The sequence below is a fragment of the Diprion similis genome, chromosome 10 (assembly GCF_021155765.1).
Source record: "Diprion similis isolate iyDipSimi1 chromosome 10, iyDipSimi1.1, whole genome shotgun sequence".
Taxonomy (NCBI): domain Eukaryota; kingdom Metazoa; phylum Arthropoda; class Insecta; order Hymenoptera; family Diprionidae; genus Diprion; species Diprion similis.
In genome coordinates this window covers 19,018,534-19,262,326 of record NC_060114.1, presented here as the reverse complement: position 1 = coordinate 19,262,326, position 243,793 = coordinate 19,018,534, and the positions used below count along the sequence as shown (strand labels likewise).

Sequence of the window (243,793 nt, the reverse complement as noted above, 5' to 3'; positions counted from 1 at the left end):
CGATTGGTATCGCGTCGGTAACTGTTGGTCAATAAAATTCAAACTTTCCTCACGGATACACGGTACGTTAAGAAGAAAGAAAAAGAAAAAAAAAAAAAAAGAATATGAAATTAGCAAAACGACAAACGGGTAAAATGACTGAGGCAAAGACGGGAAGTAAAATCGAGGCAAGAATTACAAAATCGTCTTTTCATTATTCGTGCTTTTTTAAGGTGGATTATACACAAACACTTGATCATCACTAACCACAGATATCGCTTTACCTCATTACAACATAATCGGCGCAGACCGATGCGGATGTGATATGCGGGCGAATATGCATAGTTCAGAATTGGAAAAAAAAAAAAAAAAAAAACAACAATGATCAACAATTCATTCTGCACACATAAATAACTTATAAATTTTTATATAATAATAATAATAATTATTATTATCATTGTTATTATTATCATCATCGCGGACACACACACACACACACATGATGTGTGGTACGTTTTTCATTCGGATTCCTGTATATACACACACACATACTTACACATGTTATTACACATACTGGGCATTACATTATACATACATATAAATATATAGGTATATGTATATTAAGTATCCTTGTAGATTGAAATGAAAAGATATCTTGTATGACGAATAAGTACCGCAACGCAGCCCCGCTCGCATTCTCATTCCTCGTCATATTTTGAATATACATATAGGTATATACATTTATATATATATATATATATATATATATATATATATATATAAATATATGTATATATATTTATGTATTTATAGGATAATAATAATGATAATAATAATAATAATAATAATAATAATGATACACTGATTACTAATGGTATGATAGAATGAGAACGAAGGGAATAAAGATGAAAAAAGGAGAAAGAAGAAAAAAAAATTGAGAAAAACGTTTGTAATAACAATATCGTATGTTTCTTTTTTTTTTGTTTTGGTTTTTCTTTTCTTTTTTTTTTTTTTCATTCGCAAATGAAAACGGAATCAAGACGAGTCTGAGAATATTACCGGGTTGCACTGGTGAGAATGTGAAATTTCTTTTGAAAATCGAGAAATAGGAAGAAACACGAGAATAAAAAAAAAAAAAAAAAAAAAAAAAAACGAAAACGAAGTTATAACTGTAAAAGTTTTACGAAGAATAATCATCCCTACGTCTTATAAACGGATTCCGCAGATATGTAAGATTATTTATCTTATCATTACGAATTTTCAATTCCTTGCCATTCTTTGTATATCTACTTGTTTTATTTTTTATTTTTTATTTTCTTCTCGTAATCATTTCAGATCAATATATAACGTATACGGCATAATTATTATTATATACATATATATATATATATACATATGTATGTATGTATGTATGAATATGAATTTATAAATGAGAACGTTTGAAATTGAGTATTCGAGTTTCGAGGTTTGAAAAAAACAAAAATGGTGTGTATCTGGGTGATTTCAGTCGTTGTAATAACGCTATATAAAATATAAGTCTGTGTACTGTGTATAATGAATTAAGGACTTGATATGTATATGATATATATGGTATATATATATATATATATATATATATATATTATATATGATAAATAGACTCTTCTGTACATAGTTAGTTAGTAAGGCGTTAGGAATTTATTAAATATCTTAACTGATTATTATTATTATTATTATTATTATTATTATTACAATTGTTATTACTATTATTATAATTACAACTATTACTGCTATTATTATGATTATTATTAATAATATTATTTCTAATTTTAATTACTTTTTTTTATATATATAAGTTGCTCGCGTCCTATTCGCATTTATTGATTCAGGGCTGGTCCTAATGGATCTGATAGAGATTCAAGATTTTGTCTTCGTCCATGAATATCGCAAATTCTTGTTGCTAGTTATGATCGATATTGGAGAAAAAAAAAAAAAAAAAAATTGAAAACAGAAAAAACAAAACAAAAAAAACACGAAAAACAAATACAGTCCTCGTGTGGTTATTAAATTTTGATCATCCTAAATCGAAAATTATCCCATCAATTTTCATACTTCAGTGGATTGAAGTTGATCAGTTCATAAAGTGAATTCCATGTTTATAACTCGCGTTCAAGTTTTTCATCTCCTTAGTTTAATTTCGTTCCTTTGCGTGATATTACACACACATGCACACATTTGAAACGATGAAACAATCTAGCAACATGGAATTGTGGTCGTAAATTGGCCAACGCGTGTCCTATATAAATATATATACATATATATATATATACATACGCATTTTTTTCTTCTTTCTTTTTTACAAATTTGGTTTATTATTTATAAAGAAAATGGAAAGAAAAAGTAAGAAAAAAAAGAACATTAGGTGAAAAATATAAATAAATGAATAGAAACCAGTAAATCCTATACGCGACCATATCATTCAGAGAAGAGCACGAAGTTATAGAAAAAGAGAAAAGGAGATGAGTGAGTAAATAGTGCCAAAGTGATTCAACTTTTGTGTGTAGATAATTTTTATAGTTCCTTGAACCCAACACGATACTTTGATTTGATTCTGTATTTTTGTTTTCTTTTTTTTTTCGGTGTTTTTTTTTTTTTTTTTTTGCTTTCTTCTCTTGTCAATACTCCACTTGAAATACGTAGCTGGAAGTTTCTTTCTCGTTATTTATTTTCTAATCGTCTTTCCGTCTATTTTCTTAATTTTAACTTCGGTAGGTATAGAAATAATATACTTATATGAAAAAAAAAAAAAAAAAAAAATGTCGTAGATATTGCGAGAAAAGAATATTTGTATATCACTCAATGCTGTTGTTTTTTTTTTTTTGTCGTAAACGATAAAAAAGATTAAGAATACGATTTCTAGAAGAAATACGTAAACGGAAAAGTTCTCTTCGAAATTCTTTTGCACATCGCAATTCGTGCGGATTATCGCACTCGACGTATGACGATAATTTTGCGTTTGCTAATGAGTTGATCGGATTTTGAATTTTATTATTGCCTCGACCGGACGATTCCGCATTATTGCAGTATTATGTAGTATATCGTGATGATTTTTTAGAAATTGATAAACAAAAATGCGAGGTTTGAGCGGAATAAGGAAGAAAACTGACGAATCCGAATCTACGATGAAACACCATTTTTATTTTCCTCAGCTGGCTTGTCAATTGACAATGTGGAACTGTTATACACACAATTAACGATGTCAATGTAAAGCCTGATCTTTATTGCCTGAAATATGTTTATTAAGTATTATATGATAAGTTGCCTTGTAAAAATGTACCGATTTTACTAAGAAATTAAATGTGTTACTAAAATAATAAGAACTTTTAATCACGCTTCGTCACTTGCCAACTTCTTTGCAGTCTATTCGTTTCAGACAACTTTTATGATAAGATCGATTATTTCATTCATGTGTCGTTCCAGATAGCCTCGCTACGTTCGAGACGTAATTATTGATTAGTTAACGTCATCCGGAAACACCGCACGAAAAGTCAAGAACCGATCGGAAATTCCAATTGACCAGAAAACATTACTTCGAATTAATTTTACAGCGAAGGATTAGGCTCAGAAAATTGTGATGGCTGATCGTTTCTGATTTTTGTAGAAAATGACGTGATAATGAAAAAGGTCGTATGAGCTTGTTGGTTTATACGTATTTCTGTGAGGGAATACGATTTTGCATGGTCTTAGGCCACTGAGATTGATAAGTCAGATGATGCAGCTATAGAATATTGGGATATTATGCGTCCTCGATAAGGTTCTTCCTACACAATATGTTGAGTGAGTCGTTTCGGTTCCTTTCATCAAAGATATTTTCTTCGTGATTTCTTATCTGTTGGCCTCACGCTCTTGTGACAGACAACGCAATGTCTTTTTCGGATTCCTGAGGGTCCAATTAGTCGGGAAAGGGTCCTACAGAACGATTCCCAGACGAAAAGTTTTTGAGCTCTCAAAATCGCAAAAAAGCAAGGCTAACCCCTTTGGATTTTTTCAGTCGAAATTTGGCCGATTTTGAATAGTATCTAAAGTGACTTTGTGATGCACTATATCGACGTAATTTTGCGAGAGGAATCGACTGCGCACAGTCCGGAAACGCTGCGAGCAACGTATCAAGAGTTACGGCCGAAAAACAGAAAATTTTCTTTGTAATTTCTCTGCTGTTGGTCGCACGACTTTTTTGATGCCTTTTTCGCATTCCTGAGGGTCCAATTAGTCGGAAAAGGGTCCTACAGAACGATTCCCAGACGAAAAGTTTTTGAGCTTTCAAAATCGCAAAAAAGCAAGGCTAACCCCTTTGGATTTTTTCAGTCGAAATTTGGCCGATTTTGAATCGTATCTAGAGTGACTTTGTGATGCACTATATCGACGTAATTTTGCGAGAGGAATCGACTGCGCACAGTCCGGAAACGCTGCGAGCAACGTATCAAGAGTTACGGCCGAAAAACAGGAAATTTTCTTTGTAATTTCTCTGCTGTTGGTCGCACGACTTTTTTGATGCCTTTTTCGCATTCCTGAGGGTCCAATTAGTCGGAAAAGGGTCCTACAGAACGATTCCCAGACGAAAAGTTTTTGAGCTTTCAAAATCGCAAAAAAGCAAGGCTAACCCCTTTGGATTTTTTCAGTCGAAATTTGGCCGATTTTGAATCGTATCTAAAGTGACTTTGTGATGCACTATATCGACGTAATTTTGCGAGAGGAATCGACTGCGCACAGTCCGGAAACGCTGCGAGCAACGTATCAAGAGTTACGGCCGAAAAACAGAAAATTATCTTTGTAATTTCTCTGCTGTTGGTCGCACGACTTTTTTGATGCCTTTTTCGCATTCCTGAGGGTCCAATTAGTCGGAAAAGGGTCCTACAGAACGATTCCCAGACGAAAAGTTTTTGAGCTTTCAAAATCGCAAAAAAGCAAGGCTAACCCCTTTGGATTTTTTCAGTCGAAATTTGGCCGATTTTGAATAGTATCTAAAGTGACTTTGTGATGCACTATATCGACGTAATTTTGCGAGAGGAATCGACTGCGCACAGTCCGGAAACGCTGCGAGCAACGTATCAAGAGTTACGGCCGAAAAACAGAAAATTTTCGTTGTAATTTCTCTGCTGTTGGTCGCACGACTTTTTTGATGCCTTTTTCGCATTCCTGAGGGTCCAATTAGTCGGAAAAGGGTCCTACAGAACGATTCCCAGACGAAAAGTTTTTGAGCTTTCAAAATCGCAAAAAAGCAAGGCTAACCCCTTTGGATTTTTTCAGTCGAAATTTGGCCGATTTTGAATAGTATCTAAAGTGACTTTGTGATGCACTATATCGACGTAATTTTGCGAGAGGAATCGACTGCGCACAGTCCGGAAACGCTGCGAGCAACGTATCAAGAGTTACGGCCGAAAAACAGAAAATTTTCTTTGTAATTTCTCTGCTGTTGGTCCCACGACTTTTTTGATGCCTTTTTCGCATTCCTGAGGGTCCAATTAGTCGGAATAGGGTCCCACAGAACGATTCCCAGACGAAAAGTTTTTGAGCTCTCAAAATCGCAAAAAAGCAAGGCTAACCCCTTTGGATTTTTTCAGTCGAAATTTGGCCGATTTTAAATAGTATCTAAAGTGACTTTGTGATGCACTATATCGACGTAATTTTGCGAAAGGAATCGACTGCGCACAGTCCGGAAACGCTGCGAGCAACGTATCAAGAGTTACGGCCGAAAAACAGAAAATTTTCTTTGTAATTTCTCTGCTGTTGGTCGCACGACTTTTTTGATGCCTTTTTCGCATTCCTGAGGGTCCAATTAGTCGGAAAAGGGTCCTACAGAACGATTCCCAGACGAAAAGTTTTTGAGCTTTCAAAATCGCAAAAAAGCAAGGCTAACCCCTTTGGATTTTTTCAGTCGAAATTTGGCCGATTTTGAATAGTATCTAAAGTGACTTTGTGATGCACTATATCGACGTAATTTTGCGAGAGGAATCGACTGCGCACAGTCCGGAAACGCTGCGAGCAACGTATCAAGAGTTACGGCCGAAAAACAGAAAATTTTCTTTGTAATTTCTCTGCTGTTGGTCGCACGACTTTTTTGATGCCTTTTTCGCATTCCTGAGGGTCCAATTAGTCGGAAAAGGGTCCTACAGAACGATTCACAGACAAAAAGTTTTTGAGCTCTCAAAATCGCAAAAAAGCAAGGCTAACCCCTTTGGATTTTTTCAGTCGAAATTTGGCCGATTTTAAATCGTATCTAGAGTGACTTTGTGTTGCACTATATCGACGTAATTTTGCGAGAGGAATCGACTGCGCACAGTTTGAATACGCTGCGAGCAACGTATCAAGAGTTACGGCCGAAAAACAGAAAATTTTTTTTGTAATTTCTCTGCTGTTGGTCCCACGACTTTTTTGATGCCTTTTTCGCATTCCTGAGGGTCCAATTAGTCGGAATAGGGTCCCACAGAACGATTCCCAGACGAAAAGTTTTTGAGCTCTCAAAATCGCAAAAAAGCAAGGCTAACCCCTTTGGATTTTTTCAGTCGAAATTTGGCCGATTTTGAATAGTATCTAAAGTGACTTTGTGATGCACTATATCGACGTAATTTTGCGAGAGGAATCGACTGCGCACAGTCCGGAAACGCTGCGAGCAACGTATCAAGAGTTACGGCCGAAAAACAGAAAATTTTCTTTGTAATTTCTCTGCTGTTGGTCCCACGACTTTTTTGATGCCTTTTTCGCATTCCTGAGGGTCCAATTAGTCGGAATAGGGTCCCACAGAACGATTCCCAGACGAAAAGTTTTTGAGCTCTCAAAATCGCAAAAAAGCAAGGCTAACCCCTTTGGATTTTTTCAGTCGAAATTTGGCCGATTTTAAATAGTATCTAAAGTGACTTTGTGATGCACTATATCGACGTAATTTTGCGAAAGGAATCGACTGCGCACAGTCCGGAAACGCTGCGAGCAACGTATCAAGAGTTACGGCCGAAAAACAGAAAATTTTCTTTGTAATTTCTCTGCTGTTGGTCGCACGACTTTTTTGATGCCTTTTTCGCATTCCTGAGGGTCCAATTAGTCGGAAAAGGGTCCTACAGAACGATTCCCAGACGAAAAGTTTTTGAGCTTTCAAAATCGCAAAAAAGCAAGGCTAACCCCTTTGGATTTTTTCAGTCGAAATTTGGCCGATTTTGAATAGTATCTAAAGTGACTTTGTGATGCACTATATCGACGTAATTTTGCGAGAGGAATCGACTGCGCACAGTTTGAATACGCTGCGAGCAACGTATCAAGAGTTACGGCCGAAAAACAGAAAATTTTCTTTGTAATTTCTCTGCTGTTGGTCCCACGACTTTTTTGATGCCTTTTTCGCATTCCTGAGGGTCCAATTAGTCGGAAAAGGGTCCTACAGAACGATTTCCAGACGAAAAGTTTTTGAGCTTTCGTAATCGCAAAAAGCAAGGCTAACCCCTTTGGATTTTTTCAGTCGAAATTTGGCCGATTTTGAATAGTATCTAAAGTGACTTTGTGATGCACTATATCGACGTAATTTTGCGAGAGGAATCGACCGCGCACAGTTTGAATACGCTGCGAGCAACGTATCAAGAGTTACGGCCGAAAAACAGAAAATTTTCTTTGTAATTTCTCTGCTGTTGGTCCCACGACTTTTTTGATGCCTTTTTCGCATTCCTGAGGGTCCAATTAGTCGGAAAAGGGTCCTACAGAACGATTTCCAGACGAAAAGTTTTTGAGCTGTCAAAATCGCAAAAAGCAAGGCTAACCCCTTTGGATTTTTTCAGTCGAAATTTGGCCGATTTTGAACAGTATCTAGAGTGACTTTGTGATGCACTATATCGACGTAATTTTGCAAGAGGAATCGACTGCGCACAGTCCGGAAACGCTGCGAGCAACGTATCAAGAGTTACGGCCGAAAAACAGAAAATTTTCTTTGTAATTTCTCTGCTGTTGGTCCCACGACTTTTTTGATGCCTTTTTCGCATTCCTGAGGGTCCAATTAGTCGGAAAAGGGTCCTACAGAACGATTCACAGACCAAAAGTTTTTGAGCTCTCAAAATCGCAAAAAAGCAAGGCTAACCCCTTTGGATTTTTTCAGTCGAAATTTGGCCGATTTTAAATCGTATCTAGAGTGACTTTGTGTTGCACTATATCGACGTAATTTTGCGAGAGAAATCGACTGCGCACAGTCCGGAAACGCTGCGAGCAACGTATCAAGAGTTACGGCCAAAAAACAGAAAATTTTCTTTGTAATTTCTCTGCTGTTGGTCGCACGACTTTTTTGATGCCTTTTTCGCATTCCTGAGGGTCCAATTAGTCGGAAAAGGGTCCTACAGAACGATTCACAGACAAAAAGTTTTTGAGCTCTCAAAATCGCAAAAAAGCAAGGCTAACCCCTTTGGATTTTTTCAGTCGAAATTTGGCCGATTTTGAATAGTATCTAGAGTGACTTTGTGATGCACTATATCGACGTAATTTTGCAAGAGGAATCGACTGCGCACAGTCCGGAAACGCTGCGAGCAACGTATCAAGAGTTACGGCCGAAAAACAGAAAATTTCCTTTGTAATTTCTCTGCTGTTGGTTCCACGACTTTTTTGATGCCTTTTTCGCATTCCTGAGGGTCCAATTAGTCGGAAAAGGGTCCTACAGAACGATTCACAGACAAAAAGTTTTTGAGCTCTCAAAATCGCAAAAAAGCAAGGCTAACCCCTTTGGATTTTTTCAGTCGAAATTTGGCCGATTTTAAATCGTATCTAGAGTGACTTTGTGTTGCACTATATCGACGTAATTTTGCGAGAGAAATCGACTGCGCACAGTCCGGAAACGCTGCGAGCAACGTATCAAGAGTTACGGCCAAAAAACAGAAAATTTTCTTTGTAATTTCTCTGCTGTTGGTCGCACGACTTTTTTGATGCCTTTTTCGCATTCCTGAGGGTCCAATTAGTCGGAAAAGGGTCCTGCAGAACGATTCCCAGACGAAAAGTTTTTGAGCTTTCAAAATCGCAAAAAAGCAAGGCTAACCCCTTTGGATTTTTTCAGTCGAAATTTGGCCGATTTTGAATAGTATCTAAAGTGACTTTGTGATGCACTATATCGACGTAATTTTGCGAGAGGAATCGACTGCGCACAGTTTGAATACGCTGCGAGCAACGTATCAAGAGTTACGGCCGAAAAACAGAAAATTTTCTTTGTAATTTCTCTGCTGTTGGTCCCACGACTTTTTTTATGCCTTTTTCGCATTCCTGAGGGTCCAATTAGTCGGAAAAGGGTCCTACAGAACGATTCACAGACGAAAAGTTTTTGAGCTCTCAAAATCGCAAAAAAGCAAGGCTAACCCCTTTGGATTTTTTCAGTCAAAATTTGGCCGATTTTGAATAGTATCTAAAGTGACTTTGTGATGCACTACATCGACGTAATTTTGCGAGAGGAATCGACTGCGCACAGTCCGAATACGCTGCGAGCAACGTATCAAGAGTTACGGCCGAAAAACAGAAAGTTTTCTTTGTAATTTCTCTGCTGTTGGTCCCACGACTTTTTTGATGCCTTTTTCGCATTCCTGAGGGTCCAATTAGTCGGAAAAGGGTCCCACAGAACGATTCCCAGACGAAAAGTTTTTGAGCTTTCAAAATCGCAAAAAAGCAAGGCTAACCCCTTTGGATTTTTTCAGTCGAAATTTGGCTGATTTTGAATAGTATCTAAAGTGACTTTGTGATCCACTATATCGACGTAATTTTGCGAGAGGAATCGACTGCGCACAGTCCGGAAACGCTGCGAGCAACGTATCAAGAGTTACGGCCGAAAAACAGAAAATTTTCTTTGTAATTTCTCTGCTGTTGGTCCCACGACTTTTTTGATGCCTTTTTCGCATTCCTGAGGGTCCAATTAGTCGGAAAAGGGTCCTACAGAACGATTTCCAGACGAAAAGTTTTTGAGCTTTCAAAATCGCAAAAAGCAAGGCTAACCCCTTTGGATTTTTTCAGTCGAAATTTGGCCGATTTTGAATAGTATCTAAAGTGACTTTGTGATGCACTTTATCGACGTTCTATTGCGAGAGGAATCGACTGCGCACAGTCCTTATACGCTGCGAGCAACGAATCGAAAGTTACGGCTAAAAAATACCAAACTAGCAACGAGTTTTCAAAGAGGTGGAAGAAAAAATTCTCAAACTCATAGCTATAAAGTTTTAGTTTCAGTTTATTCAATATGCCTTAGTCTAGTACAAGTGTTCAGGTGGCAGTGTGTACTACTTCAGTAACTCCCTGAAGTATAACCATACGTCATATATTATACGAATACATTATCCTAATAATGATGTATTTCACTAATGATTATTATCATATTATATAATTGACATACTCACTATAATATTTTGAACATCATTGCAGTTCCGGAATAAAAAAAATGCAATACAATGAACGGACATTACATACGAAGTCTGAACTTCATGTAAGGAAAAGAAACTGCAATATACATTGCATTGAGCAGAATATGCACAATGCTGTATGATATGGTTTGAATTGCAGTTGGTAAGCACAGTTCAAGTTCGGGCTTGCGTACAGGTCCAATGGACATCTGGAGGATCCGAGATGTATAATATTGTCTTGATACTATTTTACTTTCAAGTTCGGGCTTGCGTGCAGGTCCAATGGACATCTGTAGGATGCGAGATGTATAATATTGTACTGTTACTATTTTACGTAACTCTGAATAAAATGATACCTCATACCTATATAAGTTTCTTTGTACTTTCTTCGTATCTCCTCAGATGTTGGTCCTTCGATGCTCCAAATCCTTGGGGTCCAATTAGTCTAGAAAGGGTGTTTTGAATCGATTTGGATACGAAAAGTTTTTCGTCTGAAAAAAGTAAGACTAACTCATTTGGATTTTTGGTGAAAGTTTTATCGATTTTGAATAATGCTGAAATTCATTCATAGTTGCTTCGAGTTTGGCTTCCTCAAGGTTCAATTTGTGGTAAATGGGTCTAGCGAATCGATTCTGAGATGAAACGGTCTTGATGCGAAAAATCGCAAAAAAGTTACGAAAACTATCACTCATTTCCAGTTTTTCAGTATCGTCAGTCGGTAAAGAAGCGGTGATGTATACCGTAGAGTTACAGCATCCCCTGCGTTACCGCCAACGTAGAGACTGTTCGGTGCCACCATCTATAGTACGAAAGCGTGAAACGTGGGAACACGAACAATGCGTCAAGTATTCCAACCTACAGTCCACTCGGGCTACGCCACAGTCAGTCAGGCCAAGAGGCAGGTGCACTCGAATCAAAATGGTGTCGCAACACGTGTGTATCCTGAAAATACCGACATAATCCTACCTGATAATCTACCGCTAGTTTTCAGGTGGTTTTCAGATCCAATGAAAGGAACTAGCACGGAATTTGGTTATTTTTCACTGTCAAATTGCCAATGCGTAGTGTTGTCCTATGGTACACTCCGTCGCCTGAATCAGCTCGAAAATTGTTACCGACCGATCACTTAATTTTAGCGTTCGTTCGACATCGTCACATTAAAATCCGAATCGATTTGAAAATTCCAGAATCCACTGAATCAGCATCGAGTCAATAAGCACCAGACAACGAACAAGCCTGAGACAATGAATACTTCAAGCTCAATCTCTTGCAAGACCTTTTTGCAAGCGAGTCAAAAAGGGAATATAACAAAGCTGATAGAGCTCGCCTCTATAAACGACGTCCAAGACTGGACGGTATATCGTCACGACGCATCAGGAGATACGGCGCTGCACTTGGCGGCACGCGAAGGTCACTTAGAGGTGGTGAAATATCTGTGTGAAACATGGCAGGAGCCACCCTTCAGAACGGAAGTGGCCAACAAAGATATGAAAAGACCGTTACACGACGCAGCCCAATCTGCGAAACTGGACGTCCTCGAGTATCTTCTTGGCCAAGGTTCGCTCGTTAGTGAAATGAACGTGAATACACAGTAACTCTTACAAAATCACACTGCCTTATCATAAAAGGAATTGAAACCTTTACACTTCACCATTATCATCCGTATATCTTATCTCTATTGCATCCAATTAAGGCGCCGCCGTGGATCCTTTGAAACGGGCAGACTGGACCCCCTTGATGCTAGCCTGCACCAAAGTCGGTGATGAAGCAGCGAGTTGCGTGAAAGCTCTGCTTCGACATGGCGCAGCTTCCGAATTGCAGAACAAAGACGGCTGGACGCCGCTGATGGTCGCTTGCAGGACTGGAAACGTCGACGCGGTTAAATCCCTGGTGACGCATGCGACTCGCAGTGTATATATGAGGAGTAAAAACGGCCGAAGCCCTTTACACATAGCTGGTAAAATACCGAGCAGATCAGTCATTTTAATTCGAACAAAAGAAATTGTTATCATTCTCATCTAACGTATCAGGAAATCCCATTTTTTGATTTTTTTCTGATTTCTTATACAATGTTTTGATCACCTTCGTTTCAAGGAGGAGTTACAGCTTTGACGGTTTAAGATCATATCTATTTTTAGGAGTTTTGTTTAAAGAAAATAAAATATCTTGGAGCAATTTAAGTCTGAGGGCTTCATTATTTGTAGTTTCAAGAACATTCTAGAATTTTTTTTATCGCAATTGATAAAAAAATTACAATATGGCGTATACAAGTAGCGACCGACCATGTTTTTAATCCGGTGGCGTAGATTCCTCGGTAAATTTTTATCATGGTTTTGAAATTTCTACACAATCTTTAAAAATTACTCATCGAATTGAACTCGTGGCTAGATTTTTGAATTGCAATACCAAAATTTTTTTGCACGAATTTTTTTGACAATTTTTGGTTCATAATCCGGCGCCATGTTGTCCATACATCGCGACCTAAAATGTGCTCATTTCGACCTTTTGTTTTACAGCGTTTCACGGCCACCCGAATATCATTGATTTGATTTTATCCGAGGATTCAGATTTGATCAACTGGCAAGATTCGTCCGGATCAACCCCGCTTTTGGAGTCTGTAAAGAGTGGAGATTTAGCCACGGTTCAGCGTTTGATAGATTTGAAAGCTGACGTAAACGCAGTAGACAATGCGGGACAAAATATTTTACACATTGCCGCACAGTGCGGTAACACAGAGATGATTGAGTACATATTAAATCGCAAATTGGTCGACATCGAGTCTCCAGCTCTCCATGGCATAACACCTCTGATGTTCGCTGAGAAGAACCAACAGCTTAAAGCGATCAAAATCCTATCATCTTTTCAACCTAACACGAAGGTTGCAGTTAATTATACTCGATAGGTATTCAGCTGTGTGTTATAAGATAACCTCAAAAGCATTTGATGTAATTCTTTATATAGCTGGTAAAATATATTATAAAATTTTATCATCAATAAATTGTATTCGGATATGTATATACATTTTTCGGTTGTTTAGTCACTGCAAAAAGATGAACCCTGCTTTGCATTAGTTAAGAATAAATTGCATTCTTTAAAAAACCTATACAGGAATTCAGTATAGGGAAAAATTGTTCTCAACAATACCATAGTCGAAATTATATTCAGATCGGTACACATATTTATTAATGTTTTTTTTTCTCATTTTTCATTTTCATTTTAATTATTTTTTTTTTATTTCTTTTTTCTTGTTTCGTGTGTTTTCTTTTCCTGTGTTTCTTTCCTTTATCATCGGACAGTATTCAGAGAAGCATACAAAATTAACAGTTTCACGATTTAAAAATATCGGTTTTACACATCATATATTTCATATTACATATTTCACGAATTTTTTTTTTTTTTTTTTTTTTTTTTTTTCTATCGTTCAAGGAATATAACAGCGCAACGATTGGTGAAAAATATCACATGATCGGAGTGAAGAAAAATTGCCGACGAGTAAACATCGAAGTTTGAAGGAGTAATTGACTGACGCTTGATTTTTTAAGTCCCTTGAAAATGCATAACTATATATATACATGTATGTTAGTTGGAATTCAATTTTCATTGTCAAGAAATAATAATCGAATGATGGAGAAACGAGAGAAGAAAATAAGATACACGAAAAAAAAAAAAAAAAAAAAGATCACTCGTCGAGCAACTTTGATGCGAAGCAAGAATTTTTTCAATACCCATAACGTGAATGAAAAACCAAAAAGAAGAAAAAAAAAACAAAATTGAATATGGAATTAAAGAATATATATAATATATGTATTTTGATATACTGGTAAGTACGGAGAACGTCAGGCGGTATACATATACATATTGTTTGAAATTTTGTTTGAATAAAACTATAGATTTTGGAGAAATATATAGGTATATACAATATATATGCATATAAATCTCACTTTTTCGTATAGTGTATGATTAACTAACTATAGTAGGTAAAACATGCATGATCGTTTTTATAAATTTTTTCTTTTTCTTTTTTTATTAGTCTGTTGTACGTACGTTGCACATTTAATTGAAGGATCATCGAATCGTATATTGCTTCTCGACGATTTGATAAAATTCATTCTCTGTTTTATCCCCCCCTACATACTGTTAGTGAAGAATTTATTACAAGTATAAATATCGAATAGTTACTTCAGTTTTATTATTATTTTCTTCTTCTTTTTTCTTTTTTTGTTTTTGTTTTAGTACCTTACGTGTTGTTCTTGTTGTTGTTGTTGTTTTTTTTTTTTTTTTTTTTTGTTCGTTTTTGTTCTCATTTTTAATGTATATTACCTTTTTTTTCTTACTTAAATATTTACATACATACCGCTATTAAAGACTTAAGATTTAATTTATTATTACATCGTACTCGGCATCGAATAAACGTAATTCACTTTCACCCTCTCTCTCTCTCTCTCTCTCTCTCTCTCTCTCTCTTTCTCTCTCTTTCTCTCGCTTTCGTTATTATTTTACCATATACATATAATGTATGTAATATATATTTATATATATATGTATAGTATAATAATGATACAATATAATATATCACCTCAGTGATTGATTTACTTTTCACATCATTTTATTCATTTATTGTTTCGAGTTTCCATCTCATTTCATTTACATATTACAAGTATTCAACATGTACAAAGCACTATTTACATTATATACACAACGTTGAAAAAAGAATTTCTCAGTCACTTATCATTGTCTCTTATATCATTTCTTTCTCACGAACATTTTTTTGTCTTTTCTTCTTTTTTTTTCCCCTTTTCTTTCCCTGTTACTAATTATAACATCAATGTAACATAATAGATTTAATATTAATCGTTAGAATAACATAATTAAAGAGTTGCAATGCGATGCTCAAAATTATAATCAATTCTTATCTGACAAACTATAGATATCGTTTGTCGGACAGACATTCGTCACGAGGTATACATAGTCATACGTTATTAACTAACATGTTTTACCAAAGTTTCAGGTCGGTATAAGGTAAATGAAAGAACAAAATCATTTTGACAGGAGAGAATTAAAAAATAGAAAGAAAAAGGAAAGAAAAGAAAAAAAAAAAAAAACAATTATACAAACGATATACGAAACGTATGAATTTTTTTTTTTTTTTTGTAAAACCACTTGTTTTCTCAATCAATAAAATGCATCTTCCAGTTTTTTTTTCTCTTCTTTCTTTCTTTCTTTCTTCGTAGCTTTAGGTAAAAGTATCAAGTGCAGCTAATTGTCAACAGTGTAAAAATGAAAATAAAAATGAATAAATAAAAATAATATCAAAGGCATAATTTAGATTTTAACGATTTTCCAAAAAGTCTGAATTTCATTTTACTTTTCATTCGTGTTCGTAATAAATCTTGTTTTCTTCTGTTTTTTTTTTTCAAATAAACGAACATAATCGGCGTACGTATCAGTGTAATAATAATAATATTAATAATAATAATAATAACAACAGCAATAATAATAATAATAATAATAATAATAATAATATCTTACTTAGTTGTGAATATTATTTTCAAGGAATCCGGGGGAATTACATTTATACATTTAATACAGTATATTATTAGAGGTTATTCATCATTCGTTTGTAGACGTAGTAATATAAATACCAGGATCATAGATCATTCATATAGTTTCCTGTAGTATGCTTTGCCAGGCATGACAACGAATGAATTTTTATTATCCCTAAGTCGTTTGAGAAAAATTTTACTTTCATGTTCGTTTGTTTAATCATCATCGTCTCCCGGGTATTTTACTTTTCTTTTTTTTTTAAATAAGTTTTTTTTTTTTTTTTTTTTTCACTTTTTTATTCTCTTACTCTTGCGAAATTATATAAAATCCGACTATGAATTACACACGACTGTTCAATTCGAAAGGAAACTGAGTGCATTTGAATTTGTTTTGCTGCCAGTTGATAACGTTCACCTTCGATTACCAGCTAACACGTTCGATCGTGAAAAATGAAAGATAAAAAAATGAAAAAAAAAAAATGAAAAAATGAAATAAATAGACGACAAGGATACCCCGTATGTTTAAATACAGATTACATACGATTTTACATATATATATATATACGAAAAAAGAAGAAGAAAAAAAAAAAGAAAATAGCAAAAAACAGTGACTTAGTTTTCATTCTTACATTTATATCGATTGGAAACTGTTTCTTATTTTCTTCTAATTTAAATTTACATTCTTTGTTATTCGTTATTTGACGTCAATTATTCACTTCCATCTATACATATAATAATGAATAACGAATAACGAAAGACGTACACGTGTATAATCGTATGTATACAAGGATATATATATATATATATATATATATATATATATATATACATATACAAGTGAAATCTTATAATCACCGTGTGTAATTAATCTTAAACGCGACTACTCGTGTGGATAACAATAACAATTAACCCTTAGCCCAGCTGTAATTGCCGATTTGTATAGTTACGTTTGTTATAATCTAAACGGTTTAGATCTGCAGAAGAGTTTTAACTGTGATATTACTTTAACACAATTTTGCAAGTAAAACTATTCTGTAAAGCTACTGCACGACCGACAAATATTGCCAGGCAATTGAAAACAAAAAAGACGAGAAAAAAAAAAGAACAAACAACAAAGAAACGAACCGATTGTGAGGATTGCAAAAAAAAAAAAAAAAAAAAAAAAAAAAAAGAAGATACGTCAATAAATTTCCACGGTTTGTAATAAACTTTGCGAGTATTTGATGGAAAAATAAAAAGATAGAAAAGGAAAGATAAGAAAACAAAACGTAACTGTCGAAACGATGTATCGTAAAGTGTAAATTATATGTCAAGTAGTAATAAAGGATTTCGAATGACTTTTGTTGGTAATTTGATTAAAATGGAAATTTATCTATACATCATCGGATTCTCCGTCAAGTTTCGACCACAGGTTATATTGATTATTTTATATACGGTATAAAAGTGTAATAATTTTTTTGAAAACAGATCGATTCAGGATAGAAAATCAAAACGTAAAACCATCCGTCAATAAAAGCTGCGCGATAGCGTTCGAACGCCGAATTTTATAATAGTCGCCGAAATGATAATGATAGTAACAATAATAGTAATAATAATAATAAATAAATTAAAAAAAAAAAGGGTAATAATTCAAATTCCGCATTTTTGTCGAACGACTCGAGTCGCTACTTGCATAAAAATTATATTATAATATCTTCGAATACGACGATGACGACGATGGTGAGATTCGACTATAAGTAAATACAGTAGCTTATAAAGTTTTTTTTTTTTTTTTTTTCATCAAACAATTATTATTATTATTGTTATTATTATTATTATTATTATTACTACTATTGTTTATCATTTTTTTTTTTTTTCACATTGTTGAGTAAGTAACCTTAATAATAGTAATTAAGTGATATTTTCAATAAAAATTTATGTATGATTTGTCCGCATCGCTGTAGGTATTACTATAATAATAATTTCTATCATTATTAGTAATATTATTAATGGTATTGTTATTTTTATTTTTATTATTATTACTATTACTATTATCAGTATTATTATTATTATTATCATTATTGTTGTTGTTGATGTTGTTGTTGTTATTATTATTATTACTCGTCCAGTCGATATACATACTGTATATGTATATGTATATATGTATATATATATACACACACATACATGCATATATATATATATACAAACATATATATTTGTTTACTTTAGATATTATCATATTGTTCAATCGATTGCGTTAACTATACTTAAAAGTTTATCAATAGTATATTATACAAGTTTCGGTGTATTAATCACAGACACACAACGCGATTTTTTTTTCAATGATTTAATCGATCAAATTCTTCGTTTCATTGTTCTTTTCTTCTCAAACGGGATTTTTTCTTCTTAACGTCGTCGCACAGATGGATGCATTCAGATAATGGAACTGCTCTACAGCTCGCTCGCTCGCAAAAAAATTATTCGCAACACACAACTATATTAAATGTTTATCTTCCATTCATTCATTCTTTCAATCTCCATCATCATCATCATCATCATCATCATCATCATCATCATCATCATCATTATCATAGTTTTCATAATAATTATTTATCAATTCTGATACGTAAAAATAATGTTTCTTACTTTATTAACTTTACTTTATTTCATTAATTTATTATACGTTATTCTTTCGTTAAAAGGTGAAAAAAAATAAAAAAATAAAACAAAAATAAATAGAAAAAAAAAAAAAAAAAAATAAGCCCCATATCTTCATCAGTTATATATACCGGAAAAATGAAAAAAAGAAATAAAAAATCATTATCTTCAGTCGACTGTTTGTTTGCTAGTTTATTATTTCTTTCGTCTGTTTGTTTTTACTTTATTTTATTTTGAGCTAGTCTTCAGTCTTGTAGCACTCGTACATCCACTGTACAAAATGTTAAATAAAATAAATGCAACAACGCGCGCACCAGGAGGAAAACTACTACACAAAGACCTCGTAATATAATATATATATATATATATATATATATATATATATATATATATATATATGTATATATAAATATATATATATACATATAACGCGTGCACAATAAATCACCGCAAGTTATTATTTCTTCAGCCCTTGATTCGAGCCGTTTCGAGATAAGAGAGGACTGACTGCCCGTGCATCTATAATCCATAACGCGTGATCCGGAGGCGCCTTTACTATTATATAATATATCTACAAACGTTTCGGCCACCTCCGTGCATCAGAATTACCGAGACCCAAGCACTTCGGTCACCGTCGTCATCATCAGGACCCCTTCAGGAAAACCTCGAATCCCTCAACACTCGCTGTAGGAAGGTGGCGGCATGTTGCGACCTGTATACATATCCGTCTGCGGCTGAAGATGACAAACTACAGTGTGTCCGTTCAGAACCGCCACCGTTCTACTGTGGTCCTGCTGCAGAGGCGGGAGTCCGTAATTCCCTGGCAGTCTCGACAGCTCTCCGAGCTCGTACCTGGCTTGGTACCGTCTCAGTTTCTCCCAGCAGTTGTTGGCCGCGTTGCGATCTTGCCCGGGACTGTACTCGGCAGGATTACCGACGCAGTGCTGGGGGGCGCCTCTGTTGTCTATCGTCTGGCCGTAGTGGATGAGGTTCCTGTCGTTGGCCGGCGAGTACGGGATCAGAGGACGATGGTCGCCGTAGCTCCGCGAGGACTGACGGCTCATGTCGCTCTGGCGTCTCCCGTCCTCGTCCGACATGTCGGATACCTGGATTTCACCACCTCCGCGTTCTATTTCCTCGTATACGGGGTCGTCGTCGCCGGTGACCAGCCCCCGGGGAAGGTGGAGGTGCTGTCCGTGGTGTCCGTGGACCTGGTGGTGCCCTCCACGTCCGTCTCTTATCTCCGTGTACGTGTGGTTGTACGGAGATGCCGCGCGTCGTCCTGACCGCGTCGTCGCCTCGCCCAGGTCGTCGACTAGTCTTCGATCACGGGTCCTTCCGTGACCCAATGTCATCGTGCTGTGGGTACGGGGCGAGTCTTCCTGCTCCGATCCTCCGTGTCCGGAATCCCGGGAACACGATTTAAAAGAAATGTTCTGCGGGGAGAGAGAAAACGAAATTATATTGTGGGCAACGTTGGGTTAACTTTGTCGCGGAAATATTCGACGCAGTCGTTGTTGCTTTTGGGATTCTTGAATGCTGGGGGGCGGACTCTGCCGATAAAAAAGATACCCGAACGAGCTTTGGCATATTTGATTACAAATGTGATTTTTTATCACGCATTTTTCTTCAAACTGAATTGACGTCTCGAGATAAAGATTCGATAGCTTGCAAGATTTATTCTGTGCCCTAATATTTGACTAAAAGCATTGCATAAAGTGATCAGATGATCGTCCACTCCGACGCCATATTGTCGTAAACACGACTGCATTAAGAATCCCAATGTGATGAAGAAATATTTAAAGATTCTACCTACTTAGGTACTATTCTCAGGAAATCTGACCTTGTGGTAATTACATGAAAATATTTCTACTAAATGCATAATTTTCTTCTTTTTTTTTTTGCCACATAGTCTGAAAACGCCGAGTATGATCTTTCAGAATATTTCAATGAGAGGTTATGTGAATACGGTGAAATGAACGGTGCGGTAATGCTGTGCAGTAGTGCAATTATATATCTATATCCATGCAAATATATCGTCACGAAGTGAATTTATGATGATAGAAAGAAATGTAAAAGGATCGCGTAAGAAAATTTTCCATTCATAGATTTCGCGCAGAAAATACTCTTAAAGAAACTAGAAAAAAAAGTCTCAGTTTTCTAAATGTGCGTTCCGAAACTAGCTGGCAGCGCTAAAAACTCCCTAGAACAGAGGCAGAGCTACTCACGAACTGGGTAGCGCAAGAGATAAAAGATGGTTGGCAGCACTGGAAGCTAATTTTGGAACGCATTTTAAATCGTTGTTTTCTGTACTGAAACTAGTTGTAATTAGTAATAAGTAAGGGGTATTAAAGCTGACCCATTATTATAAGCGTTGGTTGATTGGTTGATTGGTTGGTTGGTTGGTTGTTTGGTTAGTTAGTAATTACCTTCCACATGAGGTTTTTGTTAAGAGGTCCCCAAGTGGCGGTCGCAGATTTAGGGATATTAGGAGCTGAGGGAAAGTTGTTTCGGGCGTGAGGCAGCGTTGCTACGATATGAGCTTCCGACGAAGGAGGCTCGCGTTGAGAATTGGTTGTGCAGGCGGCTGGGGGCAGCACCGCCGATTGTTGTCTGTCAGTCGTAACCCAACCGCGCCCGGACACCAAGTACTGCAAACGACAGTACGACCATTCTCTCTTACATAATTTTTACTCCCTCTTTATTCTACTCATAATCATGCTTCGTGTCATTGTCACGTGGTGTTGGAAGTGTATCGTAACTATGTACCTCGGGTCGATCTGCCCGCAGCGAATCTCTTCGCACTCTTTCGAACGTGTTTGAATATGTTGTTTCATGACTACGGTTTAGTGAAAACTGATTTGCCTCGTTCGTTGTCATCCATTTTACAAGGGTGACGACCCTCCGAGTAAACGAAAATCGAATTGAGCTTTGATTCGTTTTTTCATGTTACTAGGACGGTTTTTTTTTGGTTTTTTTTTTTTTTTTTTTTTTGAAGGAACGAAGAATGTGCGGAATTAGATTGTACGCCAAACAGGCGGGGGTGAAGGTGTCGGTGTTATTTGATGATTGTTAGTGATTGATTAATAAATTAATGAAAATTATTTGATGAAATGGTGCCGAGTGTGAGTGTGTTTCGTGTCTTATAGTCTAGGATCTAGTAGGTAAGTACTCAGTAGCGTGAAACATTACGAATCTTTCAAACGTCTGATTGATTATTAATTTCAATATGGCACTGCCACAGCGGCGAAGATCAGCAGCTGGATTTGTGTGTTTTTGTGGACTTTACAGAGGTTGGATAAAAGTATAAAACATCGATTTGGGGTGTTGAAGTGATACGGAAAACGAAAAGTAACGGACTCCGAGCAGAGTGTCCACCGTGAGAGTGATGAGTGTGGGTGTCTCTGAAATAAACTTGTGTTAAAATCATCATGCAGATAGAATAAGTTGTATATCGTGTTTTTTTTCCGTTCGTCGTACAATAAATAATCAGATAGTATAATAGACAAAGTAGCCAGCAACCGCGTACACCAAACCCCGCAAGAAAAGCAAATTTTGAGTCACCACTATTGTTGTTAGTATTAATAGGAGAAGTGCAAGGCCCTTTTGATCCAAGATCGTGTTGATACATACGCGAAACACATATGTATTTATCTAATTTTAGATAATTAGATCGTGTTAGATTGTAAAAGAGAAAAATTACCATGCGAATTAAAATGTGTGCAGCGATCAACGTTTAGAAATTTTTTTTTTCTCTGTATTATTTCAAAGAATTCACTTCATCCTAAGCCAAATTATTTCATGATAAAATATAGAAAGTATTCCTGCAAATAAACTTTTTACGTTCATTTAAACAAGGAAAAGAAATTCATTCGATTTAACAAGTAATGAGACAAGTAATGTACAAGTTAGTAATTCTGCCCGGTATGCAAATGTTATTAAACATTTTAAACGCGTGATTTTATTGTTTTTTTTTTTTCTTGTTCTTTTTATGAAAAAAAGGGCCTGTTCCTTCTGTACAAACTAATTATATTTTTTACAAGAATTTCCGTAAAGTAATTCAATTGTTATCTTTCTTTCGATGATTTTTAATAATAGTTTTTTGAAACGGTGGTGTTCAGCGTGGGCTTCTTTTTATAGCTGTGACGTTTCCTCATTTGTTCTTTCAATCTACAAGTTCTTAAAGAAAAATCGACTCTGTATACAATAATACAAGGATTCTACCGTACAAATTGAAAATTATGAGTATAACAATGTTTCATGTTCAATATACAGCGAATTGCGCAAGCTAATTCAAATTTCTACGTAAAAGATAAGCCTTTTTGTATAATCTTTACTACCAATTATTACCAAATATGTATATCAACGAAATCAAACTATATAGCATAACAGAGCGTATCCCATATGGACAAAGTTCGGTTTTACGCAAACTCTTGTGTAATTTATTCCGAGTTTCTATATAGATCGCGCGTTCCTTCGCGTCGTTAGTACGATATATCTATGAATTATGAATTTCAATATTTCAATTATTGTCTTCTTTGTGTTTCATATTTTTCAAAAAATCTACAATTATATATCCCCGAATTATCGACAATATAATTATATAATGAAAATTCAACGATTGTATACGATTTAAATATTGCGTAAAACGTCACAGTCCACCAAAGACCCTTGTTTTTTCTGTGCAATAAAAAAATATGCTGTATGTATATTATACGAGAAGAAAGTTAACCACAAGAAAAAAAAAGAAAAAGAAAAAGAAAAAAGAAGTAATTAGTCTAATATAACAGGCAAGAATTGATAAACGAGAAAAGATTTTAGCGAGGGTATCGATTAATTATTTTCCTCGTACGTTATTATGTATATTTATATGAGATATATTATTTTTTTTATTCAATTTTTTCTGTATTTGATTTTTTTTTTCAGGTTTGGTGTATTTAAGCGGTATTTGGATACCTTGCTGAGTAGCGTGCCTATTGTGGTTGCTCGGGGCCATCAAGTGCATTGGATGTGTCCCGACCGGCGATCGCAGCGACAGATTGTTCAGGTTGACATTTATCGAAAGATTCGTATTGTTACACGTCGCTGTCAGATTGTTGTGGTTATTCGGTGAGGTACCCACGCTAGCTGCTGCGTGAGGAGACAATCCCGAGCTGTCCGTCGTCGGTGCCGACGGATTTGACGACGTGTTGTGGGAGGCGAATTCCTTCCCGCCATTCGTCCCGGCGACGCCTCCGCTGGTCCCCGAAGAGCCGGCCGAGCTGCCCGAGACGGTCTTTGAACATCGGAGACACTTTGGCAGCCAGGAATGGCGCCTGATAAACTTACGGTATTCTTTCCGCACCTGAAATATAACGGCGAAAAAACAGGGAAGAGAATGAAATCGTTCGATCGATGAATCGATGTTGAGGCTACTCCAAGAAGACTGTAGAGACCAGGAGATCGAATTCCTTTCCGACAACAAGACTAACTAAATGAAAAATCTAACTTTGACCTGACGATTCAAGTAATTTAAGTAACTCTACAGACTCCGATGATAAAACAGTTATCATCTACGCTTGTCACAGGAGTTGACTGTTTTATCATCGGGGTTCGTAGAGTTACGTGAATTATAATCGTGACGATAGAATTGGGTCTTTTATAATTAGCCTCTCTAAAGTCGAGTGAATTTTATAAGTGACCATCGATAATATGCGTAATAGTTTCTACATCAAGTGTGGGCCAATATGTGGCAGCCGCTTGGCGGCGCTGCTAAGCGTTGAATACTTGCGCAATCCGATACTGCGCATCTCCACGTTCGTTTGTTTCAAGGCAGGGGGAGAGACTTGAATGAGGGGCCATATTCGTAAAACTTGGCCTAGATGGCACCGATGTTTTAAAATCTTTTGCGAGCGTAACATCAAATCATCGATTTACGTCGGAAAAGTTGAATGATTTTTGCGACAGTAAATACAGCGGTTGGATAGTTTTTGAATCGAAAAATGAATACGACAGATTGCAATAAAATAAGGTTATGTTGGCCGGATATACATATGATATCGATCATGAATATATCTAAGGCAATATTTGTGCAATAATGAAGATATATTTACGTTCGTCTATTATGAAAAGAAATGAGTGATTTGATAAATAATTCATTAAATTAAACGTTATTTAACTATGAAAAATAAATTTAAGAATTAAGTTTTTATGCCCCTGTAAAACCAGTAACAGTGCTGCCCTCAACTAGACTATTATTTTTAATTATTTGCTTGCGCAGTACCGCATTGCGCAGGTATTCTACACTCAGCAGTGCCGCCAGATGCATGGTTGCCATATCGATGGTCCTTCAATAAAATTCACTCAACTTTAGAGAGGCTGGTTAAGAAAAACCTAACTTTGGCATGACGATTCAAGTAATTCAAGTAACTCTAGAGACCCCGATGATAAAACAGTTATATCTTCTATACTTATACACATAAGTTAACTGTTTTATCATCAGGGTCCGTAGAGTTGCGTGAATTATAATCGTGACGTCAGAGTTGGGTCTTCAATAATCAGCCTCTTCGAATTCTAGTGACTTTTTCAAGTAACCATCGATAAGATGCAGGCTCACCCTCACCATCTGAGCTCAGTTGCCTGATCTCTAGTATTTTTGAGCTACTCTTACCTTCTCGTTTTGCACACAGTGGAACACGAAGATGAACAAGCCTTGGAGACTGTTCAGTACCGTGAATATGTAAGCCATCACCACCGATTCTTGGTTCAAGTACAACAATCCGAAGGTCCACGTCAGTCCCAGGAGAAAGACTAGAACGATAGCTCCTCGCAGCCAGGCCCTGATGAAATTTCGAAATTTACACATTTATAATATCTTTCAGTATTTTCGTATATAGTTGTCACAGTTCTTTCGATTGCCGAGTCAACTGTTTTTGGATTCACGTGATTTCAATCACTTTGAACGGTTTAATTTCAAAAAAAAAAAAAAAAAAAAAACAATAGCAAAACGGGCATGCATTTGACTTGTATTATAGAGACTCGCTCGAAACAAACGTTCGTTTTTTAGTTTAACGATTTTGTACTGTCTCATTGAGTTTGTGAAACATTGCAAAACGAAATAAACGAACAAAAAGAGCTAGAATTTTTTTTTTTCAGTAATAATTTAAGAAATATCTATTCCTAATAAGCATTATTCTTTATGTATTTTTTGGTTATCGTTTGTTACGAGTCTACATAATACTCCTTAGTTTATTGTTAGTATAATGTTTACAGAGACGTAAGATAATCGTGTTAGTGTTTAAGTGTAATATACTACGTTACATTCTACAAAAATAAATAGTCAAAAGTGGCAGTTATTGAAAATATACTTTTCTTGGTAGAAGAATAACGAGAGAAGAGAAAAGTATACATATATGTATACTGTGAGAAATTAGTAAGGTTAGAAGAATTAATATCAACGATACAGACAGATAGTATAGTTATACTACAATACTGTTAGAAAAAAAATAGATAAATAAAGAGAGAAAAAAAAAAATAGATGAAAATAGAAATAAGAATAAGAAGTAATAATAATAAAAATCGTAAATATCTTACAAGTGCGCTTGCAATTTGTTGGGAAGAGCATTCTCTTCCTTTCCACTACCAACCAACCACGCCATGCAGAAGAATGTGGAGAAGTGTAGACAGAAGTGGGTGAAGGATTTAATAAAAAAAATGAAACAAGATTGCGTAGTTAAGTGACTGTATACCGACACCATTAATTATTGTCTAATTTTTTTTAAATTGAAAAAATTATCCGATTCGTATCACTGTCCGATTTTTATATATTTATTTTTATTTTTTTGTTTATCATTTTAAAATCACTACGATGCATTTATTGCAAACTCTAGAGATTTTTATTCAAATATAACATTGCGCGCACAGTAATTCGAATCGCGTTTAATTTCCAATTTCTACAACCGACACCGGTGCAATTCTTATATATGTATAATATTTGCAAACAAAACCAGAAAACTCAAGCTGCAACAGCTATTAATTTGATCAATTTTACGAATTCGATATTTAATGCATTCAAAATTCGTCTCTAATACCACAAAAAAAAAAAAAAAAAATATATATTTTGACATATATGGGAACATTTCAATTCAATATTAAGTAAACAAATGTTGGATAAGAACGGTGCATCGAAGATCTTAGATATCCAATAGAAATACGAATTCGAAAAAATACTGTGCGACAAAGACGCGAATTACAGAAGAATTCATTTTCGTAACGAAAGACAATAGAAACATTACAAAAAAAAAAAGAGAAAACAACACGAAAATCTCAAGCAAATCAAACAACTTGCAAATTAACGAAGATGATGTTCAAAGTTCAAAATCAGACGTCGTATAATATCTACAAAGTAACGAACTACTTATAGATGTCATCTTACTGTGTTATTTATTTATTTGTTTTTCTTTTTTCAATTTTACGTTCTTATTCAGTGGCATATTATACGTAAATTGTATAAATTTGAATTGCCTCATGTATATATTTCTCAAAAAGAAACTTAAGCATTTGATAAATTGTTGAAAGAAAATTAATGCCTTACCTTGCGCTAGCTAATCTCGAGTGCTCCTTGCTCTTCATAGATATGGCGGTGTTTGCGTGACGACACATCATGTAAATTGCCATCGATAAAAAGACGAGATTCGCCTGAAAGAAAAAGAGGATAATAGTCATTGACAGTACATTCAACGTTTGCATGTTGAGATAGTGAAATTGGATCCTATTTATGACAGAAGCGTCATTTTGAAATTGACACTTTGATTCAAAAGTAATTGGAGCAAAAACTTACGAGACCAAGCTTATACACCGTTTTTATTGAAAGGTTGTATTAGGACACTTACCAGAATAACGAGTATCACGGGCCCCACAAAACTGAATATGAAATAGTTGTCGGCTCGCAACCAGCAGTAACGATCAGTTCCATAGCTCAGAGGATCGATGATGCAGGAAATTGCTACTACGAGTAGCGGAGCGCCATAAGCGACCAAGTAGTACCATCGAAGTCTGGATTTCTCCGCCTCGAATACTTCGATCAGCATGACGTAAAGTTGAAATCCTGCAAAAGGGTCGTTAAGTCAGAGATAAAGGTCACATAGAAAAGGATCGATGTGGTGCAATTGATACGGACTTAATTTGCCTGATGAATTACTGAAAAAAAGTCTATTTCAGGATTTCATTACCCATAAAGTAGTAGGTACAGTGTTTCTCACCTTCGAGGAACATCCACGCGAACGCGCAAAGGAAAAAGAAGTGTAGAAGTCCTGCGACGACGCCACAGACGATTCTCTGATCAGTTTGACCGATACCACAAACGAAGAGGACCTCAGCTATCAGCAGGCAGACGCAGAGGTTCTTATGAATGGTCGTTCGATCGGACTGAAAAAGAAAGAAAATGGTATTTAGTGAAAATTGGTTTCCATTGCCATGACCAATCGTTGAATCGGAACAACAGTTACCTTGAGTCCGCGGAACAGTTGGAATGTGAGTATGGCAAGGACGAGGCAAATTACGGAAATGATGCACCCGATGTAGGTAATGATCTGAAGAGCGACTTGATGCGCCGTGTCCAATTTAACTGCGTGAACGTCCATCAGTACGGCAAAATTTGTCAGGTGATTGCACTCGCAGACGGTATGAGTGTTGTTGGTAAGATGTACGTGGCAACCTTCCTCGGACCATGCACTGCGGGAATAAGTAAAAGGTGTTTGAATTTTCTCTCGCAGTTAGACAGAACACTTAGTGAAACGTTGCAAGAGGACGTCATTCTCACTTTATCGTATAATCCCAAAAGACGCAACTAGGATTAGTCACGTTTTCAACGGTCAGATGCTTGAAGTATAATTTAACAGGTTCCGACAGCTGGATGTGCTTCCCTTTGCCCAGAGACGCTGATATCACCTTGGTGTTCAGTATTCTGGTTGTGTTCTTCGGCCTGAACTGAGAGTCGTCGTTTCCGACTATCGACGAGGTCTCAGCTTGAGGCTGAAGTATTTCCTCGAGCCTGTCGAAGGCCATGAAGACCAAACGGATGATACCGTTGTCACTGTTGTCCAAAAGCGCCCCTTTCGTAAGCTCGACGTGATCGTTGGATACAGGCCACTCCCTGAGCACCTTTTGGCTCGGAAATACTTCGAGATCTTTGGCTATGTTCCTAGCCTCGAGAATCCTGATCGACACGACTGTAAAAACAAAAACAAAAACTCCAATAAATTAGTACCAAAACCCTTCACATGACGACATAAAAATACAGTCCTGTCCAAACAAACTCTGCTTTGCTACTCACGTATGTTTTCTCCTTTTTGAACGATCGTGTTCTCCTGCTCGTAGGCATCCGCCAGAAGAAAAGCGTTCTCCTCAAGCCCGTTGAGCAGCGAGGTGGCCACTCTCATTTGCTCCTGATGGCTCAAATCCTTCCACGAAGGAAGCTGGGTCTTGTCCAACAAGTTGCTACCGGTTATGATAACGCCCTGAAGTAGTTCCCTCACCGCAACTTCTTGCTGTTTAAGATCAGTGTAGGTCTTCAGGTTGTCCTTCATCTTCACCGCCATGTTCCTGATGATCTTCGTTGTGATCATCATGTCCCCGCCGTATAGAACCCGGCTGTTATTGGTCACTTGAGACAGCTCGCTGCTGACGCTTAGAATAACGTCACCGTCCTCCACGCGGTTCTCCAACGCCGTCAACCATACGGATCGACACTCGCTGAGATCGGGAGTGCCCCGATACCAACCGGCCGTGTCACCCTGATCAACGCACTTCCATCTTGCAATTCCCGTCGCCCCACCAGGGCAGGTTTGTACGGCTACGTCACCCGCTCGCGTCGTGTTCCAGAACAGATTTCTCGCCTTTACTGGCTTGCACAGGCGTCGCGAGTAGTCTGACCACTGTCCATTTGAGCTTGACTCTGGCCAAAGGGTGCTCGGAACTGCAGGAATGACGGTGATGTATTAGTTACGGAAATTAAACGTGCTTTAGAAAATTTTTAGATCGCGAAGAAGTTCGTTTAGTCAGAATAGTAGAAACTCACCGGTTGTTCGACGACTCGTTCGCCATGGGGAAAAGGTCGTTGGCGATACTTGGGTCGTTTCAGACATCAATGGAGGAACTGGAGCACCCAGACCATTACCAGGCTGTGATGCGTCCTCGTCGATGTAACCGTTACCGACAATCGCCTTAGCCGGAGTCGTCGTGGGACTGTAAGAAGAATATCTGTTTCATCACTTCAACATCCTCAATGATACTCGAAGCGAGTCCTTTCTCCACGAAAACGTTGAGGATAAGGTATCTCGCGTGTTAGGACTAGTTGTACTTTCAGATGATACAACTCTACGAGTAGACGTCTCGATTGAATTTAGTCAAGTACGCAGTCGGGCTTATAACTCTGTTTTGACGTATCTTCAAGCATTCCTCTGCAAAACGATTATATGAACCATTCCAGAGTTTATATAAAACAAATATCCCAAGAGAGGAATTCTCCGTACATGATACTTCGTAACTCCAGTATCCAGATTCACTGGTTTTAATCGCATGGCGTCCAGTAAAAAATCCGTAACAAATTCAACGACATTTTCATATTACTCGAGGCCATTTCCAGGACCACTGGACTCCATGGATTGATTTTTCCCATACCGTATGGCAGTTTTCTGCAATGGTCGCTAGTACGTGATTGGCAAAAGTCGAGTATAGCAAAGCCATAAGAGAAACAATCGGACACCCTGTGCGGTGGCAAGTACCCGATCGTCCTTGGATACATACCTCGGCAAAGTGGTCGGAATGACGACTGGCGTTTGTGGTGTTGGAGGTGGTGGTGGCTGAACCGGTGCAGTATTTCTAGAAATCGGCCTGACGGTCGGTTTAGCGGTGCTCCAGACACTCGGCTGCGAAGTTATGAGCCACGGAGGACTGGGTCGTGAGGTGGTGGTGGTTGTTGCAGCTGGAAAACAAGTTTCGAAAATAAATCTAACCGGCAATTGGTTACCCGAAGATGGGTGTCCGTACTTATGTACCGGCATAAGTGACGTGGGTAATGCTTCGCCATGTTTGTTGAATTTTCATCCCATGCATGGTGGCCGGCTTTAGTTCCAACGAACAATACGAGACGGCGCGTTACGCATATTCGCCCAGAGAGTTGGTCGCTCGCGGGTATATCTCGACGGTGAAATCAACTTTATTGACGGTTAAGAGATTTAATCCGAGGATGGAACGTTCCGGACTTTTCGCGAGCTATCTTCAGGGGTCGGAGGAGAGAGAGCTCTCCGCTTTATTAGCCAGGGTTGAACGGATTCGCGATAAGGCAAATCCCCTGGACACCCGACACTTTATGGCCCTACATCGTCTTCTTGACGATCGCCAGCTCGTGCAGGTATAAGGAAAAAACAGAAACAAAGGCCCCAGCAGTTATCGATAGCCCCGGTAATGCCCGGCTCTTTCGGAACGAATCGGGATACCGATTATATATAATACCCTTTATTAATCCTCCTCTGGCACAGGAGAGGAGTCGAGCAAGTGTGTCCATCACTATTACCGCCACATCTGACTGCTCCGTAACTTGGACCATTTGGTCCAACCGCAAAGCGTCTCTCATTTTGTTGCCGCTCGTCAATGAGATTACAGTCGTGTCATGTATGTCGAAATCAAACCGTTCGTGTTTCATTATTTTTTCATCAAGGCCAATTTTCTACCTTCACTTTTACAACTCGGGAATTGAATGTCTTCCGAAATTGGTTAGGTAGGTGTAATATTATTTTGTATCGGTCATCGACAATCAGACTATAAGTAAAGTATTTTACTGGCTCGTCAACAAAATTTGGGAGAAACGGAAGTGTTAAAGACCATTTTGTAGACCCTAACGACCACGGCTGACTCGCGAATCGCGAGTTTAAGAAACTTGACTCACCTACGACAGGCCACACTTGTTCCACCATCTCGTGTCGCTGTTAATAATTAAATACAAATGTGTGTGGAAAAAGTCTTAGGATAGCTTGTACTTACCAGACATACACTGATAGTGTGCTTCCAAATACTTGAGCGTATTTGGACATGGATCGCCGAATTGCGAAGTCGAAGCAACGATACTGCAATTCCTTTTTTGATCACACCTGTTGTCAAGTTGCGGATGGGGCAGAAAGAGAAAAAAAAATGGTTTTTCCATAATTAGACAAGACCGATACACCTTACCGAGTGCACTGCCATGAATGTGTTACTTCTGCTATCTCTGGACGACAAAAACGACCGACAAAAATTCTCTTTCTTTCTATGTATCCTGCGATTCGTTGAAAAAAAAAATGACTTGAGAAGCAAGACACGTCGAGGTCGTCGCTTTTCTCGTAAACTTAGGGGTAGGTAGATAGGTATAAGGTATAAGGGTCGTATCAACCGGCATCCGTATAGCGAGAGGTGGCCGAGAAGGGGGGGAGCCGACAGGCCGTGTTTTGTCTGATTGTGTTGATTGAATTTCCCCGAATTAAGACGAAAAGCCTTCTTTACCGACGGAGCTTAGCCTTGAGCCACAGGTACAGGAATCTCCAGTAAGAACTTTATCCATAGCGTATCTCTCTTTTGCAGAAGGTGGGTGAAATTGAATGCACGAATTCCGATTCACCGACCATTTCTCTCTTTCTTTCTTTTTCTGCAGTTTCTTCCACCCACCGTAAAACGGAAATGAAACGAAAGGAAGAAGAAAAAGAAGAACGAAGATACACACAAAAAAAAAAAAACAGAAAAAAAAAGACAATTCGAAAACGACATTTAAAAAAAAATCATAAATAAAACAAAAACTAACCTATACAAGAGTATTGTGCTTCTATGTATTTCGTAGTGCCAGGACATGGGTCTTCGAACACATTGCTGTTCACATCCACCGTACAACTCCTTCTTCCGTCGCACCTGTAACCGTCAGTGAAAAAAATCCCTTTGGAAACATTTGACTTTTGCTTGTTCAGGTTAACCTCTCCTGTATCTTTATCACGAGCTCAAGGAAAAGGCTTCTTGCATCATCGGAGGCGAATTGTTTCTCGACATTTGCATTATTATTATTTTTTTTTTCTTGGCAAAATCCCGATCGTTATAGGTTTGGTAACGATGATGCGATTGTACTATTTGTTACTCAAGCTATAATGAGTTTAGTTGTTTTTTAACCGGAAGTATGTGCTTCCTACTCATCTCTCTCTATCACTCGGGTTGAAAAGTTGAAAATAGACAGATTGTTAGTATGTTACAGCTTCAAAGCATTCAAGTCATTTTCTTCTTTACATCATCCTTTATACTATCCATTCCCTGTGATATTCACATGACCAGCAAAGTTTAAATGTATAAGCTATTCGGTACCAAGTTCACTTTGAATAGACTCGAGGAATTAACCAATTGAACGATTGTACAGCAATACTTCAACAGATTTTAAAATTTCAAACCACTTCGAACGATCTGAAGTGGCTCTAAGTGACTCGAAGAAACAACATGATCTTAAAAAACAATAAGATTTTAAATGACTTCAGGAAAATTCTGCAAACTTTTTGTCGAGTCTCCAAACTTGACTTTGAATCCGGTTAATACCTTGAGTCGAATATAAGTTTGTTGCAAGTTACGTTTTAGCAACAATGTATAGGAGAGGATGGGGCAAAGTGGTCCACCAAAAATTTTTCAAATAACAAGTGACAGAATTAAACACCCGAACTTTTTATTGAAAATGAATTATTCGGAAATCATGATTACTCAAAACATTTTATTCCGATTTCAGGCATTATTTTCTTAAGGGACCCACTTTGCCTCATCCTCCCCTACAAGGGTAAAGCTTTCGGTACGTATTGTTAGTGACAGTTTTGGCAAACGGATTAATGGCACAACACAGCATGATTATAAACAGGAAACAAACATTAATTGCGTAACACACAAGTTTTAGACTAGGTGCGGTTAACGACCAGGATAGGGTATCATCATCGTGTCCAGATGTTCACGTTCTGCAACTGACTCGAGGTGATTATTCCTCCCCACCGAATCGATACGTCGAGTAGTTACGACGGTTTGACAAATTTAGAGGTTTAAAACTATTCCAAGTAAAATAGAAAGCGAAGAATATTGTAGGCAGTAGATAAATATGTTTTTTTTTTTTATTTTTTTTTTTAATCTTCTTCTCACGTTTCTCGTTTCTCATTCTATGAAATTCTCCACCAGACGTTTTAAGCGTAATGAAAATTGACGCAATTATTTCGCAAGGTAGAAAGAGACATACAACAACACATGTGGAAAGGTCATTGGGATTTTTTCATATTGTTTTGTTTGATTTTTTCCAAGGGATATTTTTCACACGGATTTGTTATACTTATATGTGGATGCAGCTGCGGGTGAGTTTTTTTTTTTTTTTTTTTTTTGTGTTCGATATCTCGATTATTTTCTTCAGATTCAACGAAATTTGTTTATCATTGTTTTTTTTTTGACTTTTCTCGAGGCAGTTATAGTTTAGCAGCGGAATAATTCATGGCAGTACAATTGGTAACTTTCAAGATTTTTAAGACTAAGCATTTACACAAATATGTATATATAAATAAAGTATTGTTACATAAATGATTCCGACAAGTAAAAAGAACTTATTTATGCAGTTACGATCATGATGAATATAAAAAATATATATTATGTATACATATGATATTTGAATAAAGAAAATGTGAGAAAAAAAATTCTGAAAATCGGAGCAACATGTAAAATATTTAACCGAAAATGTTATTACAACGAATTCGTTGACTGGCCAACGAAAACTATGTAATAACCATTGTTTTTAAATATAGTCAAAGAAATTAAATTATACATTTTGATCGCAACCATATAAAAACTATAGTTACATATGCTGCTGCCTTAGTTTTGGGGTGGGAAAAAAAAAAAAAAAAAAATGATTTTTCCACAGGGAAGTCATGCGATATTGAAAGGATTTTGTAAGTTGGGAAAAGGTGGAACAAATCTGGTAATCTCGCGTCACGGTGTGTAATAAAAAGAAAGAAACAAAAAAAAACGAAACTTTTCATTTGGCATAACGATTTAATCCTTAAACATAAATATTCAACCAGGCTCAAATCCTTTTCTGTTTGCTTATCTCAATTTATTTACGTATTTGCTACAAGTGATTTATAAACGAAACGCGTTTTATTGATTTATTTATTTAACCATTTGAATTTCTCTCTTCTTTTTTAGGTATGACAAAGGCTGGTGGGTAAACAAAAAAAAAAAAAAAGAAAAAAAAAAATTTGAAAAACAAAGAAAAAAAATGCGTTCCAGCCCACGAGTTCAAAGGCTTCATGGTTTTATGGAAAGCAAACCCTCAGGCTTACGTAGAAATTCACTGAGGTTTTACGCCTAACCGATCACGTGAATCGCCCCAAAGGTCGAGAAAGTTTTTGAGTATAAAGAATCAATTTTTTTTCTCCTCAGCGTTTATACGATATTTTCAGGAAGCAAAAAAAAAAAAACGGAGAGGAAAAATTTTCGATTGCAGACTAAATTTGATTTTTTATTACAGGATGTGTAAAATGGATATACGTGTGTTGAGAAATAAAAGTGAATGGTTGAGAAGAAGGAAAAAAAAAGAAGAAAAATAGAAAATAACGAACGACTCGAGTACCGCATACCCTTGACGAAAATAAATAAATTTATCGTTGTAAGTGATCGTGGAGAGGAGAAACAAAGAAGGTATATAAATGAATAAACAAAAAAATAAATAAATGAACAAACAAACAAGCAACAAACAAAACGACAAACATTGAAAACCAAATTAACAACAAGAGATAGATATCAAATCGTACCAAACAGAAAGCACATAAATATACCAATATAGACAAACAGTATGTGGCAACAAAGTGTGAATCAGGACATGAATTTGTTTAGGACATAATTACAGTGAAAACCAAAAAACTGATCAGACACGTCAAACCACATAGTACAAAAGTCAACGTCACGTATCATAACCCAAGTATTATACGAGTTTCGAAACAATCGCATCGTAAGGAAAAAAGTGTAAACCTTTTAAGCATAAATATTTATCACGTATTGCATATATGAAACAGTAATTAAAATATGAATAAAATGATGAAAACAGAGAAATCAAATCACCTCGCGTTGTAATTTTATGCGTTTGCTTTTTTTTTTTTTTTTTTTTTTTTTTGATCTCTTACTCATAAGCAGATTATTGCAATAGAATAAATAATTTTTCCTTTCCTGAAAATCCAGATTCGTCAGGAACTTTGAAACATTATTCAAGCCTCTCGGTGAGGGTGAAATTTTTTTTTTTTTTTTCAATTACAGGAAAAAAAAACAACGAAAAGAGGGGAGCATACATCGAAGGGAAAGTTATCAGGATGTGTCTCGTATTTTACAAAAAAGATCGATCACAGCTACATGCACGGGTGACTCGTGGTACATCGTATATGACATCGAGACGCGGGAAGAATTTTTTGAATAAATGAATGAAATTATAAGAGATAAAACGACGCTTTTGTCATGAAGACACTGATAAAATGACTAAACAAAAATTCAAATTTATTTCTATTTTGTGTCTTAAAGTTTTTCTGTATTTTTCTTCGTTTATTGTTTAAACACGTCACCCGGTGCATTGAAGGTGATATCAACCTACTGCAGCAGAGACAGTGAATCGATTTGGATTTTTCGAACGGATTAGATAAAGAGAACAAGTCTATATACTCTTAAATCCGCACCGTTCCAGAGGAAAACGTGCTTCGACGGTTAAACAATTGGCCAGTTTGTAGAACCGTACGAAGCTCGTACATCTCCAAGATCCATCTCTCCATTCTGTTTCACCTCTCACTTAAATCTCTCTCTTTTACTCTCTCTCTCTCTCTCTCTCAGCAATAGATGTAAATCCTTACTCTCCTTTCCGACACCATTTCACATCTGATCTGACTTCAAATGATTTGCTTACCTGTCGAAAAGCACTCTGAACGATTTGGTCGACATGCAGTTGACACTCCAGTCTGTGTTTCCATGCTCGTTGCATATCGTTATCGAATACCGTCCATAGTTAGCTCGTATAAGGTGAATAAGTTCACCCTCACCGCACTCGATCGTCAGGGTTTTTCCCTCGCATTCGTAGGCGGCATCGTACCTCTCTGAAACAAATTAATGAGAAAAAAAATCGTTAGCATCAATTCCATTCCAAGTTTAGCATAGCATAGGTAAAAGCAGTGTGGCAAGTAGTAGGTAAAAGGGGTGAAAATATCCGATAAAACACCGATCGAATCGATCCCCTTTTCCAAAAACGCGGATCACCTATCAAACGGCAAAGGTGCCTCCGCCGAATGACCCTGAGGCGGAAGGCGAGGAGCCTTCGACAGTCTTCAGGAGTGGGGAGGACAGCCAGCAGGAGCAACAGCGATGGGGGAACCCCAGCTGGATTGCAGTTTACCATTAATGACCGAAAGTAATAATATATCAGAAGGCTGATGGTCTGCCTCCCGCTGGCATCGGCGGTAAAGTTAAAAGGATCAGCGTATCAACGGGACGTCCCAAATTCCCGGACCTGCTAGGCTTCGAGGCGGCTAGGATCTATGCCCCCCTTACTTATTCATCTTCACCACCGGACTCTCCGTGTGCTGCAGCTTTCACTCGACCGGACACCGAGTCTAGACTCCAGACTCCAGACTCCAGACTCCAGACTCCAGACTGGAGAGGGTCCCACACCAGGAATCTCTTCGACCAGTCGGAGAAACAATCCTCCTACTATCCCGACTGCCGGCTTCTCCGCATGGTTTCCATCAGGCCAACTTACGCCAGTTTAAGGTACCCTGGTCATCGTGAGATGCAACTATCAGGATAGTCGTACCAGGTTCGGTCACCTTGGTACCACTTGTGGTGATGGTTCGATCCACTTGTAGTCGCATAATAAGTTAATCGTAATCCGAGTTTACGGCCACATGTCGTTGTGCTAATGAGCTTTCATCGAGGCAGACACGAGTTCTCAAGCAACGAAGTCGGTACCGAGTACCAAAGCTTGAACCAAAGTTGAATATCAGGTATGAATTCAAGAGATTTATCAATCAGGTTGAGAAATACGAAATCTCGTTTTAAGGTTCCCGACCACAAATGCTGCATCTACCCTAACACAGAGGTTGAATTCTTTGGCGGTGCCAACAAGGCCAACGGAATGATGGCGTCGAGTCGAAACGAATCTATCGCGGTTCAAACCGGACTTCGTAATACGTACAGTGTCTTAAAAACGACCGACAATGATTGTGTGCAATTCGAAGGTTGGTAAGAATGACCTCACGAAAAAAAGACGAGTGTTCGAGGGTCAAACGCGTAGGTACAAGTCGATCTGTCTTCTCGAGCAAAGCATGATCGGTTTACCCCGGTCCTGACGGACATGAATCATGGCATCGGAGACACTGAGTCCATTCTCTCGACGATGGCACATCGTCGGATTGCCTTACTTTCATGAAGACACTTAATCCAATATCTTGCAGTTCAAACTTTGATCCATTTCCAAAAATCCTGTGGCTCTAAGTCTTTCGCTGTCTCCTGTAATGACCTGATTCTACAGTATTTGGAGTCCAAAGATAGGAGGACAAAAACGGCAAACAAAACAAACGTGGCATGGATTCCTCCGAGATTTCTAACGGATGAAAAACCGTCGAAAAGAGGAACGATGGAACGAGGAATTCGGTAAGAGGGTTTTTTCACATTGGAAGTAGATGAGACGAGGTATGCAGATCACTCTAACGAAGATGACTCTGGCTTGGTGAATGCATGGTTAAAGTGACGGCAGGTGTGAGTATTTATACATATATATATATATATATATATATATATGAGGAATACAGGTACAGGCGAGACGTTGGTATTTATGAAGATGATGCGTCAACGCCGAGACATACGTCAGGCTTAATAAACTGAGTAGGTATAAAAAATGTTTACCATTATGGCCACCTACCACCCCAGTAGTAGTGCGAAGGTGTTTTTATAATACACACCTACACTCATGAGTTGTAACAAAAGAAAATAACAAGCGAGTCGCGTAGTAGCTGCAGGCAGGTTATACGTGCGTTTAGTGAGGTGAGAGAGAGAGAGAGAGAGAGAGAAAGAAAAAAATAATGGATTGTTAACCGCAGCCACGAATGAAAAAAAAAAAAAAAGTTCATTGTCGCCTGACGCACATTTTTAAAACCGGCCACACATTTCTCACCCTCTTGCGGTATTCGTTTATACTCCAACGCGTTGCGGCGATGTTGGCCCGGTGAAAATTACCAGCTCGCATTCCGAGCTGTGCAAGATAGAATTTCGAATAAAAGCAGGGTGAATGTGTATTATAGGCAGGAACGAAAACGAGGCCGTTTTGCGGTAGCTTGAATGATGAAGACCTTGTTAACAAAATTTGTCTATATATGTATCACAAATAACTATAGCAACGTTGTTGCGGAGTAATATTTAGCTAAAAATTTGGAGCACGAAATGGACACAGGAGTTAATTAACCAGTTTAATTGCGTCAACGAAACAGCAGCTCGTGCATGTTTTCTGTCCAATTCCAATTTCAGCAATTTCAGCGAAATTTCAAAACTTGCAACGCGTTACCGGAATTGCAGAATCTCTTTGGAGACGCGATTAAGCCTTTGAAAGGCAAATTTTTCTATTGCACGGATTTTCAAAGTCATAAGTGATCTGAGGGTTTTTGGGAGCGCTGATTACGATCCTGGCGTCACAATTGCAAATTTCAAGATGGCGGACCCAATATGGCTTCTATTTTAGGTTAAGTTCGTGGTTTTTGATTAAATCGGCACAAAACTTGTTGTAGGAAGGGTTTTGGGAATAACGAATCATAAATAATGAAAAAAAAAAATGTTCGAAGCTTGTACTTTGGAAAATTTGAACAATTTTTTTTGACAAATCTAACGTACCGAAAAATCTGGAAAAAGTATATATAGTAGCACAAGATTTGAAGTATAGTCAAAGAAATTTTCGAAACAATTGGACACTTTGTTCAAGATCAGCCGAATTTATTCTGAAGAAAAAAAGTTTTCTGAAGAATACGTTCTCGAGATGGTAGAACCTCTTCGTTTCTCTCGTTTATGAAAATGACGTCAGTAGAGGAATCATCTGTACAGATTGAATTGCTAACGACCAAACGGTGCGTCGTCTGCCACTGAGTTTTAGCAGACGACGGACGATTCATTCGTGAGTTGGAAATTATATATAATTTCATTAATAAATAGATATCAATTTCAATTTCACTATATATATATAAAAATTAGCGACAGTATATTTTATCCGTCATCGACAATAACGATACTGATAATAACAATTCTCCCCACTCAAAGTATCAGCGAAAATCAACCGTTTCAAGAATTCCATCGTCGTTCATTCCGGTTTCCATTCGCACGATATGTACACAGAAACATGCACAAACAAACATACATACATGTATAAAAAATTTCGATTACACTCGAGACTCGTAAAACGCGCTTCCTGAGGTTTGCACAACACGAAATCCCCGTCCCATGGAATAAAATAGTCGTTCCGAAATCGAAATCCCTTAAGGTGTGTAGAAAGTTGTGTATATGTGTACACGAACCGTAAGTAGATACACATGTGTACACACATAAGAAGCTATACGCACTGAATCACCATGGGGGTAGGTAGGGGACCCTTTTAAAATTTATTCTCGTTTTCTGGGCAGCACAGATAAGCTAGGATTTTCTATCTTCTTATTATATTTTATTCTCCTTGCTTATTTCCCTATTTCTTTTTCCTTCGTCGTTATTTATCCTACAACTATACGCGCGTGCAGTATATGCAGGGTACATATGGATGGATATCCATACTCATGCATGCATATATCCATGTAATATTATTTTTTTTATTTTTACTAACTTTTTTCCCGAAACCTCGACGAGAGGGGGGTAGGACAGAGGGAAGAGAAGGGGGAATCAAATTTTCTCTATCAATGCGACGGTAACCCCTGAAGCTTTTTCCCGTTTCTCGCTCTACCGCCCCAAAGTTATGCATATAAATATAATGCGGTTAGCGAGCGTAAGATCGAAACGCAACGTTTTTTATTCCACGTTTTTCTTTTTCTCTCTCTTTCTTCGTTTTTTTTTTTTTTTTTTTTTTTTTTTTTTTTGGATTCTCGTCGCAAAATTGTTGGATTGTCTTATTTTGTGTTTCCCTTTCTTTTGTTTCTATTGCTCATAATAACATGAACTGCGTACAATCAGTCCAGTGGAATTGAATGTCGACATCATCCGACTACCTTAAAATCTTGGAGAATAATTTTTTTTATTCGTTTTTCTATCATCGGATCAGCGAATGTTCCGCAAGTTTTTTTTTTTTTTTTTTTTTTTTTCTCTCTCTCTTCTGCTTTTTTCCTCCGCATGGGAGGATCCAGATCGCCGTGTTGGCGCATGCGGGAAGCATACCTACGTGTGCATAACGCTGATTCCGGAGGTGGCAGCAGCTTTGGGACGGAGAGGGGGGTGGGGGGATCGAAGGGGGCGGCAAGGGAACGCCGGCAATTCCATATCGGAGGCGAAGATCGCATTGTCACTTCCTCGCTTTTTTGGCGTCGCCACACTAAATCGTACCTCTCGCGCAACACACAATGGCGACGCGTTTCGCGGCTCCCCTTCTCCACCTCCTCTTTCTCCTCCTCCTCCTCCTCCTCCTCCTCCTTCCTTATTTCTTCCTTGTCCTGCCGTGGCGTTCTTCTTTCAGAGGTTCACAGCATGAACGCGAGGTGAACACGAGGGCGGGGGGGATGGAGGGAGGGGAGGAGGGGAGGAGAAGATCCTGGGTAAAGTCAGCGATTTCCGGGTCGTCTGTGTAACAGTTTTCCATCCTCGGTTATAATATTATACGTACGTTTATGCATACCATAAAACCGGGCGTTACATGCTGACGAGTGACGTACCTACATTAAATTCCTCAAACTCGATGCAGATAACCCACCAACAGGGTATAAAATAAATTTCATGAATATTAATCGCGATAGAATTTTATTATCCACCAGACATGCGTATCGCGGCTGTTCGAAGAGTTGAAAAAAGGAAGAAGGTAAAAAAGGAACAGGAAGAACGTCGGTTTTTTAATTTATCTCACTCGATGTGCACGGTAAAAAAAAAAGTGTTTTGTTATTTTTTTTCTTCTTTTTTGTTCTCTCTTCTATTAAATTAATACAGAATGGTAATTATCTTGAGATTTCACGAAACGTTCAAGTCTCGTCGAAACTTTTGACAAAATACTTGATATCGATCGATATGAAAATTATTCCAAAATTTGATTATTATTTCCCAAAATGTGCGAACACAGGTAATAACAATTTGCAAATGCATGAATGCATATCCTGTTCAATTAATAATTTTGTGAAATATTCTGACACAAAGGTGAGAGTAGACGGAGATCGAAAATCAATAACGTTGTAGTTAAATAAAGAAAGAAAAGTGTAATAAAAATATGAAACCAATCTCGTCAGGTTGAATTTTTCGCACCACTTTCTTCACGCTTCAAACCTCAACATGTGAGCCTCACTTTTTTTCTATTTTGTTCTTATTTTTATTCATGTTTGGTGTGTGTGTGTGTGTGTGTGTGTGTGTGTTTTTATCTGTTTTTTGGTTCATTGTTCTCCACCAGCTCCTTCCCGTTTCTCCCACCCTCTCGTGCGGTTTCTTTTTCCTCTTTTCATCCCATTCTCCACTCTCTCTTTCTTTCTTTATTTTTTGTTATCCCACCTCGGTATAATGGAGCGAGTGATAGATTGGCGCGCGGGGGTGATGTTGGGGCGTTTTACTAGCTGCCTGGTATATAACCTACAGCCTGAAGAAATGAAGAGAAGAAAGGAGGGTGGAGGGAGGAAGAGGATTGCTCGTTGCACCGCGGCACAACGGCCTTCTCTCTGTGAAAAAAGAAAAAGTAGAAAAAGAAGAAGAAGAAGAAGAAGAAGAAGAAGAAGAGGAGGAAGAACGAGTACCAAGCCAACGCCACCATCGCGCACGGCTTGAAAACCGCTAGTCGATATTTCACCGAAGCTGCTTACTTGGTATACATATATACGAGGAAGAGATAAGAGGGTCTTTCTGTGTGCAGTCTCAAGTGCAGTTCGCCTCCTTTTGGCCCCCATCCACTTCTACCTTATTTCGTTTACATTTCATGCTTCCGCTAAACGTTTCCAGGTCTCGTCATTCCTGGACAAGAGAAACCCCAATTTATAACGAAGCTGAAGTAAGGAAGGTTGACGTAAAGACGAAATGTTGAGGGGAAAAGTTACTGTTTTTGAAAATTTTATACAGTAATTTTTTGGTACTAAAGTTTTCGGGATATCAACTTGATTACATTTTTTCTCTTATTACGATTTACTGCAGTGTTTTAGACATTCCTGCAATTTCGAAATAACGATTTCTCCGAAAAGTCAATCATCATCTTGGTCTTGGTCTTGGTCTTGGTCATGGTTTTGATCTTGGTTTTGATCTTTATCTAGATCTTGGTTTTGATCTTCATCTTGGTCTTGGTCTTGGTCATGGTTTTGATCTTGGTTTTGATCTTTATCTAGGTCTTGGTTTTGATCTTCATCTTGGTCTTGGTTTTGGTCTTCATCTTGGTCTTGGTCTTGGTCTTGGTCTTGGTCTTGGTCTTGGTCTTGGTCTTGGTCTTGGTCTTGGTCTTCTTCTTCTTCTTCGTCTTCCGATTCTGGAACGATAAAACGCGCAGCGGCGCAAGTTCTCGCAATATCGATCGATAAAAGTGGGAATCGATTAGATAAACGAGTCGTCCCGTTTCCCCCTGTACATCCATAGTTATCCGGCGTGATTTGCATATGGTGATTAGGTTCGATTATCAGGCCGAGGTTTAGGTGGCGCGATTTTCGTAGCTTAAAGCTTCCGGGAATCACCGGGGCAAATCCAAAGTTAGGCATTCTCCGCTCGACTCGTTCCTCGCCGCTTCCTCCGCTGTTCCTGCGCCCCTCGAAATACGTTTCGCAACTCCGAAATTGACCTGCTGAGCATTGAACCGTTGCCCCGTTTTCGTCGCGAATCACCCTGCAGAGAATATAGAATTGGGGGACCCTTTGCCATTAAAAACACAGTTCACCCACCCGACGCCGCAGCGTCGATCCAATTTTTTACGCCTCTCCTTCGGCCCGATATCTCTCTGGAATTAATCGTCATCCCACGTCAGGACGACTGCACCGCGAATATGGAGTTTCAAAATGTTTCCCATCATTTTTTACAGCCCTGTTGACGAGTCGTTACGGATAATAATGGTTCTTTCTTCTTTCGCCGAATGACAAGAGTCTCGGGATCATTATTATCAACCTTCCCAATGAATGTTATCTGACTGTTCATTCACGTTTCGATTCGGCAGTCATTTTCGGTTATAGATAAGAGCCAACAAGAGAATTAACGACCACGATGACAAGTAGGACAACATTCACTCGCGAAAGTTCCACGTCGACGTCTCTCTGACGGTCTTTCTGTCCCTGGCAGTTATGCTCGTTATAATTTTACACCGTTCAAGTCGTGAGCTACAGTTCTCACGGGCTACACGACCGTGTCGTGTCCACCTAGCGGTGCGATCTTCGCAACTCAGGAAGTGACGTTCTTCTCAGTGGTGGAGGGATAGGAAATGAGCCACACGTTAAAGGGCGTCGTTTCATTTACCCCAATGCGACGTCCATCTTCCTGCAGTTCGGGAGACGACTTTTCTCTCATTCGCTTTCCGCTCTCGGCTTCCCTCCGTCCACCAGACCTCCATATGTATGAGGATTTTCCAAGCGTTCCCCGCTTTTCTTTTTCTTATTCTACTTCTTTTCCTTTCTTTTTTTTCTTTTTGCTTTTTTCTTCTTCTTCTTCACATCCGTGAAACGGGAAGGAAGATGGACGACGACGGCAACGCCAACGACGATAAGAGAAGAAAATTTCATCGCACCGGGAAACAATCGAACGTCACTTAGCTCCGCCACCATCGCGACCGGTAAAAGTTTAAAAAGAGACTAGAACAAAAGCTCCTCGCTGAACTGGAATTTAATGGTAGTTGCCAGTGCTGTTCCACATTTATTTGCATAACATTACAGGTACGCTGCAGTGGTAAGAATTTAGGTGTTGGAATTGGCCAGCGTGGACTTTTATACAACGATTTTTTAGGTCCAGTCAGAAATTTTACAGCAGATAGTGTCTAACCACCGGATGGTGTTGAATTGCCGCCAAACCGTAGTCAATAAAAGTTCATACGGAAATGTTTTTCTTCAAAGTGGAACTGAAGAAGACTAAGAAGAAGTCCTTCATCATGACTCTGAGAATTTTCAAACAGAAATACAATTTCATTCTACACATGGTCTGGAGGAAGAAAAATGGAAAGACAGTCATCTTGAAGAACAGCTGATTTGGTTTCTTTCGTAATGTGTTATAGTAGACTAAAAACTAAGCGACAACTATGTTTGTTTTTTATTTTTTATTTTTTTTTTCTGTCCGGCATTGAACACTTTGAGAGGGTGCAACCACCCTCGAAAGTAAGGCATGTTAAGGGACGATTTGGCAGTTCCACCCACAAGAACATAATATTTTTCAACCAATTCAACTGGAAAAGTTTCCTCATAACGAAAAATGAAGAACGTAATTTTCTCAATTGAAAACAAAACAAAAACTGCCAAAGTGCCCCTTGACATGCCTTGCTTTGGAGGGTAGTTTCACCCTCTCAAAGTGTTTAATGGCAGTTAAAAAAAAAAACACACGTCGCTTAGTTTTTAGTCTACTACAACATATCACAAAAGAAATCAAATCGGCGTGATCAACCTGAGATACTTTCCTTCCAAGAGAACCAGCGTGATTAGTTTCTGAACACAGTGAACAAGTTAAGTAAGTAAGTAAGTAAGTAAGTAAGTATAAACTGGTTAGATTGAATGTATAAGTTTAACCTACATCTAGGAGGATGTATAATAAGTACGAAGAGTAAGAGCCAGTAAACTATCTCAAAGTGTCGTTAAGAAGTCATTCGTTATTCGAAGGTTCCGGGCACGGAGGGGTTCAGTCCCACAGAAGGTGATATAACAGCTATACCAAGAGAGTGACAGACAGAGAGAGAGAGAGAGAGAGAGAGGAGAGAGAGAGAGAAGATAGGGTGTGCAGGGTGTACCTTCGACATCCTTCGTCACGACGTCGTCCGAAGTAGATAAGCGTTAAAAATCCCTCCCATCCTCCTTCCTCTCTCTCTTTGCCTGCCCCCCCCCCCCCCCCTTCCCCAGAAGCCAGGCGGAGGCCCCCAATTATTTCCACGTCAATTGTCAAGAGAATCGTGTCGCGTCGGCTCGGTTGGCCCGTGCAGATCTCAACTCGACTCTCGACGCCGAGTCGAGTCAAGTCAGCAAGTTCTCAAGCTCCCCCCCCCCAAGGCGTTAAAGCCACGGCGTTCAACCTCTCCTTTGTCTTTTCTTACCCTGACAACAAAACGCACTGGAAGGGAGGAAGAAATTCGGATGATGAAACTCAAATTGCCCTCATTCGTACCCTCCTCCACCCCCCTGCTCGAATCCCATAACCCATTTTGTATCCTCATCCCCCCCCCCCCCCCCCCCCATAACCGTGATAAATTTTTTAAAAACAAGTTTGAAGGAGAGAAAAAAAGGTGTTTAAAACTTTATGAAAAACAGTTACAGTGCGGTAGAACGTTCGACCTTATAAGCGAAAAAATATTACTCTCGATGCAAAATGGAAGTTAGTTTTTCATCCGTGATCGATATATCTAACCATTTGTCAAGTGTCATATTTTTCGATCATGGTTAAATCCGTATCGTATTATATTGTAACTGTAATTGCGATAATTTGATGTTTGTGAAATCGAAAATTTTAGTGTTTCATTCGGTTGGAAAAAAAACCAGAAGTTGAATCAAAATGAATGAAAAAAAAAAAAAGGAAACCCGTCTCGCAGTGAAAAAAACTTACTTGCAACACAATTAATTCCAAATCAAACATATTATATTTAGTCCGTTACTGTAGCGTATAAATTAATGTATATAATGACGATTGTGACGATGATAATAATAGCGTGGTGATACGACATGCATAATAACAATAAATAATAATAATAGTAATAATAGCAACAAGAACCTGCATAGGAAGGGGGGGGGGGGGGGGCATAGGTGTCTATAATTATTAGTTCGTGCAAAGGTGTGGCGCCAGATCGAATCAAGAGTTCGCATGTAAAAACCCCATAAGCAGGTTGTTCCCGTAGCGTTACTATTTTGTTTTTATTTTTCTTTCTATTGTTATCATTTTTTTTTTAATTTTTTTTTTTTTCTATCTCTAGTTTCATAGTTTTTTTTCGAATTCGAATTTTTCCTTTCTCCTGTCCGAGGTGAATCTGCACGTATGATTAAAAAAAGAAAAGAAAAAAAATTGCCCTTACGCACGCGGCTGTTGATAGTAGATTTTTTTTTTCACGTTAAACCAACGAAGTGGAATGAAAGAAAAAAGGAAAAAAAAATAAAATAAAATAATGAAGTTACGATAACGACGATAAGAATAATTTCGCGTCACACGTGAACTTAGCCAAGTTATTTTCATCGTGAGATAGAGGCTCGGTTTTTTTTTATACAAATAATATTACAGTTACCTATACGTGTTTTCTTGATCCAATGATACTCTATAAATATTTATTGATGAAATTCAAATCACGTATTTATAGGTGTATATTTTTCGATTTTTCGTACACAGAAAGGAAGGAAGAAAAAAAAAAAAAAAAAAAAATTAAAAAAAAACAGCCGCCTACCGCGAATAAATTGTCACGTTTAATCAACATTCGTTAGTTTCACGCATAATCGAATTAATGTTTGCAAAGATTATATATATGTATATATATATATATATATGATAAGCTTTCCCAACTTAATCTTATAATTGACGTCGATTAATGAATTTATTTGATAATTATTGAAGAAGATGAAAAAGGCCGTAAAAGAAGAAAGAGACTCTGAGAAGAAGGAAAGGACGTCGAACGAACTTTCGTTCGTTGGTTATACAGAAATCGTTAAATTGACAAAGTTGTGTCAGGGAATGATAGGCTGCTGTCGGAGGATGCCTTCTCGTCTCAACTCTTCTCCACTCTGGCGTAACTCAATGTATGTATATATATATATATATATAGATATACATTTTGTACATACACTTTAGAGGGAAGAAAGTCGTTCCGGAAAGTGGGGGGAGGGAGGAGGAGGAGGAGATAAAGTTGACGTCGTCGTCGAAACTTGTAAATTAGCGGAAATTGAGGCCCGCCTGAAACGAACCTTTCGAAACGAATATCACTTTGTTCGGCAACAACGGGGAAAACAACGACGACTTTTACGAGGTGGTATGAGAGATAATGAGAGAGACAGAGAGAGAGAGAGAATTTCTTGTTATCAGTTGTAAAATGTGTATACATATATATTATATATGTATATTGGTTGGCTCCATGAGGCTCGAGCGGACTAAAAAGCGAAAAGGAAAGGGGAAGGAGAAGAAGCAAAAGAGAAGTAAAGAAAGAAATCAACGGAAAGCAAAGAAAAAAAAAAGACAGGCTTTTTATAAAGCAAGATGACAATCTTGCCGTCGTGATCGTTTACATCGTGTCGACATTCTTTTTTCGCCGTTTGTGAGCGAAAAAATTAAGATGAAATAATTGTTTAAAAAAAAAAAAAATAAAAAAAAAAAAATATAGATAAACAATAAACTAAAACTTGGAAAGAAAAGTTCAACAACGAAAGTAATTATTCTATATACGTATATATGGGTTAACGTTCTGTGAAATCTCCATTTTCAAATATGTATATTTCGATATACGTTTCCGGCCACCCGGTACGTGTGTAGGAATATGAGGGAAAACACCCGTCAGACTAGTTGGAAATCCAAATTCTATATTTAGAATATTTACATGTTAGGAGGTTCTCCTCCCACCTCGGTGAGCAGAAGCGAGAGAGAGAGAGAGAGAGAGAGAGAGAGAGAGAAAGGCGAAGTCCGGAGGGAAACCACACCAACATGCTATCTGCATACATACATGGGTAATGGTATGAGGCGTGTAAGGGTACACACCCTTGTATAATGTGTCTTTGGCCCGATGCATAATGCATAGTTTGCACCCTTTTTTGGTTTACCTTTCGTCTATACTTTCCTCTTTTTTTTTTTTTTACACACTTTTTTCATCTATTTCGATAATATAACGACGATGTGATGGAACGCCAGGTTCCGCCCTGTCCTTCGGCCTTCTAACGACAATACGATACAGAAATTTTTCCCTCCTCTGGATACTGAGGATACGAAAAAAAAAAAGAAAAAAAAGCCCCTCAGATATTACATAAAAAGGAGGAAATTTTTAATGTTTGTTGGAGGAACAGTGACGTGTAATATATCGCGGTATGTTTTTGCGGGTTGAATACTTCGAACTTGGATTATTCTTAATAAAGAATAAACAAATTGCAAAAATAATAAAAAATTGTATTACATAAGGAGATGCAAGGATAAACGAGATGGAAAAAGAATAAGTAACATCGAAGGAATGAAATGAAAATCTCCCGCGCGTAGATAACACGAAGGCAAATGAATATTATGCGTGTAACGTGAAGACACAAATACTCGAATACATATATACATACTTGTACCACGTGCGCAGACGTTCGAACGATCACATCGATGCAGCCGTATTTAAATTGTAGACGGTAGAAGAGAGATTGTAAAAAGTGTCACGCATCCAGTCGAGGATTATCTCAGCTAATTAATTATACCTATTGCAATTACCGGTCTTCTTACCTACAAGCAAAAGCGGACTGGCTCTACTCTAGATGGCCATCCGCCTTCGCCTCTATAACCAGAGTCTAGTCTCTAGACTGTCCATCCCGATGCAGAAAGCTGCAGCGAGTCTGGTTAGTCTCGCTGCCCTATACATACAATGGAAGCAAAAGTGCGAGTCGGGTTCTTGTTTTTTTTTTTTGTTAATTATTTTTTTTTTTTTGTTTGCTTTTCTTTATTCTTTTGCGAGATAACAGTAGCAAGACCAACCAGCATCGACTGCACCGCCAGCTATAATGCTGCCCAACCGCTGCAGCAGCAGCAGCAGCAGAAGCCAAGGAATGGAGCTTATCTCTTTCTAATTAATCGAAACCCTCTGAACCTCTGTGCGCAGTTTCTTCTTCTTCTTCTTCTTCTCTCGAGTACCAGAACTTGACAATTAACGTAGGTATACTTGATTAAAAAATCGCGTGTACGTTCATCGTTGGATGGTTTGAAACTAAAGTCATTTATGTATATACAACAGCTGCAACTGTCAATGAGACGAAAAAAATTCGTCAACGATCTACATACATAGAGTGATGATTATGTCATAATTACGTGTTTGAAGTTTGATCGAAAGCTCAAGTTGAAGGAAAGTTAGGTCTCATCAACGGATATACACAGCACTTTGAATAGCTTACTACCAAGCTCGATCTGACTCTTCAGAGACCTGATCATTGGAGCTTTTGAGCTTTTTGTCAAGCTTGACAGATAGAAATTTCACACCATTATGACTTTCCCGACTTTGCCCTGGTAGGATAAAATGTTCGATTCGATCCCTATAAGATCGGGAGGCGTTTTCCCTGTACCGCATATAAACCGAGTCGTATAACGTTGGGGTCCCATTTTCCTTGGAATTAGATTACGGCCTTCTATTGATCAGCACTGAGCCAGGATGGTGCGGGAGGGGGGGGGGGGGGGGGATGAAGAGAGAGAGGGAGAGGAAGAGGGAGAGATAGAGAGAGGGAGGACATCGAGGTACACAAGGTAAATGCGGTGAAACTGGTATCAGTGATCGGTGCAGTACTAACAACAGCAGTTAACGTTTCAAAGCCCGACTATATACATGGCGAGGTGAGGCGAGGCAAGGCCTCCTCTCCTCTCCTCTCCTCTCCTCTCCTCTTGCCTCGGTCCTGTTTCAGACTCCAGGGGACGTTGGGTAGGTGCATGGATTCCAACGGGCTGCACTTGGTTGCCCAATGAACGCGTGTAGATACAATCGACAAATGGATTGACCGACCGTGTGCTGCACCGATCCGGCGCGTTATCTAAATTCTAGAAAGCAGAATGTATCTATTTAACTCAGCGGTGAAGAAATGGAGGATGAGGATGATGATGAGGTGGAGGAGGAGGTGGCGGAGGAGACACGGGTAAGTGACCCACCAGCATGAGCAAAGTGCTTTTTATCCGATCATTTATTATACCTACCTACCTACCTACCTACCTGCCTGCCTACCAGCCTTCTTCTTTTCAACACACCCAGGCACAGGTATATAATGTACATTATATGTATACATACTCGTTCCAAGATCTCGCGTGATGGCGCAACAGCGGACGGCTTAAAGTGTATTCCAACATCATACGAGCACACAATCCAGTTTCACTCCTCATTTTCCACACTATTCTTTAGGGTCACTCACTGTAGCTCGAAAGGGTTGAAGCCAATTCATACGCATGTGAAAAGGGGAGAGTTTTCGGGGAGGGGTTGTTTACACAAGGTTAATGTTTTCTTTTTTTTTTTATCCCTCTTTCTTTCTCTCTCTCTGTAACGTCTTATAGTCTCGAGTAACAGCTGCACTTTAATAACGCTTTCAAGTGTGGCGAGGAGATACAACAGCAACGATCTTTAAGAGGCATTCGAAGTAAAAACTGTTGTCGTCGACAGAAGTATTTAAGTTGAAAAGTTTGGAAAGGGGGGAAAAAGAACTCGAAGAGACCACCGGGAATACAATCACTCTAAACACTTTTCATGCCAGAAGGCATGAACGAGTGATAAGACACTTGACTTCGCAGACAAAGGAAACCAATTGGTTTGAAAATCGAATATCTTCATCGGGTTCATCCTTGTTCGTTACTCTTACTTAATTCTAGATAATTTCATGAACTTCTTCTCATCTATGAAATGCAATTCTTCTTTTTTTACTGTCACTAGGTGTATTCGTCCGACTGCAACAGAGATTCACTTCAAACGTCCCCAGAGATTACCTCAGAGTTAATCCTCACACCGAAAAAAGAGATATATGGCAATAAAACTGCGTTAAGATTATGTCGATAAGAGGAACTTTGTTCGAGAGCTACCGGTCCATGAAAAGTTTAATCCAGCTGTTCAAACTCTCCACAGGTTCCTCGTTGGAAGCCGACTCTTTTCCATGTTCCCCATGAAAGTGGGTGGCTGGTAAAGATGGTCGTTGAACGTATGGCGAAAAATGCTTTTGTCCAGTTGGAAACGGGTTTGATCATTGATACCGGAGTTGTGTAGAGTCACATCGAAGGAACGAAGAAGGCACTGGGAGCAGCAAGTAAGGAGTAACGGAGGGTTGGAAGAGACGATGACAGGTGAAATATATCTCCTCGAGTGCATAAGCGATAACCAAACGATCCACTCAGCCCGCAACGAATGAACGTAACGGATGTCTGGTATTTTAAATTTTCGTTAGACGCATCCTCTTCTCGCCTTATCTCCGAGGGCCATTAGAGGATAGGACGCGGTGGGCATTCCTCGAAACTATGGGAGCCCCTCTAATCATCCGGTCGGACGAGTTCCTTCTTGGCTCGTCCGTCGTTCGTGCGACTTTCTTCGCACGCGGACAGAGAACGCCACTTCACCGTTTTCGAATTGCCTTATTCGAGGAGCGGTTTCAAGCGGAAACTCCAAAGAGGGTCGTGAGTGCTCCACAGACCGAGAGAGGAACGTCAGTCGTCTTAATGGGTTCCAAGATTCTCCAAATTCTTTGACGAATAGATGACCGTTGAAGAGCATTAATGAAATTACAATTTGCACCAGGCACTTGTTGTTCGAGAGAATTATGAGCATCGGATAGTCGAGGGGATATCCCTTTACGGTTTAAGGATCAGGACTTCTTCTCTTTTTCTTCTTCTTCTTCTTTCATGTCGCCGTATTTCCCTTCATCGTTTCCGTTTCATTTTACGAGTTGCTGGTTGCCACTACTGCAGCACCAGCTGAGCCAAAGAAAGAAGGAAGGAAGGAAGGAACGAAGGAACTTTTGCTATTCCGGGCTGCCATCCAATCCCTCTTCCCCGAAAACGACCACAAAAGCAGCAACCGCAGTCTAATGATTTTGCTCGTGTGTAAAAGAAGAGGGTATTTAGGATTTCAATGGATACAGTACTAAAAGAACTTGCAGGTTCTAAAAGATCAAAGACGCGTAATTTCTCCGATCTCACAATGAATACGAAAAAGTCCTTTGATCGAACAATTCATTCTACCTTTAGAATGTCGGCGAAAAGGCGTTTCTGATAGCATCAATATTTCCGCGACAGAATAATTGATCATGCTACAGTCACTTCTGACATGCCAACGATGACATTAAAAAAGTTGCAAGCTCTGCGAGCTCCAGTTATTGGTGAATTGGGCTAACCAAAGCGAGAAGAGACGTACTTATGACCAAAAAACGAAAATGACATTTGATAAACTCTCAGCCTGGTCTCGTTTTCTCTCTCTCTCTCTCTCTCTCTTTCTCTTTTTCTTTTTTTTTTTACAACCAAAGAAAGAACGACGATCTTTAAGGATGTGGGGACGGCAGTTCAGTTCAGCTCAGCTCAGCTCAGCTCAGCCCAGTCAGCCAGCCGGCGCCGTTGTCGCCTATACATTGATAAAAGCTCATTTTTCTGCCATTTATATTCAGTCCCCGCAAACCTCCCACAAAAGATTATGAAATCATCTTTTCTCGCTTTAGTGAAATTCATCCACCTGCCACCGTTCCCCTCCCTCCCTCCCTCCCTGCCACCCATTCCTTCTTTCCACATCTCGCGATACGCGGTGGGCAAAAATATACAATCCATGTGAATTTCGTGTCGTAGTTTTTTAATTTTCGCAAATCTCAAGCTTTGTATGTTTCCTTGCATATTTTCCGTTCAAATATCAATACAAGCCTGTCTGCTCCTGCACTTTTCTCATCCCCCCCTCTTCAAAATTGTCTCCTTTAATCTCTACTTTCCGGGAACGAAATAAGCCTCTTTTCCAAACTCCTCAGCAGCAGCAGCAGCAGCACCACCACCACCACCACCATCAGCCACGTTGGGAGGACCTGAATAATCGCGTCAGAGGTCGCGGACTCTAAGGAGGGCTGGGGAAAAGTTCATTCGAATCACAATGCATAACCAGGGGCTGGCTTGCTTCCTGGCCGGGCGAGGTGTCGCCATGTTTAAAACGGTGGCTACGCGGCAAAATCTCAGCCCGCTTTGCCAGAGCCCAGGCAGCAAGTCAGCGCCTGCCAGCCTGCTTCCAACTTTACGTTCCTACCGAAATGATGACGGAATTGTGCTAATGCCTTCTGGAACACACCTCGAATGTTCAAAGTTTATACTTTATCGCCCATTTCAAGGGAAATTTACTCCGACTTCAAAGTTTTATGTACCCTGCCAACCTACCCGGCACATATAGGTATAGGTATACATAGCTAGCCGGCCGCTGTGTTTACGTCTCCACGTACATACATACCCGAGGTATGCACTACATACACAACCTTTGGCCAAAGTAAATCAAAAACTAAAATAAAAAGACACTAGGAGACCGAGTATTGACTTGAACGAGAAAACGAAAACGAAAACGAAAAAAATCATCCTTATACTCATCGACAAGTTTCCTTCGAGCGGTGAGGTTATGTTTGGTATCCCCTCATAGTCAGGCTTACCTGAAACAAAGAAAAGTAAAACAAACAATTAGACAAGGAAGACCAAAGAAGAGGGGGGGGGGGGGGGGTGAGGAACAGTTTAAACCATACCACAACCTCCAGCTGTGGGAACTTAGGGAGACTTTCTCATGGTGTATATATATATATATATGTATAGTATACACTGGAGGGTATGCAGGGTAAACATATCTATGACGTTTTCGTATATACAGATAAATATTTATCCAGATGATAGTTTTCGTCGTCTTCTTCTGTACTCGTTCAACGAAAGCTTTTGGGACCGAATGATTATTGTTAATTTTAACGTAATTTGATTTTTATTTTGTTCAAGGGCAGGGATATCCACGCCCTTAAAAAACTTCCAAGGAGATATTCTCCCCTTGGTGTTTTGATCAAAGCTTTTCGCCAAGGAGGAAAGCGCTTATTTCATCTTTAGATATATACGTTAATATTATCCGTAAAATTTTAATTACTTAATTAAGGTTTCACTCGCCTATATATGTATATAACGTAGGTATACGTTGTTCTATGTATCTACAGAATCGTTAAGGTTGATACACACCTTCCACGTGCAGAGCTCGTTCCGTAAAGGGAAACCATTTTTCTTATCAACACAGGGTAAAACACTCTAAATAACGCTTCCTGCGAGATTTCCTTCACCCTCTTTTCTTCTACTGATTGTCGTTTTTCGTTTACGAAAATTTTGTATTTTACGCTTTATTTACAGTTAATTAAAATTTTTCTAATTCATCAATTAATCAACACATATAATTCATTAGCTCTAGGCGTTCAATGCTAACAACGAAACTGAATTGTTAAAAATTTTATTATGTACAAATATAGGATGAAAATTTTCAACGATTATTTTTCATTCCTTTTGTCTCTCCTTTTGCCCCCCTCATTAATTAACACTCGATAAACCATGGACCAAACACGAGGCGTGTTTATTTATTTTTCACTCGGAAAGATGCGCGTGGAGAGCTGTTGTTACTATTATTGTTATTACTCTTTCTCGTTTTTCCACTCATTTTCTTTCTCGGTATTCTTGTTCTTCTGTTTCTTTCGTCATATTTTTTTCTCTCTCTCTCTCTCTCTCTCTCTCTCTCTCTCTCTTTCTTTCTTTCTTTTCTCCGTCGCGGTAACAGCGGGAAGACACGCAACGCGAAAACAGGGTCACGATATACATTAAATGGAAGCATTTTCCGGCGGGATGAAAAAACGGCGGGAAATGGTCGAAGGGGTCGGAAGAGGGATGATAAATCGCCGTATTTTCACTTGATTTTATTCACATCATTTATTGTACCAACCGTCCTCCGTACCAAATGTAGGTATTTATTTTTGTACCACCTCCTGATCACGGTTGGCCCAAAGTCTCAAACTACCGTCCAACTACATTCGAACCAATATCTGTTTTGCAAAAATGACGTAACGAGTGATTTAGGTTGAAATTAAATTCCCTCTCATGTTTCGTCAGAAATAAAATCTGCGAACGTTTCAATGAAGAATATTTATTATTATTATTATTGTTATCATTATTACTGTTATTGTTGTTGTTGATGTTGGAATTAAATTTTTATACCAATCTAGGTCACATTTATTCCCCAAGTTGAATAAGATAATATTATCCTCTGATTTAAGATGGCGGACGTCTATGCTTCTTATTTGATATTAAAATATTGATAAAAGCAGGACTTTCCTTCCCTGCAGGACGAAGATGAAAAGGAATTGATGAGACATCTCGACTCGTAAATTTATTACATACACCCACACACGTGAGTTCCATAATGTGAAGATGTAGGTACTGCACCCTGTCTCCCTCGTCTTTCAGCCCCTCGTTTATCGTTTTGGATTTTCTCCACCAGATCTCATGCAGCGCAACGCGTGCCGTCGTTGATTTATCAAACGTGACACAGAAACGCGGCACATTCGATAGACGCGCGACGTGTTCCTTCTCTCGAACACGTGTCACGGTAGACGTGTAAAAATCGACATCCGGAATGGAGAAGAAAGAGAGAGAGGTCAAAAAAAAAAATAAAAAAAAAACCAAAAAGATTGGTGAATTTGTAACTCGATTTATTCACGCGGATGTACGTAAGTGATTGAAAATCCGAGTGGTTAGATCTCATCTTAGTTCCGACATCAATTGAGCATCCCAGTTTTTGGGTCCGGGGCATCTGCTGTGCCCATTGAGGCCCAACTGTTGCTTTTCCAACGGAAGCTAGTATTTTTTATTGCCTTTTGCTATTTATCTTATAAGAGAAATAAAAGAAATTAAAAAAAAAAAAAATTGAACGTTTTATTTAAAACACAAAAGTTGGGCCTCAATGGGCCCAGCAGAGGCCTCGGACCGAAAAACTCGGGTGCTCATCTGATGTCTCCGTTCGTGTACGACAATTTCTGCAAGAATACTCAATTTTTGATATGTTTAAGCATATCTTTATACATAAAAATCCCGTGTCACGATGTTCGTCCACGCTAACCTCCGAAACCGCTTAACCGATTTTAACAAAATTTTGTAAATATGTATTGCTTGGTCCAACTTGAAAGATGAGATATTTTTCATCCCGATAAGCAGCCCTCAGTATTTTTTTTTTGCAAATTTAAGGAGTTTTTACAGTACAAAGGATCGTAATTCGTTGATAAGTTCCATAAGTTTTTAATAGATGGCGCTGTGAGTTAATCGATCGAGTTCCATAAATTTTCAACAGATGGCGGTAAGAGTTAATCTACGGACATCTGTATTGAGCATGCAGCACGACACTGAAACGTCCTTTGTTATCTACATTGTGTAAGTATTCAATAGATAGAGCTGTGTTTAAATTTCAAACGTTTCCTTGACGCTACAATTAATTCCACGTGACAGGTGTTCCAAGGATATACGAAATAAACAAGGCGTATGTTTAGTTGTTAACGTGTCATTATTTTGAGCTGAGCCACAACAACGCGTGGCCGGCATTGTTAGTTCTTTATTAAAATCGGACACCGTGTATCTACATAAAATAACACTCTCAAGTCTTCTAACTGTCCCCACAATCACTGCTACGAACGGCTAATTATCGGGTAGTGAAAATCCCCCGATATCCGGTGGTTCAAGCCGATCATCCGCGGCCTGACGTGTTCTCATTAAAATGATACCGGTAACGTTTTTGATGAATTGAGGCGACCACGGGTCGCCTGTTCCTCAAGGGTGACTTCCTAACGGTATCTCATCTCGGGTCTAATCCCCGGGACGTCCGCGTCATTCGAGAAACGGTTGCGGAGAGAGGATGAGAGAGAGGATGAGATAGAGAAAGAGAGAGAGAGAGAGGAAGAGAGCTTTCGATCGTTAGCGTCAAGTTGGAGCGACACCGTCGCGGTGGCCGAGTTTAACCGAGTACCAAGGTACCACCCTGCATACCATGCCACACCATACCACACCATAGCTACTCCCAAAGCTCTCCGACCGTCATCCAGAGCTCAGATTTAAATCCCATTAGCAATTCCATTTGGGACATGAGAGCGATATGCCCCGAGAACAGGACAGAGGGCAGTCAGCCAACCGGATGTTATACATACACAATGTATATGCACTGCGGTACAAGATGGAGCTTTCAGGTGAACAGAGAGGAAGCAACTCTGCTTTTGACTTTGCATCAAGTTCTCTTTTAAGGTTATGTTCGACCGACGTTTTTCCTTTCTTTTGTATTCAAAATACGAGCCCCGAGTACCGGACATGAGGTTTTTCGTTTTCGGTTAACTCCGGGAAAAAGTCCGCGGGTATCCTTTTTTCCCGCAAGGGTTTAAAGCCGAGGAGAGGATCTCTTTTCGATACAAGAATTATACGATATGGATCGAGTATTGGATAAGGGCATAGTTTACAAAATTCTACGGTTATATCCTCCGCTTGGATTTCCCGAGGGGAAAATTTCTTTTCTTATTCTTCTTCTTCTTTTTCTTGTCTTCTTTCAAACCATAAGAACAAGTAGGTATGTATTACGGGTATTTGTACGGTACGAAAACAAGTGAAGCATGAAATGTCGAACCCTTATGATATTCGATAATCTGTATCTTATACGCGACGTATTCCCTCGTCTATTATTACAGTTGAATTTTGAGAATTTCCTAGTCACAAAGCCATCGAATTTATTATCTTCTTCGAAAATATTAATACAGTTTCTCCCCTATCCAAAAATCTGATTCATAAAATGTTTCAATGCATGGTTTCAATTTCGAGGAACAATCTTACGTACCAAAGTTTACAAACTGGTTTAGAATTTTTTTTTTTTTTATTTCTTTTCAATTAAAAACAAGTAAAACTGCACACTCAAATCTTCGCGTAACGACATAGAGGAAATGTAAAACACTTAAGGGGCAATTAAAAAGGAATTAATAATTGAGTATACGTATTAAGCTCGATTTAAATTATCGATAAAAGCAACTTGTCCTTCGTCTGAATTAAACAGAATATAATTGAAGCAAATTGTATACGAGAAGAAATCTCGTGTGTTTCCCCTATAAAGGCGAAGGTCGTTAATTCGAACTAATTAATCGGATATGCTCAATTAGAACGTGTGTTGAATACCCTTCGTCTCCGTTTCATCCTTCGTATATATATCTAAATTTCGTTTAATTTCTATTTTATTAAATTTTTCCTTATTTTTTCACTTCATTATTTTTCGTTAGCCCGGGCGATGTTTATGCATGGTAAACGTGTAGATTCTCGGAAAACATCAAACGATAAGCGCGAAGGGAACTCTGCAGGATACCCTGTACGCTTGAACTCAAAGAATCGGATCATACGCGCCTATTAGGGCTCGAAAATGATTGAAATTTCGTGGGATGCGAGCGTCAAAGGGCTCCCGCCGCTTACGCTTCGGGGTACAAAGTTCTTCCTATACGAAACCAACCTCCGCTACTATTGGACGACGCACGCGTGTAGGAAGTTACCCACGCAGAAAGAAAGAGAGAGAAAGAGAGAGAGAAGCGAGGAGCGGGGAAACGAGAGGGAAAATAACCGGAGAAAGCGAAGGAACGAAAAGGTGTGTGTGCGCGGCTCGTTCGATCGATCAACGCGTTCCTCCGTCACTGTCAAATCTCGAAGTTGATGACGAAGCGTAAGGAAACCCGTGGGATTTTGCCGAATTTATCCTCACGCTCCGAGCACGGCTGCCAGTTAACCGGCAAATTTCAGGCTAATGGGGTGTTTGGACCACGCCCAGCGTGAGTATTTTTTTTTTTCTTCTCTTTTCATTTTTTTTACCAAAACAAATTTTGCACTTACTCCCAAGGTGAAGTGATAAAAAGAAAAATATTGTACGACAATCGGTAGACTGCTTTTCGAGATACCGCGTCGACGTATCGTACTTCCGGGTCATGTGATGTATCGATACGAAACGCCGCGCAAGAATTGGTCTGGCTGGTAAAAGAATACTTGCGAAATTTCAAAGCGATCGGTTGAACGGTTCCTGAGATATCGCGATTCCAAGAAACGATGCTCGTTGTTTTTTACCGGTTTTTTTTTTATCACCTGAAGAATTTCAATTCAACATGTCATCGATCGAGTGGGTACTCAAAATTCTAGGAATACCTCATTTGAATATTTCTAATCGGACGGCGTGAGGCTAATCTCGATGTAAGATTAACTTCAACGATAATTTCACGTAGTTCTAGCTTCCTTAACCAGTCGTAAACCAGTGAAAACATTTTGACGATAACGTATTGATATCACCTCAAGTGATAGTGGTTTAACATCGTATCGCTGAGTTGTGTAGAAAATCTGATTCCGGTATGGCAATTGGGTAATCAAAGAAGGCTAGAAGTGGGTAGTTTAAATAGTCTCGAAGGCATGCAGAGAGACTGAACCGCGGTCTCTCGCTCAAGAGGTCGGAACGACAATTGCAAATAGGTTGGGTAGGCAGTTTAAATTCAACGGTAACTAAACAGAGTTAACAATCAGGGTAGTCTGACTCACCCACCCTCGTCGGATCGTTGGAAGTAGGTGGGTACCTAAATATACCGTGGATCGTCGTCGTCGTGTTGCCGGGTTTGCGGGGGGGAGTAAGGAGGATAACGTGATTATAAACCTAGCTTTACGGTTTCGCGTCGGCACCAGGTCACCCCGGGATTCTATCCGAGGTTGCGAGGGTAAACGAGAACCGCAGGAGCGAGTGAGCGAGCGAGCGAGCGAATCCCCTGCATCTCCTGGAGGAGAAGGACGGCCGGGTCTTGGGGATGTCCCATGGGAGAGAGCGAAGGCGAGAGGATGCGACGCGGCTCGCGGTGCCGTCAAACAAGCAGTACGGAGATCGTAAACAGGGACAGTTACACCGAGAGGAACACATTTTCGCTTCCAATTTTTATAAGTCTTCTACTTTTTCACGCTATGGCCGTGCATTGCTGCAGACTCCTCGATAAGCCACTTTTTTCTCGTTTTCTCTCTCTCTTCTAGGCGTTACCTACCGATGAACCTGAAGCAAGCAGTCAAACGTGACAAACTTTTTGGAAATCGAAAAACTGCAGTTCAAATTTATCCTCATCATTTTGTTAAAGTATTAGGATCTCAAGGTATGTCACAAAATTTTCATTTTTGGATTTGACTACGTTATTCATGGTGTTCAGTGGTCCTGGAAATGACCTTGAATTTTGATTGCGTTCCGAAAGAACTCCATTTTTAATGTCCTTGAGTAACCTGAAAATGTCCTGGAAATTTCCTTGAATTTGTTACAGATTTTTAACCGGACACATTGTTATTCGAACGATCATTAAAACGTTTGTCTGCTAATTCTGGTTTCTGACTTCAGCCTCGTTCAAATACTGTTCGATTATTGAGACGATCAACGGGACGCGAGATTGAGAAGCGAAACGGTTATCGTAGCTCATTGGATTCCTCTTGGTTGGACTATCGCAACAGGCAGATAGATGGCGGAGGTAGTTTGGCTCTTACATTGACCCCCGTGTGTCAGGTCGACTAAGATAAGTGTGTAAGAAGTAACAAAGGGCAGGATAGACGGGTTACCCCGACAAAACTGTTAGGTGATAAACGCGAGTCGTTTCGCGGGTTAGGATCACTTTAGATTTCCCCGGCGAAGCCAAAAATTGAATGACATCTATCTTTCGACGCCGTTCGTCCCCCTCTTCCTCCTGATTCTCGTCCTCTGCCACCAACGCCAGAGAGTTCTTCCATTAACCGTTGTTCCAAGTTCCGGGTTCTTTGTCTCCAGGAATCTCTCTCTCCGGCTCCTCCCGCAAAAGCGTGAAAGCTTTCGTCGTAAAGGTAAGGCAAAAGGCTTAGCTTCGCAATTTATTGATTTAGGGTATGGCCCGCCAACGCCAACGCCAACGCCAACGCCAATGCCGCGCCAGCCAGAGTCTGCACGGGCTTTCGGGGGTTGGCAGTGAAGTCCATGCAGGGCGTCGCTCTTACGCGATGAAAAACTCCGCTGGCGGGATTTCGATCCGCAAAGAGATGAACTCTCGCCTCGTATCTGCCCGGAATTTCTCCTCCCATATACATATATCCAAAGGTTGTGTCCGCAGACCTGCTTTGATATTCAGAAGAAGAAGAAGAAAAAAAAAAACAACCCCGTACTCTAAGAGTGTTTGTTTTTATTTATTTATTTGTTTACTTTTTTTTCCCTCCTCGATAAGAAGAAAATGTGACAGAAAAAGAAGAACGGAAAAAGAAAAACAAAAGAAAGTTCCTTCAACCCTAAAAAAAATTTCGTACTCCCCGAGCTTTGAAATACTGACGTGTCTTAATGCCTTAACGAATATTTGCTTCCTTGAAAGAGATTTTTTGATTTTTTTTTTTAAAGAAAACGTTTTCAGATTCTTTACCGGCTTACGCGATGAAAAAGAAAATAAATAAATAAATGAATGGAAAATGAAAAGTAAAAACAGGAAAAAAAAAAACTAACAGAGAACCAAAACCACCGAAACGGCGAAAGAAGCACAGAACACTCTTTATCTTAGCACTTTTGAACTCCCGCGTGCATACCGATATGTACCTACGTGTGTATAACACACAAAGATGACGAGATTGTGTAGGCAACGGTTGAACTTTGACCGTGTTCACAAAAATGCGAGAACGCCGCCGGAGAGGGGGGGGGGGGGGGTGTAAATCCATCCTTGAAGTGTGGTAATAACCGGGTATACGTACCGGAATCCCTTCGCGTTCAGTGGTTCGCCGCCGTTATGGTTTTTGCGCCTACATATGGGGGGGAGATGCGGTGGGTGCCATGCACGGAGAACACATTTCCACGCACAGCCTTACCACTAACTGCAAGCGCTCCGTGGTCTTCCGTAAAATCGTATGAAAAGCGGCAAAAATACTTACGTACCTGAATGAAAAATGAAGTAGGGTAAGCTGGAAAGGTTGATTTGTAGAGAAAAAAGAAAAAAGAAAAACGAAAAAACACCTACCAACAAACCGTCAGTTTGCTGAAAATAATAAGCGGCGCAAAAAAAAAAAAAAAAAACGAAAATGAGAAAAAAAAAAAAAAGAACGAGATAATTCTGTATTCGTGCGTGGTTTGAATTGAAATGTAAAAAATTTTACTCGCTCGGTAGAGTTCTCGGTGTTTAAAATCACCGCGTTCCGAAACGAGGAAAGAAAGACAGAAGTAATAGTTAGAAGTTTATACTGCAAGTATAATAATGCATCGAATTAAGAATAGCAAAGAAGCGAGAGAAAGAGAAAAAGAAACCGACAACAATGAAAAAAAAAAATCAAAAAAAAAAAAACTGCGCACGAAGAATACAACGTGCCGATGAGGTGGCTGAATAGCTAGACCACGGATGTGATGAGATTAGTTAGACCTGCGTGTGTAAAATTATACAGATGGTGAAAAATAGTATATTTTCAATTTTCTTACAACCGCCATCTACGTGAGAGAAGAAACAAGTTTCGTAACCTGGCCAGTATAATATCTCGGGCTAAGAGGGACCCCAGGTCGACGTCGTCGTCGTCGTCGTCGTCGGCGTCGGCTTGTGTCTTCGTTGTCGGCAGGATAGCGGGTAGCAGGCGCATGTGCGTTTGCGCATGTGTGTGCCCAGGTAGGAATGCGAGACGCCATTTTGGATCGGGACTTCTCCCACCACCGCCGCCAAACCTGCGGGGCCCCTGACCGTTTCTATAGATCCCTTCGCGTTCGCGTACGGCCGACTGCCGCTGCCTGCAGGCCTGCATGCGCACGCACGCACACACATAGATATAGACAGACAGATATTCACTCGCACCCGAGTATATAAGAGCCACTCAGGCTCCTCGTGCAAGAATAATTATCGACAGAGAGAGCCGGCTTCCTAGCCGAGCTCTAGGTACCTTCTCCAAGGCTGCTCCGACTCCCCGGAGCCGCAAAACGTAGGTACCAACATAAAAATATCATTTCTGCCGGGAAAGTTGTTCATCTGGTGATTCGAATGATTGTTACAGAATGGAATTATCGACGCCCGGGAAACTGTTTTTACACCGGTATTCAGTCGTTTCCTGCGGTTTATGGCGGCTACATTTTCATCATCCCGTTCGGCCAAGTCGTCGACTTCGAAAACACGTCAGGCACGGTGTGTTTAGTATTATCGTAGTCTTCTGGCCAGATTTACACGCGTCAAAACTATTTTCAGAATAGCCTAATGAAATTTTTATATCGGTATTAAACGGAATGTATGTAACTGTATTGCGTAGATGATGGGGATTTTTTTTATTTATTTTTTTTTTCAGGAAGCTATGAATATCGCCACGTTAAGGCGAATTTCTTAATCTCCTCGTCGGTATTTCTCTGCATACAGTAGAAGATTTTATATTTCTATTTCGTTTTTCTATCGAATTTAATTCGAATACGATTTCAAAGCTTGACTGCAGACGACAGTTTTGACATTGAATTCCAGGAAAAATTTCCTCAAGCATAAACATGCAGGCTACTATATCTGAAGTTGGATGAGAAACATTATAACTGTATATACCTACGGATACGAGAGCTAATGTTTGGCTATGCACCGAACCTGATAGTGCATAGAATGCAAAACTCGAATATCGAGTGAAAGGAGTGAAATTTCGACCTCGCCAACCGTTGGAAATGAATGATCGTCGCATTTCGGTCCACCGATAGTCAAAGAGAGCCTCAGTGTATCTACTGACCAGGTAATGGTGCAGCTAGAGAGAGAGAGAGAGAGAGAGAGAGAGTGGAGAAGATGGATATACGGCAGTATTGATGTTGATAAATGTGTCGAGCCAGAGTGACAGTGGGTGGCTATTCGTTCATTTCATTCATTCGGTTCAAGCTCCCTCGAAGTGTATTTCCGGATTCGATTTGAGCCCGAGGTTGTGAAGTTGAGTGGAGTGTACCGGAGTCTCTGAGTGGTTTTTGGCGTATCCCAGATTGATTTTGGCAATGAAAACCGAATCTCCAATTTGCATCAGAATCGCTGCAGGCCAATTGAATGAAGATTTAGGAAGCTTCAGCTCCTCAGTCGCAGTTTCCTCAAATGACCAAAGAGATGTGCAGTCTCAACTCGTCGTGGAGCCGAACTCCCGGAGACTGCCTAAGCTTTCGGGATTACCTAGCCGGTTGCGGAGGACTAAAAAGGAGGTGGAACGATTGAATATATACATATATACATATATGCAGCCACGGGGGGTCCAGCGACCCCTAGCTGAGGGATGCCGAGGGACCATTTTAAACGCCGGTACAGCTCTGGCTATGCACTAGATCCACCACCGCCTGGCACCCTCGCCCTCTTCTCTGGGGATTATCGTTTATTGGTGTACTCTGGAGCTTCCGTCACACGTGCCGGCATTCCCCCCCCCCCCCCCCCCCCCCCACCCTTCACCCACCCACGCTTCCCCCAGCCACAGTCGACCACCACGCGAGGGTAGGTATAAACGGTTAGCGAGCCAAAATTGCTTTTCAATAATATTCATGAAAGAAGACAATTCAGCGCGTTCGCGTATAAAAGTTTAACCATTTATGAAATAAATTAGACAAAAGTAAACGGCCTTTTTACACGCAGTCACGGAGCATGGATATGGTATGTTAGAATACTCCGAAGGGCGAAAACGGTAGTTAGACACGTCGATGTTAGAGGGGTTGTCGTTTGAGGGTAGGGTTGATTAGTGTTGCTGGAACTAGGTGTACAATTAATAATTAATAGAGAGTGAGCGAGCGAACGGTGCAGGGAATACCTTGGGGAAAGAGAGACACGAGCCACCTTGGGTTAGCTTTGGACTTTAGGTGATGGCCTGTAGTAACCTCTGGCTGTTGGCTCCGCCGAGTTTGAATCCAAGCTTGCCTCTCTGGCTGCTGCCTCCTCTCTCTGCCTGCCTGCCTGCCTGCGTAGTTACCCATAAAACCGGTTTGTCCCATCTCTTGAAGCAGGGCCCTCTCTGGTACACTAACGGACTTCTGAGAGGCTCTCTTTCTCTCCGTCTCTCCGTCTCCTTCTCTCCTTACAGTGACGTCGAGACATAGTCTGGTTTATGAACTACGTCGAACCCAGCACCCCCTTCTCCAGCAACGCTAGTATCGTCACTTGGACTCGAAAGAAACAGAAACAGACTTTCCCAAATGCCGTTTTAGCATGCCGTTCCTTTCCGTCATCGCTTCGCTCGCATTATTATTGTCGTTTCACAAGAACTTGTCTAGATGTCAAATTTTATGAAACCCTGACCGCGAATCAACCGCCCTGGATTGAATCGTAGCAATTAGAGAGTGCAGCTGGTGACGATGGGACAAGTCGTTCAAGGTTTCTGTGGTCGCAATACCGTTTTGTCAGAGCAAGAATAGCGTGAATCGGAGCAGGTATGTCTACCCGGCGGAAAATGGCAAGTGATGAAAGCGTTCGTGGAGCCAGCTCGTTACGGGTCTGGTTACTGACCCAAAAAACTACACCGCCGCGAGATGTACAAAGCTGGAGCCGTGGCGCGAGGTTTTGGTCGAGGTGCGAGGTGGGATGTAACAAAGGTACGAGCCTGAGGCTTGATGGCTCGAGAGTAGTCGCGGGGAGTTGGAGAACCGGAGAGAGGCTTGCTGAGGAGAAGACTGTGGAAGGCTGAGAGAGCTTCAAGCTTCAACCGGAGCAAATTTCTCTCTATAGACGACCGCAGCCGACAGCAGCATAAGCAGTAGAAGCAGCAGAAGCAACAGCAAAATCAGGGATTGGTTTGTTCCCGTCTATAGCACATCGCAGGATTGAGGCACATTCTATGCAGACTCTCTGCATGCACCGTTCGCGGTGAGAAATATAATTTCTGATCGCCATTCCTCTTCGTCTACGACCCCCAACGTGCGAACACCTTTCCACCTCGGTCTGCACTCCCCTTGATTTTTTTCCCACCGCTAGTAAATTCCATTTTACTGCTGACCAAGGCCTTCGACTGTTGTAACCTTCACACAGCAACGGAATGTATATTACCTACTGGCATGCGCCTCCCCTTCCATTTATAACTCCATCTACTGCATGATGATCATGATCAGGGTCAAGGTACGACTACATGGTGTAATGCTCCAGAAAACGCGTACCTGCAGTAAAAAAGTGAAGTGAGGTTAGGTCGTCCGGGTCTCTTGGATTTCTTCACGTCATGCGAACTACGTTTCGCGGTGAATCTCGTCTTCTGTTTATACTACAACACAATAGGCGATGCAGATAGCAGGAATACGAGATCCGGTTAAAATCACGGCGGCGGGTGATTTGAATGGCAGAAAACACACACCACCGTGACTTTGTGCATATAATAGGAACGGGGGCAAGCGAAGCAGTAACAGCAGCAGCAGCAGTACCGCTGGGACAACGAGGCTGAGGTATACGCTAATAAATTAGAAGGACGTTTTCGAGGACCGGGATTTCGGGCGGTCTATCTATTTGTTGGTTCCAGGGTCGGGGGGATGGGTGGTTGGTGGCTGGCTTCATGCCTGTCGTCGGGGAGGCCACGACGCGCTGTAATCCCCGGCAACTTTAATGCAATTAATTATAACCCCCCGAAGGGAGAGAGAGAGAGGAGGAGGAGCCGGAGGGCTGCTGGTGGAAGTATAAATTACGCAATTTCAACTATACAACCGAGTAAATTTATTCTGCCTCGTACCGACATGGTGAGCAATAACACCTCCTACAGCTCAAAAAATCGTAGTTCCCAATGATTCCGAAAAATCGCTACCACGGCGATTTTTGACCCTCCGTCGATCGGACGAATCTCGAAAAAGTGAGAACAATACCGGCGCCCATTCGAGTTGGGCGTTTTGGGGATGTGTTAAAATGATTACAAAGGCTATGGCGTGGCACGGGACGATAAGGGTCTTACAAGTTGGCCTGCCGGGGGCCGGTAGGCCGAGGAGACGAGGGACTGGGAACCCAGAGGCACGTAAAGCTCGACTGACAGTTATGACCATCAAGGAGCTGACATGCGTATTAAGCAAAGCGTCCCCCAGCGCATTTCGAATCCCCTGCAACCTCCTCGACTCGCCCCATCAACCACCCCGTGAAAAGTACGACGTTAATCGATCCTCCAGGAGAGGTGAAGGGAATGTTCCTCGATGATTAACAGGAAGAAGACGATGATGGAAACGGAGAAATGAAGATGCAGGAGGAATTGAGGAAGCGTTTACGTCTTCGAACAACAACGTGAATCGAGTATCCTCACTAGTGGGATAAGAAAAATAAACAAGTAAATAAATACGTATGAATTTTATTTTGATAGTACCAATCATGGTACAGTCGTCTCGAGGGGTTGGCCACTCCACCTTACTAGGGTTTCGGGTGCACCTGGCTTCAATGCCTACCCACCATGCGGGACTTCAAAGGAGCTCGTGAGCTCAACGGAGTTGAAATAATTTCACACGAGTTGAAGTACTTTCGAGTGATTTCGCGCGGCTATGCTATGACGAAAGTTACTTTATACGTGACTCTAATCTGCAGTCGTCTCGCGTAATTTCATCACGTGAGTTTCAAGTGATTTCGCCGAAGGAATTAAGGAGACCAAGTATTGGCTTCGTATAACTCGACTAATGGGTTTGGAACTTCCAATTAATTCGATACTTGTTACGCGGATAAACGGGGACGGAGGTCATTCAGTGAAGTACCGATCGCCTTGGCGAGTTTAAAAGTAAAAGAAGAGAAAGGAGCGGTACTGGAAAGAAGAAGATGACGAGGTGGAGAAAGAAAAGAAAAGAAAAGAAACGAAATAAAACCTGTAACATCGCTGAAGTCAAGGCCGTTCATTAGCAGTCTTTTGACGTCGAAAGAAAGTCTCGTTTTAATATCTCGTCATATCTTATTTACATAGGTATATGGAAGTCGGAGGGAAGAAGCGGAGAGCGAGAACAAGAGTGAGAGGAAGAAGTACACGCAAGAGACAGAGAAGAATGAGAATAAGGTCTCGCGCTGCGGTCGGACGGCGAGATGGGCCTTAAACTCGCATTATTTATTTAGTACTCTGGCTTGTAAAATACAGGTGTCACCGTTAGAAGTCATTCTGACTTCATGCGGATACGCGCAAAACTCTAAACGAGCTTGAATTTATACATGGTACACTCGAGTATACAATATATCTGATATACGTACATATGAATATTTTTATAGCATCAACATGGCCGTAATAAAACTCCTTGAAATTGTCTGCAATAGATTCAAATTTGAATAAATTTCAACCAAAAACATTAGTTCTTTATACTGCTTGATTATTTCTGCTTCTCTAATTCGTGTCTTACTTCTTCCCCAACCAACCATCTTTACTTCTCATCCCTTCATCTCTAATCACGTACAAATAAATTTCCAGCTTGGAGGTACGAGGGAAAAAATATTACACCAGGGACTCATTACACTACGATAACTCTTTTTCGCTAAAAGTCCCTTGCATTTTTCCTCGAATTTTCCTGATATTCGCGAAAAATTTTGTTTTTTTATTTTCTCACCTCTTGTCTCCGCGCGTCTTTTCTATGGGAATTTTTTCGCTCGACAATGCGATGGTTATAGAAGAATTTTTTTGCGTCGGTGCTTAGCGATTTGAAAGAAAATTAAAAGGAAAAAACAGTCGGTAAAATGTAATCGGTAAAATTCCAGTTCTTCTCTCCAGGATTTATGCAACACAATCAAACTCTCCGTACCTCGGTCGAGTGGGTTAACGGAGTTTCTTCTTTCTCTTTTCACTCGTTCCCCTTTTTTCCTGTAGTTTCTCCTTCAGCTCGGCAGTAGGCGGAAACGAAGCTCAAATTAAAACCAGTAAATCAGTTGAAAAGGTCGTCTTCTCTCTGGAGAGCGAAACAGAGAGAGAGAGAAGAAAAAGAAAGTGCTGAAAAAAAAGAAAGAGAGGGAGGATCTACAGCGTAAGAACTCATCCGCGAGTTTAAAAAAGAATTTTCCGAATCATCGAGATATCTCGAAAGTATTCAAAATTATTGAATTAATCTTCGCGAAGAAAAATTTCCAGCCACAACAGTTGAAGCGGAATGTCGAAAAAGACGAAAACTGTGGAAAAGTTTTTGAAAAAAATGACTCACGTAAAGAGTAGTATGGAGTAGAAAAAAATGGCAAGGATTGAAATGAGAAAAATTTTGTGATAGTGAAGCGGCGAGTAATGCAAAAAAACTGTGAATATGAAGAGGTACCGGGTGACCGAAAAGTGATTGATAACCACTGAAGATGGTTATATTAGCCATCTTGTAATTGGAACATGTTGCACGGAACAGATAAATTTTTCATACATTTTTTTTCTTATTTCAATTTTGATCTTTCAAAGGCAAAAGTTCGTTTTTTGTTGTGAATATTTTGATACTTGCGACCACCCTGTAAAACGCGTATTGGGTAACATCCACGTGATAGTACACATTTATACGTGAAACATAAAAATGACGGGAGGTTACGAATATGTAATGAGAAACCGTGTCATCCATTTCCGGGCTTAGGAGAGAAAAAAGAAGAAGGTAGAGAGACAGCTATATATAGGGTCACGTGTTGCACATATATATACAAGTTCAAGTGCAGGGTGTGTGTATAAATGCATATGAACGGTATGGACTGTGTATATATATATGTATATATTATAATAATTCATTATTCCGATCGCGTAGGAAACGCGTGAGACGTGTGGATTGTGTTTGCGGTTGGACGACATGGACGGTCGATGGGCTGCCGCACAGGTGGTGTGGAGAAGACGAGGAAAAAGGAGAAGAGAGAAGGGAAACACGCAGAAGGAAAACGAAAATAGTAGACAGGATGGGAAGAGAGGGATGAAAACGTTGAAAACAAGAAGAGAACAGGATGAAAGCGGAAACGGCGGAATTGCGCGTCTTATCCGTATTTTTGATTTTCTCCAAGATGAAGCAGCAGACTGCGCAGGGAAACGCGCATCCCTGAGGTGATAGGAACACGTTGAGGACTCCGGGATTCGACGTGGCGTTGGTGTAAGGTACGGGAGAAAAAAAATTGCTATCATCTTTCAACTCGAGCGTATCTTCCATCTGATACGAGGAACGATACGTCAGAGACTCGGGGTGGTTGGTTCAAGCTATATTCTTCTACACTATGTAGCAAGAGAGCTGAGAGGGTGGGCCAGATCCAGTGGAGAGACGTCCTTCTTCTTCTTCTTCTTCTTCTTCTTTTCTCATCCAAAGCAACGCTTCGCCGATCTATGCGGAAGAGACAGAGAGACGAAGAAAGAAACCAGCTCAGGACCTTTTTCCATCTGGATCAGTCCCCGCACCGACCGCGACGACCTCCAGCTACTCAAAGATAAACAAAGAGGTTGGTGTTCTTACGCTGTGGACCGTTTTGCCGTCCACATGGCGCTTAAACATCCAACATCCACAAAGAACACCGCCCGCCTCATCGTCGCAGTGCGGGTGGTGGAAGGTACGAATAATAGCCGCTCTCGCTACTCGTCGACGGTTTAGATAGAACAGATTTAAACTCGGTAGTCACGTGTTGTCATCTGTTTTTAGTCAGACTTTTCTTTCGCCGGTGGTTTTTTCTCGACAAGCTCAGCTTTGCAGTCCTTTGACATAGAACTTGCAAATTGGTTGAGGACTCTTTTGTAACTGACTTGAACAGGTTTGTAGATTCTAGTCCAATATCAGTGAGGTGTGAGCTAGTCAATTTCGTAAACCCCAAACGATTGGTCCTCAAATGACGTTAAAGATGATGTCTGGAACTTTCCAGCATACACTTCAACGAAACTTTGGTTCAATTTAGAGGAATATCCGGAAATGAAACAGGAATAACCATAGGTCAGCGAATAAGTAGCGAAAGGACGAGGATCCGGATATGAAACCAACGCAGTAAAGTTAGCAAGACGAGAAGGCCACGAGAGAGTTTGGATCTGCTGGGGTTTGTTTAGGATGATCAAGTCCGCTCTGCGAGGTCATGCCAGGCGTATTTTTAGGAAATAAAAAATGGCAAAGGCAAAAGAAGATGGAGGATGACGAAAAAGAGAAAAAGAAGAGGTGGCCGCGTTCTACCAGCTCAAAGTCCTCTCGGCGTAACGTTTCCATAGTCGAGTGATAAGAAGTTGCCTCTTCTTCTTCTTTTTCTCTTTCCAGGTGAAGAGGAGTTCCAAAACAGAGGCAAGTAAAATTGAGACCTCTACTAGTCTCGAGACCCAAGTCATTGAATGGGGCCCCATGACTTATTGTACCGACGGCTACATAGTAAGGCAAGAAGGTAGGACAAGGTAGAGGAGTAAATAATGGGACATACCGAAAGCCAGAAGCCTGATCCGGTCCAACTTTTGGAAACGCACAAATCCATTCCAGCGGGTAAAAGAGAGGAGGAGAAGAAGAGGCTCCGTTCTCTCTTCGTTCTCATGTATACCTACGTTTTATACAACACAGTCGAGACTGTAAACGGCCGCGACCATTCAACACTCGAAACAGCTGCTCGGCTAGTCTGCTGTGTTTGTTGGCCCAAAGGCATTTTCCGAGGGTGAAGAAGACGGGAGAAGAGAGGAGAAGGAGAACAAGAAGAAGGAGGAGGAGGAAAAGAGGGATGACCCGATTCTAGACCGGGATGAAAGTCCCCCGCAGCCGCTATAAGAAACCTTCTCGATCCCTTGGACCTTCCGTTTCTCATCCCCATAAGAAAGGTCGAATTCCAAACTTTTCACCATTCCTTTCTCAATCTCTCCATACGCTGACGCAATTTGTATATTACGACCAGGTAGAAAAGCCTAGTAAAGTGTCTTTTGATTGTGAAATGGAATCAGGATGAACCATCAGACGGTCTTAATAAGAGACCGTCTAACGATAGATGGACTCTCTTAATGTCACGTCGAAGAACCGTTTACAAAGCCAGATCAACTAGCAGACGGATTAATTTTCATCAGCGATTGACGCTAGGATTGGAAGTAATAAGGTGCAAAGGACTTTCCGTGTCTCTTCTACTCTTCTTCACCCATTCCAACGTCTTTTTTCAACGTCGCAGTCATCTGGTCGCAGGACTCCGGATTGGACTGTAGATGAAGGGTAAAAAGCTCAAGGCAGAGAAAGGTTGTGCGCCATGCTCGAGGGAAAAGAGCTCGGACGATTAAGTTCCCTGAACAACCCACTTTCCGGGTTTAGGTACTTCCTCCCCCCCCCCCTCCCTCTCTCTCTCTCTTTCTTTCTCAGGTCGACGAGAAGGACGGGATTTAACCCTGCGTCGCGTACACGCTTCTGGCGAATCACCGACGACCCGCGAATAACGGCGAACATGTGCAGCGAGTCTCGAATCGCAGATTGCAGCAATCGCCGTTTTCCCCTTTTTCCTTTCTCTCCAACCCTCTATCTTTATTCCTCGCTGTTTCCTCACGCGTGAAAATAATCGGCGAACAACTCACTCCGCAGTTTACGTCAAAAGGCTTTTCCCTTTCTTTCTTTCGTGTCTGTGGTAGCAGTAGAAACAAGTGGAAATGAAATGAAAGAAGAGGAGAGGAGAGGAAAGGAAAGAGAGAGAGAGAAAGAAGGAGTAAATCGAGAATGAGGGAAAGAGACGGAACGAGAGAGAGGGGAAGGAGGGCTGTCAAGCGAGACCACCACCAGAATTAACGCAGTAATTAAAATGCACATGGTAAGCTGCGCCTCCGACGAAGACGAGAGTAGGGGGGGAGGAGGAGGAGGAGGAGGAGGAACTGTGTGGATAAAAAATATGGCGGATGCACACGTATACAAACGCGCATATTTATGCATACATACTGCATTCTGTACTATGCCACGACGGAGGTATAATATTTGTTTCTTCAATGTTGTGAATATTCCTTTCCGACCCTTCCCTCTCACTCTGTCTCCCTCTTTACGTCTATATTTCTTTGTTTATACCTACCCTTCATAATAGAGGTGGAGGAAAATTGTAACATAACAGAAGCAGCCAGCCACACTCAAAGCTTTACTCTAAAACCTGCAGTCTGGTCCTAAACTTTGGTACAAAAAAAAAAACACAACAACACAGAAGAAAAAACTCTCCATTTCGAGATAAGCCCCTTGCGATCGTGAATTATACAGACGGTAACAAGCCTTGTACATAAAAAAAGGTCCAACTTTTTTCCCAACGACTTCACTGCACCTCCGCGAAAAATTATTCACTTGCCCATTTTTTTTGCCAGTTCACTTCGTCATGGCAAATCAGTTTCTAGATAGTTCCGTTAGAATACAAAGTTGTCAACAATCTAAATAGTCTCCAAGGATCAGGTACCGAATTCGATGGTGATAGAGATGGTGGCATGTTTAAACTACTCGTAACAGGTAAATAAATAACATCGCGTATACACAACGCAGAGGAAAAGAAGAAGAAGAAGATGATGATGATGATGATGATGATGATGATGATGAAGGAAAAAAATGATTAGACAGTCTTTGTAATTAATTGGAAGACGTATTTTTCTCCACTGCATTAACATATCGAGAACTGCGCCTGTAACTTCATCGCATCGCCGATAGAAGGAATGAATGCGAATATGCAAGTGTGCTTTGCGCGCGTCCTGTGCGCATCCACGTTTTTAAATAAACGATAAATTAAGCCGGTGATCCTCTTGCGCGTATCGATCTCGTTGCGCTCCGCAGGTACTAAAAAGCAGAGACGGAACAGCTCCGCGCAGAGTTGCACGACGTTCTGCTTCTCCTTCATTCGGCTACTGCAATGCCTGTCTGGCTGGCTGGCTGGCTGTAACGCGTTTTAAAACCCTTCAAGATCAGCAAACGACAATGAAAAACAGGCAACGCCCGGCTGAGCTACTGAACCGCGGTGATGCACGAGGAAGAGAAGAAGAAGAAGAAGAAGATACGATAGCGTGTAGGCACTGTAAAAGAGAGACGTACTACACACGACGTCGATCTGTCGCGACTCACTGATGCGGATTAAGATACACCCTGGATCACATGTCACGTTCCAAATACAGTAGCGACGTTTTTCCTACCCGCCATCCTTTCTACTTTTACCTCGTTTTCATCCTCTTCATCAAGAGGCACCTTATACTACTCTTTCTCATCATCAAGGTGGTCGGCGAAAAGCTACCCAACTCCAAACCCTCATGATTGAACCACAACTGTTCTCATGATCAGCGATACTTAGTATGTTGGTTTCGGTATGGATAGAATATGGAACAGCTGAATCGGACCTTCGACATTGGATTCGCTGAACAACGATGGTTTACGAAACAGCTGATCCATAGATTAAATTCCAAGGCTAAAATAGTTCCGAAGGAAACTGTTGGACTACGATGTCTCTTGGGATTCATGATGTATGTTCACCAATTTCCTTGAGGAAGTACGAATATCCTTGACCATTGAATTTTACCCCAAGAACGCTAAACCCCAACGACATTTCGAACCATGACGGATAATTGATTATATTAAAAACCAAACCAGAGGAAAATTAACCGAGACAAAGCAGCGACGATACTCCAGAAGCAATTTCGCATTGGGATGTAGAAAGCTACACGACCAACACGTATAAGCTTTTAGCATACAGTGCATGCCCCGAAGATAGAACCATACCATACCTCGAAGTGTTATTAGTCCAGTAACAACTCCATGGGACAAACGAGACACAATGGGATCTCTCTACCGTTTCGCCTTCGGAAGTTCTGGGTGACAATCCATGACACCAACACCATCGCCAACGATTGCAGTCCATGGAGTCGCAGACACATCGGAGTCGTCGTAACGTTGTCTAGTCGAATGGTGAAACGGAACGTACGTATAACTCGGTGGTTCAAACCGCCTCTGTAGGTATATTCCTTCGCCGCTTTATGTTCGCTCGCATCGCGCAGCATAGTAGGTGTAATTTATACGTTGTAATCTGGTACTGACGGACAATGGCTAGTAATTAATAACAAAGTACCTACCGAGGGACCACGTTGCTATATAATAGATCATGACGGTCTCCTGGATTTGACGTGTGTGCTCGTATGTATGGGTTTAGGTATATCGATACGTCTGCGTCCTGCGTCTGGAGCTTCGAGGACGAAAAAATTGTGTCGATGTTGTCCTGCCTTTGCCAGGACCTCAAGCGTGGCCTGCCATTGGAGATGAGATTTAACGATAATTATAACCGCCAAAACCAGAGAGAGAGAGTGAACTTTTCTTCTGCACTTACGATTATTGTTCTGTTTTTGCTGTACATGATTTAAACTATGGTTCTAATTTTATGCATTCTATGTTTATTGAGACTGCAAGCTTTGGAATACATTTTAGTGAATTATTCACGTGAATAAATGAATTGTTGGATTCGAATCGTAGTCACTTTGGTAGGAACTGATTAATCGAGGAATCACACAGAGACTATTACGATTATGTTACGTTGTTGTCAGCCTTTCGTCTTTTACGTAATAAAAAAATGAAGGAAAGAGAAAACAAAACAAATAAATAAACAATACTGGCTACGTTTACAAAATCTTTCATTTCGTTTGATCCTGTCAAATCACAGCGAATAAAAATAAAACAAAGAAAAATTCGTACGAAGGTATAAAATTCGTTTTTTTTTTCTCTCCCACCGTCATTGCCCAAATTTTTTTGTCTAATTTCTTTCTCAAGAGAGTGAATCTGGGGGAAAAGATTCATATTTCGTTAGGGTTCGAAACCAGAACGATGAGCCTGCGCATTGTTTCAGGGGGTGGATGGGAGGTAAAAAGGAGAGAGAGAGAGAGAAGGGGGGGGGGGGAGGGAGATGCGTTTATTTAAGAGGGACTGAGAGAGATAATAGACTACGGGCAGACTGAAATCAATAAATAACTCGCGACGAGCCATCGAGATGCGGCCACGTCGATAGGAGAGGAACCGAGAAACATTGGAATTCTAACGAGGAGGTCTAATTTATTACGCTGACATTAATTAAGTTGTATATAGGCATACCCGTGCACGTTGCGTACCAACAACTATGTGTATACACGTATTATAAGCGTCTGTATACGTATGCATATACATATATAGTATATATATATATAGAGTGCATGGGTATCCAAATATGATGCGCCGACATCAACTGCATAGTAAAAATATAAAAAACAGATATATGTAGGCTAGAGAATATTTACGAGAATGAAGTTAGTAACGGTTGATGTAACGATGCACGTTGAGGAAAAATCGTTAATGACTTCCAAAATTTCCGTAAGCCATTAGAAATAAAATTTATACTGATTCTGAAAAACGAAATCCTTGAAAGTCATCCTAAAATTGTTCGATAGTGATTTTTTTTCTCTGGACGTATCGTTGCTAACTTCAGCCTCATGAATTTTTTCAAAACCTGACATAACGATCGTAGAATTTGCTTTTCTGTTTTTTTTTTGTTTTTTTTTTTACATTCTTTATCGTGTTTTTTATTTTACAATCATCATCAGGCAACAAAGATGGATCGACAAAAAACTTTCGACATCGTTCAATGTTATTTGGAACTTTCAGATAGTTTTAGGGTGGCCATAAATTTTTTGTAGTAAGAAAAAAAAATTATTCCATAACAATTCCACGTTTTCTAGGTTCTAAGACCTTATTTTCCCCCAATATTTTCCCAGTTCTAGTAAATTACCGAGAGACCCGAGTCGTTCAAAGCTTATCAATTCTATTATATATTCAACTGAAGTGCAATTCAAATTGAAAATAAAAAATATAATAATTTGTACCAAAAAGTCAGTCCAAGCCAATTTGCTTTCTATGAGATTGAAGCTAACGGTCAGAATTATCAGACCAACGTTCTAATGTCCATTCGAATAACTTAACGAAGTTCAAAAACGAAAATATTGTGACATACCGTTAACCTCCGATACTTTTACAGAATTACGAGAATAAAACTGAACCTTATTTTTCTATTTCCAAAAACTTTTAACATCTTTGTGCTGCCAACTTTGGCTGCTATCTTAAGTTTGATTCGCTTTCTTAGCAATGAAAAGTAAACTTGTTACCTAAAAGAAAAAAAAAAAAGAAAAAAAAAAAAAAAAATTGTTTCTACTTCCGAGGATAGAAAACTGATATAATTTTTCACTTTTCTCCACGACCAAAATTATAAATCACCTGAAAACCCGAGGTTTTCCATATTTTCCATAACCCGAGTCTGCACATCGGTATTCGCATAACCATAACCGCGTTTCCAATTATTGCTGCATATTGCTGCATCATTGAACGACAGAGAGTGTCCGTAACCGTTTAAACATAGATACTTGCATTCGAACGACGATAATCGTGGATTATTAGTTATCAAGCGATGGCTAAATAGGTTTCCCCAGTGTTAATGAGATCACCGATTTCCTCCTCATCTATATCGAACGATATTCACCGGCAAATTTCGGCCGCATCATTGGTTCCCACCGAAAATTCGCCAGAATAGAGGTTAGGCGTAGCTGCCATGGGTACCGCTGTAATTTATTAAAACATTCCGCATCGTCGTACGAGTTTACGAATTTCACATTCGGCGTCATGTTGCCTGCCTGCCTGCCTGCCTGCCTGCCTGCCGACCCAAACGACATACGTACACATCGACACACAACGACACCAGAGCAGCAGACACACGTTGAACGCACCAGCCGTCTGTCAAAAGCTTTGCGAATTTATTAGCCTCCGGGTGAATTTATTCCCCACATCAATATATATATATATATATATATATATATATATATATATATATATATATATATATATATATATATGTATGTATGTGTAAATATTTATAAGCGTGTGTGTGTGACGCAGGCTTTGCGAGTGTCTGTAAGCGCGTGTCGCTTGGTGTAAGTAGGGTGACAGTCACAGCTGAAAATTCTATCAAACTCCACTCCAATCACTGCGGCTTACAGGCATATAGATGTAGGCATGTATGTATAATGCCAAGAGAATTCACGCTCTTCAAATTATACTATTAAATGCGGTATCAAAAAGTAATGCGGAAAATTAATAAATGAACGAGAAATGAAATAAGTTTGGGAACAAAGGAAAACAAAAAAAAAAATCGATAAACTTCGAAACAAATATAACAAATTTTCGCTGTTCGTGAGAAAAAAAAAAGGAACAAAAACAAACAAATGTGTGCTACGTAACTCCTAACTTAAAAATTAAAACGCAAAAAACTCCCATTTTTCAGAATAAATTCAGTTCTTCAATAAACGAGCTGTCCAATTCAGATCTAGCATTATTATATATATTTTTTCCGGATTTTTCGGTAAACTATAGTTTTCAAAAAGAAGAAAAGAATTCTATTTTTCCAAAAAACCAGTGTTGAAAAAAAAATTTTCTTTTCTTATCTATGATTCGTTATCAAATCCCCCCCCCCCCCCCCCCCCCTTCCCACACCAAGTTTTGTGCCGATTCAATGAAAGACCGCGAACTTAACCTAAAATAGTCGCCATATTGGGTCCGCCATCTGAAATTTTTTAATTCTGACGCCAGAATCGTCATCAGCGATTCCAGAGACCCTTGGATTTTAAAAATTTGTTGAATAAAAGAAAGTGCCCCTCAAAGCGTTAATTATGATCATGATCAGCATTATTGTTATTATTATTATCATATAATCCTCAAAATTACTGTCAGATCCCGAGTGAGAAATAACGGCGAATAAGAATGTGGAAAAAATTTGAATTCGAACTTTGATAAAACTTGATTAAATTAATATTTTTTGTAACCGACCGTTTGAACTGAAATTTTTTTCATTTTTACAGTTGAAAAATAGTATCGTTGCATCTATGGATGAATAAAAGTTGTGGGTTTGGTGTTTTGTCTAGGTGAAAAGACTATAAAAAAATTGCCGTCACATTCTCGCGAGCAGGTGACTGTTGGTCATACAATTTTTGTAAATTTTTTTCAAATTTTGAAAAATGCTCGTTTTTTCGGTTGAGAAAAAAAAAATCGTAACTCAAAAACGGTTGTTCCAAAAAATCTGAAAAAATTTAGAAAAATGTTTCAGAGCAGGGAAAATAGCGGAAAAAATCACGAACCAAATCAAAAATGTTGTGGTCTGGAGGTTAGCTGAATTGACTTGGGCGACGCCATATATATAAATGTATATATGTATGTACGTATGTATGCGCATAAAGGAGAGGAAAGCATTTTCCAGCAAGTGGCTATATTTTCCGCCTTCACAAATCACTCGGCGGCGGCGGAGGCGGCGGAGGCGGCGGTGGCATGATGGCGTAGGGGAAAATGTATGCTCGTGAGAAATAAGAAGGCGAGCAGCAACCCACTTCTCTAGCTCTGAAATTTAGTTGAAACATTTTCAGGGCTATTAACAGATTTAAAATGAGGAGCAGCCATTATAGGCTTACGAAATTGGGTATTCATAGACACCTTTTTGAAACATTTTCCATTCCTCCACGTTGCTAGGATTTAATCCTTTGAAGGTTTGTTTTTTTTTTTTTTATTTCAGATATTTTCGTGAAACTTCTTATAAAAGGGCTTTTCAGGGCGCTCATAACGAAGCTGACATTAGATTTTAAGGATGAAAAAAATTTTAGGCGGCAATATTGAATCCGCCATCTTGGATGAGGAATTTTGAACATCGAATGTCAGATTCGTTATCAGCGCTTGCAAAAACCACATGGTACTGATTTTCAAAAAAAAATTCCGAAAAGTATCGGTCAAAAATGAATTTCGCCGAAAAAAATCACTCTTTGTTTGCAATTGTTTGTTTACAAAACATTAACAATAAATATTTGTCTTTGCTGGATAATATATTTTTTTATATTCCGTAACATCTCATCTACCAACAAAATGCAAAAGACTCGACAGAAATCCGTTAATTACAGAACAAACGGCGAAAAAGTGATGAAAATTCACCATAACCTAAAATATCTATTAAAAATTTTTTTTCACCACTGTAATCTTTATTTCGAAAAATTATTCTCATCCTTCCGTGTTAAGTATCTCATTCGTCGTCGTTAAAATTCATCAACGATACTTCGATGACATGTAGAAAAATACCGAAATGTAAATTGGGGGAGATAAGTTCAGTCAAGACCTCAAGGATTTTGGGTATAATAGGAGAAGAAAAAAAAATTCAAGAAGACCTGTAAGAAGATGGGTAAAAGAGAAGGAAGGAATGAGAGGATGAGCTGATTGCGAGAATCAGTTAAATCCTTGATTACGCCCGGGGTTTTGATGCGGTGAGGCAGGTGGTGGAGGGGGTGGGCCAAATAAAGAGAGTCTCGGGATCCGGGATCCGGGATCCGGGATACCGGGAGAGACGGTAGAGACAAAGGAGTTTTCCTAGAGTGTAAAGGATGCGGGGAGGATCGCGTGGTCCATTAGGAAGCCGAGAAAGGTTTGCCGGCAACTGGTACCGCGATAAGAAGACCTCCTCGCGAAGTGTACCAAAATCTCTCTCCATCTCTCTCTCTCTCTCTCTCTCTCTCTCTCCCTCGAAAACCGCGTTTGGCCATTGTGCTCCTGGTTTCCGAACAAAGTTATCAAAACGTAGACATCTTATTGATGCTACACCATGAACGTCGTCCTTCCTGTGTATAATCGACGCGCTGAGGCATCCGCGAACTTCTTCCCAGCATCGACCGCTAAGGATAGAAGAAGATATCGTTCCTTATCGTTCAGCTAGCTGGAACGAATCGCGTGGATCGTCAAATTTAGATCCACCGATAAGCGAGCGAGAAATCGTTATCGACTCGCCCCCCCCTCCCCCCCCCCCCGCGCCGTGAGTTTTCTAAACACCGTTCAGAAAAGATGTGACTCACCGCGCTGAGGGTGGAATAATATTCGTCGGCTCACCGATAACCGTGCTTTGCTCTCATTTCACTCTGATTGCAACTCGAATTTCCCGCTTGAATGTAAAATGTCGGCCAAAGAAAAAAATTGTATATAAATATATATAAACGAATCAATTTAAAACGTGAATAAAATACGAACGCGACGACAGAATATCCAATAAACCTTCCCCTTTTTTTTTTTTTTTTTTTACCCAAAATTAGAAGGGTGAAGCATTTGTTTCGCGTTTGAAAATCCGGAAAATCTTCATTTCTTGCTGAGATACATACATATGTGTACCTAGTCTTGATAAATGAGTTTTTCCAAGAAGTCGCTTGACGATTAAAAAGAGAAAAAAAAAAAAATTAACTGATACTAAAAAATGCGCAACTTAATTTCGTGTTAATCCAAGATGGGAATTAAATTGAACATTCTTTAATATCACTTTTTGTTGTGAAAAAAGTTTTTGAAAATTGATCGACGCGTTCGGATTTTATAAGCGATTTTAATTAATCCGAATTTTTTTTTTTGGGGGGGGGGGGGGCTGGGGGGTCACCATGTATAAAATAACACAAGTATTTCGTAATATTTGAGAAAAAATTATTAATGGATAAAAGTTAATTAAGTTTCCTTGAAGCGATGAAGGGATTAGAACAAAAAAACCACTTCGGGACTGGGACTTTGTTCAATTCACTCTTTTTTTTTATTCTCGACCATTTTTGATCTTTTGATTTTCCTCAACTTTATTGGGATCAATTCCTTTCCACAAGAAAAAAGAAAAAAAAAAAAAAAAAAAAAGAAAAGAAAAAGTCATTTCCAAACCCTTAAGGCACACAAAGAGTGGTTACAAAGAATTTTCGCGCAGCACAATCGACCCTGAGAACAGTTCCCGTCTCCCCCCGGGGGGTCGGCGACAGATTTCAGGTTTGAGCCTCGAATTTCAAACCCCTAACATCAACCCCATCCCGCGATCCCCAACCTTAACCCCAACCCCAACCCCAATTCCATATCTTCTTTTCTAGGATGGATTCAAGATCTTTCGTATTGCTGCTGACCTCGCGATTCTCGAAATAGTCCGCAGGAGTTTGACAATTTTAGCGGGGTGGCTATAAACGTGTTCACGGGGAGTTCGGTGCCGACTCAAATTACTTCTCCTCGACTCTGAACATCTTGAACCCGACGTGAGTCTAATTTTTTTCTACATTCCGTTCCTCCTTCTGTCATTAAAAGACAAAAATCAAAAAATCAACCCTAATATTTTTTTTATCCTTTTTTCAACCCTTCTACATATATTCTCGATTCGTCGAAATCATAACACTACGAACAATTTTTTATCCGCAACCGTCTGGACAAATTTAATATCGTTATTTTACCTTTCCAAGTGTAAGAATAAACTGAACCGAGTGAAGTAAAAAAAAAAAAAAAAAAAAACACCTACGATTGGATGAAGGGTGTGGTTGGGGAGGGGGGGTCACGGACGCGGAATGAAAAGACGAAAATAAGCAAGAAGGAAGGGGTGGAGGGAGGAGGAAGGAAATAAAGGGAGAAAATGGGAAGTCGGTGATCCGACACTTATACCTTATACCCCTTATAAGACGAGACACGCCTTCCAAGTGACCCCAAGAGCAAGTCTATCGGAAACTTGGGGAATGCAACTCAGCAGATCTTTACGTCCCGACAATAAACTCGCCCCCTCCCACCCCTTTCCCACATACATCTCTCCCCCCCGTTCGACGGACTCTTTCTACCCTTGTCTCGTTCCATTCTGCACCCTTCGACGACGACGCTGCGAACTTTATCCCTGCAGGGCATAGCACCTCAAAGCCCCATGTCGAAATGCTTATCAAAGTATGTCTCTGCGGCAGTAAAATATCGAAAATAGATTCTCGGATATATGCTGAAGGATGTCGGACCCTAAGAGATGAAAGGAATCAGTTTGAGCTTCGAATGGTCGGCTGAAGGGATGATTTTGATAATTATTTGAGAAGGATTAATCGAGGATTGTCAATTTTTGGGGTCGCTGATGACGAATTTGGAATCAGATTTTCGATGTTCAAGATGATGGATCCAATATGGTGGACAAAAATCCAAAAAATGACTCTACGCAATCATATTAGATCCACCATTATGAATTTTGAAATTTCGAGTTCAGACTCGTGATGAGTGACCGCGAAAGCCCTCGAATACCGAGGTTACATCCAAATCTAGTGACGTTTCAGATTTTCATCCGCCATCTTGAATTTTGAAATTTCGAGTTCAGACTTTGATCGGTTGAGTATTTTTTCAATTATTTGTATAAAAAATTCCAAAATATTGCAAAGAAAGTCAAAGTGCGAAATCCAAAATGGCAACACAAAATCTCGAAAAAAAAATCTAAAAATATTTCGATTTTCATAAAACTTGATAGGTGGAGGTTTTTTGGATCACCAATAACGAATCTAAGGTCAGGATTCGAAAATTTGTAAAACGTCATATTTTCATGTAATATGCTATCCAGGAGCTTTAAAATCGTTAATCACGAATCTGAATTTACAGTTCAAAATTCGAACTGGACATTATTCTTTTCTTTTCTCCTCTATATGAACTCAAAACCTTGAATATGAGAACGAGAAGTTCGAGTGCTGGTTCATGACCAGTCAAAAGCCAGTTTTTGGTACTTAAAATGTGGTATGCAATCCGAACAACATTCACAGGATCACAATCAGCTTCGCTTTTGTCAAACTACAATTTGAGAGAGAGAGAGAGAGAGAGAGAGAGAGAGAAAGAGATCCGCATCGAGCCAGGGTGGGTACCTAGAATAATGTACGCCGGTAAAAGGGAAAGCTATTAGCACTGTAGGTAGTGGAGGTCGGGTGTAGAGTTGAGGGGTGGCGGATTTTCCTGTGGGCAACTTTTAATTAAACGTCAATCGAGGTAAAAAATATCCTTGCCTGCAGGACCGAATATGAGTGATGAACGACCCCTTGCAGTGGTCGGGGACGGGGACGGAGGGGGGATGGAGGGGTGGAGGAAACGAGGAAGGAAAGAGGCGCTACTGCTGAGGGTTTCGTCGTGGCTGTTCTACTATATAGTGTGCTTTACACATCGCACACTGTGTAGAAAGTGTACCGAGGTGTGAGTTTCGCCTGCGACCTTGTCACCTTTGTTACACCAGCTACCGTTTAATGTGTATGCAACAATGGCGACGACAGAGAAAAAAAAAATGGGGTTGGGAAGAATTTCGGAAAAAAAATAAAACTTTATACAATATCAGACGCGGAATTTTATCGGCATTCAACAACTCGCGGGTGTTCAAAGAGATCGAGAGTTTCGAATATCGCCAAAGAGAACTGAGGGGGGGGGGGGGGGGGGGGGGGGGGGATTGAAAAGCTATTTAAAAAAAAGAAGAAGATGGAAGATCAGGAATTTTTATTACGGATAACACGCGTTTTGAGGTGTGAAAAGAAAGATGAAAAAAAGGAAATCGTTGATAATGAGAGGATTTTTGAAAACGCGTAAAAACGAAGAACCGCGTGCGACAGAGGGAAGTAAACGATTGAAACGATCGTGTTTCAATGGAACAATCAACGCGTGATAGAAAAATAGGATAAAAAAATTGCGGCTAAAAAACACAAAGCGGATTTGAGACGAAGATAAAAGAAAAAAGGTAAGATTACGATTAATATTGAGTGTCAGATATAATTAGATATTCAAGTTGGAGTGAAAACCGTGCGAAGATGAATATGGTTGACGTGAAAAGAGGCTAATTGATCGATGGGAAAAAACAAACATGAAAATCCGTAGGTCAGTGAATCGATACCTGAAAGCGCCATGCAATAAGTGAGTACAAAGCGAGGTGAGTGAGAAAACGGGGAGAAAAGGTAAAAATGAAGAGGGGGGGGAAAAGAGAGAATAAAATGGCGTAGCTCGAGCGAGTAAACGTAAAGCGATATGTAAATCTATGTAAATACGGGAAGCGAGGATCTGTAGGGTAAAGAGGATGAAACGGGGGTGAGGAGGTGGAGGGGTAAAAAGACGACGACGGTTTTCCTGCGCCCCGAGTTTTGGCCTGATATATATCTACATGGTATGACCTAACCTACAAAAGCGTTAAAATTAATCGCGAAGAGGGTTGGTACGTTATATAAATTACATATATAACGTGTATTATATGTATATAATATTACACGTCGTAATGACGATAAATGCAATTTTGTATAACCAAATTTCGCCGCGATAGGTTGCACAGTTCATAAATAAGCTAACCGGTACGGCCGAGCGTTCCTTGGTTGGAATATTCCTTGTTTGGAACGCTGGGCCGTGCGGTCAGCTGATCGCGAGAGCTTCTTTTGTTTATGTAATTATTGTAACACACTAGTTTTCGTCTAGCGGCCTCAATATTGCATGAAAACAGTCTCACGATGGCTCATTTTACTTCTCACTATTTTCGCTCTTGCGGAAAGTCCCTCAAGTGTGCACTTGTATGTCCCTGAAATGCGGAAAATGTGGGAATAACGACTCGTGTCAAAAAACGACACATTTTTTTGATCATTTTCGAGATATGAGTAACCTTACTCGATTCCGCTACAAAAAAGCTATGCACCGTCGAAATTTCAACCCATTCCGTTCGTTTGTTTGTTTACTATAAGAAAAAAACTGACGAGTTCGCTCGGTCGGTAAAGGTTGAATTTTATTCCTTCTTGCAAGTGTGTCTAACACAAAATAGACAACAAAAAGAATGTAATAATACACGATAAAACTGAATCAATGATTACATATTGATCTCTGTATAAACAAAGCAACGTGTTTCAATTTGCGCAATGCATAATGCTCTGCAGCATTGATTCAACTCCGGGTAACGGAACGAAACGGAACGGAACTAAGTAAACTAAACTAAACGAACCGGAAGGAGATGACACGAATCCAGCACCCGATCCCTTCTCGCCTCTCATCCCTCCCCTTCCAAGCCCTTCCCGTCCCTTTCTCCTACACGTTCAGCAACCCTAAATTTAGATGTTTTAGCTAATTCGCCGCGTAAGACTCATTGAACTTGTCAATCCTGGATGGGGTGCAGCTATACATATAATATGGATGTACGTACAGAGGGTGAGAATATACGAGGGGTGAAATCACGCACGCGCGATTCGAAATGACGCGATGACGATAGAGAAGCAAGTCTCTCTCTCTCGCACACACACACATGGGATATCAATTACTCTCTACAGTGTACAAAAGCAAGAAAGGAATTCGTTAATTATACGTTTACATGAAATACGTCGAAAGATTTTTTTTCTTCTTTTTTAATTTTAATAACGGTTCATTGATCTGAAGTGAGGAAAAAAAAAAATTATTATATACATATTGCCAACCTTATGATTATCCTGAATTTTTTCATGAAAATTCTTTCTCCTCTCGTTATCTGTAATATTGTAATATCTGAAACAACGAAAGAAGAAAAGCACACGCGTGATGAAAAGAGAACGAGACGAGTAACAGATTGTGAACTTTGTATTATTTCATTATCCAGACAGATTCTTCCGGTTTAAATTTAAAAAAAAACAATAGGCCGCAAATATTTGGCTTGTGTGTGTGTGTGTGCGTTTGGAAGAGACCGGAAATTATATATATATATATATATATAATATTTTATATGTAAGGAAACCCCACAAAAGAGGAGAAATATTTTCTTTTCTCTTGCACTTTATTGCCCTCGTTGTTTTTTTTTTCTTTTTCTGTCACTTTATCTTTTCAGGTAGCAAAGTACACAGTTGATTCCAAAAACCTCGGCGTGTGACGGCGGTGTTGCAAACGCGCAACGAAAAGGGGACGATAGAAGAGGAGGAAGAGCAGCAGGGTAAAAAGAGGGTAAATTCTCCCCCTAGAAAAGGTGCGGCAACCCAAACAGTAAATTGTTGGCCACCATGTGTTACCGATGTTACACAAATCTTCCGTAACACACGACCCCAAGCTGCCACTGCTGCTGCTGCTGCTGCTGGTGGGGTTGGTGGTCCTGGTGGTGGTGATGGTGGTGGTGGTGGTGGTGGTGGTGGTGCCATGCTGGTTGAGACGGTGAGATGGTACCGGAACACATGGATGGAAGTGGATCCAGGGTCGGTTTATACATATACACGTACATATGTACAAGTATATGTATGTACAAGTACACCTCCGAGTTTTCGCAACAACTGGGTGCCCGAGGATTTAACCCTCCTCAGGCGACGACGAGGGTGTGCAGAGCCGAAGAGAGAAAACGAAAGGAAGGGAGAGAGAAGAGCGAAAGTATAAAAGGGAATGAAAGTAACGGGGGCAGCGCAAGAGAAAATATTCGAAATATAAAACAAGGTGTGCGTGAGTGAGGAAGCATTTCGCGCGTGCTTATGTATAATGTTACATGGTGTCCTATGAAAAAGATCCGTAAAAAATTCAAGGACGTTTCCAGAAGATTTTCAGGTTATTTAAGGACATCAAAAATAGGATACAATGATTCCTGGATACAAAAAACATTCGGAGATAGCTTTCAGGACTTTTGAAGGACAAGTAAAATTCAAGGACGTTTTTTTAGGCTCGGTCTGATAATATTTACAAATGCTTTTGATTGATCGTTATTTTTGTAGAGATCATCGAGAGATTGGGAACTGTTCAAGATAATTTTCCTCTGTTTTTAAGAGTTTAGTCAGCTTTAGCATAAGTTTTTCATCCCCTTCCGACTTGGCTTACAAATATCGTTAGGTCTTCGAAACCGTTGATCTGGTTATAACTATATGTACCAATATTCTAGCCAGACGTTGTAGCTATTCACAAAAAAAAAGATGGTGAAAATTGGTTCGGTAGTTACGGAGTTATAAGCGAATATATAGGTACGTCAGAAAAACAAAGCGTCGTTAAATTTCGTACACGAGGAGGTGAGATGCGGTTTATTTTTTCCAGATGGTACTGGAGGGTGGTGAGTAAAAATTGTGACGTGCGCCGATGTTTCCCAGCTTTTATACATCTATGTGTACGTATTTAACGCCCGAACAGCCATTCGCTTCGATCGTAAGCTTTTTCCGAATTCAAATCCTCGCACGTGTTATATGGTATACATATACGCGCGTATCCATAACCTTTTATGAATATCCAGGGTGAATTTCTGACGAATGAATGGTACGTCGTCTGCTAAAATCCACTGCGCATGCGCTACGACTCGAAAACAATTGTTTGCAAGGACTACCAACAGTCATGAACGTAACCTAAAAAATTTGGACATCCGTCGGTGTTGGGCGCAATTGTAACAAAATTTTTGAGGTTACGTTAATGACTGTTGGTAGCTCTCGCAGAGAACTTCTCTCGGATTGTAGCGCGTGTGCATTGGATTTTATGCATGCAGACTTTAGGAATTCACTCTGTACACAACCAGCTACCGTGTAACCATAACAAGCTATCTTCAAGGGTGTTACAAGATGTATTACAAACGTTGTCGAAAGAATTATACCGCGTATATAATGAAAATGAAAAGGGTAAAAAGAGATTCGGAAAAGTCACGAAGTTCAGAGAATGATCCGTAGCTATTCTTCTCATCGCATCGTTTCAGATCCTCTTCGAGAAGAAACAAATCCATGTATTGCCCTGATTCGAAAGAACTTCTAAGAAAGTTGCAAAAAAAAGGGAGAGAGTGATTTGGGTGTGTGTGGGTATCGACTCACCAGAATTTCTCGCAGCAACCGTGTGACTACCGACGAGTAGTTGGAGTAGTAGATGGAAGAGTGTGCAACCTGCAAAAAGGCCTTTCCGCCGAGCCCAACGGCACTCCATCCTGAGGGGTGCTTCAGCTATTCCTGAAACACAAAGGATAGAGAATTTTAGTAATTTAGTACATTTTATACACGACCTTTCGCGAGTAGGTCTGAAGCGGGAAATTAGAACAGGTCTTAGTAGGTATCATATATATAATTAAAAAGCTTGCGGTATGTTTATTATTACATTTGTTATTCTTATTTTTTTTCGAGGAAGCTTTTGACCTTTTTATTCGTCAAATTTTCATATCTCTCGTATACTATTTACGAAGAACGAGCTTGACGACGTTTGCATACAAAATTTCACCCCTGGAGGAAAATTTCGATGTTAAATGGATGACGTGACGTCGTTTTAATATCGTTTATAATACATAAACGTATATAGGTATGTATGGGAAATATAGAATTTCAATTTTACACTGTTGCTTTTAATATATTCATTTAAACTCGAGTACTCGTTTATACGCACATGCATACGTATCTATACATATATACACATAATGTATATATATTGAAAATGCAATTAAAAATAATTGGAACCGTCGAGAGTGATAGAAAGTAACTCGCGATTCTCTCGGATTTATTTCTTTCCTTTTTAATACCGCAAAGTGAATCTGATTGACAAGTTTCGAAAACATTTAATTTAATAAAAAATATTATTTTTACTCGGACTCTGTTTTTGTTGTTTGTACACACTGTGTAAAATTTCTCAGGGCTTGTACGAAAGAATTTTAGATACAATCGGTAATCATCACAATTGACGAAAGTGTTTGGTAAAAAAAATAACATACTTCCGGGATCAGAAAAAAAAACAGAAGAAAATACCAGGAAAATTTCAATTAAAACTAAATTAGAACTTGGGTTTGCCATTAACGATAAATTCTTTATTTCCTGTACGAAATAATCATTTCACCTCGACATATATGTCGATGCCCTTTGATGTTTCAAGGTTTATAAGCCGCGTGTAGGGCTGAAAATCGATAATATACATATGCTATAAACCAGTAATAGTATCCCAATCATTGTAATAATCGTTTATGTACTATTTAATAAAATTGCTTTTAGCCAGCTGGTGTGGTATATTCTCACAATTTTGAACATTATTCTACGGCGATAAATAAAATTACTCAGGCATCACAATCTCGAAATTTATTGAATGAATCGATGTTTCAAATAATTTATTAACAAGTAATGGAGGTAAGTATTTAATTCTCCCGACATTACTAAAAATTTATATTCAGTTATTCACTTGTTTCTTGGTAACGTTTTGCGCGTTCTTTTCGTTGATTTTTCTGTATATTCACTGAATTTAATGAGTGAATTAAAAATGGAAAGAAGGATCACAAAGATAAAAGCGGTAAAAACTTTGCACACCAACGTGACTCATCTTTTCGTTATTATTATTACTATTATAATAATTCTAGTTGTAGCTTTGTAGTTGGAGTTTTGGTTGTGTGTACTTGTAGTTGTAGCTTTCTAGTTGTATTTATATTTGTAGTTGTAACTTTCTGGTTGTAGTTGTAGCTTTCTAGTTGTATTTATATTTGTAGTTGTAACTTTCTGGTTGTAGTTGTAGTTGTAGTTGTAGTTGTAGTTTGTATTTGTAGTTTGTAATTGTGGTTGTAGTTTTTTTAGTTTTAGTTGTAGTTGCAGTTGTGATTATAGTTGTAGTTGTAGTTGTGGCTTTTTAGTTGTAGTTGTAGTTGTAGCTTTCTAGTTGCATTTGTAGTTGTAGTTGTAGTTGCAGTAGTAGTAGTTGTTGTGGTTTGTATTTGTAGTTGTAGTTGTAGTTGCAGTTGAATTAGTAGTAGTAGTTGTCGTAGTTTGTAGTTGTAGGTCCAGTTGTAGCTTTCTAGTTTTCTAGTTTTCCAGCTTCGTAGACATCGTCGTTATTCAATTTTATTCTATTCACCAAAGGGGAAGATCGAAAAAGAGGGCGCGTATTTCTCCTCTTCGTCGATAATGCCGTTATTTACTTTATTTTTTCAATACGTGCAGTTGGCCGAGCAGATCACCGAACCGAAAAGTCTTTCGCGCCTGCATGCCGCTCGGTCGAACACCTGGAACACCTCGTTCCTTTCATCTTTTTCATCCCTACACACCTTCTCGCGTTTAAAATAGTTACAATATTGTGTAAAAAAGAGAAAAAAAAAGAAAGCAAAATAAATCAAAGAGAACGAGGTCCGAAGGTGGAGGAGAAAAAATAACAACAAGGCGAGTGAAGAAGAAGAGTGAAAAAAAATTTATGTGCCATGATTCGAGAATCGTTGGATTGCAAAAAATATTTGCTTTGCGTGTAATAAATATATTTAAATTAAGAATTGTTTTTTTCTTTTTCTTTTCGCTTCTTTCCTTAGTAGCAAAATTTTGTCACACAATCAAGCGAATTGAAAAATTATCGTCGCAATTACATATTTTTGATGAAAAATCAGAAAAAAAAAATTACTTCGATCAGTATTTTTGCGCAAAAGAAGTGAACAAAAATGTCTTTGCAATTCATCTAGACAGAAAAATCATTTTCCCAACAACAACATCAACAACAACAACAAATCTGCCAAGTTCCAAATCGATCCCTCAATTCATACGAAAGTCATAGAAAACGCAACAACTATTGTTAAAAACTACACGTACTTTACATTCAAAACTTTCGGAACTTAGAAGCACATGTTCCAGTTGACATAAAGGCTTGAAACTTTACACCGAGTTTTTTTTTTTTTTTCTCTCAACGATTTGAAACACATCTGGTGAGCGGCCCAATAAAAAATTTTCTGACCTAAGTTCTTCCATGCGGGTAAAACCGAATAAGTGAAATTTCGTAAAGTGGTGTATAATCGCGAAGGTATCGAGCCAAGCCGTCTGCTGCGTAAATAAATTGTGCGACGAAAATGAACGAGAAGTAGGAACATTCGCTCACTATATTTTACTCGTACCTTCAACCCTGAATATCCTCCCACTTAGTTTCCTTCAACAAACACCGCGACGTGTATCATACATATATATATATATACATATATACATCCATAGATATGTATAAACACGAAAATGCGAACCGAATGAATGAATAATATGAAAATCTATACCTTGCAGGCTTTTTGTGCCGCGGAAAAATCGTGGGTCGTTAAATTAGGTGCAAAACCAATTTCACCCTCGAGTAGTGGTAGAATCTTACTACAGGCACAACATTATCTATATACGGTTAAATCACTTACGCAAGAAGCGTAGACATATCTAGGTATAAAAGATGAAGTTTGTATTACATGACGTGTACCTGGTACACTTAGGGTATGAAATATTGAGAGAAAAATGAGTCGGAAACGGGTTGATGAGCCGATCGACGTAACCACAAATCGTCTTTACGCGGCTACGATTCGTCACTCTCCGTAAATTCCCGTTTTCGGGGCTCCGCGGTATAGCCCAGTCGAATTAGGATTTGACCTTGAAAAAATTGCAAATAGCGATTTTTATACATTTCGATTTTCGGTATTCGCACCCCATTGCTTCAGCCGCCATCTTGAATTTACTGAATAACACGTTTACTTTCAATTTCACACGAAAAATGGTAATCACCAAAATTGTTTGGAATAAACTTTCTCTACAATTTTAGTCCTCATCAATTTTTCCTTAGGATCGATATTTTTCGATTAAGGCCCGAAAAAAGGGGGTAAAATTGTATTATTGCATAATCACGTCTATTTTCCATTTTACATGAAAAATGGTTATTACCGAAATAATTTGGAATAAAAAAATTGATTCGGAAAAAAAAAAAATTCACCCCTTATTTTCGAGTCTTAATCGAAAAATATCGATCGTAGGGAAAAATTAATGGTGACTAAAATTGTAAGAAATTTAATTCCAAACAACCGAAAACCGAAATGTAGACCGCCGGTAACCTCCCCCCCCCCCCCCCTACCCAACAATTTCCGAAGGAAAATTGTTACTCAAAATTTTTTCGGCGTCAGCCCCTCTTTTGGTCTAATTCGACTGGGTTAGTAACCGCAGTGTGGAAAAGCGTCGGGTTTTTTAGTGTTTCGCGTAAAAAAGTGTAAGCCTTTGTGACAGGTTGAAAGACGGATTGGCGAAAAAGTCTTTGACCACTACTTTCCCAGATTCTTATCGTCTCATCTCTTTGACTCGTATGTGCTAACAGGCGGATCAAAGATGAAAGGCGAGACGATGTGCACGTGGGATTTGGATGTACGCGAATGGACGTTGCAATATCTATTTATCTATCAATCTATCTATCTATCTGATGATTAAAATTCGCCACGAAAACACGCGAATGTCAGACAGCCGTGTGGCTAAAGCAAACGAAACTATTGATTCACCCTCCACAGAGTGACGGTACTACCTTTTCTTATACCCGGTGACCAAATTTGACCAAGTATGTATGGGGAATTCCATGCGAACCCGACCAACGCGTCTGAGCCTCGATATTTTTCATTTTGTACAACATTTTTTCTGCAATTGTTCCAACTCTGAATCGGTACTTCGTTTCTTTTCAGATTTTTCATTCAACTTCATTTAATTATTTATAAATAATGAAAGTGATTTTGAAAACGACCTTTTTCAAAAGACTCAAAAAATTATCAAACACTGTGTTTTCTTCTTCAAACATTTACAGACCGAAACGATGATGGACCAATTTTTTTTATTGCTTTAAATTTTTTCGGACAGGTAAAACATCGTTTTAATGGTATGAGAATTCCCGAAGAAATTCTCAAAACTTTTATTTTTCACTTATCACATTTCTAGGCTGTTTAGATTATGGAGTGATTTTTGTCAATTTCTTTCTTTTTTTTCCCTGCACTTTCAACTGTTTTTTTAAAACGGTGCTTTCCAAAATCACTCTCAATCTTCATAATTACCCAAATTACGACGAGTTGAATAAAACGTGTAAAAAAAAGAAGAAAAAAAAATCCAGGCACGGTGATTCAGAGTTGGGACAACAGCAGCAAAAAATTTGGAAATAATTTCACAAATAATAAGGGTTGGTTTCGCATAGAATTCCCCATACATGCAGTCGCGTGTATCAGTTTCCATAAGCATCTGCTCTCACAGCATCCCAAGGAAAATAATAAAATTCCATAGATTCGTGTGTAAGTAAATGAAGTAAGTTTAGAGCCGCGGGAGAGTCGGTTTAAGTGAGTAAATAGCAGCCGAGCTAGCGAGTTGTTATACGTATGTAAGACGTACGTAAGGCTGATGATGCCGATGTGCAGAAGCAGAATTACGACGAGCAGCGGTAGTAGCGGCAGTGACCGGTTCTTAGGAGTAGACGTATGTATGTTAAACCATTAATTACAACTCATTAAGGAAAGTAACAACCAGGAGCATCTGTCTTTGCGCCGGTGTTCCTGATGCCGCCACGCACGCTCAAGCTCGGCGTGAATCATTCTTTTAATCATTTCATTAACAAGGATCAACGACAAACGGTAGAGAAGTTAGTCCAGTGGAAATAGGTCTGAATTCAAAATATTCAACCAATGAGGGTATTTTGGTTTTTTGGGGGTTCTCGACCCTCAGGAACTCGGATCTGAAGTCATTTCTGAGCTGCATAGCTGGGGTTTCGAGGAATCAGCAAAACCTGAGATTTTTTGCATTTTCCTCAAAAACTGTTGTTGATAGATAAAAAATGACTTGACCATCGTGCAGAGCGGAAAATTCTACATCGAATTGTATTCTCATATGTCGAAAACAGAGTCGGATTAACAAATTGATAAAAAAGAAATCCTACTTATCGACGGAATCTAGGGACTTTTGGAGAAATGCTTTCCTTTTTCTGCATGTGGTAATCCGACTACGTTTCCGACATATGAGAATACAATTCGATGTAGAATTTTCCGCTCTGCACGATGGTCGAATCATTTTTTATCTATCAACAACAGTTTTCGAGGAAAATGCAAAAAATCTCATGTAAAAACCTCCAATTTTGCTGTTTTCGCAAAACGTGGTGTAAAAAATAAACAGAATGTCTATATTTTCAAGGTTTTGCATATTTATACCTTTCTCTTGACTGTGATAGATAATTTTTTTAATTTTTGTATTTCGATTTTCGCACTATTTTTTGTGTAATAAATATTTTGACCTACAATTATCACGGAATAAACTATACGTATACGTTACTCCATAGGTTACCACTCGGCATCACCCGACTAATTAAAAATCCAAGCATAAAGTAAGATGAAAGTATATTGTAATATTGAAGAATGGTGCATAATAAAGGAGGATGAAGAATTAATGAGGGGTGGTCAGGGGCTCGGAAAATGTCAGGTCAAAGGGGTTGAAGAAGAAGGGCGGTTTTCATACCTAACGGGTAAGTCGCAGTTGCCAAGATCGATCAAGATCCTTTCTCTTTCTCTCTCTCTCTCTGTCGTATAGAAAGCTAAAAAACATGATGATATTTCTGTGAAAATAGAAGCACCTTCTCATTCTTCTTCCTCTTTTTTTCTCTTTCTTTCCCTTCCTTTATTTGCACCGGCTGCACCGAAGAAATACCTCACACCCAACGTCTTAAGGGGAAGGAAAACGAGGATAAGGTGGGAAAGTGGAAGGCATTTTTTAATTATTTTATAAATATTTTTTGATGAGAATTCCTCGTTGACGACGAAGAGTCGAGGGTGAGGGTGAAATTTCTGGACTTTTTACTCCGATAATCTTGCCGCCCGTTTTATACTGTTGTATAATAATACCTACATCAGCCTACACCTGAGATGACGAATGAATGAATCGATCACTTCATCCCATATTTTAAGGTACACGTCAGCTGAAATTGTACGCATGGTAATAGTTTTCAATTTTTTTTTTTTTTTGTTATTTTTGTTTCAAGGCTTTTTGAAATAAAAGGGTGTACAAGTGCAAAAAAATGGCCGTGGAACGTGTTCAAATGATTTTTTTTTTTGAACACTTGAACACAATTTGCAACGAGGTCGAGAAGAAAGAAAAAAAAAGGGATAAGTAATAGGATTCTGATAAATAATCCGATGTTTCGACAAACATATGCAAAAAAAAAAAAAAAATCGCAGGCACGATTTTAATTATTCGAAAATGTATGTGTACACAAAATTCATATGATATTTCGATTTCTTCTCTGTATAATATTTTTTGGATTATTTCCGAAGAAACGGGATAATTGAAGAGGGGAAAAAAAATCAAACGATCATAATCTCTGCCGGTTTGGAATGTGTTTTTTTTTTTAAAGGAGACCAATGAGAAAGAAAATTTTTTTTTCAAATATTCTCTAAACTTGCAAAAAGAATTGAATTTCAACAAATTTCACACAAATATTTCACCCAAGATCTTTCCACACTCGCAGATATGCCCTTAAAAACCAAAAAAAAAACAAACAAAGACCAAAAAAAAAAAAAAAAAAAAAAAACAACACCACCGACAACGCTATTGCACCATTAGAATTATTTGAAAACATCATGAGACCATTTATAATCTGTAATATTATACAGTTAAATAGAATACTTCCAGACGGTATTAAAGTTTGACCCTGTCAACGTTTTTTTTTTTTTTCTTTCTTTATTTCTTTCTTCCGTCTCTCGTCCTCCGGACGAGAATTGTGATAAAATTTTCACCGCACTACATATTACTATAACCTCGTGCCTATAACTATTTTAATAAGGAAAATCAAGGGGGAATGGATTTTGTTCACGGGAGAAATGAGACAGGTAAATAGGTTATGTACTAAACCCTTATGGTAAAACAGGGAGCGCGACGAGAAGGGCGCTGAGCCGAGGTGCCAGAGCTACTGACCACGTCATCAGTCAGCAACCAGTCAGCGTCGAGGTGCGGACACGTCACTACTCGATGATTAATACGACGGTGGCATGCGAACCGAAGTATAAAGGTGTCCGCGCGATGTTCCCTCTTTCCTCCCTCACACCGAGTTACACCGTACTTTGAGTAGTTTTATTATTGCATATGTATACCAAAGTTTTCTGCCTGTTTCTTCGTGGTCATGTGACGCACGATATTACAAGATATTACACGTATTGTAGTGACATGAACGGTTTGGATGTGAAGTAGGAAAATTTTAGTGCGAACCTTTCCTCGGATAGTTTAAAGCCAGGGAGTTGGAGTAGAAGCTGAATAAAATTGAAGAAATTGAAAGGAAAAGAAAATAGGGAAATAAATTTAATTTTTAAAGTCGAATAAAATTGAGATATAAACTTCGCGATGTTGAGGTAAATCCGTGGGGAAAATCGAAAGTTGAGCAAAATTGCAAAGTTGAAGTGAAATGACAATAATTGAGCAGTATTTTTTGCAATTTAAGTAAAATTGGAAAGTTAATTTTAAGAAAATTATTGCAACGCTGGTTGTGAGCAAAATTTCAAACGTTTTTACGAAAATCGTAATACTAGTGCAATATACCGCAAGTAAAGAAAAATTTTGAAAAATTCGAGTAAAATTAGACGTTGACGTTTGAAAAGAATTGCAAAATAATCCAGGAAATTCATAATAAAATAAAAAATGAATCACACAACGTCACGAATTCGAAGATCAAGCATTGGAAAAACTAAAAACTTGGGGAACGAATTAATAAATATTGAGAACCCATTGTAGCGTGCTGCTCAAAAACCACATTTTAAATCATAAAATCAGTGTGAATTTTTTCAGTGTCAATTATTTTCAAAAATTTCCACCAGTGGCGGAAGACTGAAAAAAATCGCAAATCCTTTTTGGATTGGTAAACAAAACTCATACTAAAAAATGATTAAGACCTCGTGAGTCGCTGATTCGACATCAAGACCGCATACGTCCTGTTTTTCCCATCGGTATACATAGTCATAAATGTGAAAGAGTGAATTTTCACAGATTTAAATTTCTAGAGTGTGAAAAGTCGCGTGAAGACAGCTACGATAATCGTACGACATAAACGATAAGGGAAAAACGAATAAGACAGGCTAATTGAGGTACATACATCAAGAAGAAGGAGGAGTAGGAGGGGGAGGAGCTTTGTCCTGGGTACACAGACACACGTGTCGTAGAGTGTATGCTCAAGGAAGACAAGACCATAAACTGTATAAATAAATGCATAAAAGATTGGTAAAACCATCGAGGAAAGTAGGCAGGCAGGCAAGCACTCAAACAGGCGCTTATTGACCCGCATATAGTGAAAAGGTGCGGGCAAACGGTATAATCCGGATGGATAATCGGCTTAGCGTTGGCTCTGCCCCCTCCTCGTCGTGGTTCCACCGCCAAGTTGTTCGGCATGCAACACAATCATCGAAGAAGCAACAAACGCGAATGTCAAACCTCTTTTCCCTCGTCGGCAAACAAAGCACAAGCATGGAGATGGATTTTCCCCAATAGTCAAACGGGAAAACGTCATAAAGAGAGAGAGAGAGAGAGAGAGAGAGATAAAGAGGAAGAGGAAAGACTGCAGGTAGTTTTTCAGGTAGTTAGCATCGGTAGCCGATGTGCTTCGGGGTCTCTACCTTGCACTGAACTGCAGAGAGGAGCGTGACGACGTAGTACATTAGCTCAGGGGGTTTCATGGGGTGTATCTGCTGCCTGCCTGCCTGCTTTTGCTTGCCTAGTGAGGAAAATGGAAACGTATATACACGTGAATTTATTGTGTGCAGCACCCTAAGTAGATGCAACGTCGTCAGGGATGGTGGATGGGGCGGTTCTTCCGTTGTGCAAATACAAACACAAATACAAATACAAAAATGAAAATGGCAAACACTTTGAAACGCTTGCGACTACACACTTACACCTACACCTACACCTAAACTATTGGAGAATACTCTCTTCGCCACCTTCTCTCTAAAGCTGCCGAGAGGTGTGACTGCACCGAAGTTACAACGACGTTATGATACCCGTAAGGTACATCATCACGTTTATACGTATATGTATAGTGTATACATTTATATACCTACATTGTGTAATATACCTTGTTCACCGAAAACTAGGTATAATGTCCAAGATTTATGACAGCGAACATTTCTCTGTTTACCTTGCGTATCAAGGAATATTCTCAAGGTGCTACCGGTGGGTTCCTAGGTAGGTAGATACTGTCCACACTTTGGAATCCCACGAAAACTTGTTTTCCTATTTACGTACAGTATGTGAACAAGTCTTGAAAAACGAAGCCGGATTATGGAGGCTACACTTTGCATTCATATCGTTGAATGTCAAGGAGAGGATTGATGACTTCATCCGGTCAAAATATAAATTGACTTTGGTACTGACCCAATTCAATGGTATCACATAAATTTTTATCCACAGAGTTTTCGACTTCGAGTAACTTGGAACTGGTTTTAAATTTCTTTTTTTTTTTTTACCGATCATTTTTGGTTCTTTGTTCAATGATTCTCACGACGGCGACGTTTCGTATATTTAACCAACCATCAATGACAACTTTACGATTAACATCACAGATTTCATGTAAAGAAAAATTCAAGTAGGTAAAACATAAACTTGGCGAGTGATTAATGGTTAAACTATTATTTGGATACACATAACATCTGTCGTAGGACTTTTGTCGTCATACACGATGATGATCGTCATCAGTCGAATGGTTCGCGTTCCGTGGATATAGTGTATATATATGTATATATATATATATATATAACAAGACTTTAACACGCAGACAGAGTGATAAATGTCAAGTGAGCCGAGGATGGTCCCTATACGATCTATCCATCTCTAAACATGTGTATACAACATACATACGTACATGTATGTGTATATGTGTCCATAGCATACACTGCAGCCGGAATGCTTCCTGTGGGAAAAAGTGACCGCAGAGCTAATTGGATGAAGTCATTCCGAGTTTAATAGTTATCGTCTGTCCAAGGAGAGGGGAAGAGAGAGAAAGAGAGGATCGCCTAGTGTGTCGAATTAGGGAGAGAAACTGACACCTTGCTCGTCTCTTGCATTCGAGGCATATGGTGGTGTAGAATAAAGCGCTATTCCAAAGGACGAGCGTAGTCCAGATGCAAGGGAATTCCTTAAATTTTCAAGCTCAAACCATTCTTATCATCTTTTTCATCTTCTTACAATGTCTGGTGACTTTATATCAATCCAAAATTGATCGAGGACAGATTGTAAGTAATCGAGTTATAATAACTGATAGAAAAACTCATTTCTCGTATACAAACATTTCACCGTGATGGAAAGTCGACAGCAAATAGTTTGAGTTTAAGAAACGGCCTCTTAACAAGTGGCGGAGGATGGATGCAGTGCAGCAAAAGCTCGGTGATCTTAAGGCCTCGCTCACCCTCTCGCTCTCTCTCTAGGTTTAACTAGACGCTTCCTTATTTTCTCAATGATAAAATAAACATAAATTATGTACCAGAGAGAGCAGGGATGGTAAGGAACGGTTGTCACTGCAGTGGTGTCAGAAGCGTTCTGTCTCCATCTCTTCGATGCTGTCGATCAAGTGGATAGAGAGAAGATTGTGCAATCAAATTATAACGCAAGTCTGTCGTTCTGCAGTTTTGTCATGACTAGGTTGTAGGTGAGAAATGGTGAAGAATGAGAAAAGAAGGGATAGACCGAAGTGAAGAGAGAAAATCGTCAGGTTGAAGTTCGTAACGTCAACGCAGTAACAAGACAAAACAATTTAAAAATGACCTTTAAGGATTTGGCTTTTCAAAATTAAAGTATATTCCGTTTATAACGTTTAACTAAGTCCCGAACACTCCCTGAAGATGTGAAGTAGCATTTTTTCTGAAACATGAATCGTTACAACAGTAACGTTGCTGACTAATTTCATCCTAACAGAAAAGCAGAAATGGCACTAAAATTGCGTGTCAGGGAGACGCGTGTGTCCAAATACCATAAAAGGTTCAATTCGTCGGCAAACGTACCAAAGGGTTATAGTACAGGCGTGTTTCAGGGCCGCGTAAACGAGTAGGCCAATTTGGAGCGGCAGCAAAAGCAAAAGGCATGCAAAGGGTAAACGGCTTGGAAGGCTGGAGCAACTTCGAAAAGCTCTTTTCGCGGCACCGTAAGGTACGAAACGGCACGGTGCGTCACAAGGCGCCTTATCACGACGTCAAGTCGACGACGTCAAGGAGAGATGGAATTGGGAAGGTGGATGAGCGACTGAGACGAACCTGACTATCAAGCGTCAAACCTTAAAACTCAAACCTTCCAGTAAACGCAAACCTATACTAGGTTACAAGTGCATAGGGGATGGTGGTGGTTCAGGATCCATCACCTAAAGTTTAGATCAATCGAGATCTAATAACGAAGGAATAGTAAGTCGTTAAGCTGAGGCTGAGGTCAATCATCCTTCGAAAACTGATCGAAACTTGATGGAAGTACTGCTGTGTTGAGCATCGATTCTGAGAGTTTATTTGGTCAGTGAAATCGATTGAAATCGTACGAAATCACGTGATAGGAATCAAGTCGATTCGAATCACTAGCCGTTATATGCCAACTCATGCTGCGACATTATTCAAACCTTTTGGAAACACTCGGAACAGGTTCAAATCTAGTCATCCTAGTCCGTTATGGATTCGAATATATTGGCCAATCGAAGAGAGAGTTTGATCGTTTCATCCAAGTTGAGTTTTCACTGTTTCCAAACAATACAGATCACAGTACTTGGTAGAGTAACTGCGGTTTTCTGTTCCAACCGCAACGCTGCAAACTCATCGTTTAATTTCTTCCTCTCTTGTTAATCGTAATAGAACTTCAAACATCCGGTGAAGCGTTAATTGATCTTCGATCACATGGGTTTCTGACTCCTTTGAATACTTATTTATAAGTAGTACCTTAAGAACTTTTCGCTATAGAATATAGTGTCCTTATCTCACGTACTCGGATGAAGAATCTATATTAATATCCTCTGGGGAACTTTACAGTCGTATCCGAATGACCCTGTGAATTTTAGTCTATAAGGTATGTATGAGGTTTCGCGGTACGTGGTAAGTAGAGCGGAGAAAAGCGTCTCTGCATCTACAACCCGGAGAGAGAACTGGGAAGCAGTAGCGACTGAAGACCTCCCCTGGGAAAATACCGGGAGTAGGGAGTGTGGTACGTGGTGTCGGTAGTCAGGAATCGGGACTCCTTATACCCGTTATCGCCGTTTTCTCACGCGCAAGATTTCAGAAGAACCAACCATTGCAGGAAGCTGAAGAAGAAGCGATTTTCACGTTTCGGTAAATATGGGCTCTGGATGGTTGGGTAGCTAGATGATAAGTAGGAACAGGTCTACGCATAGAGGCATGTAGATCATACACATTAAGGAGGTGCCCTGATCGATATCGATGTGGATTTCTATATCTTCAAATGTGGAAATTCACGTACCTAAAACGCGAAAAAGAATTCTACGAACCTACTATTGCCATTTTGTAGAATCTGTGCCATTTCTGTATTCCTGTGTCGCATGAAGATGCAGTGAAAAGTGTTTTTGTTCAGAATGGTGTATAAAATGGGGCTGTTACGTCCTTTTTAGCGTCTGGAACACGTGGGCTTTGATATTTGGAGATATTTACATCAATGTCGATATCGACCAGGGCAGATCCTCAACTCCGATTGGCCACACTTCAATAGAATCGCGTACCCTATTCTCCAAACAAGCGATATCGTGCTTGAACGACGAGTTCCAAAAATTCTGAATAAAATATCTAGACATCGTTCAAGGATCGTGGAAAAAGCTCTCTGATTTCCCAGCAAAAATTTATTGTTGAAGTATTGTTAAGCATCGGAAAAGTTAAGGTACCACGAGACTCTACCAGGTACCGTGTTTGAAAAACGTTTGGTATCATATTCGCCCCGAGTGATCAATTGGGGTTAAGTTCCATCGCAGAAGATTTGTGCGGTAATTCTTTAGCTGAAAGAGCTGAGAATGAGAGGAAAGCCTGTAGGATAGCAGAGGGTGTCGAAGAAGAAAAAAGGATGGTTATACTATCCAAAGCGAGTGTTGAGCAACAGTTGAGTTTTATCGAGTGTTTATACGAACATGCTTTTCGAATTTATGAATATCTTGAGTAAAAACCATGCAAAGTACCAGATTCGATGTCTTTCACTTCCATCCTATCCTATCCTCCCTCTCTCTCTCTCTCTCTCTCTCTCTCTCTTTTATTTAAAGACCCTACAATGAAGTGGTGGACGAGGAGTAGAAAAAATTTAGTAAAATAAAGAACTAAAAATAAGAAGAACTGAATATAAAAGCGAGTGATGAGAAAAAGAGATGACGAAACCGGCTTCTACTTTGCTCTCGTCTATTTCGTTTCCCCACCGCCACACGATCCCTCTGGATTACAGAGATCCTGGGTTATGGGTTCTGCGATTCTGGGCGCTAGAGAGGCGTGCGAGCGACGCGTAGGTTGATTCATAGCGCCAACTACCCTAAAAAACTATTATTCTCTTCCGTCTCTCTCTCTCTCTCTCTCTCTCTCTCTCTCTCTCTCTCTCTCCCTATATTTCTCCGTCCTTCTTCCGTTGCCGTTTTTTGTTACCGGTCTCTTTATAGTCGTCTCAGCGGTATTTGGACGTTCTTTTATATCGTTCGTTCCATTCGTTCAGGCAAACCTGTCTTTCGCCAGATTATTTCTCCCTCCTCTACTCGTCACCGTCTGTCATGTATTTCTCTCGCTCCATGTTTAAATTCGCGTTTTTACTTATTAATTTTTTTTTTTTCTCTTTGACTAACCGATCGTTTCGGAAATATGAAAATATTCATCGATAATATAAAAGTCAGAATGCAGCAACTTTTTTTTAATTTCTTTATTTTTTCATACGCGGGTAAAGAATTCGGGTGAAAACTAATATTTAATATTAATAATAAGAGACGCTAAGTAATGACAATATGATTATAATAATAATGAGAGTAATGATAATAACAATGAAGAATTCGTGAGAATCGAGGTGAACCGCAATCCGTCTCTCGACTTTCGTACCCGCAAAGCATGGCAGCGAGATTACAGTCTCATGTTGTTATCAAATCGTCACGCTCGTATATATATACATACATTATATACAGCGATGATCATATCTTATTCCTGTGTTAATAACACTTTACTTCGTCTGATTTCTGTTCTTCTTTTATCAACTTTTTAAACGGTACAGCGAAAACGTTTGGGAGAAAAAAAAAATTGCCTGCGTCAAAAATATATACTGAAATAATAAAAACGAATGTATAAAGCTTGAAAAAATATATATTTTTCGGTATTATGGCAGTTATACGGATTGATATATATATATACAGTGGCAGTAAAAGAGGTTCGTGGTGGTTATAGTGCTGGTTCGACAATTGAAAAGGGAATAGCAAAGTAGAAGAACTTTAATAGCTTCTCTCAAGGAATCAGGTATTATTATGTATGCATATATATATATATATGGAAAATGTAGGTAACGTCATAAAAAAAAGAATTATGTGAAATAAAGAAAGACTGGCTGGCAAAAGGATAATACATATATAAGAAGGATGTAGAATAAAACCGAGGTAGACACAAAGGGTCTCCTCCTTCTGGCCGCATAAAAAATCGCGTTATGAAACTGAAAAAAAAAAAAAAAAAAAGTCAAATTATAGGTATTCGTTATTTATATATATATATATTTGAGAATGTGATATATATATATGTATAAGAATAACAAAGTGCACGATATGACGGAAATAAAGATTCTTTGAAAACTTTTGATCATAATTTCGTATGATTCGATTGACCACGTTCAAAACCGTGATTAAAACACGGAAGCAATTTTTTGGTACATAATTTTTCTACTACGATTATAACGAATGAAATTTTTCTCAATATCCATAGACACGTGATGATCGAGGAGATTTTTGGTGTTAATAAAAGATAAGAGATCGGTTGAAGGGAGGGGGTGCAAGCAACGGGAGCCAATCAGAGATGAGATAGTTTTTTTTCTGGATTTAGGATCGGCTTGTTTCTAATTATGATAATGGCTCTCTCTTGCGGACGATGATGATGATCGCGGTGAAAATCTGTGTAGTTTGGGGGCTAATTTGACGGAGGAGGAAGGATAAGCGCTATATACCCGGAGTCTATTAATCATACAAATGGTTCATTACAACGGTATAGGTTTAAGAGAGAGAGAAAGAGAGAGAGAGAGAGAGAGAGAGAGAGAGAGAAGTCAGAGATGGAGATTAAAGCCGTGTTGAATCGTCCAAAGTTCACTGATGATCCCCGAAAGTATATATATATTCATATAATATGTATGTATTGACATCGTCAAGAAGTGCAGGCGACAAGTTTGCTTTTTTTAGATAGATATGAAGTCGAAGTTTTAGTAACTTTATATTGTAATGATTAACGTTTCGAAAGAAACGTTATTTCACGATTACGGTAACGCATGGAATTCGGTAAATCACAATAATGCAAAACTTGTTGATATTTAGAACACAAAACTACTTTAAAGTCGCTGTGAACTTGAAAAATAATGGTTAGATTAGGTTAATAAAGGTTAAGGTAAGTTCTTGTATTACGCAAATTGTCCGAACTTGAGTGAAATATATTGATATCTTAATTGTAAACGTAATTTATTTCACGACGCTCGATTTGGTAACGTAAACGCAACGAAACGTCACTCAATGTAAAATCATTGCTATGAAATTTCTGGATAACCTTCAAGAACTTGACTTTTCAAAATATATTATTAAGATTCGTTTATCACCGTGGCTTACCAAATTTCAGGCAATCCTTAATGTACGCAGCAACGATTTTCCCCCGGAACATCAATCGTTACTGTAACGTTACTAACATCATCATCCTCATAGTAATTTGAGGTTAGAAATCGTGGATATTTTTTCAACGTTTCGTTACAATTGACGGGTTACTTTAATTCGAATGAGGTTGAAGCTAGTAACGTTACTGTAACGATTTAGTACGTTTAGAAGAAATTGTTTCTTCTGAAATTTAATGAACTGCAATAAACAAATTGTATTTTCCAACTCCTTGGATAAGTGATTCGAAAAATTGCACAATAATGAATGTTTTTTTCATCATACTTCGTCAAGTTAGCTCGACTAACTTCGCGTGAAATGAAGTTTCCTCTGACTTACGCCTACACATAAACATTCTAAAAAAAATTCTTCCACCATTCGACGATCTGCTAAGCTAATCATCATATTTTTCTTCGCAGTTCTTTAACGCGAGGATGATCGTTGGTAGTTGGAATGAAACTGGAATGATCTCGACAACGAAATGCCGATTTCTCTCTCTGCACGATGATACAGGCGTGTCGGTTTGTTTACAGACTCACTCGTTCGATCGGTTGTTTACATAATTATTTGCATCCCACATCAACCCCGTCGTGACGTAAGTATGTTATGTCTCAACTCGCCCACGTATCGCATTCGTTGTTGGGTGTAGATACACGTGATGGGAACCGTATCTCTTCTTCTTCTCTCTACACATATACGTATATGGGGTATTCCATGCCAAATCGACCAGTGTTAAACCCCGACCATTTCAAAATCGTTTCATGTTTTTTTTCTAGCATTCTACTCGGTAAAAAACGGGACCTAAATTTTTCTAAAATTTTCTTGTCCAACAGTTTATTTTTTAAGAATTAAAAATTCCGAGTTGGGTGGTAAAAAAATAGAAAAAAAATTCGGCCCACGTTTTCCGTAACGGGGGGGGGGGGGGGGGGGGGGGGGGGGTGTTTTGTGTCATTCGCTAGATTTTTGAGAATTTTTTCAGATTTAAAAAAATTAGCATTCGCGATCGATTTCAAATATTTATAAAAAATAAACGGTTTGAAAAGAATACGTTCAAAAGTTTTCAAGCTTTCGATTAGCTCCACAAGAAAAGTCCTTTAGAACTGTTGAAAATATTCGCGAGCGTCGCCGCAACTTGTTGTTAGATATAACAAAAACGGAAATAAAAAAAACTTATGTATACATGACACACACACACACAACACACACATCTCGACTCGACTGCTAGTATCGTTCTTTTTGCACAAGCATCCGACCCGCCGCATCGACGGTTGTAGAATGGGCTGAGCTTAAGGCTTATCAGCGACGCGATATCGTAACCACCAAATGGATGATTAATGCACGTTTGTCAGTTTAGCGAAAATCTTGCGTCAATCGTTTGTCAAAAGACCAATTATTATTCCACTGCGAATCAAATTGCTGTTTTCTTTTTTTTTTCTTCAATTTAATGTACACAGATTTTTCTCTATATTTTAAATTAAAAAAAAGTAATTTTCCGCCTCAATTGATCGTCAATTATTCTTATTTTCACTCGTTAGGATTGGCAAGTTCAAAGATCTAGTTAGAAAAAAAAAGATCCGTGATCATTTTGCAACAAACCAAATGTAAAATACGAAATGTTTAATACGAAAATCTGTAATGAATTGATTTTGGATTATAAAATAAGGAATTTCTCAATTTTAGTATCGGATGAACGAAACACGGACCTTATAGTGAAATAATAATTGAATTATGTGATTTTTTTAACATTCTACTTAGCAAAGTGATTATTAAAATTGAAATTCAGTGTCGAGACGTTTTTTTTCTGTTGATCACAGCGAGACTTTCGTAATCAGATTCAACTTGAACTGCTTCAGTTGTTGTTCTGTCTAACTTTCATTTTGTTATGTTATTAATTCCACAAATTTCTGACCTGACTACACGTCTCCTTAACATTAGTACGTTTAACTAAAGACTAGCCTCTGTTTTTAGATCACTGATGATATTGCTGGCTAAATCGAGTACCATTAAGGACTAAAAAACAGGATCTATCGACATCTGTTTCCTCCGTATTTAACTCTCGTCTGATATTTGTCGGACGTTCGATGTGATAAATTTGCGCAAAGAGCGTGAAATCTATAAAGATGATCGATCGATCACGTCGACGTGACAGCCCAAAATCGGAGACGTCTTTGGATGAAAAACAACAACCACAACAACAACAATCAACTCGGACTAATGAAATCCTAGTGTTCCAAGTCGTTTGTTAATTGCCAAGTATAATTATATTATTTATCGCTGCTATTGGCCGTCGGAACGTCAAAGAATTTCAGACGTCGTGAGATATAAAATGAGAGAAAAGAAAAGAAGGGAGGAGATTTGAGGAAAAATTAACACCGTTAGAAGCACAACGAGGTAACGTTAATCGACGGAGAGAGGAGAATTACCACGTCAATATCAATTACATCATAACGAGGGTGAAAAGGGCGCAAAAAGCGACGCGAAGAGAAGCGACTTTTCTTCTTGCGAGAGACGAGAATCGAGATCTGAGAACGATTTATAATGGCATTCGTTTGTTCGTCAAATTAATTATTAACACGTAACCGTATCTTTTAATCGGGACGCTCCAATTTTCAATTTATACAAAGTTGTGTTGATGATGTAACGTCGACATATGCGGCGTATGTAACAAATGTCGAGAGAAATAGCAGAGAGAGAGAGAGAGAGAGAGAGAGATTGTGCGATAGTAGAATAATAATGATCTAGGCGTGTTTCATTAGAAGATGAGTTGCAGAGAATTCAAACTTCGGTAGAGTCTCAAGAATTGAGTGAGTCATCAAATTATACCGGTAAACTAAAATTAGCTAGAACCTTGTAGTTGAAAGGAGGTGTTCATGTTTCAGATTGCCGAGTTTATACCTCGAAGAAGAAATTTATATTCTCCCCTCAAAGGGGAGAGAATTTCAAATTTCGAACATCGCTAATAACCTCATCACGAGCAAGAAAGCTGTTAATAATTGTTCTACGTAGTTCGTAAATTGTTCATTATTAACGCGCAAAGTTTTGATTAAAAACGGAAGACGCGATTCGGCTGTGAACAAAACGAATTTCTAGCTAACGATAAGCTTCGATCAACTCTTTGATGTAGGTATGCATGTTTCTCCGCGCGTCAATCATCAGTCATCGAACACGTAATGCGCGTATAGAGCGGAAGCGCGTTTGACGGTTTTCACGTTTCAATCGCTTTTATCGACGGCGCGGAATGGAAAACGTTGGTCAAAGAAATAAATGAAAATCCCTGGGTAAAATAAACAGCGAGTTAATCCAGACTATAAAAACTAAACCAGGGCATGAAGTCATTTCTAATTCCTTTTCAATGACGTTTCTTATCTTGTTTGTGTTGTCAATCGGCACGTAATCATGTGTTCCGAATTCCATGACTTCGGATTTCTTGACCCTGATCAATGCGGAATAAATTATACAGAGTCGTGACGTTTGCTTTAAAGTGTTGAACTACTACTCCATAAAAATTCACGTCTTTAATTCTTCCTCCAATAAACCTCGCTTGTAAGAAAACAATTCCTAGGATTCAAATTCAGATTCTAGCTTTTGTAAGTGTATAAGGATATCTTAGGAAACAAAACTCACTCGATCGTTGATGAGGCGTTGAGTCCGTTACTTAAGAAGAATCTCCAAAGATAACTGAACAACAATAAAACGGTGAACACACCAACAACAATTGAACAGAAACGAAACCATAAAAATTCACTGTCACAATCATAAACCAAAACAACAAACAACAACAGGAACCACACGTTGATAACAAAACATAAATTCGCGAACGAAAAATTACGATTAGATAGACAAGACAGCAAACGTACGTCTATCTATCAATCTATATATCTTATATCCAATAAGGACGTATAACTGCACTTCCACTGAGATGCAGAGGGTCGGATCCGCACGCACAAAACACTTGAGATATTATATATTGTATCCTTTACTCGAAACGAACGATCGATCTCTCCTTTGCAACACCTCACAATATTTCAAATTTCTTTACACGTCTCGTATACAAATGGGGTTATTACGATAATTGCTAGCCGATCTTCTTGATCTCCGCGTTGTTTTTCCTTTCTTATTCTCTTTATTGCATCATGATCATTCGAGCGATTTGTGAGAATTTGAATGTCGTTTGATCGAAGCCATGCACTTATTATCCGAATATAAATTATCATTTGAATATCGTGATTGGATTTTTTTTCTTTTTTATCCTTCTTGTGTTTGTTTTCTTCTTATTCGATATACAGCGTATTTTACGTATTTATCTTGACGTAATGAGGAACTTTTGGATCACACACATCAGGTTCTTTGAATCCCGGAAGAAATCTGATTCTCCCGTATCTGCAGCTTCGCGATTCGTCGATAATCAATAGGCTCGTTGTCGTTCACTGCTACGCAAGACGATTGACAAGCGATAATAAAAAGACGGTAAAACTGAGGACAACAACAACGACGACGTACGAGCGGGAAATATCGTCGAAGTAAAAACACACACGCACACACAGGCAGATACGTATTTCAGATCAGTCGACAGGTACAATAATACACCGCGTTTAAAAACGCAATATCAGCGTCCCTTTTCCGTGCAATATCTCGTATATCTCGTTATCCAACGTGGTGAGATAACAAAGAGAAAAGGCGAACGAACGGAACGCAATCGTCAAGACGGCGTATTGTCCTCGCGTATTTCCATGACTATTAACGTCGTGCCATTTGCCGGCCGAAAGAACTGCAGCTGCGGTTATCTTGCGGGATAAAAGGCCGAGTTGCCGCAGCAGGTATAACCGTAACACAAACTTGCGCCACTTAATTCACTCGCGTTACGGACTTCGATTTTGCGTCGAGAATACGTCGAATCCGTCGCTCCTATCCGTGAATCGGCTCGTCGGTGGCTCCGCGGAGCGAAAACGGTACGATAAAGAGAGAAAGAGAGAGACTGGAGCGAGACAGAGAGACACACACTTAAAACGCGCGCGCCAAATCCCGGTCCGTCCCTTTCGGCGTCGGCGGAGAAACTAAAACCCGGTGGGGATCAAAGCCACCGGTTTTCCCCACCACCGATCATCCCTCCCCCTCCCCACTTCGTGAAGCGCGAAGCGCCGACGCGACTCGCAGCGCCAAGCGGCCGCATTCAACACACAACCATCGAGGGTGCTACACTGCTTGGACTCGTGTATGTGCAAGCGGTTGACGCTTCTATCTGACTATCTACAAGGCTCAGTGCCTACCGGTTCCCGTCTCTTACCGTCCCTGGATGTAAGGAACCGTTAGATGATCGCCCCTCTCTATTTCCAGTTCCTTCCGTCCTACGTCGACGTGGCCTTGCTAGAAATGCGATGGATTTTGGAATCCGGAACGCATCTGGCCGCGACTTCCGGCTTTGCAGTATTGTACTTATAACCATATCCTCCGTAAGATTTCCTTGCAGTGACTATGAGGGAAGGTTACGGTAACAGCTTCGATCTGTCATATCGAGGTCAGTAACGTTATCGTGACGATTCATGATGAGGTTCAGTAAATCGCGATAAAACAAAATACACTCATATTTCAGAATCTTAGTTCCTTAAAAATTATTGTAAAATTAAAAAAATAGTAATTTTTTTCCCAATGTTCCGTCAAGATAACGTTACTGACTTCAAACTCGTTTTCATCTGTGATGATCGAGTCCAAAAATTCCGCACCGAAGATTTTGAGGAATTTCGATTTTGGCCGTGAACTATGACAATCTTTTTCAAAACTGTGTTCAGAAATTTTGAGGCTAGGTTTGATCACACGATTCAACTCGGCATGTCGATCCTTGCAAACTAATCTGTAGCAACTTTTTAAAGTTAGGTTATATAAGTATCTTTTACACGGTGCGTAATAAGAGCACATGGCATTGCATCAGAGTGAATGAAACCGCATAGTTTCCTCTTGTTGAGCCATTCCGCCTCTCAACACGCGGAAACGTTGAAGCTTTCGCCGATTGTAAAGCGGCTGGGAAGTTGTTTCAAAGATTCATGAAACCCGGCATAGTACACACTGGTCAATGTCCAGATTCAACATGGCGTCGAAGTGGGTAACGCCGCTATAAATATGCTCTCCGTCACATTATGTTGACGCGTCGAGGTTATTATACACACTCCAGCTCGATGTGCATCATGTTTCATCCTTGTATGTGTATAACATGTTACATACTTATTTATGTGTGTGGACGTACGTGTAACAATAGCATTAAACGAGATGACGACAGACCTCTTTGTACCTTCAATTTGTTACCCACTTACAATTAGCTGCTGGATGCACTACGCTGCTACTGCTTCAGAATATATGGAGCTGCATGCTCGACTCGTCGCCCTTTTCCCAACTACAAAGATCAGCCGTTTGCAGGCCATAGTGATTAGTTCTCCTTTTTCCTTGCCCTCTTCACAGCTAAACTTTCATAATTCCTATGGCGTACACATCCGTCTCCAATCCTTAAAGACCCGATTCGACTTCCTTTCGCCCTCATCGTCCCCCTTGGTATTGTTATTACTATTATTATCATTATTATTATTTTCGCGTAAAGCGCAGCGTAGCCAACCGTGTGGCAAAGGCACGTTTGATGAAGTTATCACTTTTGTTTCAGTGTGTGTGTGTGTGGTGTGACACGATGGGGGCAAGGGGCGAAGGTGGATGGGGGACGGGGGTTAATACGTGTATATAAATTCCCCCCGTGCAGTCGGGTGCAATTGACGGCAGTGGCGGTAGACACTAGAGTCGTGACACGGTTGGAATACATTCGTTTTGGGGTACGTGACGTCTCACTCGGCGTCAGGGAGTCCCGGGTACAGGGAGCCCTTGGGGAGCCATCGTGCCCTCCCTCCCTCCCCCCCTTCGTCCCTTCCTCTGCGCCCCGACCTTCCCGGACCCTCGGCACAACCTGGGAAAAATCCTACCCGGGAAAAGGAATCAGAGAATACCGGGAAGGGGAATGACCCGTGAGCGAGTTGGCACTGCAGTCTACGGATCCCAATGGCTAACGAGCGGCGGGACAGCGCTTTGCTACAATAAGGCCTTCTAACCACTTCTCGTGATGACCGCGTCAAACTGAAGAAAATTGAAACAACGTTCGCAGAATTTGGCCGGTGGGTGTAACTCGATTTGTCGAACGAAGCGTGTCAAAGGAAAATTACAGGGGGAGTGTTGGACAAACTTCGTTTTAAATTCCCGCTTTGTCTGTCTGATCCTAACAGTTTTTCTTTTTTTTTTTTTTTTAGGTTATCGAATTTCGAACGTTCCACGAGATTTCTCGATAATGTTCCGTCACAGCATGTTCATTTTGTCGATGTTACTTACCGATAGAGAGAGATGAGAATTCAATTTGTGAATTATCTACCTCCTATTAAATCGATGATATTTTCTTGTTAATTCAGAACGATTCGCACAATGTCGCAATGTGTTATCACGATCAGTTTACTGGGTACGAAAAAATCCTGTAAAACATCATCTAAGGCATAAAAACGTTCTTTGAAATATGTAGAAATCGGAAAATTTACGATTCGTCGGATGTAAAATTAACCTCATATAATACAGCAGCTATCATTGAACATTTTACACAATCCCGGACATCCTAACCTAGAACTACACGATAATAGTAATCTGAATAACCTAACGGATAATTTCACTGCAGTTTTGTGCACATGATATAAGATTGATTTAATCCGTTATATATAAGTAGGTACATCAAAATGAAGTCTATATATACGTGCTATGGAAGAGGGGGTCGGTTATCATAAACAGATCTGACAATGACGTAGTGGTTCTTATCATGGATCAATAAAACAAAAACAATAACAACAATAATAATTAATAACAACAACAACAATAATAGTATTACTAATGATAAGGTGGTAACGACACCGCGAGCAGTGTAACAAGAATAATAATAACAATAACTTCACGTCCTATGTGCCTGCGTTTATAACTTAACCTATAGACGTTGGGGCAAGTCTCGGTATCACGCGCACGGAGCGACCGGTATATTATAAAGAGGAAGTGGAAGAGGAGGAAGTTATAGGTTAGGTTTATGCGCATGAGGCAGTGAAGTATAAGAATGTGTGTAGGTATATAAGGTACGAGAACGCGTGTAATGAGGGTGCGTGGGCGCGGTGGTGAGGGGAGTATAATTTTTAATCCAGTTACAGAGCTCTGATTACAAACCGCGATGGCTTCTGGGACCGGCGACAATTCCGCGTGCGGGTAACCGGTGACCGTTGGCTACTTGACCAGCCGGTTTTACCTTATACCTAACCTGTACGTGACCATACACGTGTCACAATCGCGTATATATATACGTATATGCTAATCATGGAATTATGTTAATCATCGTTTAAGACTGTTGTATTTATGTTATTTATCATATTATGGACGTGTGATACTAGCGCGTAGGCGTATAATTAAATGTAGACTTATTATAATGCGTTCGTATTCGTGGAATTTAAACTTCGTTATTTTCAGTCAGTGGATGCGGGGATTAAATCCGAATCGAAATTCGGTCACTCTGTGGGGCTTCTGCACCATGTTAGACTTCAAAATGGCGACAAATAGGAACTTTGATAAATTTACATACATATCCATTTATTTTACGAACAGGTATATAAGACTGTATACATATATATACACCGTGTTATTGAAAGTTTTTTGGTTATGAAAATTCGGCGGCGATTTTTAGACTCTTTCCGATTCTACAAGTACTCGGTACATCGCCACGCAGGGTGCCTCTGAACTTTTGTATCATTGTGTAGACTCGATACTGGACATAAAATTTTGAAACGTATAAGCTGTTCACGTCACGATTTTAAAATATATGAAGCGTTTTACGACTATTTTATCGTCCAGAAGCGAATCTGGCTATAGATGCGGGTTATGTGACTGTGTGTACGGGCGATAATTGAGACGTCGGAAGTTTACAAATTCCTCGAGTATAATTATATTTATTATTGGTGGATTGGAAGCCTCATATATATACTGCACGGTGAAAAAATATTCAACAATTTGGAAACCGTGCGTTTGATGGTTCGAAGATCGAAACCAAAGGTCTGAAGAGCCCTAAACTTGGATTAAATATTATAATTGAATGACGCTAATCCCTGCATTGCACGGAATCCAGACGAACATACTGCGTGTTGTTACATACCGATCGAGTTACCAGACCGCTTCAGTGGGGTGAACATACGCCATAAGAACGTGCACCACGTCCCGCATGGTTCGTCTCCTATGGGTTTGAAATATTGCGTGTAATAGACTGGCTTTACTAGTGTTTTTTGGGGATCAAAGATGAACGTTTGTTAGGTGTATAATTACACGCGTAGATAACAGCCAGTGAAAGGATCGTACCTAATATTTAGCTGCAGCACCGCTGGTGAAACCGTCCAAGGTTCACACTGTCAGCACTACACGTAGTATATACGCCATACTGCACTACGACTAGACTAGACAAGGACTCACCGCAGGAAGATGAACCTACGCTGTTTGGTAGACACAAACACAAACACACACACACACGCACATCCATACACGAGGTATAAATTGTTCGCAACAACGTTTTTCTCACACATCTCGTACCGTGGAGTTGAATGTACAGGGTATAAGGTGTAGGGTGGGGTCAAACCTTGGAAGGGTCAATATTTCGAATAGTTTGTGAGTTCGTGGCCAGGAATTAGTTAAATGAATCCATTTTTACGTTGAATTTGGTCATTAATTGATGGTATATTTGGTTTAAACGACGTTTCGGTTGGTCAGCTGCCAACCCTTTTGGCCTAGGTGTTTTATCTCATCGCCATTTTGGGAGGAGGGGATTGATTACTAGTCATTCTAATCAGTGATGCTTTCAAAAAGCAAGATTTTGAACCAGTCATTTTTATTTATATTATTTTTGCATGTTTAAAATCTCGATATATCGGCCATTCGATATATTGACTTCACTCGGTGAATTGGGGGTTTGAACTGCATGTAAAATACAATTGATTATTATACACATTATTGGGTTCTAGATTTCGAATGTTCATTTCTTCCAGGTAACTATTAAAAGAAAAAATATTTGTATTGTATGAAGTTTGCTTTTTATTTCAGCGTGCTGCTTGTGCTACCTGCTGCTTATACCATCAATCAGAAACTTCCACATTTATTAACCAATGTAAAAGAGGAAAAATTGAATTTTGTAAGTAACAAATCAAGATTCTGTTTATCATTCGATGTATAGAATAAAACATTATTTGTTTAAATGTAAATTCAAATAAAAAAAGAAAAAACAATGTATTTCGTTTGCCTGAATTCTATGTATACATCGTTATAGAAAATAGTTTGATAATATTATGTTTCCTGACTTACTGCGATTTTTAAAAACTGTAAAAACAAGTTTTTAATTTCCATATCTTATCGCTGCGTCCATCCTTGATTTCGCTACAAGAATTTCGTTTTTTCTTTCTTACTTTCTACTGGATTATTGAATAACTAGTCCCTAAAATTATGTTATCATGTGTTAAAATTATTTTATATTGTGTATATATAATCCATACATATATATGTATATATACATGTAACATAGACAGTACAATAGACTAGGACCTTCTGCGTTTGCAGATAACGCGAGCGAACGCGTATAGCTGCGTAATTAAACTGCACAATACTGAAGGCTCAGGTGTAGATGTATATATGTATATATATATATATATATAATAAAGCTTTAATCAAGTGTATTATACTTGGATATTATGCGCACAAATACACGGGTGTATTATACATATATTAATTAAAATCCGTCAAGTATCCTGTCGCCCGGCTGCTGTTCTCTTCCCGCCTCTCCTTCCCTCCTTTCTCTCACTCTCTCTCTCTCTCTCACGCATTTGCAAAGATTAAATTTCGATTATAGGTCGACTAGTGCCTCTTACTCATTACCGACGCTTTGATTACACTTAATTGATTTTAACTTCCGGAATTTAATCAAATCCCTGCCACCGACATACTGCTGCGGACTATGTATATAAGCGACTATTTTTTTAGCACTTTATGTATTTAGAAACGTTCGAAACGTATGGATCCAAAGGCGATAACGAACGCAGGCTTCTTCATTTTAAATCAGTCAACATTAATGCGGTTCGAGGATTCCAATAATTATAAAATGTGTTATTTTTATTGTCTGGTTCAGTTGCTCTGAATGATTGGTATCATATTTTGTATTGAAAATTTGACAAAATTCTGATGAATCTCGTGGAAAAAATTTCTTCAAGAATTCTTAATAGCACGATAAAGTTGAAAAAAAAAATCGTTGATAAAAAATGGAAGAAAAAAATTAATAAGTCACCGAGTGTCGTCCATAAACGAACGAGGAAGGAGGTTAGCACAAAAATACTCGATTGGATATCGTTTGTTGTGCTTGAATTTCCGCTTTCTTTACCTCGATTCTCCTCACTATTTCTTTTGACATGGAATTCGTATAACCTGCATTAGATCTGCTTCCGTCTGCTGCTTCTGGCTCCAGATACAGCAATTGGGATAGGATAGGATAGGATAGGATACAAAGGCTTGTATTGGCTTGAATATATTCATGAGTGTTGGGGGAATGCAGCGGACCCAAGCTTGTGATGCTGCAGGGTTGTCCATCCGCTAGATCACCGCTAAGCTAACACGCACGACGAAAGCATTACGTTTTAATTGGTGGGCTTATCGTGCGAGGGTGATCGACGCAGTATGACTGCACACGTATTATACACCTAAATTAAAACAACGTTTCGTCAATCTGATTACCATTCACGATATCCATCTTAAAAATCTACCCCGAAAAAATCCTCCCCAAAATTCGTCCATTTTTTCATCGAATCGTCAAATTCAGACATTTTTATTTAATTTAATTCAACTAAATTTAATCTATATATATATATATTTATATATATAGATTTTTAACCTATTTTTATTTGGAAATTCGAAATCTAGTCCTATAAGTGAAAAAAAGGATACTGGAGTTCTACTTTTCATTCCTGCGTCGAATTTATGTTGAGAAATTCTATTTTATCCCCGTGCGATCGGAACTCGTATCTTCCTGCTTCCCATGATCCGGATTTGTCGACGCGGAAGGTTATACGCGGCTAAGTAACCCCTGAATCGAACGGAATAGATCGAGCGTGCAGTTCAAAGAACGCGGGGGGTTGCTTAAACCGCAGCTGTTACCAAATTACGTACGTACAGGATGATTTTCCACCTCCATATGTGTGCATCAGTGTATAAAACGTATAAACCAGTGATCGAATTGTTGCGCATTCGGCACTTAGGTACACAGAAAAAAAATCGGTTGTAAGTATACCGGGTGTTTGATATTGAAAAATGAGTTCCAACATGCAACGAACGAAACATTTCGAGTCGGTAAATTTTCACCCCCGAAGTCAACGAGTCTATGATACTGTATCTCATATTCTCTCTCTCTCTCTCTCTCTCTCTCTAAGAAGTAAAATAAACAGACTAAAGAAATAACGGAATAAAAAAAAAAAAGTATAAAACACACAAACACGGTAGTTTCGAGCAGCTTATCTTTCCAGGGCAACATCTGCAGCTGATAGTAAAACTGAAATTCTCTTCACATATTTATTTTTATAATATATATGTAGCTATATGTGTATACATATATTTTTTTATAGATGCCCTGCAGCCCTGGTTCAGGGTGCGGTACGAGATCGACATCGTTTCGAAAATATAGGTATACGAAGCAATATACACTCATAGGCATCGTGCATACTAGACACGGCAGCCTGGAGCGTCAGGAAGAACCTGCTGCAGGACTCTCGATCGTTCCGAAACTGCAGGTCGAAATGTATAACTCTTGTGCAGTATGTACATACATACATGTTTAAATAGTATATATGGGATATTTCAAGGCAACTCGACCAGTGTTGAACCCCAACCATGTCAAAATCATTTCATGTTTTGTTCTAGCATTCTACTTGGTAAAAAACGCCACCTGAATTTTTTTTAAATTTTTTTATCTAACCGTTTTTTTTTTTTATAAATATTTGAAGTCGATTGCTCATGCCCATTTTCAAAAATCTAAAAAAATTCTCAAAAATCCAGCAAATGACGCAAAACACATCCCCGCTAAGGGAAACGTATGGCCGAATATTTTTTCTATTTTTTTTTATCACCTAATGATATAGAAAAAAACATGAAATGATTCTGAGATGGTGGAGGATCAACACTGGTCGAATTGGCATGGAATACCCCATATATATATATACATATATATGTATACACTCACATATGTACACCCATTTATATGTGTTGCACACATGTGGGTATACGTAAAGTATACGTCGTGGAGAGAATTATCGCCCCGCGTAGATCACAACTGGAAGATACAGTCGCTGTAGCAGGTTTCCGCGCAGACCGCAGTCCGTAGGTATATCCGATCTGGCACTATTTATTACCCCCTTTCGCTTCCGATCCGCGATCTCCAAATCCGTCACATCCTATTCCAAGCCTGACGTTTGTATGTATCTATATGAGCGTATAACATGCGATAATCCCTCCTATATGTGGATACATGACAAAATTACTGTCTAATGAAGGTCAGCTGGAGAGAGGTTTATAATTAGAATGTCATCGGTCATCGTGTTTTTTTTTTCTTTCTTCTTCCTCCATTCCTGCGGACGGAATGTCTACCTCCGCAGACTAAATTGAGGGTAAAAAGGTTGAAAAACGTTGAAAAATAAAAATATCAAGGGGAAAATTATTTATACAGTTAATTTTTATGTTTAACTTTTAACCACGTTTAGACAACCGTTATAAATTAACTCCTCGACGGATTTGGAAGCTGATTCGAATGAAGTGATAAATATACATTGTATGTATGAAGGTTTCTACATACATACATACATACATTCGGATAGCTGGAGTGGGAAACGTGTGCAGCTAGCGGCGAGAGAGCATAGAAGCAGGATCCGAGCTGCAGGCGAGCAAAGCGAAATTTAAATAATTAACCTTACTCTGCACGTACCCCCGTATATATATATATATATATATATATATATATATACGCACACACATGAGGACCGTCACAGGTATACGTATAGGAACGTTTGTACATACGTAAATACATATGTAGATGTACAGGCACGGGTGAGTCTTCGGTTATCTAGAAGTAGAACAGCGTTTACGACTCCATTCGTGTGTGTGTTTCTACCGAGCACACGCAGCGAGCATGTGCGTGTATTTCATCCCCTGTATAACTTGTATTGTTAACTTTGGTGCAAAAGCATTTTCCTCCCAAACAGTACTGATGTGTAGACAAGTAACTGTTATAAGTATTCATGCGTCTCGCGGTAGATAATATCAAATTCACAGTCGCATTATGCTCACTGTATAATAATAGAGCTTTTTGTCCTGTATTTAATTTTAAATTGTCATATTTCGATAAATTGTAAGCCTCTAGAAGTGGTTCCAGTGAAATCGTCCGTGGCTTGGGATCCGTTGAAAAATTAACGTGACCAAAAATCGTCCGACATTTCTTGTTTCACCTCATATTTAGATACTTTCCGCGAATCAATTCGTTCGGAAGAAACTTGAGGCTGATTCTACGTGAAATGCGGAGTTTTTTTTACCTCAGCTGGTACGATTTGATGGTATATTCGAGCTGTGGGGCCGTTTGCAAGAATCGAAAGAGTCCTCGTATTTCAGGAACTAAATAGCCAAGATGGCGGCGTCGATGCTTCAGCTGCGTCACGTGTTGCAATACATATATACATGTATATATTGTGATATGCGTGTATGCATACAAACAGGGTGAATAATCCGAATGCATACGTACACGGGGGGAGTTTTTGGGGTTTACAACGAGGGCGTGTTATATTCTGTAACAATAACAGCAAACGGAAAAGCGTCGAATGAAAAAGTAAAAGTAAAAAAAAAAAAACACACACAAGAAATAATACAACGACAATGGTATTACAAACACACGGTGGGGACAAACGACGAACACAAAGCTGCAGCAGGCGACGGTGTTATTAAGGTGTCGAGAATGCGTGGCAGCGGAGTGGCTGGTATTTCGTTTCAGAAGGGTCGACGAGCTGCAACGCGGTGATGCAGGGGCTGCGCTGCGAGCCGAGTTGGAAATATTCTATATCGTAGGCTGAACGAACCACCTCGTAGGTATGTCTACACATCGGTCAGCCGGAATCCGAGCCATTGACTTGGGAAACTTTTGAATCAGCTGGCCGAGTGAAAAAGTTCTGCCATAGACTTGAATGAACCGTCAAAGAGAGGCGACTCGACGCGAAAAAAGCGTCCCAAGATCTCGGCTGCCCTCTAACAATAAGTTTTACACTTTGAATGACATCTTGCCTGCTAACCTGGTCTGACAATGTAATTTCGATTCTCAAATCTGATTTGCAAAATTAATTCTCACCAACTTTTCTCCATTTCTTCTTTACCGATACTTTACCTCTAGACTTATATACTCAGTCGTTCATCAGGATTACCATTCCCTTCAGTGGTGAAAATTGCTAGTACAACGAATTTTTACAGAAATTGTAACATTTCGTACAAAATTGTGAACATGCGTATAGTTTTTTGTGAAGAATTGTTCATTTTCTTAAAAAATTCTCCCAGCTTGTTGATTTTTTTCTAAAAAAATACAAAACATTGAAGAAAAATCTACAAGTTTTTTATATTTGCATATTTAAAATTTTGTAAGAAATTTTAAAATTTTCGCTGATAATTCGTAGAAAATCGTAGAAATCATTTTCGCCGTTATTATGATCGAAGACCGTCAGTGTTCGCGTAAATGCACGACGACGACGTGCAAACCTGATCGCGTCACGCAGCCCGTAATGACGAGGCTAATCGCTTGTCCGTGTCTCCCGCGACAGGTGCTTCTTACTATAGCCTGGCCTCACCTCGTTCCCCGACTGCCACTGACCTGAAGGCAGGAGCGAACGTCGTTTGTCAACGAAAATTATAAGCCCCCGCACATCTGGTCACGCCATGTATCGTGTGGGTTGACGTAAACCGCGAGGTTTTCGAAGACGAATTCTTTTTCATCCACACTCCAAGCGTCTCGAACCCGATCCGCGAGTTCATTCTTGCATACGTTTTCATATCTAATTCGTTTTCGTTTTTCCACCGTACCGAAACCCTCCCGTATTTTGCATAATATATTTCACGAGCTAAATATGTACAAAGCACAATGTATAATAACGTAGTTAACCTAACCTGTACTCGCGGTGCTCTTAGTAAAGAATAAATTGGTCGGGTCAGTTGAGAGAGCGAAAGCGAGACGGAGAAAGAGAGAAAAAGAGAGAGAGTCAAAGGGAGAGGAGAGGATTACGCGAAAAGTTTGTCGAGATTATGGTACAGGGGACAGCATGGGAGGGGGGGGGGGGGCAAAGCTTCTCTTGTACCTGGGCGGTGAATATAATTCGAGAGGTGAAAGAGAGAGCGAGAGAATGAGAGAGACAGAGAGAGAGTGAGGCGGGGGGAGCTGGGAGGTATGAGGGACCAGGTGGAATTGTTCGCATCAGCAAAGGCTGCAGAAGCTATATGGACTGTATTGTTCTCGATCTCGTCTTGTGTCACGGTCCGTTTCTTCCACCCTCATAACTCCATATACATGCAGCGTATACGCCTAATATGCACCTCGCGAAATTATCGTCAAATTTTAGTTCACGGTGAGGTCACCATCCATAATATCCTTTTTAAAAATTGCTCCAGAAAAAATCCCTTTTTTGAAGATCCCCCTGGAAAAAAATCCCCCATTGAAGAAATTCCCCCAGACGAAATCCGAATGCAGAATTTTACATTTTCGACCAGAGCGATCATCGAGTTGTCAGAATCACACATTTAATCGTCAATTTCGTACATTTTGATTTAATTTAATTTTAATTTTGTTAATTTTTTTTTTTTTTTTTCTTCGGTCTCAGGTGCGATTTTGTCTTGCGGCGATTTCGTCACTGTTAGATTTTGACCTGCCGCACTATAGTGAACGCTCGTTAACTTTCCGCGGTCTGAGGAGTAGGGGTGGGGAATTCGCAATTTTGAAATGGTTAAAATTATGCCGATGAAACCGTTGATAAATCACTCTAATAACTGGCAATTATTTGCGTCTCAAGAATTTGAACCAAAGACTTTAATGCGCATGAGTTAAATAATGTGATTCCATTGGCAGATTCATCTAACTATATTGATACCGAGATAATTCCGTCTGCTTGTTAAGTTGACAAACTAAGTTGCGTTAAAATCAGATGCATCTGCATTCAAGTCGACATAACCTCGAAATTCTTGCACGGATCGACAGTTCCCGCATAAGAATACAGAGTTGGCCAGCCTGTCTAAACAGACGAAGATTTCAGCGCATGCGCACTCTTCTGAAACTGTCAACGAATGACATACTCCTTCTGTTTTCAATTTTTTTACCTCAAGTTTCAAATACGCGTCGTTTGATTTTCTGCACTGCAACGACAACGAGCTGTGGGAATCTAGTGATAAAGAATTCCATGTCATCTTCGAACTGGACAGAACTATGACTTATAAAAGCAAGGAAGCGTCGAATCGAGCGTCGCGACGCCCGCGCCGCGGGCAATTTTCTTTCCGAAAGCCGGAAGTAGACTTGCGCATGTGTAGCTGCCGGTGTATGTATGCAAAATACACGAGCTGGCGGAGGGACGGAATATTGTAAAATCCTGCACCGCTGGTATCGCTCCGACTCTGGGAGAACGAGATCCACCTTCATGCCCGCCTATTCCACTACGATGATTACAGACGAGCCGCGGGGCACGAGGCTTATTATTTATTTATCGAAATTGAAATTTACCTTAAGAAATTCCTCATCGTTTTTCATGCACGTTCAGAAGATTTTTCAACTCCCCAGCAGAGACTGCTGGTAACGATTTTCCGAAATTCATTTAATTCGGTAAAATTTCAGTAAATTTTTGTTTCAAATATATAAAATAATGTTAAAGTTTTCTTAAATCAGTTACATCAAGTCCGGATTGTTTAGGTTTGGAAAAATATAAATAAGACACTTTGTTCTCTATTGTATGTGAGAGTTTTTGTGATAATTAAGACACCCGGTATGAGTCGAGAGATTGAGCTGTCGGCCGATGCCGAGAGTCTCTGTCTTCCTCTCCTCCTCCCTAATTTTCTAATATACGTAATTCATATTATAATAATAGGTTACTCTCGTTTTATCACAAACACACGCATATACGTATGTGTGAGGTACATGCGGTTATGAGATTGTGATCTGAAATTGTCAAACAGGGACAGAGCGCGACTTGCACGGTGATTCGATTCGGCCGTTGATTAAAGAGCATGAATAAGGTTAGGAGAGGTTATGTAGGCATGGACGGCACGGAGTTCGTGTATTCTTCATGGCGTTATGGCATTAGGCTAATACAGCAGGTGCTGCTCAGCGGCGGTTAATTGCGGTCAAAATCTCGCTTCAACTCATTATTATACCTGGCACAGGCGTATATATATATAGTTGAAAGTGTATGTATACACAAATAATTACGAACCGTTGGAGAGAGAGAGAGAGAGAGAGAGAGAATGAGTGAAACGAAGTGTAAAAACCGGCCAGCAAATGGTATACAAAACAGAAGAAAAAGTTAACAAGGTTAAAAAAAAAAATTCAGAACAATAAAAAAAAAATTAAAATTTGAAAAAAATCACGCGCTGCAACGTATCGTTTGATTTTTTGGTCGGCGCAGGCAAAAGCCCCCCTCCTCCTATTCCTCGTTTTATTCTACAGTCCGTGCAGTAAAACAATGTTTTCATTAACCGAATACACGCGAGTAACTCGTCGAACCCGAAACAGAAATGAAGGGGAATTAAACTCTAGCGGGTGCTCCGTACGTGAATTATATTTACGAAATCATCTAGTCGAAATAAGAAAATGCGATACTAAGCTATGTAAAATTGAAAAGTTTACACTTTTATTTTTACAACTAGTCGCTTCTGAATATGGGGGAAAAAAGCTGATTTTCGACGGTGAAATTTTCAAACTTGAATTGAAACCGCGTGTGATTGTCTTACAACCGTTTATTTTAATCGTCAAATTAGTTATGGATAAAGAATTTCGAAAATTTCGGTTTTGAGTTGAGGACAAGCGCTACCGTCAACTGTCAAAATTATTGAGGATTTACGTTTTTGAGGTTGTCTTCTTATTTACTATAAATACCATTCAAATAGTTACAATAAATAACAAAAGACGTCGAATCAAAAAAGGTAAGTCAAAACGATAAATACTCCATCTTACTAGTGATAGCTGTAGCAAAAAAACCAGACCTGATCAAATTAAAATAAATATGTTTTTTAAAATTAGTATTAAGCACCTTCCTCGTTACAAAATTTTGTGGACCAGTGTATAAGAAAGTTCTGGATTTAGTTCCAATTCCCACCACAATAGGGCGTGACAAAAATTTTTCAGAAACTGAAAAAAAAGTACTCCGGGAGCGAAAAAAAGTTTTCCAAAAATGAAATTCCCGTTCGATTAACAAGTAAAAAAAAGTTTTCCAAAAATGGGCAGGAAATTCATTTCTGAAAAACTGTTTGTCACGCCCCATCTGGTGGCGGAAATCGGAACTAAATCCAGAAGCTCTTAAATGTATACCCTATGCCTAACCTAATCAATCAAAAGTTTTCATATTTCACTGGAAAAGTGAATTTTTTTTTTGACCAGCGTTATTGCATAGCTAATTCTCTACAGTTCGGGACACCCAGTATCAGGTGTTCAGGTAGCCTATATAGATTCTGTTGGTACAAGCGCGGGATGCAAAGTGCAGACCCGCGGTTTGGTCATTGTTGCACACACACACACCCACCCATTTGCCAGTGAATATATATCAAAGCCTCGGTTTTAGTCAAAAACATGTACGTACATAGTAGACGTTTATGTATAGTCCGGGACACTCTGTTTGCTCCACTATATCGTCATGATGTATAATCTGCGCATGTACATGTACAGTATAACTAGGAACACCCAGGCTAAGCCTGCACATATTGTGCTCGCAGTACGTCTAGGGTTAACCGCATGCGATTCCTTTCAACCGTACATTATGCGTACATCATATCCAATAATCTAATTTACCCGACCCTGAGTGAATTCGAATGCTTCACCCTGCGTCGAGAGGGTCGGTGAAATTACACGTTTTCCGCACAGCTTATTTCCAGTAACAAAACTCTTATCACGGATCATTATCTTGGTGTTGTATGTTCACTGATTTACCATTATAACAGTCGATATTGAATTGCTAATCGATATTGTGAGGGGAGAAAAAAAGGGACAAGGCAAGAAAGTGATTAGAAATAAAGTGATTCCGCTTTTGTAACAGATTTGGAACCGATAATCAGGTGAGGGTCAAAACTTAGAAGTCAATGTATCGAAATATTGACTCTTCCAAGTTTTTACCCCTATCTGTAGAATTAATTGCAAGTGGATAGGGGAGGGCGGGGCAAAATGGGCCCCTTAAGAAAATAATGCCTCAAATCAGAATAAAATGTTTACAGTAATTATGAATCCCGAATAATTCGTATCTAATAAAAAGTTCAAGTAGTCAATTTTATCCTTCGTTATATAAAAAAATTTTAGGGGGCTCATTTTGCCCCCAAATTTTTTCAGATATCAAGAATTTTGAGGCACCCACTTTATCCCGCCCTCCCCTATAGGTATAAGAAAAGTAATGAATCCAGATTCCCATACTGGCATTTATCAACACTTCGCCAAGACACAAACTTTTTTTTTAAATGTTCGAGGGTAGGATCATTTCCACTCTGATTAATCTTATCGTACATCCGATCACTTAGTTGTCCGACGTTATTAATTAGAGTGTGAATAACCCTCGCCCTGAAACATTCTAGAAAAAGGTTTGTGTCTCGGCTAAGTGTTGGTAAATGTCGGTATGGGAATCTGTATTCGTTACTTTTCTTATATAGTGGGCCCCTGGGCCTATCTTTGTTCTTTTTTTTTCGAATTTCAGTTCCTTATTAAATTTCGAAATTTCTTGTCTCAAGATCAATCTGCATGAATCTTATTCCGCTTTTAGCAGGTACGCAGAAGCGCGTGTTTTACGCCTACATACTTACTTTCGGTATAAATAGGAAAAAAGTTTTTCACATCTGTAGTATACAAAACCGATTAAAAGTTTGAACTAGTTGTGGCGAAACTTTGCGTCTGGGACCCGTTTAGCCTACTACTACAGTTATAATTAAGTGTATCTACGATTTGATACACGACAGCTAGTATTATTTATGCGCTTGTATGCATATGACCTTGGTAATTATGAAAGTCGATTTAGAATCGTAATGAGCGAAGCGTGCAAGTAGATAAATAGGTGTTATATTCAAAAAGAATATAACAAATAAACAAATAGAACTGCAAGTTTCTTCGTACTGTCAATTAATAAACTTTTTATTATCCTGTCAATGCATTGATTCTTTTTTCTTATTCCTTGATTAACAATCAGACAGGTGAAGGTGTAATTATATTTTATGACTGTAGTGAATATAATCTGCATCTATGATTTAACACAATGTTTAGAATATTTGAGAATATTTAATTTCAGTTTCAGATCCATTAGTGAAAGAATCCGTACGAAGCATAAATCAAGTATTTTATACCTCGATTAGTGTGAAATTTAACACGAAATTATAGAAAAAATCTCCAACCAATTATTTCCGTCGAACTTCTTGAGTGAAGAATTTTATTCGAATTAATTAGCTCGTTTTTATTTTCATCCAGAGCCGAAAGGCGAGTTTTACGATCATATATATTATATAGAAAATTTACATGCATAATACATATGTTGACAGAATTCCTCTCCAGCTTTCGGATGACAACAAAATTGCGTGGGATATTATATGAAACGGATATAGAATATTGTACGTGGACACGCTGCCTGCGGATTCGGCGCAATAGCGATAACGTAGCCATACGGCTAAATCTGGGCTTTGGTTGACATTCGGGCTCCGGGATTTTGCCATTACGCCGATTGAAACCTCGAACACGCTCCATTTTAATCTCCACCCCGCGTCTTCTCCCTCTTCCAGATCTCTCTGTGCCTTTTCTAGCGCGAAAGAGACACATTTTAACCCCCCTGCTTATCCTTCTTGGCACGTACTGCTGATAGGTGTCTGATTTTCATACTTTCGTTCGAGTGCGAAATTTTTGCGAAAAGTGTATAGACGGCGAAAGAGAATTAAAAATCACCCTAATAACCCTGATGGTTATAACGACGGTATCGTGATATTCGAGTAAAAACGAAACGTTTCTTGACATTTTTCTTTACAGTCGGTATTTCAGGGTTCTTGGGGTCGTTGATTTAAAAAATGGAGGCATGTCTGAGAAATTTACAAAATTCAAATGGGTGGATATAATATGAACGAATAGGATCAATTCCTTTACTGCTAGTTCGCCATCTTGGATTTTAAAAATTCTGACATCGGATTCGTTTTCAGCAACCCCGAAAACCCCTGGGCAGGAAATTTCAAGCGAATTGGATCAATTTTCATACACTGAGTCCGCCATATTAGATCTGCTGTTTTGAATTTCGAAATTTTGACGTCGGATTCGTTTCTAGCGACGCCAAAAACCCAAGAATACCGAGTTTCACTTCTTGGTCCCTATAAACTTCCCACAATTACATTTGTTCTGTAAAAAAAGGCATTTTCAACAATTTATTTATTTATAACGCTCACTACATTGAAGGAATCATCATAATCCCTCTCAAAACATAAACATTGACATCCTAGAAGTCGAATTATGCGAAAAACAAAAACAAAAAATAACAGCGATGTATCAAAAATCGAAGATAAATTTTGAATAACCGATTCAAAAAAGGTGTTTCATAGATAAGACTTTGCTGTGCTGCAAAGGGTTAATCCAGCAAACCTGACGAGACTCTACATTTCATTTCCTAAGTGCACGCGGCTAGTCCAAAACCGCTAAGCCACGGTTTTCCGCTAATTCAATGGAAAGTGAGACGCTCAATATATAATGCAGTGCGACAAACCGAATAACACAGATGAGATACGCGAGAATCACGTCGCAATTGGCTAATTAAATAATACCTATAATGGATTTCTAACAAAAAAATTTTGCCAATTAGAGGGATTCTGAATTTTGACTCGTGGCTAGTGGAAGGTGGGGCAAAGTGGGCACCTCAAAATTTTTGCCGTCTCAAAAAATTTGGGGGCGAAGTGGACACTTTACAATTTTTGATGGTTATTCACATGACTAATGCCTCAACGATTGGATGTCGAACAGATTTTGTACTCTAAGTCTAACGATGTACAAAAACATCTGCATTTTAAAAAATCCTATAGAACATTTCCATTCTTCAATCTAATCGAGAAGAGTTACTTAAATTATCATACGAACTTTTGCCCAGCCACCCAGAACTCCCGGAACTCTCAAAAAAATTTCGACCGTGGGACTCGGCCTCTCGTGTGTAACTGAACCGAAATCGCTCGAGAACTTTTGATTTTCTGATTCAATCGAAAAAAGTTATTTGAATAATCGTCATAACTTTCGCTCGTCTACCCAGAACTTTTATCAGAACTTCGGGAATGCTTGAAATTAATTTTCGTCGCAAGGAATGCGCGTGGATATTTTGATGAATATCTCGCTAACGAAACAAGATAAAAATTTTTTAGTCCGCAGGAACTCTAGAACTCTTTGAAATATTCTCAGAATTAAAAAAAAATTGCGGTTTTTAAATAATTGAAAAAAAATTTAAATAATAGAACTGTAGAACTATTCGAGTACCATCCAGAACTCCCCAAAAAAATCATATTTCCGAAAATGAGGTGCCTCGTGAAGTTGGCACCCCATTTTTTGAAATTAAGTTTTTGAATCCTTATTGACCGGAACTATTTTCGAAATGTATCAGGAACTGAAGAACTCTTTGAGAAGATTCCAGAACTCAGAAGAAAAAAAATCATTTCTCCCCAAAATGGGATGCCAACTTCACAGAGGTCGATGAAAAGAAGCAGAAGATCTTTTGTTAAATACTAACGTTAATATAACGGCAGTTATATGGTGCAGAAGTAATTGCGTAATACGCGTGTAACGTGAAGAGCAGATCCGATGCATGGCGTTGATGCTGGAGCGTGGAATGAATTTAGGGTCGAGAGACTCGGACAGATAGTATCCCTGAAAAATTTAAGAAGTCAACGTCGCAATTAGCGATGTTCAGATGAAAATTATGAGGCAGTTTATCTTCCTGCTAGTTATAGCCGGTATACTCGTATATATCCCCCTTTCTTCTTCTTCTTCTTCTTCTTCTCCTTCTTTCCCATCTTCCATCTTCCGCGTATCTCTCGTCCCTCCCGATAATTCGTCTCGCTCCGATGAGCATTCTCGCTATGAAATTCGACCAGGTTCTATAATTTCACGAACATTTTTATGCACCCGCGGCAAACTTCGCTGTATTGTTCGTAGTTTTTTCTATGTGACGTATTTCCACTTCTCTGGTTAAGAACTTACCGCAGCGCCTCTAAGTAAAAGTAAAACTACTGACTGACAATGGATAAATTTCCAAGTAACCATCAGCCAAGACGAGCTGTCAGGCTAATGTCCCGATAATTGCAGCTCGACACTCAGAAGTTATCGTTTCGATTATTATTATTGTGATGTATCGTACCTGTATGATAGGGTGCGTGAGAGAGAGAGAGAGAGAGAGAGAGAGAGAAATCGTGTGAGACTAACTGTAAGTAACTGCGCGAACTAGTTGCGAATGCATACGTCGCAGATATTGTCACATGGTTATAAGATATTCAGGCATCACGTCGATAAACATTATTCCATAATGTTTGAATTAGGTAAAATAAATTTCTTCTCTTCATTGAACTATTTCTTCTGTTCGACAAAATCGTCGGCCAAAGTGTTCCATGAATTGAATTATGACTGTGACGAAAGACTGTGAATGGTAAACGAATATCGAGAAAGAAGAATTTGATAAGCTTTTAAAGATCACTCATTTTCTAATTCAGTTCAAAAGACCGTGTAGCGTTTTACTGCGCACTTAAAAGTGAGATACGTTTGACACCAATTTAAATTGCACGCCATTTTCGTTACGTCACTGTTTAATTCACTCAATCGATAATCTCGCGCTACTAATCTAACCTACAAATTGACTAATAACGTCACGAGAATGGTTATACGTATTCAAAGCGCGTTAGAGCTCTTTCTGACTTTCTATATAATGCACTTTGGGCAACTTTAATCGGCAAATCGAATATGTTAAACACTGTTTGCACGATGTGAATTCAGTTGACCACATCTAACCTATGAAAACAATTAAAATTCCATTCAACCCAATCGCTGAAGCGCCGAGCGAGGTGATGAAACCGCGTTATCAAAAACTGGCTCTTCAGACGTTTTCCGTATTCCAAGCCTGAACTCTGCATAGCATAGAAAGGAAGTGCAAGATGGTTGCGGGGTGTTGTGCCGACGGTGTAAAGACTAGATAGACGTCGTCTCTTGGTATGAGGCGGGGAACTCTTCCCGGTACTTTGCTATTTCATCCTCAAAAACTGACTCTTGACGTTATACCATAGCTACATACCACTTGGGCTCGACGAGCGGTGGAGCACCTCGCGTAAACTCGACTCTCCATCCATCCCCATCCCCATCCATCCCCGTCCCATCCATCCTTCTGCTTATTCCCATCTCCTGCTTACACCCATCCCGTCTCTACGAGGCGCCACTCGCTCCTCCTTATATTCCGCTCATCTTTTCGAGGGTCTTGCGCGTTTTTCCACGGTTTGTTTAACCCGCGTTTTATAGCTACTCCCCGCATAAACCATTTCTGAATGTATTATACAGCGTTCGTAGGTGGGCATACAACACGTCTTCACTTTTACGAAACGTGAGAAATACCTTGGAGAACGAGAAACTTACCCGCAACTTCGTATTATTCTTATATGCGCCATAGTACGTACTTACCTCACGCCTTTTTGTACCAGTTAAAAGAATTTACACGCTTCCTCGGTCCGACAACCTGCATCACGCACGCACTCGTCCATATACCGAATACTTTTCAATAACCCTTTACGAGCTCACTAAATCGTCAATTTTTGCACCGCATATTTCTGTCAGCGAATGTAAAGTAAATTCGGAACATAACCACATTATACATACCATACAAGATGAAAACTTTTTTAAAAATATCACATTTCTCGATATTCAGCTCACGCAGTTTAACGAGCGTGTAAATAATGGTAAATAACCTTACCGTTATACAGACAAGCTGTGAAGCACGAACTTCAGAGACGCTCGGTTGTCCCTTCCCTTTTCTTTTTCCCGTGTCGAGTTTAGATCTTATTTCATCACCCGCGATCGAGAGAAACGTCCTTACGTTTTGAGTGGTGCAAACACACGGGGCAGAAACGTGCGGGTTACCTATACGTGACACTCGAGGATGAGGCGATAAGGTGTGCGCGATGCTTATAGGCGTCGGTGTTACTGCTTGCGAAGATGTGTGCGATGCAGAGAAACGACGCGACGCGACGCGACGCGACGCTGTCCCGAGCTCTCGGTAATCCTTAGAAATTGTTTGTAAACTCACGATGTGTGATGCCTACGTAGCTATGTGTACACGTTTGCCATAGGCATGCCGCCTAAATCCCTCTATCTGAACAACCACCTATAGGTACACGATATGAAGCCCACGTACCAACGCGACGCGTAATTGGCTATTCTCGGAACTAACGATCTGTACCGCGAACACCGCGATATGACCGAATACCAGTAGACAAACGCCACCGCGATTGTTAAAATCGGTAGGTACATAATCTTGAATTGACCTAATGGCTGAATTTTCCCCGCGAGTCATCATCTCCACTCACCCCGTGATGATAAAAAAAATTCAGATTTTTTTAAATTCCTCTCTGCGGTTTGAAACCATTCCTTAATACTCTTTCACTTCCCTCTATCGAATGATGCAAGTTTTGAAAATACTTTTCTTCGTTTTAGAAGCTGTCTTTAATCGATGATAACTCTTGTTTAGCGACTTGTTACGAGGCTTAACTCGAACCTCGACGTTCTCAAATACCGCTCACAAAATTTGGAGGTTATAACATCACCGGTTCTCACGTAGCAGCGAAAATTGTGAAGCGATACTTTCGACGCGCTGTCGCAGACTTGTTGGCACTGATTGACGTAAGTCACGAGTAACGTGACCAACGGGAGCCAATGAGCTTCGAGGATGCAGGTACAGTCCGCCATTCGCCAGGAAGCTGCGTGCCGCTCTGTACGCATCATCTCGCGATTTTTGATATCATAAGAAAACCTTGAACGTTGCCACCGCGCCTGATGTTTCACACGATTGCAGAACGAAGTTGAACCTTTGTTTTGGTTTTTGTTCCGACTCCCTAACACCTCGTGTTGAAGAGTAATTCCAGTATAAGACACGGTGGAATGAACTGGGATACGTATGGATTTAAAAATGATCACTTCGAAGTTTTTTTTGCGATATTACAAACGCCGACGGTAATTATGTAATTGTCGAGTTATTATCATCCTTATTGGAGATCGTCAATCCCGCCTCGATCGTCAGTTATTTGCCTAGACGGCCTCCGCTTCATACCGCGGGTTATAAGCGTCATACCCAAGCATTAAGGATGAAGAATGTATGTAGGTATGGTTGTGCGTAAGGCATTTAGGCGCTACGCATCGCTGCCCGCAAGACGCAGCGCTGCGTGACACGTGTCCAAGACTGGCGGAGGCGGTGGTGGTGGAGGAGGGAGAAAAGGAAGACGGGCGTGTGTGAGAATGTGTGTAAACCGCCGTTGTCCTTTGTTTGTTTTACTTTAAAAGAATTATTTTAACGCCAGGCTGCATGCCCGTATGTATATATATACATATACATTTATAACGCGTCTGGGTGTATGTATAGTGTGTATAATACACATACACATTATAGTAGGTATAGCGTAAACCGGGAGCGTCATCGGGAAAAGGGACTCGCGCTCGAACGCTTCGGGATTAGCAAGTATATATATATATATATATATATAGGTAACGTCGTATGTATGCTTAGGTAAGGAGGTGGGTCCATGGACGAAGGCTCCGGTGCATTCGCTGTGAAGCATTAGGCAAGCGTACAAGCAGTACAAAGTGTGTCTGGTGAGTACAACGTTCGTGTGTAGTTACAATAATGATGGTTTTTTGTGATAAGTTCAATCTACCGAAGCATCATGATTTTATTTTCATTTTCATACAACGCGGGTGATCAATTAATCGTCTTGACTTTACTTAATAAGGCTTTTTCGAAAACGTCATGGGTAAGTAGAAGTGGAAGAGCAATGGATAAGAATCGAAAGAAAGAAGAAGAAGAAACGGCGAGAACGAGAAGAATGAAGAAAAACACAGGCAAACAAACAAACTGAATTTGTTGTTTACGCCACAATTCGTCTTTATTTAGCTTCCTTGCTCGGGGGACTCTCGAAACCCCCTCTACAGACATTTCCTGCGGAGTAGCGAACCTCCAGATTCGTGAAGATTCTTCAGCCACCAATTTGGCTTGATCGATAGCTCGCATGTATATATCGAGATGCTTTTATATACTTCTGGTTGGAAAGCGAAAATAAGTTGTTTCTTGGACGTACAAATGCACTCATGTATTATGCATTTAGACACCATCTTCGGTTTTCTATTTCAGTGGTAAGATGTACAGATATGCGATACTCCAGATACGTCCAGAACTTGAGCATTACTCGTCGTGGAAAAGAGAAATGAATAACGGAGAATCGTCGACAGGAAAAGGCTTCAACAAGTTTTGTAAATTTTCTTCAAAATCCTCAGCGAAGAGTTACGAGAAACTTGATCGACGAATACGAGAATGTTGTCTCACCTGGGAAATTAAAAAGGCCGCGATTTTGAATTCTCATTACTGAAATATCGTAAAAAATTCAGAAACCCGCGCAAGGATGGCAAGAAGTTGTACACTAATTTTAAACAACGATGATTGATAAAAAAAGAAGTTATTGAAGAATACCTAATTGTTTTTCGAGTTCCTATAAAAATAAGACGCCATATTGAAAGCGAGCATATAATTGTATATCACCACGAATACTTGAATATGTGGAAACAGTTCTTTCCGATGTATCGTTTTATATCGATTTAATAAAATTTACAATCACGTATAAAATAGGAAAAACTAAATAAAGAGATAAATAGAAGCCGGCGAGGCAGGCAACAAAATTCGCATGCATTCCCACTAATTTGGCTCAAAAAGTTTTGATCAGCTTCCAGTTACGATTGTTGATAATTGGGTCACGCGAAAGCTCCTCGATCGTTAAATTCTCGTGTATACTGCTCGTATCCGCATGTACCGACATCGGTGCGATGTCGAGGGGCGAAAGGGTGAGAGATTTAAGGGTGGTGCGGGTTCGAAGCACAGTGTTTGGCGGGACAGATTCGCGTCCAATTGTTTAGAAATAATGGCCGCGAATGGCTACGTGCCAATCGGTGCACCAACTATTGGGACTTTGTAGCATCGAAGCACGAAGCAGAAAACAGAAAATAGGAAACTGGAAACACACCCCCCAACTCTACAGATATTCACACACCGCTGTTCGGCGTGAATAGTTATTCACATTTTGGTGAGTGAATACATACACTTCATCATTCGGCGCAGGTAGGCATTATACGTACATATGTCGAGGTTACGAAATGAGCGGTGAATAGCAAACTCCAACCGAAACTGGAACTCTGCTTACAATTTCCCATGTGTATTACCCTCCCTCCGCAGGTATACCTTCATAAAAAAACCAAAACTAACGAAAAAGATGACCCTACGGAGCGCGTTGAAGTCTGAACATACGGTGAGGCACGATTTTCAAGCTCAAATATATTTTTTTTCGTTAAATCCGGTAGGAAAAAAAATTGACCAAAATCTTTGATCGGTCTCCAGAATTTCGTGCTGTTTACATCGACGCCTCTCACGAAAACTAGCGTGTTGTGGTTTTTTGTGGACAACAATAACAAAACATTGATTTCTCCATATCCAAATATACGTTTGTCAACAGTAAACAAACTCTTTTCTGAGTGTATCCGTGGATAATCAGTGTTTAGTCATCGTCATCAATCAGAGACCGTGATAGGTGCACTGAAAAAATGACGATAAGCTCGATTCGGGTGAACGAATGCAGGCGAAATATATTTCTTGGATTTGAGGGGAAAATTCACCGATTCCTGAATACCGACGTAGACGAGATGCTCAAGCCGGGCGGAATTTCGTGATATTTCAATCTGTCCCATCGCCCTGCAGTAGGTACGTCTCCTGAACACTCTGCGATGTAATACCGCACCCACACGTGGTGACGCGACGCACACGAAAAGCCCAAGGAATTCGCCCTCGATCGTTCCCGATGGAACGAATTGGTCGCCCCGAGGTTCGATTTCTAGGTAAAACGATACCGTTTCTTGACCCGTACAAATCGCTGGCGAACATTGCAGCGCAATATCTGAGCATGTACACAGAGTCGAGACGTAACATATAGATCTGCAAGACCGTAGCGTGTCCACGTAGGTATAGTCTCCATGGTACACAAAGTGGAGTTCAGTCGAAACGATGACATTAAATTTCCTTCGTTCTCACTACGTCGTTTTACTTTGTTCTAAATTGGGCGCTTTCGCACTTTTACCAAAGTCAATTTTCCGTAATTAACATTGTATAAGAAAGAAAGAAACGGAAGGAATTACGGGACTTGAGAGAGTGAATTGATTGTAGGTGGGGAGCGAAGAGAGTGCCCCCCCCCCCCCGCTTGTCTTCGAAGAACAAGATTCTTTATACATCTGCTCATTGGAACACGACCGCGAACACAACCTTTGGATTAATTAACACAATTTTTACCAGCACGGACAGCATCAGCATCGTCATCAGGCTCATAGTGCGTTGTGAAAAAGGTTCGAGCCTTAAGGCTGAGGCCATAAAATTTGTCAGGATGCGCTGTGTGTAGGGAAAAATTAAAATACCGCTGGAGATGCCTTGCGTGTGTTGATGGTAATGATGTAAATACACGTGAGTTCGAACTTTCGAAGCACACACATGAGTGTGACGCCGGCCTGCGGCTAGTCGGGCGTAAATACTGGACCTCGGGATGAAGCTGAAGTTAGCCGCAGGCTTCAGCCAATCAGTGCCGAAGTCCAGGGAAGAATTGGCGGGAAAAATATTACGAGACCAGTGCGAGTATAATGCCAAGATTTTTTAAGTTTTTCATTGTTTCAAGCCACTGGTCAACGTTTTTGGTTACTAAAGGAACTCAATGTTTTCATGTGAAAATGATGGTTTGATTACCGATTCCTCAACATAATTATTTCACCGGAGATCCACGCCTGATATTCCTCCCTGGGCTTGTTCGGTTGGAGGTTAAAACCTGCGGCTAGCTTCAGTCGCATTCAAGAGGCTGCGGAGCCGAGCTTGTGCGTCAAGTTTTACAATCCAATTAGACGCGGGCCGTCGTATTAATTATAATTTTATGGGTAATAATTATATCGACAGTTTTATACGTTCGACCTTAATTACGTAATGGGGGGGAGTTTTGTACCCGCGGTAGAAAGGCCGGGGGTATTATATATATTATAGGCGAGCTTTACGGTTTTGTTAGGAAAGTTTATTCCTCCAAGAACGAGGAAAACAATTGTTATACCAAACCAAACCGAATCCGTTAAGCGTCGGGGTGCTGTTGACAAAAGAATATATCTTGTTGAGTGCGTTTTTTTTTTTGTTTGTTTGAACATGTATCTGAAGCTTGAAAAATATGTAGAATACTTCTCGCAAGAGTTGATCAGAAGCATTGGAAATTTCGTTTGGACAATCGTGTTACAACATAGTTTGTGAGTCCCTTGTTAGACTGTTAGAATAACACAGTCGAAAAATGAAATAAGCTTTGAGATAGGTATAGAGTTTGTCGAGTTTCTCGTCCAGACAAATGATTTGAGAACAGCATTATACCTGTAACGAGTCTGAGCCGGAGGTGTAACAATGAAAAGTGTACCTTTAGGCGTACGGTTGTGGTTAAAAAGAGGAATGCAAAGGAGAAAAGGAGAAGAAGAAGTAAAACGGGAAGCACAAAAGGAGAAAATGAATGAATTCTGATTAACACCATTGTGTTAGGTATAACCGCACGGGCTATACACAAGATACGATGTGGGTACCGACGTCATTTAGCGTGAAGGAAATATATAGGGAAATAATAGGAACCGCTCGATGAACAACAGCGAGAGAGACGAGAAGATTATGCCCGGATTGAAAGGGAGAAGGAGAGACACGCCGAGTGGAAGAAAAAGTGACGTGGCGAGAGGGGCAGACGAGATTGTGATAAGAGAAGGAAGTATAGAGAGAGTAAGAGAGAGAGAGAGAGAGAGAGAGAGAGAGAGAGAGAGAGAGGGAGACGAGAAGAGAAAAAAAATCCTGGCTTCACTTATTCCCAGAAACGGTTTCATTAGGAAAATAAACGTACAAGGTAATCAATTCTTGATCGAAACGTGGATCAGACCAGATCGCGCGTAGAGCTCGTTGAGAGATCGAGAAGGATCCTTTCAGCGTCCATACATCAGTCCACTTTTACTCTTTATACTAATTTTCGGTATTTCGTCTCGGTTCGTTTCAATTCATTCTACTTTATTCCATTTCACGTTATTTCAATCTTTTTTTTTCTTGCGGTTTGTTTATTTGTTTTTTTCTTTCTTTTGTTCTGTTTCGTTTTTTTATAACCTCTCTTTTTTATCAATCGGCCAGGAATTTCGCCTCGGTTTTCCGCTCGCGACACAGGACGCAGCGGGGTTTAGCAATGCTCTTTTGAAATCGTTATGGCGATATAAAGAAGTGTGGCAACTTTTTGTACGAGATAAGCTTTATCGTGAGAGGATATTCGTCAGCATCATGGTCACGTTTTGTTAGTGGGTGAATGACGAATGTCACTTGATAAGAGGAATTTAATACTAGGCGTGAATGCGCGAGGCGCACAAATTCAGTTTCCGAATTAGCTCACACCCATACGTATGGGGTATTCCACGCCGATTCGACCAGTGTTAAACCCCGATCGTCTCAAAATCATTTCATGTTTTTTTTCCAACATTCTAGTCGGTAAAAAACACGGCCTGAATTTTTTTCAATTTTTTTTATCAAACCGTTCATTTTTTATAAATATTTGAAGACGATTGCGAATGCCCATTTTTGAAATCTGTAAAAATTCTCAAAAATCCAGTGAATGGTTAAGGAAAACGTGGGCCAAATTTTTTTGTTTTTTATCACCTAATTCGGCATTTTACCGAATTCAACTTCTTTGACATTTTCGGAAAGTTTTACAAAAATTTCGTCCGCAAATTTTCATGGATTTCCATTCTACAATGTCACCTGGGGTGACGATTCGGAATAAAACTGGTATTTCTTCCGGTGTTACGCGATGTATTTTTATTCTTCTTTAATCTCATTTCTTCGTTCTAGTAACACGAGATTTAATAAGAAGTTTCACACGAGATTCCTCAAAACGATTACACCACGGCGTTCTATTTATAATTAATGATGCATTCGAGTCACGCGATTCTCCCTCGCAATACACGCGGCTTGCAAGACTCATTCGCACTTCGTTTTTCTATATATAGCACGCACCTGCGTATAATATCATACGCGTTGTTAGGTTGTTTAACTTTTTACCTATCCGTTTAACACGTGTATAATTTGCAGTATAGGTGAGGGAGAGACAAAAAATAGTTTTCCTCAGCCACCAGTTGAAGCATAAAAGAGAAGAAGAAGGTCGTAGCAATGCTTTCGCGAATAAATTAACCTATACACAGAACCGGAAGTGGTATCATCTTTTTTACCATCCAACTCAATGACCAAAACAGAAAATTTCTAGGACTTCAAACTAAGGAGTCGAAAAAGAATATCAAGGTCCTGTAGAGGTTAAAAGAATGAATGTGAAGTTCGAAATCGTGCCTCTTTTATTCGATGAATGGAATAATTTCTTGGGGAAAAAACGTAACCGCATTACGTTGAAGATTTTTGCGGTCACAGACGACACTTCGCGCACGTTGAGCTTTATTGGCACAGCTTGAGTTCCTGGACGAGTTTGAATTGCATAATCGGTAATGATGACTATCTAAAGGCGATGATGCGACCCGAAGTCCCGGGTCGCTTTAAAACGCGACGCCTGACCGATTTTATGACTCACGTCTGCGACGTGGTTTAAGTCATGCGTTACACATGACGGGTCGTGCCATCCAATGAACGTGTAACGCGCTTCGAATACTTGATTCAAACACTCTCTATCACCGCGGTCATGCGTGTGTTGCGTAATTGAATCAAATAAATTTACATCAGCCGCAATCAGTTCTTCATTCAATGTCAATTCAACTTTCTCCATCCATTCACTTTGAAAAATTGCTCTCTTTAATTGTCCGAAAATTGTGTTTAGATACCACTTGGGAAAAAGTCAGAGGTTCCGGCATTTTTCTTATAGATACTGTCTCCGACCTTCTCAGCGATAGCTTTTTTTTTTTCATTGTTCTGTTCTCAGAAAAAAAGGAAGCAACTGTCAAAAAATATTATTAATTAATAAATAAAAATAATTTTTTAATTAAAAAAAAAAAATAATCGGCGGATCCAATATGGTGGACCAAAATCTTAAGTCAATCGATTTAGACGAAAATCGGTACTTGAGGGTCTTCGAGGTTGCGCTGATCATCGAATTTTCGAAATTCAACATGGTGAATTCAATATCGCGAACGAGAGACTAAAACCTTGAAATTTCATGTCTCATGATTTTTGGGACACGCTCATAACGAAGCTGGTTTTTTAATTTCTGTTCTCTGAACTTGGAACCTGCTTGTTTCATAAAATAATTGCTTAGAGGATCTTTTCTTTGACCGAGCCTGAGTCGGTGTCGTTTAATGAATAATACAAGATAAGAGAAAAATTCGGAAACCTGACAAGAGTTTCTGAGTATTTGTATTTTACACCCGTGTGAGGTACAAGGCTGTACAAGAATGTGGGAAAATTGTAATGGAAGTAGTGAATCATGTGCGAGACGTTGCCGATACTGCGAGGGCTATCGAAGAGCGCCTGACCAACCAACAAGCCGACGTATGTATATACGTAAGTCAAACGTTAAAAATTTCTTTATCTATCGTCCAGGGACGGTAAATATTTTCTCGACACACATACGTCAGAAGTAAGGCGAGAGATAAGAGTCTTCCAATCTCGTTCCGTAGGTGGATACAACAACCTATTGACGCCTCGAGAGGAGACTTCTTTTCAAATCCAACAGGCCTTGGATGTCGCCCGAGAAACGGGTGCAGGTATACCAACGGCCAGCAGACACTGTCACTTGACAATGACAGACTCACACGAAGTCAGGTAGACCAGGTACCCAACCCAAGCGACACTGTTGCTGGCCACAGCAACGCCTGTCAAGGAATCCGTATCATCGAGTCTGCAGGAAAACACCAGCGTCAGTCAACTCAAGATAAAGATATATAACAAACTGCAGCGCCCAGGAAAAGTCAATTTCCAACTACCCGATAGCGAGGAGAATCGGTTGCAGGCCTTCCGGAAACTCGTTTCAATCCATAATGTGGTCACTAGCACCGTTGAGCTCTTCAGACAAGAGATGAAGGAACTTGGAAGAGTTTTTACGAAAGACAGGTGAGGACGTGTGGATAGAGAACAGACAGGTTAAGACAGAGGTAAGGAAGACCATCTCCGTGTGAAATTAAGATGTCGTTGCTGCAGTGAAAGTTCCACAAAGGGATTAAACCCTGATTACTAGGCGCCAATCAGATTGTTTCTCTTACTGCCATGCTTATGAACGCCATTCCAACGACATGTTCAACTACCATTTCCACACGTTTTCAGTTAAAGACCCAGATGAGATTCTTCTCGAGGGTGAAATTTATACGGAAGAGAATCGAGGATCGCACGTACAGAGTATCGAGTTTGGCGGTAAACGCGAGAAGATAATCGAGCTGCAGAAAATCCCTTGGAAACTCTCTCGCTATCGGTTCCCTGCACTCCACGGTCGAGTCTTATTTGCCCAATTAGGAAGGAGGGTGGCCTGTAATTCATACGGCTCTTTCAGCCGTGCACGGGAGAAATTAGTTCCATGCGGAATATCGCTGTCGGCACCTTCGGGCGAGAATCGATCCTTCGGACTTCCGGTGAGCGGATCTGCGGTTTATTGGATATTCCAACTACGAGCGTTGGCGTGAATCGTACTCGGAAAGAAACAGGTGATGCTGTAGAAGATGAAAAAAGTCGATTTACCCACAGCTTGCGATGAACTCTACGTTATAAGCTGTTCAAAGACATATCCTGGGACTTGCTGTGAGAGAAAAAAGTAAGCTTCCAAGAAGAAACTTTTGCTGTTATTTCGCTCAGCCACCACCTTATACCTCGGTTAGAAAAATGTTCCTTAAGTATGTACGTAGAACAACCGAAGTTGTATTGCGAGTTGAGAAAAGGATCTCGTATCGAGCTCACGTGTAGATGCATACTTCACTTCTTGTGTGACACAATCAATTCCGTCAACTCCGGATTCTGGGATTGAACCAAATACCCGGACTTCTGCAAAGACTGTAGCAGACTAGTGATTCTTACAACCAAGCCAAGGTCTGCTGAAGCAATCAGGGTGCCGAGAAGCCACGTTGTGGAACGTCTTTTGCTTCAATATTCGACGCCCTCGAGCTTGAGATTACATTGTAAGTATATCGGACGTGCCAGAACGTTGGTACACGCTCTTCCGACCTCTTCCAAGCTCTTGGGCGTGTCCCGTACCTCCTACCACCTTTATATATTAAATATCCTACACCCGATGTACACGTGTAAGTCCGTGTATATAGGAGGGCCCATCGCCCCGCCGGCCACGAAGCCAAACCACATTTGAACCAGAAGGCTCGGAAGTTGCCGTTCATCCTGACCGAGCATAGCTTCACAGGCGTCGTTCCATCGTCCATTTGCCAATGACATTAACGTCGAAAAGTTGGGATCCACGGATCGGATCATGGTTAGCCGTACCTTTTTACCGATCAGTATACCGATGGTGATTTTTATTGAACCATTTCCTACCGGCTGTCACAGTTAAAGATTGAGCCGTTAACCATGGTGACTGGATAGTCAACAGTCAAGTACATCGCCATTGATGAGAAGCAGAAGAAAACGTTTCACGATTGTCAGCGGCTGTGGATCTTGGAGACCGAACATCGAGCTGTCAACCTTCCTCGAGTGTTGAACTATCGACCTTGGGCTTGAGACGGTGAACCATGAAAATTGAACTATGAACTGTCTGCCAGGAACGTCAATGATTGGGACACGGAGGGAAGTTAGATCGGACAAAATCCTTCAAGGGACGAGAGTAATTACGCGGATGCTTCGCTCAGTTATACACATCGTTCGGTGCAAGATTCGATGACGGAGGGCATTATTCGAGCCGAGTGACTGGACGTCTTGTCTCTTTGGTACCTTATGGACTGCATGGGAATTTTTACGCGTGTATGTCTGCGTCTTTGTGCGTTTGTGCTGACGGTTTGTGTTTGTGCAGCGTTGGATTGGTGTATTAAATAAAATCATATCAAGAGAATTGTATAGAGCAGGTTTAATTGAATGATTGCCTCCCGCTCCTCCCATACACTGCATGTATGGAGGTATAACCACGTTACCGGCGACTCCTTGCTGTGCATGGGCCGTCTGTCTCATTCCTTCTCATTGTCGGTGTCGACATTATGAGGATCGTTGTGCTGTACAGGGAACGTATGTGTGTGAGTGTGTGTGTGCGCACCTTATATACGACCTCTGTAAGTTATACCTCATACCGAAGCGCGACGGGGCAAATTTAATCAGGATTTTTTGCCCCTGGTGTCGGTGATTTTTTTTTTTTTTTAATTTCTTGATCCTTCTTTCGTTTCTTTTTTTTTTTCTTCTTCTTCTTCTCGTTTGTTCATTCCTCTTTTTTAAAGTGCAGATCCTCGCTTATATGTATATATATGTATGTACAGTGGTAGCTACTTGGTACAGGTTAAACAAAGGAATAAATCATCATAATTGATCTGCAGTTCGGTGGGGGGGGATTCTTAATTCGAAGAGCGAAGAACAGAACGAAGAGGAGTGTAAAAAACAAGACGTGATTAAATAACACAGCAACAAACTACCGTCTATCTATACCGCTGTATCTAAATTACTACACAATTGTTGTGTATACAACAGTCAGCTGCGCTGCGCATATTGAAAGCGCGATGATCTGTACTGTGTGAATTATTAAGACGTAGAAAAAAAAAATAAAAATAAAAAATCACGAGAAAAAGAAAAGCAAGACTGAGAATAATTGAATCAGCTGTGTGTAAACAATTGCTGTGGGCGACTCGACATTTTTTTTTTTTTTCCTCATTCTCTTCGTTTCTTTTATATTATCTCTTTTGTATTACGGAGTAAGAGAAAAATAATTGGAAATACATTCATGAGTATACGCGTATAAGAATTAATCGAAAAATATTCATTCTTCTTATTTTTCAGGTCTCTTCACCTCTTCGGCAATCCACGTACATACATATATTCGATTGATTGATTATGGATAGAAAAAAAATAAATAAATAAAATTCACACTATACCGTGTTACAACTACTCGCGCAAAACCTGCATGCACTCTGCAGTATTATACATAATATGCGCATAAATTTACACAGGTGAAATACGCGATGAATTGTTCCATGTTTTTTCCCTCCCACACACACTATAGCTGTTCTCGAACAGTACAGAACACGAGTGTATTTTCGATAGCGCGCAATCGCGGCGACAGACATTGACCAGAGGTCAGGCTCTGAATTTTCCTTTTGTTTTCCACAATATATCAATAAACGCCACTGCGCACTGCACCTCGAGGCATTGATGCAGTTGTGCAGTTAGTTGTCGCTGCACTTCCCTGCACCGATACTAAACTACGTTTATCGATAACCTGTTTCGCCTTCCTCTTTTCCATCCTCATCGCTATGGTTAAATATACGAGAATACAGATGACCGATGAAGGATGATACACGTATTGGGAAAACCTCGAGTTAACGACACATAATCCAATGAATGTTTTCTTTAAGTCATTGGTCTGATGCAAGGTTCGCAGATATCGGAAAACCGAGCTGGCTTTTAGTCCTCGTCAATCTCGCACGAGCTTTCCGTCTATTTCCGTCCTGCGCCAAAATCCAGAGACACTAAAAGCTCAAATCACAGGTTACGCACGATAGTTTCTGCCCCCCCCCCCCCCCCCCCTTCCCTCGCAAGGTAAACGACGATTGCGCAACGGCTCTTAATTCGCATGGTTTCTAAGTTAAAATAGAATGATGTCTTCCACATGTCGACACGTCGCCGCCAACGACGCGAACCCAATTCTTCACCCAGCTTTCCGTCATCCGTTTCGGTTCACCGGTTTCGATTGCTCGTTTGACTGTGCAAACTCGTTGAACCCAAGGTCATCCTGCTCCTTGGGATTCCCCGATACCCGTTTCGGTGAAGCCACCCATCTGTCGAGTCTTTCAAATTTTTAGGGTGCTTCGAGATCCTCGATCCAAGACATACTTGTAAAATATCCGGAAGCAAAAGGAAAGGATCAGATATTTGGGTGATGGATTCTGCCGAAACTTATAAGAACGTTTCTTTGGTCCAAAACATGGAGTCTCAGATTCCTAGTAAATCCAAAAATTACACGTCACCATAGTTTTGGAATAATAATATATCCGTTTACACTCCAATCTACAAGATCCTGTGATGAAAGATTCAACGAAGGACAACGGAAATCAATGTTTAAAATAAAAATGCACGACAGGTTCCATTTATGATGAAATTTCAGTCATCAAACTACCGATGCAATCAACAGAGCCCTACGAGACCAAACTGCGTATGATAAGCTTTATATCTTAGGCTAGTAAACGACCGAATCCATAACCCAGAGAGAGGTCTGATACTCTCGAAGTTATCCAAGCTTCGCAATTTTGCAACCAGAACTTGGCAAGCGAGGAAATCTACAGTCGTTCGGCCACTCCAAGTGACGAGGAATTTATACACGATGTCGTTCGGCCGCGGATACGGTTTGTGAGATCGTAAGTTTGTACGTGGAACCGGTTGGAAACAGGGTGGCCAATGCTCGTCAACCCCGGGAGGACGGTGCTGGATGGCTCCGCGCCTTTGAACTGGTTCAAAGTTCTCCGATTTACGGACGGTTCTTCACCTCCGTCTTCTCGCCTACGTCCACATTCACCGGTGAGGTTGATATACACGCTTCTGGCCTCTTTTTCACCGCGATTGGGTCCATGCCTTGTACCGATCTGACAATCAGATAACTCGCGGGGATTAGTTTTAATAGGCTTTAGCTATCGTGGTAAAAAAAAAGACGTTGTTACCTAGCTTCTTACACGTGCACCAATACAAACGGGCCATATTTAAACGCAGACACGATATGCAGAAGCCCTCGTCGGAAAATAGCCCCAAATGGTAATAATGGTCTCCTTAAGTCAACATGATTGTAACAGGCTTATGTCCATGGTTATACAACAGATTTTGCAAGGTCAAGTTTATCAGCAAGTCGGAGAGTGAAGAGGATTCTTCGTTACATGTTTTTAACGATATCTTCAGGAATTCCACCATCTTTTGTTCCTAGTCGAACGCAGATTTTAACTAGAAGCAAATAATGCTAGGTTAGGTTCTGGTAACGTGAATCTTGTTTTAAGACCATCAGCAAGTCTATCAGTTTCATAGAAATTAACGAATGTCAAGTGTTTGCGAAGAATAGTCGGTTCTTAATGAGATTCTAATTAATCGGTGATCCGGTTTCAATAATCAAGTCCGTCAAATCTTCGGAACAGAAATCTCTGCCATTCGGAGCATCTATAACCGATTCGTAATCTAATTAAATCAAAGTTCACGTGCTATCGAAATGATAACTTGTTCACTTCTTCACTGGATTCAACGAGGCTTAATCGGATATCCAAAACCAGGTCTTTCATGGTCTATGGAGAACATGGATGTCTGCAAAGAAACGAACCAACGGAACTTGACGGAGTCTGAATCCCTGACATGGGGTTTACATTACGGTAGCAATAGGCACTCGAGTTTGCAGTTTTCCACCTCAAGTGCAGCACTTTGTCAAATCGAGCATAAATTTTTGGTACCATTTGGTCAAGTATACCTCTTGTCGTAGGAATCCAGAAGCCTGAACAACCACGATTTAGAATGGATAAAAAGAAGACGAGATCTCTTCCTCGATGTATGGTTAAAGCCTGGTCTATGATGCCCTGCATGATGTGAAACAGGAACATGATATTTACCCGTGCTCGATAGAGTCCATCGACTTATTACGAATAAGCACGCATAGTTATCTCAGAGGTCCTTAAGGTGCTTATAAAGACCCGTTGTACACCTCGAAAATGCGGGGATGCAAAACTCCTATTCCGCTCAAGCGATCAGAGTGAAACTTGAGCAGTTGATGCCTTATTTTGGCAAAAAGTGGAGCGTCTTTTTACTTTTTCAAAATTTTGAAAAAATTTTTACAGATTGGTTACCACTCACAGAAATTGGCCAAATTTTCACAGTTGCACGGAATGGATCGAACTATCCGGTATGATGCCACTCGGCGGTGATGAAACACACATTTTGAGCCTAGACCCATGAGATTTGATGGTGAAATGACGGAATGGCAACTGATCTGGTTTTCGATTATGAAGAACACCGAAATCTCATTTTCGTAAAATTTCTCGGTAATTTCTTACCGACATTACACGCATACATTACCGGCATGCGCGTAATGTCGGTAACAAATGTCGCCAAAATGAGATTTCGGTGTACTTCGTAATCGAAAATCAGATCAGCTGCCATTTCGTCATTTCACCATCAAATCTCATGGAACTGGGCTCAAAATGTGTATTTCATCACCGCCGAGTGGCATCATACCGGATCGGTCGATCCATTCCATGAAACTGAAAATTTTGCCAATTTCTGTGGGTGGTAACCAATCTGTAAATTTTTTATCAAAATGTTGAAAAAGTAAAAAGACGCTCCACTTTTTGCCACAATAAGGCATTAACTGCTCAAGTTTGACTCTGATCACTTGAGCGGTACAGGAGTTTTGCATCCCCGCGTTTTCGAGGTGTACAAAGTGTCTTTATAAGCACCTTAAGTGTACAACCAGCACCCAGAAGGGCATCAGATGCGTGTTTTTTCGCCGAATAGAATTTGGATCGGTATAACGTGGTCCTCGCTTCACCAGTTTCACATCTCTCTCTCTCTCTCTTTCTCTCTCTGTGTTTCTTTCTTCCTTGGCAAGCATAGCAAAACTTGACACGGTGTCTGACACGCCTCGAACACGATGAAATCCGACACTTTATTTCGAACGTGTTGCAGGCGGGTGGTTTGAGCACAGTTTTCAGAGTGTGTATGCGTGAATGAATCGTGCCTTTTATTCGTCTCTGCATCAGCATCACCACCAGCACCAGCAGCAGCAGCAGCAGCAGCAGGTTCTCGGGGTGTATAAGGTGTACGGAGCTAAGAGATGCACGCATTCGGCTTGTGGCGAAGAACGCGGCCGGGTAAGAATCAAGGAACGAATGAAGGAACACGGACGGACGGACGGACGGACGGACGGACGAAGGAGGAGGCAGGAGGCCTTGTTCCCCGATGCTTTTGAACACGTGTAGATTCTTCCGCGAGATATATCCTTGTGCCTTATACCCGCGCACCGTGCAGGCACCACCTCATCCTCGCGGCGACTCCTGCGGCCTGACTGCCTGACTGCCTGCGTATTATACCGGGCGGCTACACGAAGACGCTGCTACGGGGCTCCCGCACGTAGCCTTACATCTCACCAAATAAGTTTCTCTTTTTTTATTCTTTTTCTTCGTTTTCTTTCTTTTTTTTTTTTTTTTTTTTTTTTTTTTTTTGCCACATTCCTCACCTGGAGATAGCCAACAGGAAAAAGACGAAGAAGAAGAAGAAGAGGAGGAGGAGGAAGAAGATGAAGTTTGTCTCTTCGAGCGGAGAGGAAGGCACGTCGCTCTCGTCCTCCTCATGCGCCTCATTATACCTACGCCTAACCCTATTTGCTCACTCTCCACCTGACTCGCTGCCTCCTCTTTTGACGAGGGAAATTTGACACCCGAGTATATGTATAAACTTCGTTGCATGGGAATCGATGATGGTTTTATTTTACTCCTTTCTTCTCTTCTTTTTTTTTTTTTTCTTTCCTTCCTTATTCTTATCTCGGATCTACTTTTAATTACCGCTGAGACTCGTTTTTTCTCATCGATGATAAAGAACCGGAAAAATTGATCCGTATTTGGTGCGATGTCGCGTATATTCGAGATCCTTGATGATAACCCATTTCTCACAATCGGCAGGAAACAGTTTCACGAGGTTATTTTTTAGGTATATGTATAAGTAACAAGCAGCTTTCCTGTGCATACATTCTGCGATAACGGCTCCGTTGCTTTATACGTTCTCTACGTTTTCGTTTCTTCATCTTCTTTTTTTTTTTTTTTTTTTCTTCGTCGCGTTCCAAGACGTTGACCGAAATATGGCATTAATTTAAAAAAAAAAAACAAAAAAACAAAGGAAAGACCTCTTTTCCTATCTCGATCACCGGAAGGAAACGAACGTTTTGCAATATCAAAACCTACAAGCCTCCGCAGAGCCCAAACCGTTCGTCGAATGCCTTTCCATTAAATTTCAACGCAGATTACTTGCCCTTCTTTTTTATTTCAGGAAGTTAAATTAATCCAAGTTTTACTGTGAAAATAATTTGAAAATCACTCACCTATAGTCGAATTATCGCCGTGGATATTGACGGGGTGTTTAAAAATCCATATAAATTTTCTGTCTCGTTGTAAAGTCGCATCGGGGATTTAAGATTATGTTTTTGATTTATCACTGCCGTTCACTCCTTGGATATTTTTATATCACACGAGCAATTAGTGCATTTTAAAAACGCAGCTCGTCACAGTAACTAATTATTAAAAAATTCACTAAAAACACGTGCGTTTTAAGGATCATGTGTTAACAATCGGGATGAAAATTCACTGCGCAACATTCTCACAACAACCATCGGCGAACATCACCACCATCGCATATTCGGACACCTTATATATTTATAAATATATCTACGCTCTCTGCTTTAATCGCGTATCCCTACAATTTTTCGTTTGAATCGTTTGATTAAAAAATTTTAGGAATAAAGTCATGAAACGAAAAAAAATGTCAACAAAAAAGAGAAAAAGTTGAATAAAAAATAAAAAATAAATCAATTATCAAATTCCTTAAGCACTTGAACCACGTGTGATAATTTATTCGAATCGATTATACTCGCATAAATTGGAATCGCAGATTGTGATTATTATTATTATTATTATTATTATTATTATTATTATCTTTCAATTATAAACTATCATCGACAAGTTTACACCACAGTTTTAGATGTATGTACACGTGAAATCCTCACTCGTCCTCACTTGCACAATTATTGTATCGACAGATTACTATTATCATTATTGTTATTATCGATTAATCGTTATAGTAGTATAGCACAGCAATTATATACGTATATATGTGTGTATACACATTATCACATTATTCATAATTGCGGAATACCGATAAAGGAATCGTCTTGTTATATTTCGAACAACATACACTACGACGTATTAATTGAAACAATTAAACGATCTAGATTTCTCGACTGTTTGATGCGAATTGTTTTCATCAGGCCAACGAAGGGAGAATTATTAATTTTTCTTTTCTTTTATATCGCCGGATTATAACTTTCGAATAAATATAAATAAGATTCAATGGATATTTGAGATTCAGGTGTGGATAACGTGCTTACGTCTGTGTTTATGTTAGATGCATGTATGTATATATGCAACATATATTCGTGTGTATTTAAGCATGGGAGACGTGAGGAGGGATTAGATCGAGATAAGAAGAGGAAGAGATGGAAAGATGAAGACGGAGAAGGGAGCGAGAGGTAAAGAAGAAATGAAAATAAATGTACTTGTGAGATATTTTTTATCGCCGATTTTAATCGCCACGCAAATATGTATTAGCCTGTCTGCCTCTGCCTTGGGCGAGACTCCGAACCGACTGTCGCGCGACGCGGGTCGCCGGGCGGTTTAGTATGTTCGCGGTTCCTCGCGACGCCCCCGACGCTCGCGACACCGACGCCGAACGAATGCGCGCCGCATACCTTCTTCCTCTACCTGCCCGAAGAGCCGAGGCGAGGCGAGGCGAGGCGAGGCGAGTCTTCGCCGCAACCTTCGCGGGAATCGATTCGCTCGGCGATTTGATCGCGATTTCACCTCGGTCGGTAATATCGATCGAAAAAGCTCCCGCGACAAAATTAGGACATTTTGTGTAATTCTAATTCGGTAGCTGGAAGGATATCTTATCTTCAAGTTCATTGATATCGAGAAGAAGAATTTTTTAATTTTTATTTACGAAATACGTTCATTCAATTTCAGCCCGGTCGGTAAAATCGATCGAAAAAGCTCGCGCGACGAATTCGGGACATTTTGTTTAATTCTAACTCGGTAGCTGGAAAGATATTTTATCTTCAAGTTCATTGATATCGAGAAGAAGAATTTCCCAATTTCTATTCACTAAATACATACATCCGATTTCAGCCCAGTCGGTAAGACCGATTTAAAAAGCTCCCGCGACAAAATGGTGAATTAAATATGTACAAAGTGATCTTCCGAGTAAAATAAGTCATCGTAGAGTAAAATCGGATGAATCTAATACATTTTAACCAATCAAAATCAATTTGAAACAAAGTATTAGTATCATATAAGCTTTTATTAATAGTTTCAGTTTTTTCTTTGCCGTTGCAACAAAACAACTGAGAAATCAGACAGATCGGAATGATTCGTATTTTTTTTTTTCAATCCCAGTTTCTTGTTATAATGTTGGTAACAAATGTATCCAGTTTTCACACAATTATTATTGAGAATTTCTCAAACTATCAGTTCTAGAACAATGAACTAAAATTTGTATAAAATCGATTATTTCACAAAGAATCGCTCGATCTGTACTCGGATGTTTATTTTCTGAAAGAAGAACAATTAATCAAGGTTCGCCTTTTCTTTTATCCTCTACAGTGTGTATTTCCACGAAATCGCGATAAGAAAGTTTTCTCCAGACTTAACACGTGTTACTCACTGATCGATAATAATTGTTTTCATCGCAAGATAAACGCCATTCCCTGAGAATGACAGGATGGAATAAAAAAAAAAGTTTCATTTAGTTAAAAAGCTTGTGAAATTCACTCGTGTAACTACAAATTGTACAGTAAAATAGAATCTAATGTTTCATGTTTATCCGACATCAATTTCGACTGATTTCAATCACATTACGCGGTAACAAAAAAATTTCACCTTCAGTCAAGTATAAAGCAATACGCGTGTTCTTATAGTAGGTATACATTTTTCCACTCGTCTAGTCGAGGGTTGCAAGCCAGCCCCTCAAACTTCCTTCGAAATTGATTTTCAATGGTACCGTAATACGTCGAATCAATTTTAGGATGTATCGCAGCCTGCAGGGGTTGCACCATGTAAATATACGAGTATATACAATATTATACATACACACATACATACACATATATATATACGTGTATACGCGAGGCGTGGTCACATGAAAATCAAATTCATGGCATCCAGAGCGCTGGATATTCTGCGCGAGCCTGACGGAGTCGCGTCGTCTTATACTCGAGATAAAATATTATTCCACCCCATTGGAAATTAATATACCGTTTCCTAGAAATAATCTATTTTTATAGATGTTTTGCTCTCTCCTTTGAGACGTTCCTTTTTCTTCTTCTTATTTTTTGTTTCATTTCATTTTTTTATCTCGACTTCAATATTATATTTTTATTTCTATCTAATTTTTTTTGTTTTGCTTCAATCTCGTGATTCTAGCTTTAGCAACGTGTGTATCCTTCACACGTCTAATGCTCTGCAGTGATTTTCGAGTGTGTGCATTGACGCGTCGATGCAATGGTGGTGCATCGCAGCCCTTCGCTGCACAAAGGGAAAGCCGTGCACTGCAGGTGACGATGAGAAGAGCGTAGAGAGCGGGGTTCTGGTGGTTGAACCGGGGATTTTTTTCTTCTCGGTGCTTTTTTAATCATGCCTCAGAAGCAGAAGCGTAAGCAGTAGCAGCAGCAGCAGCAGCAGCTGGAAAAGCTGCGCCCCTTCATTTATGCTCTCCTAACTTCTTTGAATTTTTAACAACTCCGCACGCCTCATTTCTAGGTCAAGATATACCTTTGATGCCTTTTTTTCCCTTGTTTTATGTTTGTTGAATTGTGTTTTTCTTTCTGTTTTTTTTCCTTTTTTTTTGTATTGATTTTTTTTTTTTTTTTTTTCAATTTTCATTCTCTCCTTTTTTTTCGAATGAATTTTCGTCTCCGTACAGAAGAGCTCCGTTTTTGTTTTTCGTTTGCTTAATGGCGGCGGTATGAAAAATATTCAAATCGCTCTACACGGTACTGCTTGGGAGATTAAAATACAAGATGAATCGCTGTTGCCATGTAGGTATGTATATTTTATATCTTAAAAGGAATAGAATGAAAGAAAAGAATAGAAAAAAAAAAATTCATCACATGTTTCGACGGCGAATTTTTAGGATTTTATTATCGAGGAATGTCAATGTACTGAAATTCGAATCGGACTATTAAATCTAACGTTTTTTTTCCGTCATTTTGATTTTGCAAATTCCTCTCTTCACAATTCGAATCCAGATATAGAAAATTAGGTTTAATAAAACACGAAACGGCTTTCATATGTATACAGGAGGTGTTTCTCTGCAATAACCGTAAAATACGATAAGCAGCCTGGCGCGTTGGGAATCCACGTTATAGCGATCGAATTCGAATTGCTTATATAACTACTCATACAACGAGATATATACACTAGCAAAGGTAATTGCGTATTTTGGACGCGTGCGATGTATAGAAAACAAAAAGAAGCAAGAAAGAAAAAAAAATAAAAGAAAAAGAAAAATATGCCTGAAACAAGGAATTAATTTTCGCTCCTTTCTCATAGAAATTCGGCAATTCCTCTTCACTCTTTAAAGTCAAAGAAGAAACTTTCTCGTCAACACATCATTGGCCGTAACTAGTTACGAGTAGAGTTTATAAACGATGACAAACTTGAATTCAACGAATCGAGATTCGAGGCTGACGATCAACTTTCTAGTATAACCGCGCCAAGTCCAGTTAGCTATTAAAAATATACTCGTTTCTCTCTCTCTCTCTCTCTCTCTCTCTCTTCCGAATAGATGGAAAATAAAACCGCATCAAGTATCCCGCGACATCTGACCGCGGAAGTTCGATGATCTCACGTATTTCAGGGAAATAAATATGCATATGGTTCCCATGGTTCATGTACCATTTAATGGTCAAGGTGTCTCATCGACTAGGTATGGATGTTACCTTGTTCGTTAGGCAGACTGACTAACCCTGGTAGACGCTCTTCATTCAAGCAAAGTCTGTACATCAAGGTATGTACCTTCGATATCTTTCCTTTTCTCTTTGTCCACTCATCTCTCCACTTGTTTACGTCTTTCACTGTAATGTCCTTTTAGTGGTCTTTACGCCTTTCCCAGGCACAACGCAGTGATCCATCACACTTTTATACTCTACATATGACAACAAGGAAATTGCGAAAATATTTTACTCAAGTATTCATAACTCACAACGTTATGAGGATTGGATTCGGTCATGTATCAAGACTGTTTCATGGGAAGTGACCTAACCTCTAAGAATCTTTGCAACAGTAACGATTGGCGTGTGATTCAAAGAATTTGAAGATATTTTGACGCTGTTTAGGCACGAGATGATAAATACTTGAAAATCGAGTTTTGATGATTGTCTTCAATGATGTATCAATACTGTTTCTTGAGAAGTGACCTAACCTCTAAGAATCTTTACATCAGTAACGATTGGCGCGTGATTCAAAGAATTTGAAGATATTTTGACGCTGTTTAGGCACGACATGATAAATACTTGAAAATCGAGTTTTGATGATTGGATTTAGTCATGTATCAAGAGTGTTTTTTGGGACGTGACCTAACCTCGAAGAATCTTTACAACAGTAACGATTGGCGCGTGATTCAAAGAATTTGAAGATATTTTGACGCTGTTTAGGCACGACATGATGAATACTTGAAAATCGAGGCAGCGGAGCGTACCTACACAACGAGAGGACGAGGAGGGCTTGTACCTGTGTAACATGTACCTACAAGAGACGGGAAACTCGTAACGAAACGGCGGCTAATATTTGCGGCATCGATCGAGAAGCGACGCCGAGCGCCGGGACGCCGCGCCGAGTTCAAATTGAATTACTCCGTCACGCTCACTCCCGCATTGCCGGGAGCCTTGCTATGCGGCTCTGTGTACCTCTGCCTCACCTCACTCACCCCTTCGAACTCGCCAACCTCCCTCTCCTCCTCCTCCTTCTCCTCATCCTCATCCTCATCCTCATCTTCCCACCTTCGCACGATAGGAGTAGAGTAGAGGTACACGCGCTCTACCAAGAGCAGATTGTTTCCGGTAACATTTTCCTCGAAACTATTTCCTACGCCTTCCAACCTCCAGCTAGGTCTATAATACTGTCATCGGGCCAACCCGACATTTCGACGAAATATGTTTGGAAACCTCGCCAAACTCACACGCTGGTTTTTATGTCGATAAAACAGTTATTTACAATGAGTCGTTAGACTTGTCATGCAACTTGATTAGAATCTTCTTCTGATTCGGCAGAAGTTGCGGTTTCGTAGGTGATTTTCTTCGAGGGTACTTTAACCGTTGCTTTCGACCGCAGCTCTGCATCAGTTCCAAAAATTGCATATTTTCTGTATCCATGTTCATTTAATTAAAGATAGTTCAGTTCAGGTGTGGACTGTACATAAAATTCTATTTTCGATTCACGTCATATGTGACCGGAAGTCTAGTAAAGTTCGCATGAAATGATGATGGTAAGTCGTTTAAAGTCACTCGTTGAAGTAGCTCGATTTGATGTGAAGTCACTCGAGGAGTCGAGCAGTTACGGGATTTCAGTTGAAATCGTTTACAGATAAGGTCGAGTTTCTAAAGTCGACCAAGTTCATGCAGAAGTCACGTGAAGTTTTTTTAGTCACCAGTAATTGTCAATGTATGCGGTTCCATCAAAGAATGGTCCACCTCTGGGGCTAACCTTCCAATACAAATAAGAATTTCTCCTTCCGGATGCTGTGAGAGCCGTTGAAGCTATTCATACTGTAGAGAAATTTTCTCATATGTACGCGGTTAACAATGGGCTCAACAATAAGCGCACGAGGGGCTAAAGGCTAGACGAAGTTTATGGGCTGGGGAACCTTTGCCTCTGAATTTCATTGCGAAGGTAGACTTCAGCATCCAACTTATCTCGCACCTCTAACTAGTCTTGGCCATTGTGCACGCAGTCACTCGGATCTCGTCTTTACGGCTTTCGAACATCTCGCTGCTTCTTGCCAGCCGCCATTTAACCCTGGATTTCAGAGACGAGTGGAATATGTAGATAGAAGTAGAGGAAACAGTGTGAAAACCCAGAGAAATTTAGGTAGTTTCGGTGAAAAACAGAACCAAGGTTAAATCTTAAGTCATTTTTAATAAGGGATTCAGTGGTGGCCTCTGATTTGATCTTAAACTTCATCTTCAAGATCATTTTGAGATAAACTTTGATTTTTCAAATGGGAATCTTTATTTTTGGTGTCAGTATCGGAAAGAGAGGAAGTTTTACAAAAGATTGACTTCAAGATCAACTTTCAAAAGCTAGTCAGATCGTCCTGACCAAACCTGACAACTTTTGTGTGAAACATCTTGCGTGAGATGCGGATCCTCAAGATTATCCGCGGTATTGTTACCAAGTGTGATTTTAACCTTTCTTTGAGCCGTAAAGATCGCGTTGACCTTAGACCTTAACACACATTTAAACGTAAAGCTTCGAGCTCTTTCCGATCCCCACACCAGAAACGGGGGTCCCTGTTCAAAAAATCAAAGTTGATCTCACAATAACTGTGAATATGAGGTTCAAGGTAAAATCTCAAAGGTCACCATTAAATTCCCTTCTTAAATATTACCCAAGACTTAGCCTTGGTAATTGTTTTTCCACTGAGTATGGAAGCCCGCTAGATTTCTAAGGGTTTCCATAGTTTTTTCTCCATTTTAAAGATCATCCCATGAAACTTTTATCACTCAGGGATCATCTACATAATATTATTCCACCTGCATCTCAACATCGGTATAATTATGTGTATATATTATATATACCTATAATGTTCATATAATGTGAAACCAAACTAGTTTCTAGATTAATTAGACTAATTATTATCCACGGTTGGTTGGCTGCACTGCGTTCTCGTAAACAAGCGTGCAGCTCTGAGCTAAACTGAGCTCAGCTCAACTCGATTCAACTCAGCTCGGTTGAGTTCGTCTCTGGGTGTAGAAGGTATCGTTGTCAAAGATTAACGCTTCGTTGAGCAGAAACATCTTCCAGACATTGTAAGAGCTTAAAAAATACACGTTTCTCAGAATCAAGGGGGAGATTGTCATCTGCAGGCTTTGAGCTCGAACATCAAAACACCGAGCTTCCGTCATTCAATCGTGATTTTCCAGCCCCTAAGCATCAGCGGCGTGAATCGAAGGTACCAAAGTTCGCAGACAGGTTGATGAAATTCACGGCGGGAGAGATTCGTATGGCGGGAAAAAAGGGCGGGTGATTTGAATCAGCTATTCGAAACCTGCGCGTCGATGTTAAAACCACGAGCAGCGCGAGGTGTTCGCGTTGTTTTAAATCTCAATCTGGCTGGCAACCGGACAAATTGGACGATATAACGGAGAGTTGGTTCAACTAATGAGTCGCGCGCGGCATAACCGCGGCGTTCCAAGGGAAAGGATGTACAAGGAATGAGCTGCGGGAGCGACTGGAATCAGGGATCAGGAACAAACGACGATCCACTTGCGGTCAGAGAGGCGGGACCTCGGGAGTATCAAAGACAGCCCAATGGTCGGATTCGAGAGATGAAGGAGAGAGAGAGAGAGAGAGAGAGAGAGAGGGAGAGCGAGAGAAGACGAGGAGAGGCTGAGAATCTGAGAAGGAGACGGAGGAGGAGGAGGAGGAGGGAGGTACATTCCACGGGTTAGAGATTTATTTGCCGAATAAATGTTGAGGAGGTATTTTTAATGGCTGACAATAGTGGTCTGATAGTGATCTCAGAAACGTATTGTCGTTCGCCGTCGTATATAATCCCGCAGGCATCGACGCAACGAGCAAACGAAACGAATCTTTCCCTCCCTCCCTGCCCCCCCCCCCCCCTTCGTTCCTTCTCTCGCACTATGTGTCCCTCCTGTTCTTCCTCATTTCCTCCTTCTCTCCTCACCTCATCTCCTTCATCTTCCTTTGCAGTCTCACCTGCTGAGGCCTTTCAGCCCTCGCCCCTTTTGTGCATCGATACATTGTCATTACGGTTAGGTATCATTATCATTACCGCTGTCATATATATCCTCGGTTCTGTTATTGTCGTTGTGTTCTCTGCTCATTGTGCCCAGTAATTCAATAGTTTTGTGTCCACTTTAGTGGCTATTAATGGATGTACACCGTCTAACACACATAGATACACACACACACACACACACACACACTTCGAAACGGTGCAGGAGCGGCACGTAGTCAAGGTGGACGTATGGCTGCACAATAGCTACCATGCCTGACGATAAGAACTACACGATCGATAATGGAGGACCTATTGACACTAACGGCAGTCTCCTCTCCCGTCGAATTACCTACATGAGAAGTATAAACTGATCGTGATTACCTTCCTATCTACCTTGATATAACCTAGTCGTACCTTCGGTTCACTTCCCATTTGGGATTCGGGGTTAATGGACTCAGTCCAGAAATTACGAGACCTTCGCCGATTATTCTTCATTCTCAAACCACCATGAATGGGACGAACAATTTTTCGGATTCAACAAGTCGGCAACAGTGACGTAGGTATAACGTGATCCTTGATCGGAAGATCAAGGTTTTGGAGGAGAAGCTAAAAAATGAGATGAAAAAAATCATGCTCTCTCACACTGGGAAATATATTTTCCGGATGGAGCCTCGGGGTGTTTTATTCTTGCGCAGCTACCACTGCCAACAGACTGCTGACTCTTTCTCGTGCGGTCTGTTCGATTGATCGATCTATGGTTTTTACTTCGTCCCGCAGGCTTCATCGCTCTATATACGCACAATCCCTCACGGCGAATATCTCATCTCAAATATACGCCGTTGTAAATTTCTTTTAGCGTCACCGTGTATCGCCGCTTTGACGGATTTGAAACTTGCGGGTAAAAACCGAGTCTAAGGTGGAAGAACCGGAAACGGAAGTTGAGGGAACGGAGGAACGAGGATCGTTGGGCTTTCTTTGATCTGAATCGCTGACATATTGTCACGTTGATTTCAACGATACACCAATCCGTGTATCTATTTGATGTATACAAGGTATAAGTGGAGTACCTAGTACCAACTCACTTCAAAAGACACTGATAAAGAGCCAAAGGCGACAACCTCATCAATTACCAACCTCTTTTATTCACACCTTTCTATTATACACGACTCCATATTATCTGCTATCGGTATATCCTCGTGTCAAAATCGCGTGAGAACCGACCCAAGCTTTTGATAAATATAACGATCTTAAAACAGGATCTTTCAAACTATTCATCCGTTTTAGATTACCCAAAAAACGATATTAGTTTCTCAGCATCTGTAGTACCAGGTCTTTCAAAAATCTTCCAAAAAAGGGACACTTTTCTGCAGACAACTATATTGGTCGAGTACGTAACAAATAACGAAGGAAACCAGTTACCTGTGTGCGATTCTTGTTCACATCTTTAGAATGCAGCTGAATGACGGTTTAAGAGTGGTTTCAATAAATCTTCGAAAAGAGTGTCGATTCACACGAAGTACAAGGGCCAATAGTAAATGACGAATGTACTCAACGCAGAGAGTGAAACCCACCATTGGTCGAAATTTATGAATAACGTTGACCCCAGTTGTGCTGCACCCCTGACAAATTTTCGTTTTCCTTTGCTCCCGTCTCGTCGGTCTCGTTCTTTTTCACCCACCACCAAGGTGGGCTGGGCAAAAGGAGTAGGTACGAACCTTGTATCGAATAGGAAACCATCAGTGACGGTTGGATGAGACGATTTAACGCGTTCTGGGTACGATATTGGGTTGGGAAAATTTATAGTCGTTGTAGTTGCTGTCTGAGCCACCCGCGGCGCAGCCCACGGACTCTCAGTCCCGAACATCAATAAGAACTCCTGCTCAAATAAATCCACTGTTTTGACAGTGTTTCGTAATAATTTGCCAATAGCTGCTGCAGAACGCGGCATGCAGAGAGTGCCTCGATACTCGGCGTGTCCCCCTTCTTACGGTTCAGTCGCTCGCTCAGGCCGTGAATGATAAGCTGGATGTATAAGCTGAACTCTTGAGGTTATGATGCTGGATGAGATTCCTCGAGCTCAGCAGCTTATCACGCGCATGTCTCTCAGTCCGATGTAAATCACGAACAACCCGTGATTGCCGTTCGTCATTCCTTTACATGATTTTTACTCCGCCGCTCCCCGTTATAACTTCGTTGTCATGCATGCAAGTTTTATTATCAACATGGTTCAGCGTTTCCGGAAGAGGAGACAATGACAGTCAGTGAGTCATTCGAACGGTTTTTCTTCTTTTTTTATTCAGTTTTCCACTTTTTATAGGCTCTACCCCGTGCACGCTGAAAGATGACGAAGGGCTAGAGAAAGAGAGAGGATTCTTTGGATAAACTGAAATTTATGCGATCACAAACGGATGTAAATTTATTTAAATCACCCGATTTCGGATGGCGGTTTATTGTGCTTTGGCGTCAGGCGTTCGCTCTTCTTTGCTTTATCGCCGCCCGACTATGGGACACGGGATGGGCGTGCACCGCGGGCCAAGGCCCTTCTGTTTAATGGGAAATTAAAGAATCTTCAGACCCCGTATAGCTAGTAGTTCCTCAAAATAAAGTCACCCTATTCATAGACGAATTCGAGCTTCATTCTTCTGTCAGAGTTTATAACTGTGGCATGTTTTCGTGATCTTTATTGACATTGTCCTAATTTCAAAAAAATCCACATGTATCGTTTTAAATTGTCACAATTTCTTCTGCTTACAACATTTTCAATAATCAGCTGATAAATCCAAACGAGAACAACCTTGGAGAATAAATAAGCAGCAAATTTCTCTCTGAAACTTGTGAATCCTTCATTTTTTTTCTACCCCATATTTAAGTACAAATTACAGTATATCTCTGAGACGGCTTAAGATATTGATTTGATTCAACTTTTATTCGAAAGAGCGGACAAAATCTGACTGGAAAAGTGTCGAGGCAAGATTCTGGGAAGTTGGAAACTAACTCAGCCCGCGACGAGCAGACACTGAAACTTTTTTCTCGGCGCCAACGTCCGACTCCATTGTTTCCCTGCCTCGTTGAAGGTATAAAAAATTGATAACCTCACCGAAGCAGTATCTTCGGGGGTTGGCCGGTGCCCACAGACTAGTTATAATTCCTGCAGTAGGCCCTGTCAAAATATTCTAAAGTCCGACCGCGAGCTCGAGGCAAGGCGTGCGTCTCGGTCTCTGCACGAAACAGCCGCGGATATGTAGCGAAATAAAAGGATGAGAAGGACTGGCTAAGAGCCTGAGCTCCCGCCTCAACCACTGAGCGCATAAGTTACGCGTTCCCAGGGGCAGCCAGAAGAGCTTAAATCTTGTTCCCGAATATTGAGAGGGACGCGCTTCGTCCGATTCTTGCGTACGATATCATATCCTCAGTAAGAAGGAAGCAGTTTATACATATTCTTCGAGCTTTTGCATAACAGAAAGAAATATCTGCAGGAATATAAAGACACGCGTGCGTTTTCGCACGTTACCTTCATATCGGCGTGAAAATTCGCAAAAGAAGAAGAATACAGATTTGATTTTGCGTTTCAGCTGCTACCACCGCGAACCCTGTAAGACGATTTCTCGTACGCTTCGAGGTAAGATCACTTCGCGGACGGCTGGCTGAGCAGGCAGACATGGGCGCTACAAATGGGCGGGCCGGTCTGCAACTGCCCTGAGGTCACGCACAAGAAGAGAAGAAGCTCGGCGTTGCGGCGGGGAGAGCGAGCGAGAAAAAGATGGAGAGCGAGAGAGAAGGGGAAGATGAAGAGAGAAGGAAAGAGACAGGTGAGAGAGGGAGATCAAGGTGAACCACTTATACCTTACTGACTGGATTACATTAAGCGATCCGCCGCCAGAGTCAAACAACTCTAATTTAGCCCCAATCAAAAAGAAAAATTCCCGCCCCCCACTATTTGTCATTTTCAACACACATTTTTTCCTTTTGTTTTTGGTTTCGATTTCTTGACATTGTGAACGCCTTAGCTCATGTGACTCTGATGTTCTCTTGGGTGCGGATTCAAGTACCGAATGGTCAAATAAAATTCCATATGGTCAAAACCTCGAGTGAGAAAAGTTGAAAATCGATCAGAGTTCCACATGGTCGACGCTCCGAGTTGGTCGAATTCCGAATGTTACAAACCTTCACATAAACCGTGAAGCGTTAACCTCATATGTGATGTTGGTAACTTTTGAGTTTTGACGATTCGGTGTGACGACCTGTCTAAACTTTAGCCATTCAGGACTTCGATCTGCGCCTATCTTCAACTCTAGTATTTCTCTTTTTTTCTTGTTCTCCATATTGAATGGGGTTTCCGACTCGGAGAACAGCTTTTCTTTTGGAAAACCGAGGTAAACAAAAAAAAAAAATAAAAGACGGCGAGGTTTATACCTTCACACGATTTCGCGAGCGAGGTTTTTGCGGGTCTCAATTATGCGTTGGGGAAAGTCTTTGTTCAGTGCGCGATGAAGAGCCGTCGGTCGCCTCGGCTTCGCTCGCTCGCCATGCCACTCAGAGCCGCTAGTGAGTATGAGGGAATCTCTTCGCGGCGGCGCATGCGCGCGAGGCCTTGAAGAATAAAGGTGGGAAAATGAGTAGCAGACGCATATTCCGGGCGTGGAATAATTAGCTAATAACAGAGTCGTCCCGAGGGGCAGGGGGATATTACGGCCCACGCGAGCCTCGCTATAGGCGCAAGGTCTACCTATTATGTGTATTACAGCTAACCCCGTGCCTGCATACGCAAGACATGCAGCCGAGGCAAAAAAATTACCGTCGTCGAACAAAGCGGGACATAAGATTCTTTGTGAGCTAGTATCGCTATTAGGTATCCTCGCTTGTATTCATTACTATTCTTAGTCCGTTCCGACCGCGTCGAGATTTCCTTGTGAAATATTTTTATCATCTACGATATATATACTTGGTTCGAAAGTAACACATTTTTTGCGTATCAGTTTGACTAGATATTACCAGCAACAAAGGGGTCAATCGACTGAGGAAAAAATCGCCCGGATTTTTTATTCCTGACACGGCATCGTAGGGAGAGAAAAGACGGCAATTTATTTCACGATTGCAACCGAATGGCAAACAAGGACTTCCGTAGGGCCCGGGCCCCGGGGCCCCAAGAGCAGGGGTCACGGCTGCTTTTCGGGCGGCGACTTCACCCGGTACGGAAGTTTACGACTTGCGACTTCCGTCCGAGCGAGTGGCGGTGCGTATACGAGGGCCGTGTGCTGTGTTTCAACCCTTCGCTTTATCCCCCTCCCCCTCCCCCTCCCCCTCCCAGAGTGCCATTTGTACCCTTGTATGTATACTCGGGGATATATATTATATATTTGTACAGCCATTTAAACACGCCTGCAGCCAGGATCTGCTTACGTCTAATACCCGTCATTTCTGTATATTGTATGTACACTGCAAACGTGGCCCCCTTTGATTTGAATAATACCGGGCAGCTCGGATCACGGTTTTCAAAAGTTTCCTGCCACCTAGTGGAGAGAATAAAATATAAACCGAACCAAGAAAGAGATGTTTTTTTCGTATGAGTTTTAGCGAATTAAATTTCCATAGAATCGGAGTAATAATATCGATTTATTTATGAACAGATAGTACAGAAATATAATTTTATTTCGCGACACTTTGTATCTGCCAAAAGTATCTCCAGAATAAACAGAATCGCTGAATAGCCTGTTTAATTTTTTTTAAAAGAGACCTATGGGGAATTAATTTCAGGGTAAAATGCGCAGGATTATTTCGTTTGAAATAGTTTAACCGTCCCCTTGAAACAAGTTAGCGGTATTAAATAGACAAATGAGAAAAGTGAGGACAGAAATCCTCCCCCGTCCGGAGACGCGTGTACAGATAATGGCGTATGACGTGCGGCCTCACGTGCGTCGTCGATCGTTACGCTTATATGCCATAACGCTTCACTCGTTACCATTCCCTTTATAGTGAACAGAACGTATATCCATACCCGAATCTATTATGTACTCTTGCCTATAAACATGTAAGCAGGGTGCGTATAGAGAGGCAAGTATTTTCTGGGAGATCCTTCCTTCTTGTCGCGTCACGTGACAGACGCTTGCCAAATGACTTCCTTTGCAAAGTTTTCCCTCATTCATATCAGGATTTATTACTTACTCAGCTCATTTTATGTTATTATTATTATTGTAATTTTTATTTTCATTCATGCTCAATTTTTCCCGACTAATAATATCTCTCTCCTTGGTGCAGTACGTGCAGTAGATTGTCCCCCATTATTTGAGCAAATATATATCCAACGGGGGATCGGGCAAGCACTTCAGATCGTTTTACTTCCTGTACTTAATGGATAACAACGGTCGAAAAATTCAAAAAATTTCGACACCATACTGCCATCGTCAAAAATCCGAACCAACCATGTTATCTTGTTTTCAGAAATTTATACCCGAAGCGATTGTTCTCGGACTGACTTTGGTGAGTGTGTCAGGCCAAACAACTAGGTGATACTAGCCAACGTCAAAAATGGCATTTTGGCATAGGGACCTTGACCTTAAACTCCGATGAAGAATTCCTTCAGTTTCGCGGGGCATTAATCACTCTGTAAAATGTATCAATCATGTTCTTTTTTTGTGAGGGGGGGGGGGGGGGGGAGAAGATTGTGGGATGGGACTAATTTAGCGGTCATAATATGTGAATGTTGATCGCATTGAAAGCTCTAGTGTTACCGACTTTCAGACGTACCGCTTTTCCCCTTCCCTTTCTCTGGTTCTCGAAGCAAAGAAGCACGCATAGGTGTACGTGAAACCAGCCGGACGACTATCCACTACCGTTTACACCTTCTTCTTCTTCTTCTTCGACTTCTCCTCCGAGGTGGAAGCGACACGGCGTCTCCTGGTTTTTTGTCTCGTTTTCTCCTCCTCCTTGCCCCCCGTGGAAACAGTTGATCTTATCGTGAACCGCGTAGAAATGTTTTGTCATCTAATAAGCCTGAATAAATATCATTTTGACTTGCAGGTACACGTAAATGAGTAATAAGCTGTACGTGGAGGCCCCCGGAGCTTTACGATTATGAAATGCCAGAGCGGGCGCCAACCTCGCCGCACCGATCAACTCATAGTTGATAGGCCAGCCATCCTTACGGACGTTCCAGAAGTTCTACAGATCAGCAATCGACGGTGAAACTTTGTGCTCATCCTCAAATTTGAAGACGAGGCTTGTAACTGATTTTGAAATACGTGTTTCCGAGTCTTGGGCTCCGGTGGATCGTTAATCAGCAAACCAATTGCCAGATTTATTTCCTTTAGGTAATCTCTGAGGATCGAGGCACCGAGCTTCGACCGTTTGGACACACGAAAACGTGCCAGTGTGTGTCATAGTTACCAATGTTTTACGAAACATTTGAAGAGACCGCGCGGCTTTTCATATTCGTCGATTTGTTTTACGACCATTGAATCTTTTGAGGAATTCTCGAAACGCGTGTATATTTCCCGTCAAATCGACCCACGATCATTACACGCGCTTGCATGCTACAGCTACACGCCTCACAAAACTTTTGTAACCTGCGTTTTAGAGCCAACTCGAGACCCGGACCGGCGTCCCGAGCATTGAGCCATCCGGAGTATCGGAACGCGCAGGTATAACACTGCACATGTGTGCTCTGGAGACGTAAATCACTCGAGAGGCTCCCGCGCGGTTATCTGGGCTCGAGTACCCGTCCAATCAAATTATTTATTAAAACAGGACAATGAAGAAAAGATGAGCAGCCTCGACGCCGCCGAGATGGGGAATGAGAGAAATATGGAGAGAAGGGGGGGAAGATTAAACGCTTTGACTGGCATCGCGGCTGCATCGCGCGGACACCTTCTTCCTTACCTTTGCTTCGTAACGATATACATGGATGTAATACTCCCGGCTCTATGCCTTGACGAGTAAATAGTTCAAGATTAGCCCTCGGCCCTGCCGAGAATATATCAAGAATGAATTTTCACATGGTTGATCATCAAAGAAGGCCAGCTCCTTCCGCTTCTGCTCAAGGGGTTAACGCACCTTCGGGATGCACGGCGCTCTTTTTCCAACTTACGCCACGTCGATGGCTTGTTTTCCTCATATTTAACCACCGAATCATAAATATCTCGTCAACGGTTCCAGATACCGACTTCGTTCAGCTGAAATTGGAATCAGGGAGAAAAACTGGACACGAAAATGTCGGCATCTACGAAGCTACGTCATCCGAAGTCGAAGTACAAAGTTTCTCTCACCCATTGTACAAGTTTCCATTGTTTTTCCCGTATTTAACTACAAAAACTGGTGTATCTTGCGAACGGTCCGACGTATCGATTTGATTCAACTCTTGCCATAATCAGCAGAGAAAATCGCAACGGAAAAAGTGGCCAGCTAAGTTCGAACCGACTCTGAGACTGAAAGAGCTAGTCAGAAACAGCAAAGCACTAACTTTCTATCTTGATTTATTATCCTCGTTCTTTTTCAATTTCGTCTTTCACTTTTTGCTTTTCTCCATATTTTGTCACATAAGTCGTCACATCTACCGAACCGTTCGAGATATCGATTCGATTCAACTTTTGTCGGATTCAGGGAGTGAAATTACACAAGAATAAAGTGTTCCTGTTAGCTTTTCCGAACTACCATTCAGCCTGGGATAGACACGTCGACTGACGACAAATGGACGCCACCGAAGTTGTTCCCCTCGAGTAAACAATTCGCGAGAAATGCGAGCTAGGCGGCTCGGCTCCTCCTCGATGATCCTGGAATCCTTATAGTCCCTAATTCTCCGTCTGAGCAGAGCCAAAGGCTGCAGAACCGGAATCAGATATAGCGCTAGCGGCGCAATGCGGCTCGCGGAAGACGCGGGCCTTAGGAATTTCGTAACATCTGTTGCAACGAATGTCAGGGTTCGGAAGCTGCGCCGGCATGAGTAGGTATGTAGATGCTTAATCCTCGCTCCGCGGTCCGCACGAATTCGTCCTCCGGGTGACGCCGCCTGCCTGAACTGCACAGGGCGTTAAATCCGAAGCGTCGCGTCGATGCGACAGGTTGAAGGTTAGAATTTCCACGTGAAATTTCGGGGGAAGAAGACACGTGTCTTTTCTCCCGCTTCACGTCTCGCTCATTTTTCGAAAGCTAGATCGTTGTCAAATTCCTGCGTCAAGAAATACGCCGCGAGGAATGAGAAAAAATTAGTTTCCTTCTCGCAGCGCGCTAGCGTCAATCCTTAAGCGGCTCGCTCGTCGGCTTTCTGATTCGCCCCGCGAGTCTTAATATTTAGGTTGATATAATCGGCTTACGATCTCCCCGAGGGACTTGCTCGACCTGCGTCGAGAGTGTCGCGTGTCCCTGCGGTAGGCGTACCTACTACAAGGATGAAGACCGAGGTTCACCGATTTTTCTAACTCCTCGCGCGTCTAATTTCCAGTGGATGCGCTTGGAAGGCGGACCGCGAGAAAAATCAATTTATTATACGTTTTCTCTCGTACCTTCTCGGCTATTCTCAAACTCCCGTTTCTCTTCTTTTTCTTCTCCTTATCCTTCTTCTTCATTCTTCGGCTCTTGTGAGAAATTATGACTGAGCGTAGAGTTGAGAGAGAGAGAAAGAAAGAGAGAGAGAGACGAGGGTCAGCCGACTGAGGAGCGCTCGTTTGGTAGAAGAACCTCTGAAGCTGGCTGTAAATCTGAATCGCTTTATTACGGGCGATAGCGGCGATATATATTAATGGAGAAATGAAATAAAATGAAACGAAGCGCCCGTAGATACGCAGGTTCTCGAAGTTATCGGAGGCCAGCCACGGAGCGCCGTCGCTTCAGTCTCGTGCCTTGATTCCCGGTCCTTGAACACGAAATTTCGAACACGGAATGCCGGGCGTCGTTTTTAACGTCTCGTTTGGAAAAAAAGGCCAGGAGACAAAACGCCGCCTCTCTCCTTTTTATCACGCGGAAGAACACCGCGCGCGACTCCGACCCGCGAATATTTGAATAATTGAGAAGAAAACGCCCGAGGGATCTTGAAGCGAAGGAGCCTGTTGGTTAGGAATCATTATTTTATTTTATTTCTTTTTCTTTCGGCTGAAGTGAGATGTTAATATTCCGTTTAAATCGACCAGTATATCACCCCTTGCTCTCGCACGGGGGTAAAAAACTTTATATAACACGAGGCTAAAACACGCCGAGTCTCTGACGGGAGTTGAAATTATGAGGCTAGATTCCCCGAAAGGGGGATATATCGCAAATACGGCCACCCCTGGCCGCCGGCTCGCCTTTAAAAGAGCCAATTTGTCCTTCGATAAAAGGTAAAAGAATGTTAAGAAAAAAAAAATGAAAATAAGGAAAAACAGCCACGAGTGTGGGTTTATTTGCCGCGAGGAAATTATTACGACTCGCGACCGCAAGGCTCGGATGCACATTTTTATACCCGAGGTAACATTGTATGCAATATTATGGCTAACCGGGCTTGTTACTTGTCACCGTAATTATTTATACCCCAAAGATCGATCGCCTCCCATCACGTTTCTCCGCGATAAAACGCGAATATTTTCGTTGAACCGTATTACTTGTTCCAGTGTTCAACGGTCCAACTAATCTTCGCAGGAATGTTTTTTGTGACAAATTTGACAGATTTATATACAGGGTTGGGGGTGGGTGGGGGGGGGGGGGGGGGGCAAAACGGGGTACTTAGTGAAATACTTAGTTTACGAGGACTCAAATATCCTCAATCTATGTTTGTTTTTTCTTTGTAATTGTAACCAAAGAAAATAAAAACGATTTTCAAACGTAAGAGAGAAATTTTTTTTTTTTTTTTGATTTTTGAAAGTTTTAAATAATGCTCAATAATGTTTATAGAAATCATTTTTGACTAATTAAATAACATTTTGAAAAACAAGATTTTTTTATGAAATTTTAAGGGTATCCCATTTTGCCCCCCTCTACACCGTTCTGCCTGCCTCTCCCTTATATATAATTTAAGGTGATTCGTTTGTGACAACTTTTTTTTTCTTTCTTCACTTCCGACCTAAGATTTTATCGAATATGTCGAAATAAAAATTCCCTTAAATTCACAGCCCTAAAAATTTACATCAAGTACTTTCCCTTAGCGTGAAAAGATTTACTATCTAAAATACGCGTAGATTGAGATTTTTTTTTTCTCAAAATTTTATATCTTTGCGGCGCTATATGCTATCACATCGAGATTTTTTGAGATAATGAGCCTCAATTTATTTGTGGTATGAATTTTTCAAGGATTATCGAATCAAATTTGATAAAATATCGATTTTCCCTTTATATCGCCACATTTTTGTTGCAAGGATTCGATGGAAGGAACACTGGTTCGATGTCATAGCATAAAATACGGCAAAAATATAGAATTTTGAAAAAAAAAAATCTCAATTTACGTGTATTTTTGATAGTAAATCTTTTCGCGCTAAGAGAAAGTACTCAATATTAATTTTGAGGGCTGCAACTTTCAGGGAATTTTTATTTTGACATGTTCGATAGAATTTTAGGTCAAAAAAAAGATTCCGTCAAAAGATGAGCGTTTTCCCCATTGATAAATTTTTTTTAATTTATCAGGGTTCGTGGTTAAATCTTTTTTTCTATTACTTACATCAATTGTAACGTCATCACTTTTATACAATGAAACGAGTGTGGGTGAAAATGTAGAAGTAGAGAAATAGAAATCATTCAAAACGTAAAAGGGTTGAAGAAGAGAAAGGCAAAACGTGAAATTGTCAAAACGAATAAGAATTGGCCGAGCCAATATATAAAATCGTCAGAGTGTTTCGTTTTTTTTTTCTTCTTCTTCTTCTTCTTCTTACTTCACATTTCTACTGTTCAACGTTTCTCAATTTTTCAACTTTCTAATTTTCCCAGTTAAATGAAATGGATTTCCGAAAATTGGATATTCTAATTAAATTTCATTACCAGATAAACAGCGAATTTCGTCGAAGGTTGCGAAAAGAAAATGCTTAAATTGCCGTCAAAAAAATTTACCCAATCGAGCCGGGATGAGAAAAAATTCTCAAAGAAAATGGTAAACTTCCACCTGCGATCAATTCGGGTTACTAAAATTAGGGAAAATGAATCAAGTCCACCTAATTCGGTGGCGTTATACCTAAGTAAAAAACGAGGGTAAAAAAAACCCAAAACAACAAACATCAAGAATAGAAATTGGTGCACATGACTGAGAAGTCGGAACGATCCGATGTAATATCGTGATGGATGAAGGATCGGTTATGCATACAAGCGAGGAAAGGTATAAGGATATGGAAGCCGGGAAGAGACACGTTGGATAATTATTTAGATATAATAACTTATCTCTCCGCAGGAGCCATCCGAAGGACCTCTCTGAAAGGTCCTCTTTTTCATTCGGGCGTCCGTCACCGGGCCTTTTTGTTTTCTTTCTCCCTAATTCTCTCTCTCTCTCTCTCTCTCTTTCTCTTTCTCTCTTCGGAGCCGGGCGTCGCTTCGTTTTCTCTTCTTTTCTTCTATACTATCGAGATACCTTTAATGGTGCAACCTTTCAGGCCTTATCTCCGTGGCTGAGGAGAGAGGTTCGTTCAGTCGTGCGGAGGATATGTTAGCCTTTTAAACCAACAAGACCCAAAGTCCTGCACTCTCAGATAAAATGCATTCTTGGTTCCAATATAATTAAGCCCTATCAACATACATTATCCTCCTCGTCTCGCGTTCACCGAATATCACCTGCAATAGTGTGGGACGCACAGGCACGTGCATTACACGTTTCAACCTGCCCTCCGCGCGTCATTCGCTTTTTAAGATTCACTTATTCCTTATCACGATCCCGAGGTTCGAAAATACTAAAAATAACGCCACTCCGCAGCCTCGATCCAACCGTTTCACCTCGGGCTTGAAATCCGAATTTCTCCTACGCTTGATCCCAACTTAAGAAGCAGTCTCTGACGAGGGGGGGGGGGGGGGGGGGGGGGGCAAGGGGTGATTTTGCAGTTTTTGAAATGAGAGAAATGGAAAATGTAGTTTTCTCAATTAGAAATAAAAAACTGCCAAAACTCGCCTTGACAAGTCTTACGTTGGAGGGTGGTTTCACCCCCTCAAAGTGTTTATTGGCAGATTGGAAAAAATACGTGTCGCTTAGTTTTTAATCCACTACAACATGTTACACACAGAAATTAAATCGGAGAGATCGACCTGGTGGGATGCTTTCCTTGTCTCACATGGGAAGGGTCAGATGCGTGCATCACCGATTCGATCCATCTTTAACTCACGTGTAGGTCACGACCAGAAGTATAACAGGTGCTAGTAGTAAGGTGCACTTCTCAGCCGTTTCCGGGAAATTAATTAAATGAATAATCAATTGATAAATAATCGAAATTGAAAATTAAAATTGATAATCAAAATTTTAGCGAGTTCATGTGCATTTTACGTTCACGTCAAGCTACTAATTGTTGCACATGAAAGCACTAAAATTTTGATCAGCAATTTTAATTTTTAATTTTGATTACTGATCAATGGATAATTAATTTAATTAATTCCTTGGAAACGGCTGAGAAGTGCACCTTCCTACTTGCACCTGTTATACTTCTGGTCATGAACTACATGTGTGATAAAGATGGATCGAATCGGTGATGCACGCATCTGACCCTTCGCGTATCCTCAACCGGCTCGCAACCCTCATGGCGACGTTGCGATTTTTCCTATAAAACGCCAAGACCAGCTTCCGGATACGCATAAATTCGCAACTCTATCAGAGTAGGAGAATAATTAAGTTTAAGCTTCTAATTGGCACGAATGCAGCGATATAATTCATCGAAGCGTATACTCGGATTTATAACCATCGTAAATAAAACCGGGTCTATCCAAGCTGATGAAATAATGCGAGTATGTAAGGGAATAAAAGCTTTGCGAACTTTAGTCTCCTTGCGAATAGCGTAATCAAGTCGTGATGTCAGAGGTTATCGCGTCGCTTCCACTTCCATTTCAGTTGTAAGACGAAGACAGTCGTTCAGCAGCAGCGATGGTGATAACGAAACGATGCATCGGGAGAGCTGCGTTTGGAGAACAAACATCCGACAGAAAAGAATAAACAAAGTCAATTCTCGGCTCATTTTCATGGTGCAAAGAACGTCCGAGTTTGCCGGCTCAGGGTGGCGAGAAACGGTCGATGGAGCCGGTGAAACGAGAGAGGAAGACTCCTGGTCCAGCTCATCTGTTCGGCTCTGTCTCGCGCTTTAAATCGAAAGCCGAGAACTTCTCTCTGCAGGGTCGAGTCGTCGACGCTGTTTAACAGAGGATCGAGGAGCTTTCGTAATTAACCACTTGTTCGTCGCAATCTCGCCGCGGCGCCTCTCTTTTCCACGCTTTTCTCTCACTTATTCTTATTTCCATTCTTTTTCGCCTCATCCTCTCCTCCTTCTCCTCCTTATCACCTCTGCACTCGCGCTCGTCTTTCACACCAGTCGAAAACTTAATTGAAAGACATTCTAACGGCTAATGAAAATTCGAAGAAACCCTCGCTCCGTTTGTACGTATGGGGGAGTCCATCGCATTTCAACCTGCGTCCGACCTCTCGGATTTGACCGACGATTTTTTATACGATTGTTCTCATATTTAAAAAACACTAATTTTTTTTTAAAGATTTTTCCGACATCGTTTGTATTTTATACAATTTTAACTAACGACGAAATTTAAAACAAAGAAAAAAGATAATAAAGCTTGCTAAAAATCTGAAAAAAATCTCAAAACTCCGGTTTGCCATATGAAAATGTTTCAGCAACCATCCATGGCGTACAATGACTCCCGCTTCTATTTTTTTTTTTATATTTATTTATTGGCTCGTTATTTTCCCCGGGAGAAACAAAACCTTGGAGGACATCACAGGATAGTTACGATCGCAAACAAAGATGTCCTTATTTCAGAAAAATAGCCTACCGCTCGGGATCCAACGCTCGACGTCCAATTATCCGTCCAAGGGTGAGGCTGGGGCAAAATCTTACTTGTCAACATCCCCAGGATCAGCCACGAGGTCCGGGATATTTGCAAAACATTTAAGGAGGTTTAGCCTCCGAGCCGCGGATCGGTGGGCATCGAAGCTTGGAAGATTAGTAAACTGGTCCTCGAGATAAGCGGCTACTGTCCTTATTGTTGGCTCGCAAGTCTCGGCCCTCGTCTCCGACTTGGGGATATATCCCGGGAATAAATTATCCCCCTGGACCACAATGCCAACTGACCCGCAGCAGGAAGCCAAGGCGACGAAACATGGAGTCATCAGTCTACCAGCTTTTTGCGGCATGGTTACCAACGCTCGCGTTTGCGTTGTGTGTAATGGTTGATCGTCAAGTCCCGTTGAATCGAGTCAGCGACGCGTCGAATGGATGAAGGGGGTGGTGTCCCTTGGCTCTTGTTCAAAGTTAAGTCGGCACGAACCGAGGAGTAATCACACGTACGTACCTGCCTCGAGAGGATGTAGGATCCTCGCTCACCGCAATGGGTCCTGACAAAGAGCCAGACAAACGGTTTTGAAACGCGTGGATCTCTTCACATCCAGTTTAGGGGGGAGTCGAAAATGGCCAAGTTTGAACAAGAGAGCCGAGGATCAGCGATAGTCCGCGATGCAGGGGTGGAGAGAGATGAACGGGAACAGGAAGTGGAGAGGAGAGGAGCTTGTTTGCGTTTACCTACGCACTGCTCAGTTAGCACCGGCTGCCGAAATACTAAGTGGGAATTGCAATCCGGGCTGGCTAGTGGATGGATACACATGGTTGCCTTCCGCTATATCCCCCAGACTCCGAGCCGGAGTCCGCCATTTGAATACGAAATTTGAATCCGCTGACGAACCGTGCATACATCAGCCTCGGCTCTCCAGTTTGAACTGCGTACCCTGAACCCGAACCCGTATGGTAATGTGCCTACGGCGGGATCCTCCCTCCCTCCCTCCCCCACCCGACGAAGCAACCCCTCTTGTCTTCGCTCTTTGCCGTAGAGCCAGACTTCTTCCTTTTCCTCCTTTCCACCAGACCCCCCCAGAGCTGCACTCTCGTCCTTCCGTCAACACCGATTCGAAGACATTCAAACTTGAAACAACTTGACGCAGACATCCAGTCTGGCCCTCGTCCTTCGACGCGGAATCATTATCTTTGGCCAGGAACACGATCTTACACACAGGTCCTGGGACTGTGGCTTTCGACGTGGTTCTCTTAACGTGCCAAGCCGCTAGCGTCGCTGCGATCGAGGGATACAATCGATTATCGAAACACGAGTCAGGTTATGTTTATGTATCCTTCAATAACGGAGTCACCGCCACCTATTGGAATTCTACCTGAGTTGCAAGATCCTCGCGCACTATTTCGCCTGGTAATCATAACGTCGAAAGGACTTCCTCTGGTCCCGCTTACTGCAAAGTACTCCCCGCCTAATTTCTTGAAACTCTAGTATCGTCGTTCTTCAAGGGGCTCCCAGGAGCCGGCAGTTATATCCCGCAAACTTCACCCACCTCGAGTAGCTTCACGTACAGGAATTAGCGGATGACGAAGTCGAAGCTGCGCGCAGTCCACGTTTTCCCACCTCGTCTGACCGACGATTCTGCACTTTTCTGCCGTCCGGAACACGAGCCACGGAATCCGCGCCAAGTGGCTAGAAATTCACCAGTTTTCCCCACTCGGACAGGCGCTTCGCTGCGGGAGTTTGACCGCTGATGGTCCCGGTTCCACTTTCCGGCGAAGTGCTTTGGCTCGCCTAATTTCTTGAAACGGGAGTTTCGCCATTTTCGAGTGGGTACCAAGCGGGGAGTCTGCCGGCAGTTATATTGCGCGAAGTTCGTCGAGAGGGAAAGAGAGAGAGAGAGAGAAGAGTGGCGAAACGGGGCGTCGAGCGTGGAACATCGTGCGGAGCAATCTACATATGTACACTCGGCTCGGAAGAGGGTGCGGAGTGTATAAAAGACAGGGAAACTTTAAATGACTTTGACTGTTTTAAAAAAGTTCACTCTTGCCAAAGGCACCTACGAAGGACCCTCTGATTCTCTCCCTCTCTTCCTCTCTCTCTCTCTCATTCTGTCTTCCTTTTCGCCCGCACGTGTCGGAGATGTGGTTTAGTGTTTACCAGGTTTAGAAGACTCTTGTAATGGAAGTTTTTTCGAGTTATTCTCGTTGGAAATTGAGATTTTCTTTTTCCTCCCACAATGGTCTCCGCCTCTTTTCTTCCTTCGTCCTTTGCCGCTCAACCTCGGAAGTCTCTGCAAACAGGAGAAAATCGCGTTTATACAAAATTTTTTAAACTTCCCGCGTTCACTTTGCAACACGTTCCTATCGAGGACCTGCAGCTTCGATTCTCTGTCTCTCTCATTTTCTCTGGAACAAAAACCACCCGCTAAGGTACCGCACACTTCTCTTTCTCCGGAATACAAGCCACCGTCTCAGCTAAGCAGACGATAAAGAATCTCGAGCCCCGGCATCCCCCTAGCTTCGAATTATCGGAAAATTGTCGGTGTACCTGCAGCGGAAAGTTTCCCCTCATCAACCGTTCTTCCTCCGTAAAGAACGCGGCCCCTGTTTTTCCACCCCTCTGCAGTTCCGTATCTCGCCTGGATGAACGAAACGTTTTGCAATCTTCGCGATTCGTTATGCAAAAAAAATTTTTTTTCTCTTTTTTTATTTTCTACTTTGCTTTTCGTTAACGGTCTCCGTAGCATTACAACAGCTTGCTCGAGGGATGCAAGATGCACTTATTCTTCGGGGTAAGATACGACTGGCTCGACTACGAAAGGCTTGCTTACCCGTGAACTTTTCGTTCAAGACAAGGAAGCGATTCTGCTTAGCTTCTTTCGTTCCTTTTCTCAAGCTTTTCCCTCTGCAGTGGCTCTCAAATGGAGATTCATTGCTTTGTTTGCTTCCCGAAGCAGCAGCGATTAGGAAAACCATTCGGACTCATCGATTAACCATACCGAACTCCTGCAGCTATCAACTCCCCCGAATCACCACACCGTTATTTACAGTCGGACGGAGATGCTATTGCATCGTCGATAAACAGTTGCGAACAATTCGGGAAATTGCAAGTTCCCTGGGAAGTGGATTTGAACGAAATTTTTGTAAGATTGCTCAACTTCCTTGAGTAAAATTGCGTCGAATTATGAATAGTCTACCAATCGGTCATGCTTCTAAAATTTTTGACCTACTTTTTCAAATACTCTACATCTACTAGATTTTGCAAAATTTGTTTATCGGCCGATCAATCATTGGTAACCACTGCTTGGCTTTCCAGAACGGTACCTTTTGACCGAGAAATCTGTGTTATAAGAGAGTTGTCAAAAGCTAGCCGAGTCCGCCGACAATGGGACGAAAATGGGCCGCTTCAGCTCAACCAAAGGAATGCGTATCGGCTCGATCATTATCTGTAATATGGAGCGCCGAGCGTGTTACATCCAGCCGGCAGCTCTCAACGTTCAGCGCTCAAAGCGCCCTGCATTTATACTATATATATACGCTTAGCCAGCAGCCTAGATACCCTTCAAGAAGTGAACGTAGGTGTTAAGTATTCATGAATTTCGATACGAATTGTCTCTAGACCATTTAATCACTATTATTGTTTATTTTTCAACTTTTATCTTTGGTTTGTGAACTGAGTTTGAGCAATTTTTGCATTTTTCTTTAACTGCTCCGTAAGTCAGACACGAAAGGTGCTGGATTTTTGAATAAAATGAGCTCCGAATGTACTCCAAGTTTGAAGCTACATTTTGAGCCTTGTTCGAATTCTTCAGAAATGTCCAGACCCACGTTATAAATCGTCAAAGAAAGATCAGAAATTTGTTTTTACGGCATGGGCATTGAAAAGTCCACTTTTTGTGGCAGTTTTCGTTCCGTAAAGTGACGCTTTATACGGCAGTGAACAAAGTTGCGGAATAAAGTCTTTATTCTGCAGTTTTGATGCGCAGTTCGAAGTGCGCATCCCAAACTGCCGAATAAAGTAGCTTCGTCGAACAGATCGCGACATAACCTCACTCTTCGTTTTGCATTTCAATGCCCATACGGTAAAAAATATTGTATGTGGCATGCTCGTAAACCGTTTTTCGGCTCGGATAATTTCAGTACTCACTTCCGGCTCTCTTCCGGCTCGCCTTCAGCTCGTCCTGAAATCTTTATCCTTGCCAAAAAAACAGTCGGTTTACGGGCATGCCACATAAATAGCTATTTTTGTACCTCGAAATTCAGTTTACGGAGAAACCAAGACGTTTGGACGGATATTTTGGAGTCGGGTTGGGACTTTGAGTCATAAAAGTTACAATGACCACTACTAAATGTGTTTTCGAATATCGATCTTTGGTCTTGGCGGTTGAGATTCCAGAGCACAACATCGATTCCCATTTTCTCACCGAGTGAAAATTAATTTGTACCGATCGCTTAGCGGGTTTGAATTGAGTTCCGGCCTGTTTCAAAGCACAATGGTATCGGTGTCAAGATCGATTGCAATCGGTATTATGGCGTCACAGGACGAAGCATCATCTTCGCAAAGGGGTAACGCGAGAAGAAAGCTGCAGAGAGTACATATTGGATGCTAAAACTTTGGATTTGTTTTCTCTCTTATTAGCACGAAATAAATTTTTAACTTCTCGTTTCTCTGTTTGAGAAAACATAGAAAATTGTTGTATCTAGTTTCCAGAAAAAGTTGAGTTTCCAGGTTTGGAGCATCACCTTCGATCATTTTCAGATGGACGTCTGTGTGTGTGATCAATTTTTTTGCCCGACGATATCTCGAAAACGAGTTACCGGATTTCAATGATTCCGGTCTCAATCGATCCGGCTTTTCCAAATTTACAACTGATTAGATTTTGGCTTTGATCGGTTTTGTACTCTTTCAATTTCTTGAACAATAAAATACCAAAACAATTGTACACGAATGATGATATCTTGAGAATTGATGAATGGATTTGACTGAAAATTGGTACTGTAAGGTTTCTTGGCTCACTAATCCCGAGTCTGAAGTCAGATTGCAAAATCCAAAATCGCGGTCTAATATAGAGGAAAAAAATTTTCAATTATTCCGATTTTGGTAGAAATTGGTAGGCGGAGGTTTTATGGTTCACTGATAACGAATCAAAGGTCAGATTTGGAAAATTTGTATTGGTGGATCCAATATAGTGATTAAAAACGATAAAAAATCGTCATATTTTCATGTGATATGGTATCCAAGAATTTTAAAATGGTTAATCGCAAATCTGAATTTGAATTTGAGTTCTTTTATCTTCTCTATGGAGTTCGAACTTGCATTGTGAGAACGCGCCAGTCGTAAAGCCGCTTGATCATCTCTGACAACGAATTAAGACTCCAAGAATCTCCAAAAAACGAAGGCAGGCAGCCAATACGTAGCTTCAAAATTTTCAAAAGCCTTATTTTCTCGATGACTGCAAAAGCCTGAGTGCAAAGAGGGAGAAAGAGGCTCGACTTGAATATTCCGATGACGATCGTGAGTCGAGATCAGGTCTCGACTTTGTGGCGATCTGGACTAGGAGACACGGGCGTGGCGCTTCTGAACTCCTGCGCTGCAGCCGGCGCATACCGCTTAGTCATTTTCGACTCATTACCGATGGAGAAGTCCTCTTAATTTCGGTCCTCGAACCTCCGTCGACGACGGACAAGAACGTCTTTCGTATGTGAGTACAAAGGCTCGCGTACTCGCACGTAGGTGTACCTCAACCCACTTTGAGCTCCCTGCTCGACTCGGAAACTCACAATCAGCCAGCAGACGTCTTCTCTCCCAAACAAAGCCGCCATTTGTAAGCGGCGTTGTTTCTTTCAAGTATACGTAATAATTTGACGACAGAATTTCGTTTATCGACGATCATTTCTCGGCTCTGAAGACCCAAGGGAAGTAGGTATCAGTTTCTTGTTGTTGAACTGGGCAGAATTCGATGTTCATTTTTAAGTCGAAAATGCGAATATCGACGATGGGTTCTAACCCAGTCGTCAACATTTTAAAGGGCCGAAAATAATCCTTTTTTTATGTCGTCTGAGCTGCATCTTGAGACGCGTTCTTATGGTCAGTTTCTTTGAGATGAGCGTATAGCGTCTACAGGTTTGAATAATAGAAATAAACAAATTGTGTTTATGGCAAGCGAAATAACAATCGTGTGCTCGTCTATAACCGGATTTTCATTTACCTTCTCAAAGTGCTCATCAAACACTGTGAGTATGTGTGTGTGGGATTAATTTTAGGTGGGAAAAGTTTTTTTCACATGTATGGATCCTCACCGCTTTTACTTACAGTTTTTTCGATGTACTTGTTATCTGTACGATGTTATATTATATAACGGTGAACAGAATTTAAAGAGTCCAAGGAACGTCCGAGTTGTTGGATCAGATTTCCGGTAACTTTGGTAGAACCCGCGAGACCATGGGTAATGATAAAAAGTTTTAACAATCCATCCATTCGTCCGTCCGTCGAGAAGTAAACGGCATTGCGAGGCAAATAAGAAGAATTGAAATGGAATAGAATAGAATAGAATGGAATGGAATGGAATGGAATGGAATAAATAAGGTGGAGAACTTGGCGTTGCAGTAGCCGAGAGTCGAGCTAGATACTCCACGCATCAGTTCTGCAGAAAGAGAGAGAACGAGAAAAAGGGTGGTAAGGAGGGAGGGAGGGAAGGAGAAGGAAAGAAAGAGAGACTCACTGTTGCAGTAAGATGCTGATCTTAAAGAATATCTCTGTATAAATGTGTTCTTAGCCTGGCTCTTAGCGAGGCTGAGGCTACGAGGGTAAGAATAAAAAGAAGAAGAAGAAAAAGCAGAAAAAAGGCAACATCAACAGGAAAGACTTTTGCCAACTACGAAGGAAAACTCGACACCCTGTACATAAGTCTAATATAGGCATGTATGTGTGTTGTGTATAGGCGACTACATAGGTATATAACAGTAAGCTTTTGCTCGCTCGCTAACTGCAGTGCTTATCTATAGCCTCCCTTAAACTTTATGGTGACTTTAAGCCCGTTTTATTACGCCATTCTGTTCGGGTACTGTCTCCTGCCTTTTATTTCCGATGTAGAATGTATTCAAGGTATACGTGCACGTATATAGAACACCTGTGTGTACGCTGCAAATGTGCACACATAGATACAGCATCTAGCTGTGCGCTTTTCGATCGGACGACTGGGAATCGAAAATATATTATTTAACACGCTTCGCGGGTAAGCCGGTCTTTCATTCTTCAAATGGGACACTAAGAGACATTCTACAAGATGTATCGCAATTGTCGAGTGTAACGGAATGCAGTTATTTGGACAATAATATTTTCAAAAAATTTATTTACAGGCTGAGAAACTGATGATGTTGGACATTTTTTTTTTTTTTTTTTTTTTTTTTGAAACAGGTTCGTAATCTAACCTACAGAGAGTTTTTCCAACATCAAACCTATAATCAGCGAATTATAGCAAAATATAAATTGGGTTTCTACTTAAGGTTATGTAGTACTCCTACCTTTACCGACCGAGTAAAATCACCCTCTTTCTCACTATTTCAAATAAACAAACGAACGGAAAGGGTTTAAATTTCGACGATGCATGCAATTCCGGAACAAAAGAGCGATGCACCGTCGAAATTTTAACCTTTTCCGTTCGTTTGTTTATTTAATGTAGGAAAAAAAGTGAGATTGCTCGGTCAGTAAGGGTAGAAGTACTTCATCACCTTAAGACAGACTAGCAACTGGACGGATATTTGAATCTAGCTCTTCCAGTACATTCAGAACAATGGATCCCTGGCGTTTTGGATTTCACTTAGCTCACTGTCAGCTGCAGTCTGGCTGTTGCTGCAGTTGCAGTCTTCTCGGTAATCGTGGCATCGGGTTAATCTCTGCTCTGTCCATTTCTCTCTCTTTCTCTCTCTCTCTCTCTGTATCTCAGCGAGAAATTTTGCCGAGTGTTCGAAAAAAATATCAACAAGTGAAACGGCATAAATTAATTCACTTACTGCAGTCTTGTCGTGCGTTCCTGTGTATGTTGGGCATATTAATTCTGGTTGTATAATAAAAGCGATGTTGAAATATATTCAGGGGCGTTCATCCGACCGGCGAGGAACGGGCAGCTCCGCTGGAAGCCGAGGGAAATAATTAAAACAGCTGTGAACGTCGAGGAGAGGCTTAATTAACACTTGCCAAATTCTAAACCATCTATCAGGAAGCGGCTCTTCAGCTCTGGGCCTCTCACGCTCGATGCCTTAAGACCTCGAGTAGGTGCGGGAAGGTATATAATATACAAGGCGCCTTACGCTGTTTGTATAAATTTGTAAATTTAGCTTGTAGAATTAGACGGCGGGCGACTGCCGGGACTCGAAACAAGAAGGGGGAAATTGACGCGATGAAGAAAGGTGATCCAAGTATAATTATATCCTGACTATAATTTCGTGAAGAAAAGTGTCAATTGCGACGAGAATGAATAAGAAAATTAGAAACCGTGACTTCGTCTTCTTACGTATAGTTCAACCGTTCTTCTTTTTCTTTTTCTCCGGGACTCGAGAAACGATATTGCATATTACGCTGGTCAGAATTCAGCGGGAAATTCAAACCGCGCGGGCTACAGTTCCTACATTAAAAGATGACGGGAGTTGAAGCTGGCCGTCAGGGGATCTTCAGGCACGCCTGTTCCGGGGTTTGAATAATTATGTTGAAAAATCGAATAAAACTTTCGCGGTAAATAATTAAAGCTTGCTTGCTTGCTTGCTTGGCACCGTTGCTGCTGCTGCTGTTGAGCATTGTTAATAACAATAATTATTCATCGACGAACGAAACAGTGACGAAGCTGCACAGAAGTACCCGGAGCCGAGGACGTCCCCCCCTCCCCCCTCCTTTATCGCGTTTTAATATTTTAGGGTAATTAAAACACGCGTTAAAAGTTGCGTTAAGGCAAGAGAGGGGGGTACTCTTATAGGCACAACAATATTATACACAGAGTGAATTTCTAACGACTGCATGGTCCATCGTCTGCTGAAATTTAATGCGCACGCGTTACGATCCGAAAGAAATTCTTAACGGTCATAAATTTAGATGATAGTTCGCCATAATATATTTAACCTCCAAAATTTTGACAGTTTTCGGTCTTGAGCATAACTGACCCTGAAAACTGTCAAAATTTTTGAGGTTAGAGATAGTTGGTTACCCTGTACAATAATTTTTCTCTGATGTTAGCGCATGCGCACCAGTTTTAGCAGCCGATGGAGAATTAAAAAGGATTAAAGAATTAAAATTTTTGAGGTTAGAGATAGTTGGTTACCCTGTACAATAATTTTTCTCTGATGTTAGCGCATGCGCACCAGTTTTAGCAGCCGATGGAGAATTAAAAAGGATTAAAGAATTAAAATTTTTGAGGTTAGAGATAGTTGTATATATATATATATGTATATAAAAATCTTAAAATGAAGAAAGGACAGTTTCAGAATTATCGCTGTTAACGTGGTAAAGTCTAATCACGCGAGAACAAACAAAAAATTATCTAAGTAACCAAATTCGGTAAAATCAACATTCTGACAATAAAAAATGAATGTCGTCTAATTCGGATAGATAAAATAACGATTCTGACGACTCGATTGTTCGTCGAATCTACAAAATGAAGTTTCTCTGAATCAGTAATAACAAAAATAAAAAAAAATAAAAAAACCTAGAAAAAAAATACTCGCTCCGTGTGACGGAAACGGTTACGAATTGAAAACGAGATCGTATTACAGGTAAGTACTTTTTGAGAGATTAGCTATGTATCTTGGTGCATGAGTTGTCGGAGCACAATTCAGCGAATAACGGAGCCGGTCGACTTGGCTCGACTTTGACTCGACTTCTCGGCCACTTTGCTTTATACGCGGATACTTACTTTGCCCCGGTTTTGGAGGGTCGACGACTTGACTCTGGTCCCGACGCTTCCGCTGCAACCCCGTTCGCGAAGAAAACTGGCGAGCTTTAGGCGTTTTAATTACATCTTGGCTTCTTGAGCCTCGTTTTAACTTCTTTTATCGCTGCCCTAGAAGAGACTCGCCGCTTTTATTGCTCCGCTCAAAGCCCCGTCATTCTCTCTCCCTCTCTCTCTCTCTCTCTCTTTCTCTCGCAATACCATAACTCTTAAACGTAAAATTTCTAGTTCTTAACACTGGTAATAGACGCGTAACAGCGCATAACCCTGGGACCCTTTTCGGCTCCCGTTTTAGGGCCCCAAAACAATTTTTATTGCATAGCCCTCGATGCGGGATAGCCTGCAGCCCAGGAAAGACTTGAACATTTTATGTATGGGTTATTCCATGCCAACTTGACCATTGTTAAACCCCAACCCGCTCAAAATCATTTCATGTTTTTTTCTAACATTGTACTCAGTAAAAAACTTTACCTGAGTTTTTTTCAAATTTTTTTGCCAAACCGTTTATTTTTTATATATTTTTTTTTTAATATTTAATATTTATCACCTAATTCGACATTTTTAAATTCTTAAACCCAAAATTAACAAAAATTTAAAAATTCCGAATTAGGTGATAAACAAATAGAAAAAGAATTCGGCCTAGGTTTTCCTTAACGGGGGTCGTTTTGTGTCGTTCACTGAATTTTGAGAATTTTTTCAGATTTAAAAAAATGGGCATTCGCAATCGACTTGAAATATTTATAAAAGATAAACAGTTTAATAAAAAAAATTCAGCTCACGTTTTTTACCGAGTCGAATGTCAGAAAAAAACATGAAATAATTTTGAGATGGTCGGGGCTCAACACTGGTCGAGTTGGCGTGGAATACCGCATATATTTCTTCGCTGAAGCGTAAACAGGATGTCGGAACTTCGGATCACCCTCCGTTCTTCACTCTCAAATTAATACAAGATTCGTTAATTAATTTGATTATAACTAATTATTTATGTATAAATAAATTAACGAATCAACGAATTATCGACACACAATGGAGCATGAAATTCTTTTTTCAATACAGACTGTTAATAATTTATCATGATTTTCGGGGAGTAGAGTGAACGAAACGAATCGACAATTGTTTCAATTTACATTAATTATTATCAGTTGATCAGTGAATTCATTCGTTTAATCATTTATCCGTTTATACTCATTAAATTCGCTAATTCAGTTTCTCCTGTGCGATAAATTATAATAATTAGCTGTCCGTCATATTTTCGGCAATTTTTTATAACCGTTTGACCAAAAGAGCGGAGAAAAAAAGAGGAAAAAAAAATTAAAAAATTTCATACCTTCGTTTCACTCGTCGTCGAGTTTTCAATTTCCCTTAATTTTCCTGCGATCCTTTCACATGTTTTTTACGATGAAAAATAAGAAAAAAATTGTTTCTTCTCTTCCGTAATAATTCGTTACGCTCTGATATTTTTCCGTATCACGAGAGAGGGAGAGACACGATTAGGGTCGGTTGGTATACGAGGGTATTTTCAATGAGGCGTTGCAGACGAAAGGGTAGATTACTGTAACGAAGCCGACGTGCGTCGGGAGGAGTGGCGGCTGCACGTCCCCAGTTTTCATCCCTCGTAAACCTTCCGCGGTTCAACGAGTCGAAATATGGATAACAACGGGGATGAAACTGAGTACCTACCTGCACCACCTTCTACGTGCACCTCCTACCTCCAATCAATTTCTTTACGCCTCGCTAATTTTCCGCGAGGTAATCGCTATGTAATAGCTGACCGAAAATATACTTGCAAATATAATTTGTCCACTCTGCATAAACAAATATAATTGTTATAAGTTTTATATTATCATTACATTCAAGTTGAAACGCGTTAAAGGTATTGATGCGATAATCGAGCTTATAAAATAATAACGAGGTAGTTGATTCCTGTTTTTTTTGTTTTTTTTTTTGGTTCGATTAAATCAAAATTTATTCGTCAGTTCAGTTTATTCAATCCAGACAATAATTATTCGGTAAATTCATTTGTTGATTAGGTAATTTTCATATTACATAGTTAACCTGTTAATTTACTTGTTCGATGAAACATTGATTCGTTTCTCAAATTTTCGTCTTATTTAGTTATGGAACGATCAATCAATTGATTAATTTCATTATTTTTCCAGCCATGGAATGAAGTGATTAATTTTTTTTTTTTTTTTTCACTTTTTATTATCAAACGATGCAAGTAACTTAAGTAGAAAGAAACAATATCGAATTTGTTATTTGCAGATGCTCATATAATTATATGATATTTGATGAATTTCTGACAATAAGAGAAAAAAAGAAGCTGTAATCAAACTTCATTCACATACAAATTTTTATTTTCGATTACTTTAGTTTTTTTTTTTTCTATTTTCATTACCCCTCAAAAGATCCTATCTGATGAATTTTCGGATTTTTTTTTCACTACTTGTTGAGTGAAGATCAAATTTTCAAAAAAATCTCAATCAAAAACAGTTCGAATGTATTTTTTGTACGTTTTTTTTTTCTCCGTAACGGTCATCCAAAGACAAAGAATTTAAAAAAAAAATACACACAAAAAGAACTCAAATCTAGACCATTAAGAAAGTTAGGAACAAAAAGCCGAAAACAAAAGGCGATTTTTTTTCAAAAGTTTAATTTCTTTTTTTTGTTTGTTTAACAAGTAATCAAAAAAGGTTTGTATCTTGGCGAAGTGTTGGTAAATGTCGGTACGGGAATCTGTATTCGTAACTTTTCTTCCATATCTACTATCATCAGTTCTCACGTATTTGACTGTCAACATGTTGTTCGATTTTAATGATGTCTTAATATTTCTTCACTTTCTTTTTCTTTCTATCCGTTCTTTGATTCGCGCAGGTGTACCCTCAGTTTTTTTTCCTCTCACTACCCTGTCTCTGTTCATTCACCGATCACCGCGTCGGCTTCCAGCTCCCATCCCATGTTTTGCTTGTTCAACCCTCAAGTCCCAACGTCGCGTCGCGTCGCGTCGCGTCGCGACGCCCGGCGTCGTTAGATCGATCGGAGATGACGCACGAACGCAGGGTAAACGTAGGTGTGCGGTGTATAGATACGCGAAGCAAGCCGAAAGTATCGTTTGCACACCCTCTTTAGGCTGATTTTCCGCACACGTGTATGAAATAATAATAATAATAATAATAATAATAATAATATTCCGTAACGGCGATGCACCAAGGTAAAAAAAATCTAAATACTTGACTAAAATCCCTCCCCTAAATTTTTCACTCGTCAAACGTGCGTTCCGTGTAAAGTTTGACGTAGAAATTTTTTTTTTAAATAATCTTGCAAAAAAAAGAAAAAAAAAAAAATCGTACATCGTCATTTATAATCGAAAATTATTTAGTTTCTATTTGTTTCTTTATTATTTTTTTTTTTTCACCACAGTTTTCATTCACGCACGTCAAACGGAGAAAATTCTTTTCCTTCTACGCCCCAGCGTGACGAAGTCAAAATTTCTCCGTGCTGTCTTCCTTGGTAAAACGGCTCCGTCGTAATGCGTGCGGCGCCTCGATTCGAGTTATGGGAACCGGATAAAAAGGGTTCAGACTCGAGGCACCCGGGGGCCTGAGATTCCGAGAGCGAGAGAGCGAAGGGCAGCCACCCACGGCGTCAGTTATTGAAGGATATTAAGTAATTATTGATTACCGGTCGACCGCGCGATCGTAGCTAGCCGAACGAAAATATTTTTCTCTCTTCTCATTTTTCCTCACCTGGCACATTTTTTTTTTTTTTTTTTTTTTTTTTTTTCATTTATTAGGTATTTTTAAGCAATTTCCTGTTTTTTTTTTTTTTTCTTCTCGTAGCCTTCTTTTTCTTTTTCTCAATTCATTGTCATTAATATTGTTATTATAACCATCATCGTCGTCATAAGTTCTTTCCTTTTGTTTTCATTTTTCATTCCCAACGCAGGAATCTAAGCCTAGGAACACGTGGGTCACTAACCCTATCAGAGCGTGCAGTGGTAGCATAGCTTGGAAAAAAACAAAGTGAAGTGCAATCGATTCTAAAGTTTCAGTTTTCTCGCTGTATAAATTCTCGATTCAACTAAATTCTCATCGCCCAGTAGGTATTTCACATCGAATGACAATATCGGGCGTTAATGATTCTATTTATTTATTCCTGCAGATCGGATCGTTCTGAAATTCAAACAGAAAGTTACGAAAAGTCTTTTGTAATAATAAGATAGTTATCAATACGGCTAACGATCGTTTCTCGCGGTATTGGAAAATGTCCTCATGACGTCAGAGCCTCGTTGCCGGCGCCATTTTATCACCACATAACCTAAGTTTTTTTTTTTTATTCTAATGAAGGCAAATTGGAACTCTCGGGTTTTTGAGATAATCGTGTCACATAAATTAATGAAACGTAATGAAAAAACGCGAAAAAACGCGCTCAACGCTCAGTTGTTAACATGATTACATTAGTTAGATTTTTTCCGACCAGACGACGCATTGCAAAGTGACAATCCAATATGAACGAGCGCATTTTCTATCTCTATCTCTATCTCTCTCGCTCTCTCTCTCTCTATCTCTCTCTCGTTACAAGCAGATACCTGCTGGATTTTGGGTCAAAGCCTCGTAATCTAGGAATTATCGAGTCAGTGTCAAACCGAGGGTATAAACAATCATCCCTCGAATATTAATTATCGCACTCAATCAACCACCGCAGTTGCCTCATGTGTAAGGTATTAGGCATTATACAGGTACATCTGGATTATAGAAATAAAGGAGAAATAAAAAGTTCACATTCCAAATCTCCACGCTTCATCGATCTTGCAGAGTGATTTTTCAAAAAATAATTATAAACCTCGAGCAAAAAATGAATTGCGCCAAGCATCGAAACTGGATCAAAGCTATAATTTTATTGGTTTCGTTGTTTTTCTCATTCATTGAATAATCAATTAAGGACTGTCTATTCAAATCATCGGAAAAAAACAGTGAATTCAAATTTAGCCAATCAACTCCTCAGCCGAAAATAATAGCGATAATTGATTCAAGCGCGAAACTTTTTCCAACGTTCTCAATTATCCCGTCATCGTACAATTATAACTGCATTATTAAACCGGAAACAATTTTACCCATAACCATAGTTATTATCATCGAGTATGCAGAGACTGAGTCCATATTTATACCCAGACTACAAGTAGGTTACAGACGGACCGACATGCAGGAGAGAAGGGTGGGAGGGAGGGTTGTACGGTGTGCAGATGCAATCAGAGCGGAGATTCGAAAACTCAATTATCCCCCATTACCGTGGTTACCTCTATTACCATATCGATTTCGCATACCTGCCTGGGCACAGACCTTCGATACATAGACGCGTGCCGATGTAGAGATTTACAGGAAGCGGAAAACTGTGCACCGGATATGCAGGATACACGGCATCCAAAGTTCAAGGGAATTTTGGGGGTGGGTGGCAGAATTCTGGTGCGAGTGAAGCTGATAGTGTCGAGGAGTGAAAAAAACGGAATACATAAATAAACAAAAAAATTAGGAGAACGTTCTTTTTCAGGAAACATCCGCGAGTGAAAAATAGCAATCATCACCGAGAACCGGAAACGCGTCTTTGAGGGCCACATGTGCAATGCTCTTGATGGTCATGGCTCCGCAGGCCTTGTTCGATAAATCGTTCGCATCGCGTTAAATCTTCGTCACGTAGCAGCTGCGATATTTTTGAACGGATATATCAGCGTCAGGTTGATCGAGAGAGAGAAGTAAACGAACGAATTTTACATCGACGTACGATTGATTATCTCGTCTTTCGCCGTTATTTATACTCTTTTCTAAATCTCGTTTTTTATTTTGCCACGCGTTTTCCGGGTCGATATAATTCTAATGACTGAATCGTCCGTTTGTCTGATGAAATTTCATGCGCATGCGCTACTGTTCGAGAGCAGCCGTTTGCCAGGGTGACCAACCGTTCAAATTCTGACCACAACTACCAAGGACAACTGTGAAACTGTTTTTAGGTTACTTTTGCGCATTAAAATGAAGCAGACGACGGACTATTCATCGGTCAGTAATACAATCTGTAAATGGCAATGGCAGCTACAAATTTGATCTTCTGTGTATTACCGCCTTTGTAAACGAAAAACGTATCGTGTGATACACGATTGTCAACTACTTTTACAGATCCCACGTGACAGGGTAGAATATCGTACTTGAAATTCACGCGTGCGCAGCTGTGTGCAAGCATGAACTATGAATGTGCTGGTAATTCGTTGAAATCTGACGCGTCGCGTCGCGTGGTAGAATTGATATCGATAGCTTAGCATGTTTCTATCATAGATTTACTTGCCCGCCTTGACTTTTCGGAGTGTAAAAACCGGAGAATAAGATTTTCGTTTACTTTTGTGTTCGAATATATGTACGTAGAGTAGCCGTTAAAAAAAAGTTCATGCTAAAACTTGGAAGATCTTGAGTTGTTTTCTTTTTTTTTTTTTATACGTTTGCCTTATAAAATAAGATTTCATGTTTTCTCGGACGTCGATTTTTTTCAACTTTATAACGATTCGAAAAAAAAAAAAAAAAAAAAAAAAAAACATCGAACGGTAAACAAATAAATCTGGGATCAAAAATACTTTTTATCCAAACATTTTCAATTTTTCATGATGGAATAAACTTAAACATAGCGTATAAAATAAAACATAGATTGGAAATTAGTAACTAAAAACTTTTAAGGAAGACTAGTATAAAAATTTAACAAGTCAAAATAGTAAAAAAAATAAATCGAATAAACAAAAAGAAAAGTTAAAAAAATAATCATTTAAAAAATCTGCCAGCACCCCTTAATAGTGAGATAAAATTAGAGTTATTCATTCATTCTTACGTTCATTGCATACGTAAGTCATGGATTGAATAACAGTTTCACCTATTCAATGACTAGTTTTTTTTTTTTGCATTCATTGATTTATTCATTTATTTATTCACTTCCTCATAGAACGAGTCATTTGTTAACTGAATAACCGTTAGCATTGCATAATCGTTCAGTCAATTAATCCGTTATGGAATTTCTTGATCAACTTGTTCATCCCGTTGTTCCTACTCCGTTTTATTCATTCGTTCATTCGTCTCGTGAATGAAGTAATTGGCAAAAAAACAAATGTACAATTCGCTAGTTAATAGTTCAGTGAATTAGCAAATTTATTGACTTATTCATGCACGAGTCCACTTTCTTATTACTCATACACGTCGATCAATGAATAATTGATCAATAAAGTTCCCGTAAAATGAGAATTTAATACAATCAGACGATTTCTGACGTTTTAAGAAATGTGGAGCGACCTTTTAAAAAAATTTTTTTTTTTAACTGTCCTTTGGAGTGGGCTCTTAAAACATCAAAAACTAACATTTTGTCACACGAGACTCGAAAAAAAAAAAGTTGTCGGTTTTTTTGGGCCACCCTAATACATATATATATTTTTATTACAATCTGCTCGTTACAAAATCACACAATCAGACCAATTCCTTAAATTTTCCTGACCCGTTTCAACGCGTTACTAGTTTTAGACAATTAAATATCGACCAGGTCAATCAAAGCTATTTTGTAAGGCCCCAGCAACTGGGCCCAATTCTTAGCCTAGGCGTCACAGGGTTTACGCCAGAAATGTAATTTATTTTAATTCCCCTCTAATTTATGTTGAATATCAGAGAAAACCGACCGGCCCATGAAGAGAGAGAGAGAAAGAGAGAAAGAGTGAGAGAGAGAGAGAGTCGGGACCAGGTGAAGCGGAGAAGTTATGCCGGGTAGATTAGTGCGTTCTCCGAGGCAGTGGAAAAAAAATTTCACCTAATCATCACTTAGGCTCATTAGTAGAAAATTTTTGATCTTTTTTAGGGAGACTCAGAGTCGTCTCCGAGGGGTTTCCTAATTTTCTTCCATACCTCAAACGCAACACGCGCATCCGCGTTTAGATATTTCCTGAAGCGTTTCAGTCCGTATCTCGCGAGAATTAACCGATGCAGGTGCAATTAGTAATCGCCTGCATTAAGGTCTCAATCTCGTCCGCATATATTAAACCAAACAGCGACAACCTGCGTCTATAAGGTTAGAATAGAAAAAAATAGTTTCGATACCAGGATTCGAGGCGGCCAGATTGTACATATTTCAATAGATAAAAAGCAAATGGTTTTACAGATATTAAATCCTTATCTGTCCAATTAATTGAAAGTCAATTTACGGAGAGACTAATTTGACGAAATTATTGAAGGAGGGAAACGAAAATTTCAGCCAAAGTTTTTAACGACGCTAAAATCTATGACAAATATTACTTATTTTTTACTCAGATTTTGTGAAAAAAATTTCAGAATCTTAAAAAAATGATGTTTTTCTGTCATCCCTTTTTTTTTTTTTACACAAAAACGATCGTCGCGCCACCTGAGAGAGTAGCGAGAAACTTAGAAAAAAAAATGAAACTTCTTTCGAAGTGGAATCAATGCGAAAAAAAAAGTTATGCAATGATCAGACAACTCGAAGCAAATAACTCCTCGATTTCACTTGGAATGCACCACATAAAAAGTTCTTCTGCTTTTGCCAATTGGCGAGGCCCGATATGCGTAAGGCACGAATAACTATTAAATTATAAACGTGGCGAAGCCGGCTTCAATAAACGATGACAATAGAAGCTTTCAGAACGGCTGCACTGGCATCGATTAAAATGACGTGAAGTCCGAAGATCGCGAGCGAACAACCCGGAGGAAATGGCCAATTGAATTAACGGGGCTTAACTGCAGAAAGCCGCGCAAAGCCTGTTTCTTAATTGCCGAGTACCTCTACCTACGGAGCCTTGAATAAACATGTACGTAAGTTACGTCAATTAGCATCGATGCGTTAACGAACTTTAAGACGTCGCTACAAGTCCCACGTCTTAAAGCTAATTAGCCGCCTTACTATTATAGAAATGGCGTTCTACTTTTCAGAACGGAGAAATTCGTAGAGAAATTTTTAGACGCCTATCGATTCAGCATAAATCATATTTTAATTAGATACAATTTTCTCAACAATTCTGAGATTTGATCTGCTCAAAAGTACAAAAAAAAAAATCCGTCCATGAACAGATTCAAATGAAAAACTTTAAGTGGCCCACATCCGAGTAGATGCCTAAAAAAAGTAGACGAATTTTGAAAATTTTTATCTAAAAAATAGTTTGTTCGATTCCATCAGTTTTTTTTTTTTTTTTTTTTTTTTTCAGGACGTAGCGTTTTGGACCTTTTTTGGACCGTAAAAAAATAAATAATTGAATTTAAAAAAAAGTCATACGCAGCGAAGGAGACAAAGTGTGCAAAAACATTGCGTCCAAATTTGGTAAAAATTGGTCACGTCGTTTTCGAGATATCCTAGACACGGACTCGGAAACGCAGTTTCGAGATAATGGAGTTTAAAGTTCGGCAAATCGGTGGCAACTTGTACAATTCTTCGGATTTCGTTATGCATTTTCCACACAAAATTCTTCCACACAAAAAAAAAAAATCAACTTTTAATAGCTATTTATGTGGCATGCCCGTAAACCGACTGTTTTTTTGGCAAGGATAAAGATTTCAGAACGAGCTGAAGGCGAGCCGGAAGCGAGCCGGAAGCGAGTACTGAAATTATCCGAGCCAAAAAACGGTTTACAGGCATGCCACGTACAATATTTTTTACGGTATGGGCATTGAAAAGCAAATCGAAGAGTGAGGTTATGTCGCGATCTGTTCGACGAAGCTACTTTATTCGGCAGTTTGGGATGCGCATCTCGAACTGCGCATCAAAACTGCAGAATAAAGACTTTATTCCGCAACTTTGTTCGCTGCCGTATAAAGCGTCACTTTACGGAACGAAAACTGCCACAAAAAGTGTACTTTTCAATGCCCATGCCGTAGAAAATATTTTACCTGGACGTGACCCGTTGAGAAAGGAAACGGCGAGAAAAATCTACGTGAAATTAATCGCTGTGACATATCCGGTTTGTAAAATGCGAGTAGCTGCTGTAGTCTCAGTGATTCGTTTTTCTCTCTGACTTTTGTTCTTGGTTTCAAAACAGGTATATTATATATACATTATTTTCTTTCATCCTCTTTTATTTCAAGATCGGTTTAGATTGATCAGGAAATTGGTGTTAATACTCTCCGTCCGGTCTTCTCCATCAGCTCGCGACAGCGGAGGAGATGAATGTGAGAATTTTTACCTGCAGGAATTACCTTTATCACCGGTAACATGTTATTTCAATTTATAAAGCTCAGCCCGCAGCTACACGCACACACAACACCACACAAAAATATGTCCACGAGCCAGCTCCATGAGCCGACGGAACGTTATTATCATATTATTATTCACCATACATCAGAGTCGTCTCGAATTAAGGGGTACAAAATACAGTTAAAATTCTCAAAAAATCGATTTTTTTTTCTTTTAATTATATTTTCGTAATGTACATATATTTAAGTGCACACACGGAAATTTTTTTGTCAAACCTCAAAAATATTGACAACTCGATGTAAGTTAAAAAAAAAAATATCTAACAGATTGAAAAGTGCTTCTGAAATGTTAAACGCGTTTTTCTCAAAACCATGTTTTTAAAGTCGGCGAGCAGGATTTTTCGAAAACGGCGCAACCGATCAGTCTCAAATTTTAACACAAGATTTTTGAGTATATTTTTTCGTAATTAATCGAAGGTTTTTTTCTCGCTGATAAATATTTTCCATTTTATAAACAATTTGAGGCCTAAATTTTTGTCTGAAATCCATTTTTTTTTTTTCGTAGAAACCGCTATTTTGTGAAAAATTGTTATTTTGCTTATTCCTTCGATCAATTACAAGATAATACATCATATTGACGAAATATCTTTGTTCCCAAAGATCAGTTATAGCAGTTTTCAAAATACTTATTTTTACAAATAAAAAATTTTGGGATATAGTTAAAGGTTACCATAATATGTGTACAAATTTTTAATTCAATAAATTGAAGGGTCTTCTCAATAAAAATTCTTGAAAAACCGATTGTTTTGGGCCTCCTTACTGTACATAACCTCTTAAGAATATTCCAAACGACAGAATTACAAGTAAAAATTGTTACTCCAGTAAAGAAAAACAAACTCGTATCATTGATTATTTTACTTGCACCAATCCATAAACTGACAAAAATTTGAAAAAACAATTGAACGTGAAATGCACGTAGGTATTTAAAATTCCGCAAAATTGAATGAATAATTAAACGACATACTCAGAGAATATAAAGTTCAAATTTTCCAAGGTTTCACGAATATTTTCATTTCGTTCACAATTTTTTTTCACTAATCCCCGCCACAGAGAGGTAAAAAGAATGAAGAAAAAAAACAACAATTTGGGCTTATCGAATCATTTGCTGTGCGCCGTGTGCAGAAAAAAAAAAAAAGAAAAGAAAAGAAAAGAAAAAAACCAACCTGAACGTCGAGGCAGAGAAACATAAGAAAAAAAAAATTGTTTTTCTGGACCAAAAAACGAAAGAAAAAAAACCGATGTGTAAAAAAATATACCCTGTGCCTACAACTGTTGGAATTTAGCTTTCGGTCGTTGACTTTATGTATGTATGTATGTATTCATATCACGGATTTTGATGGGAGCTTTGAGCATAAGCTTTGAGCTTACTAGCTTTGACCTAATACCTGTACAACAGGCTCCGCATATCACCTGTACTTGACTTTGCCCTCGGAGAAGGGCGGACGAAAATGTAGGCGAAAAAAGGAAGAGAAAAAAAAATCCACATACACACACACACACGCACGCACACACACGAACTGGAATAAAACGTGGGAGTAAAAAATTTAATGATAAAGAGAGAAAAGCTTAACGTTCGTTTGATTATATATATATATCGAATATACAAGGCTGGTGATCGTAATCGTTGAGTTATGCGTCTGCCTACTGGATGCAGCGGCGGGTGAGGCGATACGGTACACGCGTGACGTAATTACGGCAAAGATTAATAATTTTGTTATTTATCATTTTGGTGAAAGTAAAAAAAAAAAAAAAAATGTATACGTATGTATATCCATGCCAGCGTTCGTAATTTTGTATGTTAAATTACTTGGAAATAGTGATAATCCATGTTAGAAATATCTACGACGATTTTTTCAAAATTAGTCAAATGAAAATACTGGAATTTTGGAGAAATACGCTTGGATTACGAGGAGATAGACTTTATTTTAAAATAGTTGTAAATTGTTGAATATCTTATGAATTGGTTAGACTTCACTCTACGATGGCTCATTTTATTATGTTATACCAGAAGACTATTTTGTACAATGTTACTAAAATGGATTTTCTCCATTTCTCAGCGATCAATTCAATATTGCTCTCTTATTGATGGAGTTAATGTTCTAGGATCAATCATTTTTCATCATTTTCAAATGATTCAAAATGATCCATCGATATCTGTAATCTTTTGTTCATGATCCTGTACTTTTTATTTATTTTTTATTCTTTTTAAAACGATCTTCGTAGCTTGGAAATGTAATGATTTGATAAATACTCAATTAAATTAAACAGTACAACCTTGAGCTTGTACATTTTGATGAACACTGTTTAAAACGATGCGAAAATCAATAACTTCTTATAATCATGTGATGCAAGCTTATATATACGGAGTGATTCGCTAACGGTCGAATGATCCAACGGGCATGCGCTAAAATTCTAGAGCAATCGCAGTTGTTGTGTCAGGTTGACCAACCGTCGTAAGTTCAGATGACAGGTTGACCAAAATTTTTGAGGTTACACACATCGCGACGATCTGTCATCTGAACCAACGACGGTTGGTCAACCTGACAAAACAACTGCAACTGCTCTACACATCTTGCGCATGCGCGTTAGCCCATTCGACAGTTAGGTTATGCCTTATCGGCACAAAACTGGACTCGCACCTAAGCATGTGACACACGTAGACATAACGAATATGGTCGGAAGTAGTAAAAGCGTCAGATCGTAAAAAGAAGTCGGACGAAAATCCGGGGGGTAAAACAAGGATTGGGAATTGGCCGAGTCACGAGACGGCGGACTAATCTCGTCCCGGCATGCACCGCGCGTTACAACCCTGCAAGCCCTAAAACACCATCGCAGTCTTTACAATTTTCTCGTCCTTTGTGCCCAGCTCTAGGATTACACATGTCCTACCAACGCGTAGCTCGGATAACCGCGATTTTTAAATAAATCTATCCAGTCAGGACCGCGTCACGCGCCCAGAGGCAACTGAAGGACCTCCGGAATTTTCACCCTCCTGTATTCAGGATCAGAAATGAAAATCGGAATCGAAACAAGATGAAACGAATCATTTCTCGCATTTTATTGATAAACACGTAAATTGATATGTGCTATATGTATATGACATTACAATGCAAGTCACGTTAAATCGTTGCAACCGTATAATGTTTACATACATATAATATATGATGCACCCGAAATGCACGTGTCACTTTCACGCGACAGTTTTGACGATATCATTTTCCAGGTACATGCATACGTGATGCGTCAGTGTTGCATGTCTCTCGGCTGTTACCCTACCGACACACTTTGACCGGCAAATGAGACCCCGTCTGATCCATTCCCCTCATTTCTACCCGAACAACCCCTGCGTGGATGTTACACAACTTGTACAAGATCCTCGGACACGAAATCCTGACCCCAAGTGTGTCCCCGAACATCTGTTAGTGAAGCTATCAGAAATTTACTTGATTTTATTCAGGATTTTTTCCCTTAACCTTACAATCATGGTTTTCTCGCTGTATAAGGCCGTTTAGTTTGTAAGACTGTACAAGAAAAAAATTGTCGAAAAAAAAAACTATAATCTCTATAGGGATTCTATATTTTCATTGATTAAGATCTTGAACTGGGATCAAAAACTGGAATCGGATTTACAACAAATTTTTCATCGTTGAAAATACAGTTTCTATGACAACACTGATTTATGCGTGTTTTAAAATATAGCTGCATTAAATCAACTCGATTTGTGAACTTGATCTCAAGATAGGTATCATAGAGTCACGTTGTAGAGTCGTGCGTGGATTATGAACAAATATAAATTAATTAACTAATCGCGGTTTTCTGTTTTCCGTCCTATTATAATGACATTAAAGTTCGAGCTCACGGTCCACAAAAAAAAGAGGAGAAAACAAAAAAAAAAACATGAACCCCAACAGAAAATAAAAAAGCAAAAAAATAACAATTCAAGGCTGCTAATTCCTACCGCGTTACACGATGTATACCTACGTATAGTAGTACAGCCACGGTATACGTTTGTTAATTTATGCGGAAGATCAGTTGTTGAGATCGCCGGTTGCTGCAGGTATAGAGTACAAGAGTACCTATATACATGATACCGTGTGTATAGGTCGGAACTCGAGCAGCGTTTCTCAGCCTTCGTTACGGGCGAAACGCGTTGTTGTCACGGATCGAAACCGGCGTAGTTTTAATCAGCCGTCCGTGAGCTGGCCGGCTTGTGAGGTTAGAATCCCCTTAGAGTTCGTACGGATAGGGCGATGCGAATTTAGAGAGTAATTAGAGAACGCCGGGGAATTAGAGAGTCACTGTGTGAAAGTCTACGCGGGGGTTGCGTGTGGAACTTATCGCTGGTATGTATGTACTACCGCAGTGTAAAACGGAGTAACACTGTAACGGTGAACATTACCCGTGAGCACACGCGCGGAGCCTCCAACCTAGGCTGCAGCGACTTCGAAACGATCTTATAACCCAGCTGCACCGGTTGCGGGACAAGGAGGGCAGGTCCAACCCCTTGGCACCGAGCTAGGGATTTTTTTCTAGCAAAGTCCTGCCTGCGACTCCTGCGAGGCTGAATCTTGGTCCGAAAAAAATGGTCTAGAAAGTTCGAGGCCGTTACTGACATGTAATCGATGGTCGTTGACTTGTCGGTGTAACGATTCATCATCTTTATATTCGCGCTGATTGTAATCGCTCGCGGGTACGATTTTTGAACTCACGCCATCTAGCGGACGGTCTTGAAACTAGGCGTGCCAATCGCGGAACGCGTTCAATCATTCGTTATACGCCTTCGAAAATTGGTCTCATGTATCTTTTTTGTCACGGTGATGAGATAACTTCAGTTTATACCTTCTTTAACATCTTGGCGGTAGTGTAGAAGCTTCTGTTGAAACTTCATGAAAATTGGTCGAGCGGTTTTTGAGGTAATCGATAACGAGCAGTTAACCAAAAATGCGTAAATCTCTATTTGGGCTAGCAGTGTAGATTCCGGGACACATTGTACCATCGGTAAAAATGTTGGAATAAATTTCGTGTGATTTACTAAGTCTACTTTAGGATTCGTGTAAATTTTAATCGAGCTTGTGAGAATTGACACGAATGCCACACAAGTAGGTGTAAATATTGCACAGGTCGTATGGGCTCGAATTGAATGAAGATAATTCCAGGTTATGTACCGGAACATTTAAAATTTTTCACAAAAACTATCCAATATTTTTGGTAGCTCATAAAATCAAAATTGTGACAATGTTGTTTTTGCTGTTTTAATGATTTGTCTCAATTTAAAAAATTTCCGTAAATCGTACTTTTGACACAAAGATTACACATTCACGAAGACTACTTCGAATTAAACCTGCAGGATTATTTCTCTCGAAACTACAGTGATTTTTAAAAAAAGATATCCATTTTCAGGGCTCAAGCGATAAAAATTAGTGCAAAATGGCGTTATTAATCATTCTTAATTTTGGTCTCATTTATTCATGTTTGGTTCCTAATCTTTTTTTTTTTTTTTTTTATCGAATCTAGTGATATCTGGAGAATGATATTTTAGCGGTAGTAACTTGACGGTTTTCACCCAGTGATTTTTTTTCTCCAACCATTCGCTGCTCGGCTACATTTAGACTCACAGCAGTTTTTTTGTTTGTTTTTCGAAGTTTTTTTACAGCGTATTTAAATACCTTCGAGTGACGTGGGGTATTTTTTAGTCGGGTTGGTAACCCCGATAGCCATGTGGAAAGACGTACCGCAGAGTTCGCGCGTAAAGGCCGGCGAGATCTCTTGGAACGTGCGGCGACACATCGTGCTGAATTAATTTATGGGGAGAGCCGACAACGTCGTTTTCTGCAGCTCTCGACGTCCTGGTTGCTCTGTTGTTTCTTGCAATTAGCATCGACCGGCTCTCTACGTATGTATGTATGTATGTACGGATGTACGTAGGTAGGGTACGACAATCTCTGGGGATATCGCTCGTTGCTGTTTCTCCCGCAGTCTGCTGCACTTCCATCGCTACATTACGGTGTCCTTGAAGTAGGACCAAAGAAATTACTGCGATTATCCTTGGAACGTTTTGTCCCATGAGAAAATTTCTACGTATCGAGGACAATCTCACTTCTCTCTAGTCTATGCACATTCCTAGGGTTTTTGTTTTCTCGACAGTTGTCAACTCTGTTTCTTTTTCTTAATCATACTCGCCATCTTTTTTAACTTCTTATAGTGTTTTTAACTGGCTGTACTCAGTGCGCTCTGACCGTGATATCCCTAGGATTTCACCTTTGTCATTGGTTGCAAACTGGGGAAATTTCAGTGACAGATTTTCAACCAATAACAAAGGCGCAAACCTAGGGGAAACCGTAGTTTGCGAAACTTTCACCTGACATCAGTAAGACGCGGTTGGATATAATGTAAAAATTTTTCTTTCTTCCTTTTCATTCCTTAGAGTGAAAAAAATGCGGATACAAATTGCGAGAATTCGATGAACCAAATTTCATTCGACGTCCATTAGTAAGTTGTGAGAGCATCGTGGCGGCGCGGGACGGTTTAGGAAACGCGATAAACGCGATAAACGAAAGAGCAAAGTGAAATAAAGTGCATTTCGAACGGAGAGACGGAGAATTTTGAATACTGCATTCGTCTAGAATTCCAGGACCCGGAGGGCCCTCGGTGTCCGCCTCGGCGAAGGGTAATCGTTTGATAATCTAAAAGGAATTTCCTCGCGCTACAGACACTCGGTGCTGCTACCGCATGATAATCTCTCTCCGTCTCCTCTTCCTCTTCCTCTTCATCTTCTTATTTCTTATATCTTCGTCTCACTTTTTCGGATGGATTGCGTGAGACGCACGCGTCATTCCTGAGCAGACAATTAATTACTTACATTATGTCTCGGAATGCCCACGTGTGTGGGGGCTACCTATCTATATCTACCGACCTTCTCTCTCGATTATCCCCAACAATTCTCCAAACCCCTTCCATCATCTCACGCATACCTGCCGGGTAACCAGCCACGGGATTATACACATTATGCCTCGCGCTTTATTTCATGGGCCAAACGCAACGGGGTGCGGAAAAGAGGCTCGCGGCTGTGTGTATTTTGGGATACAAATTTAGGGTGAAAAAAAAATGTACAAAAAAAGAAGTAAGCAACTTGTTTTTCTGCCACGATTTATTTCACCCCTGATTTCATAATTATCCACACAGATTATAATTATAATCCGCTTTTTCTTATATTTATATCCCATACCGTATGTAAGGGAGATTTTGTTTATTTTACATTATCGCTGAGCGAGGTTATATAAAACTGAGTTATGTACACATCGAGAAATTAAATTCTTTAAATAATTTATATTCAAGTAATTTGAACCGGAAAGCAAAGTTAAAATATTCCGAGGACAACTGCACGCTATTTTAGTTTGAATATTTTTGCACCCGCACAAAGTTATAAGTTATATATATTCTTCGTATAAAGTATTTGAATTATCGATAAACTCATGGCCGGTAGCAATGTGAGTTGTTTTTGGTGCAAGCATTTTTATTACCTGATAATTTTTTCTTTTTCGGTATCTAAGATCCTGAGAATGAATTACCAAAATGCTTTACTAAATTTTTGGAACAGTTTGAATCAACATGGTGAATTGATTTTTTGGTCACTGATTAGATTTGTAATATCCTGGATTTCCTGTCTTGGTTTTCCCAAATCAAGTCAACAAAATTTTCCTGGACCTCCAGATTCACATAATTCCACTTGATTTTGAGTTACTGAAATTTACAACTAATATATAAGATGGTGGCTGAAGCAATGGGGTGTGAATCCCGAAAACTGAAATTTACACTACCAGTGCCCCCTTTCTCCAACGATTCCCGAAGGAAAATCGCTACTTACAATTTTTTCAAGGTCAAATCCTAATTCGACTTGGCCAAATATCCTTTAATACGAACGCAATCACCCTTCCAAATATTACAACTGTGAACAATCGCCACCCAGTATAGTCACCCATCCCCCTATCACGTCACCCGGAGATGCGCGGTTCTATAGAAGCGTCCAGTGCGCAGGTACACGCGCAGCGCAATGCGCTGCAGGGAGAGCAACGGTGTATCGTTGCAGGCACGACGGGGTGCACTGGGGTACCGATTGCTCCAGGTAACAATCAATGCACGAAATGATAGATATTAGACATCGGACGCTGTCCATCTCTACGTGCGCACGTATAGCCAACTTCACGGGCTTAAACTTTTCTCTTTTCATCACCGTATACTCTACTCTTCTCTTCATGATCCTCCATCTCGTTCTCTCTCTTTCTCTCTCTATTCAATTTCTTTATTTTCCTCATGTACGATACGTCGCGTTGTGCTGTACGGGATAATCCTATCCGCAGTCAGCAGAATACCGATTGGGATGTAAAATCGAAATACGCCATCTGGCGGCGAAAAGTATTCTTCTGTAAGGGTGTCATATTTAATTATATGTTCAGTTTTTCTCTGTATTTTTTTTTTTGTTTCTTTTTTTTCATGTCCACGTTTCACTCAACGTAACAGAATAATAACACAGGTCTGCAAAAAATACTTCCATTTCAGCTGCTGCATGGGATGTTTTTGGTAAATATTATACTTTCGAGTCTGATGAATACACAAACTACTTCCATTTCTCTCCATCACGAATATTATTTTTACATAATGTAAGGTGTTTGCATTAAACAGAAGCATAACAATCGTGGAAAAACTACCATTTCGTTATAATAAACTAAACAATAGTTCTCATAAAATTAAACAAACAATATCTTTGTGAAATGTAATCAATGCACCGTGTTTGTTTTTTTAACCTATGAAACCTTTTCGTCCTCTCTTTGATACTTCGCCGAAAACGATTCAGTTTTTCATTTTTTCTTTCCTTGTTTGTATTTATTCTTGAGTCTAACTCTAATTCATATTAAATGAAAGTAAGAAGTCACTTTTGCATAGGATTTTTAAAATCAAGAATAGGATATCAGATTTGGAGTTAAACGGGCGTTTCAAACACAAGATCAAGAAAAAACCTGACGTGATGGAATTTTTGGAGTATTTATCCCGGTTTCAGTGGGTCAAAATCTGTAAAAAACGGCATAACAAACCTGTGCAGTTTTTTGGTTGCAGACCTGAGTAATTTGACAAGATTGCGCAACGGTTTCCCAAATTTTAAATATTCACACAATTCACCTCGACATGAATATCAGCTGATTGCTTAAATCGACGCCATATTGCCAGTTTCCGTGATTTTATCTTCGAGGTTAAAGAAATTCTATTCACTTTCAGCTAATGAGAAGAAAAGAGCGGTTGGTCTCAGACAAATCAGTACACATAAGTACAAAGCGAATTAGAAGATGGTACAGAGCGAGACAGTGAGAGAGAAAAGAGAAAGAGAGAGTTGAAGCCGTGTAGAAGGTATAAAAGACAGAAGGACGGAGGGTTGATCCCCAGGGTGGATATAATGTCTCGTGGCTATTGTAAAGTTTGATAATTGTCTGGCCATTTGAGTCAACCGTTCATTAACATATTTAATTAGTGATATTTAAGATTTTTCGCCCAGCGGGATACATTCCCGTTAAAAAATAAGACGCGAGGTGGGATATAACCCTGCCCACCTATATGCTCGCATGCACGCATATACGCCCTTCTCGTAAATTTTATTCTTAAACACTGCCACCACCACACGTCCTACGTATTATGCATATGGGATATTCCACGCCAAGTCGATCAGTGTTAAGCCCCGACCATCTCAAAATCATTTAATTTTTTGTTCTGACATTCTGCTCGGTAAAAAAGGCGACCGAATTTTTTTTTCAATTTTTTTATTGAACCGTTCATTTTTTATAAGTATTTGAAGTCTGAAAAAATTCCCAAAAATCCCATCAATAACACAAAATAACCCCCGTTGAGGAAACCGAACATTTACAAGTAAGTCGACTCTTCTTTGATGCTCACGATTTGATCCTGTGTTAATTTTGGGTTTAAAATTTTTTTAAATCCGAATTAGATGATAAAAAAAACAAAAGAATTCGGCCAACGTTTTCCTTAACGGGAGGTGTTTTGTGTGATTGACTAGATTTTTGGGAATTTTTTCAGATTTTAAAAAATGGTCATTCACGATCGATTTCAAATATTTATAAAAAAATAAACGGTTGAATAAAATAATTTGAAAAAAATTCAGGTCACGTATTTTACTGAGTAGAATGTTAGAAAAAAATATGAAATGATTTTAAGATGGTCGAGGTTTAACACTGGTCGAGTTGGCGTGGAATACGCTATATATATACCATGCCATGTATACCCATACGAGGTATAACCGCTATAATGCGCGGTTCGATACACAGTGTCCAGTTTTGAAAAAGCCTCCTCTATTTTCAATCTTCCGTCCGTTGTTAATTAGCGGTATACTTCATATGTTACACGAATGTATTATCCGCTAATTGAAATGAAATTCGAACATCGTGTGTTAGATCCCCAAATTTGTTTCACACACAATAATTAGAGAATAAGAAAAAAAAAAAGAAGAGGAAGAAAAACGGAGAGAGAAGAGGAGAGGTCAAAGAATAAAAAAGGAACAACCGCTTTGAACTGCAGCGCATTGGATATCTGCCTAATGCGCATCAGTCAACAGTTTGTTTGATTTTTGTCCCATTATCCGATGGCGGTTGAAGAGAGCAGGGGGCTCATGCGTCAGCCCCCATATTGTGAGTATCGAATTCCCCCCCCCTTCTAGTGTTATTTCCTTCCTTTCCTTTCGACTAATTCTCCTAATCAATTGACTTGGCGATTAATAGATAATTGAAAAAAATTTACGCGGGTGCAGCATAGTTCATTCGATGGGATATAACTGACCGAACGCAGAATATTTTTACGCACGTATTAATGGATGCGTATGCGGCTGATAGACGCAGTTAATGACTCCGGAATCAGAATGGGACGATCAAAAATAAAAGGTAATTAAAGAGGGCAAAAAAATAATAATTCCTTGCCTCATCGTCAGCGGCTGCGGCGGCTAGGCAACGTGCGCTGCACATGCAGCACCAGCGCCATTTAGGCTTCGGCTAGTGATCGTCGTTATGTGCGTATACGCATGTAGCCCCGAGTTTTACGGAGAGGGCTAAAGGTAGGCGGCAATGTGTTTCCCCGGCTAATTATTAGAGCCCATTACGTATTGTTTAACGAACCCCGGAGCCGAGCTCGGGCGGCCATTAGGCAACGCGCTTACGCCACACCGAGGAATAATATAACCTGATGCAGGTGCGCCTCGATTCGTCTGCATCCCTTCGAAGTGGCCCGGAACACCCAAAAGCGCACTTAAACCTCTGGATCAAATGTGGCCGTCGAGAGACCGCCGACTTCCGGAGCGGAAACCGCTCTCTCGTACCACCGCGTTTGTATAAATTGAACCCCCGTATATTACGACGAGAATGTGGATTGAGAATCGACTAGGAAATTGAATTAACCACGCATACAAAAATTTTCATATTCTAGCCTCATCGCAGTTTATTTACATTTTAAAATAATCCTCGTTACTTTGTATAACCTCAAAAAACCTCGAGTAACAAGTTTCGGTCAGAATCATCGAATTTTAATAGTTTTTTTAATTTTAAATCCACCATATTGGATCCGCCATTTTGGATTTAGAAATGATCAAATTCTGACTTCAGATTCGTGATCAGTGAGCCCAAAAACTCTTGGGTAACAAATTTCAGGTCAAAATGTTGAGTTGAAAAATGTGTGACTGAAGAGGTTAAAGGATGAGTGAGAAAGGAGATATGAAAAACAGATCGATTTGAATTGATTCGAGCTTTCAATGACAGCGATTAGTAAATACAGGGTGAATTTCTATGGACTGAATGTTCCGTCGTTTGCTAAAATCTGATGCGCATGCGCTACAATTCGAGAGCAATTGTTTTTGCCAGGGCGACCAATCGTCATAAATTTCGACGACATTTCGCCGCAATTCGTGTAACCTCATAAAATTTGACAGCTATCGCTGTTCAACGCAACTACCAGTCACTTCCAGTTGTCACAACTGTGAAAATTTTATAGGTTATGTTGATGACGGTTGGTTGCCCTGGCAAACAACTGCTTTCAGATTGTAGCGCATGCGGAATAAATTGTAGCAGACGACGGTCCATTCAGGCGTTAGCAATTCACTTTGTATGTCAAATGTCTATAAATTGCGATGCTTGTGGGTAGTAAAAAAAAACAAAAAAAAAAAACGGGCAAAGTTACAAACAAGAATTAAGCAATGTATTAACAATTAGTCAAGCTTCACGGTTGGTGTCCAGAACGCAAGACGATAATACATGTACGTATGAATGAATTTTGAAGAAAGAAATGTGAAGTTAAAAAACCGCCGAGCGAAATCCTCTCGTACCTCGTTTTGTTTCGATAATTTTTTGTCAATTAGTATAGTTTATGACCATTCGTTGGGAAATTATTATAAGGTAGACTGCAATGTTAGGCTTATGTGTGTAATATGTATATATACTAAAGTGCGAGCGGTTTGTTTTTTGACGATTCTTATTAGCAGCGGGTCGCAGGGTTTATTTATTTTTGTTTTATTTTTTTTCAAACGTCACTTTTTTATTCCGTTAATTTGACTTCTTTTGCTCCTGTTGTTTCGTCCGCTTGTTGGTTTTTGAGTATAATTTGTGGCGATGGTCGAGCGAACCCCGCAACGCGTATTCGAGCGGCACCAAATCTTGACCATAATTATATTGCGAGACACACGGCGCATCCTGAAAAGGATCATACACGGCAGGGTGCCAACTACAAGTACGGTGGTTAAATAAATTCCATCTGGTCATCCGCCGCACGCTCCTTCTTCGCAGGCTGCTGAGTATGTACGGATTTTATGCATATGTAGCTATAGATATAAGTATATACGCAGGACGGTGATGCCTTCACACTAGCACGTAAGATTATATTTTCACAAACTCGATCTTAGGCCTTACTTTATTTCTGCTGAGCCTCAATTTTGTCCTAAGTGTTTTAAATTTTATGCAATAAAATACCGCTCCTGCGGAACCCCGGGACGGCGGAAAGGTTCCAGACCCATTTCTCAACTTATTGAAATTCGATGAAAATTGAGTTTCAACCGCTTTTAGGCTTCCCGCGACTATACGCGATATTGCGTTAAAATTGGAAGCTCGGTACAGACGAGTGAAGGTGACCGAATTTCGGTAAGAAATACACGAGGTTGAATGAAATTTCACTTTATTCGAAGCCAAAAATCAAACCTGTAAAACTCGTGTGTGGAAACAAGTAATCTTATTCCCGAGTCCAGTCACCTTAAATTTCACAATTTTGACGTCACTAATGCGGAATCAGCAAGATCTTGCGAAGGTAGGAAAAGAAATTTCCACGTAAATCAGATGACATCTAGCTTTTTAAATACATCCACTCCCTCAGATTACAGCTTCGGCAAGTTAAAAACCCGCCAGGTAATAGAAAATAACCATAAAATAAAGGTATCGCGCGCTCACTGAAAGTCAATTAATTCAAATGTATTCAAAGCAAAACGTCCGATATAATTGATACCGTCTATAAAACAGCCGACTCTGTGTAGCGCTCGAGCTTAACTCCAACGACCGCAAGGAGCGCTTCAGTAGAGTGGAGGGGGGCGGCCGAACGTCATTCGCTTTCCGACCACCGACCGAGAAACATCGTTGTACGGCGTAAAAGCCGCCGTTTTCATCGCCGCTCTGCATTATCAACTGGAATTTGCAGTCTCTCTGAATCGTTTGAAGTGCAGGAACCAAATATTGAGCAGTTTCTTTAACATTTATTTTGTTTTCTTGAATGTTGCATCGATTGACTCGTGGTTACATGATGGATGCGATGCGTGAAGCAGTAGTATAGTTCTCCGACAAAAACCGCGTAGCAAAGTTGTTATTAAATATTAATTATATTACTCGGTGTTTTACACGTTGTATAACGGTTCTACGATCATTGGGGTGAAAGAGGGGGGTTGAGGGGGGCTTAATAACGTCCATTAGCCTACGCGGCCCGCACGCACAAAAGATTTATGTTTAAGAATTCCGAGGGCAAAATATTCTGTGAGCCGCGTGAGTGAAACGAGCTGCGATGATCAGCCGTAGGTTCGGTTATAAGAACGAAATCCGGTCTTGATTCGGATTTTATTCCTCTCGAACGGGCAAACGACCTAACCTAACCTAACCTAACCTCACCTCACCTCGCCTAACCGCATCGCATCGCATCGCATCGCATCGCATCGCATCGCGCTGCCATCGACCGCCCCGAATTAATCGATTAATTGACTCGACTTGACCGTAGAAAATAGGTATACATATATACATCTAACTACCCGGGCTCCTCGGAACCGCGTGTGGCAATCAGGTGGCTATTAATCCTCAATTACTTTGCCCCGCGCCCCGTTTCGCCGAGCAGTACAGCTCGACGCCTACCAATCCGCCGAACCGACGCGCCACGTTTGAACTTTGACCTGCGCAATACCTACATGCGCATACACCCAAATACATTATACTTATATACATATACACACGCGATTCCGATGCGCAATGTGTTAATTAGAGATATCGATTAACCGCTGCTGTGTCCAATCGATTATTACCAGTTTTTTCTCATCTTTATTTCACTCGACGTCCGAGAAAAAAAACAACCACTTTGTGCACTTTTTACAGTGTAGGCACAGATACAGAAGCTTTGCGTATAATATTTTTCAAGGGGCGGATTATTTAGAATACAATGCCGTAATGTCCTCGTCCTGCGTGCAGCAGTTTCGTTTTCCCTTCTTTCATTGTTTCGTTTCTTTTCCACATTTTTTTTTTTTTTTTTTTTCTTCTCTACTTTACTCTTTCCTCCGCGAAACAAGACTCTCTAAGAATAATCGGAGGGAGGTAAGAAAATGACCCTCTAAATTTCCAAGTCAATATCAGGGTAATAGGGTCGCAGGGCCTCTCTTGGAGGGCAGGAAGTAAGTAAGGTCTAAATCCTTAACACCGTCGAAAAAGATCGTAAAAGAGGAGGTACAGGCGTCATTTAATAAGGGTAAGGACCTTTTCTTTCCTCTCTGTTGCGCCAAATTCACTAACCCCTATTTCTCTCTCTCTCTCTCTCTCTCTTTCGCTCTTTAGTAAATTACACACCGATGTGTAAGACGTGTGTAAGCTTACCTTGTACGATACATCGAGAGCATCATCGACGACCGGAACGTTCTCTTCGATTTTATCGATCTCGATCCGTTATAAGTTTTTTCGAAGAGAAATCGTGGAAAAATTGTTGCAAAAATCAAAGATCTCGACAGAGGCAAAAGGTGAGAGAGAAAAAAAAAGAGAGAGAGAAAGTGATAGAGACAGGCCATCAGGAGGTCCTGCAGAGGAGTAAAATACATCGCCTTGATCGATGCGAGGTCGGATAATCCCGGGGTTCTCGGTGGCTGGAAATGATAGAATTTTGGTTTTTCGCGTGTAGCAAAAAAGGCAACGGGGGTGATTTTATCCTCCGGGATACCCGGGAACGCGGCGGCGCTCGCTTGGCTCCGAATCTGGAGGCGCAAGTTCACCCTCCATCCAGCAATTCCCTCGGGATCGATTCACTTAACAGCGCGCGACGTCGTCCATTCATTTTGACTTAACTTAAACCGGCGACAAGGCGATCCTGCCCTCAGGGTACGAGGCAACTCGGGACCCTCCTCGAGTGGCAAAAATCTGAATTGCGGTTCTGAAGACGGGGGTGAGAGCGAGCTAGTTTGCAAAGTCTAATGCCACTTCTGGGCCGTCATTGCAGAATATAACTGCGCATCAAAAAAATTACACCATTTTCTTTTTTTTTACCGTTATTCAAACTTCGGATGTTACGCATTTAGGTACGTCTGACCCCTTAAAAGTTCGATGGGAATTCGCAGCGAAGACGATTCAACGAATCGAGAATAATTCGATCGGATAATTAACATTAATTGGTATCTATAAATACGTTTCGCTGGATTTTATGAACCGATTTTGAGAAAGATTTTTTTTTAAACTTATCTAAGATAAGTTCAATTTTCATTTTTAGGCACTAGAAATTTTCTTCTTCGGTTTAGAACGGTTTAAAAATTGTTGGTATCGCAGGAACATGTGCCGAATTTCCTAAACACCATGGTCCTAATTTTTCCTGAACATTCCCAAATTTCCGAACCACCGTGATTATAATTTTCCAATATTCCCATTATTCCAAAATATTTTTACATACAATTTCTCTTGAATTTTTAGTTGATCGATATTATTGACGCCAAAATCAATTCCAACGATTCGAAAATTCGAAATCCGATATTAAAATTTTTCCGGACCACAATTAAAACGAGTTTTCAAAGACTTAAATTTTCATCGTTATTTTCTAATTCTATATTCCTCAAAATTTTTCAGACAACTTTAATTTCAGCAAAGCATCTGGCAGAATGTCAGTTACGCAAGCTGACTTTCTTTCAGAGGGATGGACTGACGGGTAAAGAGAGAAAGAAAGAGAGAAAAAGAGAGAGAGAGAGGAAGAGTAATATGGTGTATGTGCGGTGGTGTTCTCGTGTCTAAAATACGGCAAATTGCCCTTCAATTACAAGCCTATTTGCGATATATAGCCAGTGTTTAAAAATGATACGGGATCGCGTGGTGGCGACTCTGACGCTGCCGCCGAGGTCTTCCTGCGTCCCCTGCCCTCCGGAAGGAGGACTGGCTCCCCATCCATCCACCCGTCCATCCGTCCATCCATCCAACATCCAATGTGTATCCACGTATGCACACACGTTCGAGGCATGCCGTTCTGCCTCTGCAATTAATCTACCGCAAAACTGCCCGTTGCGAATTTGCCAGTCCCTCTGCCTTCTTCTTCTTCTTCTTCTTCTTCTTCTTCTTCTTCTTCTTCTTTGACTTCTTCACGCGAGAAAGCGAGAGCGTGATATTAGTGTAATTATACGATAGTCAGACGCTTATTTAAACACCTATACGTCTATACTGCAGTTTCACAATCTCAAGTAGTTCGATCTGAAGGTGGTTCTGCTGCTCTCGAAGGATCTCGGACCAGTTCGGCTAGACCAGTTGACGAAATTATTTTTAACTACCCTATACGAGCCGTTACTTGTTGGACCAATGTGTAACACAATCATCGGATGAAATATTTACAGATTATACCTACGTGATAGATTCACGAATAGACTGAATTCAAGAACCCTGTGCAGATCAGTCGACCTACTGATGTAAGGATGAAATATTTTCATTCGTAAAGAAACCACATGAAATCTGTAGATCATAGTCGTGTGAAAACGACCGATGAACAATTGAAGGTAAAAATTGAAATAGGAAATAAAAAAATCTTATATGACTAAACCGAAAATGATGGTTTCCTTAGGGTCGTTGAAACGAACGTCACACGAATCGGTGAAATACTTTAATGACACCTACCGGTGAGTGGAATATTATTATGTACGTCCGCCTTCTATACACGCCTTGTAATGAAAGCCCGGCTATATTTATCGAAGTATTTTATCGGACTTATGAAAAATATGTGAAAATTATATACATGCAGGAACTGGGCTGTTCTACAACGCCGCAGTTTGGATCGAGATCAACCCTGACGGTTCAGGTTTTATACTCATGGATTTACATTCGCAGCCTGCGTCAGTTCGTAGGAGAAAATTGAAATTTCTTACTTCATTTCCTAACCGTCAAATCGCGTGCCCCCCGACGTATTAAAACCTCGAGATATTATTCACCGGATACACGATTACAGCACATTCCTGCTGGTTGAATTATTCTAACGATTGTTCAATATTTTTTCGATTCAAATTTCCCGCCTCGATGTTGTCCTAACCTAATTTCGATAACCGTCCGTTGTATTATTCGATAATATTAATTATCGTTCTTTGACGAAGATGTTATGAAGACGATTATACGTTGGTGTTTGCAAGGGATTAAACGTCGACCTTGAGAGACAAGGTCAACCTTAAGCGGCCTAAAGTAAAGGCTGCAAAGCGAAACTTGATGTCCTCTGAAAGTCAGCTCTTGAGTGGTGGGCCTAAAAGTGGAACCGCATTGATGGTTGGTCGGGTGCTTGAAAGTTTGAGAGAAACGGAGAGCGAGAGAGTAAGAGAGAGAGAGAGAGAGAGAGAGAGAGAGTGAAAGATGGTATTACCTCATAAATTCCATCCGCATAAGCTTAACCGTCGTAAATAAACGCGGTTGATATTTAAGTCTTTGCTGATTAAAATATAGATTACGGTTTCCTGTGCCACCCGAAAGCCTTCCTCCTCCTCCTCCCCTCTTTTCTTCTTCTTCTTCTTCTTCTTCTGCTTCTGCTTCTTCTCCTTCTTTGATACTTGGCTAAGTTACGCGTGTATTTATAAGCCTGGAAAGGCTCCGGTCCATAGGAATGGCGTGGCGACGTTTAACTGCACATCCGTTAGGTGGAGGTATGGTATGTACCAAAGTGTTTTACCATACATTATGATTAATTGTAGCCGCAACTTATCTCCGCTCCTAAAATACACCCCACGTCAGTCGCGGGACGTCAGGTCCGGTTACCTCCTCTTCCTCTTCCTCTTCCTCTTCCTCTTCCCTTTCTTCTTTTTTCCTCTCTTCAGCTTAAATGTTCCGCATGCAATTTTCATACACATTTTATTGCGCACACGAGTATTCTTAATTACTTTGTCCCGTTATCCATGTATTCATTTAAATCTTCCGCTACTTTCTTCACCGTATTACACTCTACCGATTTCTTCTTCTTTCTTCTTTTTTTTTTTCTACCTCTTCCCTTTTAACCGTCCGGATTACTCCCTCGGCGATATAAATTGTTCGTTCTTACAAATACTATTCCCCCGAGGTTTTCCTCCATTTTTTATTCCTTTCTTTCCCCCTCCCTCTCTTTCTCCTTCTCTCTTTTGCCGTTCTCAGTCCTTCGCCACTTGGCCGTCCTTCTTCGGCGGCAATCAGAGCCGGAAACCAACACCGAGAGTAAATGGTTCTCTTCGTTATGTAACCCCATTATCCGATCTCATTTACCGACTTGCGATATAATTGTGAGAATCGTTTCTACCAAGCCTTGATCGGTTTCAGTTCTACCGTTCATCACATGCATGCAGAAATCGATCGTTCAAGTTCAAACGTTCAACACCAGTGTTTCGCCATTTTCACTACCTATATACCCACATACCCACAAAGAAGCTGTAACCAACTCCATATCCAGTTCGCGATTCTATTTTCTGACCAGACTTGCCAACTTCGCAATTCTCAACTATTCACCCCGAGTTTGGCCAATTTCCAGCATCGAGTGTACACCAGCTATATACCTGTATATCAGTATAGGTACGTATAACGAAAATTCCGAGCGTTGAACAAGCGATAAAAAGCCTTGCATTCGATATTCATTCTGCGGATTGTAGCCACACGGTTGAAACTCGACAGTTAATGCGAGCGCTCGTTTCACCCTCGACTCCATTATTCCAATACTTTTTCACCCTGTTACTTTTTTCTTCGTTATATACCCGGTGCACTCTCCCTCTCTCTCTTTCTCTCTCTTTCTCTCGTACTTAGTATTGCACGGATTTACTCCGCTCTTAAGCTCACTCGCTTGGCTTACACACAAACACACACACATTGGTACACCAATGTTCATACACGTGTATAGTGTATACATATATGATCACTGGGACATGGCAAGGTGTGTGGTTGGGTACTCTTACACTTCCACTCCCCTTTTATCCCTTTACAGCTCCTCGTTCACGCCGCATGTTGACGTTATACTCATCCCGAATTCACCCACAGCTCACGGTTCTTCCACCTTCAGGATATCCTCCACTTCTAACCCTTTTCAAAATGCCAAATGACGCGGTGAAAATGTCATGAACAGACCGTAAACGCACTTTCCTCGTCTTTTGGTCATGCTAATCAAGTTTCTTTGCCCGATGTCACGTGGGCACGTTGACTAAGGAATGAAATTGAACCGTTTCATTGGTAGGTATGACAATGTGAACATAGTCGTCAAGGTTGCAACTGATTCCAGTCCAAGGATCGATTGATCCTTGCCGAAAAATGTGGCTGCCGGAAAGAGGTCGCGATTGCATTAAAGTGGTGTAAGAACGACGGTGAAAGTGGTTTTCGAGGTTAAACGTCAGTCACTGGTCGGGTTGACAGGTTCCCTTGTTCACCGTTCGGATGAGGCAGCGCGCCACCGGACATGTTCGAATTGGTGCGACGTTGAACTTGTCAGGAAATGGGTTTGAAACGAAGTGTGAGATAAAGAGAGTTACAGTGATTGCACGTTGTAGGTACGCCCGATGATCGAGTGTACCTTCTATTGGATCCCGTCGGCGTTGATAGAGTGTATAAATCTCCGGATGTATATTATACTGCGCAATAGCATGAGAAGGATGACGAAAGAGAGTTTTGATGAAAAGTTCTCTGGCTGAAAAGAAAAAAAAAAAAAAAAAAAAAAAAAAAAACGACGACGGTACAGAAAGAATTGTCGAAATCGATTAATACGATCGCGGTTCCCGATGCCTACCCGCGCGGTATAATCATTTTTAACATAATCATCGATTACAGTCAATTTATCAGAGTCAAATGTTACAACGGTTTGGTTAATACCCTGGCGTTTCGTGCATTATGTATCTGGGTATGTGTACGATGGATAACGCAAGATAATACACATGATTGACGGGCTGACGATGAGAGAGAGAGAAAGAGAGAGAAAGAGGCAATAGACAAAACGACCCAACCGACAAGCTCACCAATTTTTCTCCCTCTTCGTTTGATTTCTTCTTCTTTTTGATTTTTGTTCTGTTTATTTGTTTTTTCTTGTGAACTTCCGAGTACACGCGTATAGTGAAATGCGGGTCTTGTAACCAACCGACAGGAAATGAGACTTATAGTTAAGTTTCGAAACGATCACCGGTCTTATAGTCACACGTGCAGTGCATCCGACTATCGCAAACGTGTCGTAATTTCGATGGGTAAAAAAGAAACAAGAAGAAGAAAAAAAGGAAAAGATGGAACCAAAATACATCGCGGGGGGGGGGGGGGGGGGGGGATGGAGGATCCACGATTCCACATTCCTCGCGGAAGGCTTTTGAGCTTTCTTGGAATGGTTGTGGATACAGTAATATGCAGATTATACTGAAGGGGCGTGATCTTTGTGTGCATTGGCACTTATCGTCATGTGAGTTACGTCAATGTACTTAGTGGAGGTTTGGTGCACACGTGATACACGGACGTCTACTGGTCTATACATAAAGGAACTGAGGAACTAAGGGCTCATTACAAGTTTATGGCTGGTCATTTGGGCAGCCCGGGGCGCGAACGCGGAATCGTAACATGCAAAGAGGCCATCACGAGGCCCAGTTACTCTCCTTCAGCTTTTTCTCTCTCTCTCTCCCTCTCTCTCTCATTCTTCCTCTTTACATTCTCTTCCTCCTCTTCGTTATCCAATCCCGTCACAGTGACACGTGTGTCCTTTTTCCTCTTTCCAAGTTCTTGTTTTCTCATCGCTTTTCTCTATCTTCTGGTCTCTATCCTTCTCTCATTGAACCACTTTTCCGCACTCCGCAGACCAGAAAGGGATTCAATACTGTGGAAAATAGCTGACAATTACCATCGTCGACGTATATTCGAACATTCGAACTGAAATTCAAACCTCGATTGCCTTTCGTAGTGTCTTTTTTTTGCGTTTTTTCTTTGTCATAGCTATGATATCAACATTTAACTTGAGACTGTTACTTTTTTTTACTTAGCAATACATCAAAAATAGTTTAATCAATCCAAAACTTTTACCGAACATGCTGAGAAATTTTTTTTTTCCAACGGTGCAAGAGGCAAACGAAATTCGAGTTTCAGTAATGGGTCGACAAAGAAAAAAACAAAACAAAACCACTTTTGGACCGAGTGAGAAAACTGTAAGAAAAATGAATGGAGAAAAAAATTTCAACATTCATAAAACTGACACGAAGCCTCGCAATTACGGTTAGAATAACCGAGGACAGAAAATGAGAAGTATAAAGAAAAATCCGTTTTGACGTTTTGGGTGGTATTTTTTCACACCTTCCCCTTTCCACCGTCCGTTCGTTTTCTTCTTCGTTTCTTTTACACGGTCGACGTGGCGACATCGAATGGGCGTTGAAGTCGATTAAATCAGAGCTTCCACGGTTCTTTCCTTTTCTCCCCCTTCACTTCTCCGTCTTTCACCTTCGTTAGCGGGCTCTGCTCGACGGAGTTTCACGGTAGCGGAAATAGTAGAACCCCGCAGGTTGAAGGAGAGCATGACACCGCCCCAATCCGATTCAGTGATCTTTCTTTCCGTTGGCGGTGCTTCTTCTTCACTTGCCTTCTTTTTCAGTTTCATCCTTCGGAGACCCTCAGACCATTCCAACCTCGAGAATGTGTGCATTTTCCACCCTCTCAATGCGTCCCGCGTCGCAACGCGATAGAACGGGGGTGCGAAAATCGGATTGAAAATCAAACAACAGCTCCGCAGGTGCGTGTCGAAATTGGACGTGAAAAAACAAAGCAAAACAGAAAATCACCAGGGTTGAAAGAGACGGCGAACGAATTTATTGAGTCACTAAACAACCGCTGACGTCTGGTAGATCGGGAAATCGAGCTCCCTGACGATGTTCCAGAGCGAGTGTGCAGTTTCATCTAATCCTAATTCCAGCGGCGAGTCCTCAAAACCCCAACTGGCAGGACTCAGCAACAATCAGTATCCGTTAAAGGATTTGGACAGGACATCGTCGAGGGTGTATGTAAGTACGGTTGGATTTCGGCTGCTTGATTATGAATCACCGTCGTGTATTGTTTTTAGAAAACGTGACCACAAGCCAGTAGAGCCAACGCTTGAATTTAAGACATGTGCCGACATGCGGCTCTCCGTTTGTGGAATGTATTTTTCCAACCGCGAAGTCAACGTTTCTGGTTTGTTTGCCGACAGGAAAGCCAACCTAGGCATATACTATGTGTCCGTGCAGCCCGTAAACTTTTTTTTCTTCATACGCGTGTATAGGAGAGCACGGATTCACGGGAGGCTGGGCACGGTGTCGCCGGTGTCACGGTGCAAAGGCCGAGTCCTCGCACCTCATGTGCGAGTGAAGGGTGTTATTTTTAAGTCCGTGTCGAGGACGGCAAACAACCCTTATTTGCCGGGGATATTTACCGCCTGTCCATCTACGCATGCAGTGCGTGATATATCGCCCGTTGCGGTGTGCCTTGGGGTCATCCCATCCCCCCCCCCCCCCGTCCCCTCCACCAACCCACCTTTTCTAGGATCCCTAGGGTCTCCATCAGCACAACCTCCGAGCACGCCTCGTCCTACCTGGACGCTCTGCCCGGGCTCGGCCAAAGAGACTAGACGCGACACTCCTGGACTCCAGGGTTCAGGGGATGTGAAAGGAACGGGAAGAAACTGGCATATTCACAAATATTGAGACTAGTTTCTGACAACTGTACCTAACCGTGACGTATTACCTACAGGAGATTTGTTGGTGTTGGCGTGGATTTGATAGTCGATGGGTGCACACTGGTACCCTTGTATTTGTGGACTGTGCAGGTCTCGTTATTGAGGTTTTTATCAGGTTTTACTTGTACGAGATCTTTTTCCCCGTTGCTTTGGTTCTTTGGTTGGTATGGATGGATTGGAATAGTGGGTTGCACGTTCACTGGACGAAGGATCGACGAAATGTACTTTTTTGTGATTTTTCATAAGCTGTCGACTTCGGTAAAGTGACTCAGGGTATGATCTGTGAAAAGAATTTCAAATACTTCTGATCGACTGGAGTGAGTTTATGTGTAAATTGACTTCGGGGTGAGTTCCGAAGACTTGATCGGAGGTTTGGATTTGCAATTGAGAGATGCTTTTCCAATTGTATTACTAAAATGACTTGCGAGAAGTATGACCCACGGTTAATGCTACAGAATTTCGAATACTTTCCACGGTTTATAATGAACTACATGTAGGAATAATTGACGTTCCGAATAATTGAATAATAATTGAGGTTCCGAATACTCAAAAAAGTATGAGAAATGGGATAAAAGACTCTTCTTTAGTACAATGACTTCACGTAAAAGGGCTGATTTACAGTAACTACAAAAGAATATCAAGTACTTGCGATGGTTCAGAGTGACTTATGTCCGTGTGTAAAATGGGCTTCAGATCGAATTCCGAGGACTGTATCAACAGTATCACAAATAAAATGACAAAACGGTGATATTCAAGGTGAACAACGTGCATCAAAAGCCCGAAGCCGGCCTCCTGAATATATGCACCAGAATAACACCAGAGGCGAGGAAGCGTTTCCGGGCTGATTCTAAAGCCGTAGTTTTTAGACTCGGAGCCATAACCGCATACTTCCACGCCCACCACGTGTTGTACAATCCATTATACCGAGGAACACGATGCTCTTGAGTACCTACACCAATTACCGAAGACAAGAGAACATAGAGGATGGACTTTTGAGACGCGCTCGAAGGTGATCACAGGCTTAGCACATACTAAACTTGACGCAGAAACCAAGTGCGTGTTTCTGTCTGTGTGTGTCTTTGCTGCGTGTGGGTCAGCAGAGCCTTGTGGCATCCTTGAGTTGACCGCAGCTGGAACAACGACGACCAAGTTGATACTCTTGCGCGGGTTTCGCTGGGCATGTATTAATTTCGCCAATTTATGTTTAATACCCCACAATTAAACTTCCCACAGCCTCCATCCGGCCGGGTCACGGATGGATACACGCCGCGGTGTATTATCTCTCGTGAAAGTTTCTTCTCCTCTCATCTCCTCTCCCCTCCCCACCTCTCATCTCATCTCATCTCATCTCGCGAGACGCCACGCGCTGTGACCAATGCCCCAAGAATGCGCATAGCCGGTCATACGAGGCTCTCCCTGCTTTCCCCTCTCCTCTTCTCTCCTCTCCTCTCCTCTCCTGATCTCGACACCTTTCCTTCACCCGGCAAGGGACCGCGTATAACTAAGATACACGTATTTACACGTACGTATCAATTTGTCCGAGTAGAGACTCTATTACCCTGCACCTTCACTCCGGATACCAATACCCACCTCATCCTCGCATCGCCTAGACTGCACCTCAACGGTTTCATCTCGTCTCATCCGTTACCTCGGCTCACACACGTGAATTGCCGCGGTCCGTCAACCCAGCATTGCCGCATTTATCACGGTTAGAAGGCGTAGCCTGGATTGCGTACCAGCTGCTCTGTGTACACTATACTGTTCTTCATTGGTCAACAAAACAAAACATCGATCAACAAACGGTTATATATATGTATATGCATATTAGGGTGGCGCAAAAAAACCGACTATTTTTTTTTTTTTTTTTTTTTTGAGTCTCGTGTGACAAAATAATAGTTTTTAATGTTTTAAGAGCCCACTCCAAAGGACAGTTCAAAAAAAAAATTTTAAGAGGTCGCTCCACATTTTTTAAAACGTTAATAAATTTTTTAGGTATTTTGATAAGAATTTATTACTTTATCATCCCATCCTTATTCATTTTTTATATATTTATGAGACATGTAATTTATAACAATGTGGTAGCTCGAAAGATGAATTGGACAAAAGAGACGCTTTTGGTTAATCCAATTGGATTGTGAACAAAGAAATAAGTTAATACTAATATCAGTACTACTAGTACCACTACTGTTCTTCATTGTAGTTGTTTATTTTTGTCTGGCTGTGAAGATTTTTCGAGGTTATGTTAAAAACCTGACGTGATGGTGTAAAATGGACTTCGTATTCGGTTTTAGCGACCCAAAAAATTTCTTCTTACACTCTGGATCACCGGGTTCAGGTGCTTTTCATCCAATTCTAATGCTTTTAACTGGCTAATTTTTATCTGAAATAGATTTGAAGTTATCTTTGTAGTGAATGAAAATATATATTATAAAAATATAAAATTCCTAGAATGTTTTCCGGAAAATTTTGTGGAGATCCGGTCAGTGAGTAAACGACGGTGAAAACATTAGAATTAGATTGAAAGAAAAACAAAATAAAAAAAAAAAAAACACTAGAAGTTAATAATTTTCTGACGTTCCGATTGTAAAATCTTTTCTCATCAAAATCTTTGCAAATAACTTGAGATGAGAGAGAAAATAAAATAAAGAAAACAGATAACGCGAAACTTTTCAACTGCATAATTTGTGCCCTAACGGTTTCCGATAACCTTTTCGAAAAGGTTTCTCTTTCTCTCCGCTCTGGAAAAACACCCCCTTAGCTAAGACGGTTATCGTTAAGCTTCCTTAACTCGGATCTTCGGCCCTCGTCAGACTGACGGGCAGCCGGAGTTTTCAGGCGGAAAATTTCCGGAAGGGAAGATGAGTAAACCGAGTTATCTGACCCTGCATATACTGGAGATAAGATTCGAGCTGCTCCTCTCGACGCCATAAATTATTTAAACAGATGTTTTCTATCGTTCTTTTCCCTCACGTTGCGTGTGTTTATTTTACCTCCTTATTATCGTTCCCCTTTGCCGATCTATCGCAGAAAAAAGCACGTCGCACAATTTCTGTTGCCAACCTTACGGCTACTGAAGTATGTACACATTTGAATAAAAAATGTACGATACCGTGTCGAATTTCTCCCTCTCTCGGCCTCCGCAATTTCTACTTTGCCTCGCTCGACTCGCGCTTAAATAAGGAAATTTCGGAGCACGACGTGATTCTCGTTAAAAGTTGAATAAATGAGTCATCAAAAATGCATGAAACAAAAAAGTAAGAAAAGCCCGGAGAACCGGGATCGAAAGTTTGGGGAAATCTTTTCGCGCGGTGATGCTCTTTCGTATACCTTAAATACATGTATATATAAGTATATAAAATTGACACCCTTAAATTTTTATCTGGCATCCCTTGCGGACTTTTTTACTACTCGAGTTAATTAAAAAATAATCTCGATCCTATAAATCGTGTATTATTATTACACAATAATGTGTAACACATAATGTCAGTTAAGCGGATATTCTGGTATAGAAATTTGAAAGAATCGATTTTTTTCTCCATATTTTCAAAGCTTAGACCTTTAAGAATAAGCCTCTTAGAGGATTTTTGGAAATTCAAATTATTTTTGGAGTCAGAGTTATTTTTGTGACGCGGTAACTAAACCGATCCGGCCAAAACGAATCCTTAAACGTGTTTTTTTCGAAACGGTTGACATGATATCTCAACTTCTGATGGACCGATTTACTTGAAATATGGTGAAAATGTTCTTTGTATATCCCTCTATGGTTGGAACCACAAATTAGAAAAAAAATGTACTATTTTTAAAAAATTCGGAAAGCTCAAAAAACATGGGCACGAACAAAAAATTTCTTTTCAAATCGTTTTTCAATTTTGTGAAAGATTTTTTTTCTCTTTCCGTGCTTCAGACTATTGAGGGGTCTTTACTAATAAAAAATTTCTTTGGATTTTTCGTTTCGGAACACTACAAGAATCAAAAATACGTCGACCAGGACGGCCCTTTTTTTTTGCAGCCCCTACTTTACCACCCTGTAACTTTTTGTAGTTGTGATAAATTTTTTTTGTATTCTTGAAACATCAATAAAGTTTTTCGAAAAAAAAAAATGCATCGTAAAAATATTTTTTCTTCATTTTTTATCGCACTTAAAAAAATGTTCCCTCATTCTCCTGTCGATTCTCTTTCCCTCTTCATTTTTATCAGACTTCAAGTTTAGATTTTCATTTAAATTCTTTCGTTCCTGTCAAATATTAATTCAAGTTTTGGGCTATTCTCTTGAAAAATCAAAAATGAATTTTTTACGCTAACGAGTATTCGAGTATCAGATCAATTCTCGATTAATGTGTTACTTTTTTTTGATGTCATTTTTTTTTTTATTAATATTCGATTGCGGTGTGAATAAAAATTTCACCTCGGACGAAGAAAACGATATTTTCTCTTGCTTTTTTTTCGTTACTTTTCCACTATTTAAATGTAATACATAATCTCGTTATATATGTATATGTTTGTAATTGATTTTTCTGCGAATAAAGCGGAAAATTAATCAAAACAGATTAAACGGGTTATAGCGTGATCGATATATAAAATTTAGCCGTCAAATAATTTTTTCACCTCAATAAATCACGGTTCATCGATAAGCTCGAGCAATAATTGCATCTGTTGGAACATTGATACGTGCGACGAAATTTCACGTGTCCGTTACGGAAACAAACATGATTTATTAGAACACGTAAACCGGGTTTACTGATATATACGTTATATATACAAGTATTGAGCTATAAATTTGTTTACGACAGATAAATCCTGATGTTTGTATGATAAAAAAAAAGACACAACGGAGAAAAAAATAAATAAATAATAATAAATATTCCAGTTTTCAAAATGAGGGTAAAAATTACGGTGGAAGAAAATTTTTTTTTGCCGCCCACAATATTCCGCGATAATTAAAACTGCATCGAATTCTGCAGCTTCATGGCTGAATTGTCTGCCGCCGCCAGTCCCAGGGGATTAAAAAATCGATGACAGGCCTTGTTTTTAGCTCTCAAGAGTGGGAAATATGCGTGTAAATTCCTCTCCACGCAACCCGTAAAACTCGAAAAGGCTTGACGGCGGCGTCTGGAGTAATTACTGAGAAAGTAAGCACCGGAAATCGTTTGGGATTTGCCTCGCTAATGACTAATCGATACTTAATACAGAGCAACACTGGCGACTGGATTTATTTACGCAACTACAGCAGTGATTTAACGAGAACTCGATCGATCGCAGGAATAACTAATAATTGTAACGTTTCGTTGCAGTTGAAATGAGCTTGCGGTATAGAGTTTTATCGTCCAGAGCTTTTTCCCGCTTTCTGCTATTTTTTATTCTATTTTTTTTTTTTTTTTTTTTCCAATACTTGTAATAATAATTTTTTTTAACGTTTTAAGGTTTTTAATTTTCTCCTAACCCTAATTTTTCCATCGAATAAATATTTTATTTTTGTATCACGATGAGAATAAATTCATTCAGCAGTTTATTTTTTAGATCAATTTTACAATTTTCAATATAATAAACATGGCGATGGATTTTTGAGTAAGTACTTCGATGATCAATCAATCAATCAATCAATCAATCAATCAATGAATTGATCGTTGCTTTGTAGTGTCACGATTTTTAGAATTCGTTGATCGCTAATTGTTTTCCAATTTTAATCTCGGTACGGAGGTGAGAAAAAGAAAAAAAAAAAAAAAAAAAAACATTAATAACAGGAAAAACGGTGATTGCGAATTTCAAATTTGATCGGTAGTACCTAACTACAGACAGACGCACGGAATTCTCGACACAGGAAATCGACGTTCATTTGTCGGCACGGAAGGTTTGCTCCGTGGTTTATATATACGAGGCCTTTGATTGCTAGCAATTAAACCACCGTGATAAAGCGAATGTTCCGCGGTCCAATTGCCGCATGGAACGTCTGTCTGGAAAATACCTCTCGACACCTTCGTCATCGCTTCAAATGCCTCCACCTTAGCCGTTAACTTACAGAACAGAAGCGAAATGATTTTTTATTTTTTATTATTTTATGCTTGAAAAATTTTCCAATTATATCAATTTCAATTTTCCTGCTATTCAATCTATCCAGAATAGTGATGTAACGAAAGGAAATTCTCAAGTATTCGCGAAAACGAATGCGAATGAAAATATACTTTTTCAAATCTCGCGCCATTTCTCTGTACGGCTAAGAGTTGACAATCGATTGACTAACAGGTGCACGATACAAGTCGCACGTACAAATTAACACAGTTTGGATCTTATTCCGGAAATTGTCAAGTTGATCCGAACCAGGCTGAACGTTTGTTTGATTATTTGACGACAAATCGAGAACATAATTCGTATTTTGAGGTTATATCATGATTAGGGATTTTTTTTTATTAGATGAGTTTTACGAAGTTCAATAAATCATAGAATATTTCATATAAAAAATAAACTTGTATAGGAAAATTTTATTATCGAACTAATGTTTTTCTGTCTTATTTAATATTATTGTGACAATGACATTTGGTAAAATGAATAAGAATATTCGTTACATTACTAGTCCAAAATTGTATTCATTAATTTAATTTCGCATCGTAAATAACTTTGTCGATTTTGTATAAACTTTCCATTTTATATTCGATAACCTTTGGGAATTTTCCTTGTTTTCATTTTTTGAATTTTCGATTTTTTTTTATCTGCTTCAGGTTTTTTAGTTGGTTCAGTTCGGTTTTTCGATATCGAGGACACGTCACGGATACATTCACTCGGTGCACGTATCGTTTGACCGAGAAGTAACCTGATAACGATAAACTTGATGCCTCGGTTCGCTAGCATTGAACAGTTCATCTCGATCCATAAAGTACGTGTTTTTTTATAGTCATGTTTATACAGCTGTGTGTATACCGTGTGTCCGTGATGAAAGTGCGCACCTTATGCGCGTGCATCAAGTCGTTAGAATTTTATTGGCCGACATTGAGCAGTAATTACGACGTTAGAAAATGTCCCTAGCAGCCCGCCGTCAGTTGTAGGTTCCTAGGGACATTTTCCGACAGTTACCGCGTGATTGAACAACGAACGCAATACCAATCGCGACATCAGAAAATGTCCCTAGGAGCCCACCGTCAGCTGTTGGCTCCTAGGGATATTTTCTAACGTCGCGATTGGTATTGCACGCCCATAAGGTACGCACTTTCCTCATGGACACACAGTATAAAACGTACATATAAATTTGGACGGGTGTTTTATATGCTGTGTTCAAAATTATACAGTTATATGTAACACGTAATATACATACTTTTGTTTAAATATATATATATATATATATATATATATATATATATATATATATATATATATGCATATGTGTGTGTGTATGTTTAAAGCTATTATATTTCTAACGACTTTGCTCTTAATTAAATTTCCACAACACATTTTTCTTCGCTATTATTACACCTAACCTTTGTTATATTACATGTTGTATACATATGGGTAATGCATGTACATTTTACTGTAGTATACCTTCACTTATAACCGCTCATAACTTGCCTCTGCTGTTCAAATAACTTATTACACGATGTTTTGACGTTCGCAATGAATTTTTTTTTCTCCTCTTCTCTTTCACTCTTCGTTCTACATATTTTATGGTTTTCACGCGGTGTGTGTATTACGTTTTTTCCGGTTTTTTTTTTTTCTTTCATCTCTCGTTTTTTTTTTTTTTATTTTTTTTTTCCAAACCACGTTAACAATAGCGCCGCCGGTTATGAAAGAGGTTATTTTTGGATTTTCAAATTAAGTACTATAAAATTATCTGCAGTTTTTCACGCTGAAATAAAATTGAATAATAATCCCTTGCAAAGAGTGGAATTTTTTTTCTCATAATCCGATAATGGATCGTCAATTTTTCAGGCCGAGACTTTACGGCAGATAAAGAAATGTTCTTGAGAATTTTCGGATGAAAAATTGTAAACAAAAAAATAATTCTAAATCAATATCGAAGAAGACGAGAAGAAAAAAAAAAATACGAAAAGAGACCAATCCGGTCGAAAAAGAAAAAAGACGATTTGAAAAAATTGTTTCTAACCGTTATTCCCAGTTATCGGATGAATTTTGAAAACTGGAAAATATCAGAAGTACGCTTCATTAAAGTTTACTGCAATGAACGCCTACAAATGTCTGCACGTTCAGGATCTGATAGAAAAAAAAAATTTCATTCGAAAAAAACAAAAAAAAACAAAGAGTATGGACGAGAATTTTTGACGAGAGGCGAATAACAAAAACGTCACATCCCTTCGAGTTCCGATCCTTGACTATTTTTCATCACGAGAGTCAAAAAATCAGGACGAGGTCGCAATTTTTTAGTTAGAGTGCTAAAAATCACTTTATCTTTCACACGGTGGGCGAGATAATCGCATATTGTAAAGTGAAAAGGTTCGGCAGGGAGGGGGGGTGGAGGGAGGGAGGGAGGGAGGGATTGTTCAGCCAAAGAGGAAGGAATGAAAATAATGAGAAAATTTAAGGACTGGTATTGGCAAAGAAAAGAAAGGAGATGAAACCCGCAGCGCGGCTTTATACGAACAAGACGAAGACGATGGTCCTAAAACACGTAAGGGCAATCATTCGCCGATATATTCGCCATGTTTTTTGATCGTCGTATCGCGAGTCTGCGGTGCAATTTACGCAACGTAACGTCGATTACAGCTAAACCCCCCCCCCCCCCTTCGCCCCCCTTCGCACCACGACTTCCTCCGTTTTTATATAAAACATAGGTAATGTAACGCCTTGCACACTCTGCACACCCCCGACGAGCCTTCTTGATACTCGCCTGCAGTAAATTACTTTAAACGCTTACGTGTATAAGCTACACGGTAATTGTTATATATATATATATATATATATATATATAAAGTAGAGTAGAGCCTGTGAAGGTATCGAAGAAGAGTATAAAGAAAAAAAAAAATCAAAAAAACGTTCCGCAGCAGGAATGAAAAATTATACTTCGCAAAATTTTTTCTACACCGCGTAAAAGAGCGCATACTTGTTTATTTATTTATTTATTTATTTATTTATATACTCAATTAATATGCAGGGAAAAGAGAGATACGTTAGGTTTGATTGGTAAAATATACTTTTGATAAATGCAGAATTTACTTTATTAAAGAGTGAGAAGCACTGCGTGAAAAAATATGATACGTTTGGGTTAATAAAAAAATATTCTTGAGGCAGGTGTTTTTTTTTTTTTTTTTTTTTGGTCTTTCTATTTTCTCCTTCTTTTCTTCATATCAATAACTTTCACGTTTCCCTCTTTTATGTACAGTTTTGTGTAAAACTTCTCTGCTTTTTCTTTTCTTCGTTGTATATATATATATATATATATATATATATATATACATAATATTTATATAATATACGGCGGATCGGAGATAATGAAAATTTTGAAATTGAAAAATTACCCAGTGTTCAAAAATTATAACCACGTTTTTGGGGATACTAGATTTTTTGGTTAGCAGCTGGAAAAAATAATTTTCATTTTTCACCCAGAACAATAAAATTTTATCCAATTATAGTGAAAAATGAAAATATTTCATAACCGTACAGTAATCGAAATTGAAAATTTCACTCAAGGTGATGTACAAATTGCGAATTTTAATAGCGGTAAAAATCACTGAATAGCGTGAAGAAAAATTGAATGAATTTGATGAAAATTTTATGAAAAAAACAACCATGGAAACTGACGGTACGAGTATATGGTATAAAGTTCAAAGAATTCGATATTTCGAGCACAAAAGTATGAAAAGTTTCGGGCGTAAAAATTTTGTAGGAAAAAAGAAAACGAGGATGAAAAAAAAAGAAGAAGAAGAAAATAAACAAATAGGTGAAAAACAGCAACAGGATAAATTATTCTTGAGCAAAAAAACAGGACAAGAAAAAAAAAAAAAAAAAAAAAAGAGAGAGAGAGAGAGAGAGAGAGCTCGAAGTTACGGGATTAACCCTTTTTCGCCCTTTTCCGGGGACGTCAAGGTGAGGGATTAAAAATTGATAACACCCTAGGTGCAGGGAAAAGAGAGAGAGAGAGAGAGAGATTTTATTTATTTGATCCTGGGGCTGATGCCCCCGAAGGACCAACAGCAACGTACTAATTACAAAAGTATTAACAAATTAAAAATAACTACAGATCTTTAACAAAATAACAAAATTAAAGTAAAATAGAAATACTTAACATGGAATGGATAGATGGTAGATTTTGAGGTTAGATACATCGAAAATATTATCATTGAAACAACTAAGAACTATAAAGATAAGTAGCATTACAGACAATTATACAAGGTTACACGAAAAAATTACTAATAATATAAAGTAACTAATAATAACCTAAGACTAAATTGATTTTAATAATAATAGAGAGAAAACAAGAAAGTCTAGATCAAAATAAAAATAAAGACCAAAATTAACAATAACAATTGGGAGAGATTGATTAATTCTTTAATTCTAAAAAGAGAGAGAGAGAGCAAGAGAGAGAGAGAGAGAAAGAGAGAGAGAGAGAGAGAGAGAGAGAGAAGGAAAAGGTGATTGGGAGAGAGCGTAGTAGACGAGTTTGATAACCGAGATTAAAACGACGTTGGAAAGCTCGTTAAGCGCCTTGATGAGCCGAGGAAAAGCCGAAATACGAAGCTGCGTTCGAATAAACTAATTTCAACTAATTAATTGACGTCAGCCGTGAGGATAGTACTTTGGCTAGAAAACCGATTAGCGAGTAGCTGCAGGAGCACGCCGCTCGGTGGTATGAGTATAATAATAAGAGAGAGAGAGAGAGAGAGAGAGAGAGAGCGAGAGAGGCTAGCCTCCTGCCTGGTAATAGAAAAGTTGATGGCTCTGCAGCTGGAGCTTAAATAGTTCATCCTCCGATACACACGCGTCCACATTATGCGTAGGTATTCCCAAAGCTTTCCATGTGGTGGTCTTACTCTATTCGATGACCAGTTGTCCAATCATTATGGGCCACTAACGCGGGTCAGATCACCGGGCTATCGAGTCTCGAACTTTACCCTCAGCGTGATGAAGTCTATAAATAGTCACGTGGCTCTCCGAGCATTCTAGAGTTAGTGATCTACAATCTACAATTTTTCTTGGCCTCATTGTTCTTCTTGTTTTTTTTTATTATCTCGCAAAATTTTTGTTCACATGATTTTAAACGTCGTTCTAAATTGTCTCGACGTTCTTTTTTTTCAAAGTTAATCCCCCCCCCCAAGGGACAAAGCTCATCTTACAAACAACATTTCGTCGCTTTGTAAATTAATAAAGAAATTATTCAAGTTCTTTTTTTTTTTCACAAATTTTACTCAAAATTCAAACCCTAAAAGTTGACGAACTGTTTTTGCATGATTTATAAGAACGGAATCTTTCCTGATTTTACAGAATCTTTCGACCTCTGAAGTTATCTCTTGAGAACTTGGATATTTTTCAAAATTTATAAAATTTTTCATTTGCTTTTGATTATTTTTTTTTTGTAATATTTAAGGGAATTTGTTAATCGATTTAGAAAATTAGATCAGTCATCGATAAACGAAGAGAAGTCAGCTATCATCTATGGAGTTCCTGCACTTGTGGATAATTCGAGATGCAGGCAGACGAGAGAAGAGAATATGAGTCACTGAATTCTTCAGGTTCATGAATTATTAACCAAAAGTGTATTGGAAATGCTCACATAGTCTATGACACTGCAGATTTTCATGGCAAGGATAAGAGGATCATAAAATTTTACTTTCAAGAGAAGGGGGTGCAGAATACGAGTCGGAGAATTATTACTCGAATGACAGGGGTGAAAAGTTCGCACGCAATATGTATATATATATATATATATATATATTTATTCGAGTTACCCCTGAGGAGTCTCAAGGATTTTTCGCCCTCGAATTTCGATTCCATTGAGATATTAATTAAGGGTTAGGGTGAAAATGTCGAAAAGTCCCTAGAAGAGTCCTAATATCGAATTTTCGAAAACCCGAAAGTTTATTTAAGAAAGTGTGGAGTAAAGTCGAGATATATCATGAAAAAGTCAAAACATGCAGGTAAAGTAAAATACATAAATGTCTTGAGAGGTTAGGTACACTTGCAAGGCCAAAAAAAAGATTTTTTTGAGTTGTAAACAATATTCTCTTGTATTTGACGGCGAGATTTTATCGAAATTTAATTTTTTGACAAAATGGCGGATGTTCGAATTAAAAAATGTTTTTTTTTTACTAAAAAATCGTTCATTTTCCGGTTCTATGAAAAAAAAAAAAATAAAGTGAAAATTCAAAATGTTTCACCGTCAAGTACAAGAGAATATTTTTTTCAACTAATTCCAACGATTTTGTTTGTTTCAGATGATCCAGTCATGAGTCACGCCACGCACCGCTGAACAATTTTTTTCTTTTGAGCCTCTGGGATTGGTTGTAACTCGGTTGTTTATTTCTCTTTTTACATGAAAAAGTTACTGTAACTTTTCGAAATGTGTATCTTTTAAACTAATAAATATTTATCAATGAACAATGAAAACTGTGTTCAAAAAAAGTCTCAAAACAAGCGTTTGGTTGACCTTGCCAGTGTACCTAACCCCTTAAACTTCTGTCTAACTTGTTTTCGGTCCGAAACAAAATGAAACTTCGTTTCTGTATGAATCATGTGACAATGCATCACATTTTCTCACATCAACTGCATCGCCAGGCATTGTTACATAATTCGTATAGAATTGAACTCGCATTTTGTTTCGGACCGAAAACAAGTTAGCCGAAAGGTTAAGGCATTTATGCATTTTACTATACAAAGAGGTAGATGTTTGGAAAGGAAAAAAATTCAAATTCATTTCGAGGATTTTAGATTTTCGAATAATCAGACTTTTCGAAATTTTGTAAATCTGTAAAACGGATCTTCGCATATTATTTTGCAAAAATTCGCTATCGTGACCCAATTCTGTTTTCCGATCCATCTCACCCCTCGGCCCGTGAGCTCTTCCAATGACTTTCCATAAAATTGAATTCTCGATATTTCCACGCGCATTTCACAGTGCAGCTTGGAAATACTCGAACAAAATTACGAACATCCGAAGCAGCGACGCGTCCCAATTGGCGAAAGGTCGATGGGTTGTTCTGGGCGAGCAGGTACCTACGTCGTCCTAATTGGTTTCGCAAAAACGTCGTCGATACTTTGTCGGGTTTACGAGGTTCGAATCAACAAATCCGCAAATCCGGAGATCCGTAGAAGCGGCAAACTGCACTGTAATACGACTGTTGACTTCGGTCACCGCCAAGCCGCTTCTGCTGCGTATGCACTCAACTGCAGTCAAGTGTAAGCTCGAAAAAGTGCCTCTCGACCAAGTGCCGTAACGTTGGTACCTACTCCGTACCTGCAACTGCGCACGACGACGACGATGCCGTCGACGTCTACACATATTTCAAATGGGTCATAACCGGGTTTTATGTACGTCACTCAAACTTGTAATACGTTTCCGGCTGACTGACCAGCTGACATTCAATTTGCACAATTGAATTTGTACCTGTTTCACTTTAACGACAGATTTTGAATGTATTATTTAATCCAGTACTCAACTTTGAGCTTAAAGTTTTATTCGAATTTAACTTGGTATTTTCGACTTGATGTCAATTCATTTTGTATTTTCACTTTAATATGGATCTTGATCATCAACTTTAAAGATGAATTTGAACTCTAATTCAATAGGACTTTGAACTTGATCTTGATCTGTTCCTGAATTTAGCTTTATTGGAAACCAGTTTAATTAATCAAGGTAGGGCTTGATTTTAACTGGGTTCCAATTCAATATACTTTGAACTTGGTTTAAGTTTAAACATGGATACAAATCGAACTTGAACTTGATCTTGATCTGATCCTGAATTTGAATTTCATTAGAAACCAATTCAATTAATTGAGCTAGGACTTGATTTTAACTGGGTTTCAATTCAATATACTTTAAACTTGGTTAAAGTTTAAACAAGCATATAAATCGAACTAGAACTTAATCTTGATCTGATCCTAAATTTGAACTTTATTATAAACCAATTTAATTAATTGAGCTAGGACTTGATTTTAACTGGGTTTCAATTTAATATACTTTGAACTTGGTTCAAGTTTAAATATGGGTATGAATCGACTTTGAACTTGATCTTGATATGTTTCTGAACTTGAACTTTATTAGAAACCAGTTTAATTAATTAAGCTAAGGCTTGATTTCAACTGAGTTTCAATTCAATAACTTTGAACTTGGTTAAGGTTCAAATACGGATATAGATCGGCTTTGAACTTGCTCTTGATCTGTTAGAGAATTTAAACTTTATTCGAGACCAATTTTAATTAATTGAGTTAGGACTTGATTTCAACTAAGTTTCAATTCAATAACTTTGAACTTTGAATATGAATCTAGATCGAACCTTGAACTTGAATTGCGCTTCTGTTTTGTGAACGGGATCTGAATTTAATACCAATTTCACTTTATACAGACTCTGTCCGACTTTAACTGCGGACTGGATTTTCCATTCAAGTCTTGTTTCTTGACGCGAGTGACGAAGGACGAATGAAATATTTTCATCTAGTCCAGGCAGCCACCTGCGATAGACTTCTAGGTTTGATAAGAATCGTTTTTATTGCCTCTACACGCCTATAGCTTTTCCCGTTTCTATTTCCAATTTGTTCAGCTGCGCGCGGGTTAATCGATACGTTTCGACATGTGTGCAGGCTGCGTTTTACTCTGACCCTTGAATTTTCAACTTTTTCACCCCCATCAGTAAAAAGGGTAGATCCAAGGGCAAATCCGATCGGCAACGAGAAGAGTTAAATTATCTCCAGTATAAAAAATAACGGTGCGGTAGAAAAAAAGAAGAAGACAAAAAAAGACGATAATCATGTCACTAGATTAATTAATTAACGGAAGCTTTTGAATGTCCCAAGTTTTATACGAGATAAAAGCTGGTAATGAAAATGTTGTTGAAAGAGTAAAAAAAAAAAAAAAAAAAAAAAAAAAAAAAAAAAAAAAAAAAAAAAAAAAAGGGGAATCCACAAAGTGAGAGATTCAGCGACGGAAGAGAAAAGTAATCCGATAGAAAAAGGTGGAATAAAAAATAAAAATAAATACCGAAGATGGAGGAAATAAAGTGTCTAAATGCGCATAAATATTCTACCCTCTGAGAGATATATACCTATACCTATTACCCACACACGTGGTTTATAACGTAAGGGGGCTGCGGTTAAAAGCTGCTATATTTAATACGCATAAATCCTGGGCCTAACCTGCGAGCAAGCAGGCACTCGAAACCCAGCAACAGAATGATAATAAAAAACAAAAAATACAAATACAAAGCTAGAGAAAGAAAAATACGAGAAAAATTATCAGCTATAAAAATAAGAAAAAATCATAAACATCTATTTACGCGGTAATAGTGAATAGAAGTGGTGGAAATTTGAGGAAGAGGGCAAGTGTGGAGAGTGGAATATGAAAGATGACTGCATTAAAAGGGAGAACCAACGACTCTTGATGGAAAACACCGCAGCATTGAACATCAACGTGAAATACATTTGCATCGTTTCGAGTATTTGCGTCTTCTCTTTCCCTTCTTTTAGCCCTCTCACCCCTTCCGTATATATCAACACCGAGACTTTTCCTTTCACTTTGTTTGCTTTCGTCTTTTATGCCGGTTTTTTTCATCTGTTTTACCCTCGAGCTTTCGTAGAACGAACTTAATAGATCCTTTGCTGTAGTCTAACGACTGTTTCGCTTAACGCAACCCTAAACGACTAGTGGTTTAAAACGTTTACGTACTTTTCTTCCTCTCTCTCTCTCCCTCTCTCTCTCTCTTCCTCTCTTTCTTCAAAGCATTCGGCAAAGCACGCTTACAGCTTTTGAGTACCCATTTCACCCGGTGAACAGATTGTTATAAATTCTAGTCTGGATGGATAAACTCCTCAAGAAGAATTTCAAAATAATTTTTTTACACTTATACTTACCAGAGATTTCTGGTAGAATGGATAATGTTAAAATAACGATGGAAATTATGGTACATAAAATATTAAAACAGCCAAAGAATGTACGGTGAGAATTCGGTTCGATACTAAAGAAATCAGTTCTGCAGAGAAAATATTTTACAGAATATGTTCTACAGACTCGTTTGTATAAAAAATATTTCTCTACAGAATATTTTTTTATTCACAAAAATATTTTTCTACAGACTATTTTATCTATAGAATATTTTTCTAAAGACAAATTGTTCTACAAAATATTTTTCTATGGAAAAATTACTCCACACGATATTTTTTTAGAGATTGCGTTTGGCGCAGACACACATTTAGCGCAATCATCGAATAAACATCATCAGAACAATATTTTGTAGAATAATATTCCTGTAGAATAATTCATGCAGGATTATTTCTGATGCGAATCTCGAATTCGTTTCTGCGTATAAATATTCTATATGACAATATTCCGTAGAAAAATATTATATAGCACAATATTTTGTGGTACAATATTTTGTAGAATAATATTCCTCTAGAATAATTCATGCAGGATTATATCTGATATAAATCGCGAATTCTTTTCTCTAGGAAAATATTCTGTACAAAAATATTATGTAGAATAATATTTTGTAGAATAATTTTCCTGTAGAATAATTTGGGCAGTATAATTTCTGATGTAAATCTCGCATTCTTCCATGCAAGAAAATATTCAGTAGAAAAGTAGTTCTGTAAAAACGAGTCTATATAATATATTCTGTAAAAAATTTCCCCTGTATAACTAATTTCCGTAGAATCGATCCTCCCCTTGCAGAAATCATGATTATATATAAAAATAACTTTTGGCGATGTGATTTGAGATTTTGGTCTGTGATGAGAGTACAATAATCAGAGAAAAGAGACCTCACAGAAGATCTGAGAACCCCTACTTCGTGCTGAGAGACTTCGCTGAGTCCAAGCGTGGAACCGAATCTTGGAACCGAGACGCTTTTGCAAAAGTTTTTCGCTATTCCGGAGGCGGTTTGTTCTGAGAAACGCGTGTCGTATGATCAGGCTGTAGTTGAAAGATGTTGGATCGCGACGGGCGGAGAGAGAAAGAGAGAGGAATTACGAAAATAACTCCATGCCCGAGAAACCGAGATGCGTCACAACAGCCGAGAAACGAAGCGACGTAGGCTCGACGAGGCTGGAGGTAGGCATCGTGGTGGAGCTGCTAAGGGACGCTGCCGCGATAGCGATAAAATCGAAAACAGGGTAACATGATACTTTGAAATCTTAACTGACCGCCGTTATACGACTATGTTAACTCTGCGGTCCGGGTTCAAATGGTCAATTAGGAGATCTGGTTATACGTGTAGAATTTCTTTTATTTTCTTTTACTTTTTGAGTGAGGTAGCGCACCGCGAGTACCCCGCAATCTTTGTCCGAAGGAATTCCTGCGAGGAACAATTCAAAGATATCTAGATGGCGAAATTTTTTTTCAATGTGCAAGCTTTACGATTTTTCCATACACCTAACTTATACTGATTATTGTTATCCTGAAGTTTACTTCGTTAGTTTAATTCTACCTATTTTCAAGTCTACTTGAAATCGATGTGATGTACGGTTTTAAAGTTACTGAGAGTCATGAAAAGTGTTTAGAATATAGAAGTAGTTGTAGGAACTGACACCGGTTGTGGATCTTTTCAATTGTTTTTTTCAGTTCTCATGAACTTCTCTGCACTTTGGGAGAAAATTTTTTACTTTTTTAACAAAATGAATTTGTAAATTTTTTTTTTGCTAATTGGCACTTTGGAATTCGGAAACGGCAGCCTAAATATAGCAGAATCAAAGCTGAGAAAAGCCAAACCAGATATCTCAATTTTTTTTCAACTGCAATTTTGGAAACATTGGTCCCAAAAGCTTTGGACTTGGACGATAAATGGAAATGTACTTAGAGCCAATGTATAAACTATCCATTGACTCCAAGTTTTCGATATTCATTGTATTCGGTATTCTAAATGACTATCAACTTCACATGCATTGTACTGTAAATTTATCCGAAGTACCGATTGAGTTGAGTAGAGTGGTTTTGTCAGTTCTTCGAGTCCTTGGCTTCAGTAGTTTTGTCAATTCTCCGAATCCTTGCCTTTAGTAGTTTTGTCAATTCTTCGAATTCTTGCCTTCAGTAATTTTACCTATTCTACGAATCCTTGGCTTCAGTAGTTTTGTCAATTCTTCGAATTCTTGCCTTCAGTAATTTTACCTATTCTACGAATCCTTGGCTTCAGTAGTTTTGTCAATTCTTCGAATTCTTACCTTGAGTAGTTTTGCCAATTCTTCGAATCCATGGCTTCAGTAGTTTTCTTAATTCTTCGAAATCTTGACTTCATTAGTTTTCTCAATTCTTCGAAATCTTGACTTCAGTAGTTTTCTCAATTCTTCGAAATCTTGACTTCGTTAGTTTTCTCAATTTTTCGAATCCTTGCCTTCAGTAATTTTACCAATTCTACGAATTCTTGACTTCAGTAGTTTTCTCAATTCTTCGACTTCTCGAGTATACAACATACGACTCCAGAATCAGATTTTCGAAAGTTGAACAAGTCAACGACGACAAAAATGCAAAGTAAAAATCGAAAAGCCGTTCAATAAACGAATTTGCCCCCTTTCCTCTACCGCAAAGAGCTACAGAAGCTTCGCGACTACTTCACAACTTGAAGGTACGTGTGGCATGGTTTTAATACATACCCTTGTACCCATTTCCTGCAGTATGTCGCCGCATCAGCGGTGCCGAAGAAACAAAGAGCATAGCGTCGTGGCATGGATCTGTACCTAACCGTGCACAGTTGTATACCGTTTAATACGCCGTTGGTTGTTAGATTAACAATGCAGCTGCCCCCCTCGTATCTCCTCGGTATCTGGACTACCTATATTACACCCACTCCTCTACCACCAGCTGGATTATATATCTCCTCCACATTCAAAGAGGTGCACAACGACCAGTCGCACTTCCACCGTACGAAGCGAGTCTCTTGGTCTGAAGGTACTCGAGGAGGAGTTCACCAGGATTGTAATGTGCTCTCTCTACCATTCTCTCACGCTTCCTATTATACTCTCGACAAATCTAATTAACAAAGTCATTTACTTATCTAAGTGGATTCCGTATAGTTTGTTCCCATCCCCATCCCCATCCCCATCCCCATCCCCCTTCACCTATCCACCTCTTTCCTTCCAGTATACTCTTATTATACACACTCTATGGCCTCTCTGCACCCTCGGATTAGCCTCTGGGAGTGGATATTCGTTCACATTCTACGTCTAAACGTCTCGTCTAACTCGGAGTTAGGTTTAGTTGGGTTAAATAAAGTACTCGGATGATAATCGAATGAGACAAAAACGGTATCAAAGGATATGATACGGTAATTCTAATGGTGTAATATGGGGTCCAGTAAGAAGTTTGTAACAAATTCAAGGACATTTCCAGGACATTGATAATAGAATATTTCCAGGACACAAGAAAACTTCAAGGATAGTTTCCAGGACCGTTGGACATCGTACAAAGCTCAGGATGTTGGATCAGAAATCCAGGATCTGTTAGAAGTACATGAATGTGTTTAATGAGGCTGTAAATAGCAGACCTAACTTTAAGCATATTGATTAAAACTTCACCACCAAACGCATGTAACCATTCACGGATTACAGAATGAGCTAGATCAGTACAAAGTCGATTTAGATCATCGTTCGATTCTCGGTTTTGTCAAAATATCGTTCTGGGGCTCAAAGATGACTTTTAGGTCGATCGACCAACAAGCTTTCCCATAAATCCTTGGCTTCGATTACAAAAACTGCGTTTAACGTTCTCTCCAATGACACGTCCAAACATAGTCACTGAATAAATTTGCACTTTGTCCAGATCAGATACTAATAATTAAAAATGAATAGAATTATCACCACACAATTGTGCGCGGTTATCTTCTCAATCAACCAATGACTCGCACGCAAAGAAGAAGAAGAAGAAAAACAAAGAAAAAAAGTGAAAAAGCCCACTGCAGGATAAGTTCATAACTCATCGCATGACCAAGGATTTCGCGAAGCATGTAAAGAGAGAAAGACAGCTATAAAGATAGAAAGAAAGAGAGAGTGAGTGACTTTTCGCCATGGATACTGTCGAAGGGTAAGTAATTCACTCGGCTCGTGTCTTATAGAACCATACCAATACATCCAAGTATACATACGTACGTACGCATAGAGACGACGTGACAGGCTGCTAGTGTGCGTTCAGTTATATAGGTGTTTACAGGCTTATCGGCATCGCGTTCGCGCAGGCTGAAACACACTGGCTGCGGTGTTACTCCTCGCGTACACATGAATTATGCGTAGAACGCGTGTCTCTGCCACACCCCCCAAGCACGACGGCCGACGTCTATCTGCCCCCCCCCCCCCCCGCCCCTTCTCGATCAACTCTCTTCACCCCTCCTCTGCCTCGTCGCCCTTTCTTCAACCCCTCAACTCTATTTTGACATGGGGGCGGGGGCGCCACCGACGCCGCGGGGCGAATATTGTACCCTCAAACTTTGTGTTACATATATATAGTATATCGTAGGTACGTGTAGGATATGATATATAGATAGATATATAGATGTGCTTATGTATATATATTAGGGTGGCGCAAAAAAACAGACTATTTTTTTTTTTTTTTTGAGTCTCGTGTGTCAAAATGTTAGTTTTTGATGTTTTAAGAGCCCACTTCAAAGGACAGTTCAAAAAATTTTTTTTAAGAGGTCACTCCACATTTTTTAAAACGTCAGAAACCGTCAAAAATCGATTTTTTTTTAAATTTTTTTTTCCTCGTTACGGTATAATTTTATAGACAAAAAAAAAAAAATAGGTTACCGAAAGTTTCAGTTCATAATTTGAATTTTGAAAGGTCGCTCATAATTTTTTTTCAATTTTTTGGTGCATTTCTTTAGATCTTTTCGAGCGAACTTTTCATATTCATATTAAAATTTCATCAATTTTTTTTCTTTAATTTGGTAAGAAAGAATCAATAACAATACACCACGACCTAAATTAAAAATCAAAAAAAAATACTGAAAATACAATTTTTTTAATTCAATTTTTTGACGATTTTCGACATTTTTTAAAATTTGGAGCGACCTCTTAAAATTATTTTTTTGAGCTGTCCTTTGGAGTGGGCTCTTAAAACATCAAAAACTAACATTTTGTCACACGAGACTCAAAAAAAATGGTCGGTTTTTTTGCGCCACCCTAATATATATATATATATATATACATATCTAGATATGTGCGCATTCATCTATTAGATATAAGTATGTATGTGTGGACAATGGCTGTATACCCTTCTCGTTATGTTATATGTTATGTACGTATATAATAAAAACTTTCATCCCTCTCCGCCTCCGCCTCCGCTCCCGCCGCCGCCGTCGCGCCTGCGTCGAAACTCTCGCACAAAGAATAAAGAAGGTCAGTCCACCCTACCAGACATTTCGGTGCTGAATATGTGTTTGTATAATGTATATGTTGATATGCGTTACTTTCATCCCCTTTATCGTACCTAATGCCCTAGTATGCACCAATTTTTTCGTTTCCACTTTCGACGGATAATTTGATTTAATTTGCGGTATTTCGAATGGGATGGAAAAAACAGAAAATGCCTCTACGTGTGAGGCTGTTTTTCAGGAAAAAGAAAGAAGAAACAAAGAGTGAAGAGAGAGAATATTAAATTGCAAAAAAAAAGCTTCTCTCCGATGACTTTGAAAGGGGGCTGATTTTTTTTAGTTCCAAATTTCTAATCAGTTTCTCTCTCTCTCTCTCTCTGTTTCTTAAGAGAAAAAAAAAATGCATATATCGAATCTGGTGTTCTTCGGTAGCTTAGGGTAAGGTTTTAAAAAATTGATAAAAATTCTGTATTTCAAAAAACGTCATGGTCGATCAATAATCGAATCTTTCACCAGTGAACCAGAATCCGAGTTCAAGCATAATTTGAAAAAAAAAGCCCGTGACTAATAAATCCGGAGTTATTTTTACCCTGATATGGTATGATAAAACGAAGGTGGTAAAGGGGTGGGAATATATTTTCCCTACGTCACCTGAAACGGCTCGATGCGACGTATTATACCTTCCACGTTCACGTTCGCAGGTGCGGGCTTAACCGCAGACTTCTAAGTTGACCAGTTTTCTGCGTATCCAGCCCCAGAGGTGCGCGTGAGCCTTCGCCGGGGGTTGACGATGGTTTACCGGTAGGGGGTTGAGTTTTCATAATATACGCGACGCGTGCATGATCTTGTACACCGCGTCGTAAATAATCTGGAAACATGAATATCAAAACGCGGGGCGGGTCGTCGTCGTCGTCGTCGTCGTCGTCGTCGTCGTCGTCGTCGACGTGGACGTCGTCGAGTGGCGTCGTTTTCCACTTGCCCTCGTGGTAGGTATTACAGTCAAAGGCTGAGCCGCGGAGGTCCGAGCAACGCACGTGTATGTGTGTGTGTGTTGGATGCGTACGAACACAAGCCTCAAAGCCACCACCAAACTGCCACTCGCACCATTTTCACTCCCGTATGCGTGCAGAGTCCGTGTTTCTGGGGGTAATTAGGGCTTGTTTTTAAATTTACCGTGTACGACCTCCATTTTAATTTGTAACCCTCTGTCGTGTGCATACATACATACATGCGTATGTATATGTTTATGTATATACGATATATGTTAGACCGTGAAACCGACCACCAAGTCTATACTGATTTTTCAACCCACGCTTGCACAACCACGACACGACCATCGAATAACAGGGTGTTAGCTGCGACCCGGATCGTGCGAGTATAAGAAACACCGACAACGAGTTGGTTCCTCTAATTTTTTCCACGAGAGGCTATTGACTCGATCAATTCGCAGGGTACCTGTTTGTGATTACGGTGGCTCAGAAATCGCATGAGTTTGTTCGAAATCATGTAGCATTAGCAGGAAATCTGTTTGAAACTACTTGGAAATCGGTTGAAATCGTTCGTAATCATTTGAAATCGATGGAAATTATTCAGAAATCATTTGAAACCATTCGGAATCTGTTTCAAACCGTTGGTCGAAATTCTTTAACGACTTGAAATCGCTTTGAAATCGTTTGAAACTCCTTGAAATGTGTTTGAACCGATCGGTCGTCATTTTTCAATGACTTGAACTCACTCGAAATCACATTGACATCGTTTGGAACTCCTTGAAATCTGTTTGAAACCGTCTGTCATCATTCCTCAACGTCTTGAAACCACTCGAAACCACTTCGAAATCGTTTGAAACTGCTTGAAATCAGTTTGAAACCGTTTGTTCTAATTATTAGGAGGCTTGAAATCATTTTTAAATCGTTTAAAACCATTCATAATGATTTTTCAACAGCCCAAAATCGTTTAAAATCATTTTGAAATTGTTTAGAACATTTCGAAACCAGTTTGAAGCGGTTTGGAATCTTTTTTAAATCTTTTCAAACCTTTGAAGTAATTTGTGACGTTATCCATGAATAAATGGTCTCTAGCTTTCCGACTAACTCTTCATTTTTCACCTCGACCGAAGTTTTAGCAACTTCACTATTCTTTCATTAGCTTTGATCCTTACAGAGAGTAAAAAACCTTTCCAATCGTGTTTTCTCATTTCTTAATTTTTTGCTTATCGCAGACCACTCGCTGTGCCATAAATGATCAACCGACGTCTTCAAACGTCAAATCTTTCTTTTATTTTCTTTTTTACTTACTGTTTTTCGTGTCTTTTTTTTCTACTCCTTCGTGGGAAAAAATAGCCCGGGTAACAGATGCAAATGTGTCGTGATTGGAAGCAATGAAGCAATACGTCGGAGCTACCTGTACGTCGACTGCACAGGCTTTCCTTCTCTTCGGTACGGGGGTACCGGGTGTGTAAGATATATGTATATGCCATAAAATATTATATCCGCACACCCACGTTCACTAATTTCGTTCATGAGCAGGAGAAAATATATTACTCTGCGTGCTTGCGAAAGCCTAGTAGAAATTAGGTGTTGAGATAATAACACGCTTTTGTCAAAGTGCAGATTTGTTTTTTTTTCTTTTTCTTCTTCTTTTTCTCTGTCTCCCCTCCAGTAATTATAATTTTTTGATTTTAAAGGACTAATTTAACACGGCGATGGTCGTAACGCTGATCCTTTTTTACCGCAAAAATAGCATCGTGCGTGCAGGTGGATATACTAGGCAAAGGTATGCTTATATTCCTATAATATTCCACACATGAAAAAGCTCCGCGCGTTCGTAAATCGACTTTATTATACATCCACATATGTATATGCTGTTGTGTATTATATGTATATCGTATACAGCAGAGAGAATTAATATGTCACAGCACGCTCGGTGTATTTTTTTCCTCTCCTTTTCCCCAGAGCTCGTGTAGTGTAATAACGCGAATACATATATATGCGAACATGTAGAAACACGTATGGGTATAACGTGGAGGCGAAACACAGACGTGGGAGAATGATTATGTTTCATATTTCAGTGAAAAACCTGGGCGGGTTAAAAGCGGGGCGAACTCGCGCGGTTTCTTATTAATTTATTTATACCGTAAAAGGGTCATTGTTTGCCATTTTGATAGGCCAAGTCACGCAGAATAATCGTCGTTATTCATATTCACTGTGCAGTGTGGAGAAGAGAGAGAAAGAGAGAAGAGGAAGAAAGAAACAGTAATAATAAAACACGGGGGAAGGAGTAACGAGGAAAGGCATGCGATCCTCAGACTATTGTACGATTCATGCCGAATCGCATTGACGTCGGACAGTTACAGTCAGATGATCCACAATCAGTGGCTATTGCGACAAACAAGAGAACTCAATTTTCTCAGGTTAATCGATAATACAAACGGTTGCTTTTCAGAGAAGCATCTGTAGTTAAGAGTCGATAAAATTGATCGAAATCGGCAAGGTCTCAGTTGTAAAATCATGAGCAATGAATAGGCGCGAGATTGAAGCGGGTGATTTGAATTGCCGCGGTGTGAAAGCGACGCGAACGATCCCAAGATCCCTGAACCGTTTTTACATTAGCGGTCAAAGGTCGGGGGCGGGTTTTCACCTCAGCTCAAACGGTGTAACCTGATACGAACGAAATGAAACGAGGGACTGAAACGAGGAGCACTTTCTGCAGCTAAAACAAAAGCCTAGGAACCAAGAAGAAGAAGAAGAAGAAGTGGTGGGAGGCCGAGGGGATCTCGAAGGTACAAGAAAAATAGAGGATCATGGAAGCGAGATGAGTAAGTCGTTCGGACAAGTGATCCCGTCACTTCACGTTTTCCTCGACACGTCTCGGATCCTGGAGTAGTTTCAACTCGGCACTCGCCAAAGCGGCGAAGGTGCAGCCAGGTAATGGCACCTTGAACACGACCAAGGTATGTACATCCTAGCTCGAATAAACCTGTGGGTTCGGTTTACCTGCCGGCCTTTTAGGCCCGCCTTCGGCTGACACAAACCAGCGATCGCTACTATGTAGCAGGTTGTGATATACCCACCGATATCCTTCCGCGACATGCCCTCGCAAGTAGGTATCGTCTTTCCGACTCGCCAGATCCCACAAGGATAACACATGTATATATATATATCTCACAACCTGCCCCAATTGTTCTCCAGCTACCAGAACACCATGTCCTCTGTTCCACTGCCCACAGTGTTTTGTTGAACATTTGCTTGTGAAGGTCATGAATTTAATAGTTCGGAATGAAATTGTGAAGAAAAGGGTATCCATGAGAAATCAATTGAAGTAATCGAAATTTTTGGAAGTCATTTCGAAGTATGATTGAAATCATACGATAGTTTGATTAAACAGTCGCGTGCCAAGTGTTGGAAGTCATGAAAATGGTTGGTTTGAGTCCTGCTTTTAACCACAAATGATTCCAATTCAGTAAAACCAATTTCGAATGATCTTTACATCGAATTCCAGCTTGTTGTGCGATTTCGTTGTTTTCTAATCATTCTTCAGCGTTGTAGGCTACTTACGATGATCTGTTGTGACTTCTTGTGACTTTATTCGAGGGTAAAACAGTCCCTGAAAATCATCTAAAACCCTAGGAAATCGTTGAAAATCAACCAAAATCACAAGACAAGGTATCAATGTCAATGAATCGCAATCGTTGATTCGATCTCCAGCGAACGGTTCTTCTGTTTTCCTTCCATCGATTCCGGGCGAGTCTCGATTCTCAGCCGTTTTTGATTTCTCTCTCTCTCTCTCTCCGAGTCAAGTCAAGTTTTCCGAAGGCGATTGTTGAATCTGGCAATTAAAAGCCAGCGAGCGTTGTTACTCGGGGTTGAGGCTGGATCACGGTGCGTTTGATTTAGAAACCGCGGCGAATTCATCCCAGGCAGAAGTCCATTACCCTCGGTAAAGGCATCCGAGCGTAGATTTGGGGGAAATCCGGTTAAGTGCAGACCACTCTGGGCTTGGCCTCTTAAATTGCGAGTGCGAAACCCACGACTTTGATCGATAACCATGCGGAGAGGACGTGTGGCCCTCTGGCCCTTCGACACCGGGGACATTCGACGGTCCGATTCCCGTCCCAAGTACGGAGGTCGGAGTGTTGCGTAGAAATTTGATCATGTACCGAGATTCTCGATCCCATCGAAAAGGATCCGTCGCCTTCAGGCCGCAAGACTCGATCTCGAAGAAACGTTATTTCAATTTGTTCGAATTGGAATTGTATCATGCAGAATCGACGCTGCATCTCGAATGCGATCGATCCTCGAACTCCGCTCTCTTGAATCTCCCCCGTCATTCCCAGCTACTCACCCTGTGCAGAGAACTCGAAGTGTTTGACTGCGGGAAAAGCCATTTAGAATTTCCATCAAGGACCAGGCGGCTCCGTTCACCAGAACGTATTCCTGAAGACGAAGCGAGTCGAGTTGCAACTACGTAAGGTATACGAGGTAAGGTGATGTGTTGCTAAGATATAGGTCGTATACTCCAAGTTCGAAGTATGGTAGAT

At 39.9% G+C, this 243,793-nt stretch overlaps 2 protein-coding genes across 9 annotated transcripts; one reads left to right on the top strand and one right to left on the bottom strand.

Annotated features, from left to right (window-relative positions):
- The first annotated feature begins 11,414 nt into the window (after positions 1–11,414).
- Positions 11,415–13,257, top strand: LOC124411451 (ankyrin repeat domain-containing protein 16-like). Its single transcript, XM_046890550.1, has 4 exons — positions 11,415–11,432; positions 11,543–11,912; positions 12,049–12,312; positions 12,872–13,257. Exons 1-4 carry the CDS (start codon positions 11,430–11,432, stop codon positions 13,255–13,257), a joined length of 1,023 nt encoding a protein of 340 aa, XP_046746506.1. The 5' UTR covers positions 11,415–11,429.
- Positions 13,258–18,747: 5,490 nt separating this feature from the next.
- Positions 18,748–157,000, bottom strand: LOC124411083 (latrophilin Cirl). Of its 8 annotated transcripts, XM_046889957.1 has the most exons (18): positions 156,990–157,000; positions 149,550–149,675; positions 88,982–89,113; positions 36,489–36,675; positions 31,559–31,665; positions 30,323–30,500; positions 29,595–29,761; positions 28,851–29,492; positions 28,338–28,746; positions 28,024–28,249; positions 27,778–27,943; positions 27,409–27,623; positions 27,111–27,214; positions 26,111–26,155; positions 25,188–25,356; positions 23,661–23,882; positions 20,968–21,189; positions 18,748–19,974 (listed from the first exon to the last, which is right to left on the bottom strand). In XM_046889957.1, the coding sequence occupies exons 3-18, from the start codon at positions 89,088–89,090 to the stop codon at positions 19,213–19,215; spliced, it is 3,930 nt and encodes a 1,309-aa protein (XP_046745913.1). In that variant the 5' UTR covers positions 89,091–89,113; positions 149,550–149,675; positions 156,990–157,000; the 3' UTR covers positions 18,748–19,212. The 8 variants fall into 8 exon arrangements, with proteins under 8 accessions (XP_046745913.1, XP_046745914.1, XP_046745912.1 ...); XM_046889958.1 differs by lacking the exons at positions 31,559–31,665; positions 149,550–149,675; positions 156,990–157,000 and adding exons at positions 32,349–32,452; positions 109,347–109,953; XM_046889956.1 differs by lacking the exons at positions 149,550–149,675; positions 156,990–157,000 and adding an exon at positions 109,347–109,953.
- Between the last annotated feature and the right edge of the window lie 86,793 nt (positions 157,001–243,793).

Bases quoted from the DNA above. Each gene is read 5' to 3' on its own strand.
- LOC124411451 (XM_046890550.1), top strand. The intron at 11,913-12,048 runs GTTCGCTCGTTA...CATCCAATTAAG, and splicing joins CGAGTATCTTCTTGGCCAAG to GCGCCGCCGTGGATCCTTTG. The intron at 12,313-12,871 runs GTAAAATACCGA...TTTGTTTTACAG, and splicing joins AAGCCCTTTACACATAGCTG to CGTTTCACGGCCACCCGAAT.
- LOC124411083 (XM_046889957.1), bottom strand. From the start codon at position 89,090: ATGGAGTGCCGTTGGGCTCGGCGGAAAGGCCTTTTTGCAGGTTGCACA. The intron at 30,501-31,558 runs GTAAGTACAAGC...CTTGTTTTCCAG, and splicing joins ACACTATCAGTGTATGTCTG to CTGCAACAACCACCACCACC. The intron at 27,944-28,023 runs GTAACTGTTGTT...TTTCTTTTTCAG, and splicing joins AACTGTTCCGCGGACTCAAG to TCCGATCGAACGACCATTCA.